The following is a 256,474-nucleotide window of genomic DNA, read 5'->3' as shown; positions in this document are numbered from 1 at the left end:
GTTGTTGCCGTGTTTATGAAACTTACAGCACTCCCGTGTGTGTCATTCTACACATTGCATTTGAATTCTTTGAATTCTCTTTTCTTAGCATAAATCCAAGGGTTTATAGGATCGCTAACTCAAAGTGTGCGGTTCACCATACAGCAGTCTCTAGATGTCACTCTCACCAGAGTCTTCCTAGGATAATTATTGTGCATTTTTTTGAAAATTAGTCACAAAATTAAGAGAATAAAATATCAAGCACCCTCCTATCGGGAAAACTTAGCTCTTATTCACTGGCCTCTCCTTAGCATATTCTAGAAAAGTGGCACTTTTTTCTTTCAAAGGTCTATGTTGACAAGAAAATTGTTTATAAAACAATGAAGAGTCTTTAGAGCAGATTTTTCTTAAGTGTTCTTACCTTTGTCCCCCAGTTATAGAGTTTACACGACCCAGTCTACTGTCCCAAATGGAACCAAATGCAGACAGGGCACTCTGATACTGCCTATTCTATTTCAATTTTATGAATTCCCGGGTCAAGGTCCACTAAGTTGACCTCATGACCCGCTGAGACTATTGTAGTTTTCAGATCTCCAGGACCGGAGACAAGGATTCCTGTGCAAGTCCTTTACGTGAGGTCAGGATGTATCAACTGAGGGGAGGGGCAGAGGCAGGAGGAGGTGAGCAGGAGGGAAGACAGCCAATAAAGGTGATTGATTATCAAGTCGGCTCTGGGCAGGGTGGGCTCTGTGACCAGATGAAGCCCTCAGACTGTATAAAGTTTTGTGTAGGGAGGGTTTGGGGAGTAGGAGCAGACACTGACAGCAGCTGCACCACTAAGGGCTGTACCCCACAGGGTTTTTCACACCCTGAGTGGAGTCAGCAGTAAGAGCACAAACGCATGGCACAGTAGTGTCTCTTCGATGGGGGGGAACTCATTGCCCAGGAAGTGGAAGAGTAAGCAGGGTTTTTATCACTGAAGGGGGTGCCTTGGCTCTGTGTGATGACACCAATCTGGAGGACTTGAAAATAGAGCGATGTGGTTATTCAGAAGAAGGAGAAAAGGCGGGAAAGGGGAGTCTTTTTTTGTTTGTTTGTTTGTCCCAAGACACTTTATTTTCAAAGGTTCCACATGGGAGCCAGGAGCAGAATGTCCTTACCTTTCAAGAAGGGGTTCCCCCCCACCCCCATTATTTTATCTGCAGACTTCCCTTCTCAATCTCATTACATTCCTTCTAAAACAAATTTTTAGAAGGGAAAAGCCAAGAGAACCCAGGGGTTTGACAGGCACATGACTTCTGGAGTTTTTCCAGCAGGGAACAATAAAATGCATACATGAAGGTGGGCGGCCTGGGCCCCAAGACAGTAGGAAATAATGACCTGTGATCTGTGAGGATGAGGGCCATGTCTGTTGTGTTGGCCAAAAGGTCATTCGGGTTTTGCATGAGATCGGACGGAAACGCCCAAACAAACTTTTTGGCCAACCCAGTAGCTTAGACCCTTGCGTTCGGAGATGTGGGTCCCCAAAGCCCGGCGAGTAAAAGTGCTTTTCCCCGTCACGTGTCCAGAAACAGCACAGCGTGTTGATGTCGGTGATCGCAGGGGAGGCGGTGGCGGCCGTCCGGAGTCTGGAGGACAAGCAGGTGCTGCAGCAGTGCATGGCCACCCTGCGCGAGCTCTTCAAGGAGCAGGTCAGACACATGCCCTTTGAAAAGAGAAAAACACGCTTGCCGCTAACTTCCTGTGCTCTTCAGAGTGGCACAGACCCAAAGCAAATCCATTCGTACCGAGCACAAAGGAGCTCAGGGCCATGGGCCCCATTCTTCCTCTCTCTTTTAACATTCAAGTGTTAGTTGCTTGGCCATGTCCAACCCTTTGCGACCCCATGGACTGTAGCCCGCTAGGCTCCTCTGTCCATGGAATTCTCCAGGCAAGAATACTGGAATGGGTTGCCATTCCCTCCTCCAGGGGATCTTCCTGACCCAGGGATCGAACCTGGGTCTCCCACATTGCAGGCAGGTTCTTTACCATCTGAGTCACCAGGGAAGCCCCAACTTTCCACTGAAGTAACTGCATTAGTTTACTCGGGCCACCATGACAGACTGCCACAGACTGGGTAGTCCAAGCAACAAAAATTCATCGTCTCACAATTATGGGGACTAGACACCAGATCGAGGGGTGGGGGTGGGGGGTTGGTTTCTCCTGAGGCCTCCCTCCGTGGCTCACAGATGGCTGCTTCCGTGTCCTCGTGCCGTCTCTCCTTTGTTGTCTGTGTTCTAATCCTCTCTTCTTAGAAGGGCACTTGGCATCCTGGATTAAGGTCCACCTGAATGACCTTATTTTGACTTACCTCATCCAAGTCCTATCTCAAATACAGTCGCCTTCTGAGGTCCTGCGGGTTAGGGTTTCATCATCTGAATTTGAGTAGGGGGACTCAGTGAAGCTCATAATAGTACCCCATTCCTCCTTTTACACTCTCCCTTTTTTTCTCACATCATGCACACCCCCTTTCTCTCAAGAGGGAAAAGACTCAGCATTTTCCACAGATCCTATATTTGGGTATCCTGTTCCCAAACCCTTGCAAGCTTTGACAGCACTTTTCCATTCAAAGGGTCCTTGTCCAGAATTTTCTTGTACCCCCACTGCTAGTCTCTTTCCCTTTTCTCCAGGAAGCTCACAGGACTTTCTATTTGCCAGTTTACTAAATCTCACCGTCTCTGGAGATTTATAAATGGCATGATGTACATCTTTTTCCAGTAAAGGAGCAGAAGTAGAAAGAAATGACTCAAAAACATAATGTACATTAGAAAGAGGGGGGCCCTCGGGGTATTGCTTATTTTACATGGTGCAATTCTCTCTCACAATAGTCCCTCGCTTGGGACTTTTGTCTCAAAATTCGTTTTCAAATCAGTTATCTGGAACTTAGCACACAGTTTGCACAGAAATCTGTTTCACGGTGGCGCTTGGCAGTGGTCAGCCGGCAGGATTATCTGAAACTTAGAGTGAAACATGACCGGTGTAGCCGTTCTGTGGAGAAGCCTGTTGAGAATTCCAGTCAGAGGTCCTCAGACCCTGCCTGTCCCTCTCCTCCTCTGGTCCAGCACGTTCCAGGTGATGAGAAGGGGAATGTGTGTGTGTGTGGTAGTCGCTCAATCACCTCCGACTCTTCACGACCCCATGGACTGTAGCCTGCCAGGCTCCTCTGTCCATGGGATTCTCCAGGCAAGAATACCGGAGTGGGCTGCCATGCCCTCCTTCAGGGGATCTTCCCAACCCGGGGATCGAACCTGGGTCTCCTGCATTGGCAGGCAGATTCTTTACTGTCTGAGCCCCCAGAGAAGCCCCAGGGAAGAGGACTGCCTGGACTCTTAGCCTTTGGTGATGACCCCTGGTAGGTGGGGAAATTGTCTCTGGCAGAAGGACAAGGTGTTGAAGTGAGGAGACGTGGGTGTTGGGGAAGGTCAGAAAGATGGGGCAGTGATAGAGGAAGAGACAGATACGGAGCCTTGGGCAGAGCAACAGACAGGCAGTAGGGTCATACTGGGAACTGCTGTCCCAGAATGGCACAGGGATTAACTCACTTTCCGGATGGCGAGAGGACTGTAATTTTAGAATGGTTGGGTTGCATACAGTCCAAGTCCCTTCTGATCCCTTCTGCTTGACACAGGAGGTCCCAGATCCCACCAAGTACTTTGTCACTCGCTGGAGCACAGACCCCTGGATCCAGATGGCGTACAGCTTCGTGAAGACAGGGGGCAGCGGTGAGGCCTACGACATTCTTGCTGAGGAAATACAAGGAACCGTCTTTTTTGCTGGCGAGGTGGGTTTCTTCATCACTTCGACCCCGATTGCTTTCATTTGGATCACCTGCTTTTAGTTGCAGTGGTCTGTGTTCAGAGTTTAAAAGCTATGTCAAATACCGGCAAAAGTCTTAATGGCAACGAACGGCAGGTACCCTGACAATATCCTCCTCAAACTCCCTGAGCAGCCATTTTTAACTTTTTGCTGTTTTCTTCTGGAGTTTACTTCATGCTTTAAGAGTTTTACATTGTTGTCTTTGGATTTAAGAAGTTAAGACATTACCTCCAGACTTCTGTCAGGTTAAAGACTTAGCCTGTTTGATTTCTTCCCTGTTTACTTCACAACTTAATTTTAAATTAGTGTCAGTGCTTATATGATGTGGTTGCTTACTGCTGAGCCAGGAAGGCAACCGCAGATTCTTTTCTTACACAGCTGTTTCCTCTTCAGTCATAGTAGCCTCTTTTTTCATTAGCTTAACTCTTTTTATGCTGCTGCTGCTGGCTAAGTCGCTTCAGTCATGTCCGACTCTGCGACTCCGTGGACAGCAGCCGATCAGGCTCCTCTGTCCACGGGATTCTCCAGGCAAGAATACTGCAGTGGGTTGCCATTTCCTTCTCCAAAAGGGGAGTCTTTACAAAGAAACTTGACAACTCCTGCCTTCCCAGAAGGAAGATACTGTTTCCCATTCAGCTTCAGTTCTGGTGAGATGAAAAGCCTAGATATGTAAACGGGATATGTTCTCTGCAAATAGAAGAATTTTCCTTCTTCCTGTTTCATCTGGATGCCCTGTATCTCTTTTTCCTGCCTAATTGCCCTATTAGAACCTCTAGCATTACATTATACACACACACACACACACACACACACATATGTAATATATGTATATATATTATATATAACGTTGTTTAATAGAAGTGGTGAGAGTAGGCATCCTTGCCTAGTTCCTGATCTCAGAGGGAAAGCTTGCAGTCTTTTGCCATTAAGTAAGATGTTAGTTGTGGGTTTTTAATAGATGTTCTTGTTACATTGAGGAAATTGCCTTCTGTTTCCAATATGTGGAGTGCTTTTATCATAAACAGGTATTGCATTTTGTCAAATGCCTTTTTTGCATCTATTGAAATGATCAATAAAGATGTATTTTATTCTATGATATAATGTATTACATTAGATTTTTGAATGTTAAACCAAAATTGCCTTTCTGGAATAAATTTCAGTTGGCCATGATATATAGTCCCCTTTTTTTATGTTTCTCAATGGGATTTGCTAATGTTTTGCTGAGGATATTTGCATCTGTTTTCATAGGAGATATTGGATTGTAATTTTCTTTTTGTGTGATGTCTTTGGTTTTGGTATCTGGATAATAGTGGTTTTGTAAGATGAATCAGAAAGTATTTCTTTATCTTCTGCTTTTTTTGGAAGTTTGTGAAGAATTGGTACAATTCTTCTTTAAATGGTTAGTAAAATTCACTGAAAGACTTCCCAAAGAAAGCAATGCTAAAGAATGCTCAAACTACCACACAATTACACTCATCTCACAAGCTGGTAAAGTAATGCTCAAAATTCTCCAAGCCAGGCTTCAGCAATACGTGAACCGTGAACTTCCAGATGCTCAAGCTGGTTTTAGAAAAGGCAGAGGAACCAGAGATCAAATTGCCAACATCCACTGGATCATCAAAAAAGCAAGAGAGTTCCAGAAAAACATCTAGTTCTGCTTTATTGACTATGCCAAAGCCTTTGACTGTGGATCACAATAAACTGTGGAAAATTCTGAAAGAGATGGAATACCAGACCAGCTGACCTGCCTCTTGAGAAACCTGTATGCAGATCAGGAAGCAACAGTTAGAACTGGACATGGAACAACAGACCTCTTCCAAATAGGAAAAGAAGTACGTCAAGGCTGTATATTGTCACCCTGCTAATTTAACTTACATGCAGAGTACATCATGAGAAACGCTGGGCTGGATGAAGCACAAGCTGGAATCAAGATTGCCGGGAGAAATATCAATAACCTCAGATATGCAGATGACACCACCCTTATGGCAGAAAGTGAAAAAGAGCTAAAGAGCCTCTTGATGAAAGTGAAAGAGAAGAGTGACAAAAGTTGGCTTAAAGCTCAACATTCAGAAAACTAAGATCACGGCATCCGGTCCCATCACTTCATGGCAAATAGACGGGCAAACAGTGGAAACAGTGGCAGACTTTATATTTTTGGGCTCCAAAATCACTGCAGATGGTGACTGCAGCCATGAAATTAAAAGACGCTTACTCCTTGGGAGGAAAGTTATGACCAGCTTAGACATCACTTTGCCAACAAAGAGACATTACTTTGCCAACAAAGGTCCCTCTAGTTAAGGCAATGGTTTTTCCAGTAGTCAAGTATGGATGTGAGAGTTGAACTATAAAGAAAGCTGAGCGCTGAAGAATTCATGCTTTTGAACTGTGGTGTTGGAGGAGACTCTTGAGAGTCCCTTGGACTGCAAGGAGATCCAAATATTCTGTCGTAAAGGAAATCAGTCCTGAATATTCATTGGAAGGACATGTTGAAGCTGAAACTCCAATACTTTGGCCACCTGATGTGAAGAGCTGACTCATTAGAAAAGACCCTGATGCTGGGAAAGATTGAAGGTGGGAGGAGAAGGGGATGACAGATGATGAGATGGTTGGATGGCATCACCGACTCAATGGACATGAATTTGAGTAAACTCCGGGAGTTGGTGATGGACAGGGAGGCCTGGCGTGCTGCAGTCCATGGGGTCGCAAAGAGTTGGACATGACTGAGCAACTGAACTGAACTGAAAATACAGTGAAGCCATCTGGGCCTGGGCTTTTTCTTCATTGGAAGTGTGTGGTTATTATTTCAGTCTCTTTACTTGTTATAGGCCTGTGTTAGTTTGCTATGGCTACCATAACACAATACCACAGACTGGGTGGCTTGTACCGCAGAGGCTGATTTTTTACAGTTCTAGAGGCTGGCAGTCCAAGATCAAGGTGCCAGCAGGGTTGGTTTCCTCTGGGAGTCATAAGGGTAAGATCTTCCCCACTTCAGACAAGTTGCCACCCATCAGATACTAAGAACCTTCACCTCTTCACTGAACAAGACTGCTACTTTACCAATTATAGCTTTATATTGCTCGTCTTCCTTTCTTATAGATATGATGTATTGAGATACTCAGTCACTGAATTCTTTCTATCTAGGGGAAGCTCTGGCTTCTTTGAACCTTTCCCAACCAACCCCAAATCCCATAATAGTTTCTTTCTAACTCCCTCTTACTGGGACTCCCTGCAGTTTTGTATGGAGTCCATTCTCTCTTGCTACGATGAGTAATAAACCCACCTTACTTGACTACAGGTATTTTCCTAGTAGTCTTTGGATGAAAGGCAATGACACCTGACCTATTTCCTTTTAGCCCCTTCTCTTCTGTTCAACTTCAGCAAAAATTTCTCCACCCCAATCCATGTATGCTTAGTGGCTCAGTTGTGTCTGACTCTTTGTGACCCCATAGACAGTAGCCCACCAGGCTCCTCTGTCAATGGGGTTTCTTCAGGCAAAGATACTGGAGTGGGTTGCCATGCTCTGCCTCAAGGGATCTTCTCAACCCAAGGATTGAGCCCAGGTCTTCTGCATTGCAGGCAGATTCTTTACCATCTGAGCCACCAGAGAAGCCAAAGAATACCGAAGTGGGTAGCCTACCCCTTCTCCAGGGGAACTTCCTGACCCAGGAATTGAACCGGGGTTTCCTGCATTGCAGGCAGATTCTTTACCAGCTGAACTTTAGCCCTAATCCATAGTACACTCTCATACCCTTCACTGATGGGTCCTCATACCTGGCAAGCATCCTTCTTGGTGGGGCATCTTTGAGACTTCTCTGGCTAGCAAACTTCCGTGGCATTTGTAGAAAGCCCATGGTGCCATGCAGCCTACCTTGCTGTGTTTCTTTGTGCCCATCCTTCTCACCAAATGTCTAATTGGAAAATGGAATGTTTGTCTCCCTGTGTTGCAATCATCACAAATACATTGGCTTCCCACTCTACTTACTTGGCTTCTTTGGGTGGCGGGGGCAGGGGGGAGAGGCATGGGAGAGGAGGAGAAGCCCCTTGCATCCTCCAATAGGCTTTTACCCCCAACCGACCTCCTTATATAGAGTGGGGGTTAGTGTGCTGCTGGGGTTGATTGAGATAGGGCTATTTAGCAAAAATTCGAGGAATAGTCTGCTCCAGTTCTTGGTGGCCCTTTTTCAGAATGTATGGACACATTGTTTTGGGTTATGGATCCTAGTGTCATTTTCAGGCAAGAGGAAAGTTGTTCTATTCAACAGTCTGTTATAGTAATTATCTATCATCTTTATCATCATCTCACTTTTCCCCCTCTCCTTCCTCCTTCTTCATCATCATCAATAAGATTTTCAGGTGGTGGGGTGGAATATGGGTGACCATCCTAGCCCAGATAAACACCACATAAAAAGAAATGAAGGCAGTGGAAACCATTTTGGTACATTCCAGCAACCAGAAAATGTCCAGCGCAGCTGAAGGAAGTGTGTATTGGGAGAAATGGCGGGGGAAATGAGTCTGGAAAGAGGGGAGATGTCAGATGAACTAGGACTTTGCAGATCATGCCCAGGACTTTGAATTGAAGCTTCTAGGTGACAGTGAGTTGCTGAAGGATGCAGAGAAGAGGCAAGATCAGGTCTGCAATGTAGGAAGGTCAATACAGAGGAGGGAAATGGATTCAAATGGAGATGGACTTGAAGAAGGAATGTAATGTCCACAGTGCAAAGGCTCCCTGAAGCCTATGTAGTGGCTTCCTGTGAATCAGAAAACAGCACCCCAAATGAGCAGATGCAGCACTGAAGGTACACGATTGGTAAGCAGCTGGCACCAAGAACAAGGAATATCTTTCTCCTGAGAAGAGGACCTAGCCCCACCAAGGTGCATGGCCTGGCAGGTGGAGGGAAGGCTGAACTTTAGCCTCACTTGTTCCTTGGGCTGGGCACCCTTGTGCAGTGTGTAAAGCCTTACAGGGAAGTCTGCTCCGGTGCCAACACTGTCTGGTTCAAAATTGGCACTCAATTAAAATGCTTGGAAAGTAAATGGATGAAAGGGAAGATCAGGACAGCCTCAACCATCCACTACTGCCAACTACTACTGCCATCCAGGCAGAAATCAATGAGAGCTTGGAGCAAGTTGTGGACTGCAGGGAATGGACCATATCATTTCTTATCCTTCCTGGACACATTTGTGAGCACAAGGTGGGCACTGTTCATAATTACACTGGACAACAGGCATAAATCAAGATCGTCCTGGACGCCAGGAACATATGGTCCTCCTAAGTAGAGAGGAAGGGATGGTTAAAGGATCTTTAAGAGGTAGAATCCATCAAGCCTCAGGAGGCATCTGACTAGGAGGCAACTCAAGAGAAACCTCGACATTTCTTGCATGGAAGATGAGATGATAGCTGTTGCAGAAGCACGTTTGTGTTGGGGGAAGGAGATAGCCATTTATAGGTGTTAATAGCCTATATGAACTGAAGCTCCAATACTTTGACCATCTGATGCAAAGAACTGACTTATTGGAAAAGACCCTGATGCTGGGAAAGATTGAAGACGGGAGGAGACGGGGATGACAGAGGATGAGATGGTCGGATGGCATCACCGACTCAGTGGACATGAGTTTGAGTAAACTGCGGGAGCTGATGATGGACTGGGAAGCCTGGCATGCTGCAGTCCATGGGGTCACAAAGAGTCAGACACGACTGAGTGACTGAACTGTACTGAATAGCCTATAAAATTCAGTATTAGAGACAGAATTTGGAGGACTCTCTAGAGGTCATTGATTTTGGACATGCTGATTCTTTTTTATTTTTATTTTTATTTTCTTTTTTAAATTAATTAATTAATTTGGTCATATCGAGTCTTAGTTGTGGCACGTGGGCTCTTTCTTTGAAGTGCACGGACTCTCTAGTTGTGGTGTGTGGGCTCAGTAGTCATAGCGCACCGGCTTAGTTGCACCAAGGCATGTGGGATCTTAGTTCCCCAACCAGGGATTGAACCTCCATCCCCTGCATTGCAAAGCAGATTCTCGGGGAAGTTCTTGGCCATGCTAATTCTTTACAAAACGAGGTCTGTCCGTTTTGGACAGTTCTAGAAAGAGAAGCAAGAGAAGTTCTCTAATAATTATATCACATTGCTCTAGGGGTGCTTCAGGGCCCTGACTAAGAATCAGCCCTTGAAGTTTGTTTTCTCTGTATGTGAAGTCTCTCAATGATAAAATCTTATTGTTTAATAAAGGACAGAAACTGATTTCTTATCAGCTTTCTATATCTGATCTCTTAAAAGATCTATCACTATGCAGGGAAATAGCTAATGATATAATTGAAATGGTGTTAATAGCCTATAAAATTCAATATTAGAGACAGAACTTGGAGGACTCTCTAGAGGTTGTTGAAAGCTAGGTGATGTGGGTATGCTGTTAGCCTTGATCATAGGTCATCAGGGGCACAGAGATAACTGAGAACTCTGAAAGATCATTGAGGAAGATGGTCTTGTTTGTATCCTGCTCTGTTTGTTATTTGACAGTCTTTCAAGATTTAATAAAGTCACTGAATAATAAGCCAACATCCAAATATACAGAGTTGCAAAGAAAATGTAGGTTTAATTTCTGGAGCTTCATTTACTGGCTTACTGTAGTAGATATATCATGAGAGGATCTGAAACCTCTAGGAGTTTCATTTTCTGGCTTAAAATTCATTATTTTGCATCTTAACTTTGAATTGATGTAGACTTTTACATTTACATTCCTGTATAAAATAAATTAGAGAGCATTGCTTTTTGTGACCACAAGTAGGAAGAAATCTCTTTGGGTTATTCCATAATTAGGCTCCATCCTTTTTTGTTGTGGGGGACATGATATGATCATTTGGTGGTAAATGATGCAGTGCCCTCACATTAATCTTCCAGTTGCCCGATTCCATAATTCACCTTGGCAAAGTAGAAGTATGACAAATAAAGAATGTTTCCTCAAGGTAAGTGGTGTGGGAGAATGTGAAACCAGGAGGGAAAAACCATTTTCAGGGGATAAGGGTACACTCACAAACTTCACTATGAGTACAATTGTGCTCATGAAGGGGTTACATGAGTGTCTTTGAAAATTTGTGAGGATGTTTATCCTGAGTGCCTGGATCCCTTCCCTTCTGAAAAGATCATCGGCTACAATGTTAAGAAGTTGAGTAACACATTTTCTTTCACTGATGCTGGTTTTTTCCTAAGCTTGTTAAGGGATTAGAATAGCAACATTCCTTTCAGTGATGTTAAAGATTGACTTTTTGAAAAGCTGATTACCCAAAGGACATGATTGTTGCTTTATTATATTCCTGCCATGGAGCTACCTCGCTGGGATGTCTGCCTCTTAGGGGAATAACAAGCTAATTTCAGTATCTTCAAACTCCATAACTATCAAGTTTCAAATTCAAATCCCTTCATGCCTAGCCACTTCCCTCATTAGTACCTCCTCATAGTTTAATATAAATGCTTGCTTTTCAAGAGACATGGTGATGGGCCAGAACAGAGGGAATCCTGGAAAAGTGTAAGACCTTCTTCTTTTTGATTCTTGTTGAGTGGAATTATCTCAGGTCATTTGAGTATATTCCTGATACCTTCTTGAGAAGTAACATTTTAAAGTTTTCTCCAAGGTTCAAAGGTGAAAATTTTGTGCTCGAAACTATCTTGAAAGCCCATGAAATACACTGGTGGGTTGGCTTGAAAGTCAAAGCTTTCAGGGGTGGGGGAGGTTTCCCAGTGATCTTCTTACTGCAGAAAAAGTAATTTGGGGATGAGACGGTCATGGGAGGGGAGAGAGGATATGACTTTAAGGGAAAGGAACTCCTTGGTCCTCAGTGAAGTCATTGTGTGTGGTCCCAGATCTCAGGAATCCACCTGGCAGGTTAGCACCTAGCAGGGAGCTCTAGTGGAGGGTTGACCCACCTCAGGGGTGGGAAGTAGAGCCGCTGACTTGTCCTGGTAGGTGTGCAGTGAGTGGCAGGTGGGGCTTTGTGGTGGCAATGACGCAGGTGTGGGAAAACCTTCCACCTCTTTAGCCATGGCAGTGAGGTGATGGCCATTCCAGAACCCAGAAAATTGGCTTACTGTGGGAAAGTGACACCTTCCAGCTTCATGTGCCTCTCAGAAACCATCTTGCTAAATCTTTTGGGGTCACATTCTTTTTTTTTTTTTTAATTATTTATAGCTTTGCTGGGTCTTCTTTGCTGTGTGGGCTTCTCACTGTGATGGCTTCTCTTGTTGCAGAGCACAGGGTCTGGGGCTCTTGGGCTTCAGTGGTTGTGGCACGTGGGTTCAGTAGTTGCAGCTACCAGTCTCTAGAGCACAGGCTTAGTAGTTGTGGAGAGGCGCACAGGCTTAGTTGCTCTTCGACATGGGGAATCTTTCTGGATCAGGGATGGAACCTGTTTCTCCTGCATTGGTAGGTGGATTCTTTACCAGTGAGCCACCAGGAAGCCCCACTGGGTCACATTCTTAATATGATTCTATTGCACTAGCATTTGCAAGAAGAGCTCTTTGGGGACTGAATTAGAGCTCTTCTCAGGTATAGCTGCATCAACCATTTAGAACATATAAAATTCTTTACCTGGGTTCTGTTGAGGCAGCTCTGGTTAGTCGAGGTTTTATTCTCAAATAAATACTGTTGATTTACCACGCCCCTGGTGGCTCAGCTGGTAAAGCGTCTGCCTACAATGCGGGAGACCTGGGTTCAATCCCTGGGTCAGTAAGATCTCCTGGAGAAGGAAATGGCAACCCACTCCAGTATTCTTGCCTGGAAAATCCCATGGATAGAGGAGCCTGGTAGGCTACAGTCCACGGGGTTGCAAAGAGTCGGACACGACTGAGCAGCTTCACTTTTCACTTTACCACCCCCAGTTGATAGAAAAATTCCAATACTCCTTACAATTTTCTTTCTTTCTTTCCTTGACAAGGATTGAACCCTTACCCTCTGTAGTGTGAAAGTGTGGAGTCCTGACTACTGAACCACCAGGGAATTTCCTGACAGTTTTATTTATAAGGTACTTAAAACCTGTCCTCCAGTTGCATCCCTCCACCCTTCTCCTTTGACCTCCCTGATGTGCCAAACCGAAAGGCTTCCAGTTTCTTGGACATACCATCTTCTCTAGACTTCTCATGTGCTATTTCTGCTTTCTGTAGTTCCCTGGAGAAATTGAGCATTCATCTCCTTCCCATGACCCTGTTTTCTCTGTCTGCCTCCTCTGCCTGTTTCCCTTCAGGGAGTGGTATTTCTGAACCCCAGCCATGTCTGAACTCCCACGGTTTGTTGCCAGGTCTGTCTGATGCCCACCTGCCCACATGCTCTCTGTGTTGTCCACTCTACAAGTTCAGCCCCTTCCTTCTGAGCGCTCACTTGAACTGCTTGTCATCTATGTGTATCATATTCTCCATGTACATGTCTATACCTCAGGTTGTGTCCCTCCACATCCTCTGAGCTGGTTTGCCTGTAAGGGCTTCCTTCTTTTCAGTAAGCATATCATATCCCAGCTTCCAGGCTTTCCCAATCCACCCATCCTGCCTTTACCAAGGATTTTCTCTTTCCGTGGGGGATTTTAGGGTAGGAGGAAAAATAAACTCTGACTGGAATTTGCCTGTCAGCATCTTCTTTTCTTTGGAGTCTATTTTTAAGACATTCAGGGCTTGGGGGGGTGGGTGGGTCTGTGAAAACCATTCTCAAAGGGTTAAGGGATTCTGCTCTGATCCTCCAGAGCCTCCTTGCTTCTCCCTTGGGTCTCAGCTCAGACATTGCTCTCCGTGGGAAGAACATGCTCTAACCCTCAGGTCTGGTGGAGTGACCTCTCCTGGGCATATTCTACCCCTTAGCTTCATTGCCCTGTATCCAACCAACAGACTGTGCAATCTCAAGGATGATGACTGGCTTTAAAAACTGATTTACTACTAATGCTCTAGCAGTCAGCCCAATAGGAGCATGCATGCATGTGTGAGTGAATGCAGGAATGAATGGCTTCTCTATATACCCACCCCTGGTGAGCTCTCTGTTGTCAAAGACATCTCAGTCACCATACATTCTTCAGACTGTGTGTGTGTGTGTGTGTGTGTCTGAGGGGATTCCTTTCTTCTCTTATTCCAGTTTATTGTCATTTCTAACTGTATGATCTTGAGTAAGTAAACCTCTCTGTGCTTCAGATTTTTCATCTATAACATGAAGATAAGAGTAACACTTACTTCACAAGGTTGTAGGGACATCAAGTGAACTAACACACACAGAACACTTAGAATAGTACTTGGGATCTAATTAACCACCAATAAAAGTTATTTTTCAGTCAGTTCCTGTACATTCTTTGCTGTTTTCAAAGGGTTACTAAATCAATGATTTTGTCAAAATTGATGGAACAAAAATATTGTCGGACCTTTTCCTCTCACTAGGTTGGGGGGAGTTATGTGAACACAGCTTTATTTTCCTGTTTCTTTGCTTCTGCATTTGACTCCTCCCATGTTTTCTGGAGGGACTCGGGGTACTGAGGAAGGTGGGTGGGTAGCTGTGTTGGTAGCCCTTAGGGCTAAATGGCTTTGCAAGCCACATTTAGGATATTAGTGATACCCGAGGTTTGAGACTTCAGTTTGAAGATGTTTTAACAGTTTTACAAGGACCTCCCCATTAAAAAACAAAACAAAACAACAAGCCAACAGAAAATCACAACCTTACATGAACGCTAATAAAATGGTGCCTGGGACAAGATGAAAACTTATTCGTGTAGGGCTGGTCTTCCTAGCCTGTCTTGCAAGACTTACTTGCTGAATCTCCGAGCCACTTCTGATGGAAAGTGCTCTGGAAAATAGTCTTCATTTTTTGAAAAGCACTGCTTCCTCTGTGCCCATGGAGTTCTTCAGTCTCAGAGTTGCTGCTTTAGGACATACTGAAGTTTGTGGATCTTCCTTACTCATTCTTTTAAAATAAATAAAAAGGCCGAGGTTCCAAGGCATCAAAGGGCTTTCCTATTGCTCTTTAATTCTCTATCTTAAAGAGTAGGAAATGACATTTGAATATTCTCCACACTGATTTCAGGCCCCTGCTGGTGAGATACCTTTTTTCCACAAGGCTAAATAGCTCTAGTCTTTCACTTTTAAGGGCCGAGTGGACACAGAGAGTTCTGCTCACAAACAGAGGCTGATTCAAAGGTGTTAGGGCAGAGCTGTTTTTATCCCTTTTTATTATCTCCTATGTGGCAGAAGTGATGATTAGTGTCAGCATCCAATTTGAATTTAATTACTTCATTGGAAGCTCCTTCATAGGTAAGTCCACCTCTGCTCTGTAGAAGCAGCATTGAACAGTAAACTGACACAACTTTTGTGGACAGATGTCTCCCAGGAATCACAGAAGCATTATGTGTTCCACCTGTTGCACTATTTGCCTTTTTGGAAAAGGTGATTGCATATCTGAGATCAACTTGCTTAATATTTGTAGATTCTCAGTTCCATCTTCTCTTCCAGAGAGAGGAAACATTGTTAACTTTATAGTGAGTGTTGGGGTGCGGGGTGGTGTTTTAGGAATTCGATGAAGCAAAACCTTGATGAGAAAAGCCAGTAGATACTTTGGAAATGTCCTGTCATTCTGTCCTGAATAATGGAGGGGGTGGTGGTTGTATTAACTTTCTATTGCTGCCTAACAAATTAACACAAGTTTAGCAGCTTGCATGATTGATTGGGTTCTCTGCCTAGGCTGAAATGAAAGTGTGGGTTGGTTTGGGTTCTTATCTGGAGAATTTGGGGCAAGAATCCAAGATCATTCAGGTTGTTGGCAGAATCTATTTCCTGTGGTTGTAAGACTAAAGTCCCCACTTTCTTGCTGGTTGTTGGGTGGTCAGCTCTCTGGTCCTTGCCTGTGGCTTTTTCCATCTTCAAAGCCAGTACCTGTCAAATCCCTCTAGTGTCTCAAATCTCTCTGACTCCTCTTCTGCCGCCAATCACAGAGTACTCTCTGCCTTTAAAGGGCTTGTGTGGTTGCACTAGGCTCATCTGAACAGTCTCCTTTTGATTAACTCAAAGCCAATTGTTTGGAAATAATTAAAATATATCTGTAAAATCTCTTGCCAGATAATATAATCAGGGACATGATATCTTATTATATTTACAGTCCTGGAGATTTAGGTGGGAAATCTTGGATGGTCAGTTTAGAATTCTGCCTATAACAGTAATCAAGTATTGTTTTCTCAAATTAACTCTTCACTGAAGCCAAGCTTCTGTGGTTTCCCTTTATTACTTTTATGTACCTGTGAACTTTGCAGTTTGTTGCCTGTGCTCTGTCTTATCAATGGAATTTTTCCTGTGGCTCAAAGAGGGCGCCAGTCTCCCAGGGCACTGATTCCTGGGACTCATCTGTTGGTTTTGGACTTTGAGGCCTGATGTTCCAAGTGCCCATCTTGGTTTGGACCACACAGGAAGAGCCATGAGAAGCAGATAGCAGTCAGCAGAACCAGGGCTAACCTTCAAACTTGTGTGTTTTTAGAGTTAGAGGGAAAAAAGAAATTGCTGCTGTATTCACAGACTGATAATTATCTCATTAAATAACTTCTCAGACCTTGATTTAACCATTATGAAAGATGTTTTGATCAAGAGCATCTGGTGTTGTTTTCAATTAGATATTGTACCACTAAACTTTGATTAAAAACTGATTTAAAATTTTAATAGCCCCTTCTTTAGAAGATGGCTAAATGCAAAAAAGAAAAATGTCGCTTATTTAAATTGTTTTTCCCCCTTCTTTGTTGCTCTATTTTAGCCAGATTCCCATTAATGACTGTTTAAAACCCACACAGTTTTGGATGCAGTAAATCCAGATGCATAAATAAGATTACCATACAATACTGCTGTTCTTACTCTTTTACTATAGATATCTCATTTTATTTTTATGCTTTAATTAAATTGAGTATATTTTATGTTTCAGTTTGCTTTAAAACAACTGCAGTGCATATAATTGACACTATTTCATCCTTGTTAGAAAGTGCTGAGTTGAATTAAACATACCAGTTCCATTTCCTTACATTAAATCTGTGGAAAAACTAAGACAGAAATAATATGAACTATATTTCTTTTCCAAGTTTCCCTGATAGGTGAAAATAATTAACCACTTAGTAATTACTAATAAAGACTGAAATGAAATCTTTACTGTTATCATAACTCCTACCTATATAAAAATACTTAGTGGTATAAGGTAGTTTTACTTAGTAATTTTTCTCAGCTAATATGTAACAAATAAATACATTATTGCTATTTGATGTACTCCATATAAAGCATAAATCTTCAAGCACATATTTTAATATATTTTTACTTAAGATATCATGTCTAACATAAGTATTTTGGGTGGGGAAATGACATTATGCCATGCTTGTGAAGAGCAGGCTTGGTAAACTTTTTGGTTAAGGGCTGCATAGGAAATAGGGCTTCCCAGGTGGCACTAATGGTAAAGAATCCACCAGCTAGAACAGGAGAGATAAGAGATGCAGGTTTGATCCTGGAGACAGGAAGATTCCTTGGAGGAGGGCATGGTAACCGACTTCAGTATTCTTGCCTGGAGTATCCTGTTGGATAGAGCTACAGTCCATAGTGCAGTAAAGAGTCAGATATGACTGAAGCAACTTAGTGCACATGCCCTTAGGAAATATTTTCAACTTTGTGGGCAGTATGATCTTGAAACTATACAGATCTGTTGTTTTAGCATGAATGTAGCCAGAGATGATAGGTAAACGAATGTGGCTGTGTTCCAACAAAACCTTTTTTACAGAAACAGGTGGTGAGTCCAGGGTTTGACCCATGGGCTGTAGTTTGCTGAGTCTACTATCGATGATAATAACCAAGCACTGGCTAATGTCCACAGTTGAGAAAAATCAGTTGGTCAATTGATGGATTAGGGTCTAATTAGGGTCCTAATTTTTGTTATCATAGATTTTTTTTGGCTTGCCTTTTGCAATAGTTTGTCTTGACTTAATTGATTGAGTCTCACATTGGAATTTCCTCCCATATCTTGCATTTTAAAATGGGCATCTATGATACCTTTAGACCATCAAATTTTTGCACCTGGTCTTGTATCCCTGGATATAAGTGTCTCCTAGCTTATAGTCTGTGGGAACTTGAATAGAATTTGTATGCTACTGTTGTGTGAAAACTGTATAAATCTTAATTATATTGAATTGGTTCATATTGCTTTTCAAATCTACTATATCCTTCTGCGTGTGTCCATGCTCAGTCTCTTCAGTCGTGTCCGACTCTTTGCGACCCTGTGGACTGTAGCCTGCCAGGCTCCTCTGTCCATGGGATTCTCCAGGCAGGAATACTGGAGTGGGTTGCCATGCCCTCTTCCAGGGGATCTTTCTGACCTAAAGACTGAAACTGCATCTCTTATGTCTCCTGCATTGGCAGGTGGGTTCTTTACCACTGGTGCCACCTGAGAAGCCCACTATATCCTTCTACTTCTCTGTATATTCATTCTACTAACTTTTGAGAGTTTGATAGTGAAACTCCAATTAAAAATCTTAATTTATCTACTTAAAGGTAATTGTCCTATATATTGGAACTATATGTAACCTTGCTCTATATTTTCCAAGTCTCCTGTAAATGTGTTATCATATTTTCATAATTAAAAAAAGAGAAAGTGGGAGTCTAGGGAATTTCCTTGTGGTCCAGTGGTTAGGACTCTGTGCTTTCACTGCCAAAGTTCAATCCCTGGTTGGGGAACTAAGATTCTACAAACCACAAGCCTCACTGTATAAGCCATAAATAAATATGTGAAAAAAAAAAATTGGGAGTTCAGGCTCATCATTTCCACAAGTCTAAATGAAGTCCACAAATAATTATCCTGATTAAAATATTCTCTTTGATGGTTCAGACTATAATGATAACACATTTATTTTACACACAAAGTTGTCCAAAGTCAGGCCGGAATTGGCAAGTCTCAGTTCATATGATTGTATTTTAGGTTTAGTGCCAGTTTGAGGTGGGAAGAGGATTAAGCACAGTGAAGAAACCAGGAAGCATTTCTTGAATGGAACTTGGGAACTGAGTATTGTTATTTTTCTGGTGAAAAAACAAGAAGGATATTTCTCTTTACCTTTGATTCATGGCAATGGATTTCCCCTCATATACAAATGTGCCTGTAAAATGCAATAGGTGCCTGGCCCACGCTCACAATACGTTCCCATAGTGCTGCCTGTTGCTTTCTGTGGGCACAGCACTCTTATTCAAGAGCAGTCACTGACATCTATGTCAGTTGCTTTGTGGCAGAATAGCTGTGCCCTGGTCTGGAGTTGCTGATACAAATGTTATTTATTAAGGGCATATCACCTCAATGAAAAGGCAGATTCTGGACAATGTTAATTTTCAGAAAAGTGTGCATCTAGCCTGACAAACAGTTTTCCTATATGCCTGGGCTGAGGTGGGCTACATAGAAACAAAACTGCCTTTAAAGCACTAATATTTTGTCATGTAGGTAACATTGCCTTACATGTTTAAACCATACAGTGTTAAATATCAATCTACAACAGATTAGGGGAGGCATTAATAATACTTATACCCACCATTTCATGAAGGGTCCATTATGCTCTAGGTATTTTGAACACGTTTTCTTTAATCCTTACAATAATCATATGAGACAGGAACTAGTAGCACCATCTCACCTGTATGGAGGCTTGGAGATTTTAAGTGACTTGCCAAAGATGGCAAAGCTAGTAAATGGTGGAGTTGGAATTCATGCTTTGGAAGCAAAGCCCTTTTCTTTCTCTTATGATAGGTGTTTTGACACAAATTCAGGCCATTGCTTCTCCATGACCATGCCCTACCTCAGAGCAGTTAAGTCACAGTCTCTAGATTGGGCTCTGAACTTGGGTAGCTTTCAAAAGTACTCAAGGTGACATTCATCACTGGTCTCAGGGGAGTGGTCTAGTGACACCTGCATTTGGGTAAAGGCTGGGCTTATCCTGGTTGTTAAATGCATAATTTATCTATGTCACCCTCGAAGATCTCTTGGAGGAGGGCATGGCAACCCACTCCAGTATTCTTACCTGGGAAATCCCATGGACAGAGGAGCCTGGTGGGCTACAGTTTGGGTTTGTAAAGAGCTGGCCACAACTTAGTGAGTAAACAGCAGCAGTAGCTCGCTGCCTCTGTCCATGTCCTATGAACTGCTGCAGCAATCTCCAGTAGCCTCTTAGGAATCCGTGCCCTCTCCAAGAACATACTCATGGTGCATCCTCTTGCATCTGGCATGGATGTCACGTTTCATCTCTAGCTTACTGTGAGTCTTTGGGTTACCAACTTTGGGGTCTTTGTGTGGCATTTTATTACCCGATTCTTGTTTTTCTCTTAGAAAGAAGCCTGGAGTAAGTCCCAAATAGAAGTTAAAACAAGGTTGTCCTTTAGGGTGAGGGAGGGAAGAAGTGACTAACTTAGAATTGCAGAATCAAGAAAAGAAGTGAAATCTCAGTGAATTCTGAAGTGAGGCTATAGCATCTACAGAATGATAGTGGGGCTGGGCTAGTTGGGGCAGGCCTTTCTGGTAGAGAGGGAGCAACTTGAGGCAAGATCTGGAAGTAGGGGATACACAGTGACCAAACAAAAAATGTTTTTTAACAAAAATTTTTGAGTGTGTAGTTTGAGCCAGGTGTCTGCATGGTGCATGGCCCATGTGAATGGGATGGAGAATGGGTTGCACACACACTTGTGTACATATGTGTGTAGTAAGAGGTAACTGCAGTGTCCAGCCCCCTCTGAGACAGGTTTCATTATCTTCTCCATCCAGAGATCCCTCTAGAGACCTAGCACCTTCCATTCTCTTGAGAAGGGCTGTCTCTGACCCCTCCTCCATGACCTGGCTGATTGGGCCAAGGGCAGATGTCAGAATTAAAGGCACAAGTCCATTGGTTGGCTAGAGCACCAAGCGGATGATCTCTCTTGGGAATTTGAACCAATGGTCACAGAGATTTCACAGCAGAGGGCATGGGGTATGAAAGACCATGTGTTTACAGAGTGCTACCCCTTCATGCTGTTTTAGGGCCTAAGGCTACAGCAAAGCACATGAGAAAGTCCTGTCCTCATCGAGTTTGTATTAAAGTGGGGAAACAGCCAAACAAATAAGAAAATGTCAGTGGTTGTTGTCCTCATCAGTTTGGGCTGCTGTAACTAAGTAACCTAGACTGAGTGGCTTATAAACAACAGAACCTTGTTTTCCTCAGTTCCAGAGGCTGGGAGTCTGAGATTAGAGTGCCAGAGTGGTTAGGTTCTGGTGAGGACCTGCTTCTTGGTTTGCAGACAGCTGTCTTTTAGCTATACCCTCACATGCTGAAAAGAGGGCTATGTAGCTCTTTGGCCTTGTCTTCTAAGGGCACTAACCCCATTCATGAGGGCTCCACCCCCATGGTCCAACTACCAAAGGCCCCACCCTAAATAACATCACAGTGGGGATTCAGTTTCAACATGTGAGTTGTGTGTGGGGGAGAGGACACAAACATTGCAGTGATAAAGGAGATGGGATGATAAAACAGGATCATCTGATGGCATATAATTGGGTGAGATAGATATCACCATATGCGGGGGTCAAGGAAGGCCTTTCTAAGAAGGTGACAGAAGCAAGTGGGTAGAGCGCCCATGGCCACAAGCAGGAAAGTAGTTCACATACACACACACACCCTCTTTTGAGCTAGCTAGAATGGGCCTCCCATTCTGCAAGCCAAAATGCTTCAACTAAGAACAGGAATAAATGGAAGAAGATTCTGGGTGGCAGTCTGCAGTTTTGGACTTCGCCCTGTCTCTGAAAGGGCTTTCGAGCAGTGTAGAGCATGTTTTCATGCTCTAGTGTCAGGGAAAACATTCCTTTTTGAGAGTGGAAAGCTACTGATTGTACTGAAGCACGCCTTCCTCTGCCAACTGCTGGAACAAGAAAAACAACCGCCGCCATCCTGACTGCCAGCAATCTGGCCAGCTACCACCTGTTCTCAATGCCTGTGTGCTGTGTTTAGCTTAGCTGGGCAGCTCCAACAGCACCTGGGATGCAAAAACATCCTGAATTTCTCCAAACACTGCAGTGGGGCTGTTTAAACAGCACGCTATTCAGGAAATAGTCATTATCTCCACACCTCCTGCATCCAGTGGAGTGGATTATTGGATGAGCTTCAGAGGGCAGCTCCAGTGAGTGCCAAGTCCTACCCACCTAGATCTTCCATCCACGGGGCTATGCTGCCAGGGGGGAGGTGGGGGCAATGGAGCCAGGCTGCTCCGCAAGATGTTGGAGAGGAATTTGGGCTTGATTCTTACTTCTGGGTGGGATCAGCACAAACAGTGGGTGCAGATTTTTGAGGGAAGGGAAGAAACTGCTGCTTCTGCATATATTTTCTACAGGGGCTACTTTGGCCGACAACAAGCGGGGGAAAGGTGGAGGTAGGCAGAAGAGTCTCGTTTCTCTTCACTTCTCTGGGAAAGAGAGAGGATACACTGTCAGCCATGGGCTGGTGTCTTCTTCCCTTCATTTTCTCTTTCCCTTCCACACCTGGCAGTAATCAAAGCTGACCTCAGAGGGAAAGCAATTGCTATCAGCTTGGGCTGGATGAGGTTCTCATCAGAGACACACAGGTTGGTAGTCAATAATTCTGTGAGACTTTAAAAATACTCTTCATTTTACAGCCACGTGCTGTCACACTCTGGTGTACTGTGATGTGCACGCCTATGCTTTTGTGGTTGTTAAACTTTACTTAAAAGTCAAACCCTTTATTCATGTGAATTTTATAGAGCTGGATTAGGGAGCAGGTCAGCTGAGCTACTTCCTAGGGAGGCAACTATAATGGATTCTGGAATAAATCAGAAATAGGGTACTTTTAAACTCAGGTTTCCACTTGCTGTTATCTTCAGAAGCTTCAAAATGTTCATTGTTCCTAATCCTAGTGAACTAGAGGCCTTCATGTGGAAACAAAAACAAAAGCACAAAAACACTTTTGGATGGTGATGGCCAATTTTGTTTTTGTGACTTCAGCACACATGAAGTTCATTAGGCCCCCAGCAAGCCTGGCCAGCCAGCCAGCAACCGGCCAAAATTCTGAAACCCAACGACACATTGCCGAGTCCTGCTTACTGATGACAAATGCTTTATTTTATCACATGAATTTTAAGCCCTTGAATGTCTCCTAAAATATGACTGACTTGGCTACATCGAGATTTGCATCCTAAATAAGAAGCAAACATTTCAGAAAAATAGAACGTTTTCTTAACAGAATGACAAAACAAAACAGGATAAAAGCTCACTGAAAAAGCCACATAAGCTGCTTTTATCCCAGTGAGTCTGAAGGGCTGGGTCTGAGGGCACAATACTTAGCAATTAGGAATAATGGAAAATCAGTGAAAGGAAAGACAACTGCAAATAAGTTGAAGTATTATGTTAATGATGAGTATATGGGATCATCTGTTGTTCAGAATATAAAAACATATAATTTTTATCAACAGAAGTCAGTTCATTTCTTTTTACTCTGACTATATACTGTCACTCAATATTTAAAGAATTGGCATGAACCATTCACCAGACCAGAGAACCCATCTGTCCTCGACTAGCCTGACTAGGCGGAATCCTCATACGTGTAGAATGAGAGTGAGGTCTCTCTGGTTGAAGTGGGAGCCGGAAGACCCACAGCCAACTTTCTCCTCCTGCCCTGAAGTTGCTCTATTTGATCATTGTCTGATGGTTCCTAATCTTCCTCTCTTTCTGTATACTCTAGTCTGCACCAATTCCATTCTTGTACTTTCCACCACTTCTCAGCTGGTGGTCCCCAAATCTCAGTGCTCAGAGCAGCTCTGGACCCCAGCAAAGTCCATACTACATGGCAAGTGGTGAGAGAAAACATAAATCACCCTGCAGTGAGTTTTTGCAAAGCCAAATTAATTAATAATACAAACCATTTTTTTTTTCATCGTGGGATGTCTACCATACTTGTATGGTTGTTAAAAAATTCTTCCTTTTATGAAATAATGAGGATAGCAGATTAAATAAATCTTTTGGGAAGTTAAATATAAAATTATTAACCCTGTGTTAGTTCTCAGGATTTTCATTAAAATTGTACTTATCTGTAAAATTCTAAAATCTGGGCACCACTGTCTTAAGGTACATTTTAAAGATGCTGTATGTTTTATTGAAAAAAAAGAAATATGTTTATTAAAAAATTTAGAAAAAAACAGATATGATGGAATTGTTGACACCAAAAGCATTAATGTGTCAGTAATCACAGGTTTCCCCTCTCCCTTCCTCCTTTTCTGAGAAGGCTGGGCTCTAGAGTTTTGCTATGCTAACTGAGGAAATGTGAGGCTGCAGAACTGATTAGTACTAGAAACTGGAGGAGTAAAATAGATACATATGAAGTAGGTGGGATGGAAGTGCCTACACATTTGGCACCAAAAGTAAAGAAACAGTGAATTTGGAAGCTTGGGGCAGTTATTGGATCCATTTAGTGTAGAGTTGTTTCTGTCATAGAGACCTTGCTGAAAAGAGATGATAAAGAGGCCTTGAATACTTGCTCCATCTAAGTCTCAACTGAGTCGGGGGAACTGACTCTGCTCTTACTTGGGGGAAAGAGAAAGATGATTAAGTCATTAGTTAGACAAAGTAAGAGCTGACAATAATGATAAAGCATTGGTATATCTAAAGGGATTTATTTGTGTGTGTGTCTGCTGCTCTAACAGCAGTATTTTACCCTTTAAAAAAAGAAAGTGACGTCAACTGATTTGTCTTGCTGACTATATAAAGGATTAAAACCGTTTTCACCAACACTGGAAGATATTGACTGGTATGGTATGTTTCTCGTCTTCCTGTCCTCCATACCTTAAGTCTGTCTGCCCCTGGTCTTGTCTCCTTCATTAGGCACCTGGAAGCGCCGCATGAAATGAGCTACAAGACTGGGAAGGCATGAAAAACCCCTTCGCAGACTTAGTGAGGCTCCAGCAATGTCCTGTGGCATTTTACTTCTGTCCACAGAACCTCTTACTGGGACTGATTTTCCTTATGAACTGGATTGGTGTTTTACTTGCGCTGACCCTGGAAAGTAGGTATCTGCAGTGTCTTTCTGCATTTCTTTTCTGAGACTCTCTTCCTGTTCTTGTGTCTGTCCCCAGTCAGGATGTTTCATATTCTCATAAAGCCTTGTGCTCAGTGCCTATGTAGAAGACATCTCTGCTAAGGTGATATTTAGCCCTCCCAGTGGTACTGGCATTTCACAGGGGCCACTGAGGACCCCCAGTTTGAGTGAAGTGCAATGAAACACATTTTTAATGGTAAAATTTTAGGTCCAGTAGGCTCCCAGGGAAGGGTTTTAAGGGTAAACATTAGGAGCCCTTGAACTCTATCCTGTGAGAAACTTCATTCTTAAAATCCCTGAGCTCATTGGACTCCGATATCCTGGGATTGTGAACAGAGTGGGGCTGATGCTCAGACAGACAGACCATTCTCATCTGCTGTTGGCCTAACTACCTTCTTCAGCGTTTACAATTATTCTGGTAGCCAAATTAGCCAGTAATTCTTAATTCATCAGAAAGCGATAAAAATGATTGGTGCATTTGAGCAGCAAGGATAAAGTTTGGTCTGGCCTGGTGTATATGTTGTGTTCCATTTGGTCCCATTCTCAGTCAAGCAGAAACTATGTACAACCTGTGGTAGGTCAGGACATCAGAGATTTAAGTTGTTAAATCGTGGCTGGGCCTGGAATATGGGGTGACTTCTGAGGAACTCAGTTCCACAAAAGTTTAAAGAATATGAGGATACCTTTATCTTGGTCAAATGCAGACAATCAATCTGCCCTTTGCCTGTGATAAATCGGGACCTTTGAAGGGAAGGTCAAACAATCCAGGATGCAAAATTGGCTGCAGAGTGTCCAGCCTGACCTGGATGTAGAAATTTCTCCTGCCTTGTCTTGTCTCTTGCTGCAAATCATCCTGCGAGGAATAGGCAACAGCAACTTCAACTCACACACATTTGAAGGATGGTGACTTGCGCATTATCCATGGTGAAAATCACAGCCAAAGATCAATATGTATTTTCAGGCAAAGAACCATCATTCATTTCTGTTATCGGACAACCTCAGGCAGAAATCATATCTTTTGTGACTCGAATGCTCAACATTCTCAACCGCTTTTATTACTGTGACTGAGAATAGGGCTTTGCTTGGATTGGCATTGAGTTGCCGCAGTTTTCTGAACTGCCATTTCTATTGGGGTGTCCAGGATCAGTATGAGTTTTGGGAGAAGTGAAGGGGAAGAGAGGGAAAGAAAAGTTGCCCTTAGGGAACAAGCTATTTTTGCTAGCTTGAAGCCGCTTAATTTGTTATCATTGCTACTGAGTGTAATGTTGATTTAACTTTTGCATTTGGGGGTATTGATTTTACAGTGAAAAGCCAGACACCAGCCATTGTCTAACAATGACCAGCATGGTTAGAATTTCAGACCCAGTGTGACATAGAGGATGAATGGCTGCTAGAAGATAAAGCCTTTGTCCTGGCTCTTTGAAGAATTAGCTCAAGTGACAGTTTGTTGTTCAGTCACTCAGTTATGTCTGACTCTTTGCGACCCCATGGACTGCAGCATGCCAGGCCTCCCTGTCCTTCACTATCTCCTGGAGTTTGCTCAGACTCATGTCCATTGAGTCGATGATGCCATCCAACCATCTCGTCCTCTGTTGCTCCCTCCTCATCCTGCCTTTAGTCTTTTCCAGCCTCAGGGTCTTTTCCAATGAATCAGCTCTTTGCATCAGTGGCCAAAATATTGGCGCTTCAGCATCAGTCCTTCCAATGAATATTCAGGGCTGATTTCCTTTATGATTGACTGGTTTGGTCTCCTTGCTGTCCAAGGGACTCTCAAGAGTCTTCTCCACCACCACAGTTTGAAAATATCAATTCTTTGGTGCTCAATGAAGCATCAATGCTTCAGCTTGAGTGACACTAGGCAAGTCACTTTACCTCTGTGGGCTTCAGAATTTGTGTCTCTCAGGAGATAGATGTAGAATTAAGATGCCTTCTAACTCCAAGAGTCCTTGACCCTATCATCAGGGTTGGTTTAGTCTTCATTAACATCATAAATGCCTAAAATAAGGCAGGTTTCTATTGAATGACAGCAGGCTATTTCCAACTCTTTGCTGTGACAATGCTTCAGTGGACTTTATGATTATACATATACACATTTTCATACTTGTGAGAGCATTTCTGATGGTTATATTTTTGGAATTAGACTCGCTAGAATAAGAGTTATTGCACAGAAATTTTTTTTTTAATAGATATTGATAAGCTGCCTAACCAAAGCTGTAATGATATAAGCTCTGTTACCCATTAAGATAGTTTTGGTGTCATGTGATAGAAAAGTCAATCCAAAGTGGAGAAAGAAAATTTAATGGACCTTGTACCAAAGGTTGAGAGGAAATCTGGTTTCGGGCATGGTTCGATACAGGCTCGGAAATGATGTCATCTGGCACCAGTTTCTCTCTCCTGGCCTCTCAGCTCTATTTCCTCATGCAAGTTTCCCTTCATGGAATTAAAACAGCTTCATCATTTCAGCTTCTGGTCTAGTGAGGGATATCACACATTTCTATCCCTGAAGTTTTAGTCAATGTCTCTTTGGGTCATGTGCCCATCTCTGAATCAGTGAGAGTGCCCAGGGTCATGAAGGCTTTTATGGGCCAAACCTGGAGCTGGAAGTGTACTCAGCTCACCAGAACATCATGATCTGAGGGTGGAACAAGATGGCTAACCAATTAGAGTTGGCAGCTATTTCTGGAAGTAGGGCCAATAGGTGGAGTGTGAAATCAATAAAGGTGTATGGAGTCTTACTTACGGAGACAGACTCTCTCATCTGGATTTAGAAGTTTATAGAGTGTGTTCCATCCTGAGAGCTGGCTTTCAGAAGAGCTGGCCTAGAGGATCAATGCAGTGGTATGATTTAAATGACATTCTTTGCACTGCTGGCTGGGACTGTAATTATGTACTACTGAAATGTTTTTAAGAACTATCCTTAGATAAGATTGGCTTTATAACTGGAAAAGGAACACAAGTTTCTGTAAAAGAAAGGAGCAGATGTATTAAAGAACAAAAGCATCATAATGGTTTTGTTAAGGTTGCTATGGAAACAACTGAATGCAAATTTTAAGTCCCTTGAAGTTAGTCATCTGCATAGAGGAGAGAAGTTTGGAGCAGGTGTTCATTTTTTCATTTGTTTTGTGTGTGTGTGTTGTTTTTTTTTTTTTGAGAGAAAGAGATACCCTAAGGTTGGGGCAAAAAGAATTTGAGGTATTTATCCTCCCCCAGATTCAACACTTTAAAAATTTTTTAATTTTTTTATACAGTTTTTAAAGGTTACTTTCCATTTATAATTATTACAAACTATTGGTTATATTCCCCATGTTGTATAATACATCTTCAAGGATATATTGCCCCTTTCCTCCTCACACTGGTTGCCCCTAGTTTTTCCTTATTTCTATGAGTATACTTTCTTTTTTGTTATATTCTCTCACTTGTATTTTCTGGATTTCGCATGTAAGCGATATCATATAATATTTGTCTTTTTCTGTCTGACTCAAGTTTGAGGTTTTTAATCTGGAAGAGACCAGATTATTTAGGCCAGTGGTTCTCGTATTTGTGGGAGAATCATCTGGAAATTCTGTTAGAATAGATTTCTGGGCTGCATCCTAGAGACTCTGATTTAGTAGTTCTGGCCATTTAGTAGTTCTGACACGTGGCCAACATGTCTGCCTTCCTAATAAATTCCCAGTCCTGTTGGTGTGAAGGACCACACCTTGGGAAGCACTGATCTAGGCACCTTCCCTTTCTCTTAGTTTAAAACTTGGAGAGGTGAGGGGCTGGCTCAAGGTGACTCTGAGAGTAAGCAGAAGAGTTGGGGTTAGAATCAACTCCGTCTTCTCCCTTTCCTGCATCCCCTCTGTAAGGAAATTGAGCCCCAGGTTGGTTATTGCCAAGGTCATAGAGCAGAGTTAGCAAAGAACCCAGATCTTTTGACTTCTAGGCTTGTCCTTTCTTCATGGGTCTCCAAGATTTCCACGCCTAGAGAAATATAGTCCCAGGGGATTGCTAATTTGCCCTTTCAATAGCCAGGTTATCCAGAAAATATTTCCCTTCAGAGCAGAGAACAGGAGTTTGCACTGTTCAGTAAAATGAATCTTGAGCCTCATGATAGGGAAGCTCAATAGTAATGAAAAGCCTCTCGGGCTTGGGATGAAAGTTGCAGCTGGTGTTGGGGAGGAAAGACTTGCCGCTACCCTCTTAAGTTCAGTATCTGGAGTATGCAAATTAAACTAGCAAAAGACCAAATGGCAGGAGAGAATAGTATAATCTTATGAATATTTTATTTGCACACAAGTTCAGAGAAAAGAAGTGAAACTCAAAGACAAAGTGAGACTAGGGAGCTTATATGCCATTTTAACAAAGGAAAGTGGGTTTGGGCTTCAAGGGATGCAAATCCTGGGGAAACAACCAGGAAACATACCAGGGGAACTAATGGAAGACCCAGGTTATTTAGTAGGGTCTGTTTCTGCAAACTCTTCTCAGTGTAATAAGAATGCTCTTCCCTTCCTGGTATGGGACGGGAAGGGGAATATCTTCACGAAGGGAAATATGTGCTGTGCTCTGTAAGTGGGTAAGAGGAAGGCAGAAAACTCTTCCCGCATCTAATGACTCTCAATTGCCTTTAGCTCAAAACAATCTTTATGTTGGCATATTTGGGGGGTGGCATATTCTGGATGCCTTCACTGGATTCAGAGACTTGCCAACATCAAGGGTGATGAAACTCAGATGTTTGTTAGTGCATTGTCGCAGGGTTTAGGGTGAGAGAGTTGGGGTGACAGTCATCCAGCCCAAGGGAAGATATGCTTAGATTAAGAATTACTGAAAGGACTAATAAAATTAAATTTCAAATGATTTTATTTATTTTTATGAAAAAAATCTCCCCTTAATTGTGTGTTATGTTTTAGAGACTAGTACTTAATGATGCAGCTTAATGAAGAATTCTATTTTGGCTTTTAGAAAATATCTGTGTTAACCAGGCCTGGGTAAAGAAGAGCGATTTTTACCACCAGACAATTACTAAGGGACCATTATCTACCTTATCTCAATTATGGGCAACATAAGAAGGAAGAAATAAACAGCTGTAGGAGTGTTGGACTTGCAAACGCAAACCTATTAAGTGAAAGCAAATCTCATGATCCTCCTGCTTTAAAAATATCTTCCCAACCTGGAGTCCCTGTGCTTGGATTAGGCACTCACCGCTCCCTGAGTTATCCTGCAAAATGTACCCAGGTTGTTTGCATGTCATTCTGAAGGAGTTCATTTATCAGCTCACTTCTCTTGAGTACAGGATAGGAATAGGAGGCAAAGCAGAAAATGACAGAAAGGCGCACAGAAAGGGCTGCCTGGGGGCCTGCAGACCTAGCCATACAAATACATTATGTAAATTCAGTACTCTTCTCGGGATTATGTATTATTTTTTTCTCTCCAATTTAGGGACTGTAGTCAGCAGTTGGCCAGGTGGGAGGAGTATTTTGGGTACAGGGAACCATCTAAGAAACCCTGAAATCTCTCCCAATGGTGAGTCTGAAGTTTTTCTTCCACCTCTGCTCTTCTTTTAAAGGGGATCACTCCTTCCCAGACTTTCTGGTGCACTGTATGTGTGTGTGCGTGCTAAGTTGCTTCAGTTCTGTCTGACTCCTTGTGACCCTGTGGACTGTGGCCCACTAGGCTCCTCTGTCCATGGGATTCTCCAGGCAAGAATACTGGAGTGCATTGTCATGCCCACCTCCAGGAGATCTTCCCCACCTAGGGATCGAACCTGCATCTCTTAAAGTCCTCCCGCATTGGCAGGCAGGTTCTTTACCACTAGCACCTGGGAAGCCTTAGTGGGCTTAATTGTGTGTTATGCCACCTGGGAAGCCCTCTGGTGCGCTGTAGGTCATCAGCAATTAATCTGGAGGGTATTCTCATCAGCAAGCCCCTGGCGGTAGCATATACTGGTGCTGGATTGGCTGAGTTCAACCCTACTTCTGCCAGCCTGTGACCCATGGGCAAGTTACCAAACCTCCTAGAGCCTTGCTGTCCTCACTTGTAACAGGGAAATCATCTATCTTCTCTATCTATCTACTCTATTACCCTCTTTCACACAATAGTGCAGATCAAGAGGAGGCATTATCAAATCCAGACAACCGCAGACTGAGTTTTTCAGAAGCAGATGCTGAGATGCAGTTTGGGGTACACGACCTCTATAGGGGTCCTCTCCTGTGAGTGGCAAGGGGAGGAGACAGGCCTGGGCAGAGGGAGAGCTGGGCTGCAGGGCAGGCCCCCCAGAGCCCTGGAGTGACTCCTGCCCATCAGAGTGGCCCCAGGAGGGGCTGAGATGGCTAGCTTGCTCCATCCCTGCCTCACTCAGCCACCCGATGAGACTGCCTTGGGAAAGGCGCACCCTGGGGTGAGGCCGCTCCTTCATCAGAGACAAGCCTGGCGCTAACGTCTGGAGTTGTTTGCTGGCCACAATCCTGGAGCAGAGCAGCCAGGCCCTCCCTTAAGGCTGGGTTGTGGGTGCTTATCTTCACATCTACCAGGTAGGCACCCTACAAAAGGCCTCCTCTGGCCACTGGAACCATCCTCTTTTTTCCATCTTTTTTCCATCCTCCATTCATCTGCTTCTCTTCCACCTGCTCCTTCTGGAACTCCCCTTTCCCCCCATAGTCCTGAAAGCCCTCAGGTCCCCTGAAGTGTATGTGTTTCAGCTGTTGTCTGTACAGTTCTACGTAAGCAGGAAGTTTAACATTTTTTCTTTTTAATCTCATTCAGATAATTTGCCAGTTACTCATGACTCCTCTTTTACTCTGGTAGAGAGGAAAAACAGCCAGCTCTATTCTGCTGAATAGAACAACACAGATGCTGGTGAATGCACTGTGGGCCCACGGCCCGCCAGCTGGTACTAACAATAGGGAGGAGGTTTGCATGCCTGGCTAACAGATTTCTAAGAACACTGTAGGCCGCCAAAAAAGCCATTTGGGCTGGTTTCTTTTCCCTCTGTTACCTCTCCAAGAGATAAAGAGGCTGATGGATCACGAATGGGAACATGGTTGTGATCACATTTGGGAGGAGGTGAATGTCAAGGGTGCTGGGAAGCCAATGTACAATATAGAGACTAGGAGAAGATGGTAGATTTCTAATGCCTTTGACATGCAGAAGCTGCTCTTGTCAGAAATTTGACAGTGTGTGGGCAATAGGAAGCCCAATTATGGGCAAAAGGTGGGAAACAGCTGGGAGGGCCCCCAGCTGGATTGGTGATTGTCTTCCTCTGATTTGGGCATCACTTCCTGAAGACACCTGTGTTTATGGGTGTTCTGGTCTGCTTCTCTCTGGGCCCCTGGATTGTTCTAAAGATGGCAGAGAAGGAGAGCATTGCACCACTCAGCTGTGTGACAGAGAGGGCCACTGATTCTGTCTTCCGGTGATTGATGTTCTCTACATGGAATCTCCTGCATCTGGGCTAGAAGCCCATGTCAGGGGCTGGAAGAGACCACCAGCTCCCTCCATGGAAGGCAACCATGAAATCCACCCAATGGGGGCCTCTCGTGCACTAGCTTCCTTCAGGAGTCCCACGAAGGGGTCTAGGGGAGTTCTAGGGAAGTGGGAAGTCCCTTTCAAAAACCATTTCAAGCCTTGGCCATTCTTTTTTAAAGCATTTTTACTTTGGTAAAAACACTTAACATGAGATCCATCCCCTTAACAAATCTGAAATACATACATTATTGTTGATTAGAGGTGCAATGATGTACAGCAGGTCTCTAGAGCTTGTGTGCACGTATGCTAAGTCACTCAGTCATGTTCAACTCTTTGCAACCTTATGGACCATAGCCTGCCAGGCTCCTCTGTCCATGGGATTCTCCAGGCAAGAATACTGGAGTGGGTTGTGATGCCCTTCTCCAGGGGATCTTCCCAACCCAGGGATCGGACCCCCATCTCTTCTGTCTCCTGCATTGGCAGGTAGGTTCTTTACCACTAGCGCCACCTGGGAAGCCCCTCTAGAGCTTACTCATTTTATTTAACTGGAACTTTATGCCAGTTGGTTAATAACTCTACATCTGTCACTATCATTCCAGGCTTCGAGTTTTGGATATCTCATATAAGTGGAAACATGCAGCGCTTGTCTTTCTGTGTCTGGGCTTATGTCACTTTGCATAATGTCCTCAAGGTGCATCCACATTGCTGCTTATTACACAGTTTTCTTCTTTTTTAAGTCAATCCTTAGACATTCCGTGGCAGAAGCCAACAGAAGGACCCCCATTTAGTTCCATGTTTGGGGAGGTTAGCCTGGAATCCCGCCATGCCTTATGCAGGAAGAGGAGTATGAGGTTTGGGTTGTTGAAACTTGATTCTTGCAGCAATGCTCCACGTCATTTGTGAGGACGTGGGCATCTAGAGAGGCTGAGTGACTCGCCCCAGGTCTCACTGATCATGAGCCGTGGGGCAGGTCCCGAGTTTTGGCCCCATCTGGCTCCACGGCCTTTAGGTCTGTGGTGACTCTGCTTCTGATTTTCCTCCAATCAGAGAAGACATGGGGACATAGACATATAATCCCATGGAGATTCAAGTCAGGCTGAAAATACTCAGGGCTTCAGAGGATGCTCTCATCCTCACATGTAAGTGGTCAGACATCTGCCGTGCTCTGCACTCAGCACATGTGAACACTGAGCCCTTGAAATGTGGCTCGTCCAAACTGAGACATGCTGTGTGAATTTTAAAGGCTTAGTATCAAAGAAGAAGGAAAACTATCTCCTTCATGATTTCTAGATGGATTATATGCCAAAATGATATTTTAGATAAACTGAGTGCAATAATTATATTTAAAAACTATACTTTGTATTTATAACAATATGAAATATTACAATTAATTTCACTTGGCTCTTCTTACTTTTTAAAATTGTGGCTACTTGAAAATTTAGCATACCCAAGTGGTTCACATTACATTTCTTTTTTAAATTTTTAAAACTTTTTCTTTTGTACTGGGGTATAAACAATTAACAAACAATGTTGTGACAGTTTCAGGTGAACAGTGAAGGGACCTAACCATACATACCCATTACATTTTTATTGGATTACTCTAGATTCACCCACATCCCTGAATGCCTTTACTCTATCTTTAGCTTCTACTTCTTCATTTGATATCACTGTTACTGGTGGTTACTGATATCATCATCTGCTTTGGACCTTGAAATTTAAGAGGTAGTCCACAGCATGATGTTACTTTATACTCAAGTACACATTGTTGGGGCTTCCCAAATGGCTCAGTGGTAAAGAATCCACCTGCCAATGCAGGAGACACAGAGACATGGATTTGATACCTGGGTCGGGAAGATCCCCCTGGAGGAGGGCATGGCAACCTGTTCCAGCATTCTTGCCTGGAGAATCCCATGGACAGAGGAGCCTGGTGGGCTACAGTCCATGGGATCGCAAAAAAGTTGGACACAACTGAACATGGGCACACACACACGCACACACGGTTATAATCAGGTGTTCATAGGGGTCTTGGCAGTTTAATGTCAATGAAGAAGTCGCCTGGGATTATTCACTCAACAGATATGTATGTAACATCTTCTTATTGACGAACTATTATGCCAGGTTCTGGAACTATGTTGAGAACAAGAAAAAACAGTCTCTGGGTTCAGGGAGCTTATAGTGGTGGGGCAATGGACATTACGATGGTTAATTTTATGTGTCAAATGACCTGGTCCATGGGGTGCCCAGATATTTAGTCTAACATTATTCTGGGTGTTTTGGGATGTGATTAACATTCGAATCTGTAGACTGAGTAAAGCAGATTGCCACCCCCAATGTGGGTGGGCCTCATCCAATCATTGGAAGATCTGAATAGAACAAAAGGGCCAAGTGAGAAGGAATTTCAGCAGTGACCCCTTGAGATGGACAGCAGTCTGTTCCTGTCTTTGGACTTGCACTGGAATTTACACCTTCTGCCCTCTTGGGTCTTCAGCTTGCTGGCTGCAAATCTTGAGACTTTTTTTCAGCTTCCATAGTCATATGTGCCAACTCTCTGTAATAAATCTCTTTATCTCTCTCTGGAGAATCCTGACAAATTCAGACACTAAACAATGTACATACTGGATAATTATATAACTGCTTAGGGATGTGGCATGTGGTGAGCTGATATGGAAATATCTAGGGGCATAGTCTATTCCACCATCTTCAGGGTTACCCTAGGCTCTGGCCTTTCCCCAAAGCATCCTGGTCCACTGGGTCATCTCCCCCAGTCTGGCCACCTCCTTGTGTCCACAGGTCAGGACATGACCAGCCAAGTCTCTACCTTAAGTCTGGGCCAGAGTGGATAGGCTCTTCCTGTGCCTTTACCACTCTCTACTCCAGGCAGGGGAGGTCTGCTCTGTTTTTCTGTTCCCCTCATTTCCTTTTTATTATTTAAATTTCTTTTGATAAGATGAATGAGCAAAAATGAACACCTTGGACACTTCTGCCACTTGGCATCATGTATGTTTTATGAAGTTTTGACAGTGAAACAAAAAATGTCATCCTTCTTTATATAACTCAAATCCATGTTTGCAGTTTTAGAAATGTCTTGCATTCCTGGTGGAGAGCTTGAGAGTGGGTCGGGGGTGGGTACCACACTGTGGATGTAAGCAAGTGGGCTTTGGATGTGGTGTGGTCAGACTAGCGTGGATGTCAGAACTGGCTGTCTACTGTCTGTGTGACCTTGGGCAAGTCATTCAGAACTGCCAGACCCCAGCTTTCTTGTCTGTACGATGGGGCTCATGCTGTGTACTAGGTGGGTTCCCGGGAAGATTAATGATAAAGTATAGAAAGCACCCAGCACCAGTCTAGCATACAACAGATGTCCAGTTAGTGGTTTCTGTTGCCTTGGTGGATAATTTTCTTGGGGAGGTTCCTATGTTCTCTTGTTCCTTTGTCCTAGTAAATCAGGTTGACAGAGGGTCAGAGCCTGAGCACTTAGGCTAGAACTGTTCTGGTTATCGATGAGAGCATCGCGCACTACCCTAAAGAACAGTTGTGCTGTTATGTTCATGGATCCTGTGGGTTAGAGATTTGGACAACACATGCAGGAGTAGCTTGTCTGCTCCACCATGTCTTACTGGGAAGACTTGGATGGCTGGGGGCTGGAGTCATCCACAGGCTTCTTCACACACATCTGGCTGGGGGTGAGGTGGGTTCTCTGATGGCTGATGACACTGATGACCTTTTCATATGATTATTGGCCATTTTTATATCTTCTTTGGAGAAATGTTTAGTCAAATTCTTTGCCCATTTTAACATTGGGTAATCTTCTAAATTATTGACGTATACGAGTTCTTCATATATTCTAGATACAATTTCCTTATCAGATATTTGCTTTGCAAATACTTCATCCCATTTTATAAGGCATCTTTTCACTTCCTTGACAGTGTCCTTTGAAGTACCAGTTTCAAATTTTAAGTCCAATTTACCCGTTTTTATCTTGGTCAAAAATCAGTTGACCATAATGTTAAGGTTTATTTCTGACTCCGGTTTTATTCCATTAATCTATATGTCAATTCTTTTGCCCATAATAAACTTATGCCATGATTACTGTAGCTTGCAAATAAGTTTTGAAGTCCGGAAATGTGAGCCCTTCAACTCTGATCTTTTTCAGTATGCGATGTTTTGGCATCAAAAACATATCCTATCAACAAAGCCAAAACTCTAGGCAAAACAGTGAAATAGACAATTTTGGGCAAACTGCCTCTCTTTCTATACCCCTTTTCTTTTTTTATTCCCTGCGAGCATTTAGACTCTACATGTTTTCCATCCAAGTCTTTATCAAAAGCTGCTCTCTGGGGATGAATATAATAAACTTTTTCTTACTTAGGTAAAATGACTAAAGAAGCTTAAAGTCATTACCATTCTCAGGAGAATTTGCTTTTTAAAAAAGGGAACAAAAATGTCTTAAACCTGAGGAATTACTGTCTAATGGTAACATTTTCTCTGTAAGCAGGCATAGAAAGTGCTTTTTTAAGTCAGGGAAATCGTCATATTGCATTCAAAAAGATGTTATGGATGGGTCCTTATCCTGCCTATGCCCACGGCCAACTTTGTTCAAAGTTTATTGATTCTTTCTTCCCCCACTGTGAGTTTTACACCCATCCCTTACTTGCTTCATGATCTTGGGCAAATTAACCTCTATGAAGCTCAGTTTTCTCTTATGCAATATGGAGAAAATCATTCCCACTGCAAAAAATGTCAGGCATTTGTTCTGTTTAACTATGAAAAATAAGACTGACACACATTTGGACTTAACAAATACAACTCCAAAAACCAAATGACCTCATTGCGATCTCTCCAGGAACAAAGGCAAGCTTTCTATTTAAGCGATTTAATTCTTCCTTTCGAAATCCCTAGGGATGGTATCTGAGAACCATTTAGGAAAGTCAGGTTTTATTGAAAACAATACCTGGGAAAATGGAATAGAGATACTCAATCTCTCTCCTCCTTCCTAGCAACTGCTGAATGTGGGACACCTTGCTCAGTCATCTTTGATTTGGAATAAGAATTTTTGTTTTTCGCACCTAGTGAGGACCTGTATTATACTTTCCAGCTCTTCCCAAGGGTCAGCATATCTGATCCTCCAGGCATTCCTGCGAGGCCAACTTTACTGCAATGTTACAGATGAAGCAGCTGAGCCCAGAGAACTAACAGACTTAATCCCCCAACCCTCTTTCCGTGCACGTCACAGATTTGTAAGGCTGAGTGAGAATGATCTTGACCACTAAGACTGTCACCTACTCCATTCCAGACCCCAGAGACCCATCTGTCTTTTGTTTCACACACTTTTTTGGAGATTTTATCTCATTTGGCCAATGGGAGCGCTTCTGTTCATAGAAGCCTCTTTGTTGATGTTTAAAGATGAGAAATCCAAAACATATGACCTTCAAACACAAAACACCTGCATATTTTCCCGAGCTGCTTTGTGAGCGGGGGAGTTTTAGTGTTGATGAGCCTGAAAACCGCTCCCTAAGAACAGACCCCGGTGCGACCGTAGAGCCGGACGCGGCTCCCTTGGCATTGAACGGCGGGCACCCTGTCCCCCGCCCCCGTGGCCCTTCCTGCCCTCCGGCGCCGGGCTGGCCGAGCATTCCCAGACTTGCCCGGTAGATGGCAGCATTGTGCAGCTGATGGCCCCTCTCCCTGCCCACTTTCCCGGTCCCCGTCTTCCCAGTGCTTGGCCGCGAGGCGCAGGTAACAGCTCCTCCAGACTCCTGGATGCCCGCCGTGCCGCACCATCTACAGGTGGTCAGTTCCTGGAGGGCCACAACAGATCTGAATCCACAGCATGGGTTTCACTCAGGCTTGGGTGTTTTTGTGGCTTCAGGCACAACCCGTTGCTTTGGCTGACTAATTGGCCCAGATCGTTACCCGTCCCTCCGCTCCCTAACACACACAAAGAAGTGCAGGAAAGGCTGATAAACGTAACCTATCGAAATGCTTTCCTTCCCCACTCCTTTTGTGCCGTGTGCTTTATCCTTGGCGACCCCCGTGTCCCCAGCCGCTCGGGTCCTGTTTCTTTCGCCGGCAGGGACTCCGCGTGCCTTACGATTCCGACTACCGCCGCTAGAGGGCACCAACGCCACGCGCTTGGCAGGAGCCCGGCCGGGACAGGGGCTGGCTGGTCCCGCGCCGCCCGCGTCCTCGGCTTGACCTTGGGACCTGCAGTTGCCGGGGGCGGCTGCCATTTCCTCTTCCCGGCCCTGTGGGCTCCTTGAGGGGTGCTCTGGGTTCCTTATCCTCAGAAAGCTCCTTCCACCCATCCCCCCGCCCCGCCCAACTTGCTTCTGAAGCGTGCTGAATCTTACCACCTTTTAAACATCTTCAAGTAAACCTCAGGCAGAAGGGAGGGAGGGAATCTTTGTGACGCTGAGCTCCTCTCTGCTGTCTACCTGCGTCTCTCATGACACCTTCCCCCCCACCCCCCCAAGCTTTAGGTTGGCCAACTTCCTCAGTCCCCCTCACCACTCTTCCACCCACTCCCCTCCACTTCTCAGAAGCTCATCCTTAATTTTTGCATCTCCGTAGAATTGGCACCTTCTCCCCGCCTTCAAGATCTATTTCACTTCCACCGCTCTGGCTGTTCCTTTCTCTATTCTCAGAAATTTGCTTTCCTTTGCCAACCCTTTAAATGTCACTGGTTCCCGAATTCTATCTTTGGCACCTTCTCAACTTCCCTGGTGGCTCAGCTGGTAAAGAATCCGCCTGCAATGTGGGAGACCTGGGTTCGATCCCTGGGTGGGAAGATCCCCTGGAGAAGGAAAAGGCTACCCACTCCAGTATTCTGGCCTGGAGAATTCCATGGACAGAATAGTCCATGGGGTCGCAAAGAGTTGGACACCACTGAGCGACTTTCACGTTCACTCTCCCCACCTTCCCTGAGAACCTGCTTATGTGCCTGGAGCCAAAACCCACCACCACCTTCTCAACAACCACAAGCATTTGTTGATCACTAATCCTGACGACAGTCATGTTTTTATCTCCTGCTCAAATTCCCCTTCTGAGCTATGGACCCGTTTCTTCATTTTGCCAGGCCAACAGGGGCTGCTTGGAAAATATGTTTAGCAAGTAGTCTTTGGGCTGTTACACTGAGGGTGGTGGGCAGCCTTTGTATCTTGTTTAGCAGTGCTTGAGCTGACAAAGCTTCACCCAAACAGCTGGGGCTTCTCTTTCAAGGCTTGTCCAAGATTGGAAAATGTCCTCAACCAGTGCTTGACTGGAGGTGCCCTGACTGAATCTAACCATTCCTTCTTGCTCCGCCCAATGCTTCGCCCCTGTGGGAAGCACATCCGGCCACGTGATCCTAGTCTTCATCCCAGCCCTGGATGACTGGAGCTGGGCAGGATGCCTGACCGGAAGCTACAGAACTGGGGTGGCGGTGGGATGATCCGAGTCTTCTCTTGTGATTTTGGGACTGGAGAGCTGAGCTGAAAAGTCACCTAAATTGGGGGAGGGGTAGGTAAAGGATGAGTCAACAGAGGCAGCCAGCTGAATCAAGGGAGAAAGAAAGAGGGGAATGTCCCAGAATGTCTTAATTTCCAGTTTCTCAGGAAACCCAGCAGTGCTCTCTGCTCTTGGTTCCTGAAGGTTTTCCTGTATCCTTTCCATGGCCTTTTCACTTTGAGCCAGTCCAGAATTACAGCTATTTCATGAAGCGGAGGGTGGTAAAAGCAAAGAAAGGAAAGGCAGGCTGCAGAGAGGACCAGAAGCACTGAGTGGGCATCCCCGGGGGACTGACAGAAGCCAAGAGGTTAGTGGCTGGTGGTGGTGAATGTGGAGGAAGCAGAGAGACTCAAGCCCCCTTTCCCCCGCCCCCCCCCCCACCAGAAGTTACTATCTCTGTTACTGAGACTCTGCATCTCACATATCACTGGATCTTAGTTTGGAGTTGGTCAGCTATGGCTCCAAAAGTAATGTGTTTGAAAGTGTCACAAGACTTGCAGAATGGAATAATACCCAAAGATGAAGTAATATGAAGCATTTGTTAAATACTTGTTTTATGTGAGGAACTGAGGTAGTTTCTGGGGAAACAGAGGTGATTAAGACATGGTCCTTAACCTCAAGGAGCTCAGATTCCTGCAGAGATCACAAATATACCTAAATATAACACAGGGTGAACAGTCTAAAGTAGAATTGTGTACGAAAAGCTACAGGAGTATAAGCAGGGCATGGGGAACTAAGATCCTGCATGCCGCATGGCATGGCCCCTACAAAAAACTGATAGAATTCAATAAATGTGAAGCTGTACATTTAGGGTAACATTTTAAGTTGGTTTTCAAAGATTTATGTTCAGGGATGTTTATGGTCAAGAATATTTATGTCTCCATATTTGTGAAAATATTAAGTGAAAAAACAGGGAAAATGAAATATCCAGCTATTAGAAAATGATCAGATATCCTGTGTATTCAAAATTGGGTCCAAATCCCCACTTCTCCATTTACTAGTCATTATTAACAAGTTACATTGTCTCTGTGTGCCTCTGTCTAGAATGTGTGTGTGTGTGTGTGTGTGTGTGTGAGTCGCTCAGTCATGTCTGACTCTTTGTGACCCCATGGATTGTAGCTTGCCAGGCTCCTCTGTCCATAGAATTCTCCAGGCAAGAATACTAGAGCAGGCTGCCATTCCCTTCTACGGGGATCTTCACAACCCAGGAATTGAATCCAGGTCTCCTGCATTGCAGGCAAATTCTTTACCATCTGAGCCACCAGGGAAGCCTTTCGTTTAGAATATAGGGTTACTAATACTGCCTCATATGGTAAATGCTACATAAGCACTATATGATATTATTGCCTATTGATATTACATTTTTAAATATGCTTAATGTCATCCGCAGATGCTCAGTATATAATGGTAAGTGGGGAAAAAAGTCTACATTATGCAGTTTAATCTTATTTTGTTACACATCATGTGCATTTGTGTTTGTCTATAGTTTAGATCTTCTGCTTGGTCAGCTTGGGATATAAGATGTGGGCACACATCTCCAGTGAGCTAAGGAGAGGCCCCTTCTCACTACACATGAAAATTCCTTTCTCTTTCCCAGTGATCCCCATCCTATGAGACGCTGAAGGCTCCTCTGTTCCATTTATTAAGAATCAGTGGTGCTCCCACTTGCCTTGTGCAGACAACCTGGGAGAGTATGACTGGCTCACCATGGCCTGCGTTTGCTGCTCCCAGCACTGGGGCCTGGGGGAAGCAGTTGGCCACCACCTCCTTGGACCCTGCTGTCACCACTGGTCAGGGCATGGTTCTCATGGTTCTGGGAGGAGGGTGTGTCTTCTCATTGTTCTGTGTGCACGGTGGCCTGGGCTCCCTGTATTTCAGTTTCCTAGTTTACCCTTGTACACATTTTCCTCAAACTTGCCCTTGGTGCCCCAGGGACGGCTGCAGTAGAGGCCTTCTGTGTTGGCCTCGTACTGTGTGAAATCACCTCCCCTCCACACCAAGAATTCACTAGTCCAGGCTCTTGCATGAGACCTGTTGAACTCATTAGAGACATTTGAAAACAAGTGAACCTCAGGAGAAGTTGTTGGGGGTCTTGATCCCTTTCCTCCTAGGAAGCTTCTGGGCTCTCTCAAATTGGCTCACTGGCTCCCCAGTGACATCTGGCCTTAGTAATGGGGCACACGATGGACAGCCTTTGTTAAGGAAAGCATTGCCTGTGACTGGCATTCTTGCTTCTGGTTGGTAGGTCTCTGCCTTACATCCACAAAACCGAAAGAAACTGCCCGTGTGATGGTTTCCAGAACAAAAATGTGTCCCCAGATGACTTGTTAGACATGGAAGTGGCTGGCAACTTTTAACTTGCAGATTTTCTTGCTAACAAAAATTTTTTTTAAGATTCTGTCTCATCAGGGATACTGCTGCATATTCATGAAAAAGAAATTGACTGGAGAAAACTGTACCACAGTATTAGCCATGCTTACCTCTGGGATGCGGGATTCCAGGGGGCTATTTTTTTTTTTTTTTAGTATGTTTTGTTATGTTTTCCAGATTTTCAACAATGAATATGTATCACTTGCACAATTAGAACCATAGATCCTGCTAACAAACTTATTAAAAAAACAGTCACATAGAAGAAGACCAGATGGGGATATCTGTGTGAATTTTTGCCTCTGTCCTGGATCCACCCCAGTTATGGCAAGTGACAATCCTGTTTTCTGTAGGCAGATCTGCCTCTCCCCAGCTACCAGTGAGAGGCCACTGGGACTGTTACATAAGGGTTCTATATGGTCACCAAGAGGGAGGTTTAGAATTAGTCTTTGTGTTGGGGTCTACTTCTGAGTTCTAAGCCTTCCAACAAGGCTGCTGATCACAGCCACCCCCTCACAAAGTCTGCCATTGGGATGTCTGTGTGAGGTCCATAAGGTTACCCTCCGGCTTGACAATTTGCTAAAAGGACTCACAGACCTCAGAAAAGCTGCTTTCTGCTTTCACAGTTGTGGTTCATTATAGTGAAAAGGATGCAGATTAAAATTGGCAAAGGGGATATCGAGTGGAGTCCAGGAGAAACCAGGTATGAGCTTCCAGGTGGCCCCACCCTGGAAGTGGAGTTACATAATTCCCCCAGCAATGATGCTTGCTGGCACACATGAAGGGTTGCCAAATTAAGTCTCGGTATGTAGGGTTTTGGTCTTCCCTGGTGGCTCAGACAGTAAAGAATCCGCCTGCAATGTGGGAGACCTGGTTCAATCCCTGGGTTGGGAAGATCCCCTGGAGGAGGGCATGGTAACCCATTCCAGTATTCTTGCCTGGAGAATCCCCATGGACAGAGGAGCCTGGTGGGCTACAGTCCATGGGTTGCAAAGAGTTGGACACAACTGAGCAGCTAAGGAGAGAGCACACAGCATGTAAGGTTTGCATGAGGGGTCAGTCATGTAGGCATGTAGTGATTGGCCTTAGCTACTCAGTCTCTGGCCTCCCCAGAGGTCAAAATGATAGAGTCTGGCCCAGGTGAACAGTAGCATAAATTATCTGTCTTGGCCCCCTGCCCCTGGTATACAAGATAGTCTTCTCAGGCAGGATGTTCCAATAGATTACAGGTTATCACCCAGAGCTGCTCAAGGCCCTGCCTTCCTTTGCAAAGTGAAGAGTTTGGGCTCCCAAGCCTTCTGGGTAAACCCTTTACTGCCCAAGAGGTCAGGCTTTACAAACTTGGGCCTAACCTCTTTCTGTTTGGATCTTAGAGTTTTCTTGTTTTTCATCCCTTTTTAGATCATGGGGCCTGAGCCAGATGGGCAAAGCCCTGCTTTATCCTCCTTGTGGCTTTTACACTGTTCCCTAAGTCTCTGTTGGCTTCCTGGTAGCTCAGTTGGTAAAGAATCTGTCTGCAATGCAGGAGACCCCAGTTCCATCCCTGGGTTGGGAAGTTCCCCTGGAGAAGTGATTGGTTACCCACTCCAGTATTCTTGGGCACCCCTGGTGGTTCAGATGGTAAAGAATCCACCTGCAATGTGGGAGACCTAGGTTTGATCCATGGGTTGGGAAGATCCCCTGGAGGAGGACATGGCAACCCACTCCAGTGTCCTGGAGGATCCCATGGACAGAGGAGCCTGTCAGAGGAGCCTGTACAGTATCCTGTACCTGGTGGGCTACAGTACAGCCCATGGGGTCACAAAGAGTCAGACATGACTGAGTGACTTTCACTAAGGCTCTGCTGGAGGAAGATTTCTGTGTGGGACCTTGAGTTGGCTTGACATTCTCATAGTTAATATTTTATACCTTTGGAGCTGTGTCTCTGCTCTGGTCTCCTCACAGGTCTTTCTGAGACCCGTGGAAATGGGCTGTGTTGGCTATGTATGGATTAGAGTTTGGATGGTTGATGGCCTGTACTGAGGCCACATGGCCTGGCAGTCCTCCCAGGCTGGTCCCAGCTTCCTTCTCCTAGCATGTCTTGCAATGAATGCCGGTACCTTACAAAGTAACTTACTTCCTGCTGGGTGCAAATCTTTAAAATAGGTGAAGGTCAAAGATGTCTGGAGATTGTAGTTGACCAGAAGTTCTAATGAAAAAACAGGGAGGTAGTCATTAAGAAAATATTAGGCAGTGACAGAGAGACTGACAGCATTGGAGTCAAACAGAGCTGGATTTGAGTCATTGCTTCATTATTTTCTAGTTCTGGGAACCTGAGTAAGTTACTTGCTGTCTGAATTTAAATTATTTTTTTCATCCTTAAAATGGGAATATTAAAACTGGCTGTAATTCTGATTATAAAAAATTATATACATAATAATACATAAAATTATATACATAATTATATACATATGTATATGTATTATATACATATACATAAAGGCTAGCCCAGTATATGACATGTGATGGGCTACAATGAAAAGTAGTTACTACTAATGTTATTTGGCTGTATTAATATAATAGGTCTTTCTAGATCAGAGGGGGTAGTTGACACACTCTCAGCTTCATCTGGGGACACATGTTCAGTCTGAGACACTCTGCTCTAGGCTATGTGTGTGCATGTGTGTATGTGTGTGTGTGTGTATGTACATGACTGAACATTTGGAGTTTTCCCAAGGATGGTGGCCAGGAAGGCAGAGAGTCTAGAAAACATGTCATATGAAGGAAATGGGGATATCTAGCTTGGAAAAGAGAAAGCTTAGTTTGCTCTGCATTTAAATGTTTGCTGGGTAACCACGTAGACACATGTGGTGTAGCTCCAAACAACATACTAGATCCCAAGGGGAAACTAGGGCGGCCAGACTTGTCAGAAACAATTCCAGCTGTCTAACAGTTAGAACTGCCCATAGTAGAAAAGCTACAAAAAAAAGAACGATACAGTGGCACATTAGACTTCCCCTGATTTGTCCTGGTCCTGGAATCATGCATTGGAAGATATGTAACAGGTATGAACTTGGAGATTTCAACTTAGGATAGAAGCCTGGCTGAGATCAAACTCCAAGGCTCCGTATCTTATTGTCTGTCTTGTCTGTTTCTCTTGTTAAGATTTGGTAGGAGGCAGTACTCATAAAGACCCCTTGATACTAAATACTGTTATAACTTTGAAGAAGCTGTAGATACCCACGGAATGTGGAAAGTGAAATCCTGTTCTCTTCTACACAGTTGTCTCTCTAGAATGAAATTTCAGCTTGGTTTGCGAGAGTGTCTCAGCAAGTGTTTCTCTTCAGAATGATTAAAGTCATTGGGCCCATCTGGACTCATTCATTTTAACTATTCCATTTCCCAAGAATATCATCTCATTACTTTTTCAATGACCCAATATTTTCAGCACAAGTGAATGAATCCAGAAAGTCATTTCAGCCATTGATTATTTTTGGTAACCTTCTGATCCGTTCTGAATCCCTTTTCTTTTAATTTCCATTTATGTCCTCCTGTCTTGTCATCTGTTCTGAGCTGAAAATAGTAACTTGACTTGACCTTATTATCTACCATTTAAGATTTTTATAGTCTTTGGTTAAATCTCATCTTAATAAGTGTAGCTAGGATGTAGACTGTCGTTTCTTTCTTTTTTTTTTTTTTGAGGCAGCTCTTTTAGCTCATATCTGTTATCACAGGACCAACTTTACTATCCTTCTCTAGGTACGCCAGAATCTCACTTTATCTTATTGATAAGAGCTGGCTTCAAAGCCAGCCTTAAAAAAGATATACCTCTTTGCTTAGAAACTGAAAAAAAAAAAAAATCACCTCTTTAGCCTTGAACTCTCTCCCAGATCTGTTTGTGAACATACAAAAAAATTCTACCTACATGGAATTTCAAATGCCACTAGGCAGGACAGCATACTAAGTGGTGTTAGTTAGAACTGAATGTGGCTGGATTGATCAGCTCCTTTGCTAGGAGTAAAATCTTTGCTCGATAAATGCTAGGGCAATAGGAGAACTCTGGGCATTTATTTGGGCAAACGATATTCTTTAAGCCAACATGTGATGTTTCAGTAGTAGGATATGGAAATAAACATGAAATAGACACAGCAGTTGAACTCAAGGATCCACCGTGCAGGCGTGTGGTGGGACGGTGGGTTAAGACATGTATGAAAAGATAGACAGGCAAATTTCAGAGCCTCTTAGAAGACAAACTTCATATTTTGAGAACAAGATCTGGGTGGCCTAAACTAGTTTTCATACTAAGAAGTGGGGAGAAAGGAGACAAAGAATGGTGGAAAAGAATAATTTTCTTCCAGCTCTCTGGGATGCTATTTTCATTGAGGAAGAGAATTTCTTTAAATTTTTAATGATCTTTCTAGTGTGTCCTGCCTGGTTGAGCATCACTAAAACCCATCCAGTTCTTTGAGATTTGGACAGACCTCTGATACATGTCCTCAGGGCCTGTCTTTGGTAGCAACTCCAATTTAAGAGGAAGCAGCAAGTCAGCAGGAAAAGAAAAGACACCTCTTTCTTCATGTCTAGAGCCCTCCTCCTTTCTCTGTGTGACACCAAGTTGTCTTCATGTCCCCAAGCCCAGTTCGCATTCCACCTCCCCTGGGACACCTTCTCTGAACCCCCGCTGGACTGGAGCTCTGCTGAGCTGCAGTGCATCCAACCATCATTCTCCAGAACTCTCCAATGGTGGTCACCACTCCCTGGATGGCCTCTCGAGCTGTCCTTCCTGGTTAGGGTGGGAGGGTGGCCACAGTCATATCATCATCATCCCTCTCTCAAATAGTGGGAGAAAGGCTACCAGGTCAAGGCGCTGAGGATTCTTGCCGGACAGCACTCAGACTTGCTTATGTCAAGGGCTCACAGTCTAGTCCAGTCTTTCTCCAAATAAGATTTACTGGCATTATCTAAGATACATGAATTCTATGAGAACTTTAAAGCATTATTTCTCTTTCAATAATAAAAATATTTTTATCAGTTATAAGGGTTGAAATTATATTTTTTTACAATGAAAATTTGCTACTGAGAGACATGTTCAAATAAGAACGAGCTATGTTATTTAAATTAGGGTATTGTAGACAATCTCTGGGGTCAAGAGGCTGTTATTTCTGCAAAAGAAGTCCCTCATATTGCTCAAATTTGAGAGATGTTGGTTTAGTTGATTTCATTCATTCATTCACTCCATAAACATTTATTATATGTCTACACATCACATGGCTCTTCCCTGGTGGCTCAGATGGTAAAGAATTTGCCTGCAATGCAGGAGACCTGGGTTCGATCCCTGGGTTGGGAAGGTTTCCTGGAGAAGGGAGTGGTTATCCACTCCAGTATTCTTGCCTGGAGAATTCCATGGAAAGAGGTGCCTGGTGGGCTACAGTCCATGGGGTCACTAAGAGTTGGCTGAGCGACTAAAACTTTCACCTTCACCTTCAAACGTCATGTGCTGGGCACTGTGTCAGGCCCATGAGCAAGTGGTCATTCATGTTCTAGGCTCCATGACCCTAAGAGTTGTTACTGACTTACACGTGGGAGGCAGCACCTCCCATGTGGATCAGGTTGTCGATTTCTCTATGCTTTGTTTTCTCCATTAATAAAAGTCACAGTATCTTATCTATTTCTGTCATCTCAGAGGTGTAGGAAAACAAACCTCAAGATTAAAAAAAAAAATCCCGTGACAAATTACTTGTATCCAAATTTGGTGTTTCTAAGTCAGCTGCAGGTGCTAACTCCACATCTCTTCCACCTCCTGCTAGTCTTAGGGGCAGGATCTGGGGCCCATGGAGGGTCTCAACCAGTTTTAGCAGAAATGGGTTCTACACTGCAGAGCAGAAGATTTTTCACAAGAGCTGTTTTCAGATTTGTTTACACTGCCATCGACCTCCAATTTCACATTTCACAAACTCCCATGGGGCTGAGGAGTTACTCCCTGGAAATCTTCTCTGCTTAGCGGGAACTCAAGGCAGAGTTGCCAATGAGTCTGGTGTTTAAAGAAGAATCTGTCACAAAGCTAAGGGGCTTATTATTCATTCTAACGCTGAGCACTAAATAAACACCAGACTAGATGGAGACATAACCTGGGACCTTTTAACACGGAGCTAATATGAATAGCCATTAAAGCAGCACATTTGCAAACCCACCACCCACTGAAACATCTTTTGTTAACAATGCCTATTCATCCGGCAACTAGTTGCAGCACAGTCAGCAAGAACTACGGCGTGATGCTTACACATGTCAGAGTAAATCTCTAACAGGGCCACTGCCTTGGAATACCACTACTGCCGGAGTATAGGTGGGATACTCTTTGTGTTAAAGGGAGAAATTCCTTTTAAACTATGCTAACAGGCAGACGTGGACCCAGAATCTTTCAGCCTAGCTGGGAAAGTTTTCCTGATCCTGAACACTATATCCAGTAGGGCAAGGTTTGCTCCAAAAGCTTCCAGGCCTTGAGCCAGACTTCCCTGGGTACCTGCAATTCAACCTGTGTGGGCATTGTAGGAGACATAGTATAGTCCTATCCGTGGGCCACATGATTATTTACCAGGGTCTGCTTTCTCTGTGTGTGGAACAAAAACTACTAAGATCTTTGTCGGGGGCATGATGCCTTCATTAATTCTGCCAGGGTCTGTTGAGTGTCTACTTTGTGCCAGAGCCCACACTGGATACAGAGGTGGATAGGACACAATCCCTACCTTACAGATGCTTATAGTCCAGGTGGAGATATGGAATAAGGAGGTGATTCTTATACAGAGCAATCAGTGAAGCTGGCTGCCTTGAACTAGTCTTGGAGGTTTGGAAAAGGTTGGAAGTTCAGACTGAGACCAGAGGATGTATAGGATGTAGCAGGTCAGCTTAATGGGATGGGAATACCAGACCACCTGAACTGCCTGCTGAGAAATCTGTGTGCAGGTCAAGAAGCAATAGTTAGAACTGGACATAGAACAACAGACTGGTTCCAAATTGGGAAAGGAGTATGTCAAGGCTGTATATTGTCACCCTGCTTATTTACCTTATATGCAGAGTACATCATGAGAAATGCTGGACTGGATGAAGCACAAGATGGAATCAAGATTGCCAGGAGAAATATCAGTAACCTCAGATATGCAGATGACACCACCCTTATGGCAGAAAGTGAAGAGGAACTAAAGAGCCTCTTGATGAAAGTGAAAGAGGAGAGTGAAAAAGTTGGCTTAAAGCTCAACATTCAGAAAACTAAGATCATGACATCTGGTCCCATCACTTCATGGCAAATAGATGGGGAAACAGTGACAGACTTTATTTTGAGGGGCTCCAAAATCACTGCAGATGGTGACTGCAGCCGTGAAATTAAAAGATGGTTGTTTCTTGGAAGAAAAGTTATGACAAACCTAGATAGTGTATTAAAAAGCAGAGACATTACTTTGTCAACAAAGGTCCATCTAGTCAAAGCTATGGTGTTTCCAGTAGTCATGTATGGATGTGAGACTTGGACTGTAAAGAAAGCTGAGTGCCAGAGAATTGATGCTTTTGAACTGTGGTGTTGGAGAAGACTCTTGTGTGTCCCTTGGACTGCAAGGAGATCCAACCAGTCCATCCTAAAGGAAATCAGTCCTGAATATTCATTGGAAGGACTGATGCTGAAGCTGAAACTCCAATACTTGGCCACCTGATGCGAAGAGCTGACTCATTTGAAAAGATCTTGATGCTGGAAAAGATTGAAGGTGGGAGGAGAAGGGGATGACAGAGGATGAGATGGTTGGATGGCATCACTGACTCGATGGTCTTGAGTTTGAGTAAGCTCCAGGAGTTGGTGATGGACAGGGAAGCCTGGCGTGCTGCCGTCCATGGGGTTGCAAAGGGTCAGACGCGACTGAGCGTCTGAACTGAATTGAACTGAACTTGAGGGGATGGTGAAGAGTATAAGTCTCAAGGTGCAGAATAGCATGTCAGTTTGGAAATTACATATATTTCCAGATGACTGGTCATAGAATGCAAGATTGTATGATGAGAAATGAGATGGGAGAGGTAAACATCCTGGATTAAATTGCTTTTTAGTTATTTTCCCCTGCATTCTTTCCCTGAGGCAGACATGGCAGGGTATATCTCTCTGTGCATTAAACAAAACAAAACCAAAAAATAAAAAAACAACAAAAACTCAAACCCAACCCATGAGTAACCTTTCCAACTGCTTGGTTGACGGCTATTTAGAAGTAAAGTGATGATCTCTGCTTGCTCCAAGTCAGGTTGGGGAAAACAACACATGTGAGGCTAGTTATCACAGGGGCTGTGACCTGGTATTTGCCAGCGTTGCAAGTGCTCAACTGAAAGTTCATTTTTGAAGAAAGAAGGTTACTGGGGACTCGGTATAGAAACAGAAGGAACTGTGCCAGAGGGGTGCTAGGAGCAACTCTCACATGTGAATGCAAGACATTTGAATGTCTCGTTGTGCAGCCTTCGAGACCTGCAGAGGCAGAAATTGTAGTCCTGTGAGTAAGAAGGTGACTGCTTTGTGACAACTCCGGTTGTCAAATCAAGATAGCAGATGTAATTAACAGTAAGAACAATATCAAGTCTTGGCATAACGGCTTATGTATTCAAAGGATGTTGCAATAATTAAGATACTGGCTCAGTTGCTATATCAGAGAATAAAATAACAGTGGGTTTAATAGTATAAGAGGATTATTTCTTTCTCCCATGGAAATCTGAGCTGGTAGGTTTGCCAGGGGTGGTAGGCAGTTCTGCTTCATGAGATTGTACATCTTCTGTTTTGTTCATCCATTATCCTCTAGGGTAAAAGATGACCCACCACCATCACATCCAACTTCCAATGTGCAGAAAGGAGAGGAGAAAGTAGGGCAAATGACTCCTTTTTAAAGGCATGGTCTGAGAATATCTATTCTCTTTAAGTTGCCTTGGCCAGCAGTTGGTTGCTTGGCCACACCTAGCTGCAGTAAAGCCTGGAAACTGTAGTCTCTGAGTGGGCAGTGTGTGTTTAGCTGGAATTTGGGATGTTATTGCTGAGGAAAGACATGGGAATGGATAGTGGTGGGCAGCTTGCAGTCTCTGCCATAGATGTTAATGTCCATCATGTCATTTGAGACTCTCAACAACCTTGTTAGAAAGGTGCTCAGTTGTGTCCAACTCTCTGCAACCCCATGGACCACAGTCCACCAGGCTCCCCTGTCCATGGAATCCTCCAGGCAAGAACACTGGAGTGGGTTGCCGTTTCCTTCTCCACGTTAGAAAGGAGGCAGACACTATTTATCCTCCTGTTTGTAGACGAGGAAACTGAGACAGACTGGTCAGTATATGCCTCATGGCACAGTAGGACAACCAAAAAGGCTTGGTCATGAGGTGCCCTGGTAGGGCTCACTATTAATCCTTAAGGTTTCTAAAACGTAGTCCTCAGCCTGGGAATTGTGTTTCCATGATATAACTCCTTTCAAGAAAATCTTCAATGTAAACACAAGTTAGAGGCTCAAAGAACACAAATTCAAGGGCATCTTGAACATGGCTCCAGGTTTGGGCTGACCATGTCACATTGTGCCTCCTCTAATCCAAGCAAAGACCTGGGCAAATAGGACAATGGGCTTAATGGAAAGAACACTGAGTTAGGGGTCAGGAGGTAGGGTTCCAGTTCTGTGACCCATTTAGTCATCTTTCATGACATCAATGGCCTGCCTAGGAAATCATGGACCCTAAGGCTGACACCAGCACGGCTTCCCATGTAACCTCAGAGCAACACTGTGAACTGGATATTATTATATACAGTTTACACGAGATGCACCAGGGCCCACAGAGCTGAGCTGGATTCCAGCCCAGGCCCTGTGACCCTGAGCCCAGTGCTCCTCCTGCTAAAGCATACCATCCTATACACCAAGCAGCTGCTGGGCAAACTGGATCTGAAATCAGATCCATGACCCATGGCATGCCTGACCAACAGCACTTCTGCTTGGGACCTACAGACTTAGGTTGTGCCCGTGTGACTCTGCCATTTTGTGGAAGAAGCCCCTACACTGGAGAGCAGATCCCCTAAACCTACCTTCTTCACACAGGCAATTTACTGGACAGGCTCTCTCTGGGCAACTTTTTTCTTTATTAATTTTCTTCTCCTTTCAAAATTATCGAAGGAATACATGCTCACAAAATTCAAATACCATGCGAGGGTCTAAGATAGATTGTGAGTTTCCCTGGCCTCCTCGCCTTCCCTTCTAGTCCTTTTCCCCAGAGGTAACCACTGTTGGAAATCTGGTGAGAATCTTCGGGTGTTTTGTCTATGCATTTATTTTTGTTTAGATTTCTAAACAGTGACAGTGGGAATGTGTAGATTGTTCTGCAATTTTCTTTTTTCACTTAAACGAAAGATATGTAGCATTTATCTTTCTATCCTGGGACATTACAATAGGACTCATTCTTGCTGGTGGTTGTCTATTAGACTGGCCATGGAGCCGACTTTGGATCCTGTTCACATTTTGGTATTGTATGATATGTTGTTAATTGTGTGGACTTTAGATCCGTACCATTTCCCTCCTGAATCAATCCTGGATCCCTCACATTTTAGCTGAGTGATGATGGGAACTTAACTGCTGGATCCAGGGAGACTTAACTGCTCCCTGCTACAGTTTCTTTGCCTGTAAAGTGAGGTTAGTAACAGTAACCTTCCTCATAGAATACTTGGAGGACTAAATGAGCTAACAATGTAACATACTTAGATCCTGGCATATATGTTGTATGAGTGCTACATGAGAGTTAGCTGGTCTCTTTATTCCTTGATAATATTTCATACTATGTCCAGTTTCCTGTTACTTGATATTAAAATTGTGATTTCTTTTTTTTTTCTTGCTAAAGCAAATGTTTGTTGTGATCAATATGTTTTTACAAATACTTTCATACACGTGAGGAAGTATTTCTGTAGAATAAATTTCTTGGAATAGTGTTAATGAGTCAAAAGATATTAGCATTTCCAACAGTGATATAAGCTGGTGGGCTTTGCCCGATCATGTTTTTCTTGGTTCTTCCACATCAGCTCACCCAGTAGCAGCTATTTGGCATCATGCCATCATCTTGTCCTTCACGTGGCCAATGGCTGGAAGAGCTACATGGCAGCAAGCAGTCCTCTTTATCTTCCTAGGTCCTGGCCCTTTGTGAATATACAGTGAATATACAGCTTCCTGGCGTTCCTGATGGGGATTCTGAATTGCCACTTTATGTTAAGTGGGTGCACAGGGGACAGGTGACCCTGGCCAAGAACCTTGATCAGATCCCCCATGCCCATCGTTAAGCTGAGACTGAGATGGCCCAGGTGGTCAAGAGAACAGACATGCAGTTATACTCTTGAATCTGTCTAGCTTCACCAAGGGCTTGATGACCTGGGACTTTTTTTTGGCCTTCGTGTCTTTGCTGAGTGACATGGGGGGAATGAATGTGGCAGTGTGGATGTGATGATTCATAGGATGTGGGTGCCAAGTGCGCTCCTGGAAACATCAGAAGAGGAACAAGACAGTGCTGTGCATTGCTGCTGTGCATTTCTCTTGATCTAATTAATACAATGGGCTTCCCGGGTAGCTCAGTGGGAAAGAATTTGCCAGCCAAGCAGGAGATACGGGGTCGATCCCTGAGTCAGGAAGATTCCCTGGAGAAGGAGATGGCAACCCATTCCAGTATTCTTACCTGGAAAATCCCATGGACAAAGGCGTCTGGAGGGCTACAATCCATGGGGTTGCACAGAGTCAGACATGACTTAGTGACTTAACAATAAGAGCAACAATTAATGTAACATGGACTAAGGAATAAATGTGATAATCTGACTTTGGGAATAAAAGGTTGGTGATTTATCTAATTTATGAACACTGATTGAGCAGTTACTTTATGTTGGGCACTGTGCTTGTGATTTACTGGCTGTATGGAAATGACTAAGACATGATTCCACCCTATGAATATACCATAGATATTCTAAGAGTCCTTGGAAAGAAAAATTTTAAAGGACAATGGGAGTGATGATAATAATAATGCAGGTGGGGCCCGAGTTCTACCAATAACACAGATCTGAGGCTTGGGGGTAGGTATGAATGGACATTTTGGGGTCCCTTTGCAAAGAAATGATTAGTGGAGAGGACTTCCTGTACAAATATTATAAAACAAAAATTACATTCTAACTTCTTTTCCTTTGATAAGAAAAGATAGTTGTATAGTCACTTAGAAAAATGTAAAGGAAATTAAAGTCACCCATAACTTTCATCCAGAGACAGCTATTGTTAACAGTAAGTTTATTTATGTTTGACCATGTTTATATGTAAGTATATGTCCACACACACAAACACAGCCTTTAAAAATTATTGAGAAATGTACACGCTTACACACTCTCAGCTGATATAAGAACAGTAAAGGGCACAGGATTTCAGCCTTTGTTGATGATGTACTCTGGGGAGGTGGCAAGGCCTCACTGATTGACAATCATTTCTCTGATGACTCTTGTTTTTTGCTTTTATTATTATTTTTTTAAAGATAAAAAAACCTAGAATTCTGAGTGTTGAATCCCCATCTTTTGCAAACATGGCTCACAGGCACACCAAACAACATCATTTCAGTGTCTACATTCATTTTAGTATTTAAAGACACCATTGAGGGAAGATTCTTCACTCCTAATGCAGGGTGCCTGGGTTCGATCATGAGGGAATTAGATTCCACGTGACTCTGCTAAGAGTTCGCACGCCAGCACTAAAAAGATCCCTTGGGCCGCAATTAAGACCTGCCACAGCCAAATAAGTATCTTTTGAAAAAATTGTTAAAGAAAATAAAGACCATTACTGAAAAATTTCTTCCTAGAACTCGATTTTGACGTGTGACCTGATCAAAGCTCATGGCTCAAACTCACGGCCTTTCCCCTCTTCTGTCCACTCACCTGGTGCTGTTACTCTCTCCTTTTCACACACCTCAACTGCAGCTAACTCCAGAAACAATTTTCTTCTTTCAGTCTGCTCCACAGGCCACCCTCTTCCCCTCATCATTTCTCGTTTCTCACCTTGAAAATCTCTCCTTTCTCTCTTAATAGGTTCCTGAGACCTGAAAATAGAGGTAATTTAAATTTGGCGAGTGTGACGGCAAAGACACAACTTTTGTGAAAAGCAGAGTTTGAAATTCAGGAGTTTGCTGCTGTTGAAACCTAACTCTCTCTTTGCCTTCCTTCTGTGGATACCTCTGGGAAGGGGGTATCTCTGAGTTCACCCCAGACTGAGTTGCCCAGACCTAGAGGATGAGAAACAGCGACCACACTCAGGCAGGTGATTCCTACCACCTGGAGGGGTGGGGTGGGCGTGCAGTCAACCGAAGTCACCAGGTTCAGCCTGGCCTCTTCAACCTGGAATGACCTTCCTGACCCCTATGTGCAATCTCTGCCCTGGGACTGTCCCACACCCCAGCCCTGGGGTGGCAATAGGTAGCTGAAGTCACAGAGTGGGGGCTGACGAGGGTGCCATTTCCTCTCTGCCAATATCTACAACAGTCACCTCCTTCCGGGTGCTCATGGCCCTCTTTGCCTCCATCCCAGAAGCGAGGCCTTTTGAGGACTTCATCTTCTCCATTAGGAAGTGTTTTGAACTTTCCAAAGTTAGCTGCAAACGTATTAATGTGTATTAACATCCCACTTCCCTGGCACTCATCTAGGCTACCACTTAAACAACGGGCTCCAATTCTCTGTTAAAAAAAAAGATCTGCCAAAATCTCGTTTCAGAAAGAGGACACGGGAGACACAGAACACGGAGCCCATCTCCCGATGAGAGCCATCTGTTCTCATTAGAGAGATCTCGCAGCCTCAGCTTGGGAGGGAGGGGCCTCCAGGTGCTCTGAAGGAAGCCTGCCTGCCAGTGATCCTTTTGGAGACTTTGCTTTTTTTGTTTTGTTTAGTTTTGTTTTTGTCTGGCAGGCTCAAAGAAGAGACTGTCCTACTTTCCAAGAGAACGATGGCTCCAACATTTTAAGAAATTAAGTCCCTGGGGAAAAAAAATCTAGTTTGAGAGGGCTTGTAATGGCTCCTTGACCACATGCTGTGCTGTCCAATTTATAAGGGAGAAATATCACAGAGGTTGGGAGCCAAAGTTGGTGTGCACAGCCATTGCTTAAAAAGGGACGGATGCTTCTCGGGGACTGTGAACCTCCCCCCCAGCGTTTATTCAATCTGGAGAGAATCCGTCTGCCAGGCTCCCACTCCTACATTCCAGGAAGAGCCAGGCCGGTTCATTGTCCTCTGTGTTTGGAAAGTGATAATAATTCCTCTGAGACCTAACAGGGCTCAGGAGGATGTGATCAGAGTCCTGCTGGTGATGGGAACTGCCTGTGGCAGGGGGTTTATACATTTTGCAGGAGTTTTTCTATTGCAAGCCTGTGGGGATACCCACTAAGTCAAAAATATATTACCATGAAAATATTCCTTTTGGGGGTATCCTATATCACACTGTAGGGAAAGGCAGATAAAATAACAAGAGCATTTGGCCTCAAATTGAAAATGACTTTTCCTGGATTTTATATTATCGGCTTTGCCTGCAAGATTGGCCTGAGGTCTAAAATGTGACTCTGGGTTTCCTGCATATTTGGAATAGCTTTCTCTTCCCTTGGGGTCTCCCTCCTTCCTGGCCCCCAGCACCCCTTTCCAAGCTGCTATTCTGCCTTCCATCAAGTGCTTGGCTTGTGTAACATGTCCTGTCAGTCCATGTCTGCTAAAATGTTAGCGGATGTTAGGATGTTTCCAAGCGGGGATATTTGCATTTTAATAGATGGCTTGAATATGGAAGAGCTTCAGCCTGAAGCTGGGAGGATTCACTGGGGAAGAGGTGGGCAATTTTGGATGGGGGCGAGGGTGTGTGAGATCTGAGACATTATCATACCCACAGTGTGTATTCCATGGAACTAGCCCTTTTCTCTTTTGTTCCCAAACCTCAGAGTATACGGCATCTTACACACTCTTGTAGGGCTGAAAGAAAGGCTTTTATAGGTTGGTGGGAAGTAAGACAGCAACTTTTCTGAGAGTACTGGAACTCAACAAGTCGGAGCCTGGAAGCAGTATCATTGGGGAAGGCCCTCTGCACCTGCTCCTATATGAGGGGGATGATTTAAGCTACTTTTGTAAAGCACTAAGTAAAATTTTGCTCTGAAATTTGGTGAGGAGGTGCATTGATATAACTGAGCAGAAGTCAATGGCAGAGAAAGGTGCTTCTTTCTATTCTGACCCTGGGAGCAGATAGGGGCTGAGGGGGCAGCATGGTCAGCTTCCCAATGTCCCACCATGGACTGTAGGATTTAGCAAATGAAAATACAGATGGCCAGTTAAGTTTGAATTTTTAATAAACATTGATTTTTTTAAAAACTGGGAGTATGTCCCATGTGATATTTAGGACATATTTAAACAGAAACATTCTTGTTTATCTGAATTCAAACTTAACTGCATATCTTGTTAGCTAGTAACCCATTACCACACTAGCTTTTTGCATTTCCTTGCTGACAAAGGTCTGTATAGTAAAAGCTATGGTTTTTCCATGAGTCATGTATGGATGTGAGAGTTGGACCTTAAAGAAGTCTGAGCACCGAAGAAATGGTACTCTTAAACTAGTGCTGGAAAAGACTCTTGAGAGTCCTTTGGACAGCAAGGAGATCAAACCTGTCAACCCTAAAAGAAATCAACTTCAAATATTTATTCATTGGAAGGACTGATGATGAAGTTGAAGCTCCACTACTTTGGCCACCTGATGCAAAGAGCTAACTCACTGGCAAAGACCCTGAGGCTGGAGAAGATTGAGGACACAAGGAAAAGGGAATGACAGAGAATGAGATGGTCGGATGGCATCACTGACTCAATGGATATGAGTTTGAGCAAGCTCTGAGAGATAGTGAAGGGCAGGGAAGCCTGGTGTGCTGCAATTCATGGAGCTGCAAAGAGTTGGACACAACTTAGTGGCTGAAAACAACAACAATATAATTGTTAAAAGTAATTTCTTAAAAAGGTAAAATTGTAACTCATACAAACATATAATAAACATATGTCAAATACTTTTTCACTCGTTGATTAATGAGAGAACCAGTAAGATGTCACTACTGGCTCAAAAAAGATCTCAGTACAAACACACACACACACATCACAAAATGCTGAAATGAAATTTTTAATAGATGTAAAACTAGCCATATTCAGTTCAGTTCAGTTCAGTTCAGTCGCTCAGTCGTGTCCGACTCTCTGCGACCCCATGAACTGCAGCACGTCAGGCCTCCCTTGTCCATCACCAACTCCCGGAGTCTACCCAAACCCATGTTCATCGAGTTGGTGATGCCATCCAACCATCTCATCCTCTGTCGTCCCCTTCTCCTCCCACCCCCAATCCTATCCAGCATTAGGGTCTTTTCCAATGAGTCAACCCTTCGCATGAGGTGGCCAAAGTATTGGAGTTTCAGCTTCAACATCAGACCTTCCAATGAACACCCAGGATTGATCTCTTTTAGGATGGATTGACTGGATCTCCTCGCAGTCCAAGGGACTCTCAAGAGTCTTCTCCAACACCACAGTTCAAAAGCATCAATTCTGCGGCGCTCAGCTTTCTTCACCGTCCAACTCTCACATCCATACATGACCACTGGAAAAACCATAGCCTTGACTAGACGGACTTTTGTTGGCAAAGTAATGTCTCTGCTTTTAAATATGCTATCTAGGTTGGCCATAACCTTCCTGCCAAGGAGTAAGCGTCTTTTAATTTCATAGAGCAACAATTAATTGCATTCCATTGGACAAAATTAGTTTGCATTTCTATGGACATTACTATCAGTTTTATACAATTTGCAATGGTTGTAAAACAGGCTAACAATAATAAAAGGCATGGATAACCAGGAACAGTATGCTAGACAGAATATCCAGTAATCATTTTTTGCCTATCTTCAAGTCTTTCATCATCATTTTTCCTGACAGTGTCCTGCTTGCTCCTGTCTCAGAGCCTTTGCGAATGACGGTTCCCCCACCTCCTTTGTTATTGTACTTATTGTTGAGGTTGTTGTTCAGTTGCTAAGCCATGTATGACTCTTTGCAACCCCATGGACTGCAGCACTCCAGGTTTCCCTGTCCTCCACTGTCTGCTAGAGTTTGCCAAAATTCATGTCCATTGAGTCAGTAATGCTATCTAACCATTTCATTCTCTGCCACCTTCTTCTCCTTTTGCCTTCAATCTTTCCCAGCATCAGGGTCTTACTGTTGATATCTTGTCTCAGACATCATTACCTCTGAGAATCCCTCCTTGACCTTAATGAAGTCAGATTTATGTGTTACATGCTCTCACAGGAGTATATTTCTTTCCTTAGAGGGTTTACGTCTGTTTATAATTCCTGCTCCTTACTGAGGTCTCTGATTTCTTGTTCAGTCAAGCCCCCGTTCTCCCTAGCGTCCCTTCAATAATTATGCTCTGGTCATACTTTTCTCCTTTCTGTTCTTTGACTATAGTAAATTCTCCCCTGCTTCAGGGACTTTGCATCTGCTGTTCCCTGTGCCTGGAATTTTCTTGTCTCTTGGCTTTTGCATGGCACGTTTCTCTTTATCTCTCCAGTCTCATCTGAATGTCAGAAAGGCCTCTCCTGATCATCTTCTCTCAAGATGCTCTCCTCCCCACCTTACTTTCCAACCAGGTGGTTCTTAAACCTTTAAGCACAAATCAGAGTCCCCTGGCAAGCTTGTTAAAACACAGATTGCTGGGGCTTATGCCAAAGTGTTTGATTCAGCAGGTCTGGGGAGGGGTGTGAGGATCAGTGTTTTAACAAATTCTTGGGTGATGCTGCTGCTACTGGTTTGGGCACCACTCTTGCAGAAACGAGATTACTTTCTCTCCAAACATAACATTATATTTTCCCTCTTTACTGATTTCCTTTCTGTCCCCTGTACGACTGAAAATTCTAGGTGGGGAGGGACAATGATGCCTCTATTCTCTGTTTTGTCCACAGTACCAAGGGCAGTGCCTGCCTTATGGTGAAAGTCACTCAGTCATGTCTGACTTTTTGTGATACCATGGACTGTATAGTCCATGTATATTCATGTATATAGTCCATGGAATTCTCCAGGCCACAATACTGGAATGGGTAGCCATTCCCTTCTCCAAGGGATCTTCCCGACCCAGTAATCGAACCAGGGTCTCCTGCATTGCAGGCGGATTCTTTACCAGGCAGGTTTTACCAGAAAGATGCTCCATAAATATTTATTGAACAAACAAATGAATCATTTTCTCTCTTCTTGTTCTGTATTGAATAAAGGTTTTTTTTCCTCCAAAGCACTGCTGAATTCAATTGCTGAGACTAAGCCAGATTGGCTTTTGTTGCCAAAATGAGTTTGTGAAGGAGACCAATATCTGATCAGTAGCTTGGATGAAGTCCTGTGATTGTTGGGGCCTGTGCTGTCCCATGAGTGTGCCCTCCTCCCCAGGGCCAGTGTGTCTATTCTACAGTTAGTTAGTTGATATCAGGGCTTTGGGTACTGTTGGCAGGTGGTGGGCTGCACCCTGCAAGCCTACAAATCCTGTACTTGCTTAGCTTTGAGACTGAAGAAGGAGCCCAGAGTCAGTGACAGAAACATCAATGATCTAAAGTATGGGGAAGCTTATGTGTTTGAAGCAAGGTCCTGGAGCGACACTCCACCATGTGAGGCAGACGGTGGGCAGGAGAAGGCAGCAGTCTTCACTCTCAGGGGGACCGGGAGATTGCCAGTTATAGGAGGAACTGACATCTGGTTGGCTCATTGGTTCCCAGGAAAACCAGCAGAAGGGAACACCCCTCACCACCCCTTTGATAAGAGCAATCGTTAGCTGGGACCTCGTGCAAGTACATAGGAAGGTCAGGCATGTGGGTAGGGTGTAGATGAAGCAGGCACTGGTCAAACAGGGACTGAATAGAGAGCAAGAGAATAGCTGCCTTGAGTGGACTGACCACGAAGCAGGGCACAGGCTGACCCAGCTTTTGCTAAGACCAGCAGCTATGATGAGCTTGCAGAAGATGTAGGCAGGTATGGAGAGGAGGGGCTTATGCTTAGGCCTCAGGTGTGCTACCTGGATGAGGCAGTGTGGGTAAAGGAACAAGTGGGAGTTGGGAGCAGGGGGAACCCTCCCTCTAAGCTAGGCTCTAGGTAGTGCTCTCACATCTTCTGGCATCTTCTTGAATGTCTTAGGGGTCCTTTGCTCTTCTGTTCTTAACTCTTGGCCTCCTGATGACAATACAGTGTTCTGTGCAGAAGTCCGCAGTCCAGGCTGTAACGTACATCCTCAGGCCTTCCTCCCTAGTAGTCCTCCAGGTTCCAGCTCTTTCTCATCGGCTCTCTTCTGTACCATTCCTCTAGGCTTTCATCTTACCAGTTTATGTAGTATACTAATAGAGCACGTTGTGAAGTCAGCCTTAGATTTTGATCTTATTCCTGCTAAATTCTGTGTGTCCTTGGGAAAGTTACTTAACCATTCTGTACATCAGATTGTGGAGATAATGATAGCACTAAATCTTAGGGTTGTTGCAAGTATAAAAGAGATGATACCTGTGAAGAGTTTAGTTTGTGTGCCTTGTATTGATGGCTCCAGGATAGTGACTGAGTACTCCTTATGGAGTTTTCCATTTTAACAAGAGACTTCGGTAGACACTACTTTGCTGAGTCTTGGCAGGTCGGATATTGCGGGTCCTTTACATGACAGTATGTGAGCAGATGCCTCTTCCCTGTGCATTTTAGAGGAACCTCTGCAGGCCTCTCTGAGGGACAGAGCACTAGATGACTCGGCTATTGCCTCCTAGCTTAAGAAAGAAGCCCTGCTCAGACCCTGGCAATGGAGGGTAAGACAATAATAGCAATGTGGTATTCTGGAGCATTGCTTTAAATAATCCTTTTCCTTAATAGCTTTGCCCTGGCGTGTGACAGGTGTTTACATTATTAAGTAAAAGCGTTTAAACAGCGACCTCCTTCGTATAAGGGTGAAGCAGATTAAAATCCAAGCAGTGCTCCAGCCATTTAAATCAATGAGACTTGTCAGATCTGTAACACATGAGCCACTTAGAGGGCGCAGGCACCTATTGTTTCTGAGCTTCAAGTAATGTCTCAATATGCTTGTTCCTTCCAAGTCTGCCCGGGGCCCTGGGATGCTTGCTCAAGGCTAGTCTGGCCATGGCCTCTTTCTCTGGAACCAGCATTATTTAATAAACAATAGCATTATTTAGTGGCAAAATGTGCATCAAGTAGTTATGCTATTAGGGAAGATCAGAGCTTGGGTTGATTCCTGTTTAGAGAAATGACCTTCCAAGGAATCCCAGTGGTCAAGTCCCTTAGCTATTCAGAAGCAGGGACCATGAATACTACTCTTTTTCTCCACTAGGGGTGCTACACCAGTCTTCTTGAGTTGACTCCCAGTCACTCAAGAATTGTGTCATCCTTGTCTTTAGGTGCAATACTGGCATATCTCATGTCTATCAGCAGCAATGAAGAACAGAGTTTTTGAGACTTAACTATTCTTTTTTAAAGCTTCATGCTCCTTATTCTCTCTTCAGTTCATTTCAGTGGCTAAGCTGTGTCCGACTCTTTGCGACCTCATGGACTACAGCATGCCAGGCTTCCCTGTCCATTACCAACTCCCAGAGCTTGCTCAAACTCACGTCCATCAATTTGGTGATGCTGTCCAATCATCTCATTCTCTGTCGTCCCCTTCTCCTCCTGCCTTTAATCTTTCCCAGCATCAGGGTCTTTTCCAAGGAGTCAGTTCTTTGCATCAGGTGGCCAAAGTGTTGGAGTTTCAGCTTCAGCATCAGTCCTTCCAATGAATATTCAGGACTGATTTCCTTTAGGATTGACTGGTTTGATCTCCTTGCAGTTTGATCTCCTTCATGAGAGAAGACTCTCAAGAGTCTTCTCCAACACCATAGTTCAAAAACATAAATTCTTTGGCGCTCAGGTTTCTTTATAGTTCAACTCTCGTATACATACATGACTACTAGAAAAACCATAATTTGACTAGGTGGACTTTTGTCGGAAAAGTAATGTCTCTGTTTTTAATACTCTCTCCTCCTTAATGATCAAACCTAGATTTTTTTGTATTTGACAATGGAGGGGGAAATCTGCGTGTAAGAATTACAGCTGAGACTTAAAGATACAGCTCTTATTCCTTAAGCTTTATCTTCCTCTTGGATGTCTCTAAGCTAATTCCTTTTCTTTCTAAAATAATATTTATTTATTTGGCTGTGTTGGGTCTTATGTAGTTGCAGCATGTGAGGGTTTTAGTTGTGACAATGTGAACTCTTTGTTGTAGCATGTGGGATCTAGTTCCTGGACCAGGGATCAAACTCGGGCCCCATGCATTGGGAGCATGCAATCTTAGCCACTGAACCACCAGGAAGTCCCTGTGTAGCTAGTTTCTGAGGTCCCACCAAGCTGGTTTCAGGGTGTTGATTCATTATTACTGCATGTGTGCTAAGTCGCTTCAGTCGTATCTGACTCTTTGCAACCACATGGACCATAACCTGCCAGACTCCTCTGTTCATGGGATTCTCCAGGCAAGACTACTGGAATGGGTTGCCATGCCCTCCTCCAGGGGATATTCCCATCCCAGGGATCGAGCCCAAGTCTCTTACATCTCCTGCATTGGCAGGTGAGTTCTTTACCACTAGCACCACCTGGGAAGCCCCATTATTACTGTTGCAGTTCTAAAGGAGACATCTGACTCTCCTTTTAATCCCTAGGACACACAATTGAATCAGCCTGGCTACAAAAGGGACTGCATGCAGGTGGGGTTACAAGGCAGAGTTCACTTTTCTTCCAGTTGTGGCCTCATATGTGTGCCTGCTGTGGGGAGTGGGCCAGACCCTGATCATCACTCAGGCCTTGGTTTGCCGACAGTGAGGAATTTCACTGTCTTGAGGCAAATTTCCACAGTTTATTGTGATCCACACAGTCAAAGGCTTTGGCATAGTCAATAAAGCAGAACTAGATGTTTTTCTGGAACTCGCTTGCTTTTACAATGATACAGCGGATGTTGGCAATTTGATCTCTGGTTCCTCTGCCTTTTCTAAAACCAGCTTGAACATCTGGAAGTTCACGGTTCACGTACTGTTGAAGCCTGGCTTGGAGAATTTTGAGCATTACTTTACTAGCATGTGAGATGAGTGCAATTGTGTGGTAGTTTGAGCATTCTTTGGCATTGCCTTTTTTAGTGATTGGAGTGAAAACTGACCTTTTCCAGTCCTGTGGCCACTGCTGAGTTTTCCAAATTTGCTGACATATTGAGTGCAGCACGTTCACAGCATCATCTTTTAGGATTTGAAATGGCTCAACTGGGATTCCATCATCTCCACTAACTTTGTTCGTAGTGATGCTTCCTAAGGCCCACTTGACTTCACATTCCAAGATGTCTGGCTCTAGGTGAGTGATCACACCATCGTGATTATCTGGGTTGTGAAGATCTTTTTTGTACTGTTCTTCTGTGTATTCTTGCCACCTCTTCTTAATATCTTCTGTTTCTGTTAGGTCCATACCATTTCTGTTCTTTACTGAGCCCATCTTTGCATGAAATGTTCCCTTGGTATCTCTAATTTTCTTGAAGAGATCTCTAGTCTTTCCCATTATATTGTTTTCCTCTATTTCTTTGCATTAATCACTGAGAAAGGCTTTCTTATCTCTCCTTGCTATTCTTTGGAACCCTGCCCCAGTCCAGCAGAGGGTGAGGAATTTCCTCTTCGGATGGTCTGAAGGGCTCATTCCCAGGAGACTGACGTGTGCGACAGTCTTCGCTTCCGAGGAAATCCCTCCTTCTATTCAGAGAGGTAAGGTGAAGCCGTGGCCTCCTGTCTCTACCGAACTTCTTTGTCAAAATGCAGCATTGAGGGCTTCACACTGGAGGAGAGATAAGCATAAATAATTCTGGTCACCCAGAGGTTCGGGACCAGCAGCAGGGCACCCCTTTCAGGCTTGTCAGAAATGCAGCACCTCAGGCCCTCAGGGGCTTCCCTGGTGGCTCAGTGGTAAAGAATCTGCCTGCTAATTCAGGAGACCCAGTTTTGATCCCTGGGTTGGGAAGATCCCCCGGAGAAGGAAATGGCAACCCACTCCAGTATTATTGCCTGGAGAATCCCATAGACAGAGGAGCCGGGAGGGCTACAGTCCATGAGGTTGCAAAGAGTCAGACATGACTTAGCAACTCAACAACAGGCCCCCACACCTGCTGCAAGAGGATTGGCATTTTAACGGTCCCCGGTGATTTTTGTGTTTGTAGAAGCCTGAGAAGCACTGGTACAGCACAGAAAGGGCCATATTGTCCATGCCATCTCCTTCTATCACAGGGACCAACTCCGCTTAAGTCTAGCTCAGGGAAGAAAGTTCCAAGACATCCCTGCCCCTTGAAGCTGAGGCATCAATGTGGGCTCTGTAGGGCTTTTCTGGATTACGGCAGAATGACTGGGGACTCTCACATTTCTGAGATGGTTGAACGGAAAAGGAATGTTAAGGACCTTCCGCATAGAACAAGGGGATAAGACAGTGCATTATGGGTGGGGTACTGCTAAACAAGTGAATTTGTTTATTTCCACAAGCCTGGTCAATATCTCCAACAGTGTTTGACCAATGGTGTGCAGGCCCCCGGGGGCCTGGAGCAAGCAGGCAGCAGCCTCCTGTGAAAAAGCCCTATTCAAAGCACCAGGAAGCCTCCCAGGCAAAGGAACACTCATTCAATTTCAATCAATTCTGTCAAAAGCTCATTGGAAAACACTACCTCATGGTGTCCCACTGCTCAGTCATTTGAGTCTCCATCTGCAGCTCAGCTCGTAGCTCGTAGCTCGGAAGCTTCTGATAAATGCAGTCTTAAGGTATTGAAGGAATTCAGGTATTTATTCACAGAGGCAGTAGAAAACCCTTATCCTACACTTGCTAATTCTGTGACTGGGTGCAAGTATTTAACCTCCCTGTCTTTAGTTTCTCCATTTTAAAATCAATTATCAGAATGGTACTCAGGGGTACTAAATACTAAGCTTAGTATTCACCCTGTATAACACTCTGTATCACACATTTAAAGTCATCTATACAGGAGGTAAGAATTTTATTTTGGGAGTGGAAGGAATCTTGAAGTTACCTGGTGGAAAAGAGATGAGAAACAATAACCACAAAGATGAAAAAGGCTTCTGTTTTCATTTTGCCAGAGCCCGGAGTTCCAATTCTAGGTCTGCCTTTGTGTTAAGGAGATCCAAACTTCCCAGGGCCTGTGAGGGACTCTGCGTAAAATATGAGCTAGGAGGAGAGGTGGGGCTGCTTCAGAATAGCTGGAGGCCATTAGGCTAGTTAACTGGGAATAGAGAGGAATCTATTTGTTGTGGCAAAAGATCAGAAGGTCTGAGGTATCCAAGTGTTCGAAAAGAACATGATGTTTTATTCTTGATTATCAGTATCACGGCAAAGGAGAAGATGTGGCCAAATACTATGCTGTTGGTTTAAAAGGTGCTCCCTCAGGGACTTCCCTGGTCTAGTGGCTAAGACTCTGCACTCCCAGTGCAGAGGGGCCCAGGTTCGATTCTTGGTTGGGGAACTAGATGCCTCAAAGAAGATTGAATATTCCAAAGGCCTCAATTAATTTTTTTTTAAGAGCTCACATGCACCCCTGTGGGCTCTGCTCCTTCCTGCTTGACCTCCCTCTTCACTTCCCATGGCTGGCTGGTGCCGCGGGAAGGAGGCGATCCCAGCACTGGAGAGGATTTTCCAGAGCCATCAACAAGCCTGCGAAGGCCTGGTGTTTTCTAAGGAACATTCATTCTTGCGGTGGGATTCCTGGGGCTTGAATAGTGGGCTGCTTTCCACAGATAAATGATCTCAGATGGGGAGATCTGTGACCTTATAAATATGGCACATACATTTGAATTTTTTCTTCTGGAAGCCAACTACTAAAAGCAAGAGTTTTTTAAAAAAATGATCTTCCTATCTGATCTCTGGCAGAAGCTAAAAACACAGAGAGGGGTTTTCGTTTGGCAGTGGGGGCTGGGCTCCCACCTTCAGATTGTCATCTCTTTGATCTTCTATTCTCTGTGTTCAGGAACCCCTTTGTGCTCACCTGAATCACGTGAAACAAATCATCTTAATTACCTCAGGTCTGGCTTCTTCCTCTGGTTCTCATTTTTTGAAATTCCTGCAACGGTTACCAAATAAATCTATGTCGAGCTCTACTTCTTGGAAACAGCGTGGAGGCACCTGCAGCGGGGTGAGGAATTTCAAAGTTAGTTAAAAGGCACAGGAGGAGTAAGGGAATTGAATGAGAACCCCCCTGGTTTGCAGCCTGGGGTTGTAATGCTGGCTGTATGCATCAAGTCCCTGTTCATTGCAGGGCACAGCCCTCACACCTTTCTTGTAGAAGAGAGGATACTTAATGCTGGGACTCCTGGGTGGAGGTAGGAGAGCTCTGCCCGGATCAGCCGTGCCTCAGCTGCTGTAGGAACCGACAAGGTGAGGAAGCCTAGGTGGGCAGAGAAGGAGGGAGGAGATGATGATGTATTCTCTCACCTGCGGGGGCTCCCGGGTTTTACCACTAGGACACCCCAAGCAAGGCAGAGGGTCACGGGAAAGCCGGCCAACTCCTGAGACCTGTCACTGAGTTGGAGCGCAGTTGCGAGGGGCTGCATTTTGAGTGGGCCATTCTGAAGGAAGAACTTTTCGGGTGGAGAGGTGCTGAGGCAGGCCAGGCTCTGATCCCCTACGCCAGCCGGGCGGTCCAAGGGGAGGTAATTAGGAGCAACGAGCTGAAACTGCGGAAAGGAAAAAGTAAGCTGCGCAGCATAAAAGCCTTCCCGACAGTGGTGTCTATTAGCCGTTGGCAGGCTCTCCTCAGGGGAAGTTCTCAAAGCCCCATTACTGGAGGCTTTAAGGGGGCCCTGGTAACCTCTGGGGTGGAGGTAGGTGGGGGAGGGGCTGCTGGGAATTGCATCACTTCCTCTCAGGACCCAGTCTTACCAGCGCCGACTTGGGGCTAACTGCTTGGACCCCCACCCCTCCTGTGCTGTAGGAATGAGCACTTAACACAAGTTCCTCCACAAAGGCATCATTTCCTTTTGGAGTGATTTCTGCCTCTGTAAAAGGAAGGTGCTAGGTAGGCACATCTGTAAATACAGGCAGCACATTCCACAGCCCTTCAGGGGTGGGAGGGACAGTCAGATCCCATAAGAGAAATTTTGAAAACAAAATTTTCACTAGTTGGGTGATGGTTTGCAAAATACTTTTGAGAGAGTCTTGTCTGAGGTGGATAGGTTAACTCAGCTAGAGTGCTTAATTTTTAAAATGTGATAAATCAGGTTAAGGTCCACCAAACGTCTCTCCCTGAGGGCCCCAGTATTCTGGACACAAGTGACCAGGAAGTGGCTTCTCTTGAGATAACCGTCATTGTCCCTTCTCTCTATTTGTTTCTGTTCACAAAATTGCGTGGCACCCTGGGCAGACAAAATGAAGTAGATTTGGGCCCCACCAGGGCTTTGTACTCTCTTCCCTTATTCCCTTCTTTCCCCTCCTTCAAAGGGGCTTTTGGTGGTTACTGGTCAGGCAGCCATTTAGGATGCAAAGCTGGACTAAGTCAACGTCTTGGACCTGTAGTTGCTTTGGGCTCAGGCTCACCCTGCATTTGGGCTTCCCTGGTGGCTCAGATGGTAAAGGATCTGCCTGCAATGCAGGAGACCTGGATGTGATCCCTGGGTGGGAACATCTCCTGAAGGAGGGAATGGTTACCCACTCCATTATTCTTCCCTGGAAAATTCTATGGACAGAGGAGCCTGGTGGGCTATATAGTCCATGGGGTTGTTGCAAAAAGTCAGACACTTTAGTTAGTGAGCAACTAACACTTTCACCCTGTATTTTTCTAGGCCATCAGTCCTGTAGCCCTTTTGATAGCTTTTCATAGTATTGCTCATGTTCACAGTCTCCATCTCATGTTAGATGACCAGGGGCTCGCTCATTCCTGGATAACTGCATGACTTCCTGGTCTTTATATCTGTTCCTTCTAATCCATCCTTCCACCCCAGCCAGGTCTGTCTCTGGAAACCACCTTTTCATCATGACATGCACTCTTGAAAAACTTGTCAGTGCCTCCTCGTGGCTTCTAGGACAAGAACTGGGCTGGAATGATGGGCCTTTTCTACTTACAAAAATAGTTGATTCTGGTAATATTTTGAGAGATGCAGACCTATTCATTTCAGAAATTGACAAGGATTGACATTAAGAACTGTTTATTTCCTATTTATGATTTTAAAGTATATCTAAACATTGGCTATCAAGGTACATTCTGAATCTTTTACTTTCAAGCTCACCCTCTTCTGTAAGATGATGGGAGTAGTAATAGACCAGTAGTCCTCAGCCCTGACCCCATGTCAGATTCATCTGAGAAATATTGAAAATTATGGATGCTTAGATCAGAATCTTTGCAAGTGAGGTTTGAGTATTGGAATTTTTAGAGTTCCCCAGGTGATTCAGATGTGCAGCCATTGTCAGAAGTAATATATTAGGATTATTTCTAAGACCTCACCTCTGTCATTTTATTTCAGATATTTTTTGGTTCCTATAATTCTTGCACTCTTCTAGTTCAACTCAGTAATTCTTAACTTGGATTATAGTAGGATCCTTTTAGTTATATACAGTCTTAGATCCAAACTGATACTGCTTTTTCATGGCCACTATAACCCCAAACAAGATTCTGTTTTCCTCCTATTCAAAACACAGTCACCCCTGAGATCATCCTCTTTGCCAGTTCACTAATTCCACAAATGTGTATTGAGCACCTGCTGTATGCCAGAAACCCCATTCTACATACTGGGAAACCATACCGTGGTGAGCAGTTCAGACAAGGAGCCTGTTTTCATGGATCTTATATTCTAGAATCACATCCAGATTAATATGAATCTCATCTTGATCTTGTTTGAATCACTTTTCAAGTTTTCAACCATGTTTTTCTGGTTGCTTATTCCTGCTTTGTCCCAGGGTATCAACATAAAGTCCACTTTTTATACTTGACTATCTTTCATCTATAGAAAAACACCAAATCAGATAAGAGATAACAACAATTGTGAAGAACAGTATCTAAAGGGTATTATGGTGCTTCCATAGCAGGTGGGATTAATATCCTTTTGTAACTAAAAAGGTTTAGGAATCTAACCATCTGGATGTATATATTTTGCTCTGTGTTTTTAAGAATAAGTCTTTTTTTTTTTGGTAGTGGACATCTCTTTTTTCTATCACCATTTATTCACTCTTGTTAAATATTGGGAGGAGACATTTACTCCTCATTCCTCCATTGTTGTGTGTAGGCACTTTTCATGGCATTTTTCCTTTGTCTGTTTATTTGGAAAGATAATTTGATGTGATACTTGACTCAAGTCTTTAATCAAAAACATTCAAAATGCAAACAGCTTATATTTTCCTTTGATTAACTGGAGAAGAATGAACATTAGTCTTTAAAGTTATAATGATGATAATAAATATCCTCAAGGAAACAATAAGCTCTTTGGAAGAAAGTTACTTTATCTACTTACCGAGATAAAAGACTGAAATTTTTTTTATTCGGAATTCTGGTGGAAGTGAAATATGACCAGAAGGATGTTGAGAACCTCAAGAAGGGAGAAGAGCCTTCTGGTAATGGGGAAGGAAGTTAGCAGAGGAAGAGCAAGCCATATTTATGGCTGCTGCAGTGTGGATGGCCACGACAAAATCTGGTCTCCTTTCTAGTTTGTGGAATTAGGAAGTGGCTGTCCTGCCAGGGACCATATTTCTCAGCATCTTATGCATCTAGATATGACCATGTGATTAGTTTTGACCATTGAGATGTGAGTGGAAGGGATATGTGACACTTCTATGCCAAAGCTTTTAGAAAGTGTTTTGGTTTCTGGATATCTTTCCCCTTTCTATCTGTATAGATGGTCCTAGTGGTCAGTAGAAATGTAAAAGCTTAAAGTTACTTGGGTCTCTGAACACTGAATGAAAGAAAATTTGCTTTGGATTGTTTCATGAGAGAGAGAGAAACTTCTATTGTGTTTGGCCACTATACATTTACAGATATATTTGGTCCATGAGAATTCGGTGATGCTCAAAGTATGGTCACCAGATCAGGAATATCTGCATCACTGGGACTTGTTAGAAATGCATATTCTTACACACCATTCTAGATCTACTGAATCAGAAACTCAGATCTAGAAATCTGTGCTTTAACAAACTTTCCAGGCGATTCTAATACATGCTGCAGTTTGAGGACCAGTGCCTTCTTTACTCACTTCACTGCCACCCTAGCTGATCATTAGATATGAGTTATTACCTCAGTTTTTAATTGCTGGCTTTAGTTAGGAATGGTGACTGAAAGTTAAGAATAAATTTAGAAAAACTGGTGCAGTTGGGAAGACATTAGGTGAGTTTGAAATTCCATTGAATTTTGAGGAGAAACATCTTTGCTTTGAAATAACTCTTGTTCAGTTCTATATATTTTCATTGTTTAAAGGGCATATATCCTAGAACACAGAGAAGGCAATGGCAACCCACTCCAGTACTCTTGCCTGGAAAATCCCATGGATGGAGGAGCCCGGTAGGCTACAGACCATGGGGTCACAAAGAGTTGGACACGACTGAGCGACTTCACTTTCACTTTTCACTTGCATACATTGGAGAAGGAAATGGCAACCCACTCCAGTGTTCTTGCCTGGAGAATCCCAGGGACAGCGGAGCCTGGTGGGCTGCCGTCTATGGGGTCACACAGAGTCGGACACGACTGAAGCGACTTAGCAGCAGCAGCATCCTAGAACAGGGGTCACAACCCAATGAGTGAAGCAAACTACTCAGCTACAGCTGATAGTTGAGAATGTGGGCCCAGGGTTTTCAAGTCTAAATATTTTAAAGAGAACTGGAAATTTGGATTTTCATGTCAAATCTTCTGGTTTGTACATCTTGGCTTACATTAAAAGAAAAATTACAAACAAAACCAAAATTTTTGTTTGGTCAAACATGCCCAAGGATTGAATTTGGCCCCTTGGCTACCAATTTTATAACATTTATCTGGAGGAACCAGAGAACCAGTCAGGCTGGCTAGTGTCTTGTCTTAGTCATTAGGAGGCAAAACAACTTTTACACAAATGATGAGCTTCAAAGGAGGGAGGAGTAAGAGCTGTACAAAGTAGTTGCCAAGGTAACATCTTACTGGTCAGAAAGGGACCTCAGTTGGGTTTTATGTAGATGCAGTGGAAGAATGAAACATAATCTTTCTCTGTATTCTTTCTGTTTAAGATCAGTGAGGAAATGGATGTGAATGCAGTGCAGCTGCCTGAGATTAGCAGGAAGCAATTCTCCCATTTGAAGAGACCCCAGTGAGACCTGATCACCAACTAGCAACACAGGGAAGTCACACCTTTAACCTTCCAATTTGCTAGCAACAAATCAATGAATTCCAAGAGCTGCTGCCCTAAACTAGTACCCAGGGGACTATGGACGAGCTATCTGAATTTTAGTGAAGGAAAGTTCAAGCTTTTTCTTAAAGCAGGGGAAAAGTTTTTTACTATGCACTGAAAGGAAAGAGTTGAAGTTTTGTGAAAGACAGTTGCTTTAAACTATCTTTACTTAAATGTATTGGAAAACTATTCATAATTAGTGTTTTGTTGTTTATCTATACTAACACATTAGTTAGAAAGATGTTTATATTTAATTTAATTTCATTGAAGCTTATCTTAATTTTTTATTATGGAAATAAGACACTGTTGTACGGCCTGCCAAATTTAGGCAGTCTCTTCTCTCTGGGCAAAATTAGACTTTGGCATATTTTCAGCACAGTAAGATGGAAATTTCAGGACACCAAGAGATAGATACTTTCCTGTGAAGTTTTACTTGCTCTTTAATCTTTAGCAAATATCCAGATATTACCTGTATTGCCTTGGCATGCTCCCTGGAGGTGGGATTATTCAATTGCATCAAAGAGTTCTGAGCCCAAAGTTAGAGGTGGTCTAACTTTGTACTGGGGACAAATAACAGGGTGTTGTTTGTGACATTGTCAAGCCTTTTTTTCACATAACAACTACATTGGATGTCTTTTGGAAGAGATCTACCTCATTCCTTTTAATAACTGGGTAGAATCTTGGACATTTGGAGGTCTCCAAATACTGGTTGTCATTTGTGGTGTATGCTGTTTTTGTTAGGGCTTCCCTGGTGGCTCAGATGGTAAAGAATCTGCCTGCAATACAGGTTCGATTCCTAGATTGGGAAGATCACCTGGAGGAGGGAATGGCTACCCACTCCAGTATTCTTGCGTGGAGAATTCCATGGACAGAGGAGCCTGGCAGGTTCTGTTTTTGTTTTTATGATAATATTGCACTAAGTATCCTAGCAACCTATTTTTACTTTCATGTAATATAGCATTTTTGAAGGATAAATTCTTAAATGTGAAAGTAAAGGGTCAAAGTATATATGGATTTGAAATTCAATAGTTATTATATCTAATTGCCCTACAATGGGATTATAACAAGTATATTTCTATCAATAGTTCATGAAACTTCTGGTTTCCTCTCTGCCTTACTATATGTGTGTATATATACATACATATATATGTATATATATATAATAAAATTTCTAATCTTTTTCTACCAGGTATGGCAAAAAAACAGTGTTTCATTGTTCTAACTTGTTTTTCTTTCATTATGAGAGAGTTGAACACCCTCTCACGTTTTAAAGATTCTTGCATTTCGTTTTCAGTTGAATGTCTCTTCATATATTTGCTTTTCCAAAAACTGTTGGGAATCTTTTTTATGATCTATGAAAGTTTTTCATATGTTAAGAAATTCAGCCTTTTACGTAGGTTTGAAAAAAAATAAATGTTCTAAGTATTTACATTCTCAGTCTAAGTTACCTGGGGAAAGTCTAGACAATGGTTATACATAGCTAGCTGCCCAGTGAAAATTGCACAAATCTCTGAGGATATAACCTAGAAAGACCTAATCTGAACACATAAATCTATAAGGGAAGACAAAGTCTTAAGACCATCTGGAGATAGTTACTGAGTACTTAGTTCAATGTCGTGGGCACAGATGATGGTTGGAGGTGGTGGGATAAAGGCGTGGTGGGAGGGGCAGTCTGGGCTAGGTGAGGTGGGAGTAATAAGAATGATGTGTATGTGAGCATCTCAGAGCTAGAAGTCTCACAGCAGAGGCTCTTTTGTTATTTCTTGCTTGTGCATGGAGGGCATTTAGTTTCCTTTTTTGCTGCCAATGCTTTTCCAGGCCAGGGCTTTGCTTGCATTCAGAGGGATGCTCGTTTAGCCAGCACCAGACTCTATTGGGGATAATAGACATATTTCCTTTTGAATACCCTATGTGGTCCCCACATGACACTTTCCCTCATTTTGGCTCCCAGGCTGGTGTAAAGCTCTCCATTAAAGCTAATGGTAAAACCACAGTTAGACTTAATCCCATTTTCCTTCTTTGGTACTTCTAAAAAGCAATACTTAAAACCTTGAAATTTACTTAACTAACAAAAAACCATTGCCCTATTAATGCCTTCCTGGAGATGGTTCTTTCTTTTCAAATAGGCTACTTTTCAGACTGGAAATCGCCCCAAATCCTCAAATAGCCCCCTGTTTTTCATGTGTGATTCCTGCAAATTGCTGTTTGCCTGATGCCTTAGTGGGGGACTCACTTAACAGTTAGATTTGTTACTGTATTTACTGACGTTTTAACATGACATTTTTAGCTGCCTAAATAATTGTAGTGTTTACCAGAAAAAAAAGAAATCAAAGTAATGAAAGGTACTAAAATTATTCATATCTCAACATTACAAGCCTTAATTTCCTGCCTGAAGCATGGTGAATAACTCATTTTTTTTTTTTTGAATGACTCATTTTTAAAGTCATCTCTAGCTACTGGGAGTCTATGGTGATGTATGTAGATAGTTTATAGATTGGGAAAATCAATGAATATCACAGATTGTCAAGATCGGCAGTGTTATTATAGAATAATGAAATCAGCTAAAAACATAGGGTCTCAGACATCTGAATTGAAAGGAGGAAATGAGGACTAGCAAGTGGAAAATAAGTTCCTTAAAGTTTTCTGGATACCAAACAGCATAGCAGCCCCTTACCCTGCATGTCTAAAATCTTCTGCCCTCCAAAGAGATCCTCTGGAGCTCTTTTTTGCCCTTACTGCAGGCTAAGGTGGGGTGGGAGATGACTTTGCAGGAGCTAAAAGCTGTGATCTGGACTTTGGAGGATGGGCTTTCTGGTTTTACCATGACTATGCCCATTCAGGGAGAGACTGTGGCAGTGTCAAGGTTAGCCAATCTCTGGAGATTTTGGGAAGTCCTTGTAATTTGAATAAATAAGTGAAAAATGTTTACTTGATCAAAAAATACATTTTGTTCTCTTGATAGAATCCGCTCTCAGTAGAGTCACTCCTTAAGGACTCATGAGTTTAAAGATGCATTTCAATAGGCTAAGTGCGCTTCTCACTGGGAGGGATAACACATTCCTTGGAAAAAGAAACATGTAAGTGTTATTCCCTCCCTTCTTCTATATCTGGTCTTATAAACCCATGTGCATCTTTATGCCTCTAAGTTCTTTGCTCATATTATTCTCTTGGCCTGGAATAATTTTCCAAGGCTTAGATCAAGTATCACTTCTTCCTGTGATTTTCTTGATCATTCTTCCTAAGTAGAAACAGCACCTTACATATACCTGTATGGTTCATTTGTAATTAACACAAAACTCGGTCTGTAGAGAATTTGAGATAGATTGGCAACATACCTACAAAAGGATAAAGGAGAACTTGGGGTCAAGGGGAAACAAGAACAGCAAAATAAATACCTGCCACCTACTCTGATACAGTTGTTCAAGAGTCCTGCAGATTTGGACCTAAGCTCCTGGCAGCTAAAGCAAAAATGGAAACACAATGAATTATAGAATTTTTCTGTGTCTGTAAGACAAAAACAAATGAGCTGTTCTGATAAAGCACTTCCTGAATCTGAGATCTGAGAAGAACTTCACCATGAGGTCCTAAGAAAATGAGTGCAGTGTGATGTAGGGGAGGGCAATTTCAACATGCCTACACTGGTGGTGAATTTAACTCCAGTCAGCAATTTTAAAATGTTGCTCAATCTTGGCAGACAATGAGACATCAAAGCACAATCAAGTAAAAGCTGCTTCATTGAGGTATGAAAACAAGACTGTGGCTCATGTTTTAGTTCTTCATAGATTTTTCTTCAAACTGAATTATGCTTCTATGTACATAAATAGTAAATTTTAGGCTATCTAAAATAGGCTGTTTGTCTTTTAGGTAAACTTCCATAAATTATTTATCATAAGCGTACTTGATAAGGATTTTATGACTGCGAGTTCAAGGTTGCATTTTTCCCTCCGTCAAGAACCAAGAGTGCAGATAACCTGCAGCCAATCGGACAGATCTGAATGGTTTGTCAATCAATCTGTCAGAATGTGCCGGTAGTGTAGCACTTATCACTTTGTTTTATAGACATCTGTGTCCCTGGCATAACTGCATACTCTTCAAGGGCAGGAACTATTTCTTTTTTGTCTTTGCATCTCTTAGCCCCTAGCATGCTTGAAACATAGCATCTTGGTAATAGACTTTGTTGAACTGAATCACCCTAAAAACTTATTGTTGTTATCTAATGCCACTTGGAAAAAATGGGAGTTCTGAGCAGAGAAGGACAGGGAACATAGGAGAGCTAAGCTTTGACGGCCAGGAGAGGGTAGAGAGGCAGGACGTGACTGGAAACAACTTTTTCCTATTACGCTGGCTATTGTCTGTTGTTCATCCTATTCCTGTGCTTATTTCCTCTCCTCTGAATTGCAAGCTGCTGAAAACTCTTCTAGACTCCCTTGGTAGCAGGACATTAGGTAGGGTTTGTCAATGTAAGCATTTGTGGGACACTGGAAAGTCATAGGAATGGAAGACCATTTGGCTGTGATGGTGGTAGCAGTGGGTGGTGTCGTGGGTGACTGGAGCTCCCATAGCATTGGGGTGATTCTAGCATCATCAGTAGGAGCTTGGGCTCCTGGGTTCCTTGCTAAGCAGCCAGGATCAAGATCCTCCAAAGTGGCCTCTTACTTCAGTATTCATGGCCTTGTGTAATCTTCTCCCCTAAAGTCACTTGCTGCTGACCAGTATTGAAGTGTTGAGGGATACCACTTCTGTGATTTGTTGCAAAAGATTTTTGACTATTGTCTTCCTAGAAGACTCTCTCTGCTGCTCTGTTGTTTTCTCAGCTTGAATGATTTTTTTTTTTTTTTGGCCACACTGCATGGCATATGGGATTTTAGTTTCCTGATGACCAGGAATAGAGCCCATGCCCTTCGCAGTGGAAGCACTGATTCTTAACCACTGGGCCACCAGGGAAGTCCCTCAGCTTTCATGCTTTGATGAAGCAAGCCACCCTGTTTATGAGACCCACATGGTGAGGAGCTGAGGTGAACTCGGACCAATGGCCAGCAAGGAACTGAGGTCCATCAGCCTCTAAGGAACTGAATCCTGCTGATATCCACATGAGGCTGAAAGTGGTGTTGTTGTTGTTTAGTCACTAAGTAGTGTCTGACTCTTTTGGGACCCTATGGACTGTAGCCTGCCAGGCTCCTCTGTCCATGGGATTTTCCAGGCAAGAGTATTGGAGTGGGTTGGCATTTCCTTCTCCAGGGGAATCTCCCTGACCCAGGGATTGAATGCGTGTCTCCTGCTTGGCAGGTGGATTCTTTACCACTGATCCACCTGGGAAGCTCACCTGAAAGTGTATCCTTTCTCATTTGAGACTTCAGATGAGTATAACCTGACACCTTGACAGTTTTCTAAAGAAACTCCGGAGTAGAGAAAGGACTCAGCTAAACCACGTTAGATTCCTGACCCACAGAAACTGTGAGATAGTAAATGTGTATTGTTTGAAGCCATTACATATCGAGGTAAGTTTTTACACAGTAGCAATAGATAACTAATGTAATGGCACAGCCATTGGGTGCAGCCTCAGCAGGGAACATGTGCTGATGGACTCTGGGTGACATCACATTCACTCCTCACTCCTCCAACTATGGGAGTAATGGCTACTTTCTGCAATTGCCAATCTCTAGGTAATGCCACTTTCCCCTTAGCCAGCGTTTTTATTACTGTTGTCAATTTTTTGTATTAAATTTCCTCTGTCTCAACTATCTAAATGGTGACTGATACATCCACATACATATTTTTCCTGGGAAGGAGATAAAGGGGAGCATCACATTATTCTAAATGCAGTTGTGTCTTTTTAGCCATGTTAAAAATGTGATGCAACTTTTTTTTTTAAGTGAATGGAGGTTTGCTTCTCTGCAGGTCTTGGTTTCTGGGGCAGGTCAACTTCAAAGGTGGAGTCATCTGTACCTTCTTTCCTGGGTATATGAGGTATATATCTCTGCCCACCTGCAGACAGCAAAGGCAATGCATAAGGGATGCTGAAGGACATGCAGTGGCTTCTTCTCCATTTTCATGTGGGAGTCCATGGAAGTACAATCGCTGCATGATCCCTGTAACTAGAATAAAAAAATATGGCATGTGTATGAGGCCAAACTCTTAACTCAGCAGGTGAACAACCACATGGACTCCATTTCCCCCAGGAGACTGTGAAACTAGAAAGAAACTTATGTATCAGGACAGAGCAGCCCTTGATGAGGCTCAAAAGAGAGGTGGCAAAGTCACAACTACCCAGCATAAAACCAAGTCAGAGGAGGTGAAAGAACAAAGGGAGAGAAAGAGACTAGTCAAAGAGGCCACATCATCCACCCACAGAACACCCGGCAAAGAAAATGAGCTACACTGCTCCCACTAGAAGGCTTGGGGGGAGGGAGACATTCAGGAAAACCACAGGGGTAGAAAATTAGATCGTTTATCTCAAAGAGAAGAAATGAACTGAAGTGTGCTTTTGATATATGGCTGCAAGTGAGGACAAAGGCAAAACACCAACATGTACTTGTCGTCAGAAGAATGCCTTTTATCCAAGGATCTCAAAGCAGTTTGAGTCTATTAATTGACTTGTGAGGCAGTTAAATTATGATTTGTTCATTTTATGCAGGATTTTTTATCTAAAACTTGCTAAACATTTGACAACCCAACTACATTTGTTATTCCACAGATAACCTGGTAACATACAGAGTGGGCATTCCTCTTTGACATACATGGAAACTGACCCTCAGAGAAGTTAGGTAACATATTGAGGATCAGAACCGAATGTGTAAACATTGACTAAGAAGTGGGGAACTCTGCAGAGACAACTCAGTGTCTTCCATGGTTAGTCCTCCGTGGTATGTAGAATAATGGTCCCTCAAAGGTAGCCCCATCCTAACTCCTGGAACCTGTGGAAATGTTAACTTATAAGGCAGAGTGGGTCTTGCAGAGGTGATTAAGGCAAGGATCTTCAGTTGGGGAAATTCTCTTGATTTATCCGGGTGGGCCCAATGGAATCACACAGGTCTTTGTAAAGGAAAGAGGAAGGTAGGGGATTCAAAGAAGTTGCATGTGACTATGGTAGCAGAGATTGGAGTGATGTGAGTCTGTGAGCCAAGGATGGTGGGCAGCCTCTAGACGCTGCAAAGGGCAAGAAACATATTTTCTTTTTAAATTAATTTTTATTGGAGTATAGTTGTTTACAACACTGTGTTACTTTCTACTGTACAGCAAAATGAATCAGCCATATATATACATATATTCTCTCCCTTTTGGATTTCCTTCCCATTCAAGTCACCATAGTGCATTTAGCATAGCTCCCTGTGCTATACAGTATGTTCTCATCAGTTATCTCTTTTATATATGATATCAATAGTATATGTGTGCCAACCCCAATCTCCCAATTTCTCCCACTCGACCTTTCCCTCCTTGTTACCTATATATTTGCTTTCTATGTCTGTGTCTCTATTTCTGATTTGCAAATTAGGTCATCTATACCATTTTTCTAGATTAAGAAACATATTTTATTCTAGAGCCTCCTGACCACCCATTTTAATCTTCTGATTTCCAGAACTGTAAGGTAATAACTTTGAATTGTTCTAAGTCATTACATTTTTGGTCATTTGTTATAGCAGCAATAGGGGACTAATACAGCAAGTTTGAGGAGTGGAAACTGAAACTGTCAGTCGCTCAGTTGTGTCCAACTCTTTGCGACCCCATGGACTGCGGCCCACTAGGCTCCTCTGTCCATGCGATTCTCCAGGCAAGAATACTGGAGTGGGTTGCGATTTCCTTCTCCAGGGGATCTTCGGACCCAGGGATTGAACCCTGGTCTCCTGCATTGTAGGCAGATTCTTTACCGTTTGAGCCACCATGGAAGCTCTCCTGAGGAGTTGAGAAGTGGAGATCTGGATGATTCCCTAATACCACAAACCTAAAATTTTATTTTCTGAATTATCTGGGTGGCACAGTTAAATAAGATTTGACAGAGGGGGAGAATTACTTGGATATTAATTCATAACAGTAGTGCATTTAGTGGTTTGAAGGAAAAGAATGATGGCAGGAACCACAGTAACAGTAATGGGTGATGGTTACTGAGGCTTAATATGGGCTGAGTGCTGGGTCAGCCTCCTAATGTGCCTTCTGTCTCATTTCTTACAACAGCTCTATGAGATAATAATTACTCTCATTTTATAGAGGAGGAAACTGAGCCTGGGAGAGCCATTCAGGTGGTGAGGGAGCTGGTATTTGCACACCAGTATATCAGACTCTTAAGCACTACTTGCAATAACTTTTCTAGAGACTTCTTAATTCATTGAAGGAAAAGAACAAGTTGAATGTGAAGGCGTGTGTGACAGAAAGTGGAGGACAGGGCTCTCTCACACTGAGGAGGTGTGATGACTCTGCTTCCCCAGGAGGGAGGTGAGGGACAACGTCTCCTCTCCTTCTTGTCCTTCTGGCATTCTAACCAGCTGCTTTATAAAGTACTCACCATCAGAGGGCACCATCTCCCCCCCAACTATTTTTTTTTTTTTTTGCCAAGAGATACCTCTACTGAAAGCAAGCAAGTAATTTCACATTGCATAATGAATGTCTTTCTAACCAGAAGCAGCTACAAGGGTGCAGAGGTCCTGGGGCTTCAGTTTACTTAAGTGGGGAGGGGGTTTCAGTGAGTGAGATCTGGAGGCATTGAGATAAAAGGACAATAGTCTTACTGAGATATTGTTGGAATTAGCATAATCAAGTTTGGTATCAGTTAGACTGAAATAATTCAAAATGTTGTAGGGACCATTGTAAAATGGACACTTGTAATAATTCCTACTTCATAGGGTAGTTGTGAATTGAATTAATAAATGTAAAGTGCTTTGAATAGTGCTGTAAAAGTGTAGCTGTTACTCTACACCTGTTTCTGGCTGTTATTAATCCCACCATGGTTATCACCTCTGTTATGATAACAATACCCCATTGCTGTTACCACCACTACGATTACTATACCACTGCTACTATTGCTACCACTATCACAGCTACTTTTGTTTCTATTACCATTGAATACCCTTGCTATTAACACTATTATTTCAGATTCTACTATTGCTACTACAATAATTATTACTATCACTATCACTACCACTATTGTCAATATCCAGGCATGGCAAATGCTTCCATCATGATAAATATGCAACACTAACTTCTGTACCTTCAAAAAAGGGTGACTAGAGCAAATTCTCAGGTCCTCCTGGCTTTTTGCCTGGCAATACTTTCTTGTCTGGTTTATTTCTGGGGCTGTTGCCATCTTTTTGCTACTGCTCAGGCATGGACAAAGTGGCTATCACTGCCCTGAGCTCTCTGAGGTAGCAATTCTGCGTGCTTCACTAATCCTTGTCAGTGACAAATGCTCCTCAAATCCATCCCCAATGGCCCTTTGAAGTGGACAAACAACTCCGCAGCCATGAAATATCATGTTTTAAATAGAAGGCACTGTTTCAAATGTCATCAGCACCTCAGCCAGAGGGCTGCTGATCTCAGACGGATGCAGATAGTGTGGAGATAATAGGAACTAATCTGTATTGAGTGCTTATCGGATCTTATCAAGTGCTTTTTGAGGCACTAAACACAGAATGACTTCTTTCGCCCTCCACAACATTTTGTGAGGTGGTTCCTACTATTAATCACAAATAAGAACAAGTGAGAGCACTGAGGCACAAGGAAGTTGAAGCACTTGTTCAAGGTAACACAGTACGTGGGAGAGCTGGGTTTTGAACTCAGTCTAACTCCAGAAAAGATGCTGCTTGCCCCAGCAGACCCACGTGCTGCTTTTACTTACACAGCATTCTAGTCAAAGGAGATCAAGACCTGGTGAAGACAGGTGCCCATCATGAGTGCTCAAAAAGTCCCAGACCAGTGAATGAATGAATGAACAAGAGGAAAAGTGAAAGTATTGTAACACGTCATTTGTATGAGTGAAGAACAGGAGACATTATGAGTGTTACAAACCAAAGGGGTAACTACGTTATCTGCAGAAAAAGATTGGAAAGAGAGACAGAGGTCAAGAAGAAATTGACGAGGAGGTATTACTTTGAGATCTACCTTGCTGGAGATCTAGGCAATTTGTCACTAGGTTCTCAGCCTCTATGGATTTTCCTGGACTTCCCAGGGCTGTTGCTGTCTGCAAGTGGATGGCAGCTCAGTGGTGGGAGGACTTCTGGACACTTGACCTTCACCTCACATAGTATGGCACACAATATGGTACCATTCTCTACAAGTTGGCACCTTTCTTTCATGTGGAGAGTGATTTGTCTGCTTCTCTTAGGTATTAAGGGGCTTCCCAGGTGATGCTAGTGGTAAAGAACCTGCCTGCTAATACAGGAGATGTAAGAGATGTGGGTTCAATCCCTGGGTCAGAAAGATCCCCTGGAGAAGGAAATGGCAACCTACTCCAGTATTCTTGTTTGGAGAATCCCACAGACAGAGGAGCCTGGCAGGCTATAGTCCATAGGGTTGCACAGAGTCAGACACGACTGAAGCGACTTAGCACACATGCTTAGGTATTAGAAATTGTGTGCCATAACATTTTAGTGTTGAAAAACTCCTTGAAGGGTAACCCCTCTCATTTTCCTCATTTGGAAACTGAGTCCCATAGGCATCAAGTGACTTGATGAGGCCACAACACCAGCAAGGAGCAAATTCCCTGGCTTCTCCAGGCACTAAACCACATCTTTAATTATGGTTTATTCATTTGTTTGCCCTGATCTGGTGACAGTCCCTTGTGCTGACTTAAATGTCTTGGTGTTTCAGATAAAATGGTTGGCTTGAGCCAGGGCCTCAGGCACACTTTGCCTTCCAAAGCACTGGATACAACAAAGACCTAATTAGCTAATTAATCTACACTTCATTTCCTTGACACAAGGTCATACAACTTTCATCTTTAAGATGGACAAACTAAGGTAGTTTGCATTTTTCCTTCATTTAATATTTAGAACCTCTTTATAAGGGGAAACGGCCCCAAAGAATTCTATTTGCACTTATATTGATATCACTTAATTAAAAACATTTTTCAGCATTATAACAAATAGAATAACTACCTTAGCTATAATATATGTTCTTCTAGCAGCGAAATTTTGCCTCTTTACCTAGTTAACAAATATGAGCATCATAAGACTATAATAAATTATTTAGAAGGTATTTACTTTTAATTATTATTTTCTCAATAAATTCTAGAATTCAATTCCAAAGAAACTAAGATGACTTAGTTATATACAAATGTTTCACACTGGATGTATTTTGGCTTTCTGGAGGCGACCTCATTGCTTTATTAAAGATTTCTCTTGTCTTTAATAAGGAAGCATGGGAGAGACCACTGTGTCATTGAATCGCTCACTCTGTCCTGCCTAGCATGTTAACTTCTCTATAACTGTGCTTTCTCATAGTTCTTCCTCCTGAATAGGACATATTAAATCTCCTAATAATTACTCCTACCTGACATAAAAGGGTGATTAAAGTAACTCATGTCTAGAACCAATTTGATATATGCTAATACAAATTTCTTGTCAAATTTCAATGTGATCTGGGTGATTTAGATGTACACATATAGCCTATTATTGATTCTCCCTACTTTGATAATTCAACATTACTTGTCTTTGGATTTTCTCTAGCTCAAAAGGGAAAAAAATTGCCATTTTTATTCTTATTTTTACCGCACATTTTTATTTATAAATGACCATTCAGTAGTAGTATTTTCTGCAGTATTATACTCCAGGTGAGTAATCTAGTCCTAATAGCTTTCAGTTGTAGGCACACAATTTTGTTGGTTCAATGGCTTACACTTCAATGTGAACCCAAGATACTCTCTAGTTCCCTTATTTCTTTTACTTCTCTCTTCCATTATTCCATTATATGAGTCTTGTGGGATTAATATGAATTAGCACAGAAAGTGAAACTCAAGTGTTTGGTCTGAAGCCCCTTTCTTCCTTTGTGGAGCTCATAGCAAAGAAAAATGTAGCTGCAGGAATATCTCCTCCTTTTATTTGTGACCTAGCAAGGAGCCACCCTTATTTTTCCATTTTATAGATGGAGATATTAAGACAGAATCAGCTTGGGGACTTGCTTCAGGTTATAGAGTGAGTCAAGGTTGCAGTCAAGAAGAACAAAACATAGGAATAAAAGTTAGTTAAATAAAGAAACTCATTGCCCCATGCACATATTAGCTGGAAATGCCAGTGTAAAAGTCAAGGAGGGTTTAAGTAAAGTTGTGGATGACAGAGCCTTAATAGGAATTTAAGGACATTTAGGAGTTGCTTCTAGGCTTGTGAGGCTGTGATTATGGAGGAAGTTACCACTCTTTCCTACAAAATGTCTCTTGGTGCTATTGTCAGACACCTTGTCTAAACCAGTGTGGCAGTGCTTATTTTGTTATGTTTCCCCAAACCCCTTTTGGTGTTTTATCTACTGGAGCATTCATTTGAGACAAACAGCTTATGTACTCTTTCTAGCCAAGCAGAAATCAGAATGAATGAGAAAACCGCCTAAGAAAATCTGTCTTCCTGATTTCCCACATGAAGCTGGCTGGAGAGTTGCTGTTCCCCTGATAGAGCCTCCACAGTACTCGTCAACCGCCTGGCTTGTCGTGGCAATGCTAGCAGCTGCTGCTTCCACTTCTTCAAGATAAAGACTGCAGATAAGTGTATTCAAAAAGTGTGTTCATCCTCGTTCATCTTTCCAGCTGTTTTCCTGGAATTAGATTAAGGGTGTAAGTGAAATCTTTTCTGAACCTCATTGAAATCCAGACTTGCCTAGTCAGTGGCTTCATTTATTTTTATTATCTGTGTTCTTATTTGTATACTTTTCTTATTTTTATGAACATTTACTATATACTAGAAACTGTACAAAAAGCGTCATATACTTAATTCAGCCTGCTGTAATCACATACCACAGATTGGGTGGCTTAAACAGTGGAAATGTATTTCTTCCAGTCCTGAAAGGTGGGAGGTTCAAGATCAGGGTCCCAGCAGATTCGGTGTCTGGTGAAGGCTCTCCTCCTGGTTTTCAAATAGCTGCCTTCTCATTATATTCTCATGTGGTGGAGAGAGTGAGCTTAGCCTCTGTCTTTTCTTATAAGGACATTCATCTCATCATGGGAACTCTACTTTCATGACCTTCTCTAAACCTAATTACCTCCTAAAGGCCCCACCTCCTGATACCATCACACTGAGAATTAGGGTTTTGACATGAATTTTTTTGAGACACAAATGTGCAGTCTATAACACATATATGTCGTTTAATCTCAAAGTAGCCCTTCAAAGTGGGTGTTATTACCCTTAGTTTATTTATTAAGTAATATGTTGAGGTCACCCAGGTGGGTGGCATATTCAGGTCCGGTTGACTCCATGGCCTGTATTCTTAATTAGAGTGCTCTATGCCCCCAGCTGGGAACTTCGTTGTGTTGCAGAGTTGAGTCCCTCCAGATGTCCTTGTAGATGCAGCGCCTTGAAGATGTGTTACTACAGAGCCACTGGCACTTAGTTTCTGTGTATTTCCTAGGGACTGGTTGTAATGACTCAAGCTTTCTGTGAGCTCAAATTTCATTTGCCAGTTTGGCTTCAGTGAGAATTGATCTAGCCCCAGCCCTTCTGGTTTGCATGTGTCCGTGTGCGTGTGTGTGTGTGTGTATGTATGTATCTGTATGTATGTGTGTTTTCTTTGGCTTGAAGAGTCAGCAAATACTGATGATTAGAGTTTTTGCTGTTGCTGATTAGTCTCTAAGTGTTCATGTTCAACTCTTGTGACCCCATGGACTGTAGTTGCCAAGCTCCTTTTCCAAAAGATTTCCCAGGCAAGAATACTGGAGTGGGTTGCCATTTCCTTCCCCAAGGGATCTTCCCCACCCAGGGATTGAACCCGTGTCTCTTGCACTGGCAGGAAGTTTCTTTACTGCTGAGCCACCAGGGAAGCCCAATCAGAGTTCTTAGTGTTCCTTTATTCCAAGGTCAAGTTGAGTATGGTAGTTCTTCCAGAGATCCTTCCCTCTTAATTCAGCAAAGACAAGTGGGATATTTTAGCAGGACATAAATGGAAAACAATCAACACCAACCCCCAAATAACTACATACATGCACCCTAAAATATATGCAACATGGAGATGTGTTTTCAGAGTACAGATTAGCTAAAGCAGACTAAGCGGATAGTTTTTTGTTGGCATTGCTGAGACTTACTTCTGAGCTTTTAATTCTGCACGTGACCCCTATCACTATTCCCTTTGTGGTTAGGGTCTCCTTCATCTGTAGGCAAGTCTTTCCTGAATGCAGGAGGCTCTTCTCTCTGTGGTTTCACAGTCTCTTCCTGGAATGTAGGCTATCTATTGCTGTCTCCCCTTTCCTTGTTCATATACTCTTCATTTGTGGCTTTCAGTGACACTTAAGCTTTTTACTCTTTGGGGTTAGGGCAACGTCTGGGCTTGCTTTCCCTTAAGGTTCTGGAGCCTCTATAGTTGAAGGAACTTTCTTAGGAAGGTCGTCACTCCAGTTCAGCTTCCTGTTAGGGTAAAAAGCCTACTCTTCTTCCAGTCTCAAAACTTTGCATCCCTTGTTGGATTTCTTACTTTGTTTCTACTTCAGTCCTAAGGGATATCTACTGGGCTCATTTGCGGGGATGGGATTACTGAAAGGTCTGTACCATGTTACCAATCATTTCACTTTCCCAGTTACTACTGGGAATTCACCCCATCAGAGGGACAGGTAACAAGAGAAAAATGCCTCACATAGAGTGGCAATGATAAACATATGAGAGAAAGGGTATTATTCATTTTCTGTATGTCTTTCTCATATTATTACAAGACATAAAATAGGAACCTAGAATAATAATGAACTTTTTGGAAGGCATAGTTTTTTTCCCTTAGGCTGTCTTCCCATTCTGGGCCTCATTTTCACATTCATGGAAATCCCACAATGATAGATATTGGTTATGATGTTTGGGTTGCATTTAACAGAGATCAGCTCTGACTCTAAAGCAAAGAAGGGACATATGGAAAGCATAGTGAAGGTTGGGAGATCATATTTGGAAAATGAACGTGAACTAGAGAGTTGAGAAGCATGGGAATCTGGTCATATCATTATTGTGACATGTTGCTGCCATGAGTACATTTAACCAACCCTTTAGTTTTGCTTCACTTACTCGGAATTCAAGTGGGTGACAACATCTGACATGTTGAGCCTTGACTATTAGCTGGCACTGCCTACCAAGTGGATGGGGAGAGGAAGGATGGAGCCTCCATAGCTTCCTCTGTAGGAGCTTCTGGGAACTCTTTGAGAGAATGCTCAAGGAGGTGAGAGGTAGGTATTCCTCAAAATCAGGACAGGAAGGGGGCAGGTTGGATGCTATACTGCCATCAAAAAAAAAAAAGACAAAGGACTATAATGGGAGAAAAAAAAATCTGATGGTGAGTCCAGTATATTTTCTCAGTGCTGTTTTTTAAAAATCTCAATTAGTATTCTTAACACTGTTCTCAATTTCTATAGCCCTCCCTTTTGTTCTCTTTCTCAAACACATAGTTTTTAGGTTAGCAATTGCCTTAATACTGTCAACATTTTATACTGAGACCATACAGTAAGCTGCTAAAGTGTGTTGTTAGAATTGGCTTCACAAGATTGATGTCCTCTTCAGGCTGCAGACCATCTGATTACTAGATCTCCTTTGGGCAATGAGGCTGCCTCCTTTTTCTCCTCTCTCGACCATCAAGCTTGCACCACAGTAATAATATTTAATAAGAGTAGCAGTAAAACTATGTCATTGCTTCTCTGATGGTCAGAGTGGAATGCAGCTCCAGATAAAACTGGAGTGATAGTCATACAGATAATACAGTTGTTTTAGTTCTTTCACCTTGGGAAAGGATGAGGTAGCCTGAATGTTGATTGATGCTTGTCTCTCATAGCCTACTGGAATTATACATTAGGTGTTTGGGTGAAATTGTGGGGTGCATTTGATCATGTATTAAACATTTGCAGGCTATTTGCTTCTGTTTGTTCTGACTTGATCTTGAAAAACAGCTTTGCTAGTTCAGGATAAAGGAGATAAAACCTTTGTGTTTTTGCCTGCTCTGCCTGAATCAGGTGACTTTTTGTGAGGATATCCAAGCACTTTGCCTCATTCCTCTGCCTTCTTCACATGTCATCCCAGAATAAGTGAAGGATAATAAGAAGTTTCAGGGGAACCTCATTAATAAAATCTTCTACATACAGAAATCAGAATTCACCAAACAGAAAAAGTGTGAGGAGTTTATTTACATTAGGGAAATTTTTCTTTTTGGTTTTATGAAAGAACTCACATTAGGATTTCTTTAAATTGCAAAGTCCCTTGCTGGCTTAAGAATATGACTGAAACACTCTCAGAAATACATCTACTATGACAAGAAGCTATGTTTTATATCATCTAATTTTATAACTGAAAAACTAGGAATAATTCAGAAAAAAGGTATAGAAACTCTGTAGCTCTAGAAAGAGGATCTAAGATACCTGATTTTCTCTCCCTTACTCTCCTAAAAAGAGAATAGCTCTCACAGAAGTAAAAACTGAGACTCTTCTTTACAAAAACCCAGAAGATTCCTGCATTAAATCATGACATAATTATGAGATCATTCTACTATTAATAGTAACTTTTTTAAACTGTGTTGTGAATAAGATAGCATGTTGATGGTTTGAATTTTCTGCTTTGGAGAAAAGAATTTCAGCAAGTTTGACTTCTAAAAATAAGATACATTTCAAGAAAATACTGTCTTCAGAATCCTTAGTTTGTATTTTAGGGGAAGACATTTCATGGTAACATTTTTGGGTCTTACTTTCTTTACCCGCAAAATTTTTTTTTTTAAACATTGAGATATAATTGACATATAGTATTATACTAGCTTTAGGTGCACATCGTAATGATTCAATGTTTGTATATATTGTGATATGATCACCACAATGAGTCTAGCTAACATCCAAAAGGAAGGTCTTGAACTAGATAATCTCTGAGGACTTTTATAGCTCCCAAATTTGTTACTTAGTTCTTTATGAGTGTCATTAACCCTATAATTTTGAGATTCTATCCCCTTTCCTTTGAATAGTTCAAATCTTACAGTAAATCACTCATTGAACTATTCTATGCTTTATCTTCTCATTTAATAAATATACTTGTGTGTGCACACTCAGTTGCTCAGTCATGGCCAACTGTTTGTGACCTCATGAACTTCAGCCCACCAAGCTCCTCTGTCCATGGGATTTTCCAGGCAAGAATACTGCAGTGGGTTGTCCTGCCCTCCTCCAGGGGATCTTCCTGACCCAGGGATTGAATCTGTGTCTCCAGCATTGGCTGGTGGATTTCTTTTTTTTTTTTAACCACTGAGCCACCTGTGAAGTTACTCACTTAGTATTTTTAAAGCCTGGGTCCAGACTTGTTGGCAGTTAGAAGTCTGTAGAACAGTGCAAAAGAATGTTAGATACCCTTTTTATTCCAATGAGGAATAAAAGCTTAAAACATCTTAAATTGTTTCACAGTGGTGGTGCAAAAAGAATAAAAATGTAAGGGAAGAAAACTCACAGAGACAATGAGCAGAGATTCCCATCTGGTGAGGGTCTTAAAGCAGCTGCTGTGGTTCGACATTATTCTGAATGAACTCTGAGTCTGTTGGGTTATAGTAAGATTGCATGGACAAGCGGAATAACGAAACATGGACATAGAAGCAACAGCCTGAGGATACTGTTGCTCATGAAAGCCATGTATGTGATAGCTGATTCTGAATCCTGAAAATATTTTTTTAGCCAATTGGAGAGATGAATGTAGGAGTTTCCGCATAGCCTTGAGCAATGACTTCTGATACTTATTGCTTAGACTTAGGCCAAACTTCACAGGTTAAGGGCACAGTTCTTCACAAGACTTTCCTACTTCAGACACCAGTCACAGGCTGAGGGGTTCCCAGGCCATGCTTTTTATGACCAATTTGTTACAAATTTGCAGTGCCCACTAATTTGGATAATTTACTGTAATGACTCATAGAACTCAGAAAAGTGCTATATTTAAAACTACCAATTTATTATAACAAAAAGGATAAAAATCGGAACCAGCCAGAAAAGATGCATAGCATGAGGTTTCTGCTTCCCCTGAAGTCGGGATGCATCTTTCTCCCAGACTCATCAGTGTGTAACAATACACACAGGGTACTGCTAACCAGGGAAACTCACTGGAGCTTCTGTGTCTGGAGTTTTTATTGGGGCTTCCTCATGTGGACATGATTCACTGAATTATTGGTCAGAATGAAGAATTCAGCCTCTGGCTCTCTTTCCCAGAGAGCCAGATAGTTCAAAGCCCCAATCCTCTAATCAAATGGTTAGTATTTTAGGTGTAGCTGGCCCCCCTCCTGAGTCCTGTCATTAGCTTAAACTATATAGGGTTCCCCTTCAGTGATCTTGTTAGCATAAACTATCAGGACCCACTAAGAATAACAAAGACACTCCTATTACTCTGGAAACTCCAAGTATTTAGAGGAGTCCCTCTAGGAACTCAGGACAAAAACTACCCAAATTCTTTATTATATGGTGTGCTAAGTTGCTTCAGTCATGTCCGACTCTTTTGCAAACTTATGGACTGTAGCCCACCAGGCTCCTCTATCCGTGGGATTCTCCAGGCAAGAATCCTGGATGGGTTGCTATTTCTTATTCCAGGGGATCTTCCTGACCCAGGGATCAAGCTCAGGTCTCTTTCTTCTCCTGCATTGGCAGGGGGGTTCTTTACCACTAGTGCCACCTGGGAAGCCCTCTTTGCTATATAACACCTTGCTTTTGCTTTTGTTGGTTCTGCAGTCTTTGTAAGGAGTACAAATAGCTAGTTCTATCCATCTTTAACAGGGACTTTAGGACTGGATTGAGGTCTCTAACTGAGTTACAGACTGGGTAGCAGAATGGTTAACAGCAAGGACTGTTTTGGGTTGCTGCCCTTTGGACCTTGGCCCCATTGCTGCCTTTTGACCTTACACTGGCTCCTTCACAGTCTCCACCCATAGCCCCTGCCCTGGGCCACCCACAGGCCTATAAACTCGTGGCTGCATTTGCATAGGTCACTACCCAAACCAGAGCACAGGCGGTCCTGCCCCTGTACCTCCATAGGGCAAGAGGAGGATGCTTGGTGTCCCATACCCAAATTAGCTCTTGGGGTGAGCTGCAAGCACTGTGAACTGACTGGATTGCAGGTGGCTGGCAGAGTGGGAAATTGTCCGCAAGGCTTGGGGTGTGCCTGAGGTACATGAGCCATAATCCTTACTGACAAGTCCAGGACAAGGGACCTCTGATAACTGAGTATTTCTCATTCCGGCTCTCTCCAGCTCACCCCTACACAACTCCCACGAGATCCCGCGAGATCAGGCTGTGTCTGGCAAGAGTAGGCGGCAGTACTTTGACTCTTGTTTCCCCACCTTTACTTTATCCACTGCCATCTTCTTCCTGCTTCCATGTCTGGACTCAGCCATGCTTTCCATATCATCTCTTGTAGCCACAAATTATACCCTGGAGGCTCCATCATGCTCTGCTTCTCTTTGTGGGAAACCCCACATTTCACCTACTTAGACCAGGCCCCCAGAAGAAAGCATTCCTAATTGAGGGGCTTGTCGAAGAAGCCTGCCCCATCATAGTGTGCTGGCACTTGGGCTGGGTCAGAAAGAGAGCAGTGCTCTGTGGCTGTTCAGCAGTGGAGAGGCGCCAGGTATCGGTAGTGATGGTCTCCTGGGATGACTTGTGGGCCCTGGCTGCTGCCAGGCCCTGCTGGGACAGCTGACCCCTGCAACAAAGAAACGGTGTGTTTTGAGTTGCTGTGGCTTTGGACCTTGGCAGATGTGGGATTGGCACCCCAGGAGCCTGCCTATACCCTCTAAGAAAAAAAGGGAGCGTAGGTTGCTTGGTTTTATCTTGATCCCACTACTCACCAGCTTGATGATCTTGGGCAAGTTGCTTATCTTTTCTCAGCTTTAATTTCCTTATCTGTAAAATGGTAATTTATCACGATGCAATAAGTTAATGCTTGTCATGTGCTTAGCGTAGGGGTGGGCACATAGGAAAAGCTCAGGTTTGCCATTAATGATTACTTTTGGCATTTTGAGGGCCTCCCTGGAAGCTCAGTTGTAAAGAATCTGCCTATCAAGCAGGATATGCGGGTTTGATACCTGGGTTGGGAAGCTCCCCTGGAGAAGAAAATGGCAACCCACTCTGGTATTCTTAGGAAATCATGTGGACAGAGGAGCCTGATGGACTACAGTCCATGGGGTTGCAAAGAGTCAGACAAGACTGAGCATGCACATATAATCAACTGGGCTTTTGAATAACCATTGAATATTACTAAACTTTTTTTTTTAAGGTGGCACAACATAAATATTGCCAGATCAGTGGCAATATTTATCAGATTTTAAAAAATTGATCCCTTAAGAAAATCCTTCTCAAAATCCTGATCTATAAAGCTGATAAAAATCTATGTAAAGCTGAGCTCCTCTGCTTAAAAAGAGTCTGGCTCATCTAGCCATCCTTTTACCTTCCAGTTTTGAGTCGTGTTTGATGAAGTCGGCTTGAAAACCAGTCTACAGCACTGCCAGTAAGGCTCCCTTCCAGGCTTCTCCTAGCTACCTCCTGCAAGAGGGTTAATAGAAGCACCTCTTAACAGTGTCAAAGTCAGGCTATAATTTTCTTATTTCAGTTTCTCCATGAACAAAATGGAGAAGATAATGGCAGCTTTGTTGTGATAGTGAATTAGATAATGTCTGTGAACTATTTTGAGCTTTTGGGGATCAGCTTTAGGGACAAAGACCCTTGCTATCTCTAATTTCTAGCTTGCTTTTTAAATATGACATTCTAAACACACTACTTAAAAATGGGTCAAACCCTTATTTCTGTGTAATCTCAGGACAGAATGGAAGAAGTGACTCAACCATCCAGGAAAAAAAGTACTCTGGTTAATTGAGAAGAGATTTTGAATTAGAGTTATTCAGAAAATCTGTTGGGAAACCAGGAAAGAGAATATGTGGCAGCATCTACAGAAAGCTGTCTATGAAGCTGTAATATAATCTGTAATGTAGCCTTATAACATTGTAATATGCTGCATTTCTTATAATTTAATGTCCTTTCCTGAGGCCTGAGACAGACCCTTTCCATTGGCTCCCTGTTCCAGTCTGACTAGTTTCACAGCCAGGCCTGAAATAATCATTCTGCAGTGTGGAAATGGGAAGTGAGAAGGCAGTCGTGTTATCAGAATACATTCTGTTGTTAGTCTTGAGTTTAATCCTGTTTCCATCACACCAGAGGAAAGTCTATAGCTTATTTGAGCATTGGAAGAATGGAAATAATAACACCTATATCAAAGACTTGCTATAAAGATTATATGAGATAATACATAAAAAGCATAACACGTGATAGCATAGTAAGTAGTAGATAGCTATTTTAAACATCAGTATTTATTAAAATTTCTAAAAATCAAGTTATAATTGACATTAGTTTTAGGAATTCAGTGTAATGTTTCCATATTTATCTTTCATTTTGCATATATATGTTGCAAAGTAATTACCCCAATAAGTCCAGTTAACATCTATTACCATACATCATTACAAAAATTTTCCCCATCTGGTGAAAACTTTCAGGATCCTCTAGCCAGGTAACTTTCAAATATTCAATATAATAATAGTAGTATTAACTACAGTCACCATGCTGTATACTACAGTCTCATGACTTATACATTTTATAACTGAAAATGTGTACTTTTTATAACTGAAAATGTGTACTTTTTTATCCCTTTCATCCATTTCACTGACAACCCCCCCACCCCCTGTCCCACTTCAGGCAACCACCAATCTGTTCTCCGTATCAATGAGATTTTTTGTTGTTGTTGGTTTTGATTCCATATGTAAATGAGATTGTATGGTATTTATCTTTTTCTTTTTTTAAAAGTTTATTTATTTTAATTGGAGGCTAATTACTTTACAATATTGTAGTGGTTTTTGCGGTACATTGACATGAATCAGCCATGGGTGTACATGTGTTCCCCATCCTGAACCCCCCTCCCACCTTCCTCACCATCCCATCCCTCTGGGTCTTCCCCGTACACCAGCCTTGAGCACCCTGTCTCATGCATCGAACCTGGACTGGCGATCTCTTTCACATATGATAATATACATGTTTCAATGCTATTCTCTCAAATCATCCCACCCTCACCTTCTCCCACAGAGTCCAAAAGACTGTTCGATACATCTGTGTCTCTTTTGCTGTCTCGCATATAGGGTTATCATTACCATCTTTCTAAATTCCATATATATGTGTTAGTATACTGTATTGGTGTTTTTCTTTCTGACTTACTTCACCCTGTATAATAGGCTTCAGTTTCATCCACCTCATTAGAACTGATTCAAATGTATTCTTTTTAATGGCTGAGTAATATCCCATTGTGTATATGTACCACAGCTTTCTTATCCATTCATCTGCTGATGGACATATACGTTGCTTCCATGTCCTGGCTATTATAAATAGTGCTGTGATGAACATTGGGGTACACATGTCTCTTTCAATTCTGGTTTACTTGGTGTATATGCCCAGCGGTGGGATTGCTGGGTCATATGGCAGTTCTACTTCCAGTTTTTTAAGGAATCGCCACACTGTTCTCCATAGTGGCTGTACTAGTTTGCATTTCCACCAACAGTGTAAGAGGGTTCCCTTTTCGCAACACCCTCGCCAGCGTTTATTGTTTGTAGACTTTTGGATAGCAGCCCTTCTGACCAGCATGAGATGGTACCTCATTGTGGTTTTGATTTGCATTTCTCTGATAATGAGTGATGTTGAGCATCTTTTCATGTATTTGTTAGCCATCTGTATATCTTCTTTGGAGAAATGTCTGTTTAGTTCTTTGGCCCATTTTTTGATTAGGTCATTTATTTTTCTGGAATTGAGCTGCAGGAGTTGCTTGTATATTTTTGATATTAATTCTTTGTCAGTTGCTTCATTTGCTATTATTTTCTCCCATTCTGAAAGCTGTCTTTTCACCTTGCTTATAGTTTCCTTTATTTATCTTTTTATATCTGACTTATTTCATTCAGCATAGTATCCTCCAGGTTTTTTCATGTTGTCAGAAATGGCACAATTTCAGTTTTTTAATGACTGGATAATATTCCATCTCTCTCTCTCTCTCACACACACACACATATGCCACATCTATACACCTTTACCCATATATATGTATACACACATATATATTAATATACCACATTTTCTTTATCCATTCATCATCAATGGATATTTAGTTTTCTATGTCTTGGCTATTATAAATAATGCTACAGTGAACATGGAAGTGCATATGTCTTTTCAAATTAGTGTTTTCATATTCTTTGAATAAATACAGAAGTGGACTTGCTGGTCATAGGATAGTTCAATTTAAAATATTGAATCTCCATACTGCTTTTCATATTGGTTGCATCAATTTACATTCTCACCAGTGGTATGCAAGGGTTCCCTTTTCACCACATCCTCACCAGTGTTTGTTATTACTTGTCTGTGCTTAGTCACTCAGTCGTGACTGACTCTTTGTGACCCCATGGACTGTAGCCCACCAGGCTCCTCTGTCCATTGGGATTCTCCAGGCAAAAATACTGGAGTGGGTGTTACTGTCTGAGCCACTGTTTGCTTTTTTGGTAATAACCATTCTAACAGGTTGTAGCTCAAATGGTAAAGAATCTGCCTGCAATGCAGAAGACCAGAGTTTGATCCCTGGATCGGGAAGATCCTCTGGAGAAAGGAATGGAAATCCACTCCAGTATTCTTACCTGGAGAATCCCATGGACAGAGGAGCCTGGAGGGCTACAGTCTGTGGTGTTGCAAAGAGTTGGATACGACTGAGCAACTAACACAAACACACACGTGAGGTGATACTGCATTGTGGATTTTTTGTGTGTGTATGTGGGTGATTAATATACTAACTTTATTTGTTTAAACTTTTATTTAAAAATTGTTATTTTATATTGGAATATAGTTGGTTTACAATGTTGTGTTAGTTTCAGCAAAGTGATTTAGTTATACATATACATATATCTATTCTTTTTCAGACTCTTTTCCTATATAGGTTATTACAGAATATTGGGTAGAGTTCCCTGTGCTATACAGTAGCTCCTTGTTGATTATCTGTTTTATTATAGTAGTATGTATCTGTTAACCTCAAAGTCTTAATTTATTCCCCATTTATTCCTCAAAAAGTCCCATTTTCCCTTTAGTAACCAGAAGTTTTTGACATCTGTGAATCTGTTTCTGTTTTGTAAATAAGTTCATTTGTACCATGTTTTAGATTTCACATATAAGTGATATCTTATGATATTTGTCTTTCTCTGTGTGACTTACTTCACTTAATATGATCTTTAGGTCTATCCATGTTGCTGCTGCTGCTAAGTTGCTTCAGTCATTTCCAACTCTGTGCGACCCCATAGACGGCAGCCCACCAGGCTCCCCCGTCCCTGGGATTCTCCAGGCAAGAACACTGGAGTGGATTTCCATTTCCTTCTCCAGTGCATGAAAGTGAAAAGTGAAAGTGAAGCTGCTCAGTTGTGTCCAACTCAGTGACCCCATGGACTGCAGCCTACCAGGCCCCTCCGTCCATGGGATTTTCCAGGCAAGAGTGCTGGAGTGGGTTGCCATTGCCTTCTCTGCATGTTGCTGCAAATGGCATTATTTCATTCTTTTTTATGGCTGAGTAATATTCTGTTGTTTATATGTACCCCATCTTCTCTACCCATTCCTCTGTTGATGGACACTTAGCTTGCTTCCATGTCTTGGCTATTGTAAATAGTGCTGCGGTGAACATTGGGGTGCATGTATCTTTTTAAATTATAGCTTTCTCCAGACATATGTTCAGGAGTGGGATTGCTGGGTCATATGGTAACCTATTTCTACTTTTTTAAGGAAACTCCATACTGTTCTCCATAGTAATTGTACCAATTAGCATTCCTACTAACAGTGTAGAAATGTTCCCTTTTCTTTATACCCTCTCCAGCATTTATTGTTTATAGACTTTTGATGATGGGCATTCTGACTGATGTGAGGTGATACCTCATTGTAGTTTTGCTCATTGTGGTTTTTATTTGCATTTTCTCAATGATTGGTGATGTTGAGCATCTTTCCATGTACCAGTTTGCCATCTGTATGTCTTCTCTGGAAAACTGTCTATTCAGAATCTCTGCATATCTTTAAATTGGGTTTGTTTTTTTTTGCTATTGAGTTGAATGAATTCTTTATATATTTTGGGTATAATTCCTTATCAGTTATATTATTTGCAGATATTTTCTCCCATTCAGTAAATTGCCTTTTGATTTTGTTGATGGTTTCCTTTGCTGTGCAGAAGCTTTTAATTTTATATAGTCCCACTTGTTTATTTTTGCATTTGGTGTCAGATCCAAAAAGTCAACGCCAAGACTGATGTCAAGGAAATTATTGCCTCTGTTTTCTTCTAAAAGTTTATGGCTTCAGATCTTACATTCAAATCTTTAATCCATTTTCAGTTAATTTTTGTGTTTGATAAAAAATTTGTTGTTGTTCAGTTGTGTCCAACTCTTTGTGACCCCATGAAATGCAGCATGCCACAGTTTCCTATCCTTCACTATCTCCTGGAGTTTGCTCAAACTCTTGTCCACTGAGTCAGTGATGCTATCCTACCATCTCATCCTCTGCTGCCTTCTTCTCCTTTTGCCCTCAATCTTTCCCAGCATTAGGGTCTTTTCCAATGAGTTGGCTCTTTGCATCAGGTGGCTAAAAGATTGGAGCTTCAGCTTCAGCATCAGTCCTTCCAATAAATATTCAGGGTTGATTTCCTTTAGGATTGACAGGTTTGATCTCCTTCCAGTCCAAGGGACTCTCAAGAGTCTTCTCCAGCAGCACAGTTGGAAAGCATCAATTCTTTGCCACTCAGCCTTCACTATAGTCCAACTCTCACATCCATACATGACTACTGGGAAAACATGGTGTAAGATAGTGGTCTAATTTTGTTCTTTAATGTGTGGTTGTCTAGTTTCCCCAACATCATTTATTGAAAAGAACATTGTATGTTCTGGTTCCTTTGTTATAAATTAATTGACCATGTTTATGTATGGGTTTATTTCTGGGTTCTCTATGTAGTTTCACGGATCTATGAGTCTGCCAGTACCATATTGTTTTGATTGTTATAGCTTTGTTATATAGTTTGAAATCAGAGAATGTGCTGTCCAGTGTTATTAATTATAAATTTGTCATCATAATGCTAAATATCTATATCTATGGCCGGGGCCTAAAATTCCAAGTTCTAAAATCATAAAGATGAGGTGTAATACCCTTTTACAACTGAAAAACCTGAATCTGGGAGAGATTTTGATTTGCTCAAAGGTAATCTGGGAGTCCTTGTTATTTAAGTCTTCATTATCTGGGCCTTTGTAGTTATGAGCTTTCTTGCAGGAGACAGAGCTCCTTTTGCTCCCTTACAAATGAAGTGACTGCTTATAATATTAATCCCATTTCAATATCCTTGGGTAATATTAGCTTCTTTTCAAAAATTTTATTTTTATTTTTTAACACCAAAAACATTTTGTATTGGGGTATAGCTGATTAACAATGTTGTGATAGTTTCATGTGAACAGTGAAGGGACTCAGCCGTACATATAAATATATGTATTCTCCCCCAAACCCTCCTCCCATCCAGCTGCCAGATAGTGTTGAGCAGAGTTCCAAGTGCTATACAGTAGATTTTTGTTGGTTATTCATTTTAAATATAGCTGTGTGTACATGACCTTCCTTGGGTAATACTAGCTTCTATCTCTGCTCATCTTATTAACATCATTTTAAACTAGTCTCTTGTTGATTGCCTTAGGTTGTTAACTTCAGACAATATTGTATAAAAAAACCCAAATGGTTGCAGAGTAAAATTGCAAATCTCATAAAGAATGCAGGATTTCATGGAGGTGACAAAACCGATATTGGAGAATTGTTAAGTCAGCAAATATTTATTGGGCACCTCCCACGTAGCAGGTACTAGGTGTTGGAGACTAGCCCTGAATAAATCAGATAAAAATCCCAGCCTTCAGGGATCCAACATCCCAAATTTACACAGAACCAATGACATATAGACCTGACAGAATTGAACCAGGCTGCAATCAGAATAGAAAATCAACAAGGAAGACATGATAGATGGTTTTGGTAATTTAAAAACATGTTCACAAATTCTTTGACACACCTCTTAAAAAGGTAGATCCCAAATCGTCTCCCCTTGAAAATGGGCTGGCTTTAGAGGTTTATAAAACCTCTGGCCTAAGGAATATAGTGAGGCAGAAGAGATGCTGTGTCACTTCCCAGGCTAGGTTATGAAAAATGATATGGCTTCTGCCTTCTCTTAGGGACCTTGAGGTTTCATGTATATAATTCAGCTATCTGAAGCCACTGTGCTACAAAGACCATGTGGTGAGATCAGGGTGAGTGAGAAAAAACCTGAGGAGCCTTTGCTGTTTTGGCCTCCAGCTTAGTGTTTCCAGCCCAGGTGCCACACATATGAATGAGCAGGCTGGTAGATGCTCTCGGCCCCCAGATGGCTCCAGCTGACGACAGGTGAAGAGTGACAAGCTCTTTCCACTGAACTCTATGTAAATTGCCCATTTGTGAACAAGCTAGGTGTTGTTATCTTAAGGTACAAAGTTTTGGGGATAATTTGTTATGCAGACATAACAACTAAAACAGTGCCTCAAAAGAGACTGATATGAATATCAAAAGAAAATAGAGACCCACGAGATACCTGAAGAAACCTTTAATATTTTTGCAAAAATAGACCTCTTTATGATCATTCTTTATAGGTCAGAAAGGGAGTGACAGATCTGAAATTGACTAATCATTCAATTATTTGGGGGAAAAAATGAAAACTCTTCCACATTAAGACTTAAAATGTAAAAAAGAATTAAAAAAAGACTTAATATATAAAGATGTTTAGGAGCTTCATTGTGTTAAATATGATATGCACATAGTCTCTTAATACACTTTCATTTCTTTGTCTAATCAAACTCTCCCTGTCCACCTTGGTTTACTCTTCAAATTTGCCCTCCAGGTTAAGTGGTGTTACATTAATTGGTCTTTTTTCATTTCCCTGTTTTCTTGGGACATTCTGTAGCAGTGATAGGAAGGGAAGTGGGACTGATGAGCAATTTGACTTATTATGGTTGTTTTACAGTGGCTTTCTTCTGGTGAATTCTGGAGATAGTATGCAGCACTTTCTTAACTTCAACCTGAAGGATAAACATGGCATCACTGAAGAGGTGGAAGAGTACATGTAGGGTCATCATTGTATTTTAGGTGTTGTAAGGACACGTGATGGTCTTGTCAGAGGGTGCTATAAAGGTTCCTGTAGCAAAGATTCCCCATTTGGTTACCAAGGCCTTACCTTATATCAGGCTCTCATAATGCAATCCATGGTTCATTAGAACAAGCTTTCACTTTGAAAACCAAGATGTATGAATATCTCGAAGAGGGTGCCACACAGAGAATAAGAGGTCAACCATTTAAATTTTGGTAATGAACTGTTCAGACTTCTTGTTTTGCAATTGGGATCCCTTAGGATGAACCTGGTGTTTTCGTATTGATTGCCTTCTACGCTAAAGTAGTTAGGGAGAAGAGAGAATTTTTGCAGAATGTGGAATTTAGCAGAGGGAGAATGTGTTAGACTGGTTGTGTTCCCTTGCCTGTGGGCATGGTTTGCTCCTTGAAGGTTAGAACCGAGGGAATTCTCTATCTTTAAACATTTTCATTTAGGGCAATCAAACACCACAATTTGCAGTATTCAGCTTTAGGGAGTCTCATACTTCAGTAAAGGGGATGGTATTTTATTATCTCCTTGGGTTATTTTTGGAACTTTGAACAAAAAAATTACACTAACACTTACACCGACTGGATGACTATAATGGGGCAGAACAAACCACTCGAGTCTAGTTTCACTTAGGAAACTAATTTGTAGCAAGGATACTACTACAAGTAAGGTTTTGGATTTCTTAGAAGCCTCTTCTGTAAGTATACTGCACTTTGGTTTTATTGAGTGCACAGAGAGGAGAAGTGGTAAGTCAAAGTGATTGTTCCCGGCTCTAGCTAGAACTTTGTTTTCCAAACTCTAATTGGCAGCACAAAGCTGATCTATCCTCTATGAGATTTTTTCCTTTAAAAAAAATAAATCTACTTCTGTAAGTCTTGTCAAGGTGAATGTAGAGAGATCTGTGGATGTGCCTGAGTGTGGGCTCAACGGTGGCCATCCCAGCCATGGCTCTCTGTTAAAGACTTGTTGAGTCTCAGTTTCCATGTTTCTCAACTGGGAGTAAGTAATAACTTCCTTGCAGCTAGAATCAGAGGCTTACAAGAGGTGGCTTTGTAGTGGCCTCAGACATACCTGACATGTAGTAGGGGCTCTCTGAGTAGTAATTAGCAGTCTAAGTGCTCCTCTGAACCTTATCTTTATCACTGTATCAGGAGGTTGTGAGGATGAGATGTCTGTGACAGGGAAACTGCAATGCAAGGGACAAGTATAAGGCAAGTGGCTAGTTACTTCCATCTAGGAAGTAAGAAAAATATCAGCAATGGATATAAAGGGGCTTCCCTGGTGGCTCAGTGGTAAAGAACCCACTTGCCAATGTGGGAGACGTGGATTTGATCCTTGGGTTGGGAATATCCTCTGGGGAAGGAAATGGCAACACACTCCTGTTTTCCTGCCTGGGAAATCCCATGGACAGAGGAGCCTGGCAGGCTACAGTCCAAGGGCTTGGACATAATTTAGCATCTAAACAATAGCAACAACAATGGATATGAAGAGGGTGCCTGAATGAGCAGTCTTTGAGGTGATCAGCAACAGCCAGAAGCTAGGTTGCTGGAAGAGTCAGTCATCAGGTTGTTAGGATCTGTGCTGAGGACTAAATGTTCCCACCACAGATGTGGGCCCTATCCTTTGTCCTTCAGGCAGAAGAAAAGATCACTGTTACTGCTCAGAACTGGGCTTGTCATTCTTGGGCCTGTGGGAGGTTGGTAGTCCTCACCTCACCTGAGCATTGGCTGTAATGTTTGGGCACTTGTCTCTAATTTACCTCGGAGCGGTCTAACCTCAAGCCCATCAGTGAACTCCAAGATGACAAGCACTTTGGTTTTTTTTGGCTCAGGGGCTGTTAACAGCAGTGAGGGTAAGATGCTGAGCTGTGAATACTCCGGGAGATCCAGATGGAAAAATGCCAAGTCACAAAACAGGTGCACAAGCAGGTGTTGTTGTGCAACCAGAATGGCTTCTTCACTTGGCACCATGGTTCTTCTAAACAAGACTCCCTCCCACCCCATACACATCTGAATGATTATGTAACTGATGTGCATTGAGGACTGGTGCAGGAGAGGGCCTGCTGCCAAGAAGGGAGTTAAAGTTCAGCTAGTTGGGGGAAGAGAGAATTTAAGTTATTAAAATCAGGTTGGTGCTCAATTTTGAAGGCAGTTTACCTGTTGCCTCCATGGAACAGACGTGAAACATGTCTTGGCTTTGAGTTTTCTCCCTGGCTCCTCTCTCTGATTTTGTCTCTATCTTTAGTCCTCTGTCTCTTTGCCTCTGATTCTCTCTTAGTCTGTATTTCCCCGTTCCTGTCTCACTGCCTATGTGCCATCTCTCTGCTGCCTTTCTCTTTTTCTGTCCTTCAGTCTCTGTCTCTGTGTCTCTATCTTTGTTGGAGAGAAAGGAAGCTTCCTTTTTCACTCTTTTTTATTGAATACAAAAAATAAGTGAATAAAAGCAATTTATCTCCATTGTCTAAATGAGAGTTGTTGGATCCTGACACCACCTTCCTCTCATGCTGGCCGAGAGAGTAACTGAGCCTTTTGAGTGGAACCCCAACAAGGGTCCTTCTGCCCAGTGTCACTTGCACCAGTAGAACAAGCCTGAGTTTGGTTCAGAAGTAAAGGAAAATTTTATTCTTTGATTAAAGAATGGAGAATGTGAGCATGCTTTCCCTGAAAGGTGGCTGGAGCATATCCTTCTAAAACAGGGGCCTCTTCCTCCATCTCAGAGATGGAGTCTCAGGATGGAGATGTTCTAACCTAGGCTGTCTGGTCTGCTCTGGAATATAAGATCTGGATCCAGGTTTAGAGTGCTGACTCTAAGGGTGCTGACTCCAGCCTTTTTACCTAAGTAAAGTTAGTGATAAGTTGGGTGGGTGGGCTGTGCGGGGTGGGATGGGGTGAAGTGAAGAAGAGGGAAAGTGAAAAATGGAAAAATGGAACTTGTATCTTAAGGGGATATGTGGAAGGGTGTGTTTAATTTCATGCAAGCTGGAATCAAATTTCTTTGTTTCCAATTCCAGCTTGTACTACTAACTCACTGTGTGATCTTGGGCAAGTTACTTAACCCTTCTGAGCCTCCATTTGCTCGTATGTAAAACAAGGATAATTATGTTATTACATAACATACATACATTACATATATAACATAATTACATAAGGTTGCTTGTGAGTATAAATGAGACAGTCCATCCTCAAAATGTCTAGTGCAGTGAAGCCATCACTCATGATGATGAAAAGGAGCCCCTTTTTGTGTGTGTGTGTTTTAAATTTTTTAATTGAAGGATAATTGCTTTACAGAATTTTGTGGTTTTCTGTCATTCATCAACAAGAATCAGCCATAAGTTCACCCATGTCCCCTCCCTCTCGGACCTCCCTCCCATCTCCCTCCCCATCCCACCCTTCTGCCTGTTGCAGAGACCCTGTTTGAGTTCCCTGAGTCATACAGCAAATTCCTATTGGCTGTCTATTTTACATATGGTATTGAGAATTTCTATGTTATTCTCTCCATATAACTCCCCTTCTCCCTCCTCTCCTCCCACCATCCATAGGTCTGTTCTCTATGCCTGTTTCTCCACTGCTGTCCTGAAAGTAAATTCATCAGTGTCATCTCTTTGGATTCCATATATATATGTGTCAGTATATGATATTTGTATTTCTCTTTCTGACTTTTTTGCCTTTAACATTAGATGGGGCTGGTGCTAACCCTACAAGCTGCCTCCTGAATCACTGTATTTATTGAGTGCTTCTATCAGCTAGATATGGTGCTGAGTTCTACAGAAACAAATAGGAACCTATTTTCTGATCACAGAGCTATTATTGCCTATTGGGTAAGAAACACCACCATGTTCCCAGGCCATTTCAATACAGTGTGACTGATGTATATTGAGATGAAGTAAACACAGGTTGGTGTGGGAAACCAGAATGAGGCATGTTCAGTTCAGTTCAGTCACTCAGTCGTGTCCGACTCTTTGTGACCCCATGAACTGCAGCACGCCAGGCCTCTCTGTCCATCACCAACTCCCGGAGTCTACCCAAACCCATGTCTATCGAGTCGGTGATGCCATCCAACCATCTCATCCTCTGTCGTCCCCTTCTCCTCCCGCCCCCAATGCTACCCAGCATCAGGGTCTTTTCCAATGAGTCAACCCTTCGCATGAGGTGGCCAAAGTATTGGAGTTTCAGCTTCAACATCAGACCTTCCAATGAACACCCAGGATTTATCTCTTTTAGGATGGATTGATTGGATCTCCTTGCAGTCCAAGGGACCCTCAAGAGTCTTCTCCAACACCACAGTTCAAAAGCATCAATTCTTCGGTGCTCGGCTTTCTTCACCGTCCAACTCTCACATCCATACATGACCACTGGAAAAACCATAGCCTTGACTAGATGGACTTTTGTTGGCAAAAGTATTTGGATGTAAAGGCATCCAAATCTGGACCTTGTACTGCTCCTTTCAATTGAGGACCCCAGGCATACTCTGTGCAAGACCTTCTTCCCAGCACATTTAGTAGGTAGGCATCGCTGATGAGAAATGGAAGTGTGGGTCACTCTGTGGATAAAACAGACAGACACCACTGCTGGGGCACTGGACCTTCCTGGAGCTTAGAACATGAATAAAAAGGGAGACCAACCCTTTCCAGCCATTTTGTTTCCTCTTTTGTGACCGCCTCTCTGCAACATGCTCTGCAGATGGATATGTTTTAGCAGCAGGGAGAGCAAGCAGTGCTCCCCGCTCAGAAGGGCCTCCTATTAACACAGTCAGCAGTGGCAGGCATATTCACATTCTGTGGGTACAAAAGGTATTTTAAACAGGCCTGTGTCTTCCAGCTTTATCGCTATGTGGGTCTCTTCTCACAATAGTGTTTACAGAAAAGAAACGGCAGGGTATAGAAAAAATGAAAGTCACGGCTTGTTCTCCAGGAGCAGGCAGGACACAGTAGAACAGCAGTTCCAGTTCCTCGTGGGCAGCGTCAGCAGTTCTGAGTGCTGCTGCCCACCTGCTGGACAGTGGAGGCCTTTGCTGCTTAGGGCAGAGGGGACAGGTGTCCGGGGTGCAGCGAGTTCTCTGCGGCTTTTCATGGTCTGCAGTATAGCACTGTGCTTCTATTTGTATGTTTTCTCTTTTTTGGGAGCAAGAAATTTTCTCAGGTTAGAATAACAGTTTTAAAAGGAATTACTGGCATTGAAACATAATGATGAGGTGAAGACCCCTCTGTGATAAGATGAGGCTTTGGAAGGAAATTCACTGCTGTTGCTGATTTTCTTTTTATCCTTTTCCATCACCACATGGTTCACCACAGCCTCCATACATCATCCTTAGGCAGGGGAACAGAGTGGTTTACAAATAAACACTTCAAATGCTCTGGCTCCACTGTTTACTGTGTGACTCTGTGCCAGGCCGTTTTCTGCTCTGCTTCAGTTGTCTTATCTGTAAAATGGGCATAATACGCTGTCTGCTCCAGAGGGCTGTCATAAGGATAACTATTGAAAGCAGTTCCTGGCTCACACGGTGGATTCTATATAAGGGTTTGCTATTAATATTACTATGAATATACAACCAAACTTCATGATATTCCTTGTGGTGAATTTAAATCTATTTCATGTAGTAACCAACCTATTAATACTGGCTCTGGGGTCAGCTAATGGCTGTGAACCCTGGTTTAGTATTTCCTAGATGTGGGATCTTGGTCAAATTATTAACCTTTTTGTGTTTCGGTTTTCTCATCTGTAAAATGGGGACAAATAATGCTGATCCCCTCAAAGCAGTGTGGTGAGGATTAAATGAGATAATACATGAAAAATAAGTTTCAGAACCTCTCTGTGCCTCAATTCCCTTAAATGCAGAATGGGGATTATCATGGAATAGCTTGTGGGACTGTTTGATGACTGAATGAAGATTAGATACAAATAAGATGTTCAGAACAATGTTTTGGACATATTAAGCACACACTACTCTAGCCATTGTTTTTATTACCTGCCTACCACCCCCATCACATCATCATAATATCACTACTGCCATTTTTTCAGTGTGCAGTGTACTTAAGATACAATGATATAGTTACTCACATATTCCAACTTGTCTCATCTTGTATTTCCTTGGGAATTGGCAGTTTTCATCCCCTCCCACATTTTGGCCTGTTTATCCACTCTGATTTTTTCTTGACTCAATTACTGCTTTACTGAGTACCATCCACACACGCTAATTTAATGGCATGTTATTTGCTGAGTGAAGCTTTTTTCCCCATCTTGCTTCAGTCTGTGAATGGTCTCTTGAGTTTCCTCCTGACATAAAGAACTCAGGTGTAATGTTATTAAAGCTCCCAGTGGATTCCTGGTGTACCCCAGTTTTGTGACTGCTTTTAAGCAATTTCAGAATGTTATTAGCCTGAGGCCTTTGCTCAGGCAGGAAAGTTAGCATTAGTTAATTAATGCTTCCAGTCTTGGGCTCTTTGGAAGTTTTTTATGTTTTACCTTCTGTGATGGTTGACAGAACAGATAAACTCTAACTCATATAATTAAATCCTCAACTTCCTCAAATCCTTTCTGGAAGTGACAGAATGTTAAAAATGAATAATAGCTGAAATCTTCCTTGCATCTTTCAATTATGCATTCAAATTTGGAGCATTCATTGCGTGGCTACTATATGTCAGGCATGTAGGAGAGGAGTAAAGGTGAACATGAGAAGGCCTAGTGGAAGAGGAAGATGTCACAGAAATGCCCAGACCCATATCTACAGTATAAAAAGGAATGAATAGATGACTAAGAGTAATAATTAACCTTTATTGAGCTCTTACTATTGACTGTGCGTGCTTTACCTTATTCAGTCCTTGAGACCAATTATCATTATGCCCATTTTCCAGAGGTGGAAGCTGAGGCTTGAGAGATAAAGAATTTCCTCAAGATCATGCTGCTAGAAAGTGGCAGAACCATCATTGAAATTCAGGCCTGTTTAGGTCAGAGCCCATGATCTTGAATGTTGCACTTCGTTGCCTCTCCACTGATCAGCTATGCAGCTGAAGTTTCAGTGATCTCTGTTCTCATCCCTAAGGGAAAATGAACTGCTGAGAGGTCTTGCTGGTTCCTGTGTCTCCCTACTGAGAGGACAGTCACATCAGATGCAGAAGAGCAAGCTCCTGCTGCCTCCCCATTTACCCATGTGCCAAGGTAGGCTTGGGAGTGAAACAGCGCTGTCTGATGGCTTTGCTGCTTGGGACTGGTGCAGTGTGGCCTAGCTATGCTATTTAAAACAATGTTGATGGTAAGAATAATAATAGCCCATAATTATGCAGCACTAACTAGGTTCTCTTCTAAGTTACTTATTTAATAATCATAGTAACAAATGCTAGTCTCAGCTGGTTTTCTCAGAAGCCTACCCAAGACTAGTATTTGGTATCAACAGTTTATTTGAGAGGTGAAAAAACCTCAGTAAGGAAATGGGAGAGTGCGATGGGAAAGGGCAGGCAATCAATAAAAGGTGGGTATGCACACACCAGCTCATGTGTGTCTTGGACTGGCTAAGGACCTCTCCTGGCAAAGATTCATTCTCAGGAACTTCCGCTTTGTGTGGCAGAGGCAGAATGACTGGCTGCCAGAGAAGGCCCTCAAACAGCTGAAGTTCTGGCTTCTTGCCACATATTGGCAAGGCCCAAGAGCATGTGGGAGGGTGCCGACCCGAGGAACCAGAGGTCCAGGGAACCAGAGATACAAGTGACTTGTCCAGGGTCACATGGCTTAGTGGTCTTATGGGTTGAACTGTGTCCCTACTTCTGCCGCTTCAATTCATAGGATGAGAAACTAACCCCCAGGACTGCAGAATGTGACCTTATTTGAAAATAGAGTCACTGCACATGTAATCAGTTAAGATGAGGTCATTAGAATGGATCTTAATTCAATATGACTTGTTCTTATGAAAAGGGGAAATTTGGACACAGACATGTACATACAGGGAGAGTGCCAAGTGAAGATGAAAGCAGAGATCAGGGCAATGCTTCTACAAGCCAAGGAATGCCAGAGATGGCCAGCAAGACACCAGAAGCCAGTGAGAGGCAGGGAACAGATCTCTCTCACAGCCCTCAGCACGATCCAACCTTGCCCACACCTTGCTCAGACCTTCCACTTCCGGAACTATGAGACAATGAATTTCTGTTGTTTAAACCACCCAGTTTGTGGTACTTTGATAGGGCAGCCCTGGCAAACTGATATAAATGGCAGTTGTTACTTACAGATTGTGATTTCCAGCCCCAATCAGTGAGTGCAACGGACATGGTGTGGGAGAGGGAGGAGGAGGATGGGAGCCAGCAGGTACCATCAGAATGTTAGAGTCCTTGCTTACCTCTTCTCGCCTCTCCTCCTCCTCACCACCAAACATTTATTAAGTGTGCTGAGCTCTTTACATGCATCACTCCATTTAATCTCCATGTAGCCTGAATGGGAGGTAGTATTGGTATCTCTGTTTTACAGACAAGGTGACAGTGGATTCAGAGAGGTTAAGTAACTCGTCTACGGACACAGAGTATGTCTCCTTGCATATGAGCCAGTATGCAAACCCAGGTTGTCTGACTTGTGTTTTGCCACCTCTGCCCTTGCAGCCAGACTGGCTCACATCCAAAGAGCAGACATCTATCTTAGGAGCAACTTAGGGACCAGAGTTGTTGCAGGGGAGTCCTGATGTACAGGGATGGGAAGAGTCTCTCAAAGAGAAACACTAAACAACAGAAGATGAATCAGCACCAGAGCACAAAGTCTTAAATGGATTATTTGAATATTATCTTCTATTCTGGGTACTTAAAGGTGTTCTCCTTTTTGCTCTTTGTGAGGATCTGTGGAGAGAAGGAGGCACTCTGACCCTGTTCCAGAGGTGTCCTGTGAACACTCTGGGCATTAGAGTAACTGAGGACGTGGTCCTGCTGAGCCGCACTTGTTCCCTCTGCTTGCCTGGCGCCTCTCCCCCTTCACTGTTAATACTGCAAGGAATTTGGTTCTTCTGCTGTCAGTTTTTTTTCAACCAGAAAAATGTTCTGCCATGTGTCTTTTGTTCTTTTTTCTGAAGCGGCTGTGAAGTTATAATTTACTGGCATATAGAGAAGAGTGGATTTTTTTCACTGCAATTCCATTTCCCCCCTCCTTTGGGATTCTTGGGAAAACCTGATTAAAATGTCAGCCAGAAGAATGGCCGGTGATTCTTTAAAAGGACTGATTAAACCAGGATGACCCACAGCACTAACAGGAGAAGAAAACCCTGTGGGGATCTGAGCATTTACTTTGCACTTATTTGAGCATAGTAAAAAAAAAAAAAAAAAAGTCAGAATAAAAAGAAAAAGCTTTGATGGAGAGGAAGGGTGATAATAAAATAGTTATTAGCAATGGTAATAATAAGTGCCACTCAATTAAGTCCTGTCCTTGGCCCTGTGCTGTGCCTTTGTATAGTCTCTAACACCCACATTCCTGGAGGTAGGTAGGATTACCCCGTTCTCTGCAGAGAGTAATTCACATGCCTGTGGTTGAACAGCCAGGGCCTGTCTCCTGGGGCCTGACGGTCACACTGAGGGAGGATCCTAAGACCTTTAATAGGAGATTGTCACTCCCAGGACGGGGCTGCATCATGCTTGGAGAACTGATTCCTTCTATCTGCATTTAAGCAGTAACTCCTTCCTGCTTCTCTGGGACCCAGCCTTTTTTGCCCTGATCTTGTACCTGCTTTCAAAATTTCTTGCCAGTTGTTTCCCATTTAAAATTCTCCCTTTGGAGGAAAGCCAATCACAAATATGTGCATGGAATCATCTGGTTCAATAGAAAAGGAAAAAATTGTTGACTTAAGTGCATTATTTTAGTTTTGTGTTTTCTGAGAATTGGATTCTACCTGCTGAACAATCCAAAGAGGAAACATTAAAGTGGGACAGAAACCTGTGGCCTGATTCCCCTGAGGTTATTTGGGGCCCCTACTATACCCTGTGGCTGCACTGTGGAAGGGGGACCAGTGGAGGGTCAGACTGTTGTCTAGTTGATTTTGGCCAGGCTTATCTAGAACCTGGGAGAAGGCGATGGCACCCTACTCCAGTACTCTTGCCTGGAAAATCCCATGGACGGAGGAGCCTGGTGGGCTACAGTCTATGGGGTCTCTGGGAGTCAGACACGACTGAGCAACTTCACTTTCACTTTTCACTTTCATGCGTTGGAGAAGGAAATGGCAGCCCACTCCAATGTTCTTGCCTGGAGAATCCCAGGAACGGGGGAGCCTGGTGGGCTGCCGTCTATGGGGTCGCACAGAGTCGGACACGACTGAAGTGACTTAGCAGCATCTAGAACCTGACCCCACTAGCTTCTCTGTTTCTTCTATCATTCAGAGCCCAGTCCAGTTAAACCACACAGAATCTCGTCTCAGAATCCAGTGCTAACTCTGCTTGTTGTTTTTAATGGCATGAAGCACCATATTATGTTACTCTTTAATTATTGTATTTTATGATGATAGTCCTGTCTGCCTGATGGATCGTGAGCTTCATGTAAGTGTGAAGATATCTGCCTTTATTGTACCTGCCTTCCCTCGTTCCTCCGGCCCTCTGTCTTCCGTCTCTGTACTGATCATAGTGCTAGGCATGTAGAAAGTGCTCAGAATCTACTACTGAATGACTACTAAACATTTTTTCTTTGTCAATTTCTATAATAAAGCGTATGTTCTGTAGAATGAAGAACTGCTCTGTTATCAGGGTTCAAGTTGGTGTGGGTAGCATGAAAGATAAAATGTCAGGAAAAGGAGCGGTGACCATATAGATACTATTCAGCCCAATGTTGGGGAATTTCCTTCAAAGATCACTTGAGCTATCCCTGTGCTGGCAGGGAATGGTGAATGGTGGTAATTATTGGCGCCTGTTCTTTGTCGTGCTCCATCTGGGAACTCCTTTCGAAAACAGACTACATATTGGCAACAAGGAGGACAGTGTGTGTTACCTGAAAAATCACAAACTCAAAACTTTGTTTATAGAGGAGTGGGATAGGTCTGCCCCTCTATCTCAGATGAAATAGCATGTTGTAGTTGGATATTCCCGTGGGTCCCCATTCTCTGTGCTGAGGCAAGTGCAAACAGGGGTAAAACACCTTCGCTCTAAAGAGTCCTCAGGTCAGCTTCAGAGTTTTCTCTTTGTAGAGCAGAGGACCACGCTTGTTGTTTTCACCCAGTTACCTGTAGGACCCCTGGACTATTCACACCACTAAAGAATCACATCTTCTAGCCAAGGATAGAGGTAATACAGGAAATATCTTGATGTTACTTTAGGCCACATTTAGAAGAGACTTGGATCCTGCAGTTTTCTCATCTCTATAAAAAATACAATCAAAGTGTTTTCTTCCCTGGAGGGAAGACATCACTAATTTGTGTGGACCCTAGAACATGCATTCTCTCTCTCTCTTTTTTTAGTCTTTTCACACATGCTTCCTACCTTCTTATTTTACAGGAATCAAGAGACTATAGAAACAAATCTCAGCTATCAGTCATTTTCTTCCTGTTTTTAATCCTCCCATGTTTTTGTTTAAAAATCTACCCCAAAGGGAAGAATTGAACTAATTTTAAGCAGATTTCTTAAATGCAAAAATATACACAAAGGAGCAAAGGGCAAGAATTTAAATTACGTGAGATGATGAGTTTTTTCGGATAATACAGTTATTTGATAACACTGGCTTGTCCTGAAATTTCTCATTTGCAATTAGATGTATGCTGCTTTTTTTGTATTCAGGAGAAAATGTTACCAAATGGACTCATGGGGTTTAAAAGATTTACATTAAAAATGAAACAAAAGGAAAGAAAACAAAAACCCAGGCTAGTGGTGTTTAATTCACTAGGGATAGGGAACTGGAAATATGACCCTGGTTTCTTAAGCATCTTTGTGAGGATTCACAGAACAATGGTATTTCATTCAGGGTTGGCAGGAGCTTGGATTAGTATCTAGCCCAAATACCTAGAGCTTGAGTCCTTTTTTTGGTATGTGTGTGTGTGTGTTAGTTGCTCAGTCATGTCTGACTCTTTGCAGGCCTGTGGACTGTAGCCCACCAGGCTCCTCTGTCTGTGGAATTCTCCAGGCAAGGATACTGGAGTGGGTTGCCATTCCTTTCTCCAGGCCTTTCTTTGGTATCTCTACCAAAAGGTCACTAAGCCTCACTGGAATAAGTCCAGGGATGGGGAGCTCATTATCTCCTGGGGTATATCACTTTATATATGAATGGATATATAGGATTTTTTTTTTTTCCTGTTCCAGGTGCATGCTTGGAGAGTAAGTTCCCCGACCAGGTATTGAACCTGGGCCCTCGGCAGTAAAAGCACAGAGTTCTAACCACTGAACCATCAGAGAATTCCCATGTAGGAAGTTTTTTATGTTGAACAAAAATCTATTCAAACATTTTTATTGAGTACATACCATGTTCCAGGTGCTAGATATTGTTTATATTCTGAAGATATAGCAATGAACAGAAGAGACAGAGATCCCTGTACTCTTAAAGCTTGCTTTCTGTGGGAGAGTGAGAATGAATAAAAGCACATAAAATGAAGAGCATGGCAGGGGATAAGTAAGAAAGGAAGATAGTGCAAGGGTGGGCACTTTCAGTTTTAACTAGGGTCGTCAGAAGTCACTGACAAGTGACTTTCAAGTGAAGTACTGAATAAGCCATGTGAGTATCTCTGGGAAAAGAACATTTCAGGCAATAGAAAGAGTACATGCCAAGGCCCTGAGGTAGGGGTGTGCTTGATGTGTTCATGGAGTAGCAACAAGACCAGTGTGGTTGGAGTGGGGAATACAAAGGGGACAGTGGTAGAATGTGAGGTTAGAAAGAGAATGGGAGCCAGGTCATGTGGGGCCTTGTGGGTCATTGTAAGGACACTGGATTTCACTCCAGATAAGATGGGAGTCATTGGAGGGGGTTGAGCTAGGGACTAATAGGATCTCACTTATGTTTTTAAAATATTTGCTCTGCAAAGAGACTATACAGTGAAAGGGGTGGATTTAGAGCAGTTTGGAGGTAGTTGGCCATAGTTCAGACCGGAGATGATAGTGTTTTGGATGAGGGGAGATATGAAAGTGTTTGGGTCCTGGACATATTTTGAATAGTGCTCTTCAAGTTTGACCTGCTGATTAAGTCTATCCCTGGAGTGTGTTTTTTTTTTTTTTTTTTTTTAACACACGTCATCCTTCTTCATATCTTCAGACTAAAATAAAATAGGACAAATCTATCCTTTGACACACCCCTTTGCTCCCCATGCTTCCCTTGTGGCTCAGTTGGTAAATAATCTGCCTGCAATGTGGGAGACCTGGATTCGATCCCTGGGTTGGGAAGATCCCCTGGAGAAGGGAAAGGCCACTCACTCCAGTATTCTGGCCTGGAGAATTCCATGGACTTGTCCTTGGGGTTGCAAAGAGTTGGACACCACTGAGCGACTTTCACTTTGCTCCCCATAGGCAAGCTTTCTAATATGTGGGATGTGTATCCTTTTGTTTGTGTGACTTCTTATAAATCAGGCACTGTTCTTTTGTAATAGATTTTTAATTTAAATAAGTGGTATTGTGGTACAGATCACATTTTGTTTCTTCCTATATTTTAAAGATCTATCTGTGTTGCTGAATGTTCCAAGATTCTTCTGCTGCTGGCTGAACCGACTTCCTCAAATGAGACCATTGAACTGTGAAAGACTATGTTAAATTAATAGCATGGTTCCCTGAGGTTTTTCCTCTCCATTCCAATCCTGCCCACCTCTTCCAACTATTCCCAAATAATATGGCTTTGAGCCTTCCTGTGGTCCAGCCACTCTTCTCTGAGCCTGCTATGACTTATCTCTGCTCACCGACCTGGGCTTCTGAGAGCAGCATCTATGCCTGGAGACTCCTTCCCATTTGCCAGATGTGGAAATGAAGTTTTGTAGCTGAGAAATGGGTGTAAGGACTTCGGGGCTAAGAAAATAGAAGCCACAAGATAAAGTGAGACCCAAGATTGCACATGTGCCCAGGGTAGACCCTTGCCTCAGTTTTCATGGGCACAGTAGAGTAATGGTTAAGAGCTTAGGCTCTTGAACCTGATATATGTAGTTTTGCCTTCTAGTTCTTCTTCCTGCTGGTTACATGAGTTTGTATCGATTGCTTAGCTATTCTGAGCTGCATTTTCACCCATTATAAAATGGTGATAATCATAACACTAATTTCAAAATGATATTTTTAGTATTAGATGCAATACTCTATTACCTTTTGGTATAAAGCCTGGCACAGACTGGGTCTTTGGTAAATATTGGCTATAATTTTAAGCTTAAATTCATACAAACCCAGATTGTCACAAAAAATGAACCATGGGTGTTTATTTGCACTGCAAAAGATGATAGAATAGTTTTCTTTTAATAGCAGTTTCTCTAGCATACTTGCGATGTGCTTTGTGTGTCTGCTCTCAGTCGCTTCAGTCGTGTCTGACTCTGTGCAACCCCGTGGACTGCAACAATGCACCCCCGCCCCCAACACACACACACTGCCAGGCTCCTCCGTCCATGGGATTCTCCAGGCAAGAATACTGGAGTGGGTTGCCATTTCCTTCTCCAGGAGATCTTTCTGACCCAGGGATCCAACCTGTGTCTCTTGTGTCTCCTGCCTTGGAAGGCGGGTTCTTTACCACTAGCACCACCCAGGAAGCCCTGCGATGTGCTTTCAGTGCCCAAATTGGGTTATACGTGGCTTTTCAGCAGGATAGACTGGAAAGACTGGTTTACTTGTATGATGACAGTGTGGGAGATGCACTGTATGATAGTAGAAGCCTCATTGAAAGCTTGCTGGCAAATACAGACATGATGATGTTATTGAGGGTTCTCTCTTTCTTTCTTTCTCTGTCTCTCTTACATTCTGTACAATTGTAGCCCTAGCAGTGGGGTATACTTTTTAAAAGATCTTGAGTATAACACTGTATTTTCAGAAGTGAGGTACCCTATTTTTTTCCCAGTGAAAACCTATAATAATGAAAATATAGAAGAAGAGAACTTGAAGAGACTGAAAGAATTTAGTGTCACTGATATCGCAAGATTGAAAGACAACTCAGAGGTCATCAAATGTTCCCTTCTCTTTCCACAGATGAGGACAGTGAGGATTAGAGAGATGGGGTGACTTGGTCAAACTCACCCAGCTTCTAAATGGCACAGCAGGGACTCAGTTTTCTTGTCCAGTATTCTTTTTTCTACAAATGGTTCCTAGTAAGGGTTGGATTCAGAACACTCATTTTGAGGGTTATTTTTGTCTTGAGAACTCAGGGAATGGAATTTGTACCTTTCCTTGATAATCTATCCCAGAAAGAGAATTTTTCCTTAAACACAGTCCAACTGTCTCTTGGAGTAATTTAAATATCCAAACTCAGGCCTGCTGTGAAAGTATCATGGTACCGTAACTTTTGAATATGGTCAAGAGAAAAAACACATTTTATGCTAGGCACATTTAGGATGCTTTGTCCTCCTTTTGCCCTGACTCAGGCTTCTCAAAGGCTCTTCCTTACTTCTTTCCTCCTGTATTTAATGTGTCTCCCACTGCAATGTGAGCATCATGAGGACCAGGGTCTTTATATGTTTCATTCTCAGTTGTATGAATAGTGCTTGGCACAAAATAAGTGCCAAGTGGATGTTTGCTGAGGGACTAGTATGTTTATTGAGTGCCTACTATGTGCCAGGCACTCTTCTTGGCATCCTGGATGCAGAGCCTCCCTCAGTATCAAGAGTAGGGAAGAGGAGGGAGAAAACACATCTGACTCTGATAGAGAAGTGAGGTTTAAATTCATCCTGCCTGTCCTTGGCAAACTCAGAGGAAATATTTTGACTTAAGAACAAGCAGCTTCTTTTCCTGACCCTCACATCACTGTAGTCACTCCATGCCTTACCACACTACCACAGGTCACACATGTATCTGCTTGTACACACACTTGTGGGCCAGTTTGATGTGGCTTAAGTAGCACCTGAATTACCATGTATTTCCCTAATGTTTGTTTCTCATACCCTTGCTTGTTACCTAAAATCCCCACTGTTGAATGATTCTCTGTGTTAAGGAATGTCTGTAGTAGACCCATTTTAAATAATAAAAATTTTCTCTAGAGACACCAAGCATTAACCATAAACAATGCCAGAACCTTTATATGAATTATTTTTTTAGGTTAGCCATTGAGAAGAGTTGGAGAAGCCAATGGCACCCCACTCCAGTACCATTGCCTGGAAAATCCCATGGATGGAGGAGCCTGGTAGGCTGCAGTCCATGGGGTCGCTACGAGTCGGACATGACTGAGCGGCTTCACTTTCCCTTTTCACTTTCATGCATTGGAGAAGGAAATGGCAACCCACTCCAGTGTTCTTGCCTGGAGAACCCCAGGGATGGGGGAGCCTGGTGGGCTGCCATCTATGGGGTCGCACAGAGTCAGACACGACTGAAGCGACTTACCAGCAGCAGCAGCATTGAGAAGAACAGAACTTATGGGAAATGAGCATAAATAGTTAGGTTCTATTGAGGGAAGAGAGAGAAGAGGAAGCTGGGCATGTTCTAGAACACTGCTACTCAAAGAGTAGTCTGGGGACTGCCCTGGTCTATAATGTGATTAGTAGCTTGCAGCGTCACTAAGCACTCTTTTTAATTAAAATGATTTGTTTTTTGGTATTACGACTTTTCTAATTGAAGGAAGCAGCATAATTCACATTCGTTCAAGTATAAACCTCTTATTTTGTCATTGTCTGCTAACAAACAGCTGATGGACCAGCTATTCAGGAACACTGCTTTGGAAGATTGGCTACTGTCTGGGTAGGTAGTCCTATTGAAGCATTGTGGGAAAATCCCAGGGCTTGCAGGGGCAACGTGAAGACTCTGTTCCCTAGATATGAGCATCAAGGATAGAGGAGATCAATTTTGCTTATTACGTCACAGCTTTGCCTAGGGTCAGGTTTGACTAAGTTGTTTTGTTTTTCCCCCTTCATCATCTTGACAAATACATGCTAAGGGGGCACAACACCTTTAGTTTGTTGAACATCAGTGTGGTGGAATGGAAAGAACAGTCAAATAGAAAAGAGCTCAAATCCATGGTTCTCCACATATCAGCTTGGTGATTGTGAACAAAATTCTTAACTTTTCCTGTTTCCCCTTTTATAAAGGGGAGCTACCGTAGGAGTTTTATTATAAGCATTAAGTGTAGAGCATCCCTAAAAGCAGAGTGTCAGGCATAAGAATACTTCTTTGAATAGATGAAGTGATTGGTATTTCCCATACTCTATCGCATTTACTCCTCTCAACAACTCTGGGAGCAATTACAAGCCCATTTTATAGATGAGGAAACAGAGAGTTAAAACACAAAGCCTAAGAAAAGTTAGACAATTTACTTGAAGTTGAGACCAAAGCCAGGATGACTCATAGATCTAAAGAACGGCTCTAAAGCAGCACCCACAATTTTCCTGAAGGCATCCTTGTTTTATCTGATACTAATCACTTGGTTGTGTGGGCAGTGACTTGATAAAGGAAACTGAAGTGAATCATTAAACCTCCAAGTTATTGTCTCCACTTTACAGACTATGAAAACGATGTGGGTGAGGAAATTCTATCAAGCACTTTAATATGGAGAAAAAGAAAAATAAAAAAGGTGAGATCTCGCTCAGGAGCTTTATAAAGGTCAATAGGATTAATATACCCTTTGAACATGGTTATTTTAGCTGAAATAAGAAAATGGCATGGGGGAAACTTCACAGAATACTCATGTAGTAAAAATGTATTTACCCTTTTTCTCTTCCTTTGTGGCGAATGTGTGATTACTTGAAGCAAACTGGTAGAATAAATGGCTATACCCAGAAGTTGTGTTCTGGAAATGGGTTGATTATCTGTAAATGTTATTTTATATTCTCAGATTCATCAAAAATCATCAACTCAAGGTACCTTGAAAAGAATGAACAGATAATGGGCAACTAAAATTGATGGATTGGAAGCCCGAAGAAAATGTGTGCTCTTGGGGATATTTGCAGTGGCCTCCTAAGTTCTTTACAGTTTAAACAAACTACCTCTAACTCAGTTTATAGGTCAAACTTCATTTTTAACCTCCTGTAAAATGAAAATTAACCTTGAAGTGAATTCACAGAATTTCCCAGGTAGAAATGAGAGTCCTAGCAGACATTAATAAGTGTTCTCAGGAAAAAAGATTATGTAGTTAAAAAGTTTTGAAGCTACTGGGTTCAGCAGAGGTTCATAGATTTCTTTAGTGCAGGACTTCTCAGAGGCTCTAAGTTCTAATGTGGACCATAAGCCTCTTAGAGGGCTGCAAATAGCATAAACTTATTTGACTATCCCTGCATCCCCCTATATATTTTTTCCCACAGAATGCTTTTTAACGTCTTGTGGGGTTAGTGTCCCAGGGAACATACTTTGAGAAATATTGATCTTCTCTGTGTGTGTGCCAAGTCGCTTCAGCAGTGTCTGACTCTTTGAGACCCTATGGACTGTAGCCTGCCAGGCTCCTCTGTCCATGGCTAGCACTCCTCCTTTCATAGTTTCACAGTTATGTGCCTTATATTTAATGTCTTAGTTTTGTGTCTGTTTATGAGGTGTGACTATCAAGTAATACAATTTTAATTTTGTAATCATAAAAATATTGCTTGGAGATGAGTGTTATCTTCACAATAGAACCCTTGGGTGTGTTTATTCTTAAGTGTCTTGATGATGGTGCCTCCATTCAAAACAGCTTCAGAGCTTTTCTTTTGGTTATCGCTGTACTCACATTAGCAGACCTGCTCACAAGAAATCAGCCTCAAGACTGCAGAGCAACAACTGACTGGTGTTCTTGTGGTAAGAAAGAGCACTGGATTAGGGCATCAACAAAACTTTGGTTCTTTTAGCCTCCACTTGGCCACTAACAGGTTAAGAGACTTTATCTCTTAAACTCTCAGAGCCTGGTTTCGTCATCTGTAAATCTGGTCACTAGAATAGCTCCTTTGTGGGGCCCTTGTTTGGATTAAATGAGATAATGCTTGTGGAGATATTTTACAGGATATGTATTAATTGTGTAGGCTCTGGAAGGTGACTGCTTGAGTTAGCTTCACAACTCTACTGTTTGCTAGCTTTCTGGCCTTAGGAAAATTATTTTACTCCATTTCTATCTTTTAGAATCATAAGCATTTCTACCTAATAGGATTGTGTGGACTAATAAAATAGTTTATGTATAGTGCTTAGGCCAGTGCCTGAAACATAATAAATGTCCTATAAATACTATATGCTATTAATCTAACCTGTAAAGAATTAGGTGGATTTGAAAGTACTTCCCTTTCAGGGGAGCTCTTGATTTTGTTAGGAGTGAATAGGTGGGAAAGCAAGGTAAAGAAAAGATAATTAAGAGAACAAGATTTGAGAATGATAGCTGGGGTAAAAAGCATATTGGCTAATCCTGGGTCAGAACAATCAAAGTTTGTGTATTAGTTATTTTCTGTGGTGGAATAATAGTGTCACAAGCTCAGCATCTTAAAACAACACACACTTATTATCTCACAGTTTATATGGGTCAGGAGTGTGGGCATGGCATAGTTGGCTCCTCTGCAAGGTTGCAGGCTATTAGCCAGGGCTGTGGTCTCTTCTGAATGCTTGGCCAGGAAGCGTTTATGTCCAAGTTCACATGGTGGTTGGCAGCATTCAGTTCCTTTCAGAATGTTGACTTGGGGCTTCCATTTCTGCCTGGCTGTCAGTTGTAAGCCACCCTCAGCTTGTTACTATATAGACTTTTTCAACATGATGACTTGCTCCTCAAACCAGCAAAGGAGACAGTGTCGACTAGCCAGATGGGTTACAGCCTCAGGTAATATAATCATGGGCACGCAGTTTTGTATATACCACTACCTTTACCCTATTCTATTGCTAGAAGTGAGTCACAAACCCTGCCCACAGTTGAGGGGAGGGGATACCCTAGGAACACAGAGGGGATGAGGTCATGGGGCACCCTAGAATCTGCCTGTTGCAGATTGTTTTCAGAAGTCAAGCCCAACTTAAAAGGATGAGGATCACAGAAAGTACCCCTGAAACCCTTTTAAAACATGACATTTTGGGAACAAAAGCAGTGTGGTTGGAATATGTATAGTCTCCCAAGATGATCACTTTGAAAGGACAATACCTATTTCAACCAGAATTTACATTTGGTCATGCTGCTAGAAGCTGTTCGTGTTATTTCATACTCAGACTTTATCATTTCCAAAACTAAAAAGATTTTCCATACAGTCTGCATTTTTTTCATATACTTTAAATAATCCTTTGGCATTCTGCTTTACATGGACTTTCCCCTAAAGATCTGCCTAGGCTAATACATAAGTTGACTAAAGGTGCTTTTGTTATGCAGCAAATCTTAGATATGACCTCTTATTGCCTACAGAGATCCCTTTATTGAAATTTTCTTGAGTTTGTACATTCAAGGCTCTGAGTTTGTACTTAATAGTACAAGTAGTTGCTTTTGTTTGGCTGTATAGGCCTGTAGGAGTTTGTGTTCAATAGCTCTAATGGTCTTTATTATAATTAGTTACAATCACCAAGATTTTGTTATTGAACCTATGACATTGGAGAAGCGTTGTGTAGATCTATGTTATGCTCACCTACATGCTAATCACCTTAATGGAGAATGACACACACAGGCATCATAAAGAAACTGAGACTTGGTAAATACCTTTAGTGAAAACAATCTCAGGGCAAAAGGTCATCCTAACTTTCAGGTATAAGGAAGCTATAAAGTCAGCAAATCATAGGATATGAAGATTTATTAATATAGTGTGATGAAGACAGATTTTAGGTTGTGCTTGAATAAGGGAATATGAGATAACAGCCAACCACATGACAAATGGAAGTGGACAGGAAGGACGTTGCTCAATTTCTGCTCCACAGAAATCACAGTGAGCCAATAATAAATGCTTTTGGATGCTGTGATTGCTCCCTGGAAGAAAATCTGCTGTGAAGATTTTTCAAAACTCTGATCCATTTCCAGAATTTTCCAGTCATGTTATTGATTCATCATTTTCTCTTCATTTGAAACATTATTTATCAGTGACTTTGGTTTGTGGTTGAGTTCTACTGAGAATAAAATCAGCAAAAGGTTTCTATTTGAACTTCATTTTTCTTTGGATGTTTTTGATAGAACCAATAGAACCTGGAGTGTTTTTGTCATAGGCAAGCATAGGCTTGTACGTAGTAAAATCTGATATATTCATCACTGAAACTTTGGGTCAAGGTAGAGCATGCTGGCTGTATAAGTAAATGAAAATTTTCTTTTAAATAGTATTGTTTTGGCAAATTAATACTCTTAGGCTCATACTTAAATATCACATTCCTGGAATGAATCAGCTCAAGATCCCTAAAGAGAAAAACTAACCATATCTATGACAACATCACTGAACCTAAATGGATCTCATCCTCATGTTAGATTTTAGTCTAAGTTCTGCCCTATATATGACACTGGGCAGTTCACCTAATCCCAGACTTGGACATTATATCAATATTAAGGGCTTTGAGATCTAGAATCTCATAAGACCTAGGGAGACAGAGGGGCAGCAACTTTTTACAAAGAATGTCAAATTTCTAACTTCTGATCTTTTAGTATTTTCAAGGCACTGTGTGTTGATTCCTATGAGCAGATGTGAGAAAGGAAGTACAGAGATGATAAAAGGATGAATATCAAGTCCCAGACTGTCAAAAGGCAAGTGTTATTGATCAGTGTAGCCAGAGGTATCGGAGAAGGCAATGGCACCCCAATCCAGTACTCTTGCCTGGAAAATCCCATGGACGGAGGAGCCTGGTAGGCTACAGTCCATGGGGTCGCTAAGAGTTGGACATGACTGAGCGACTTCACTTTCACTTTTCCCTTTCATGCACTGGAGAAGGAAATGGCAACCCACTCCAGTATTCTTGCCTGGAGAATCCCAGGGACGGCAGAGCCTGGTGAGCTGCTGTCTATGGGGTCGCACAGAGTTGGACATGACTGAAGCGACTTAGCAGCAGCAGCAGCAGCCAGAGGTATTGAGCATTTTCAAGTGCAAAGCATAATGCCAGATATTACAGAGAGTACATAAAGGATTATGACATGGTCACTGCCTTAAAATGCTTATAAGATAGAGGAAAAATAAATATTGATAAGTAAATAAAATAAGTGAAGGCAAGTCAGGGTATAATGTCACAGAAACTGTTCAGACCAGACATTACTGAGGTTTACATGGAATGATCCTGTCTAATTTGGAGGGAGTGGGCCCATAAAAGCTTTCATTGAAAGATGACATTTGAAATGGACTTTAAATGATGGAGAGGAGGTTGCCTGATAAAAAATGGAGGGAAGAAAGCCTGGGGTGGAGGGAGATGCAAAAACTACAGCTTGGAGAAGGTAAGACATGGGCTTTGGAGATAAAATTAAATTAAAATTAAATCGTCCATTTGGTTGGAGAATGGGCAGTTGTGTTGAAAGAGCAGGCAATGGGCTCATGACTTTATCAACAACAAAAGTATGAAAGCCTAGATGGGTTATGTGATTGGGCATTCTGGCTCATGCAGCATACCGACCTTTTCAGACAGACTCATTTTTATCTTTATGCCAGTAGAATGCATTCTAAGGATACAACTGTCATTCAAAACAATATCATATCTTTTGCACTGGCCTAGTGTAGTTACACAACTTTTATCTGTGTAATGCGATGCTTTCTGATAGCACTAGAGAAATAGCTAACATCTTCATTATTCAGCAACATCAAGCACCATACAACATTCATTTTGTCAGGAGCATAAAAAACTCTTCCAGGCTTCTATGTGGAGAAAACCACTCTCTCTTTAGTGTATCCTCTTGAACATGAAAATGGTCTGGTGCTTGAACGGACTATTTCTAAACTTGGCTAAAAAATGTTGTACTTCTTTTATTTTTATCACCTGGTCGCTATCACATTGACATTGCTTTTGGGTATAACTGTTCTTTAAATATTTGTCTTGACTTCTTTGGTGCACCTACGTTTAAAAAATTCTATTTATATATTTTTTCGTGTTACTGAATTCCACAGTAGCTGCCTGCATTGTCAAAGGGCCACGTAAAGGTATGTAAGGGATGAGTTGCTCTTGTGCAGTCTGCCTTGTCTTTGTCAACTGCCGGCACAACTCTCATGAATTATGTAAACTTCTGTCCTGGAGTGAGCCCAGTAGTGCCTCAAGTATTCATAAAGAAGTCTCTCGAAGCTTCCCTCAAGGAATCACACTCTCAATGGTAGTGAGTGAAGTGAAGAGGCAGCTGCAGTTGTAAGGCTGAAATAAACACGGGGCCAAAGTCCTGAACAGAACTTTGGGCATTTCCGTGATCTATGTCTGTTGGGGTCTAACATCAAAGTACTTTTATAAATGAAAGAGACTGATCAACGAGGGAGCAGAGCCAAAGTAACAACAGCCCCAACTTTAGCAGCAAAAAGCATTTTCCAGGCACACGCGCCTACACAATCAAAATGTAAGTTTCAGAAACTAATGTGTGCTTTTACTATGTGCAATGCATTGTGATTTCTCCTGTCCACTTCATTCCATTCCATTCCCTTTCCAAGGAGATACCAATCTAAATGTCTCTGGATGCTTGTTGTCTTTCTTTTTAGCTTAGTAGAGAGCTGGCTCTGTAGCCTTGAGTCACTCATAGCAAGAACAGGGCTGTGCTCTAGAGTTTCCCTATTATTTCTGGAAGCAGGAAGTCCCTGCAGTTAGCTATTCCCTCAGTGTAAGTAAGGGCTTCCTTGATAGCTCAGTCGGTAAAGAATCCACCCGCAATGCAGGAGACCCCAGTTCAATTCTAGGTCGGGAAGATCCGCTGGAGAAGGGATAGGCTACCCACTCCAGTATTCTTGGGCTTTCCTGGTGGCTCAGCTGGTAAAGAATCCGCCCGCAATGTGGGAGACCTGGGATTGATCCCTAGGTTGGGAAGATCCCCTGGAGTAGGGAAAGGCTGCCCACTCCAGTATTCTGACCTGGAGAATTCTATGGACTGTATGGTCCATGGGGTCGCAAAGATTTGGGCAGACTGAGCGACTTTCACTTTCAGTGTAAGTATGTGGGTCCCTCTGGACTGATTTGCTTACCATGGGCATCCAGTCTCATCAAGTCAGTAGGGTGATGAGTGCTTGGTGATCTTGTGCATGCTGTTTTTTCTCTACTTGTCAGTCGTCTTCCTACAAATCCTATTTTATATTTACTTCGCATGGTGTTGGAAATGTGTGTTGATGACCACATATCCCTCACTCCCCCCAAACTAAGAGACACATTTGAACTGGTGGGAGGGGGTATTTTGAAAAAGCTTAGCAGGTATCTCTGGCTCGTGCCTCCCCATACCCAGTGATGAGAAGCCTTGTTGTAGAGCTATAGAACACTATTTTAAATAGTGGAAGAACACTACTCTTCCACTCTGCAGCCAGGTTGTTCTGGCCTGAGAATGTACAAATGATGTGGAGTGGGAAAAACTGTGGTGCCCAGGTGTAGGGGGCGTGCCAATGTTCATAAGCGAACTGGGGTTTTGGAAAAAAGTTCCCCATTTTCTCCTCCCACTTTAAGTGCTTCAGGAAGGTACCTTGAAAATATGTATGTCAACTCTGTACTACTGACATGTGGGCTAGATAATGCTTGTTGTGGGAGGCCTGTCCTGTGCATTGTAGGATGTTTAATACCATCCCTGGCCTCTATTCATCAGATACCAGTTGCCCACACCCCTGCCTCTGAGTTGTGACAATCAAAACTGTCTCCAGACATTGCCAAATGTTCCCTGGGGACCAAAATCATCCTTAGTTCAGAATCACTGCTTTAGATGAAATGTAAACATTAATACTTTCCTGTATACATGTCATACTAATTTTTTTGTGAAAGGGTCAAAACACTTCTACTCTGAACACAATAATGTCAAACATTTAATAGTGTTCCTGCTTATTTTTGATATATGTGGATATTACATTCTCATATATAGATGTTCAACATATTTTTACAGCGGCCATTAAAATGCTGTAGACTACTACTCAGTATAGCAGTAAATATAACTACTCCCCCCTCCCTTTCTTTGATCTATAGGGTCACCAGGGAGAATACTATTAGAAGGACTTACTAGGTAATGAAAAATGGAGGTTCTACTAGATATTGATTAAAGAGCAATGTCTTAACAGTAAGTCCCATGGTTAATGCTACAACTTAATAATAAATAAGCATCAATAAAATGTATTAAGAAGTCATAGGAGTTTCCGAGGTTCATGTTTACAATAGAGTTCACAGTGAGCCCTTTTCAGAAATGAAATACAAAAATGTTTACATGGTGTCATTCTAGCCACATTGGCAATCTAGTGTCAGCTTGCCCCACTGCCTGTCCTATTCTTAGCTAGTTTTCTCTTTCTTCCTCTCAATGTGTTCTAGGAAACGAAAAATACCTCAACCTAAACAAAACATAGGACGGAAAGGGAAGCAACTGGGAAAATAATAATCACACCACACATTCCAGAGCTTTTGGCTTCTCTGGTCTTTTTAATAATCCCTCCTATAGTGCGTCTCCTCTAGCAGAACGATTGCCTGCTGATCGGAAGAGGGTGTTTGCCAGGCTTAGGAGAAGCCCAGAATCACTCAGAGAGAATGGAATGTCCTTTGTATCCAAGAAACAAACAGTAGTTAGCCTCGCAGCATTTAATATCCACGGCAAGGTGGAGGTTACTAGAGAAAACTGAGAAAATACTTTGGGACTTGCTTGTGAAACCTCAATTACCAAGGCTGTTTGGCTCACAGAGAAAGGAGCTAATTGTTTTTGAGCAGACTATTTTTCTTTTTTTCATTGTTCCTTCTTCATTGTCTTTTATTTGCACTCATTCTTTTTGTTGCCCCTTTGCTCTATGAAAGATGTACATGCATGTGTGTTCATACACACATAAGCATTACACACACACAGTGACATTTCTATTGGACCTGCATTTCCTTTCCTGAAAGCTACGGAAATGGAACAGGAACTCAGCCTTTGCACATGTTCTCTTAGCTTTAAGTATCACTTTGTCTACATTTTGCTTACTTTTGAAAAGAGAGAAGGAAGTTGAAAATATATTTCAAAATATTTTTTTTAAAAGATTTTCTACAAAAAGCCTCTGACAAAATTCAGCACCCATTTATGATTAAAACTCTTCAAAAAATGGGCATATAAGGAACCTACCTCAACATAGTAAAGGCCATATATGATATGCCTACAGCAAACATTATTCTCAATGGTGAAAAACTGAAAGCATTCCCCCTAAGATCAGGAACAAGACAAGGGTGTCCACTTTCACCAATATTATTCAACATAGTTCTGGAAGTCCTAGCTATAGCAATCAGAGAAGAAAAGAACGAAAAAGAATCCAGATCGGAAAAGAAGAAGTAAAGCTCTCACTGTTTGCAGACGATATGATACTGTGCATAGAATACCCTAAAGATAGTATCAGAAAATTACTAGAGCTAACCAGTGAATTTAGCAAAGTTGCAGGATGCAAAATCAATACACAGAAGTCACTTGCATTTCTATGTACTAACAATGAAAAATCAGAAAGAGAAATTAAGGAATCAATTCTATTCACCATTGCAATAAAAAGAATAAAATATCTAGGAATAAACTTACATGAGACAAAAGAATTGTACACAGAAAATTATAAGACACTAATGAAAGAAATGGGTGAATTTAACTCAGATGACCATTATATCTACTACTGTGGGCAAGAATCCCTTAGAAGAAATGGAGTAGCCATCATGGTCAACAGAAGAGTCCAAAATGCAGTACGTGGATGCAATCTCAAAAACGACAGAATGATCTCTGTTCGTTTCCAAGGCAAACCATTCAATATCACGGTAAGCCAAGTCTATGCCCTGACCAGTAATGCCGAAGAAGCTGAAGTTGAACGGTTCTGTGAAGACCTACAAGACCTTCTAGAACTAACACCCCAAAAAGAAGTCCTTTTCATTATAGGGGACTGGAATGCACAAGTAGGAAGTCAAGAAACACCTGGCGTAACTGGCAAGTTTGGCCTTGGAGTACAGAATGAAGCAGGGCAAAGGCTAATAGAGTTTTGCCACGAGAATGCACTGGTAATAGCAAACACCCTATTCCAACAACACAAGAGAAGACTCTACACGTGGACATCACCAGATGGTCAACACCGAAATCAGATTGATTATATTGTTTGCAGCCAAAGATGGAGAAGCTCTATACAGTCAGCAAAAACAAGACCGAGAGCAGACTGTGGCTCAGATCATGAACTGCTTATTGCCAAATTCAGACTTAAATTGAAGAAAGTAGGGAAAACCACTAGACTATTCAGGTATGACCTAGATCAAGTCCCTTATGAGTACACAGTGGAAGTGACAAATAGATTTAAGGGACTAGACCTGATAGAGTGCCTGATGAACTATGGACAGAGGTTCGTGACATTGTACAGGAGACAGGGATCAAGAAAATTCCCATGGAAAAGAAATGCAAAAAAGCAAAATGGCTGTCTGAGGAGGCCTTACAGATAGCTGGGAAGAGAAGAGAAGTGAAAAGCAAAGGAGAAAAGGAAAGATATTCCCATCTCAATGCAGAGTTCCAAAGAATAGCAAGGAGAGATAAGAAAGCCTTCCTCAGCGATCAGTGCAAAGAAATAGAGGAAAACAACAGATTGGGAAAGACTAGAGATCTCTTCAGGAAAATTAGAGATACCAAAGGAACATTTCATGAAAAGATAGGCTCGATAAAGGACAGAAATGGTATGGACCTAACAGAAGCAGAAGATATTAAGAAGAGGTGGCAAGAATACACAGAAGAACAGTACAAAAAAGATCTTCACGACCCAGATAATCACGATGGTGTGATCACTCACCTAGAGCCAGACATCCTGGAATGTGAAGTCAAATGGGCCTTAGAAAGCATCACTACGAACAAAGCTAGTGGAGGTGATGGAATTCCAGTTGAGCTATTTCAAATTCTCAAAGGTGATGCTGTGAAAGTGCTGCACTCGATATGCCAGCAAATTTGGAAAACTCAGCAGTGGCCACAGGACTGGAAAAGGTCAGTTTTTGTTCCAATCCCAAAGAAAGGCAATGCTAAAGAATGCTCAAACTACCGCACAATTGCACTCATCTCACATGCTAGTAAAGTAATGCTCAAAATTCTCCAAGCCAGGCTTCAGCAATATGTGAACCGTGAACTTCCAGATGTTCAAGCTGGTTTTAGAAAATGCAGAGGAAGCAGAGATCAAATTGCCAATATCCGCTGGATCATCGAAAAAGCAAGAGAGTTCCAGAAAAACATCTATTTCTGCTTTATTGACTATGCCAAAGCCTTTGACTGTGTGGATCACAATAAACTGTGGAAAATTCTGAAAGAGATGGGAATACCAGACCATCTGACCTGTCTCTTGAGAAACCTGTATGCAGGTCAGGAAGCAATAGTTAGAACTGGACATGGAACAACAGACTGGTTCCAAATAGGAAAAGGAGTCCGTCAAGGCTGTATATTGTCACCCTGCTTATTTAACTTATATGCAGAGTACATCATGAGAAATGCTGGGCTGGAAGAAACACAAGCTGGAATCAAGACTGCCGGGAGAAATATCAATAACCTCAGATATGCAGATGACACCACCCTTATGGCAGAGAGTGAAGAAGAACTGAAGAGCCTCTTGATGAAGGTGAAGGAGGAGAGTGAAAAAGTTGGCTTAAAGCTCAACATTTAGAAAACTAAGATCATGGCATCTGGTCCCATCACTCCATGGGAAATAGATGGGGAAACAGTGGAAACAGTGTCAGACTTTACTTTTTTGGGCTCCAGAATCACTGCTGATGGTGACTGCAGCCATGAAATTAAAAGACGCTTACTCCTTGGAAGGAAGGTTATGGCCAACCTAGATAGCATATTTAAAAGCAGAGACATTACTTTGCCAACAAAAGTCCGTCTAGTCAAGGCTGTGGTTTTTCCAGTGGTCATGTATGGATGTGAGAGTTGGACGGTGAAGAAAGCTGAGCGCCGCAGAATTGATGCTTTTGAACTGTGGTGTTGGAGAAGACTCTTGAGAGTCCCTTGGACTGCGAACTGTGGTGTTGGAGAAGACTCTTGAGAGTCCCTTGGACTGCAAGAAGATCCAATCAATCCATCCTAAAAGAGATCAATCCTGGGTGTTCATTGGAAGGTCTGATGTTGAAGCTGAAACTCCAATACTTTGGCCACCTCATGCGAAGGGTTGACTCATTGGAAAAGACCCTGATGCTGGGTAGGATTGGGGGCGGGAGGAAAAGGGGAAGACAGAGGATGAGATGGTTGGATGGCATCACCGACTCAATGAACATGGGTTTGGATTGACTCCGGGAGTTGGTGATGGACAGGGAGGCCTGGCTTGCTGCAATTCATGGGGTCGCAGAGAGTCGGACATGACTGAGTGACTGAACTGAACTGAATGAAAGAAATCAAAGATGACATAAACAGATGGAGTGATATTCCATGTTCTTGGGTAGGCAGAATTAATATTGTGAAAATGACCATACTATCAAATGCAGTCTACACCTTCAATGTGATTCCTATCAAATTACCAGTGGCATTTCTCACAGAACTAGAACAAAAAATTTCAGAATGCATATGGAAACACAAAAGACCATGAATAGCCAAAGCATCTTGAGAAAGAAGAATGGAGCTGGAGGAATCAATCTTCCTGACTTCAGAATATGTTACAAAGCTACAATAAACAAGACAGTATGGTACTGGCACAAAAACAGAAATATAGACCAATGGAACAAGACAGAAAGCCAAGAAATAAACCCATGCACCTATGGGTACCTTATTTTTGATAAAGGAGGCAAGAATATACAATGGGGCAAAGACAGCCAGTTCAATAAATGGTGCTGGGAAAACTGGACAGCTACATGTAAAAGAATGAAATTAGAACACTTCCTAACACCATACACAAAGATAAACTCAAAATGGATGAAAGACCTAAATGTAAGACCAGAAACTATAAAACTCGTAGAGGAAAACAGGCAGAACACTCAATGACATAAATCAAAGCAAGATCCTCTATGACCTACTTCCTAGAATAATGGAAATAAAAACGAACAAGTGGGAGCTAATAAAACTTAAAAGTTTTTGCACAGCAAAGGAAACTATAAGCAAGGTGAAAAGACAACTCTCAGAATGGGAGAAAATAATAGTAAATGAAACAATTGACAAAGGATTAATCTCCAAAATATACAAGCAGCTCATACAACTCAATACCAGAAAAACAAACAACTGGATCAAAAAGTGGGCAAAGACTTAAACAGACATTTCTCCAAAGAAGACATACAGATGGCTAACAAACACATGGAAAGATGCTCAGCATCGCTCATTATTAGAGAAATGCAAATCAAAACTACAATGAGCTATCCCCTCACACTGGTCAGAATGGCTGTCATCAAAAAGTCTACAAACAACAAATGCTGGAGAGGGTGTGGAGAAAGGGAACGCTCTTGCACTGTTGGTGGGAATGTAAATTGATACAGCCACTATGGAAGACGGTATGGAGATTTCTTAAAAAACTAGGAAGAAAACCACCATAAGACTCAGCAATGCCACTCCTAGGCATATACCCTGAGGAAACCAAAACTGAAAGAGACGTGTATCCCATTGTTCATTGCACTAGCACTATTTACAATAGCTAGAACATGGAAGCAACCTAGATGTCCATTGACAGATAAATGGGTAAAGAAGTAGTGGTACATATACACAATGGAATATTACTCAGCCATAAAAAGGAATACCTTTGAGTTAGTTCTAATGAGGTGATTGAACCTAGAACCTATCATACAGAGTAAAATAAGTCAGAAAGAGAAAGATAAATATCGTATTCTAACGCCTATATACGGAATCGAGAAAAATGGTACTGAAGAATTTATCTACAAGGCAGCAATGGAGAAACAAACATAGGGAATAGACTTATGGACATGGGGAGAGGGGAGGAGAGGGTGAGATGTATGGAAAGAGTAACATGGAAACTTACATTATCACATGTAAAATAGATAGCCAGTGGGAATTTTCTGTATGGCTCAGGAAACTCAAACAGGGGCTCTGTATCAACCTGGAGGGGTGGGATGTGGAGGGAGATGGGAGGGAGGTTCAAAAGGGAGGGGGTATATGTATACCTATGGCTGATTCATGTTGAGGTTTGACAGAAAACAACAAAATTCTGTAAAGCAATTATCCTTCAATAAAAAAGTTAATAAATTAAAGGCTTTCTATAGGAATCACTTTTTTCCATTATGAGAATATTATATACTTTTCCTAGGAAAATTTGAATTTAAATAAAAGGTGGAAAGAAGAAAGAGGAAAATGGAAAAGGGAGGAGAGAAAGAGAAGACAGACAGAGAGAGAAAGGCAGAGAGAGACAGATACCTGCGTATATTCCTACCACCCAAAGGTGGCCATCAGTAGTCTTCTGATCAACGTTATATAAAACCCCATACAATGTTTTGCAGTTGTTACCTTGTAAGGTCCACAAATAAGAAAGAAGGCCAGGCTGCATTTATCTTTGTTTGCTTTTTATTCCTAGTAGAGCTAGCACAGAGTAGGACCTCTGTAAATATTTGCTGAATGTTAATGATTTTAACTTTATTTTGATGTTACTCAAAATATGTTGGTGAATGAAGAGAAGTGGCCAGCAGGAAGTGAAAATCTGTGGGATCATAGAAGCTGCAAGCAATCATTCTGGCTGAAGTTCTCATGTTACAGATGAGGAACATAAAGCTCAGAATGCTTTAGGAACTTGCCCAAGGTCTGTCAGTGGCAGAAACAGGAGACAACCCTGTTGTATACTTTCATAATTAATCTTTCATAATCTAAAATCCTTTTGATCGAGGTTGCTCAGAAAAGCCCCACAATATTTATTTATTTAAAAGTCAATCTTTTCACCATGAACAAAGTGAAAAAACAACCTACTGAATGGGAATATTTGCAAATGATGCGACCAGCAAGGGATTAATTTCAAAAATATACAGATAGCTCATACAGCTCGGTATCAAAAAAAACAAACAACCCAATCAGAAAATGAGCAGAAGACCTAAATAGACATTTCTCAAAAGAAGACATACAGATGGCTAACAGGTGCATGGAAAGATACTCAACATCACTCATTATTAGAGAAATGCAAATTAAAACCATAGTGAGGTCTCATCTCACACCTGTCAGAATTGGTCATCATCAGAAAGTCTACAAATAATAAATGCTGGGGAGGGTGTGAAGAAAAGGAAACCCCTCTCCTAAACTTTGGTGGGAATGCAAATTGGTGTAGCCACTGTGGCAAACAGTATGGAGGCCCCTTACAAAACTAAAAATAAAGTTACCATATGATCCAGCAAAACCTACTCCTGGACATATATCTGGAGGAAACTCACTTGAAAAGTTACATGCACCTCACTGTTCACTGCAGCACTTACAATAGCCAAGATGTGGAAGCTACCTAAATGTTCATCAACAGAGGAATGGATAAAAATATGATGTGTGTGTATTTATACACACACACAAACTGGAATGTTAGCCATAAAAAAGAATGACATAATACCATTTGCAGCAACATGGATGAACCTGGATATTATCATACTAAGTGAAGTAATAAGTCAGATGGAGAAAGACATCATTTGTTATCACTTAAATCTAAAAAAAAATGCAGAATCTAAAAAAATGATAAAAATGAACTTACAAAATATAAAAAGACTCACAGATTAGAGAATTAAAATATTGTTACTAGGAAGGAAGGGTATAGGGGGAGGGATAGATTGGGAATTTGGGATTGACATGTAGACACTTCTATATTTAAAATATTAATAGGTAACCAACAAAGATCAACTGAATAACACAGGGAATTCTGCTCAATATTCTGTAATAACCTAAATGGGAAAGAAATTTGAAAAGAGAATAAATACATATGTATGTATAACTGAATCACTTTGCGGTACACCTGTAACTAGTACAACGTTGTTAATCAGCTATACTCCAGTATGAAATTAGAATTAAAAATAAAGTAAAATCACATCTGATTAAATTAAAAAAGAAAGCAGCCTAAGTGTCCATCAATAGATGAATGGATAAAGATGATATATGTGTGTGTGTGTGTGTATGTGTGTTACAGACACAATGAAATGTTACTCAGCCATAAAAAAGAATGAAATAATGCCATTTTCAGTAACATGAATGGACCTGGAGATTATCACCCTAAATGAAGTAAATCAAAAAGAGAAAGACAAATACTCTATGTTATCATTTATATGTGGAATCTAAAAAATGATACTAATGAACTTATGAATCAGAAATAGACTCACAGACATAGAAAACAAACTTATGGCTACCAAGAGAAAGTGAAAGTCACTCAATCATGTCCAATTCTTTGTGACCCCATAGACTATACAGTCCGTCGAATTCTCCAGGCTAGAATACTAGAGTGGGTAGCCGTTTCCTTCTCCAGGGGATCTTCTCAACCCAGGGATCAAACCTAGGTCTCCCAAATTGCAGTTGGATTCTTTATCAGCTGAGCTACCAGGGAAGCCCATGGTTACCAAGTTGGGGAGGGGGATAAATTTGAAATTTAGTGTTTACAAGTACATAAAATAGATAAGCAATAAGGACATACTGGGCAATATATTTAATATTTTGTAATAACCTATAGTGGAAATGAATCTGAAAAATAATATGTATATGTATAGCAATCATTTTACTGTACACCTGAGACATTGTAAATCATCTATACTTAAAAAAATCAATTTTTCAGTTTAAGATTTCTGAAGACTTTGAACATTTATCTTTGAATTTCTCTTTATTGTTGGCTTTGACCCTGAGAGTGCATGCTACTCACTCCTGTGGACGTAAAAAAAAATTTAGACCCCAGACCCCACCCAGATTCAAAATGTCTAGAACTTGGGCACTGATATTTAACAATTTCTACAAGTGATCCTGACATTCAGTGATACTAGGAACAATTGCTTTGGATGGTGTACTTTTCTTCTGTGACAGTATTTCTAGAGTCCATTTCTCACAGAGCTGAATTTGAGGCTCTCATTCTTTGTGAAGTGTTATATCATTATAAACATGCCTATGATTTTCTACCAGCCTAGTAAATTATTAGCATTAAAATTTCAATTTATGAATGGGAACTTATATTGACTTTCTTTTTTGGAAGTTAACAAGTGTTGATTTCCAGTGTCTATTTCATTTTCCTCCTCTTTTTCATCACAATAGAATTTTTCTGCTGCTTTACAAAGCTGCTCAGCAAAAGACCACAATTTCCAGCCTTTTTTGTAGCTAGGTTTAGCCACGTGAATTAGTCTGGCCAATGGGATGTGAGAGGAAGTACTATGTATAAATTAAGATCATTCCTTTACAAGGAAAGAAGCTTGTCCCACCCTTTCTTTTTCCCTTTCCTGCTGGAGTTCCACCATACCGACTGATACAAACTATCATGTGACAGAGAAATAGAGCTCTATCTTGTTTAAGCCGCTATATTTCTGTCATTTGTTACAGAAACTCGGCTAGTGCAACAAAGCTGATAACAATCTAAATTATATGTAATAAAAATAAAAATTATACTACTAGTTTCCCCGGATCTCATTTCTTTTGCTTATTATCCACACCACAGCACAGTCTTTCCACAATGAGGTCCTTCTGAGCTGGGATCAAGTCTTATGCATTCTTTCTCATTCTGAAAGTCTGATAGTGCTAGCTACACTTGTTTACTCAATAGCTATATGTTGAAGAATGCCAATCTGTCTACACTCTAAAATAGAAAAAAGAAGATAGACAGTTTCATTCAGAGACAACTGCATTTGCAAAGTGATAGAATCACAGAGGAACATGCTACTGCTAAGTCGCTTCAGTCATGTCCGACTCTGTGTGACCCCATAGACGGCAGCCCACCAGGCTCTGCCGTCCCTGGGATTCTCCAGGCAAGAATACTGGAGTGGGGTGCCATTGCCTTCTCCGACAGAGGAACATACTTGGTTGTGAAAACCCATATTCTCTTCTTCTGGGGCACACAGTTAGGTTACTTCTCTTAGGTTTCCCAGGAGTTAGGTGTAGTCACATGACTGAATGTTCCATTCTTCTGTTAGCTCATTCTTTGAATCTCCTCATTTGCCTTCACATTGTTTCCACTCTAACTTCTATTCTTGTTTTTTCTCTTCTCATGCTAACTTCCCTTGTGTGTGTTAATTGCTCAGTCGTGTCTGACTCTTTGTGACCCCGTGGACTATAGCCTGCCAGGCTCCTCTGTTCATGGGATTCTCCAGACAAGAATACTGGAGAAGGAGACAACTCCACTTCAGTGCAAATCCCCATCTTCCAGGAGCCATGACTCAAAAGGGTGCTCGGACTTTTGTTATACACATTTGCTTTGTGTAAATAAATGTTTACAATTTTATATTAAAGATGGAATAAGCGTTAGAGCTTCTGACTGTATATTTTTTACTTTTATAGATTTTAAAACTATGATCCTTTATATATGTGTTTTGGGGGGCTATAAGTTTTATGGCAAACAGTTGGTATTGTTAACTTTTTACTGTCATCAAAGTACATAAAAATTCTATTAATTCCCTTATTCTTTTACTTCCTTAACTCTGGTATACACCAAAAAGAAATCTTTACTTTCCTGTTTTATCACTATAAAATAATAAAAGTATTTTGCTAGTAAAAAAAAAAAAAAAAGAATACTGGAGTGGATTGCCATACCCTTCTCCAGAGGATCTTCCCTACCCAGGGATTGGACCCTGGTCTCCTGCATTGCAGGCAGATTCTTTACCGTTTGAGCTACGGGGAAGTCCTAGACTCCAACTTCCCTTGGAGTCTAGTAAAATCTGGGTTCTCAAAATCTATCTCATGCTTCTTCTCAATTGAGAAACAGTTTTTTCCTTTGCTTCTTCTAACCCTATTACAATTTCTGACCATGTCTAACATTTATCTTGCAGGCTGCCTTTAGAGAGAAACTGTTGATTCGGAAAAGTGAGGTCGCACTAAGTGCTTGCTTTCTGCTTCAAGTTAATTTCTGTTTTGTTCCTTCCTTAAGTATTGCTTTTATATACTTGTTATCTCCAGTCTTTCTTGGGCTATGTTCCACATTTCTGGCCTGGGGAAAAGTATGCCTGAAAGAGCATAGTAATATCTTTTATAACATTCCGTTTTCTCTGACAGCATAATGCCAGCTGCAATTTTTGTTTGTTCTTCGAACAATACTTCAAATACAATGTTTTTCTTAGAGTAGGAGCACTTCTGTATTTCTGACTTGGGCATCCTCTTCCATTGTCAGGGGCTAATTATAGCATTTGTCAGTGGAACTGAAACTAACACACATTAAGGAACCAGTGAGTGCTCATTAATGGAATGGCAAGTGCAAAACTTGAAGCATGGACGTCATTTCAAGAGGCATATTTCTTTGCAAAATGAAAGAGTGATGGTATAAGAAGATACTCATGTGAATGTCCGAAGTTCAGTTTTGAATGTCACATGCTCATATGGGTAGTCTTCAAAATATATTGTACCTGCATACTGTTTAACTTTGTCAGAGTATGGATTTGCTTTGATTTGCTAACAGAAGGAACCTCAGCTCTTTAATGTGACTCATCTCAATCTAGCCACCATTTAGGATTCCAGTTAACTCCCGGTATATTCTCTGAATATGTCTCTATTCATCTTTGCCTGAATATGCTACCTGTATTCAGGTAACACAAGCTCCTGTGACAAGTAGACCCAAAATACATAATGAGTTCAAACACAATAGAAGTTTGTATGTTTCTCATTCATTGAACTGTGCAAGGTGGGTGTTCCTGCTGGGCAATAGGGATCTCCTCCATGAGGCCATTCATAGTTTTGAGCTGTATGATAACAGATATCCATCATTTTAACATATCATACAGAATAATTTCATTGCATTGAGAATTCTTTTTGGTGGACATATTCATCCATCCCCCACCGTCCAATCCTTAGGAACCACTAATCTTTGTCACCATAGTGTTGCCTTTTCCAGAATGTCATATCGTTGGAATCAAGCAGTATGCAGTCTTTTCAGATTGGCTTCTTTCACTTAGTAATATGCATTTAAGTTTCCTCTGTCTTTTCATGGCTTGATAACTTATTTATTTTTAGTGCTGAATAATATTCCATTATCTGGATAGACCACAGTTTCTTTATCCATTCACCTACCATCTTGGTTACTTCTAAGTTTGGGCAATTATGAATAAAGTTGCTATAAATGTCTGTGTACAGTTTTTATGTGGACATAAATTTTCAACTCCTTTGGGTAAATATCAAGAATCACAGTTGCTGGATCATATGGTAAGAGTTGGTCTTCCCTGGTGGCTCAGATGGTAAAGAATCTTCTTTCAATGTGGGAGACCTGAGTTCGATCCCTGAGTTGGAAAAATCCCCTGGAGAAGGGAATGGCTACCCACTCCTGTATTCTGGCCTGGAGAATTCCATGGACAGAGGAGCCTGGCAGGCTAGTCTGAGCATATTTATATTTAGATTTTTTATTTTAACAAACTATTAATTTTAGGATATTTTTGTATTTACAGAAAATTTGCAAAGATATGCAGTGTTTCAGCATATTCTTTACCTAGTTTTCTTCTATGAGTTTTTTTTTTTTGGAACTATGCTTCATTTTGTAAGAAACTGCCAAACTGTCTTCCAAAGTGACTCTACCATTTTACATTCCCACTAACAATGAATGAGAGCTCCTGTTGCTCCCCATCCATACCAGCATTTGGTGATGTCAGTGTTCTGGATGTTGGCCATTAGCTAACAGGTGTGTAGTGGTATCTTGTGCTTCCCAGGTGATGCTGTGGTAAAGAATCTGCTTGCCAATGCAGGAGATTCAAGAGATGTGGGTTTGATCCCTGGGTCAAGAAGATCCCCTGGAGTAGGAAATGGCAACCCACTCCGGTATTCTTGCCTGGAAGGTTTCTGGACAGAGGAGCCTGGAGGGCTACAGTCGATGGGGTCGCAAAGAGTCAGACACGGCTGAGCGGTGGAGCACAGTGGTATCTCTTGTTGTTTTAGTTTGCCTTTCCTGCATGAGAAGTGATGTGGAATATCTTTTCATATAATCTGTATATCTTCTTTGATGAGGTGTTTGTTCAGATCTTTCTCCCATTTTTACAACCAGGATGTTTGTTTTCTTACTGTTGAGTTTTAAGAGTTCTTTGTATATTTTGGAGAGCAGTCCTTTATTAGATATAATAAATAAATATTTTATAAACATGTTTTCTTGCTCTGTGACTTGTCCTCTCGTTTCTCTCTCTCTCTCTCTCTTTTGATCATTTGTGCTTTTTACCTAAGTTTAGATATAAAAATGGACAAACTGAGGTGGAAAGATAAATATAAACCCTATCTTAAACATGATAATGAAGTTCTTCCTTTACACAGTACACCTGGACATGGCTATGCTCCATAAGACCTTACATGAGTTGCTCCTGACAGTTTCTCTGTCTCATATGCACTGCTCTCCCTCTCTCCCACTCTTGCAATTCCTGGTCTTCTGGATGTCTGTTAGAATACTGGGCTCACTCATTGCTAGGTCCTCCGCACTTATACTTCCCCTAGGACTCTTCTTGATCTCATTCTCTTCATACCATCTTTTGCAAAGTAGAAATTTTAAATTTAATGAAGCCCAGCCCATCAATTATTTCCTTCATGGATTGGGCCTTTGGTGCTGTATCTAAAAGGCCTCTCCATACCCATAGTCATGTAGCTTTTTCTTTGTGAGATCTTCATTACATCACTTTCCTGTCTTCTCTTCATTTCCTTATTTTAAAAATGGTGGTAATACTGCATAATATTGCAAGGTTAACTGAGATAACATATTTGAAATTTCCTGTCAGGACCTTATATACAGTAGATACTCAATAAATGTTAATGCTGCTACCTTTTGTCTCTTTTCGCTATCCTCTTCTTAGTCAATATAAAAAAAGTTGCTGTAATTGAATTGTAAGCCTTCATAGCATTATAGTAGTAGAACTACAAGTTAACAGTGTGAACTCCTGGTATACGTAGCATGGACTACAGAGACCAGGACAGAAGGAAACTGCTTGAAATAGTGTCAGTATGTTGGCTGTGCAGGCAGTCCCCAGGCTCTAGAGGACTCATCACCTGCTTAACAAAATGTGATTAACTCTAGCCAAGCTTGCAGCTGCCTCCGGCGACCTCTGAGAATTGTGTCACACCATGCAGTGGCTGCTTTGTCACAGATAAGGCCAGAGGCAGCAGGCAGGGCTCAGGCCAGTGCTGTGTCCCTACCTGACCCACTTAAGCCTCCCCCAAGGACTGCTGGGGTACTGGAGTGAGAAGAGAGGGGCTAAGGGGAAATCCAGTATCGGGAGAATGGCCTAAAATATGTAATATGTGATTCCATCAGTATGGGTTTATTCAGATACCTACAGCTTTTCAGGTACTTGGGGAAGTAAGATTTTTCTAGCCATGGCCATTTAGCTGTGTGAAATGGAGAAAAGGAAACCAAGGAATGTAGACTTTTCACTTATTATTATTCTTGCATCTTGACTTCTCTCCTAGTGGAATATGATCACTGTCACACTGGAATGGGGAACCAACCTGGCCTGAGGGGCCATGTCAATAATGATTAAGGACAAGGACTTAGAGCCAGAGCATCCTCAAAACTTGCTTCTTGTGTGATTTTGAGTCACCAAATCTCTATGTGCCTCAGTTTTCTCATGTGTAGGATGGGCCTAATTACCTCATAGGGCTCTTTTAGGATTGCGTGAGTTAATATGTATAAGAGCCTTAGAACAGTGCCAAAGGTAGTTTCCATGTAAGTTTGTTAAATGAATATTCATATATGTGTAGAACTGAAAAACCACTTTCCTTCCTTCCTCACCAGGCTCCACAGCGTATTTATTGTACTCATGGTAGGTATGTGCATACATTCTCAGTTGTGTCTGACTCTTTGCGACCCCATGGACTGTAGCCCGCCAGGCTTCTCTGTTCATGGGATTTCTCAGGCAAGAATACTGGAATGGGTTGCCATTTCCTCTTCCAGGGCATCTTGCTGACCCAGGGATCGAACTCACGTCTGCTGTGTTTCCTGCATTGGCAGGCAGATTCTTTACCACTGAGCCACCATCACCTGGGAAGCCCCCATGGTAGGTGAGGAGCCTCCAAACCCTTTAGCATTTACCACAGTTTGGTTCAGACCCATTTGGTATGTTAAATGTGCTTATGTGTGTATAAACTGAAGCCATATCTCAAGAAAGGTGTGGGGATGGGGTAGAAATTTGAGAGAGAATTTACCACAAAGAAAGAGTCTAGCTTTTCTAGGAAGACAGGTTTCTGAGGTTTAGAGAGGAGTAGATTCCAGGCACAGGATGGTGGCTAGGAACCAAATGTATTCTGCCTGACTATTGTGGCAGTGTATCCTTGCCTTGGGAAGAAACAAACTGTGTCTGAAACCAGACACATCACCCATTAATGGAGCAAAATGCAGAGGAAGAGAGAGCCTTCCTGTATCTCAGAGGACTGTGGAGCACTCACAGGGCATTGATGACCGAGGGACTGGTTTCTGGGATGACCACAAGAGATGCGGATCTCAGCGCGATTAGAGGAAGAAGATTGTACTGAGCAATTCAGGCCCTTTGGGCCAACTCAAGTGCTATAGGCAGCCAGGATGACTTGCTGTCACAGGCTGGGTTCTCTGGAAGTAGATGCTGGGGTGGAGTTTGCTATGCAGGATATTTATTAGGAATCAGCGCCTGCGGAGGGAAGCGGCAGGAAATAGGATTGGGCAGATAGAGAAGTTAAACTGATGTAGGCCAGACAAAGCCTCGGTCAGTCCCATTGGGAGTTCTGGGTTGCATGTGGTCCATCAGAGTTGTCTTGAGCGGGCTGAAGTGGTCGACCCTTTGCATCCCTCCTTAATCTGTCACCAGGCTTCCTTGGTGGCTCAGACAGTAAAGAATCTGAATGCAAGGCGGGAGACCTGGGTTTGATTCCTGGGTAGGAGAGATCCCCTGGAGAAGGAAATGGCAACCCACTCCAGTATTCTTGCCTGGAAAATCCCATGGACAGAGGAGCCTGGTGGGCTACACTCCATGGGGTTGCAAAGAGTCAGACATGACTGAGTGACTAACATTAACTCCATCTGCTGCTGGGTGTAGGCTGCCCTGGGAAGGGTGTGCCCTTGAGTGACATGGCTCTTTGCAGCTGACACCAAACCCTGATGGCAGGGACAAACCCTCCCCTGAAAGGAACACTCTCCATGTCCACCAGAATTCATACAGGTGGTGGAGAAGGGGATTCTCAGAGATCTGGGAGGAGGAGTGGGAGCTCTGCCAGGGACTGGTGCTCCTATATTAGCAAGTAGGGATTTAAAGCTGATGAAATATGTCCAGTTAATATTAATATGACCTTGTTCATACCCATGACCTGGTGAGATCTGGGACATTCAAGTTACATATGTTTATTGTACACTTTTATAATAAAAAATAATTGAAATAATGAAAAAATGATCTAAAATTCCACCACTCTCTCTAGTCACCTGTTCCTTCTGGTCTTTCTCAAATATGTCTGTAAATTTTATAGAGTTCAGTTTTATCTTGTTTTTATGCTAATTTGAAGACTAGATCTACAAGTCTAAACACTATGTGGGAAAAATGGTCTAGGTGGTAATGAAAGAGGTGTAACCTGGACAGTGTGGGCGAGGAGGTGTGGCATATATCACTGCTCAGCTCAGGCATCAGGTAAAGAATTGGCCTGAGGAAATAAATACTCCTACAGCTCTGACTACGAACTCCAACCACCTTTTTAGAAAAATTAATCTTTATGATTAAGTGGTGGTGTTGATATCAAGAGTAATGTTCTTGAAGTCTTATAGCAGCCTGTTTCTTCTGAGTCATCAGTACAGTTTCCCTGAGCTTGTTAGTTTTTGCATGTTGGCCTCATAACAGGCAGCTGCGTTTTGGGTTGATTATTTTCATTTTAAAAAATAGGCTGCTCACACTGCATTAAATTTTTATAGCTACTGTGTTCATTGATCAGATCACTCTGTTAGCAGTTACTATTCCAGATGTATATTTTAATTACACTTGAACAATCAGCCTTTCTTTAGTCCTTGAGTAATTTGCTGAGTTTAATTTGTCCTTTTGTCTAATTCCAACTTAAATTATTTCATTAGTGTTGGCAGTCTAATATTACACACCCTTCCTGGTCTTTTTCAATCAATTTCTTGCGGTTTTAATTATGCAGAACAGTCAATAAAAGTTGATGCCAACAAAAGAACTATCAAGGCAAATGATTATGAAGAATATGTATGTACAAGATATATTTTATTAATGAATATCCATTGCATTTATGCCAAAACATTAGCTAATTAATTTATACCATACCCCATAAGAATGGTCAGCAATTTAATTTTTTGTTTAAGTAATGACAAACTGTGGCGCAGAGAAACTATATAAACTATTGAAAGCTGCCCAACAAGTGTGAGGAAAATGATTAGGTATTTCTGGATCATGGAGGCGTTGAAATAAATGATTTATTTGAAGATAGTAATAACTAGTAAAAATAGTAATAATAGTAATTAGACTTAGATCAAAACATTGACTTCTGATAACTGTTTATTTTCATACCTAAGAGAAGAAGAAAGGAAGGGATCTAAGCTTCAAGTTCAGAGGTTTTAAATTGTCTGACTATGGGCTATATCTGACTCACAGGTCTGTCTTTTGGATCTACACTACTTTCTGTTTTTTAAATTTGTATTTGAATGCCTTTAAAAGGAATATGAACTCTCCAGTTTCCCACCTCTGCGTTGTAGCCTTGTATTTGTTCTGCTTTACGCATTTAAGTTCCTGTCCTGCTCCTCTGGGGCTTCCTTGGTTGCTCAGATGGTAAAGAATTCTCCTGCAATGCAGAAGACTAGGGTTTGATCCCTAGGTTGGGAAGCAAAATAAGTATTCCATTATCTTTTTGGATTTTGGAAATAAAGACTTAAAGCTATAATATAGATCCATGGAGGACATAATAAGTTTTCTGACACTTAGAAAGTGCGTTATTTTAGTATGGCACGGAAATATTAGCTGTGAGCAAAAAGTTGAAGTTCCAGTCTCAGCTATGTCAGTAACTAGAGACTATTTGACTCGATGGGCTTGATTTCCTCAGAGTATTGTGTTAGATAAGCTCTAAATTCCCTGTTAGCCCAAGGATACCACAATTCTTTCATGAACTCCAATAAAAGAATATACAGTAGTAGAAAGATAAGCCATTAGAGTAAAATTCTATTGTTCTAGGCAATTAGTTGTCTTCTGGAAGCATTTTGAAATTGAAGTTTGACATCCTCATCCATCTTTTTAGTTGGAGAGGAAATTTAGAAATGTAGCATCTAGGGAGGTAAGTGAAAATTGCTCAGTTGTGTCTAACTCTTTGTGACCCCATGGACAGTAGCCTGCCAGGCTCCTGTCCGTGGAATTCTCCAGGCAAGAATACAGGAGTGGGTTGCCATTCCTTTCTCCAAGGGATCTTCCTAACCCAGGAATCGAACCTGGGTCTCCTGCATTGCAGGCAGATTCTTTACCGTCTGAGCTGTCTAGGGAGATAGTTATTAGTAAGAACACCCATAAACACAAAAGATCTCTAGATGAAACTAAATGGATAATTTAGAGATCTTAAAAGTCTCTGATCGCTTTGAGAAGGGTGTTGCCAAGCCACTGACTGTCATATCAGCTAGACTATGAGCTCCTTGAAGAAAAGGGCTCTCTTTCTTTCATCTTTGTTTTCTGTGTGCTTAGTATGTTGTCTGATGCATAGTAAGTCTTCAATAGACACGGACTGAATTTCAGTATTCAGAGGAGGACTGTGGAGGCCTTGTGTTGGGAGGAATCTTAGAAATCGAATCCAGCCTCTCTTGCCAATGCAGAAATCCTCTCTATGGTATCCTAGGAGGTTGCTCAGTAGGCTGCACTAGTTCACCCAGTCATTCATTCCATGAATACGTTGTGTTGTTTGGATCGCAACAAACTGTGGAAAATTCTTCAACAGATGGGAATATCAGAATACCTTACCTGTCTCCCGAGAAACCTGTATGAAGGTCAAGAAGCAACAGTTAGAACTGGACTTGGAACAACAGACTGGTTTAAAATTGGGAAAGGAGTATGTCCAGGCTGTATATTTTCACCCTGATTATTTAACTTCTGTGCAGAGTACATCATGCAAAATGCCAGGCTAGATGAATCACAAGCTGGAATCAAGATTGCCAGGAGAAATATCAACAACCTCAGATATTCAGATGATACCACTCTAATGGCAGAAAGTGAAGAGGAACTAAAGAGCCTCTTGATGAAGGAGAGTGAAAAACCTGGCTTAAAACTCAACATTCAAAAAACTAAGATCATGGCACCTAGTCCCATCACTTCATGGCAAATAGATGAGGAAAAAGTGTGAACAGTGGCAGCTTTTATTTTCTTGGGCTCCAAAATCACTGTGGATGGTGATTGCAGCCACAAAATTAAAAGATGCTTGTTTCTTGGAAGAAAAGAGATGACACACCTAGATAGAGTACCAAAAAGTAGAGACATCACTTTGCCGACAAAGGTTTCTGTAGTCAAAGCTGTGGTTTTTCCAGTAGTCATGTACAGATGTGAAAATTGGACCATAAAGAAGGCTGAGCACCAAAGAATTGATTCTTTTGAACTGCGGTGTTGGAAAAGACTCTTGAGAGTCCCTTGGACTGCAAGGAGATCAAACCAATCAATCCTAAAGGAAATCAGTCCTGATTATTCATTGGGAGGACTGATGCTGAAGCTGAAGCTCCAGTACCTTGGCCACCAGATGTGAAGCAGGCTCACTGGGAAAAGATCCTGATTCTGGGAAAGATTGAAGGCAGGAGGAGAAGGGGACGACAGGGGATGAGATGGTTGGATGGCATCATCGACTCAATGGACATGAGTTTGAGTAAACCCCAGGAGTTAGTGAGGGACAGGGAACCCTGTTGTGCCCCTGTCCGTGGACTTGCAAAGAGTCAGATACAACTTAGTGACTGAAAAACAATGTATTGAGTGTCTCTATGTGTAGGATTGATTCTAGAATACAGTAGTGAATCAAAGAGGTACAGGCCCTATACTGGGAAGCCTGCCATTTCAACTGGAGCATGATTAGTGATGGGTATACACTATGTGTGAAAGCTCTCCACTCCTCCAATGACCAACTCTCAGTTCTAACAAACTTCTTCTGGAAATGAAACTCCTTCTCTGATGATACCAGCATCAGATCCCCCTGGGACTTTCCCTATGTGTCCTAGGACATTGCTCTAGGACCTCCAGTGTTCCTGAGGTTGTGTGCATTTATGCCATCTGTCACCCAGCCTTTACCTTGAACTCAGTCTCAGCTACCATTTAACATCTCTTAAACCACCAGCATATGGAAACTTACCTATGCCAGTGGCCACATTCACCTTCAGAACAACCAGGCTTATGCTTGGTCTTGGGGGTAGGGGCAGGAGAATATATTCTAGTCTACTCATACCTTTCCTGGTTGGGCAGGAAAAAACAGTAATGGCAGTCATGTTGGGGAACACTGCCTTATAGCTCAGCTTCCTGGAGAGTTTTCTCTTCTGACAGAAGCCAGTCAACCCTCTCTCCAAAGTCTCAGGGAATACCTGGTTGAAAACTTGGTGATATCTTTTTGGAGTCACTATTAAGGAAAATCTGAAATGATTATGGATAGGGAACAATATGGCTGAGGGGCGGGTGGGGCCTTCACACAGAGTCATGAAACATGTCCAGTTTCAGGAACACACTGTTCAAAGTCTTCAGCCACCACTTGCATCCCCCACAACTGATTGTTCAATCAAATCTAAGCTCTTTAGCATGGCATCCTGGCTCTGCATGGTTTGCTCATAAGTACCTTTCTACCTTCATCTCCTACAAGTTGCTCTATAGCCTTTGCTTTGGTTAAACAGAACCTTCCACTATTTACTTAATCGCTATTTTCTTCCTCCTATTTTTTGCTTAGGCTTTTCTCTCAGTTTGGAATCCTTTCCCTTTACTTAAAAGATCTTTCCTTTCCTCCTCTCTCTGCATATCCAAAGCCTACCCATCATTTAAAGCCCATCTATGAAACATTCTGTAATTCATAATGGTTCTCTGTTTCCCATGACTTCCTTCCCAGCTGTAAGTCCTCTGTCCCTATTCTGAGCTTCTACAGAGCCTGATCTCTGTTTCTCTTTCTGTGAATATCAGCTTTCAAATAGAATATAATTGTCATAGTCATTAAATGGTAATTATACCAGCTTAAACTCCTTGGAAACAGGGCCCTTGTCTGATATCTTTAAATTTTCTTTTTTTTTTTTAATTTTTTTTAATTTATTTTAGTTGGGGGCTAATTACTTTACAATATTGTAATAGTTTTTGCCATACATTGACATGAATCAGCCATGGGTTTACATGTGTTCCCCTTCCTGGACCCCCCACCCACCTCCCTCCCCATCCCATCCCTCTGGGTCATCCCATTGCCCCGGCCCTGAGCCCTTGTCTCATGCATCGAACTTGGAATGGTGTTCTGTTTCACATACGATAATATACATGTTTCAATGCTATTCCCCCAGAACGTCCCACCCTCACCTTCTCCCATAAAATTGTTCCATGCATCTGTGTCTCTTATTCTGAATCGCATATAGGGTTATCGTTACCATCTTTCAAATTCCATATATATGCATTAGTATACTGTATTGTTGTTTTTCTTTCTGGCTTACTTCACTCTGTATAATGGGCTCCAGTTTCATCCATCTCAGTAGAACCGATTCAAATGTATTTTTTTTAATGGCTGAGTAATATTCCATTGTGTATATGTACCACAGCTTCCTTATCCATTCGTCTGCTGATGGACATCTAGATTGCTTCCATGTCCTGGCTATTGTAAACAGTGCTGCGATGAACATTGGGGTACACGTGTCTCTTTCAATTCTGGTTTCCTCGGTGTATATGCCCAGCAGTGGGATTGCTGGGTCATATGGCAGTTCTATTCCAAGTTTTTTAAGGAATCTCCACACTGTTCTCCATAGTGGCTGTACTAGTTTGCATTCCCACCAACAGTGTAAGAGGGTTCCCTTTTCTCCACACCCTCTCCAGCATTTATTGCTTGTAGACTTTTGGATAGCAGCCATTCTGACTGGTGTGAAATGATACCTCATTGAGGTTTTGATTTGCATTTCTCTAATAATGAGTGATGTTGAGCATCTTTTCATGTGTTTGTTAGCCATCTGTATGTCTTCTTTGGAGAAATGTCTGTTTAGTTCTTTGGCCCATTTTTTGATTGTGTCGTTTATTTTTCTGGAATTCAGCTGCAGAAGTTGCTTGTATATTTTTGAGATTAATTGTTTGTCTGTTGCTTCATTTGCTATTATTTTCTCCCATTCTGAAGGCTGTCTTTTCACCTTGCTTATAGTTTCCTTTGTTGTGCAAAAGCTTTTAATTTTAATTAGGTCCCATTTGTTTATTTTTGCTTTTATTTCCAATATTCTGGGAGGTGGGTCATGGAGGATCCTGCTGTGATTTATGTCAGAGAGTGTTTTGCCTATGTTTTCCTCTAGGAGTTTTATAGTTTCTGGTCTTACGTTTAGATCTTTAATCCATTTTGAGTTTATTTTTGTATATGGTGTTAGAGGGTGTTCTAGTTTCATTCTTTTACAAGTGGTTGACCAGTTTTCCCAGCACCACTTGTTAAAGAGATTGTCTTTTCTCCATTGTATATTCTTGCCTCCTTTGTTGAAGATAAGGTGTCCATATGTGCGTGGGTTTATCTCTGGGCTTTCTATTTTGTTCCATTGATCTATATTTCTATCTTTGTGCCAGTACCATACTGTCTTGATGACTGTGGCTTTGTAGTAGAGCCTGAAGTCAGGCAGGTTGATTCCTCCAGTTCCATTCTTCTTCCTCAAGATTGCTTTGTCTATTCGAAGTTTCTTATATTTCCATACAAATTGTGAGATGATTTGTTCTAGTTCTGTGAAAAATACCATTGGTAGCTTGATAGGGATTGCATTGAATCTATAGATTGCTTTGGGCCAGGTTGAGTGTTTCGCACTTAACAAATACTAAATACATTGAATGAATTACTCTAAGGAAAAGGCCAAACAACTATAAATATCTAAACATGACTGTGCAAGATAAAGTCACTGTATGGACCAGTTTCATCACAGGCTTTAAAAATAAAAGACACCTGTCTGCAATTTCAAAAATACTTGAATAAAGCCATTTTAATCTGTAAACAAGCAATCTTTCAAAAATACAAAGAGCAAGTCAAAGAGCAAGCACAAAACTAAAAAGAGATTTATTTTTACAATGTACAGCATAACTTCTTAGAATCATCTTTTCCCATCGCCCTCTTAAAAAGTGTCTTAAAGGCTTTTGCCTCCACACCCTCACACTTCCATCCTCAACTTTAGCAAACTCTCCAGGCTCCTTGGCTTCTCACTGCACTTGCAAATATAAATCCAACTAATCTCCCCAGCTTTGCCACTACTCTCTTCCCCTTGCCCTGGGCAGGGTCACAAGAGTTGCTGGATATGGGCAAGCACGATGCTTCTGGGTGGATATGAGTTGGGGAGTTTATCAGTACCTTCTCCTTCCTTACAGAAGCTGTTATGAAACATTTACATTCACTGTCAAGATAACCCCAAGTGGGTGTTTTGCTAAAGATTTCTCAGACAGGGAATTGCCATCACTTCCTAATTAAAAAAGAACACACGAGAACATACTATGGTGTTGGTACCTGATAGCCTCTTTCTGAACTGGGCCTTTGGAGCAGACAACCTCAAGCCAAGGCAGTGCACCCCAGGGCAGTTAGGTGAAAGTGAGTCTTGCTGCTGGTTGGCAGCCATCAGCTCTCAAGCTACAAGTGAAAAAATGAAGAGCCAGAGTCTCCTGAGCCATTTATTACCTGTGATGGCAGGCCTCCCCATCCCCTTGTGTGAGATGACAGTAAGCATTTTTCAGCTTGTGCTTTCAGAATGTAACTAGTATAGTATTTTTTATTCCAGTGCTGCTTGGCTTGCTTCATTTGCTTTTATGACAGTGCTTGGGTACGATTAAATGACAATTTAATGTGTATAATAACTCATTTAAAGTTTTAGCGAGGGCTTGAATGAAGGTGATGGGGTTTGAGCACATATTCAAGAAAACGGTACAATTTAAACTAAGCTAGGGGCAACTTAGAACCATTACTTATTTTGGCAGAAGAACAGCTCCATTTTCCACATTCTTTCCCTTCTCCTTAGTGTTCTCTCTCTCACTCTCTGTTTTTATATGTAGTTTCTACTTTTTGATTGTATAGAGGACAATGCTGGGGAATCTGGGCTTAACCTCATTCTGTGTACTTTAGTTTTTTCCTGGGATTTATAAGCTATTTGAAGAATATGATGTCCCTGAAACTCCTCTTAGCCCAAGGCTTTATGAACCAGGAAGAGTATGGAGTGGTGGAAGTAAGAGTTCATAAGGTTTGGAACCTGGGCAAAGGCTCCAGACTCTTTTTTTCTCTTCCTGTCAGAACACAGGGAGAGTGTAACCTGTCATCTGTTTGCCTCATACATGCCTCCTGAGGATCAGCAGTTGGTGGAGGAGAGAGGTGAATAGGAGTTGGGTTCACCATCCTCTGCAGGAGCTTCTGGCTGAACCCAGGGGCTTGGTTGAGGGGAGCAGGCACCAGGACTCCAGATAGGATGACTGATGCCTGCTTCAGCTAACCACTCTGCTTGTGGCCTAGGAGGAGTGGGGAGCAAAGGGAATCCTGACCCAATACCTTTTTCCAGCTTTAAATATTCCTTACAAATGGACGTGCCAAAAAACATCTCCCAAATAGATTGGAGCGTAGATTTTTTTTCCAAGGCCATAGCTTTTGGGTTTTAAACTCTTACCAGTCTGCTGATGACCTGTTGTCTGTACTAAGTTTGGCAAGAACACGGTGACCTCCGAGAGGCCGGGGACCACCAAGTTGCCTAAGGAGGGATGAGCTGGCCCAGATCAGAAACGGAGCAGGTCAAAACTCTCATGCTGTTTCTGTGGTTGTTCTTTTAAAAATTTATTAGGAGGGGGGTCCAGGAAGGGGAACACATGTAAACCCATGGCTGATTCATGTCAATGTATGGCAAAAACTACTACAATATTGTAAAGTAATTAGCTCCCAACTAAAATAAATAAATTTATTTGAAAAAAAAAATTTATTAGAAACCTCCACATGGTTTTCCGTGATGACTATACGACTTGTATTTGCATCAGCAGAACATAAGGATTTCCTTTGTTCTATAGCCTCGCCAGCACTCATTGTCTCAAGTAGTTGTGATAAAAGTCTTTCTAACTGGTAAGAGTTGATGTCTCATTGTCGTTTTGATTTGCATTTGCATGGTGATTAGTGATGTTAAGTTCCTTTTCTTGTTGTTGTTCAGTGATTCAGTAGTGTTCCACTCTGTGACCCCCATGGACTGCAGCATGCCAGGTTTCCCTGTCCTTTACCATCTCCCAGAGCTTGCTCACTCATGTCCATTGAGTCAGTGATGCCATCCAACCATCTCATCCTCTGTTGTCCCTTTCTCTTCCTGCCTTCAATCTTTCCCAGCACTAGGGTGTTTTCTAATGAGTAGGCTCTTAGCATCAGGTGGCCAAAATATTGGAGCTTCAGCTTCAGCATCAGTCCTTCCAATGAATATTCAGGACTAATTTCCTTTAGGATTGATTGGTTTGATCTCCTTGTAGCCCAAGGGACTCTCAAGAGTTTTCTCCAACACTACAGTTTAAAAGCATCAATTCTTTGGTGCTCAGCCTTCTTTATGGTCCAACTCTCATATCTGTATGTGACTACTGGAAAAACCATAGCTTTGACTATATGGACCTTTGTTGGCAAAGTAATATCTCTGCTTTTTAATAAGCTGTCTAGGTTTGTAATAGCTTTTCTTCCAAGAAGCAAGCATCTTTTAATTTCATGGGTGCAGTCACCATCTGTAGTGATTTTGGAACCCAAGAAAATGAAGTCTGTCACTGTTTCCATTGTACCTTTTCATGTACCTGTTGGCAATTTGGATGTATTTGGGAAAATTCTATTTGGGTCTTTTGTCCACTTTAAAATTTCATTATTTGTGGGTATTTTTGCACTTGAATTGTATAAGTTCCATATGTATTTTGGATAGTAATCCCTTGTCAGATGTATAGACTGTATAGTTTCTTCCATTCCATGTTTGCCTTTATATATTTTTTCCTTTGCTGTCAGAAGCTTTTTAGTTTGATGTTAATCATTATATTTTAAAGCTGTGTTTTAATTCTTAAGTTAGTCCTGGGAAAAATAGTTTTTTATTTTTTCCTTTCATAACTGTCTATTGGCTCTAGACCGATTAATAACTCCAATTTAATGATTTTAACTTTATTAGCAGTTTGTATTTACTGCTGATCAGAAGATTCTTGCAGAAGGTGGAGGAAGTCAGGTTTCAGTGGCTTATTTCCTTCCTCTTTTGGAAATGAGTATGAGTGCCAGTGCCTTGGCACAGAAGACCTTGAAGGGTGCTGCTGAGAGAGCTCTGGAGGGGAGCAAAACAACAAGGGAGGCTGAGAATCTCCTTTCTGTAGAAGCCTTTCAGAGCCAACTGGAAATGGGTGTCTTAATTACATATGCTCTTTTCATGTTTTGTTTGTTTGTTTTTTCCTACATGAGGCAATTAATTTTCACAAAGCACTGAAACCATATTTTGGAGTGTCAAGTTTTAAAGTCATTTTGTTTGCATCTCAATGGCCATTTTCAAAATGGGGCGAAGAGGGGTGGTTTGCACATTCCAAGAATAGCAGGGTAGCCAGAACATCAGTAGGGATGCCACTTTATAGGGCAATCAGAAGGAGAAGCTGAAATCACAACCTCTCATTTATCCACTAGTAATAATGCCAAGTGAATTACAGGGTGCTTTTCTGGCAGGAGCCGTTTGTTTCTATAGAACAGGACTAGGTTTAAAAACGCATGTTGGGTTAGCAACCCTATTTCCCTGTGACTGAGGGATGAGGGACTTGAATACCACTTTTGTGCTCACTGGCTAATTGTGTGTGTATGTGTGTGGGTGTATGTATGTGCACACACACACACTCACACATGCTGTCAGAGCGGGGATGGGTGGGAGAGGGTGATGCAGGAGAACTGCAAGAAACAGGTAGGGACACACATGTGCTCCCCGTCCCTTGGCTTTTCTTTCTGTGTCTTTTCCTTGGTGCCAAATCTGAGCAGTAGGTGTTAGGAGAGAGAAATGGGCTCGTGGTGGAAGAAAGGTGAAAAAATGGAGGACGACAAGGGAGCTGTCTGCTCTTTGTCTTTATCACCAGGGGCCTAACACTTGACTCTGAATGCTAAATTTCAGTACTTTAAAAAACAATTCAACTTCATTTTAATTTCTATCTTAGAGGACTTAGCTGAACGCTGAACATTTGATCTAATCAAGATTATGCTCAGCACTGCTTTCAGTCTTTGCTGAGAGCTCTGTTGAGTTATTTGTTAACTCAATGGCTTAAACAGAATTAAGAGGGCAGCCACAAATCTAAGAGAGAGAGTCTAGACCCAGGCAGGCAAGGGGAAGAGAGTGGGCCTATTTTATCTTGGGGCTAGAAGGCCCTGGTCAGTATGACAGTGACCTCTAGACTGAGGGATGTTTTTGATGAGAAGTATGAGGATCAGTGTTTGCCATCAGCATAGAATAGACAAATAGTTCACGAGTTTTAGCAGCAGCATAAAAGCTATTCCTCATTAGGGAGAACTTGGCACTTGGGGGCATGTGTCCCTTTGGAACAGTGGAGGCCTCTGAAAAAGAGTGTTCCCTTCATTACTTGTCCCCATAGCAAAACATTACCTGCTTACACATGGCTGCATCTGAGGCCCGACCCTGCCTTTCCTGAGATGTGTGACCCAGGAAGCCTGGGCCAGATAGCCTTAGACGTGAAACTGGTAGGAGGACGTCCAGTTATTGGCATGTGAGGAGATCTCTGATTCCTATCAAGATAGTACTTAAGGTGATTTCTGAGTCTTATTTTCTTGACAATTCTTTTCTGAGCCTGTTACTTCTAACTAGAGGTGGTCATATCTGTGTACCATGCTCTTCCCTTTCCATTTCTGGTAATGCTGTGCTGTGCTTAGTTGCTCAGTCGTGTCTGACTCGGTACGACCCTGCGGACTGAAGCCCACCAGGCTCCTCGGTCCATGGGATTCTACAGGCAAGCATACTGGAATGTGTTGCCATGACCTCCTCCAGGGGATCTTTCTGACCCAGGGATCAAACCTGCGTCTCTTACTTCTCCTGTATTGGTGGGTGGGTTCTTTACCCCTGGCACCACCTTCTGATACTACTTTCTTTAATTTTGATGCTCTTCGCTGTGGTGAAGGGACAAATAGCAAATGCTCCCTTCTCTGTGACAGTCTGTGGCTCTGTCACTACCAGCATCTCTGTGAAGCTGCAGCTATAGTGGCTTGTCTGGGGTGAGATGTGATAACTGGATATGATAGCTTCTGAATCCCCCAGTCACATGCTCTGGCTCAGGTAAGTATTTGGTTATAGCAGTTAAAATCTCAACATATCCTTGTGTCCTGTGTCCCCAGAAACAGGAGCTGAAGTACTACATGTTTATACATTAGTCTGTGGCACCAAACATGTTCCAGAGTGGAGGGATGTGTGAGTGTGTGTTGAGTTGTGTCCAACTCTTTGTGATCCCATGGACTATAGCTTGCCAGGTTCCTCAGTCCATGGAATTCTCCAGGTAAGAATACTGAAGTGGGTTGCCATTTCCTACACTAGGGAATCTTCCTGACCCAGAGATCAAACCCACATCTCAATCTGTTTCTCCTGCATTGACAGGCGGATTTTTTTTAGCACTGAGCCACCTAGGAAGCCTGAGTGGAGGGAGTGCCCAGGGTTAAATCACAGCAAGTCTATTATGCTTTACTCTGAGCAAATCAACCCCTCTTCCAGCAAAGTAGGCTGGGTAGTTGTTTTCATTTTCAGAATGAAATGACAGATTTACAAACCAGTCCCTAAGCTTCCTAAATCCCCCCAACAAAGCTCTTGACTGGAGTATAGGTGAGAAGATACTGGGTGACGGGTGGCATAGGGCTGTTGTCTTCTGTGTTTGAGGACAGAGCCACAGGGAACGATGTGGGCTGAAATCCAGCTTGTGCTTCAAGACAGTGAGTCTTGAGGAAGGGATGCTTTTAAAAAGAAATTGCAAGAAGGCAAACTCTTCACTATCAGAGGAATGACTTTGTTTTCTGCACAAAGATCCCATATATGCTGTAATACTTATACATCCAGATGCTATGAGTCCCATTGCACATTGCACAGCCAGCACAGGGGCTGAAGGAAAATCTAATGGCAATCCATTTGGTCAAGTTATTCCATTAGCATTAAAGTCTGACACTCCTGGATCATGAAGGATCATGATTGTGTTTTGGGAAGCTTATTGGAAGCAGGGAAAATTGAGGTAGGATGGGGAATTTTCCTTTACTTCTCCCCTTTCTTTTGTATGCTGCTCTCATGGTTGTCTAGTAAAGGTAGGGAAGCTGATTACAAAGAAAAGCAGTAAATTTCAGGGAATTGATACACTCTTATGAAAAGAAATGCAGTATAAAATGCCCCCCAAATGTAAATGCAAAGTGCAGAGTTTGTCTTTGGGCTGTCTTCAAGAAATGGACTTAAATCCAATTGCTATGGATGGGACTCATCTGATCAGCAGGGCTTCTGTTCCACAGAGGCTAAAACTGTTTTTTTTTCAAAGGGGAAAACATATCTGTGTTTGCCCTCCTTTGCTTTGTAAAATTGAATTGCAGCGAACTCATGAATAATAGAAAGAACACTAAGGACTGTGAAATTAACACTGGCATGAAACAGAATTTCTAAAAGAGGAAGCTTTACTAGAGGAAGACACACTTCAACCTCCTTCAGACAGGGCTTTGGAAACTGGGACGTCTTAGCATTGGAGGGTGAAATAAGAGGTCCAATTTGGTTCCTGCTTTCAGGAAGGTGACAGTTTTCAAATCCTTTCAGTTCAGTTCAGTTCAGTTCAGTTGCTCAGTCGTGTCGGACTTCTTGCGACCCCATGGACTGCAGCACGCCAAGCCTCCCTGTCCATCCAACTCATGGAGTTTACTCAAACTCATGTCCATTGAGTCGGTGATGTCATCCAACCATCTCTTCCTCTGTTGTCCCCTTCTCCTCCCGCCTTCAATCTTCCCCAGCATCAGGGTGTTTTCCAATGAGTCAGCTCTTCGCATGAGGTGGCCAAAGTATTGGAGTTTCAGCTTCAACATCAGTCCTTCCAATGAATATTCAGGACTGATTTTCCTTTAGGATGGACCGGTTGGATCTCCTTGCAGTCCAAGGGACTCTCAAGAGTCTTCTCCAACACCACAGTTCAAAAACATCAATTCTTTGGTGCTCAGCTTTCTTTGTAGTCCAACTCTCATATCCATACATGACTACTGGAAAAACCATAGCCTTGACTAGATGGACCTTTGTTGACAAAGTAATGTCTCTGCTTTTTAATATACTGTCTAGGTTGGTCATAACCTTCCTTCCAAGGAGTAAGCGCCTTTTAATTTCATGGCTGCAGTCACCATCTGTAGTGATTTTGGAGCCCCAAAAAATAGTCTGTCACAGTTTCCACTGTTTCTCCTTCTATTTGCCATGAAGTGATGGGACTGGATGCCATGATCTTAGTTTTCTGAATGTTGAGATTTAAGCCAACTTTTTCACTTTCCTCTTTCACTTTCATCAAGAGGCTCTTCAGTTCTTCTTCACTTTCTGCCATAAGGGTGGTGTCATCTGCATATATGAGGTTATTGATATTTCTCCCAGCAATCTTGATTCCAGCTTGTGCTTTATCCAGCCCAGCGTTTCTCATTTTGTTCTCTGTATATAAGTTAAATAAGCAGGGTGAAAATATACGGCCTTGACGTACTCCTTTTCCTATTTGGAACCAGTCTGTAGTTCCTTGTCCAGTTCTAACTGTTATTTCCTGAACTGCATACAGATTTCTCAAGAGGCAGGTCAGGTGGTCTGGTATTCCCATCTCTTTCAGAATTTTCCACAGTTTATTGTGATCCACACAGTCAAAGGCTTTGGCATAGTCAATAAAGCAGAAATAGATGTTTTTCCGGAACTCTCTTGCTTTTTCAATGATCCAGCGGATATTGGCAATTTGATCTCTGGTTCCTCTGCCTTTTCTAAAACCAGCTTGAACATCTAGAAGTTCACGGTTCAAGTATTGCTGAAGCCTGGCTTGGAAAATTTTGAGCATTACTTTGCTAGCATGTGAGATGAGTGCAATTGTGCAGTAGTTTGAGCATTCTTTGACACTGTCTTTCTTAGAGATTGGAATGAAAACTGACCTTTTCGAGTCCTGTGGCCACTGCTTCAGCAGTATGTGAACCAAGAACTTCTATATGTATAAGCTGGGTTTAGAAAAGGTGGAGGAACCAGAGATTAAACTGCCAGCATTCGTTGGATCATAGAGAAAGCAGGGGAATTCAAGAAAAGCATCTACTTCTGCTTCATTGACTACGCTGAAGCCTTTGACTGTGTGGATCACAATAAACTGGAAAATTCTTCAAGAGATTGGAATACCAGGCCACCTTACCTGTGTCCTGAGAAACCTGTCTTCAGGCCAAGAAGCAACAGTTAGAACTGAACATGGAACAACTGACTAGTTCCAAATTGGAAAAGGAGTATGTCTTTGGGAAAGGCTATATATTATCACTCTTTTTTCTTAACTCCTATACAGAGTATATCATGTGAAATGCTGGGCTGGATGAATCACAGGCTGGAATCAAGATTGCTGGGAGAAATATCAACAACCTCAGATATGCAGATGGTATCACTTTAATGGAAGAAAGTAGAGAGAAACAAAAAAGTCTTTTGATGAGAGTGAAGGAGAAGAGTGTAAAAGCTGGCTTGAAAGTCAACATTCAGAAAACTAAGATAATTGCATCTGGTCCCATCACTTCATGGCAAATAGATGGGGGAAAAATGAAAGCAATGAGTTTTTTTTTTCTTAGACTAGCAAATCACTGCACAGTGGCTACAGCCATGAAATTAAAAGACCCTCGCTCTTTGAAGAAAAGCCATGACAAACCATGACTGTATTAAAAAGCAGAGATGTCACTTTGTCGACAAAGGTCCAGGTAGTCAAAGATGTGGTTTTTCACTAGTCATATATGGATGTGAGAATTGGACCATAAAAAAGGCCAAATGCCAAAGAATGTATGCTTTTGAATTATGGTGCTGAAGAAGACTCTTGAGAGTCCCTCAGACTGCAAGAAGATCAAACCAGCAATCCTAAGGAAAATCAACCCTAAATATTCCTTGAAAGGACTGATACTGAAGCTGAAGCTCCAGTGTTTTGGTCACTTGATGCAAAGTGCTAACTCATTGAAAAAGACCCTGATGCTGGCAAAGATTGAAAGCAAAAGGACAAGAGGGCAACAGGATGAGATGGTTAAATAGCATCAAGGACTCAATGAACATGAAACTCAATGAACTCAAACTCTGGGAGACAGTGAAGGACAAAGGAGCCTGGCATGCTGCAGTCCTCAGGGTCACAAAGTGATGGACACAACTTATGGAGTGAACAACAACAAAGGTGGCAACTATGGTGGTTTATGGCTTCAATAAGGACCATAAGTTCAATTGTGACCTTTGTCGATGGGAACCACCACCTTACTCTTTAATAATGAAGATAGCTAACTTTTATTGAGCACTAACTACATGCCAGGCACTGTGCTTTACGCAGTTTCTCACATAATCTCATAACTACCTAGTAAGGTAGGTACAATTTTCTCCATTGTCCAGATGCAGAAATGGAGGTGCAGAAAGGTTAAGTCATACAGCTATTAAGACATGGGCCTGGCCCTCAACCCAAGCCTGAATGACTCTGGAGCCTGCCCTTTAACTACCACAGCATCCCTCTGTCTTCATGTGTCCTAGCCCTATCTGTAAAGCCGTTGTACAACTTATTGTGATGTTCTAGTCACCCCTCTTCCTTCTCCTTTGTGCTCCCCACAAGCAACACCCTACCTTGTGTATTCCTTATGTTCCAGATTTTCTCCAGGTTGTCCTGAGGTCATATAGAATAAGCTGGGGGAAGAGGAAGTATCCTGCAAGAAGTGCTTTATTGAGGAGAATAGTGCTGTAGAACTGTTTCTACCCCAGAGTCACTACAGAATAAAGTACTAAAAATGGCAAAGCACTGAATAAATAATCTGAGTTTTGGAATCAGACAGATCTGCATTTCATTCATTCATTCATTTGGGGATTGTTTACTAAACCCTTACTATGTGCTAAGCACTGTGTTAAATGCTAGATTTGAATTCTAGAGTCACTTCTAACTATGAACCTTGGGAACTTTTTCAACCTCTTCAATAATAATAGTTACCTCTGGGCTGTTCTAAAATTAGAAGCTGGCACATAGTAAGAGCTCAGTAAATAGTATTAATACAAAAATGAAAAAGTACTGTTTTGGGGCCAATGTCCACTTATATTACTCTCCCTTTTGGGCTCTGCTTGCCAGGGTTTCAGCTAGCTAGTGTGCATCCCAAGGCCTGGGAAGTTAATGTGCTAAACTAAGCTATCAGCCTTTGCAAAGGCCTTATAGCAAGATAATGACTTAGCCCAAAGGAATACCTAATTCTGGGCGCAATGGCAGACTCAAATGGAGGTCATTTCAGCCAGGAACTTGTATATCAAACCACCAAATATCTGCCTGTATTTTTGCTTTAGTAACTGTCTTCTGACAGATAAGAAGTGTTCCTGCTGTATGATCAAATGAATCGGTAGTTGCTTACAAGTATGGATACATTTATTTTAAATAATGAGAGAATTTCCATTTGTCCTTCTAGGCATTGTATCTCACCTCTATTTAATGCATAATACACTGACGTTAGCATTTGAGGTTTTTCAGATGCCCTCAATAACACTTCTTGGCTAATCTAATGTGATTCAGCTAATAGGTTTTCTATCAGCGTTTATGGACCATCCCATCCATCTACACTTCTGCCTAAGAGAAGTGTGTGTATACAGTAGGTCTGAGCTATTTTCTTTCCCAAAGCAGTTAATTCTGTTTGAAAATCAATATGTAGAGTTTGTGCTTCCATAGTATATTTTCTGAGACAGACTAGAAGCTAATTTCTCTCTTTCCAATGAGTTCATAAAAGAGTAAAGAATGAGTTTTGAAACCTGTTTTTAGAATAAGGCTTTTTAAAATTATTATTTTAAAATAAAGCCTAAGGGTTAGTGGTAATAACTGCTTAAAGATGATTTCAGTTAGCAGGAAGTAAGAGTATTCCCCCTCTAGTTCAGTAGCCTCCATGGACTTCCATCTCAAGTTTCAGCCTGACAAAGCCAGATTTTGGCTGCAAAGCCCAATCCTATCTGGCCTCATATTCTCTCTGACTCCATTTCCTCTTAGGCTCTCCTCACCCACTTGGGTCCAGCCACGTTAGCTTTTCCATGATTGTTAGGCTCAGTCATGTTGAAGATGCTTCCTGCATAAGGTCACCTCTGCTTGCAGGTAAGTTTATCAGTGATGCTCTCCCTTATTTCTTGCTCTTTCTGTCCTTTACTGGCATTCCTTAACTCCTTTCCTGACTTTGTTTTAATTCTTAGCCCTTATACCTTTCTCACATACTACGTTTTTATTTAAAAATTAAAAAAAATTATTTATTTGTGGCTGTGCTGGGTCTTCGTTGCTGTGCACGCTTTTCTCTAGTTGCAGCGAGTGGGGGCTACTCTCTGGCTGCAGTGTGTGGACTTCTCACTGTGATGGCTTCTCATTGCAGAGCACAGGCTCTAGGGTGCAGAGCTTTAGTAGTTATGGTATTTGGGCTCCGTAGTTGCATTTCACAGGCTCTAGACCATAGGTTCAATAGTCGTGGCACATGGGCCTAGTTGCTCCACAGCATGTGGGATCCTCCCGGACCAGGGATCAAAACAGCATCTCTTTCATTGACAGGCTCTTCCCCACCGAGCCACCAGGGAAGCCCACTTTTAAGAAATTGTTTATTATGTTTCCCTCCAGCACAATGGAAGCACCTTGAGCAAGAATTCTTCTGTCTTATTTATTATTGAATCCCCAGGGCCTGGAAAGGTGCTTGGCATGTAGTAATCACTCAGAACAAACATGTTGAATTCAAGTATGATTGTGTTACTGAGTCCAAGCTTGTATACTTACAGATACAGACATCACATTGCTGACAAAAGTCTTTATAGTCAAAGCTATGGTTTTTCCAGTAGTCATGTATGGATGTGAGAGTTGGATCAGAAAGAAGGCTGAGTACTGAAGGTGCTTTCAAAGTGTAGTGCAGGAGAAGATTCTTGAGAGTCCCCTGGACAGCAAGGAAATCAAATCAGTCAGTTCTAAAGGAAATCAGCTCTGAATATTCATTGGAAGGACTAATGCTGAAGCTCCAATAGTTTGGCCACTGAGGTGAAGAGCTGACTTACTGGAAAAGACCCTGATGCTGGGGAAGATTGAGGGTAGGAGGAGAAGGGGCGACAGAGGATGAGATGGTTGGATGGCATCACCGACTCAATGGACATGAGTTTGATCAAACTCTGGGAGATAGTGAAGGACAGGGAAGCCTGGTTTGCTGCAGTTCATAGTGTCATAAAGAGCTGGAGATGACTTAGTGACTGAACAGCAATAGCTATAGACATCATCCTTTTAGTAATTATAGTAACAAAAGTAAAGTAATGGAAAGCAAAGGTTAAAGTAAAAGAAATATGTCCAACATGGAGTCAGATTTTGTTCTTCCCTGTTAAAATTGTGGATGAATTATTTAGTTTGTTAAATTTCACTCTTGGTATTTAGGTAGAATAATAACAATATGTTACTTTGTATAGAAACTTCAAGGTTCTCAAACACTTTTCAATCTTGGTTATTGAAAAGCCTGGATTCAGAAATATCCAGAAAGCAGCAAAAGTCTATCTGGGATTCGAAATATCTCAAAATATGAGGTTATTGTAAAACCCACTGGAAGTAGAAATCTACATGCTGAAAGAAATCTACATATAAATGAAAAGCACCTAAAGACTCAGATCACAGGACTAAAGGGAGTCCAGGAAGAGAAAGCAACTGGTTTGCATCTAGGTTTCTATCCTAAGTCACTTTCTGACCTATAGCAGTTTTCCTAACCTCTGGAACTATAAAAATTTTTTTAGGGAGAGATGACTTTACCCTCTTTCTTTACTTTATTATCTTTTATTGTTTCAGCCATTTACTGTGAAATCTTTAAGCTGTGGCATGTTATTTGTAATGATCTAAGGAAGGCACCTTGACGCCTTTGAAACTTCCATTATTGTTAAAACTAATGCAGCAAAGTTTAGCCCTCTTCTGGGGCTTTCTGATAGCCATTGCTTGCTGCTGGTAAATATTCATAAATCTGCTATCATGGAAATGAAACAGAATGCCTCAAAATTACTTTGGGGGCATAAGAAGGCCCTGAAGAGTGAACAAGGAGGACACATTTCATTTTCAGATTTGTAATGAAGAAAGTATGTTTTTTGTCAGTGGATGATGTGCCCTGTCCTGGAGAAGTCCTGAACAGATTGTGTTCAAGGCAACAGTTGCATAGCGTGTGGTGGCAGCAGGTTCTATTCACATCTGAGTCGAGTATCTCTGAGGTGACTGGTGGCAATTTCTTAGGAGTTCTCATCAGTAAAAAGGAACTCTTGAAATATACCTTCTTAAAACTCCTTGTTGCCTTCTCATGCTCATTAGAGGATTTTTTTTTTAGGCCAGTACACATTTTCTGAGTGCCTCCGGTGGGGAGAGAGGGCTTATATCCTAGAAATACCAGCCCCATCTGTAAAGAGTTAAACTAATCAGCTTCTGATGGTGGCCATACCATTAGGGCACCTTTAACTTTAGTGCTGAATCCTCTCTTCCCACCACCCCTCCCTCCAACCTCTTTCATTATTTACCTGTGGGCAAATCTAGGCTCTGGGGTTAAGGGCAGAATGAGTCAAAGATTTTGATGAATTGATGGATGTGATATATTTAATCAGAGGTTGTTTCCAGAGACAGAATCTGCTTTGGAATCACTTAAAGGACAACTATAATCTAGAAAATAAAGGGCATCAGCAATATTTGCAGTTGTGGAACGTCAAGGTCAGGGGAAAAAAAAAACTGAGAGGGCACTCTTGTCACTGATTTTAAAGGAGCTAATTCTTAGGGTTATTAGCTGCCTCAATTTACAACGCTATATACCCTTGAACACCAAATGTTCATTATAAAAAATTAAAGAAGCGTGGAGCTGAGATTTGAATTATATTTTAGATAATAGATTTTGGAACATGCTTCATATTGTTAAGATTGACCTGACCTTACAACTAGTAAAATGTGTCCAGTAGGCACAGAATCCCAGTTTATAATACCATATTTCCACAAGAATGAGAAAAGCAAGGAAAAACTCCTTTGTTTCTACTTCCATCATGGTACCCAGAAGTAGACAAAGTTATTAGGTGGATAAAGCCTGGCTTTGGAATCAACAGCCTTGGGCTTTCTGGGTCTGAAAGATCTTAACCACCTACTCTATCTTAATCATTCTTTAGAAAGGAAACAGAAGCATCCTCAGTTTTAAAAAATGGACAGTAGCTTAGTGGGTTTGCATGAAGCAAGAGAAAAATGTTCTACACGGTGGACTTTTCAGGCTCCTGCTATCTACACAGGAGGGACTGGAAGGCAGATGGTTATATACTGAGTCAACAGCAAAGCTGGCTCATCGTGATGACTCTAGCTGGTCTCCTTAACCCTGTTTTCTTATTCCAAGCCAACCTACACATAAGTCCTAGAAAATAAAAAGCTTCATTAAATCTGGTTTTTGTCACAAGTCTTAAATCAAGAGTGACTGCCTATTATACTGTCACTATCACAGACACATCTGTCTGGCTTCCGTGATCTTTTATTGACCATTGAATTCTCCTTCCTTCTGTTAATAAAATTCTGGTTCTTTCATTTTTAATCCTAACAAACACATTTCTCAGGATCCTCTGGAGTTTTCTTCTTCAACTGAACAAAATTATTGTCATGTCTCAGACTTGCTAAAAAAAATGACTTCTGGGCCTCAACCCTTGACATTTCACCTTCAAAGTATTTTTTTGTCCCCTCTTCCACCACATATCTTTGTCTAAAAGCCCACTTCCCACCTAGCATATTCTGATCACATCTGTGGAGAAAGAGACTGACCAACCATTCATAATTATTTTTTAGAGATAGTTCTGGGCAGAAGAAATTCCTTTGATTTGTCTAAATCAAAGCCCTTACTTTATGGTTTAAGTCCATGTGTTTTCATTTTTTTTCTTTTATTTTCTTAGGATATGATAAAAAGCTAGTTACCTTCTTTCATTTAAGAATTCTTCATAAATTTAAGGTTGTTAAATTGCCTTTTATCCTATTCTTCCAGCTAAGTACTCTCAGTTTTTTCACCCCTCTCTTACTGGGCATGTTTTTCAAAGTTCTGATTGTTATCTGCAACTTTCTTTTTACATCAAATCCACACAGAAATATCATATTTCATTGATTCTAAGAGGCACTTTATCCCTCATGTTTTAACAGATCAGATTTCAACATTTAGCAGGATGCATCTTACAGTTGATGACATTTTGCAATTATAAATGACAGTGGTTTTTTTCTTAGTGATTTTAAAAATTAAGGTATTTTTGAATGATTAAAAAAGGCAGGAAGGACTAGTCTGGATAAAAGGAAAATGAAGAGAAATGACAACCAAATGTAATGTGTAATTTCTTGATGAGATCTTAGATTGAAGACAAAAGCAAAGAGCAATAAAACTTTTACTACTTTTTGAAATTGCTTCTTCAACTTGCTTGAGGTATAATTAACAAATAAAATTAAAACATTTTTAAAATGTACAGCGGGGCTTCCCAGGTGACACTAGTGGTAAAGAACCTGCCTGCTGATGCAGGAGAGGGAAGAGATGCGGATTTGATCCTGGGGTCAAGAAGATCCCCTGGAGGAGGGTATGGCAACCCACTGCAACAGTCTTGCCTGGAGAATCCCCATGGACAGAGGGACCTGGCCTGCTACAATCCACAGGGTCGCAAAGAGTTGAACATAACCAAAGTGACTTGGCATGCAGGAATGTGATGATTTGACAATATGATATACATATACTTTGCTAAAGTACATGTGGATTTAGTGGATTTAGTTGACATATCCATCCCCTCACAAACTTTTTTTTATTCATGGTGAGAACACTTAAAGTTCTACTTTCTTAGCAGATTTCAACTGTATAATGTTATTATCAATCATAGTTACCATGTTAAGTATTAGATTGTCAGAACCTTATTCATCTTATAACTGAAGGTTTGCACCCTTTGATCAGTCTCTCCCTATTCCCCCCACTCCCACAGGTCCCTTATAATCATCATTCTACTTTCTCTTCTATGTATTTAATTTTTTTCTAAGATTTCACATATAAGGATATCATGCAGTATTTGACTTCATTTGACTTATTTCATTCATTTAACATAACAGAGGAACCAGAGAGCAAATTGCTAACATCCATCGGATCATAGAAAGAGCAAGAGAATTCCAGCAAAACATCTACTTCTGCCTCATTGGCTATGCTAAAGCCTTTGACTGCATGGATCACAACAAATGGTGGAAAATTCTTCAAGAGATGGTTATACCAGACCACCTGACCTTCCTTTTGAGAAACCTGTATACAGGTCAAGAAGCAACAGTTAGAACCAGACATGGAACAATGGACTGGTTCCAAACTGGGAAAGGAGTACCTCAAGACTGTATATGGTCTTATATGTACTCTGCATATTTAACTTATATGCAGAGTACATCATGTGAAATGCCAGGCTGGATGAATCACAAGCTGGAATCAAGATTGCTAGGAGAAATATCAATGACTTCAGATATGCAGATGACACCACCCTTATGGCAGAAAGTGAAGAGGAGCTAAAAAACCTCTTGATGAAAGTTAAAAAGGAGAGTGAAAAAGCTGGCTTAAAACTCAACATTCAAAAAATGAAGATCATGGCACCTGGTCCCATCACTTCACGGCAAATAGATGGGGAAACAATGGAAACAGTGACAAACTTTATTTTTTGGGGCTCCAAAATCACTGCAGATAGTGACTGCAGCCATGAAATTAAAAGACACTTGCTCATTCAAAGAAAAGCTATGACCAATCCAGACAGCATATTAAAAAGTGGAGACGTTACTTTGCCAACAAAGGTCTGTCTAGTCAAAGCTATGGTTTTTCCAGTAGTCATGTATGGATGTGAGAGTTGGACCAAAAAGAAGGCTGAGTGCCAAAGAATTGATGCTTTTGAATTGTGGTGTCGGAGAAGACTTTTGAGAGTCCCTTGGACTGCAAGGAGATCAAACCAGTCTATCTTAAAGGAAATCAATCCTGAATATTCATTAGAAGGACTGATGCTGAAACTGAAGCTCCACTACTCTGGCTGCCTAATGTGAAGAGCAGACTTAGAAAAGACCTTGATGCTGGGGAAGATTGAGGGCAGTAGGAGAAGGGGATAACAGAGGACAAGATTATTGGATGACATCAGCGACTCAATGGACATGAGTTTGAGCAAGCTCTGGGAGATGGTGAAGAACAGGGAAGCCTTGGCGTGCTGCAGTCCATGGGGTCGCAAAGAGTCAGACACGACTGAGCAACTGGACAACAAATAACCTCTGGTTTCATCTGTTGTCACAGTAGTAGAATTTCCTTCTAAGTCTGGATAATATTTTATTATATATATATGTATATATCCATACATGTATACACATATATGTATATATCTATAGATATACATACACACACACACACACCATATTTTCTTTATCCATTCATCCATTGCAGACACTTAGTTTTTTTCCATATGCTGACTATTGTGAAAAATGCTACTGTGAATATAGGAACAGAGATATCTTTTTGAGATAGTAATTTATTTTCTTTTGAGTATGTACTCAGAAATGGGATTGCTGGATCATAGATTAGTTCTAATTTTAATCTGATAAGGACCTCCATACTGTTTTCTGTGGTGGCTGTATTATCGACATTTCCACCAACAGTGTATAAGGGTTCCCTTTCTCCACATCCTTGCCAGCATTTGTTATCTGTTGCCTTTTCGGTAACAGACATCCTACCAGGTGTGAGACAATATCTCATTTTGGTTTTGATTTGCCTTTCCCTGATGATTAGTGATGTTGAACACCTTTTCATATACCTGTTGATCATCTGTGTATCTCCTTTGGAAAAATGTTTAGTCAGGTCCGTTGTTCATTTTTAAACTGGGATATTTGATTTTGACTATTGAGTGGTATAAGTTCCTTATGTATTTTGAATATTAATCTCTGATCAGGCATCAAACACGTGGTTTCCAAAAATTTCTCCTATTCAGTAGGTTGTGTGTTCATTTCATTAATAGTTTCCTTTGCTCTTCAGAAGCTCTTCAGTGTGGTGTAGTCCTAAGTGTTTATTTTTGTTTTTGTTGCTTTTGCTTTGGTATTAACATAAAAAATCATTACCACTATCAATGTGAAGAAGCTTATCCCTATTTTCTTCTAGGAGTTTTATAGTTTCAGATCTTATATTTAAGTCTCTATTTTGAGTTGCTTTTTGTGTATCATGTAAGGCAGTGGTCCAGTTTCATTCTTTTACATGTGGCTGTCCAGTTTTCTCAACACAGTTGTTGTAGAGATCATCGTTTTCCCATTGTATATTCCTGCCTCCTGTGTTGAAAACTAATTGACAATATATTAATGGATTAATCGTGAGCTGTTTATTCCATTGATCTATTCTGTTCTATTGGTATCTATTTATATGCAAATACCATAATTTTTTGATTGCTATATCTTTGTATTACAGTTTGAAATAAGGAAATGTGATGCTTCCAGTTTTGTTCTTTCTCAAGATTGCTTTGGTGATTCAGGGTCTTTTGTTTTCCATACAAGTTTTAGGATTGTTTTCTCTATTTCTGTGAATGCCATTGGAATTTTATAGGAATTGCATTTAATTGATAATTGCTTTGGGTAGTAGTATGTACATTTTAACAAGATTAATTCTTCTAATCCATGAACACAAAATATCTTTTCATTTAGTTGTGTCTCTTCAGTTTTACATCAGTGTTTTATAGCTTTTATTAATAGTTTATAGAACTTTCACCTCCTTAAATTTATTCCTAAGAATTTTATTCTTTTTGATGCTGTTGCATATGGGATCATTTTCTTAATTTCTCTTTCTGATAATTTATTGTTAGTGTATAGAAATACAACTACTTTTTGTATATTGATTTTGTATCCTGCAACTTTACTGAGTTTATTCTAACAGTTTTTTGGTGGTATCTTTTGGTTTTTCTGTATATAATGTCATGTCATCTGCAAATAGTGACAGTTTCTCTCCTTCCCAATTTTTTAAAAATATATTTACTTATTTATTTGGCTGTGCTAGGTCTTAGTTGTAGCATACAGGATCTCTGATCTTCGTTGCGGTATGCAGGATGTTTTTAGTTGTGATGTGTAAATTCTTAGTTATGGCATCTAGTTTCCTGACTTGGGATTGAACCTGGTCCCCCTACACTGGGAGCCCAGAGTCTTAGCCAATGGACCACCAGGAAAGTCTCCCTTTCTAATGTGTATGCCTTTTATTTCTTTTCTTGGTGATTACGAATGGCTAACACTTCCAGTATTATGTCAAATAGCAGTGGCGAGAGTGGGCATCTGTGTCTGTCTTAGAAGGAAAGCTCTCAGTTTTTTACCATTGAATATGAAGTTGACTGTGGGCTTTGCATACATGACTTTTATTTTAAAGTGTGTTCCTTCTACACTGAATTTACTGAGGTTTTTATCATAAAAAGATGTTATATTTTGTCAAATGCTTTTTCTGTGCCTACTGAGATGGTCATATTATTTTTACCATTCAGTTTGTTAATGTGGTATATCACATTTATTGATTTGTGTATATTGAAACTTTTTTTTTTTGCATCTCAGGAATAAATTCCACTTGATCACCAGAAAGTAATCTTTTTTAACATACTACTGAATTCAGTCTGCTAATATTTTGTTGAAGATTTTGGCATTAACACAAGTGTTTATCAGACATATTAATCTGTAATTTTCTTGTAGTGTTTTTTTCTGGCTTTGGTATCAGGGTAATACTCATCTCGTAAAATGTGTCTGGAAGTATTCCTTTCTTTTCAATTTCTGGGAAGAATTTGAAAAGAATTGGCATTAATTCTTTAAATGCTTGATAAAATTCATCAGTGAAGCCATCTGCTCCTGGACTTTTTTTTGCTGGGGAGTTTTTGATTTCTGGTTCAATCTCCTTGCTAGTAATAAATCTGTTCAGATTTTCTATTTCTTTATTATTCAGTCTCAGTAGGCTGTATGTTTCTAGGAATTTACCCATTTCTTTTAGATTAACTTGTTGGCATATGATTATTCATAGTGGTCTCTTATGGTTTTTAGTATTTCTGAATTAGAAGTTGTAATATTTCCTCTTTCATTTTTGATTTCATTTGTTCAAGTCTTCTCTCTCTCTTTTTTGTAGTCAAGCCAAAAATTTGTCAATTTTGTCTTTTCAAAAAAGTAAGTCTTAGTTTCATTGATTTTTTTCTATCGCCTTTGTGGTGTCTATTTTCACTCTGATCTTTGCTATTTCCTTCATTCCTTCCACTAACTTTGCACTTAGTTTGTTTTTTATCTAGTTTCTTAAGATATAAAGTTAGGTTGTTTATTTCAGACCTTTTTTCTTGATATAGGTATTTATTGTTATAAACTTCATTCTTAGAGCTGCTTTTGCTGCATCCCATAAGTTTTGATATTTTGTATTTCTATCTTTGCTTGTCTCAGAGACTTTTTTTCCAGCTTTTTCAAGGGATAAATGATGCATAAAATTTAATAAAGTGCACAGTATCATGATTTATGTATTCATTGTCTATCCATCCATCATCACATATTTATCTTGTTTTGTGAGAACATTCAAGTTTTACTGTCTTAGCAAGTTTTAATTATGTGATGCAATGTTATCAACTCTAGTTACCATGTTATATCAATGAATTAGATTATCAGAACCTATTCATCTTATTAGCTGAGAGTTTGTACCTTTTTACCAATATTTTCCTGTTTCCCCATCTCCCCACCAGCTGGCAACCACTATTCTATGTTCTGCTTCTATGAGTTTGACTAATTTTAGATTTCATATATAAGTTATACCATACAGTATTTATCTTTCTCTGTCTGGATTATTTATTTTAGCATCATACCATCAAGCTCCATCTATGTTGTTGCAAATGGCAAGGTTTCCTTCTTTCTCAGAGCTGAGTAATATTCTATTGTGTGTGCATATGTATGTCTCTCTCTCTCTCTACACACACACACACACACACACACACACACACACACGCACACAAATATATGTGTCTATGTATGTAGATATATTCACCCCATAGGTTCTTCATCCATTCATCTGTTATTGAACACTTAGACTGTTTCCATATCTGGGCTATTGTGAATAATGTTTCAGTGAACATGGGATTACAGATACACCTTCACTATCCTGTTTTGATTTCCCTTGCATATAGCCAGAAGTGGATTTTCTGGATCATATGGTAGTTTTAAGGACCCTCCATACTGTTTTCCATAGTGGCTACAACAAGTTACCTTCCCACCAACATTGCAGAAGGGCTCTTGTTTTTCCACATCTTCCCCAATGTTTGTTACCTTCTGTTTTTTAGCCATTCTAACAGGTGTGATATTGTTCAAGATAGCTTTTGATTTCCCTTTTGATTTCTTCTATGACTCATTGGTTGTTCAGTAGTGTAGGGAGTGGAGCTGAATGTTCTAACCGTATAATCATCTGATTGGCTTTTTTTTGGTGTCAAGCCCCCATCTTGAAGCTTTCTTGGGGGCTCTTCTACCAAGTACCATCTTACAAGCATATAAAAGACACTCAGAAGATTCCAAGTTCTTTATGAACTCTGTGCCAGAAACTGGGGAAAAAGACCAAATATTTATTTCTTATTATACCACAGTCCCATAATGTGAGTGGACACAAGAAGTTCTCAAAGAGTGGGTGGGATATGGTCTGAACAGACATTCCCAATAGTCATTCCTGAAAGGCCTCAGGAAGACAGCAGAGGAGAATGAAGGAATTTACTCTCTGGAAGGATAACTGTCTTCAAAGATATCTGCTTTATCTGTTTGTGTATTGCTAAGGACATGCTCCCCTCAAACAGCTCTACAGGATGCTTCTCCTTGCCTTGTTATCTCCTGTCTTAACTACCTCAGGCTATCATAACAAAATACAACAGATTGTGTGGCTTAAACAACAGAAATTTATTCCTCATAGTCCTGGAGGTTGGGCAATGCAAAATCAAGGTGCCAGCAGGATAGATTGTGAGACCACTTTTCTTCACTTTTAGACATCCACCATCTTGCTGTCTGCTCACATAATCTTTTCTTTAGAAAGAAAAGGGAGGAGGGGAGAGAGAGAGGATGAAGGGAGAGAGGAAAGCAGGTGTGTTCCCTCTGGCATCTTTTCTTATAAGGACAGTAATCCTATGGGATCAGGGACTGAGCCCTTATAACTTCATTTAAACTTAATCATGTCCTTATAGGCACTATCTCCAAATAGTCACATTAGGAGTTAGGGTTTCAACATGTGAATTTTGTGGTGGCACACCATTCAGTCCATAACATTCCCTAGTTTTAATACCACCAAAACCTCCAAGAACCCAAGGAACCTTGTTCCTAGAGAATTTTCTTTATAAAAGACCACCACAGGAGGAATTACTTCAGGGAATTAATTACTAATAGTGATGTTTTAGCTATCACTAGGGAAGAGATTTTGGGGATGAGGTTGGAAATAGGGATTTGGGAAGTGAAGCGAGAGGATCTATTAAGTTCAATATCATGCTTTCTGGGCAACCTTATATTTTAACTATAATCAAGGCTAAGTCTTCCTCTTTCAATTCCTGGAAACTAGCACCAGTGTTCATTAAAATTCATTTTAAGTTGCTGATTTTCTTTTTCCTATTTGGCTAGCTCTTGGTTATTTTTTGAAACTATTTTTCTTTTCTTTGAAGAATTCTCTCATTAGAACAGTTTCTTAGCTCATCCCTTTGGGACACATCATGGATAGGAAAGTCTCACTCTGCATGTTTGAATATTTTTGTGTTAGCCCCATTTTTTTCTCTGGCTTCTCACTCTATGGGGCTGATTCAAGCACAGAGCTCCCACTGACTTAAAAGGGCTCTGAGGTAAAGTGAGAAATATTCTTACAGAAGTTTCTCAGAGATATTTTGGATTTATAAAAAAGCATTGGTAATATTTTAAAATATGGATATTAGTCCCAGAAAATGAATGGATGTTATGAGTACTTGCCAGACAAAGTCACAAAATTCTCCTTTGATAGTAGGAAAAAAGCTCTTGTAAATTCATAATACTTGGTAAATGCACTCATCCTTCTGAGGAGAAATTTTGAGTTCTGTTGTGGTATAAAAAGCATAAAGATGGAATCCTTTAAATCAAATTTCTGCTTTATAGATGTCAAATATCTACCATAGTATTTTCATAATATGAATGTAAAAGTTGCAAGCTATTTTGAAAAAGATATATGGTATATACAATTTAAAGAAGATAACTTTCTTAATTTCTCAAAACTCTCCAAATTTCTCAGAAACAGTTGTTTTAAATTTAACATAAGATCTTGATAGTGACTAGTTGTTTTCATAATATTGTTTTACAGATTGGAGATCTATGTGAGACTCATTCAGGAACCTTTGGAAAAAAGAAAATTAATATATAATGGCATCTGCAGACAGGAACCAGAAATAGGGTCAGTGAGGCTCTGGAGACTGACTCTCTGCAGCCATGTTTTTTTGTGTTTTTTCTCCAAAGTACTTTTCCTTCCAACTGGCCAATAGTAGACACCGTCACTTACATGTCTGGTTCAATAGTCTTTTCCTGTGTTTTCCAACATTTTCTGTTTCCTCCACTGAAGCAGCACCTCTGGCAGAACAGGTTAGAAATGATGAGTGTCCTGGATGTTCCTCTCAGTGTGGAGACAAACAGAATAGATGAGATTGAAAGTAGAAATAAAGAGAAAATCCCAAGGTTCCAGCCTATAGAAAGAATGATGTGGACATGATAAAGACACATAACAGAACTCAAAGAAAGAAATAGGATTCTGTGATTAGGAAGAAAAAAGATATCTTTCTTTGTTTCTAGAGGTCTATTGTTTCTATCCTGACTCAAGTTTGATATTCTTTTTATTGTTCATATGATCATTCACACTGAATGATCACTGATACCACCACCCGCTGTGAGGGAAAAGGACCAAGGTGGTCTCATGATAAGCTAGTCATTAATGGCTTTCATTTTCAGGAACATATGGCTAGAGGTTCATTGAAAAAGTAGATATCTAAATTTGAGCTCCTGAATTAGCATGTAGATACTTTGCATTCTTACTGCCAGATATGTAGCATCATTAAAATATTAAGGAAACAACGTTTCATTGGGAAGATATACCATCTTTGAAAGGAAAGAAAGAATAACTTCTTCCCTAAGTTAAATGGAGAGCATGATCTTCATGCTTTGTGTCGATCTATTCACTAACTCTCCTCTTATCAGGTATAATATATTCCTGTTGGCAGCTTGATTTAATTGGACTTGTGGTAACTGATTCAATTGAGCACTTTAATTAGGTAATTATTCTGTTATAAGAACTGCTTTTCAGCTTGCTAGAGAGAATGAATTTTCCATTTTTCTTAAGCTAAAAATGGAATCTGGATTCTATTCTTTTCGAACAAAGTGGAATAAAAATGAACAGATATAGAATTAGACTGAGATTGAGCCGTAGAATGAAGAAAAATAACCTTGACTTACATATTGATAAGAAACAAGTGTGCTCTTGAGAAATGAAGACAGAATTAGAGTTTCTCAGGTTGTGAATACTGCCAGCGGGTACTCATGACTTTTGAACAGAGTGATTATTTGTTCCCTCCCTCAGTTTCCCTCAGAAGTGGAGATTTCTTTTTTAGACACTGTGCAAGAAAATTAGTGCTGAAAAAGGAAAAAAAAGGACATAAAGAAATACTCCTATCTCTTGATTTTGAACAAATGTCCCTTGCTCTAGGGAGTTTTTTCCTCCAGGCAAATTAATTAGTTATTGCCTTCTTTGAAAATTTATTGTGAAAGTTAGTCATTCGTTAACTCCAGAAGGAGACTTTGTCTTGAAGAAAAGACTCAGGCTCTAAAAATATTGCCTCAGATTGAGCATCTGGGAAAAAGGCTATCCTCAAATTCCCCACATACTTGGTGAGATTCCACCTTATTATCTTTTGTGGGTTGGCTGGACTGATTGTAAATAATCCAAGGATACTTCAGATCAGACAAACAGATAATTAGAGTTGACACTATCAAAGCCAACAAAACCCTAATTAATTGATTTGCTAATAGCTATTCTCCATTTGCAGACATTAGCCAAAATTGGGTTTTAAGATGTGGCAGGGTCATAAGATAAACATTTTCCTCTTTGAAATTACCTACTAGCTTTCCAGTCAAAGACCACTGGCTAGTCTTTGGAGGTTTTGTTCATTAAAGGATTGAGACTAATTCCAAATTGCTCTCATCTGAAACATAATATTCACATTTTTGTGGAATGGTCAGGTAACAGAGTAATTATATTTTGCTCTGGAATTTTTTTAGCTGTATGTTTTCAGCAAGGAAAACAGAACAAAGGAAACATTTCTCATTTAAATAAATAATGTTGCAAGTGTAGCCTTCACTAGCAGGTAATGAGAATAATGACAATTCTGTTCCAGACACCCAAGGACCAGAGAGTCTGTGTTCCAGTCACCACTGTGCAACAGACCGTTCCAAAACCTAATGGCAGAAAATAGCAAGCATTTTATCAATAGTAACAACTTTGTGGGTTGGCAGGGCTCAGCTAGGGCTGTTCTTCTGTTTCACATGATGTCATCAGGGCTGCAGTCATCTGGGAACTCACCTAGGCTGGAACATCCAAGTTGGTGCACTTACATGGCTGGCAGGAGGTGCTGGCCATCTGTTGGGAGTTCTGCAGTTGACAGAAACACCTCAGATTTCTTGATGTGGGCTTCTTAAAGCATGGTGGATGAGCTACAAGAGCACATGTTGCAAGAGAGGAAAGAGGAGGGCCCAGCCTTGAAAATTACACAGTATCACACCTGCCACATTCTAGTAATAGAGTGGTTTATAGGACCACAGTCTAGATTCACTGTGGTTATAATAAATAAAATGTGGTCCCTGACACCATCTTTGGAGACTATCACAAGCATCTAGAGCAGAAACAAAGGCAACATTTCACTAAACTGTTCTTTAAAAAGTTCTGTCTTGCCCTTTCTCAATGACTATCTTCATTGGTTATTACTGAGTGTGACTTCAGTTGGAGTCAGTTCAGTTCAGTTCAGTTCAGTCACTCTGTCGTGTCCGACTCTTTGCGACCCCATGAATCACAGCACGTCAGGCCTCCCTGTCCATCAACAACTCTCGGAGTCTACCCAAACCTGTGTCCATTGAGTCAGTGATGCCATCCAGCCATCTCATCCTCTGTCGTCCCCTTCTCCTCCTTCCCCCAATCCTTCCCAGCATCAGGGTCTTTTCCAATGAGTCAACTCTTCGTATGAGGTGGCCAAAGTGTTCGAGTTTCAGCTTCAACATCAGTCCTTCCAGTGAACACCCAGGACTGATCTCCTTTAGGATGGACTGGTTGGATCTCCTTGCAGTCCAAGGGACTCTCAAAAGTCTTCTCTAGCACCACAGTTCAAAAGCATCAATTCTTCGGTGCTCAGCTTTCTTCATCGTCCAACTCTCACATCCATACATGACTACTGGAAAAACCATAGCCTTGACTAGACGGACCTTTGTTGGCATAGTAATGTCTCTGCTTTTAAATATGCTATCTAGGTTGCTCATAACCTTCCTTCCAAGGAGTAAGCATCTTTTAATTTCATGGCTGCATCAGTTGGAGTCAGGAGTGGGTATTTAGGTCTTTCTCTTGGTAAGAGGAATGGGTTGGAGGTGAAAGCTGTTCTAAGATGGTGTAATGCTACCACTCTCCTAAATTTTCTTATTTATTAAACAGTCAGCAGTGAAAACCTGCACTCTTGTCTGAGAAGATTTTTCCAGATATTTCTCCTTTCTCCTAGCTTCTATTGCTGTGATGGTGGAGTTCAGGTTTAGGAGTCCAGTTTTATCAGCTTAGCTCCTTCAGTTATTGTGGCCTAGCTGTGTGAATCTGAGTAACAGATTGGTTTTTGCAAGCCTCAGTTTTCTCATCTTTATAATGGGGTATTCATTCTATTGCACAGATTGTGAAAATTGAGAACCTACATGAAGTGTTTACCAGAGTGTCAGTATTCAGGAAGTTGTAGGTACTGTTATTATGTAATGATAGGTGTATAGGAGAACCTAAGTACCAAGGAATTAAGCATAAAGTCACTGGGAGCTGAGAGGTTACAATAAGATGGGAGGAGGTCTCCTAATCCAAATATCTTTGAGTCAAGAGCAAATGTCATTGTACCAAATGGATCTCCTGTTTCTTCCTCTGATACTTATGCCACATTTTATGGCATCAATCTACCACAGATTCATGTAATGAGGGTTGTTTTGGTGTTGAAAGGAACTGGGAGGGGACTGGAAAGCCGTTAGTGGAAGCAGGCCAGAAACACAAATGTCCAGTTCCTGTGGTCTCCACCTAGACATTTTATCAGAACCTCTTGAATTGTGTGAGCCTGTGGTCTTTGTATTCTTTTAAATTATTCCACGCCTCTTGTAGGGCTTCCCTAATAACTCAGATGGTAAAGCATCTGCCTGCAATGCAGGAGACATAGGTTTGATCCCTGGGTCAGGAAAATCCCCTGGAGAAGGAAATGGCAACCTACTCCAGTATTCTTGCCTGGAGAATTTCATGGACAGTGGAGCCTGGCAGGCTATAGTCCATGGGGTTGCAAAAAGTCAAACATGACTGAGCGACTAACACATACACAACCTCCTGCAAAGGAAAAGTGTAACAATCACATACTTATAAAAAAATGAAGGGCAGTAATTTGCATGAATTACACCACCTGGAAGAGCAGACGTTTATTTCATTTTCTCCCATCTCCCACATTCATTTGGGACATATGTGTTGTGACCTCGTGGTTTGGGAAAGAGATACTTACCATGAGTTTGTCATGGGGTGGCAGGGAGGTTTCTCCTTTTCTCCAGCCTCATTGTTTCCATGTGTAGGGACTTAGAGTAACCATTTTAGCTTCTTGTCCTACTCATTATTTCTTGTGGATTTCCTGAATAATATCGACTGGTCCATGATTCTCAAGGCTTCAGATTCTGAGGATACGTTCTTTTACTTTTTGTATTACCCTCAATACAATGAGAAGACAGGTGCATGTGTTACTAAGAGCCAACCCTTCCTTTAGATAGGCTTTCCCAAGAACTAGTATTGGTGAGGGACAAAGCAGGCTCATACATTTTTGGGTTACATGTAATTATCACTGTGTCACCTTTATTTATCCATTGGCCCTCAAATAGGAGAAGGAAGAAATGGATGTTATTTATTGACTCCCTAAAACCGCAACAGTGACATTCTCTAACCCCCAATGAGCTGAGGTTGTCTGGATGATTCAGACCAATCTGATTAAATTGAAATCATATCCCATTTTTCTTCAAAGACATACATATTTCTTCAGTATCTATATAAGAGCAGTAAAAAACTTTTCTTTTTAAAAAGAGTTGCAGAATTCTGAAAAAGAATTCTTTTTTTGCATACTCACAGTATGGCTGTTGGTGAGACCTCTGTGCTTCTCTTTATTCAACAAATATTTGTTTAGCACCTTCTACATGCCAAACTCTGTCTTAGGTGTTGGAGCTATTGCTGGAAAACAAAAATCTATATGCCCCCTACTTTTCTTGTTGATCTTATATTCTACTTGGGGAAATAGGCGTCAATCTAAAAATAAATCATACAAATTGTTATACATTGAAAATCAAGCTGAATAGTCCACAATTCTGTGAAAGTGTTTAACTGATACCCTGACCTTGACTGTTTGTGGGATTGAGGATCTGTAAAGTTTATCTCTGAAGAAATGATACTTGAGGTAAAGATAAGAGCAAATAAATAAATAATTAAGGTGAAGTTAACTGAATCTATATATTCATAGAGAAACAACTAACTGACTTTCTAACTTTATATTTCACTATCTGTGGTATTCTATCTAGCTTTTTTAGGTATTTAGTGATGGCAATGATTTTCTCTCATACTTTCTAACTACCTTTACCAGCTCTCCCTGGTCACATGAGAAAATGAGAATACGTGATCTATCAATGGATATTTTCCCCCAAATTGTCAATTTATTTTTCATTTATTCAGTCACTCATTCACCTGTTCACTTACTCACTCACTCATTCTTCCCATCCACCCATCTAAACACCATTTATCAAATGTCTGTATGTGTCTAGTGGCATGCTTGGAAATGGGGTGTAGCAAGCCATAAAAACAAAATCATAGTTAATTGACATTAATTGTGTCTTTCACTGGACTCCTATACTACTGTGTTTCTCTCTCTGCCCTTTCAAGGTGTGTTTATTAACTTTCATGTTTGTCATCCTCATGAGGTTGAACTCTGCAGTAAGCACCATCCATATCTTTCTCATTGTTGGGTTCCTTGTGCTTAATACAGTGATTGGCACAAGTTGATATTTAGAAAATATTTTACTTGTTTAAGTGAATGAAATTAATGTATTACTATTATTGAGGAGCATAACATTAAATATCAGATGAATGATTACTAGGCTAAAATTGGAATAACCAATTTGATGCTCTGTTATGTAAAAAGATGAACTGAGGCACATTAACATTTTCAAGAGTTTATTGAGCATAGATTGATTTGAATTAGGCTGTACCAAATCTAAAATGGTTAGGAGCTCTCCATTGACAGGAGCTGGTGGGGAGGTTTTCTATAGAAAAGATGCTGCAGTAATGCAAATAAATTATTTAATGGGGTATATTTTATTTGGTTTCCTTATTTGGGTAAGTCCAGTTGGCTGTTTGTGATTGGCTGCCTTTAAGTTTCACTTTCTTGGGTTTAACTGCATTGACTCTAGCTTTGGTGTGTTTACATAGTCTACCAAGACATTAGAGCCACTTCATTCTAATAGTCTCCTTGTTTAAGTACTTTAGCAAGTGTAAACTAGTAATGCCCTACCCTAACTGAAGCAGATGGCTTTTGGTAAGACCTCAATAGGCAATGGCACCCCACTCCAGTACTCTTGCCTGGAAAATCCCGTGGACGGAGAAGCCTGGTAGGCTGCGGTCCATGGGGTCGCTAAGAGGCGGACACGACTGAGCGACTTCACTTTCACGCACTGGAGAAGGAAATGGCAACCCACTCCAATATTCTTGCCTGGAGAATCCCAGGGATGGAGGAGCCTGGTGGGCTGCCATCTATGGGGTCGCACAGAGTCGGACACGACTGAAGCAACTTAGCAGTAGCAGCAATAGGTATTACCAAGAGCCATTAGTACTGGTCCCTCTGCCATTGTTCTAAGTGGCTCCCTTAGCCAAGCACTTTGCCTTTTACTGCCTCAAATCTTAGAATCTTCTAGTGAACAAAGGAAGGTGAATGAAATGAGACTGTTAAAGAGATCCTTTCCCTTGGATGGAAGTGCTGTATAACCAAGGTTCTAATTATTACGGCAGCCTATGTATTGAGAAATCTTAATCATGCCACACCACATTGTATCTCTAAATTCTAGAGGAGTAATGCAAAAATTGTCAAAAGCTAAAGAATTTGAACTTTATTTTAGCTTCAGAAAGAATTTTGATAAATTTCACAGCTGAGTTCTCTTAAAGTAAAGGCTGTTTTAGAAGAGTGAGTGAGGTACCTCACACACATCTCAACTCTCAAAATAGACCTGTGAGATTCAGATGCAAAAAGAGGCCGTAATTTTTTTCTCTCACAGGTGCAGCACAAATCAAATATTTTCATTTGTTTTTCTCGTCATTTTTAGCCACCACTATAGCTTTATTACAGCTTTATGTTTTTCTCCTGTTTGCCCTACCAATTCCTCCTAAGATTTTTCACAGTTTTCAGCTGAGAACTAAAATTATAAATTACCTAACAGTAAAGTCAGAGGATAAGTAAATCACCATCCAGTCTGATCACAAAATCAAAATGTTTGTGATATGTCAAACCTTTAACAAGTCAATTGCTTCTTTTGAAAAATGTGTCTGTTCTCCTTCATGCTGAGAACAGCCGAGTCATTCTATGAATTTTGCTCTGATACAGGACCAAAGGTGCAGTATCTTCAGACTACAAATTATGTCAAAAATCTAACAAAATGGCTAGCAGCTTTAAGGTCTATTTTATTTTTAAGAATCTTATTTCATAGTTTAATTCCTGATAAAGCGGAGTTGAACTCTGGGTCTTTGGTAATCAAAATTTGTCCTAAAGACAAATTTTAGAGAGAAAAAGTTTGGTCTACAGGCCCTGAGCCATTTATGTTTTCCTGTTAATGTCACGGGATATTTTCCTTCTAAGAAATTTTCATAATTATGCTATTTTGTGCATATATACATTTACATGAAACTCCCTCCACTCTGAGTTGTTATCTGATTCCAGTTTGTTAACCAGTCTCGTTCCTACTTAGCTTCAAATAATCTTTCCTACAGATGACAAATTGGGAGACTTTGGAACACATTTATCAAACCCAAGTTCTTTTACAAAGCCAAAAGTAAAGATCATAAAAAAAGATTTTGAAGGAGTATTTGGACATGAGTTGTGCAAGCATTTCCGAATCTGCTAAGAGTGATAATCATTGCAAACAATGGGCTCATTGAGCCTAGATGAATTCAAGCAGGGCTACCAATTTCCATGTGAAAAATTTAATATTAGAGGAATGTGTTAGGTTATTAAATATAGAAACCCATTTCTGAGAATGGTCAATAACTGAGCCTAAAAGCAGGCAGTTTCTCAGAGGGCATTTCAAGACTGGTTAAGGAAAACATTCCTGAGCCTTTCCAAATGCTGAAACCTGTAATTTGAGCTGTAACATGAATACTTTGTTGAACTGAAAATAAAGAAGAAAATATATTTTCTCTCTTCCCACTTTCTCTCCCTCTTCCTCCCTCCTTCCCCACCTACCCACATACGCGTAGAGTCTGCATAATGCTCTTTAAAGTTTAGGTATGAATTTCACTGGATGAGAGTTTCAGAATAAAAATATTTTATCTATTATTGAAAGAACTCAAGGATATTTTATTAATATTCTTGTACTTGTCATCTTCTCTCATCTGGCTTCCTGTCTCAAATAATTCTTTCCCAATTTACAAATAAGCCTCAAACAGAACATCAATATTTTTGTGTTGTACAACTAACTAATAATCACATATTTTTCTTGCCCACAAGTATTGGCAGACAAGTTAGAGGAGGCTGGTTAATTCTCTCGAAGATTAGAGTCCATCTTGATATCTTTATTTCAGCTCTAAATACAAGATGAAGGGCCAGTAGGACTTGGGTGGGGGTCGTTGGGAGACACTGCTTGGTCTTTCAACGCCCTTCGTTTATAGCCTCCGTTATCATTTTTCTCATACAATGAATCAGATCATCCTCTTTGTCATTAGCCAGCCCTCCCAATGGCTTGGTCTGTTTCAAATGGATTGTTTGCTGCACATCATGCATGCTCAAATCTCTCATCAATTTCACAAAATTCCACTAATTAAGATACTTATACTTTCATTGCATCCTCAAAGAGCAATTTCCTAATGACTTATTTAAAATAATGCCATTTTGCAGCCTTTGAAAAGTTCCACTTTTGCATAGTGTCATGCTATAATTAGTAATACAGCATCAGTGATTAAGCTGAATACCAATTTGAGGCATTTGCACAGCATTAACTGAGTTCGGTCGCTAATGGGGTATAACGCTTTGATTGTTCCTTGATACCTGAACACTGTGACAATATCTAGATCTTTGGATTACCTTGAAATGTTGATTTCAGGCTCTTGAAACCATGGCAACAGTTAATTCAAATGAATCCTAGGGCTTTAAAAACCAGGATTTTGATGATTTTGTTGTTGAATTTCTTTGCTTTTTTTTTTTTAACCCCTTGGTTTAAAAAACCTGTGAAAAAATACTTACAACCAGACTTTGTATAAATGCAGTATCCATTCACCTTTCTTATAGAAAAGAAAACAGATGTGGTTATCTTTCTGTCAGTGAGAGAAGGAAAAACTGGCGTATGGATCCCATAACTGGTGTCTGAAGGTTGCTATGATAGCAAAATGATAAAACTGTGCAATATTAGAATCCACCCAGTTGCCCAAGCTTAGGAATCACCACCCTCCCGTATGATACAAAAACATCAAATTCTGTTGAAGAAATAGTTTTTATATTTCTTTGGTTCTCCTCATTTTCTTTACCACCTTCCTAAGTTAGGCAATAGTCCATTAACCCAGCTCCCTGCCTCTCATCTGGTACCTTTTGAATATGGTGGCTCAGATATTAAAGAATCTGCCTTCAGTGCAGGAGACCCAGGTTCGATCCCTGGGTTGGGAAGATTCTCCTGGAGAAGGGAGTGGCAACCCACTCCAGTATTCTTGCCTGGAAAATTCCATGGACAGAGGATACTGGTGGGCTGCAGTCTATGGGGTCACAAAGAGTTGGACATGGCTGAGCAACTAACACTTTTTTTATACTTTCATGTCTAGTTGATGTGTGAGTGATCTTCCTACCTGAAAAAAATGTTCTTGATCTCCATCACCTTCAGAATAAAATATAAATTTTTGACATGAATTCAAGGCTCTCTAAAAACTAGCATTGCTTAACTTTTTCACCTTTTCTATACTCACTTCTCCTATTGTTGTTCAGTTGCTAAGTTGTGTTTGACTCTTTGGGACCCCATATACAGTAGCATGACAGGCTTCTCTATTCTCCACTATCTTCTGGAGTTTGCTCAAATTAATGTCCATTTAATCAGTGATGCTATCTAAGTATCTCATCCTCTGCCTCCCCCGTCTCCTTTCGCCTTCGATTTTTCCCAGCATCAAGGGCTTTTCCAATGAGTAGGCTCTTTGGATCATGTGGCCAAAGTATTGGAGCTTCAGCTTTAGCATCAGTCCTTCCAATGAATATTCAGGGTTGAAACTGCCAACCATATTGCTATTATGTCCATATTAAATTTTCTTTTAACTAATAGGATATTTCTTTTTTTTTTTTGCTGCTGCATTATAAACTCTTTGAAGGCCAGGAACCTGCCACATTTATCTGTGTATTCCTAGCATTTAGCATAATGCTTGTTACATGACAAAATCTTGGTATTTATTGCAATGAATTATCACTAAAACTGATCCTGTAAACTTCACTCTTTGAAACAGCCCAAGACAAAATGGTGAAGAACCAGAAACTTTTCTCATTGTCTTCTTTTTTTCCTTTTTAGACCTAGCTTTACTTACCAGTCCAGTCCCAACATTGCTCTTATATCTTTTATCAGCACACAGAGAATCCCTCACAGTTGGCCTTCCTTCAGGACAATCTCCACAATTTGTACACAACTTGAACAAATGCAAGAATAGGGGAGATGAACACAAAGGTTGTTTTTCACTCACTCAGTCATGTCCGACTCTTTGCGACCCTGTGGACTGCAGAACGCCAGGCTTTCCTGTCCTTCACCATCTCTTGGAGCTTACTCAGACTCATGTCTTTTGAGTCGGTGATGCCATCCAACAATCTCATTCTCTGTTGTCCCTTTCTCCTCCTACCTTCAACTTTTAGGAAAACATAAAAAGGGCACATCTGGTGTGATGTTCCAATAGTAGGGTTGGATGAATGCCCTTCAAGGACCCCTGCTGTGTCATTCTTCTCACTGTCTCTCTTCTCTTTCTCCCTAGTGTTCTGGACAGACACAAAATTTCTCAACAATTCTCTCCAGTCATATGGAGAGCCCTTCCCTTTTCCCCTTTGGAGAAGTCTTTTTTTCCCCCCTTCTAGATTTCTGATGCCTTTTGTAAATTAATGTGATCTCTTTAGAACAGAGGTAGTCATGGTATATTACCAGTTATCTGATCTTCAATAACATCTGAAAATAGAAGAAAGTAAACTCTTGGGATACGTTTTCTTCCCCCTTGAGAAGCTGCCTGTGTATACTTATTAAAGTACCCCAATTACTTCACCCTGAAATCTCCACTGCTATAGTGTCTCACCCCAGGGGGTCATAAAGTTGTCCAGCAAGAAGCAAAAACTTTATCTCAGACTCTTCTCTGGTTATGATTTTTTGTTTTGCAGCTGTTTGAGAAAAGGAGGCCAGAGAACAGCAGGCAAAGTGAATTCTGTTTCTGACATGGGCAAGGGCAGAAGTAGGGATGCTCCACACATTTTGTGTTTTCCTATCTTCTGTCTTGTCTCTAGGCTTTTTTCAGAGCCCTTTTGTTTTATTCTTATTCTTAGTTTAGCCTTTCTTGCTCTTGGGTTTCATCATACTCATTTAAATACTTCTTAGTTAATTTTTGAGTCATTCTTTCATCCAATCATTTATTTCAACAAAATTTAATTGAACACCTATCATATTAGTCAGGCTAAGTAATGCTAACTATCAAGACAAAAATCTCCATAGCTTAGCACAGTGGTTTACTGTGAACTTTTGTGCTCACCTAAAGTCCAGTGTGAATGTTCCTCCTGAGACCACTCACCTCATAACTATCATCCAGACATTTGATCTCTTCTATGTTGTGGTACTGCCATATTAAGAATTCTTTGCCTACAACCACATGAATAAAGAAAAGAATCTTTGAAAAATTGCTTGGGATGTATTATGACTAAGTTTGGTAGTGCTGTATATTACATGCACTCATGTTCCATTGGATAGAACTCAGTCACATGGTTATGTGTTCCAGGCTGGCAGTGGGTAGATTCAAGATGGATATAGGAAATGTATTTTAATTGTGTATACAGGAAGAAGAGGATAATCAACACAATGCCAGACATTTTGCTTAGTATTGGGAAGCTTAAAAAAATGAATAAGGAACAGTGCTTGTTGTTGGGAGCTCACGGTCCAGGGAACTAGACACACACAAATGGAAAGTTAATATAATATGTTATTAACAGTTACTGAGTGATACCTTCCTCCATGCACTACTCTAAGTCCTTAATATAGTGGCCTTTAATTAATATATTTCTTTCAACAGTCCCCAAAAGTAAGTACTTTTGTTATCCTCATTTCATAGATAAGGAAACTGAGTCACAAAAGTTTAAGAAGTTTGCCCAGGGTCACTTTGAAAATGAGTGGCTGAGCTAGAATTCAGACCTAGATAGTCTGTTTGCAAAGGTTGCACACTTAATTATTTTATTGTTCTACAATGACGAAGAGATGCTTAGGATGTTAGTGGACTGCACAGGGACCCAGCTGGTTGTAGGATTCTGCAGCAGGCCATCTCTGAGTTTAAGTATAATGACTTAGCTGGAATTAGTCCAGTTTGGCGGCAGGGATAATTCCAACAGTGGAAGTGAGGATGGATAAGGGTAAAGAAGTGACAGTTATTTTGGCATACTCCAGGATCTGTGTGCAGTCTGGTGCCATGAGTCAGGTTCCAGGCTCGAAATAGGAGAGACTAGCCAGGGACGGGGCGGGGGGCGGGGGGGTGCCTGGTGGCTGCCGTCTATGGGGTCGCACAGAGTCGGATACGACTGAAGTGACTTAGCAGCAGCAGCAGCAGCTATAGAGGTAGATGAGGCCAGGTCATGGAAGGCATTTTATGCAGTGCTGAGGTGCTCAGAACTTATTCTAAGTAATGGAAGCCTTTGAAAATCTTCAATTAGGGGATTTAAAAAGTCAACTTTACGTTTTACCTAAATTCTGCTGGTGGTTATGTGAAGGACGAATTGGAGTGGACCAAGAACACTGACTGAAAGATTAGTTAAGAGGCTTTCAAAGTAGTCCAGGGTGGCCAAATGTTAAAATATCTTGTTTTATTTTCTTATTACACAGAGAATATAAAATGGTAGCAAATGATTATTACTTATCATAGCACTCATTTGTCTTCACAACGATGTGTAAGAGGTACTGTTAATCCCATTTTACAGATGAGGAAACTGAGTCACTGATTGTGTGTGTCAATGGCTAGTAATCATTGTCACTAAGACCCAGCCTCTGCAGTCTGTTTCCAGAGGGTGTACAGTTAATCCCTAGTATATACAGTCTTTCCAGGTCAGGAGTGTTACATTTTATCAAAGATGCAAAAAAGTGGGTGGGTTATGTGGGTGAAGGGAATGAGGAGGATTTGGGCAGCAGGATCAGCAAGAGGTGAGCCAATCAGGGGGTACAGGGCCCTCCTCCTGAAGGTCAAGGAAGTGGGGAGTCTTGGAGGCAGGTAAGATGGTCAGGTGTGCCTTATTTTACAGAAGAAAAATTTGAGGCATGGAAAAATTGTCATTCACTCAAGATCCTATAGCTAGTAAGTCACAGAGGGGATATGAACCCAGGTAATTATTTCTGGAGTCTATATCATCATGCATAGTTACCTCTATTGTGCCACATCCAACCAGTTATTTAGAGTGAAAAGTATTTTCCTGAAGTATGAGGAAGTCTTGGATCAGTATAAAATTTAGCATCTCTCAAATCTATTTTTACAGTTATCAGTAAACTTTACTAATAATAAAGCAGGAGTAGCTGTAGGGTATACTTATTCTTGGTAAGATTGGGAGCCATTTTTTATGGTTTGCTAATGAATTACTCCCTACAGATATCACAGAGCACTTAAAAATATACATTTATGTCAAATCTGGTGGTATAAAATTGTCCTCACTTTCTTAGAGCTCTCGTGGGACTTCCCTGCTTTTATTTTTTTATTATCCTGTGCATCCTCCAACCCAGGGCCACCATAAACAGTGCTGAATACATAATCTGTGGGACCCAGAGCAGTATGAAAATGGGGGTTCCCTGTTCAAAAATCAGGAAGGATTTCAAGACTGTGACAATAGAGAATTAAGCCAAGCTTAGGGCTCTTCTGAGTGTGGGACCCCATGATTGCTTAGATCATACAGCAGCAAAATTGGCCCTGGTGGTGGCCCTGCCCAACACTCAGCTTAGTAGTTTCAGAGGCATTGTCTGGTGTGTGTCCCTCTGTTGATCCCTAAGTATATGGTGTTTGTGTCCTCAAAATGCTAATTTGCTCACTAAGAGTTTCATCTTTAGGGCTTTCTCAGCTTTCCTCGTTGTCCAGAGGTATAGAGGTGAATGACCCTGAGAGGTCCCTGTTCCTTCTCACGGAGGCAGGCTGCCCATCTGTCAGATCCTATCTTTCTGCCTCGTGGCATCTTGGTACATAGTTAAGACTACAGACAAAAGGAAATAATTAGAATTCAGTGGCCATTTTGGTTTTAAGAATATGACAAAGAGTGAGAAAAAATATATTTTCAATACATAACTATCACAGGGTTATTGTCCAGAATACATAAAGAACTCCCATTAATCAATAAGAAAAGGACAACCCAAAAGAAAATAGGTAAAGACTTCATTAAGCATTTCATTCAAGAGAAATTATGAGTAGCCAACAGTCTTATGTTTGGGTAAACTCCGGGAGTTGGTGATGGACAGGGAGGCCTGGTGTGCTGCAGTTCATGGGTCGCAAAGAGTGGGACAGGACTGAGCGACTGAACTGAACTGAACAGTCTTATGAAAATATGTTCCATCCCTCAAGTAATTAGGAAAATGCAAATAATAACTGTAAAGAAATTTTATATTTGTCAGATTGACATGTTGAAGTTTATTGATACCAATTTTTGTTGAAAATATGGATAAGTGGGAACTTGAAAATTGGCCCAGCAGCTTTGGGAAATGACTTGGATTTATCTCATAAAGATATGTACATCCGACAAACAAGCATACATCTTTTAGCCTTATGCCTTGTGGCTCAAAGGGTGGTTCCTCAACTAGTAGCATCTGGTGTTGGTTACCTGGGTGTTTGTTAAAAAATGCAGTATCTCAGGCCCCACTTCTTACCATGGAATCAGAATTCACAGGTGATTCATGTTCACATTACAAGTTGAGAAACTCTGCTAGGGCACTTTCTTTGACATTTGTGACAGAGACTTAGAGTCTTAGAGGAAGTACATTTTCCAACATAACACTCATACACACACACGCACACATACAGTGAAACAAAATTTCCTAAAGCAATTTTTACCAGATGACTTGCCTTATGCTCTGATATTTTTCATTTTTGTTGTCTTGGGAGACTGACCTAAGAAAATATTGATGCAATTATGTCAGAGAATGTTTTGCCTATGTTCTCTTCTAGGAGTTTTGTAGTGTCTTGTCTTATGTCTAAGTCTTTAAGCTATTTTGAGTTCATGGTATTTTTTATTCTAGTGTAAACTCCTGGTTGAGACTCACTAAACTGACTCACTAATGGGTGAATCTTGTCTAGAGAGCCCTGTTCTAGAGAAACTCTCACACGTCTGGAAGACACAGAAAAGAATGTTTGAAATACCAGAGTCCATAATACCAAATATTCACACTTAGATATGCTATATAGCAATGAAAATGAATGAATCACTGCTATTTGCAACAACAAGGATGCATCTCATGGAGTTAATGTCAAATAAAAAAAAAAACCCCAACAGATTGTGGAGGAATATATGCAGTGTAATAATTTTGTATAAGGTCCAAAAACATGGGAAAATTACATATCACATTTCTTAAGGATACACAGATATGTATGAAGCTATAAAGACAAGAGATTGATGAATACATAATGTAGAATAGTGGTTCAGGAGTTGAGTTTAGGGAGGAGTACGCAGGGAGCGTGAAGCTGTTATTTCTTTAAGCTAGGTGGTTGTTACATGGTAGATCACTTCCTTGTTATCCTTCATTTCTTGAACATTATAAATATTCCTTTGTGTATATTTAATATTAACAACAACATCAAAGGTAAAGACTTCGCATCAAAGCTATTATGAACATAGTTTCCAAAAAATGCTTTTTTTCTTTAAACAGTTTTTTTTTTTAATTTTTTTATTTTCAGTTGTTTGATGATCCAAGCTGTGCAATATACAGAAGACACAAATCACAATTTCATGCCCAAAGACCACTTGCTTCCACAAGTTTAAGGCAGAGATATTAAGATTTGTAATTCTTTCTTTCTTAGTCTATGATTTTTGTTTTGTTTTTGTTTTGTTTGCTTGATTTTTTTAAAAATAAATTTATTTATTTTAGTTGGGGGCTAATTACAATATTGTAGTGGTTTTTGCCATACATTGACATGAATCAGCCGTGGGTTTACATGTGTTCCCCATCCTGAAACCCCCTCCCACCTCCCTCCCCATCCCATCCCTCTGGGTCAACCCATTGCCCTAGCCATGAGCATTTGTCTCATGCATCAAACCTGGAATGGTGTTCTGTTTCACATATGATAATATACATGTTTCAATGCTATTCTCCCAGAACATCCCACCCTCATCTTCTCCCTCAGAGTCCATAAGACTGTTCTGTGCATCTGTGTCTCTTATTCTGTCTCATAAAAAGTTTTTTTTTTAAAGAAAGTTTGTGTATATAAAACAACTACACTTCCCCCATATGAGTCATATAACAAGATGAAAGCACACACAATTGATTTAGAAACCACCCCTGCAGCATAAATATCCCTTTAATCACTGTGCTGTTCAAAATATTTAATTGTGGTACTTCATTCTTCCATTTCAACGTAGGAAAAACATGGTTTTGCTGATGACAATTATGCTCTCGTAATACAATGGGGGCAGGTGTCTGCACTTAATCCGAGAAATTTTCTGCATTTTAATGTTGAAAATATCTTTCATAGTAATTAATAACAGACTGTGTAAGTGGACCCTTTCACCTCCTTGACAAAGGCGACCACATGGGTGATACATAACCGTCTACAAACAGAGATACCATATGCTCCATGTAGCATACCATGTGGGGCTGGACACTAACTAGTCAGGATTTATTAGGCCCTCATCTTTTACTGAGTCTACCGTTTCTTTATTATTCATTCTTTATCAGCCCTGAAGAATAGGGCTGGATTGCTACTCCCATTTTGAAGGGAAAGCAGTGAGAGGCGAGGCAATTTGCCAAAGGTGGAAGAGTGAGATGGTGACAGGCCAGAGATTAAAGTCCGCAGTCCCAGGGGGGTAATTTGGATTCTACTGCCTCTCTGAGCAGATAATGGCTGTGTGTTCATTACACGCTTTTATCAGAGGTTTCTGAAGCATTTCTTGAGCAGAAATCTTTTTCTTTCTGGTCTCTCTGGCCCTTACAGTATGTATAATACCACTTAGCACCTATATTGCTCTGTATGTTTCTATTTTCTTCTTTAAATGTTCCATTTGTGTAAAGGATTTGAGTCCCTAAAAAAGTTGTGAGCCCCTTAACAGCAGGAAATGTGTTTTTCTGTTTCTTTTGATACCCTCTCTCATTATCAGCAAAATGCTAGGCATGTAGGCCAACCCTCAACAAATAGCTATTGCTCTCTGATCCCTTATGATGACCGTTGGTAAATTAGGTAACCAAAACACAGGGTTCCAATCTGCTTTATAAAATTACATTTTTATTTTTACCAAAAAAGATCTGTGTTTGGACTACTTTTGAAACATAGCTAAATTTAACAAAATTCAATTTTGACGTAATTTCATGTGTACACATTCAGCAGGAGTGATATATGGAGTAATCGCTTTAGAGAACCATTTGCTCATGTAAAAAATTATAGAAAATGTGCTCTGTGCTCCCTGTGAATATTTGCTTGGGAAACTGGAACTATGTAAGGTACCATCATCCCTTGTCACCTCTAATATTAAAGTTCTTATTTAGTTAGATGTGTCTGGCCTTTATGATTTCCAGGTTTGAAAGGAAAATGAAGGAAAGGTTAAGAGCATTGAACTGCTTACCATGGATGATGGGAATAAATGATTGTGAAAAATGCTAATCTTTAATTTGAATTATTTTGAGTATTTAAAAAAAATAGTTATATAAGATGATCTGTGTCCTTCCCTCCGTTGCTTTCTCTTTTCCTTCTTTAAATTTTTAAAGTGTTCCTTTTTGTTTGGTTTGGAGACTCCTAAGCATCAAATCCATCAACCCCAGCCTGACAAATTGGATAGCCTCTGCAGGCAGGACTGATATGCGCCAGTTCCCACTGATAGACATAACAGCTGTCATCCATTCTGAGTTGTCAGTCCCTGTACCATACTGGATGTTAAAGACTTGACTATCACCCATCCCCTGCCATGCATGATATGGGCTGGCTGCATATTTGGGTTCTCAACTATTGCAGTGTTCTTGCTGAACCTTTCTCTTCAGTTCTATCTTGGCTTTTCAAAGTTTAAGATGAACAATGTGTAATGGGCTTTTGTTAGTTTTACCTGCCCAGCATGTATTGGCCCTGCTTTAACAGCCCCCAGATATTTTTTTGGGCTCATCCCTCTCCATCTCAATCCAAGAGGTTCCAGTAGAACTGCCTCATTCCCAACACATGTTCCAGACCTGGCCACATTGATTTGGGAAGGATGATGTCATCTCATCATACTTCTTAAATGTCCTGAATTATTTCCTGGGACCACCGGCCTAGAAGCATATCTTCATTTCTATTGGTGGGGATGGAGAGTCTGGGGCAGCCATCACTGTAACAAGTGGAGTCCGAGAATGGAGTTAGCACAGAGGCAGTAGAATGAGGACATGGAGAGTAAGGGAAATCTGGTCTTAGGACTCTGGTTGAAACTTGGAGGTTTTCTTAATTAAAAAATTAATAGTTTTTTAGAGCAGTGTGAGTTTCACAGCAAATTTGAGCAGAAAGTATAGAGAGTTCCATATATCCCCTTTCCCTACACATGCACAGACTCTCCCACCGCCACATACCCGGAGTGGTACATGTGTTATAATGGATCAGCCTACATCAAGACACTTTTATCATCCCAAATCCATAGTTTTCGTTAGGGTTCATTCTTTGTACTGTACATTCTATAGGTTTTGACAAATGTATAATGACATGTATCTATCATCTACATGTATCATGTATCTATGTGCATCATACAGAATGTATCTCTCCAGTATTACTGCTGTCTTTTGACTGAATTCTTGCAATATCCCTCAAAATTGGTCTCTCTGTCTTTAGTCTTGTCCTCCCCTTATTCTTGTCTCCTAATCTTTCCACCACCATGCAGCCAGAGAGATTGTTCTCATTTACAACATGGATCATATTACTCCTCTGCTTAATCTATGCCCCTATAGCACATGGAATATTACTGATAAAATGCAATGATCCATCATGGTTCACAGGCCCTTAGATGATCAAGTCCCCCTCTCTTAACACGTTCCTCTCATTCTTTGTGTTCTGTCAGTTCCGTGCCAATTGTGGTACCTTTGAGATCTTGCATATGCTGTTCTCTTTGCCTTGAAGACTATGCACTCTTGGCCTTCTCTCTTTCCTTGCCAGCTCCTCCTCGTCATTCAATTTTCAATTTAGATATTGCTTCCTACAGAAAGCTTTTTCTGATTCTATAATCTGGGTTAGGCCTCTTTACTATATGTACCCCCATAATATGTACACTTAGTATTCACTGTCACACTGGACTGTGATATCCCAGATGCTCTGGGATATCAAAGCTCCCAAGCTTTGATGTGAGCCATTTTCTGGAACCAACCCTCAAACTCACAATTGCAAGGGTGATAGGTAGGGGAGTGGGGCTGGGTTGGGAGTCCCAGACCTACTATAGGGAAGCAGGGATAAAGTCAGATGGGCCCCAGAGTTGTGGGAAGGGGTAGGTAAAGGAGAAGAAAAGGATATGAAACTCAGTGTGGAGGAATGGAGGAAGGTGCACTTTATGTGCAAGGTGCTTTGATGTGCGTCTCTCTGTGAAATGGAGGTGATTCTCTTCATTTCCCCGAAGATTGAGTTATGTAAGAAAATTACCCAAGTCTAACAATTAGCAAGGGGTGTCCTTGGTGGCTCAGGGGTAAAGAATCCACCTGCCAGTGCAGGAGATGTGGGTCTGATCCCTGGGTTGAGAAGATCACCTGGAGAAGGAAAAGCAACCCACTCCACTATTCTTGCCTGGGGAATCCCGTGAACCACGGAGCCTGGTGGGCTCCAGTCCATGGGGTTGCAGAAGAGTCAGACACAACTTAGTGACTAAACAACAACAATAATTAACAGAAGCAGAGTTGATAGAATTGTCAGATTTAAGAAGTAAAAATACAGAATGTCCAGTTAAATTTGAACTTCCAATAAAAAATGAATAATTTTTTTTTAGTGTATGTGTGTCCCAATTATTCATTGTTTATCTGAAAGTCAAATTTAACTGGGTGTCCCCCAGTATTTCATTGACTCTAAAAGGCAGGGCACTCTGTTACACTAATGACAGAAATTTCACAGTCAGGACATACTACCCTAGTCTAATCAGTGGTTGAGGATATTGAACATGAAAAAGCAGTGGGTAGGCCAGTGGTGTCAAAGTGACAAAGAAATCCTCAGTGGCAGTAGAAGTTTCCTTCCAAAAAACAATGAAGTGATATGTTTTGGGGAGGGCCACACATTCTGACTTGTGTAAGAATTCTGGGAATTTTAGGAAATAGCTAAATACCCTTAAAGCATATTGAGAAGTCAGTTAATCATAGATTCATTTTTCAAGGAAGTATCCCAAAATATGGAAACTTTTTTTTAAAAAGATGCTCATAATTTAAATGCAAACACTCCCCAAAGTGGAAATAACATTGGATAGATGACTATATCCACCTTCATGGAATATTTTGCAGTTGTTAAAAGTGATAATTGCAGAGAATCTTTAGTAACATGAGGAAATGCTACAAAGTAGGACACATGATTGTATATACAGGATGATCATAGCTTTTTGAAAGAAAGAAAAGAAAGACAGGATGAAAACTTGTTTCAGGAAAAAGATTGGCAAGAAATATACCAGATGTTGAAAGTGTTTGTCAGTGGGTGGCAGGTGATCTTTTTCCTCCTTTCAACTTTTCTATCACTTCCAAAATTTAAATCAATGATATATATCACTTTTATAGTGAAAACTATCAGTATTTTATTTTAAAAGAGGAAAACTAGATACAAATGTTAATTATTTAGTGTAACATATGTTTTCCCAATAGATATAAACTTTTAGCAGTATATTTGGCATTTGTTGTTCAGTCACTCATTTGTGTCCGACTCGTTCTGACACCATGGACAGCAACACACCAGGCTTCCCTGTCCTTCACCATCTCCCAGAGCTTGCTCAAACTCATGTCCATTGAGTCGGTGATGCCACCCAATCTTCTTGTCCTCTGTCATCCCCTTCTCCTCCTGCCTTCAATCTTCAACAGCACCAGTGTCTTTTCTAATGAGTTGACTCTTCATATCAGGTAGACAAAGTATTGGAGCTTTAGCTTCAGCATCAGTCCTGCCAATGAATATTCAGTATTGATTTCCTTTAAGATTGACTGGTTTGATCTCCTTGCAGTCCATGGGACTCTCGAGAGTTTTCTCTAACACCACAGTTCAAAAGCATCAATTCTTTGGCACTCAGCTTTCTTTATGGTCCAACTCTCACATCTGTACATGACTACTGGAAAAACCATAGCTTTGACTAGATGGACCTTTGTTGGCAAAGTGATGTCTCTGGTTTTTAATATGCTTTTTAATAGGTTTGTCATAGCTTTTCTTCGTAGGAGCAAGCATCTTTTAATTTTATGGCTGCAGTCACCATCTGCAGTGATTTTGGAGCCCAAGAAAATAAAATCTGTCACTGTTTCCATTGTTTGTCTGTCTATTTGCTATGAACTGATGGGACGGATGCCATGGTCTTCATATTTTGAATGTTGAGTTTTAAGCCAGGCTTTTCACTTTCTGCTTTCGTCTTCGTCAAGAGGCCCTTTAGTTCCTCTTCACTTTCTGCCATAAGTGTGGTGTCATCTGCAAATCTGAGGATATTGCTATTTCTCCTGGCAATACTGATTCCAGCTTGTGCTTCATCCAGCCCCATATTTCGCATAATGTACTCTGCATACAAGTTAAATAAGCAGGGTACACTATACAGCCTTGATGTACTCCTTTCCCAATTTGGAACCAGTCTGTTATGCCATGTCCGGTTCTAACTGTTGCATTTTGACATACATACAGGTTTCTCAGAAGGCAGATAAGGTGGTCTGGTATTCTCATATCTTTAAGAATTTTCCAGTTTGTTGTGATCCACACAGTCAAAGACTTTAGCGTAGTCAGTGAACCAGAAATGGATGTTTTTCTGGAATTCTCTTGCTTTTTCTATGATACAGTGGATGAATGAATTAGGCCAGGGAGAAGGAATATTCTTTACCACTGCATTTGCTATATTAATTAAAGAGAGTTGAATGAATGGGGGATTTTAGCTCTTGGTGGTTTTGGACAAGCTTCCTAAACTCTCTGGGACTCAATTTCCTTACCTGTAAATTGAGAGCTTGGACTTTTTTCTCTATGGCATTTTCCAGAAGCTGAAATATTTTGTGATGATTTGATTATACAAGGTTCAGACTGTGAGGCAGCAAAGGTAGCAGCCATTTTGATTTTATAATTCATGGCCAATTCTTACCTCTACTTTAGGATCAGGCAAGCCTTTTATGGTGGACTATTTTATGAGACGTCAGAACTGCCCAATTGTGCAGGGATCACTCATGATTAAATCTACCACTTTCTGCATTTCAAAGATTTTATTTTCCATCACTCCAATGCTTTCTGAATTATCACTGTGTTCTGTAATGATAGCAGTGTCTGTCCTATTTTAGGGTTGTTGGCAGCTGGTGGCTGCTCTCCAGAGCTGCCCGGACAGTTTGTCATGCCTGTACTATATCAGAGAAATGGCATGGTGAGATGACCATTTTCTTCTATTGTTGCAATTGTTATTTTGTATTTGGACAATCATAAATGTGTTTCCTATAAAAACAAATTACCAAGATGAGAGAGGAAATCAGAAATCCTTTATGTTCATGATTTTGTTTACCCGTTTGAGGCACATTTGTAGATAAAATGGAAAGGTACTCAACTGAGCTGGCTACATTTGGGAGGATATTTCTGTGTTCAACAATTTTTATGGTGAGTGAAGTCTTTCCTGTTTTTAAGATTTTTGCTGCTACTCTCTCCAAATTTTTTTTCTAGCACTTTGCTTAATAAGAAATGGTTAGCAGCTATTTACAAACCTTTAATCAACAGCCCTTAAAATCCTTTCTTAGTTTTAAATAATGTTCTTTTTATCCTTTCTAAAGTCTTAGTTTCCTTGATAAAAATTATTTTAGTTATTACAGGATAATTTCTTATGTAAAGAAAGTGGGAATGCTCTCAAACCTGGGTAAGTTAATTCTGCTTACAATAGGAATCAGCTGAAAATGCTGTTGGTCCAAGGATAAATCAATTGTGGAAATATCAGGAAGGCTGACTTACCAAGCACCATGTAATTTTCTCCATATTCTCCCAGGGTCCTCTCCCTGGTTTCTCCAAGAGAGGTGCAAGTAGAGATTAGGACACAGCAATAAAGTAATAAATTCATAAAAAAAAAACAAATATACAAAATATTGAAAAATAAGTAATTTCTCTAAATCTAAAATTAAAGCATGCATGCTTATGACACACAAATACAAATGCACATGAGAAACCAGCAATGGTTGGACCTTACATGAGGAACACCTTGTTTCTTGAGAGAACTTTGCCATCAACATCAGTTACCCTCCAATTAGGACGTAACTCTGTAACGTTTTTAACATTTTCCTTTCACAAAAGCTGATTGATTTTTTTTTTTTTTGGCCAGCGTTCCATTATTTCAGAAAAGAAGTATATCAGCTATTGAACTGGCATAAACATTTATTGGGCTAGATGCTTGGCTATTCTAGTCCTCGTTCTCTGGCCATTGGGCTTTGACTGCAATTGTTAGAAATTGCATATAAAGGAAGAGGAGGCATCAATACCTATTGCAGTTTCTTCCAATCTTATCATTAGCAAATTGAGGGGAAAAATAAAAATGAAAGACCATTTCTTACCTTTTCTAATAGGGATGTGGATATTGAACTTAAATTCATCCTTTGGAGGAGGGATAGTTGACTTGAGAGGATACGGGGAGTGAGGTGGAAAGAAATACTTCTATTCAGTGAGAAGGAAAAATAAAGAATGAGGAGTAAATAAGAGATAGTACATTCCTGAACAGACTAGGAGGCAGGTCAGCCATTTATGGACATATTCATCATTATTTCTTTGCTCTTTGTCTTTGGGATGTAATTCCAGTTCATACCTTAGCTCTAGATGTCCTTACTTTGGGATTAGGTGAGGCCTTTATGATCACTATTTTATGAGACTGTGGAACTGCCCAATTGTACAGGGATCACATATATTTTTGTTTAGTTGCTAAGTAGTGTCTGACTCTTTTGTGACCCCACAGACTGTAGCCCACCAGGCTCCTCTGTCCATAGGATTTCCCAGGCAAGAATACTGGAGTGGGTTGCCATTTCCTTCTCCAGGGGATCTTCCTGATCCAAGGATCAAACCCTTGTCTCCTGTGTTGCAGGTGGATTCTTTACCACTGAGCCACCAGGAAAGTCTCACATAGAATAAACCTGGTGAAAAGCCTGTCTTTCTCTCTCTGATCACCCCTGTATTTAGACACACTGTTTTACCTAAGAGTCTATAAAAGTCATATGGCTTCAGCCTTTTATGCTTTGCACATATGATTTTTTTATCCTTACTTGCCTATCTCCAAGTCATGCTTGGAAGTTTGGTTGAAATGTCTCTCCTCTATGAAGTCTTTTCAGATGCCTTCAGGCAGATATAACTATCCAATCTGTGATTCCACTGCAATTTAAAAATTCTTTTTCAATTTATAAATTCTTTTTATATTGTAGCTAGATATTTGTATCTATCTTTTCTACAAAGAGGCTTCCCTGATAACTCAGTTGGTAAAGATTCTTCCTGCAATGCAGGAGACCTTGGTTCGATTCCTGGATCTGGAAGATCCACTGGAGAAGGGATAGGCTACCCACTTCAGTATTCTTGGGCTTCCCTAGTGGCTCGGCAGGTAAAGAATCTGCCTGCAATGCAGGAGACCTGAGTTTGATCCCTGGGTTGGGAAGATCCCCTGGAGAAGGGAAAGGCTACCCACTCCCGTATTCTGGCCTGGAGAATTCCATGGACTGTAGAGTCCATGGGGTTGCAAAGAGTTGGACATGACTGTGCTACTTTCAGTTTTCTACAAAGACAATGAGCTCTTTGAGAACACATGGATGTGTTCATCAACTCTGTTTCATGAAGCACTGGGTAAAAAGTAGGCACCTAAGTTCCTTATCTTCCATTTCTTTTCTGTATTTCTGAGGCAAGATGGAATTTTTCTTCCCCTACTTCATGGTGGAGAGAAGGTCTTTGTCAACCACAGTAAAGAAACAGTGACTCTGCACAACATGCCTATGAGAGGCAGTCAGTAGTAGCATAAATATTTGTCTTGTTCAACTGTAAAAAAATGTAAAAGATCTAAGCTTTTTCCTTTGGTGAATTGTAGGGTTCTTCCTCTACTCAACAAGGATAGAGATTGATGTTTCTGGTTTCAGTGACATTGCCAAATAACTCCAAGATGAAAATGAGATGAAAGTGGACCTTGGGGAGCTGAGGGGAATGGAAGGGAACCAGGAAAAGCAGAAATTCCTGGAATCCCTTCTGATGAGATCCCCACATGGAGGGGAAGATCACTGAGATGAAAGATCAAATAGATTCTTTGTACCATCTTCAGGATGGTAGGATATAAGATTGTCTTAGTGGACTATGCTTTAATTCGGAATCTGGGAGTCTCTCTGGTGTCCTTTACTCTTCGTTCCCCTGCCTCCACCACACCCATGTCCCTGCCTTGTTTATTTCATTCCCCTCTCACTCCCAGAATCTCAAACCTATCTTTAAGGCTCAATCCTGACTTGGTAGAGAGAGATTGCTACTGTGCTGCAAGAAATAAGCGTATGTCCGACTGGTGTTGACTGATGTCCCCTCACTTCCCCCATTTCCCTGGCGCCAGGGAAATGGTTGAGGATAAAATTTTCATCTGTCCAGTAAAAAGGGACTATGGCGTCAGAAGGTAGGTAAGTTATAGAAAATACAGTGCTACGTATTTCTTGTATACTTATGTTTGTGTGCTATGATTTATACCTGCCAGTTTTATAAACATTTGTTTCTTTTTTGCATGATGAAGCAAACAAATGTCCTTTATATACATGTTAAGAATACAGAAAAACATAGATAACCCCATCAATAATTCTACCATTATTTTTATCCAATTTTTGAAATGTAAGAAGTAAGTTTTAAACACTTCCCTCCTCCGCCATGCCCTCAACACATATTTATTGCCATTCAACCCATATTTCTTTTAATATAGTTAACTAGATGTTATTTAATACATTCATTTATTTCTATAATTGAATAATTGTAAGATATGAATTAAGTACCCTGAGTGTGGAACACTGTAGTGGGTTCTATGAAGTTGTGTGTGTGTGTGTGTGTGTGTGTGGACCTGCATACATGTGTGTAAAAGTAAGCTGCATTCTTACCCTTGAGGAATCAATTAACTGCATGTCAGAAAGACATGTGAAAAAGATGGAAATATTTTAAATAGAAATGTATAACTACACAAAGTTTCAGCCTAAAGAGATTGAATCATTACTTAGGAATAGGTTAAAATTGTGGGGAAAATAAATTTATCTTTTTTTTTCAGGTTCTCCTGTGACATTTAGTACTTTCCTTGTTATATCTTTGAAGTTTCTGCATTGAGCCAGGCACGTAGAAATATAATCAACTCAAATATGATATGGCCTTATAAAGAAAACAAAAAAATCTCTTTTTTTCTAGGCCAGCTATAGGCATCACCCCTATCTTTTTGGCCCCATTGCACCTTCCAAGCAGCACTGCATGAGACCAGGCATGAAGAATGATAGGGAAAAGAAGCCCCTCTGTGATTCTGACAAGAAGTGAATAAATACAACACCCTTTCATCTTACAAAAATAAATAACATTTCCCCATTCTCTCACCTTGGTTTAGGCTTGATTGAGCATGAAAGGGGAATTTTCTTCCTCCTTTCAGAGTAGCATTTATGAACCTCTAAATGGAAGTCTCTCTATCCTCTTCTTTGCTCAGATCAGAGACCTCGCTTCCATATCCTCAGGGTGTATGACATGGAGCATAGTCTGCTAGGCGGGAGTGGCAGATCCTATTTCTGGCACTGCCCCCTGGCTTGCTATGTGCCCTGGTATAAATCACGTGCACCTCTCCATTTCCCTGAGGGCAAGACAGCTGCTGAAGCGTTCACCACTCTCTCCCGTGTCACAGCCAGTGTCTTGCTACAGGCTTGAGAACAGGACAGAGTTGTGTCACTTGTCAGAAGAATCAGGCAGTCAGCTACTCATTTTTTTTCTGATATGATTGAATTATCTTGGATAAATCCACCAGAGATTCAGAAGCAGATGGTATGATTTTTCACTTTACCCAATTAAAAGAAAAAAGAAAAAAAAAACTCCGCCTCAAAACCTCCAAAACACTCAGGTAAAGTTTTATTTCAGTTTTGGGAAGTTTTAAGACTCAGATGTTTGGTTCTCCAGAGAATACATATATATATAAATATATAAATATAAATATATATATAGGCTTTGAAACAAGAGAATCTGGGAAATTCTCGGAGTCATAAAACTTGAGGAATAGAGGAAATTTTGGAAGTAGTCAAGATCTGACTGTTGATTAGAATCAACCAAGAAACTTTTGGGGCTTCTCTAATAGCTCAGTTGGTAAAGAATCCTCCTGCAATACAGGGGACCGCAGTTCGATTCCTGGATCAGGAAGATCCACTGGAGAAGGGATAGTCTAATCCCTCCAGTATTCTTGGGCTTCCCTTGTGGCTCAGCTGGTAAAGAATCCACCTGCAATGTGGGAGACCTGAGTTTGATCCCTGGCTTGGGAAGATCCCCCAGAGATGTCCATGTGTAGAGTCATCTCTGTGTTGTTGGAAGAAAGTGTTTAGGGCTTCCCTTGTAGCTCAGCTGGTAAAGAATGCGCCTGCAATGCAGGAGACTGGGTTCAATCCCTGGGTTGGGAAGATCCCCTGGAGAAAGGAAAGGCTATGCACTCCAGTATTCTGGCCTGGAGAATTCCATGGACTGTATAGTCCATGGGGTTGCAAAGAGTTCGACAGGACTGAGCAACTTTCACTCTCACTTTCAAGGAACTTTAACAGGACTATCGATTCCCACATCTCAAAAGAAACATGTGAATTCAAGAAGCATTTGTATTTTGAGGGAACTCCTCAGAAAAGTCTGATGATCAGTTAGGTTTGGGAACCATGGAATAAGTCCACTAAATTGGACACATACTCTTTTTCAATGTGTCTGAATTCTTCCAGATTTGGGGAAATCACCACTTACAGAAAAAGTAAATTGTATTTTGGAGTTTGAGGAATTAGCTATTATTATCTCCTTTGATTAGGAACTAACATTACTTCTACCTCAGTTATTTCTACTACTGGTATGCTAATATTTATTGAACACTTTCTATGTACCAGATACTTTTTTACAGGGTAACCAGCCATTCCAGTTTGCCTACTGCTGTCCCAGTTTTAGCATTATGCTTTTTAATTCTCAGAAATGGGCTATGAGATAGATCCTGTTACTGACCTCACTCAACATTTGAGGAAATCCAGGTGCAAATATAATGATAAGCAGTTTGCTTAAGATTACTCAGAATGTGAGCTCAGAGCTGGAATTGGAACCCAGATAGTCCAACTCAAGAGCCCTTTTTCTTCATCATTACTCATTCACCAAGGGTCATTCTTTTCTCTCCATTGCTTGACAGGTACATCATGGTTTGTGCAAATGGACCCTTTCAAGCAGTCCTATTTAGTGCTCTGTGATTGGATCTGTGCAACACCAGTCTTTCTGGGTGACAAAATTTAAGTCTTGCTATAGTGCTGTGGGAATTAACATGGGGTCTTCCTTCAATTTTTTCATATAGGTCAAATTGGTTGTAAAATAACTATCGTATGAAGTAGCCTCAAAAGAGCAGATAAGCCATGGCAGGATAAACCTGAGTTGAGGGTTGAGGGCATATGCAGAAGGAGTCAGGAGGTGGTGTTGCCTGGCTGCTGACTGTCAGCTGTTTGTTGGCTTAGGGAGTGTTTATGATGTGATTTTGTCAAAGTCTCAAGGTTGTTTGTTTTATTTTGCTATTATTGTTCTTATTCTTTAGCATTGATTGGTAGTGCTCTCAGCTTGTCCTCTATTGCCTGACCCTCATTATTCTAAAAAATGCCCCAGAGAAGCCTACACACTGATGGAATTTTATGATTAGGAGTTATTATTTTTTGAGTGGCATGTGTGTGTGCTAAGTTGCTTCAGTCATGTCTGATCCTAGGGACCCTATGAACAAGATCCCACCAGCCTCCTCTGTCCATGAGGATTCTCCAGGCAAGAATGCTGGAGTGGGTTGCCATGCCCTCCTCCAGAGGATCTCTGCAACCTAGGGATCAAACCCACATCTCTTACTTCTCCTACATTGGAAGGCAGATTCTTTACCACTAGTGTCACCTGGGAAGCCCATTTTTTGAGGTATGATGGTGATATTGTAGTTATATTAAGAAATATAGAAGTATTTTAGAGATACATGCCAAAATACCCTGGGTTGAAGCAATCTGCTGTGTGGATTTGCTTTAAAATAGTCCAGTAAAGGAAGGGGGATATGAGGAGGTATGCAGATAAAAACAAGATTGATATGTATTGATAATTATGGAAGCAGTATGATGGCTACATGGCTCATTTTCCTATTCTCTGTACTTTTAGCTTGCTTAAAAATTTCCATAATTAAAAAATAAAAGACAAATCCCCAAAAGTCGGATCAGGGAGGAATCACACTATTTCAGGGTGACTATATTGCATGATATCATTCAGAATTTTTTTTCGTTTGGTTTTCCCCTTGAGATGTCTTCCTTACTTAATTTGACCTGACTCTTGCTGAAGAGACTTTAGAAGGTATTACATTAAATATGACTTTATTTTTTAATGTCTTTGTCACATGGGCATTTCCTCTGTGTGCAGACAGGGAAAAGCCTTAGGGCCAGGGGTCACCTCACAGCTAGGCCACTGGCTTCTAGAATAGGACAGAGTTCAGCCGGGAATGAACCAGGTGGGGTTGTGGCAGAGTCCAAAGCAAGGGGAGAGATGTTGCTTACAGCACGATTTGATTTGGCTTTCTGTCAGTCTCAGGACTCCCTTATCAAGTTTCCCATCCCTACCTCCAGCTCACCTCATTTTGTTTAGTAATTTCCCCTTTCTCCTCATTCGTTAAAAAATTCCCTTGCTTCCAGACACCTTATTAAAGCTATTCTCTTCTGGCTGTTAGAGTTAAGAATCTGTCAGCATTTTCCATTATACACCTCTCTCAGCTGACACTCTATTCTTAATTGGCACTGTTGTGGGGGAAAAGAAGACAAAGAGCTTTACTTAATGCTGGGTACCAGGACAGGTTTTCAATCTTAACTCTGTATTTCCTGGATTAGTGTGTTTAAGTTGGTCCTTTCATTTACTTGAATATGTTTTACTCCCAGCTGAACTCTCTGTTATTTGCAGTGCTCTGCAACCACTGACAGCCAGAAGGAAATTCCTTTGCCAGGAAGACCTGGTTCTTCACTTAAATTTAACCCCAATCTCAATTGTTTTCCAAATAGGCTGGCTCACAAAGCAGAATAATAACACAGTAGAATATACCAATTGGAGGCATCCTAAGAAATTATCTTTTCTATTCCCCTCATTCTGTGGATTTTGAAAATTGCCCAAAATATTTGACTGACTTTTCCTAGTCAGAAGTCAAGTTCAGTATGATACAGTCTTGTGACTTCCATTTAAAGATAGATTCAGCTATGGATATTTTTATGGGCTTCCCTAGTAGCTCAGACGGTAAACCATCTGCCTGTGATGCAGGAGACACAGGTTCAATCCCTGGGTCGGGAAGATCCCCTGGAGAAGGAAATGGCAACCCACTCCAGTATTCTTGCCTGGAGAATTTCATGGACAAAGGAGCCTGGCGGGCTACAGTCCATGGGGTTGCAAAGATTTGGACACGACTGAGCAACTAACACACACATGGATATTTTTACTTTATTAAAATATCTTTTCTTCTAGCTTTATTGATATATAATTGACAAAACCTGATGCGAAGAGCTGACTCATTCGAAAAGATCCTGATACTGGGAAAGATTGAAGGCAAAAGGAGAAGAGGGCAGCAGAGGATGAGATGGTTAGGTAGCATCACCGACTCAATGGGCATAAATTTGAGCAAACTCCGGAAGATAGTGAAAGACAGGGAAGGCTGGTGTGCTGCAGTCCATGGGGTTGCAAAGAGTCAGACACAACTTAGCGACTAAACAAGAACTATGTAAGTTTAAGGTGTATAGAATAATGATTTGACTTACATCATGAAATGATTATCACACTAAGTTTAGTGAACATCCATCATCTCAATATATATATATCTTAAAAAAAAATAAGAAAAAAATTTGTGATGAGTACTCTTAGCATTTACTCTCTTAACAGCCAACTTTCATATATAATGTGCAGTCATGTTAATTATACTTGTCATGTTGTGCATCCCTATTATTTATCTTACAAGTGGAAGTTTGTAGTACTTTTTGGCTGCTTTCATCCAGTTCCCGCTACCCTCTGCCTCTGGTAACCACAAGTCTGATCTCTTTCCATGAGTTTGCTTGTATATTTGTTTATTTGTTTTGAAGTATAAGTGACCTACAACATTATGTTAGTTCCTATTCAAAACACAGTGATTTTTTTCTATATATTTCAAAATGATCACCATGATAAGTCTGGTTACAATATGTCTCCACAAAGGTATTACTTAGTTATGACTATATTTCCTACACTGTGCATTTCATATCTGTGACTCATCTGTTTTACAACTGAAAGTTCGTGCCTCTTAATCTCCCTCAACTATTTCTTCCTTCCCTCAACACCCCTCTCTTCTAATAACCACCTGTTTTTGTTCGTGTCTAATTCCTTTTCTGTTTTATGTTTGTTCATTTGTATTTTAGATCCCTCTGTGAGTAAAATCATACACTATTTGTCTTTCTCTGACTCATTTATCCTAGTATTCTCCCATCTATGTTGTTGCAGATGGCAAGAGTTCATTCTTTTTTATGGTTGATGTGTATTCTATTGTGTGTGTGTGTGTGTGTGTGTGTGTGTGTATAAATAATATCTCCTTTACTCATTCAACTATTGATGGGCACTTGAACTGCTTCCATATCTTGACTGTTGTAAATAATGCAGTGGTAAACATAAGGGTACATATATCTTTAAAAACATTTTTTTTTATGTGGGCCATTTTTAAAGTCTTTTATCAAATTTGTTACAGTATTGCTTCTGTTTTATGCTTTTGGTTTTTCAGCCAGGAAACATGTGGGGTCTTATCTCCCCAACCAGGGGTTGAACCTACATGCCCTTCATTGGAAGGCAAAGTCTTAACCACTGGGCTGCCAGGGAAGTCCCCGTATATGTTTTTGAATTAATTTTTTTGTTTTCTTTGAATAAATACCTGAGAGTGGAATTGCTGTATCATATAGCAGTTCTATTTTTAATTTTTTGAGGAATCGCCACACTTTTTCCATAGTGCCTGCACCAATTTACAGTCCCACAAACAGTGAATGAAGGCTTCCTTTTCTTCATATCCTCACCAATACTTGTTCTTTGTTGTCTTTTTGATAATAGCCATTCTGACAGATGCGATGTGAGTATTTAAAAAAGTTCACTTTTTAAATAAGAATTCCCACCACATGTTAATGTAAAGAATTAAAAAAAATTTTAAATATTTATTTTACCTTAAATGTGGCAAATGTACTTTAATTTGCCGGTTATTGATTTCTCTGACATCCATAATGTATCATCTTTGATTCTACTTTCCTTAAAGGACTTGTAGTAGAGTGAAAGAAAAATATTTGTTTAGAAATCTGACAGCAGAATTCTTTAAAATTTTTAAGACTCCCCAGTGGTCTTAAAGTTTCATAATTCATAACTAATTTGATAGCAGTATTTTTTAGCAACTCACCTTTGTTGAATTTTCTGAAGTATTCAAGCTGTTTCCATAGAAACAGTAAGCCCCTCTCTTTCAAACTCACATTACATCAGTTATCTTAATATTTAATTAAATTATGGAGTTAAAGTTACAAGTACTCAGGCAGTGACAGGTTTAGGAAACAGTACTATTTACCCTTAGTAAGCATAGCAACCAATGAAAGCAGAAGTAAATGGTTGTAGAAACGAGTTATTTACTAGTTAAGACAGGGTCATTAGTCACTAGATTTGCAAAGGATATGAAGAGTTTTGGTTTATCTAGCCAGATGGTTAAGTGGTAGCCATTTAAGAGAATTTTTTTTTTTTTATAAATTTATTTATTTTAGTTGGGGGCTAATTACTTTACAATATTGTAATAGTTTTTGCCATACATTGACATGAATCAGCCATGGGTTTACATGTGTTCCCCTTCCTGGACCCCCCACCCAACCTCCCTCCCCATCCCATCCCTCTGGGTCATCCCATTGCCCCGGCCCTGAGCCCTTGTCTCATGCATCGAACATGGAATGGTGTTCTGTTTCACATATGATAATATACATGTTTCAATGCTATTTTCCCAGAACGTCCCACCCTCACCTTCTCCCTCAGAGTCCATAAAATTGTTCTATGCATCTGTGTCTCTTATTCTGTCTCGCATATAGGGTTATCGTTACCATCTTTCAAATTCCATATATATGCATTAGTATACTGTATTGTTGTTTTTCTTTCTGGCTTACTTCACTCTGTATAATGGGCTCCAGATGGTTAAGTGGTAGCCATTTAAGAGAATTTTTAAAAAAAGATTTTTTGATGTGGGCCATTTTTAAAGTCTTTATTGAACTTATTACAATACTGCTTCTGTTTCTTTTTATGTTTTGGTTTTTTTGACCCCAAGGCATATAGGATCTTAGTTTCCTGACCAGGGATCGAACTCACCCCCTGCATTGTAGGTGAAGTCCTAACTACCAGACAGCCAGAGAAGTCCCAAGAGATAATTATTAATATACATATTTTTCTTATCAATGTGCTTTGAGGCTTGTGGACTGATGAAAGTGAAAGTCGCTCAATTGTGTCTGACTCTTTGCAACCCCATGGAACGTAGCCTGCCATGATTCTCTGTTCGTGGGATTTCCCAGGCAAGAATACTGGAGTGGGTTGCCATTTCCTTCTCCAAGGGATCTTCCCAACCCAGGGACTGATACAGGGGCCTAATTCCCACTTCTCTGCCTTCTGGAACCCTTGCATCATCCTGCCCTTGGACCTGAGATCTACATCCAGGAACACAGCTCTATTGAAAGGCTGTGAGATTAGTGCACACTTCCTGCTCTTTTAATCACCTGGATATTTCTATTTATATATTTCAAACTGAGTTATGCATTTTTGGGGTCATATGTGATTCATTTCATCTCTATTTTTTAGAGGAGGGGATCCATCCCTATCAGCTTAGTTCATTTGTTGGAAGTCTTCTGGAAGATCTTTCTATTCTAAGTAATTTGTTCAAGAAAGAAGAGCTGTGACTCTTCCAGTGAAATGGTGCAGATCTTTGTTTTCAAGAAGGCAGACACAGGTCTTCTATTAGGGAAATCTCCATTGCTTAAATCCACCCAATATTGGAGCCGCCTTTGCTCTAACTTGCTCCTCACCTCCACACATTACTCCCAAGTTACCTTGGAAGCACTCCAAATCATCATTGCTTTTTGTCTCCCTGGAAGCCAAGTTTTAATTCCACTTCCTATTATCCCATCACTGTGTCTCTTGGACATTCTTCTTTTGATATAGATCTGTCAGGCCCCTTTGTAAAATGTAAACCTATTACATTCCCTTTATTCACTGTGGCACTAATGTCCTGATTTCAAATAAATGTCCTGAAGCTCTTTTGGCTGGCCTTTATAGTGCAGCACATTTTAAAGTTACCTTCCATCTAGTGTCCTTTTTACTTTGTTTAAGATGTAAAATGAGGGCAAAGAATCACAGGGCTTAACTAATGGTCCGCAATTTCCTGCTGTCTCTATACCTTTTTTATGACATTAATTCATTGCCACTTCTCTGACCTGTGGAATCTCTTCTGGATAGAAATGAGTAGAAGTTAAAATAAAGTTTAAAAAATGCCACTTTGATTCAGTAGTCTTGTCAGAGTCCTTGTCACTGTCTCTTTGGGACAGCATACACTATTGTAATCATTTTAACAACTGCTCTCTCTCTCTGTTAAAACACCCATCTTAATTACTTATCTCTTTTACCTGAAGGTTAGGGTTTTGATTTAGTTTCCTTTGATTAGGAAAGAAGTGCTATCCACTTAAAGTGCTTCAGTCATCTAAATATCCTTCCTCTACTGACTTCTCTATTTTGTCAGTTTTCTCCGACCAGATCATTATGGTATAAGTACTAAGAAAAACATGCAGTTTAAGTCTTACATTCTCAGTATTATCATTTGATATTCCACTCTGAGTTTCTCAAAGTTGTTATGGTTAGTAAATGTTAGGTAGGTTGTTTGAATTGCAATTAATAGAAACCAATTCCAATTCATTTAAGTACAATGGGAATTTATTGAAGATGCCCAGTGGTTCATAAAATCAAGAAAGGAGACTTCAGAAAAAGAACCATGTGTTAATCAGCTATTGCCACAATTATGTTGCATAGTAAACCACCCTAAAACTCAGGAGCTTAAAACAATGCACATTTATTCCCATTCTCATGGATCTACAGATTGACTGTGGTTTGGTGGGTCCTTTTTGGACTCAGCTGATGTGGCAGGCTGAGTAATGGCCCTCTCAAGATGTCCAGGTCCTAATCCTTGTAGCCTGTGAGTGTTACCTTACGTAGCAAAGGAGACTTTGTAGATGTGATTAAGTTAAGGATTTTGATGTGGGAAATTATTCTGGATTATCCTAGTGAACCCTAAATGCAATCATAAATATCCTTATAAGAGAGAGACAGAGGGGGTTTGACACAGAAGGCAGAGGTGGTGTATGGTGGCCACAGAGAAGATTTGAAGAAGCTATGCAGCTGGCTTTGAAGATAGGTGAAGGGGCCATGAGCCAAGGAATGTAGCTCTAGAAGTTGGAAGTGGCAGGGACATATTCTCCCCTAATGCTTCTGAATGGAGTCTGGCCCTGCCGATACTTTGATTTTGGCCTGCTGATGGCTTGGTTTTGGTCAGCAAAACTGACTTGGCCTCCAGAACTGTAAGAGAGTAAATTTTGTTGTTTTGAGATACCAGATTTGTGCTAGAGCAGTCATGGGACACTAGTACAACTGGGTAGTTCTGCTTTGAGGTGCAGGTTGGCTGGGCTCCTCAGCTCCAGGCTCTAAATTGGGTGCTGTATACTGCATGTGTGTCTTTCCTCAGGCTCAGGGAAAAGGAAGAGGCTTCTTGGGGCATAATCTTTTTTTTTTTAAATTAATTAATTAATTTTAATTGGAGGCTAATTACTTTACAGTATTGTAGTTTTTGCCATACATTGACATGAAACAGCCATGAGTGTACATGTGTCCCCCATCCTGAACCCCCCTCCCACCTCCCTCCACATCCCATCTCTCAGAGTCATCACAGTGCACTGGCCCTGAACACCCTGTCTCATGCATTGAACCTGGACTGGTGATCTATTTCACATATGGTAATATACATGTTTCAATGCTATTTTCTCAAGTCATCCCACCCTCTCCTTCTCCCACAGAGTCCAAAAATCTGTTCTTTACATCTGTGTCTCTTTTGCTGTCTCACATATAGGGTCATTGTTACCATCTTTCTAAATTCCATATATATGCATTAATATACTGTATTGGTGTTTTTCTTTCGACTTACTTTACTCTGTATAATAGGCTCAAGTTTCATCCACCTCATTAGAACTGATTCAAATGCATTCTTTTTAATGACTGAGTAATATTCCATTGTGTATATGTACCACAGCTTCCTTATCCATTCATCTGCTGATGGACATCTAGGTTGCTTCCATGTCCTAGATATTGTAAACAGTGCTGCAATGAACATTGGGTACACATGTCTCTTTCAATTCTGGATTCCTTGGTGTGTATGCCCAGCAGTGGGATTGCTGGGTCATATGGGAGTTCTATTTCCAGTTTTTTAAGGAATTTCCACACTGTTCTCCATAGTGGCTGTACTAGTTTGCATTCCCACCAACAGTGTTAAGAGGGTTCCCTTTTCTCCACACCCTCTCCAGCATTTATTGTTTGTAGACTTTTTGATAGCAGCCATTCTTACTGGTATGAGATGGTACCTCATTGTGGTTTTAATTTACATTTCTCTGATAATGAGTGATGTTGAGCATCTTTTCATGTGTTTGTTAGCCATCTGTATGTCTCCTTTGGAGAAATGTCTGTTTAGTTCTTTGGCCCATTTTTTGATTGGGTCATTTATTTTTCTGGAATTGAGCTGCAGGTGCTGCTTGTATATTTTTGAGATTAATTCTTTGTCAGTTGCTTCATTTGCTATTATTTTCTCCCATTCTGAAAGCTGTCTTTTCACCTTGCTTATAGTTTCCTTCGTTGTGCAAACGCTTTTAAGTTTAATTAGGTCCCATTTGCTTATTTTTGCTTTTATTTCCATTACTCTGGGAGGTGGGTCATAGAGGATCCTGCTGTGATTTATGTCAGAGAGTGTTTTTCTTGTTTTCCTCTAGGAGTTTTATAGTTTCTGGTCTTACATTTAGATCTTTAATCCATTTTGAGTTTATTTTTGTATATGGTGTTAGAGGGTGTTCTAGTTTCATTCGTTTACAAGTGGTTGACCAGTTTTCCCAGCACCACTTGTTAAAGAGATTGTCTTTTCTCCATTGTATATTCTTGCCTCTTTTGTCAAAAATAAGGTGTCCATAGGTGCGTGGATTTATCTCTGGGCTTTCTATTTTGTTCCATTGATCTATATTTCTATCTTTGTGCCAGTACCATACTGTCTTAATGGCTGTAGCTTTGTAGTATAGTCTGAAGTCAGGCAGGTTGATTCCTTCAGCTCTATTCTTCTTTCTCAAGATTGCTTTGGCTATTTGAGGTTTTTTTTGTATTTCCATACAAATTGTGAAATTATTTGTTCTAGTTCTCTGAAAAATACCATTGGTAGCTTGATAAGGATTTCATTGAATCTCTAGATTGCTTTGGGTAGTATACCCATTTCCACTGTATTGATTCTTCCAATCCATGAACATGGTATATTTCTCCATCTATTTTTGTCATCTTTGATTTCTTTCATCAGTGTTTTATAGTGTTCTATATATAGGTCTTTTGTTTCTTTAGGTAGATTTATTCCTCAGTATTTTATTTTTTTTCATCACAATGGTGAATGGAATTATTTCCTTAATTTCTCTTTCTGTTTTCTCGTTGTTAGTGTATAGGAATGCAAGGGATTTCTGTATCTTAATTTTATATCCTGCAACTTTACTATATTCACTGATTAGCTCTAGTAATTTTCTGGTTGTGTCTTTAGGGTTTTCTATGTAGAAGATCATGTCATCTGCAACCAGTGAGAGTTTTACTTCTTTTCCAGTCTGGATTCCTTTTACTTATTTTTCTACTCTGATTGCTGTGGCTAAAACTTCCAAACTATGTTGAATAGTAGTGGTGAGAGTGGGCACCCTTGTCTAGTTCCTGACTTTAGGGGAAATGCTTTCAGTTTTTCACCACTGGGATAATGTTTGCTGTGGGTTTATCATATATGGCTTTTATTATGTTGAGGTATGTTCCTTCTCTGCCTGCTTTCTGGAGGGTTTTTTTTTTTTTAATCATAAATGGATGTTGAATTTTGTCAAAGGCTTTCTCTGCATCTATTGAGATAATCATGTGGTTTTTATTTTTCAATTTCTTAATGTGGTGTATCATATTGATTGATTTGTGAATACTGAAGAATCCTTGATTCCTGAGATAAAGCCCACTTGGTCATGATGATCTTTTTAATATGTTGTTGGATTCTGTTTGCTAGAATTTTTGTTAAGGATTTTTTCATCTATGTTCATCAGTGATATTGGCCTATAGTTTTCTTTTTTTGTGGCATCTTTGTCTGATTTTGGTATTTGGGTGATGGTGGCCTCAGAATGAGTTTGGAAGTTTACCTTACTCTGCAATTTTTTGGAAGAGTTTGAGTAGGATAGGTGTTAGCTTTTCTCTAAATTTTTGGTAGAATTCACCTGTGAAGCCATCTGGTCCTGGGCTTTTGTTTGTTGGAAGATTTTTGATTACAGTTTCAATCTCCATGCTTGTGATGGGTCTGTTAAGATTTTCTATTTCTTCCTTGTTCAGTTTTGGAAGGTTATACTTTATCTAAAAATTTTTGTCCATTTCTTCCAAGTTGTCCCTTTTATTGGCGTATAGTTGCTGATAGTAGTCTCTTATGATACTTTGTATTTCTGTGTTGTCTGTTGTGATTTCTTCATTTTCATTTCTAATTTTGTTGATTTGATTCTTCTCCCTTTTTTTCTTGATGAGTCTGGCTAATGGTTTGTCTATTTTATTTATCTTCTTAAAGAACCAGCTTTTAGTTTTGTTGATTTTTGCTATAGTCTCCTTTGTTTCTTTTTCATTTATTTCTGTCCTAATTTTAATGATTTCTTTCCTTCTACTAACCCTGGGGTTCTTCATTTCTTCTTTTTCTAGTTGCTTTAGGTGTAAAGTTAGGTTATTTATTTGATTTTTCTGTTGTTTCTTGAGATAAGCTTGTACTGCTATGAGCCTTCCCCTTAGCACTGCTTTTACTGAATCCCATAGGTTTTGGGTTGTTGTGTTTTCATTTTCATTTGTTTCTATGTATATTTTGATTTCTTTTTTGATTTCTTCTGTGATTTGTTGTTTATTCAGAAGCATGGTGTTTAGCCTCCATATGTTTGTATTTTTAATAATTTTTTTCCTGAAGTTGACATCTAATCTTACTGCATTGTGATCAGAAAAGATGCTTGAAATGATTTCATTTTTTTTGAATTTACCAAGGCTGTGATGGCCCAGGATGTGATCTATACTGGAGAATGTTCCATGTGCACTTGAGAAATAGGTGAAATTCATTGCTTTGGGGTGAAACGTCCTATAGATATCAATTAGGTATAACTGGTACATTGTATCATTTAAAGTTTGTGTTTCCTTGCTAATTTGCTGTTTAGTTGATCTATCCATAGGTGTGAGTCGGTATTAGAGTCTCCCACTATTATTGTGTTACTGTTAATTTCCCCTTTCATACTTGTTAGGATTTGCCTTACATATTGCAGTGCTCCTATGTTGGGTGCATATATATTTATAATTGTTACATCTTCTTCTTGTATTGATCCTTTGATGATTATGTAGTGTCCTTCTTTGCCTCTTTTCACAGCCTTTATTTCAAAGTATATTTTATCTGATATGAGTGTTGCTACTCCTGCTATCTTTTGGTCTCCATTTGCATGAAATATCTTTTTCCAGCCCTTCACTTTCAGTCTGTATGTATCCCTTGTTTGGAGGTGGGTCTCTTGTAGACAGCATATATAGGGGTCTTGTTTTTGTATCCATTCAGCAAGTCTTTGTCTTTTGGTTGGGACATTCAACCCATTTACATTTAGGGTAATTATTGATAAGTCTGATCCTGTTGTCATTTACTTTGTTGTTTTGGGTTTGAGTTTATACACCTTTTCTGTGTTTCCTGTCTAGAGAAGATCCTTTAGCATTTATTGAAAAGCTGGTTTGGTGGTGCTGAATTCTCTCAGCTTTTGCTTGTCTGTAAAGTTTTTGATTTCTCCTTCATATTTGAATGAAAGCCTTGCTGGGTATAGTAATCTGGGTTGTAGGTTTTTCTCTTTCATCACTTTAAGTATGTCCTGGCATTCCCTTCTGGCGGGAAGAGTTTCTGTTGAAAAATCAGCTGTTACCCTTATGGGTATCCCCTTGTGTGTTATTTGTTGCTTTTCCCTTGCTGCTTTTAATATTTTCTCTTTGTGTTTGATCTTCGTTGATTTGATTAATATGTGTCTTAGGGTGTTTCACCTTGGGTTTATCCTGTTTGGGACTCTCTGGGTTTCTTGGACTTGGGTGACTATTTCCTTCCCCATTTTAGGGAAGTTTTCAACTATTATCTCCTCAAGTATTTTCTCATGGCCTTTCTTTTTGTCTTCTTCTTCTGGAACTCCTATGATTCAAATGTTGGGGCGTTTAACATTGTCCCAGAGGTCTCTGAGGTTGTTTTCATTTCTTTTAATTTTTCTTTTTTCCTCTTTGCTTCATTTATTTCCACCATTATATCTTTCACCTAACTTATCCTATCTTCTGCCTCAGTTATTCTACTGTTGGTTCCCTCCAGAGTGCTTTTGCTCTCAGTTATTTCATTATTCATTATTGTTTGACTCTTTTTTATTTCTTCTAAGTCCTTGTTAAACATTTCTTGCATCTTCTCAATCCTTGTCTCTAGTCTATTTATCTGTAACTCCATGTTGTTTTCAAGATTTTGGATCATCTTTACTATCATTATTCTGAATTCTTTGTCAGGTAGACTCCCTATCTCCTCCTCTTTTTTCGGTTTGTTGGGCATTTATCATGTTCCTTTACCTGCTGAGTATTTCTCTGCCTTTTCATTTTGTTTAGATTTCTGTTTGGGGTGGTCTTTCTGTATGCTGGAAGTTTGTGGTTTCTCTTTGTTGTGGAGTTTCCTCCCTGTGGGTGGGGTTGGATTAGTGACTTGTCAAGGTTTCCTGGTTAGGGAAGCTTGCCTCGGTGTTCTGGAGGAGGGAGCTGGATCTCTTCTCTCTGGAGTACAATAAAGTGTCCAGTAGTGAGTTTTGAGGTGTCTGTGGGTTTGGTGTGACTTTGGGCAGCCTGTATTTTAATGCTCAGGGCTATGTTCCTGTGTTGCTGGAGAATTAGCATGGAATGTCTTGCTCTGGAACTTGTTGGCTCTTGGGTGGAGCTTGGTTTCAGTGTAGGTAGGGAGGCTTTTGGATGAGCTCTTGTCAATTAATGTTCCCTGGAGTCAGGAGTTCTCTGGTGTTCTCAAGTTTTGGATTTAAGCCTCCTGTCTTTGGCTTTCAGTCTTATTCTTACAGTAGCCTCAAGACTTCTCCATCTATACAGCACTAATGATAAAACATCTAGGTTGATGGTGAATAGATTCTCCACATTGAGGGATACCCAGAGAGGTTCACAGAGTTACATGGAGAAGAGAAGAGGGCGGAGATAGAGGTGACCAGGAGGAGAATAGGGGAAATCAAAAGGGTTGAGAACAATCTAGCCAGTAATCAATTCCCTATGTGCTCTCTGCAGTCTGGAACACCCAGAGAGGTTCATGGAGTTACATAGAGAAGAGAAGAGGGAGAAGGGAGATAGAGGTGACCAGGAGGAGAAGAGGGGCAGTCAAAAGGGAAGAGACCAATCTAGCCAGTAATCAGTTCCCTAAGTTTTCTCCACATCCCATAACTCCCAGAGACATTCACAGAGTTAAGTAGAGAAGAGAAGGGGGAAGGAGGAGATAGAGGTGACCTGGAGGAGAAATGGGAGAGTCAAAAGGGGAGAGAGCAATTAAGCCAGTAAGCACACCCCTAAGTAAAAATGGGTACTGAAGAGTAGATTCTTAAATGTACAAAATGGTAACAAATACCAAAAAGCAAAGATTAAAAATCTAGAGTAGAAGTTAGACTCTCAAAAATACAATATTAAAAATACAAAACAAAATCAATCACAAAAATTATTTTAAAAAATGTGAAATTTGCTTTAAAATTAGGGTCTTTTTTTTTCAAGGTAATAGTAGGTTATAAAAATTAAAATTAAAGGAGTAATAAAGAACTTGTAAATAAAAAATGATAATAGTAAAAATATATCTAGGAATTTCTCTGGAGCTGTTGAGGGCAGTGTGGGGTCAGTTCAGTTTCAGATAGTTCCTTGTTCCAGCTTATACTTCTTCTCAAGGTCTATAGGCCCCTTCCTATGCTTAGTCAATGCTAACTACAGGATTTTAATCTGTTGCACCTGTCACTTCCAGAGAGGCTCCCTCTTTGTTTATTTTGGCTTCCTCTGTTTGCAAGTCTCTTCAGTGTCTAAATCTGCTCTGACACAAGGGGGCGAAGGTTGTCACTTATTTAGACTCGCTTATTCAGTTGTGCTGTGGGGATGGAGGAACACTGCAAACAAATATCACTGGCATGTGTGGGGAGTGCTCACAGTGTATGGACCACACTGGGTTTGCCCCTGCTCACGGGGCCTGTGCTTTCCCAGTCTACACTGCTCAGTCTCCAGGTTGCTCTGCAGGGGAACTGTCCAAAGTGGGCCCTGGGTTGCCTGCACTTTCCAGGTCTAAGCTGCTCAGGTTTAGGTTCTCGGATGCTCCACAAAGGCACAGACTCAGTTGGGCCTGCATTTTGTGCCCTTCTTGTGGTCCGAGGAACTCAGGCAACCAGGTGTTTGGTGAGCGCACTATCCCAGGTGTGTGGTACATCTTCTCAACTCCCCGGTCCCAGCCGCTGGGTTTCCTGGGTGCGCAGCAAGAGTGCCATCTCAGGTGTGCTGCGTGTCTCCTCTGGGAAGCTGATCTCAGGCTGCGACCCTCCTGGCAGATGTCAACCACCCAGGATCCCAGGAAGACTTGGTTAGCAATTGGGAGCCTGCTCACAGTTTGGTGGAGGACGCTGTCTTTGGGGCTGAGATTGCCGCTTGCCTTACAAGCAGGCTGTCGCCTGCCTGCCTCTCTGCCTCTGGCAAGGGGATAGGCCGGTCCTCAGCCAGCTAGCTCTCCTTTGGTATTTGCTCAGTCTTTGTTCTGTGAGCCGGCCAGGCATGTGCCTTAGATTAGAGCTTTTCGTGGGAAAGTTCTCTCCCTTTCTCTCTCTTTTTTTCTTTCTCTCTGCTATCCTACAGTTTGGGTTGCTATCTCACATTAGCTCCTTCAGATTGTTCTCAGGGCATTCAGGCCCAGTCCTTACCTTTAGCATGCAACCTGTGCCCCCTCTGCTAGCTGGTGGCAGACGTGAGTGTCTGGGCTATTTCTCTGCTGGGAGTTGGGGTTAAGGCACGTATTCTGTGGGGTTTTTTTCCTCTCCCGGTTATGTTGCCCTCTGAGATTCCAAAACTCCCCACAGACCCGCTGGTGAGAGGGTTTCCTGGTGTTTGGAAACTTTTCCTTCATGACTCCCTCCCTGGGACAGGTCTCTGTCCCTAACCCTTTGTCTCTCTTTTTGTCTTTTATATTTTGCCCTACCTCCTTTCGAAGAGAATGGGCTGCCTTTCTGAGTGCCTGGCGTCCTCCGCCAGTGTTCAGAAGTTGTCGTGGAAGTTGCTCAGCATCAAATGATCTTTTGATGAATTTGTGAGGGAGAAAGTGGTCTCCCTGTCCTATTCCTCTGCCATCTTAGGGCTGCCCCTGGGGCATAATCTTTTTGTGACAAATCCCTGGAGCACACATTTCAAGCCAAACTACAGAAGCACATGCATGTCTTAGTGCATCACACTGGCTAATGTTCCTTTGTAACCAAAGCAAGTCACATGGCCAAGCAAGACATCTGTGTGGTGGGGAGATTCTTGACTTACAGAGGAAAGGTGGGAGGTGAATGGAGTAAATATTCACTGAACTATAATGCAGACCTTCCCAGGCAGGGATCAAGTGAATCTGTGGGCCTGAACCACAGAGGATCCACACACAATAGGAGCAGTTGGACAGCTGGTAGTATCTACCAGAAATCAAGTGTTTCTGCTGGGCTCTAGGCACAGGATGCTGCCATTATCACCTAATGAACTCTAAGCTGCTTCCTGATTGTTTTAAAAGAATTGTATGTTCTAGAGTCACTGACCCATGTACAAATATTTGATTGGCCAAGTCTAGGTTGTGTGTTCAGGGAGAGCAATTGTCTAGCCCTTTCATTTTCTACACTGGGAATGGAGGGCCCCTGCCTACTGCCAAAGCTCACACAATGGTAGGACTCCCTCAGCTCAGGAAAGGGGTCTAGATGTGTGCTGTGCTTAGTCTCTCAGTCGTGTCCGACTCTTTGTGACCCCATGGGCTGTAGCCCACCAGGGTCCTCTGTCCATGGGGATTCTCCAGGAAAGAAGACTGGAGTGGGTTGCCATGCCCTCCTCCAAGAGGTCTTCCTAACCCAGGGATTGAACCCAGATCTACTGCATTGCAGGAGGATTCTTTACCATCTGAGCCACTGGGAAGCCCAAGAATAGTGGAGTGGGTAGCTTATTGCTTCTCCAGGGGATCTTCCCAACCCAGAAATCGAACCAGGGTCTCCTGCATTGCAAGTGGATTCTTTACCTGGTAGCTGAGCTACCAGGGAAGCCCAGGGGTTTGGACTCTGGGCAGCAAAAATCAATAATAAACATCTTCCAAGGGACATTGTGATACAGTGGTAAGAGAGTTTGTTAAATGTTCTGAAACTTAGTTTCCTCATCTCTAACCGAGGGTTAAAAATAACAGAAGTCTTTTAATGAGTAATAGAATTCAAGTACTTGATATACTTGATGCCATTTTCTTTATTTTTTTAGGAGACAACCCATTATTTCCAACTTTATTTTTCATGAGTAAATTCCCATTTCCTTGCCTATGAAAGAATAATTTTATGGCTCTCTGTGTGTTTGTCTGCCATCTAAAGCCAGATCCCCCTTTCAATATCCATTCTCCATCTCTTACTTATTTCTCCAGGAGGTATTTACATTTTCAATGAGGTGGCAAGAGTTGGACTCCCACTATCCACATTGTTCTGAGTGAGGTTCAGGTGATGAGAGTTACTCTTCTTCTTTCTCTTGGCCTGCACTTCATACATTTGTCTTTTCCTTCTTTACCTGTATGTGTTAAGTTTGTTTCTAGTGAACTCAGTGTTGTAAAGGGTAGATAGGTTTGTTCTATAAGGGAAGTGTTAGGAAAACCACATAGTGGCAGGGCTAGATGTAGTCTCAACCCTGGGATACATTGATATGCAGTTACCCATTCTATTCCTTAGCTGGTTCCAAATCCATAATATGAAGGTATGTAATTGGCAACCTCAAACTTTCTAACATTTTTTAAGTGAGATAGAGAAAAGCTTAGAGTGGAAAGTTGTTATCTGAAACTCAATCCTAGTCTCATCTTACTGGGTTAGTTTCATGTCCTATAAAATGATTTATTTTTGTATACATAAATGGCTGAACTCCAAATGTCAAAAATAACTTGAGAAAACAAATGACAAAGAATTGAGCAGTAACCACAGGGAAAGGCAACTCAAAGTGTTCATAGTCATCTAAATTGGCCTAAACCATGGAAGTAGGATATAATTGGGAGCCAGAACAGACCTGTTGCAGACTCTGCCACCAACTTGTTCAAATGTCTTTATTTTTGGACCACATGGGCTGCATGTACTCTAGTAAGTGCACAGGATGCTAAGTGGACCTCACCATAGCTTTTGCCACATGAGTGTAAGGATGCTTAGAGAAAGAGTCCTGCATGGGTAGTCATCATGTCCTTTTAAAGTGATAATAGCTATTTCTTTCCAGAAGCGTAGACATGTAGATAGAAGAGTCATCAATGCAGAGTCATCCTTTTCTTCACTTTCCCAATCCTCCCCTGACTCACATCATTTTTCAGTCCTGACTAGCCTAGCTAAGTGTAAGATGAATTCCACTTTCCTATTTGGAGAGCATTAAAAATGTGAAAGCTTATTTTAAGTATTCTTGCTCTGTAATTCAGTGAAATTATACTTGAAAACAGTTGCTCAGCTATATATATGTCATGCAGGCTTGTCTTTATTGGAACTTTTCCAGAGTGAATCCTATAAATCAAAGCAAAGATGTGACCCAAGAATAAAGGTATCTAGTGAAAGTTAATGAAATCTTGATACAAATGGCAGACATATGTAATTAGGGCTATAGAAGAGTAGCATGGATGTTGAATTTTTTGCCTTAGCAGCATCTATTTTCCAGTCTTCTGATATCAGCATTCTGAACTTCCTTGGGTAGAACTATTTCTCCTCCACCTTTCTATGTGGTTTGGGTTGGGATAACTCTACTTTCTAGATATTGAAAATTGTCACAGACACAAATTGATCCAATAAAAGAAAATCCCAGGAATTTTTGTAGAACGACTGGAGGTCTGATGTATGACTATGGGGAGAATCAGTCTGAGAATGGTGCCACAGAGATAAGCAAAATAGGAGAGAAAAGAAAGTAATAACCAAGTAAACAATATAAATCAAGTGCTGGATTTAGCCATACCTGAATCCTTGCTGCCTCTGGACTTTTTTAGTTTATGTTAGACAATAAATCCCTTTTAACTGAAGTTCAGGTTGAATTTTTGTTACAATTGGAGATTTTCTTACTTCGGAAATGTGCTGACAGCTGATACAAAAAATAGAGGTAGCATGAAATTGCAAATAGAAAATGTGCAGGCCTAGGTTATTAATCCCAGTTCAGTCACTAAACATTTCTGGGTCTTCTTCTCCTGTAAAATGAAACTGAAGTTTTATAAATGTTACTTATTTTATCAAGAATCTAAAGATTGCATAACTTGTAGCAAGTTACTGGCATGTCCTGCAGTAGGCAGCAGAGGTATGACCTCATTTTAGGGCTCTGTTCACAAGATATTTTTCTCTGAGACTAGTAACCTTTTATCCTATTGGCTTGACATTCTCTACAATCTTTGGAAAGTCACATGGATAAAATGGTATTGATTGTGGATCATGAATGAATGTTTCTCCTATGGCAGAAAAATATTTAGTATTAGATGTGAGGGGGCATTGGGAAACTGACCCACATTTTTTATACATTAAACTGAAGATTGGTGCATTAGAGATTTTTCTCTCATATTGTATTCTTTGAAAAATGTTTGAGGAGGATTTAGTCAGTTATTTATTAGATTCCCAGTGCCTCAGTAATGTGTCTGGTACATAATGAGTACTTAATAAATATTTCATAAATCGTTGAGTATTTTGGTGTTATTTTTTGCTTGAATTACAAAGTATTTCAATTCAAAAACACTTCCTAAGAAAGGAGATATTCCAGAAGTCTATTCCTTTTGTTATTACTAAAGAATATTCAAAAGTGATATTTTCTTACATACATGAATAATTTAAAAATGGACATTTATGTATGATGACTCTTGCATTATACTTAAAAATATAGATTCCTTAAGGACTTTATATTTTTTCTGTAAAATTCTGCATTTTATCTCTTACTAGTTTTCTAAAATTTCTTTGACTTACGTTTCACATTTCTTTAAAAGATTAACTTCCTCATTCCTAGATAAATCAATATATATTTTCTTAAATGTTAACATTCCATCTTATTTGCTATGCTAGTTCCTTCACTGAACAAGAATCGGAAATACATTTAGGTATAATTGGGTCACAAATTATTAAATAATCAGCTTTTTAACTTCGTCCTTTAAAATTACCAGATGCACACACACGTTTCCTTTTTTGGCCGCCGCTACAGAGCACTTCTCCCCTCTAAAACTAACTGAATGGAAATTTGTTCGTGATCTGAATTTGTATAATGGCAGAATGATATCTCATGTCCCCTCTTTGAAGTCTTTTTTAAGCTCCCAAACTGGATTTATAATTCGTTCCCTATTTTCAACCACTTACTTTTTCAATTTTTCATCCTCTTTCACGCACAGTGGCCTTGAATCTCTTCAACTTTTCCATTATTACTAACCTCAGTTACCTTCTGTGTTCCTTCCTTTCTAACCTCCTTACCCCTTTCTGCCCTCTTTCTCTTCTTTCCTTCAGTTCAGTTCAGTCTCTCAGTTGTGTCCGACTCTTTGCGACCCCATGGACTGCAGCATGCTAGACTTCCCTGTCCTTCACCATCTCCCAGAGCTTGCTCAAACTCATGTCCATTGAGTTAGTGATGCCATCCAACCATCTCATCCTCTGTTGTCCCCTTCTCCTCCTGCCTTCAATCTTTCCCAGCAACAGGGTCTTTTCCAATGAGTCAGCTCTTTGCATCAGATGGCCAAACTATTTGAGCTTCAGCTTCAGCATCAGTCCTTCCAATGAATATTCAGGACTGATTTCCTTTAGGATTGACTGGTTTCATCTCTTTGCAGATTAAGGGGCTTTCAAGAGTCTTTTCCAATACCACAGTTCAAAAGCATCAATACTTCGGTGCTCAGCCTTCTTTATGGTCCAGCTCTCACATCCATACATGGCTACTGCAAAAACCATAGCTTTGACTAGACAGACCTTTGTTGGCAAAGTAATGTCTCTGCTTTTAATATGCCGTCTAGGTTAGTCTTAGCTTTTCTTCGAAGGAGCAAGAGTCTTTTAATTTCATGGCTGCAGTCACCATCTGCAGTGATTTTGGAGCCTTATAAAATGAAATCTGTCACTGTTTCCATTGTTTCCCTACCTATTTGCCATGAAGTGATGGCACTGGATAACATGATCTTAGTTTTTGGAATGTTGAGTCTCAAGCCAGTCTTTTCACTCTCCTCTTTTACTTTCATCAAAAGGCTCTTCAGTTCCTCTTCACTTTGCCATGTGTGGTGTCATCTGAAAATGTGAGGTTATTGATATTTCTCCCTGCAATCTTGATTCCAGCTGTTGCTTCATCCAGCCCTTGTGTTTCTGTCCTTACTTCTTCCTAATTTTAAGGTTTATTTAAATAAATACTTTGAAACTGACTTACCAATAGAATTTCTCATTCTGGAAATTTTTGGTCACTCATGCGGATCCATGCACAAGGGCTTCATCTCCACCTTTTGCTTATATTATTATCTTTGTTTTTCTTTAATTTATATAGCTTTAGACCTCTGGATTTTTCGTCTTTTCCACAAAAAGCTGTAGTAAAATAGCAACATTATCTAGCTTTCATGAAGCAGACTGTGAGATTTCTGGCATGTGTCCACAGCTAGCTCTGAGATGTGTATTTCCTGGCAGCTTAGGTTTTTTGCATGTGAAGCAGAAAGAGAGCAAGTGAGGGAATTTAGTTGAGTAGTTTAAAGCAAAAGTTCTGTCTGGACTCTGCCTGGGTTGAATCCTGGATTTGCCATTTACCAGTGTGTGCCCTTGGGTAAATTACTTAACTTCTGTTACTTAAAAATGGGAAGATACTAATGATATTTAATGAATCAAAATAATGGGAGGTTTAAACTCAATTAGAGTTTATGAAAAACTCTTGAAAATATTCTATATGTGCTAGCTTTTATTATTCTTGTTATTGTTCAGTCACTAAGTTGTGTCCGACTCTATGACTCCATGGACTGTGGCATGCCAGGCTCCTCTGTCCTCCATTATCTCCCAGAGTTTGCTCAAATTCACGTCCATTGAGTTGGTGATGCCTTCCAACCATCTCATCCTCCATTGCTGCCTTCCCCTTTTGCCTTCAATCTTTCCCAGCATCAGAGTCTTCTCATCAAGTTGAAAAGTTGGCTTGTTTGCATCAAATGGCCAAGAGAATTGGAGCTTCAGCTTCAATGAATATTCAGGGTTGATTTCCTTTAGGATTGACTGGCTTGATTTCCTTACAGTCCAACGGACTCTCAAGAATCTTTTCCAGCACCACAATTCGAAAGCATAAATTGTTCGGCATTCAGCCTTCTTTATGATCCAACTGCCACATCCGTATGTGACTACTGGAAAAGCCATGGCTTTGACTGTACAGACTTTTGCCAGCAAAGTGATGTCTCTGCTTTTTAATACACAGTCTAGGTTTGTCATAGCTTGAAGGAATGCTATGACACTTTTAATTTAGTGGCTGCAGTCACCATCCACAGTGATTTTGGAGCCCAAGAAAAGAAAATCTATCACTGCTTCCACTTTTACCCATTCTTTTTGCTGTGAAGTGATAGGATCAGATGCCACGATCTTAGTTTTTTGAATGTTGAGTTTTAAGCCAGCTTTTTTACTCTCCTCTTTCACCCTCATCAAGAGACTCTTTAGTTCCTCTTCACTTTCTGCCATTAGAGTGGTATCATCTGCATATCTGAGGTGGTTGATATTTCTCTTAGTAATCTTGATTCCAGCTTGTGATTCAGCCAGCCTGGCATTTTGCATGATGTACTCTGCATAGAAGTTAAGTAAGCAGGGTGACAATATATAGCCTTGTTGTACTCCTTTCCCAATTTGGAACCAGTCAGTTGTTGCATGTTCTAACTGCTTCTTGCTTCTTGAACTGCATACTGGTTTCTCAGGAGAAAGGTAAGATAGTTCAGTATTCCCACATCTTTAAGAATTCTCCATAGTTTGTTGTGATCCACTGTTTTTGTTGAGAATTATATTCAAATAACTGGAAGAGGAAGAGTAATATTTTTGTGATTATCAAAATGTCTAACTTAGAAACAAATGTAAAAATGATCCAGTCATTCAATGACTCATTCAGACAATGAATAAAGAACTATATAATTTCAAAGGTACTCAAAGCAAGTAGAAAACTCTTGAAAAGTTTATTTCTGTATTAAGAAAAATCTTATTGACTGTTTTCTTTTTTCCAGTTTTATTGAAGTATGATTGACATACAACACTGTATAAGTTTAAGGTGTACAGCATAAATTTATTAATATATATATCATGAAATTATTAGTGAACATCCGTTATTTCATATAGATAAAACATTAAAGAAACAGAAATTTGTTTTTCTTGTGATGAGAACTCTTAGAATTTACTCTCTTAACAATGAACTTTTATATAAAACATAGAACAGTATGAATTTTTGCTTTAATTTTCCTTGTCTGAGGATATATTCAAAAAATACATATTGCTAAGATCCATGTCGAAGAGTATATTGCCTGTGTTTTCTTTTGGAAGTTTTATGGCTTCAGGTCTTACATTTAACTATTTAATCCATTTTATTTTTGTACATGATTTGAGGAAATAGTTCATTTTGATTCTTTTGTATGTAGCTGTCCAGTTTTCCCAGAATCACCTTTTTTTTTGGTTTGTTTATTTTTTTTATTTATTTTTTAATTAGTTTATTTATCTATTTTTTAACTTTACAATATTGTATTTGTTTTGCCATACATTGACATGAATCCACCATGGGTGTACATGCGTTCCCCTTTTGAAACCCCCCTCCTACCTCCCTCCCCATCCCATCCCTCCGGGTCATCCTGGTGCACCAGCCCCGAGCACCCTGTATCATGCATTGAATCTGGACTGGCGATTCGTTTCACATATGATAATTTTCATGCTTCAATGCCATTCTCCCATATCATCCTGCCTTCATCCTCTCCCATAGAGTCAATAATACTGTTTTATATATCTGTATCTCTTTTGTTGCCTCACATACAGGGTTATCTTTACCAATTTACTAAATACCATATATATGTGTCAGTATACTGTATTGGTGTTTTTCTTTCTGGCTCACTTCACTCTGTATAATAGGCCCTAGTTTCATCCACCTCATTAGAACTGATCCAAATGTATTTTTTTTTTTAATGGCTGAGTAATATTCCATTGTGTATAAAGAGGCTGTCTTTTTGTACTTTTTCATCCTTGGTTGTAGATGAATTGTCCATATATGTGTGGGTTTATTTGGGCCCTCTGTTCTGTTCCGTTGATTAATATGTTTGTCTTTGTGCCAGCACCATACTGTTTTGATTACTGTAATTATTGTAGCTTTGTAGTATAGTTTGAAATCAGGGAGCATGATAAGTTTTGTTCTTTAATCTAAGATTGTTTTGGCTATTTGGGGTCTTTTATGTTCCATACAAAATTTTGTATTATTTCTTCTAATTATGTGAAAAATACCATTAGTTTTTTGATACAGATTGATTGCATTGAATCTATAGATTGACTATTTATTAACACATTACTGACTGGAGATGTACTAACGCCACCAGTGTTGAAATACTCCAGTCAATAATGTGAAATACCCCAATCAATAAAGACCATATTTATGTCTATGCACCAGGAGAAGATATGTTTCACTTTTCTATTGATGTGTCACAATCATTCCAAAATGTATGGGAGTAAAACAATACTATTTTACTTGTGCATGGTTTCTCTGGGTTAGGAATTTGGACAGAGCATAAACTGTCTTATCTTGGCTCCATGATGTTTGGAGTCTCACTTGGGAAGACTCAGATGTCTGGGAATTTGAATCATCTGGAGGCCTCCTCACTTCCATGTCTGGCACTGGATACATGGATTGGGTTGGGATAAATGGAAGCCATGACTCAGCTGGTATGGTTGATTGGTCTGACTACTTGTGTCCTTTCCATGTGATTTGGACCTCTTCACAACATAGTGGCTTCAGAGTAGTCAGACTTCACACTTGGCAGCTCAGGGCTCCAAGAGTGTTTCAGAGGAGAAAGAAAGATCTGTATGAGCTTTTATGACCTAGCCTCCAAAGTACATAGGACCACTTCTACAAGTTCTATTCATTAAAGTAGTCACAAACTTGACTCAGTTCAAGGGGGTGGGGTCATAGATTCACATGTTAATGAGAGAAGTATCTAAAAATTTGTGGCTATGTTTTAAGACTACAAGGGCTAGACAAAAATTAGTTGTACGTCATTCTAGTTGCATCTGTTGGTTTCAAGCACCAAGTGGTTTTATTTATTTATATGAAAACATGGAGTGAAAAGATAGATGACCTAATTGAAAGAAGGGATTTTAATAAGGAGCTTCTGTAGGAAAAATAGGGCTGCCTCTCTGATCCTTTCTGATTTATGCTGACCTTGATGTTTTTTCTTGTTTAAATACTTGTTTCTGTTTTTTTAGCTCTTTCCCATTCCCTGATTACACAATTAACATTTTGTAGTAAATACAGAATGTACATAAAAATGTAGGAAGCAGAATTATGCTTCTATCAGTCTTCCCACCAACTGTCCTACTACCAAGAGGAAATCACTATTAATATTCTGATCTCTGTCTATCTATAGATATACATGTCCAGTGTTTTTACTATGATAGTTTTAGATACTTTACATAATAGTATACACACAACATTATATTGCCTGTGTTTTAATTTTAACATTCTGTTGTAGCATTTTTTTCATATAACTAAAATAAACTTCTTTTTGTCTCTCTTTATATCATTGTGTCTGTGTGTGCATGCTCAGTTGCTTTAGTTGTGTCCAACTCTTTGTGACCCTATGAACTGCTGCCCACCAGGCTCCTCTGTCCATGGGATTCTCCAGGCAAGAATACTAGAGTGGTTTGCCCCTGCCTCCTCCAGGAAACTTCCTGACCCAGGGATTGAACCCACATCTCCTGCATCTCCTACACTGTAGGCAGACCTCACCTACTGAGCCACCTGGGAAGCCCCTTTATATAATTATTAGGTTTTAAAATGAAAAAAATAAATTTAAATTAAAGCAACACATACTTATGATATAATGTTAACATACACTGCTGAATAAAATTAAGGAAAGAAAGCCACTTCCCCAACCAGATCTAAGTTATTGATCTATAAATAGATAACCCTTTTTTTTTCAAAATGAGATTTTTAGTCTACTTGCTGTTTTATAACTTATTTTCCCTTAATATTAGTAAAATTTGAACTTTCTATTTTAGTATTTGTAGATTTATCTTTATTTAGATAGTCTCTAACCCAAGTTTTTCAGTGTTTGATATTAAAAAAAATGCTACAGGAAACATCTTTGAATGTGCAAACATTTTTTGCACATCTGTAAAGCTTTTCTGTAGTATAGAAATCTAGGAGTGAAAATGCTGGCTCAAAGGACTAATCATTAAAATTTTTGATAGATAATGATTAATTTTAATCATCTGTTTTAATAGATGCATAATACCTACATATATATATGTAACTTAATTTGCTTAATATTTTCTCCAAAATCAGACATTTAAGTTGTCTGATGTTTTCCCTATTGACAAATAGTGCTGCTTGAATATCCTCATGATGAAATCTTTGTCATCATTACTTTAGGATTGATTTTTATAAAGGAAATTACTTGTCATAACGTATGAACATTTTAAAGACTAATCATTTATATTGCCAAATTGGTTTTTCAGAAATGTTGTATCAGTTTGCAGGTATCTGCAAAACTTTGAACTTGAGATTGAGATAAAATGTTGCTGTAAAATGTTATAGTTGGTTCAAAATAATTTCCTATAGTTAAAGTTATTATGTATGCTTCAGATGCACAATCATGTCTGACTCTTTGTGACACTTTGGACTGCAGCCCTCTAGGCTCCTATGTCCATGGGATTTGTCAGACAAGAATACTAGAGTGGGTTGCCATTTCATCCTTCAGGGGATCGAATCTGAGTCTCCTTCATCTCCTGTATTGTAGGCAAATTCTTTACCACTGAGTGCTCAGGAAAGCCCCAAAGTTAATAACATCTTGTAAAAAAGGGCCAGCATTTGGCCAGAAATGATGCAAAATTTTCCAGTGATTCATATATTACTCAAAATTCCATGGAATTTCTATGAAGAATGTCCTTTGTTGTCCCTTGGCAGTCACCTTCCTATTGCTACAACAATAAAGAAATCTGGATATATCTTAGTGGGGGGTCAGGTCACTTGCCCTGGTATAAGTCTATTATAAATTAATATAAAATAGAAAATTCTCAGTTCTGGAAATGTACTGTTTATCTAAAGAAAAACAATGTTGGAAATGATTCCCAAACAAAACTGTCTCCATGCTTACAACTGGATTCTGAAACTTTTAGAGCTATATTTTATTACTTCATAATTTTTCTTGTTCTTCAGGTTAAAATAATATCCTGAGGCAAATGGCTTTTGTATCTTTTGAGAGAAATGTTTTAGGTTCAGGATATAAATAAATAGAGGACTGGATTTCTACACCACCCTAAATTTTGACTTCCCCCTTTTTCCCTCCTTTTCTTTCATGTTAAAGTTCACTCACTTGTTATTTAGTCCCCATTGCTAAGGATGGATAATTTATTTGGTTAGGGTGTGCATTTGTTATTAATTTCACTGTTAGGTTCTCAGCTCAGTGAACACAGTAAGTATCGCTTGCATATCTTTGTATCTCTGGATAGTGCTGAAAAAGTACCTTGACTACAGTGGGGTCTTCATTTGTTTATTCGTCCAGTGTACAAATAGGCACACATTCTGTACCATACACGGTGCTAGTTCTGGAGAGTCACTGTGCATTCATAATTCTGTTTATTTTCCAGCTTCACTTGCAATTGGGTTGGGGCCATATGACTTGTTCTGACCAACAGACTGTGAATATTTAACTGGGCTGAGAAAGTGTTGATGTGCTACCACTATCTCTCTCTCACTCTGTTATGACAACCTTGGAAGTCACATACTGAGATGATAGCATCAGAAGATGCAGTCTCAATCCCCCAGTCAGTGGAAGTGAGATGAAATTCCCCACCATGTACACTAGACATTGTGTGAGTGAAAAATAAACTTTTCTTGCCTTTAACAATTATGATTTTCAGGTTTACTTGTTTCTACTGCAAAACTTATTCTATCTTGCCCTTAAACATCTCATAGTCTATGCAAAGTAAAGACAGGTATGATTCCCTTTTGAGCATGTGACTGTTAAATAGAGTGACCTATAAACTTTAGGTTCTCAATATAATAAGAGTTCAAAATGACTGGTTTCTCTGGGTTTTGGACTTTAACAATTTGCAAGTCTGAGGGAAAACTTTTAACTTCCTGGGATGTAATTTTCTCATTTGTAAAATGAGAGGGCTGGATGTTTTCCTGCTTTAATTCCATCTTTGTTTTGTAAGCAGCTGTGAGAGGAGAAGAAATGGAGACTATAAAGATGTTCTGTCTTTATAAAAATAGGTACTTTTATGTGATTTTCTGGTTAGGTCCTCACAAGACTACACTTGAAGTAGCAGATGGAGGCAGGAAGGGCCATTGTCTTCTAACAGACACAGATCTTTCAGTCTGTCTTCAGGGAAACCACAAAGATTTGCTGCAACACATTCATTACTATCAACAAGGATACCTTTTCTTTGGAAAGAGAATACTCACTATACTGTCAAACTCCTACTCAATCTTCCATGTTGGATCTGGCATCTTAGGGCAATTTTTTTCTGGAATATCTTCTCACTCCCTTACACAAAGGAAGTTATCCACTCTTGCCTACATGCTATCTCTACATTCTAGATATACTTTACTTATTACATGGTCTTTTATTGTTTTTTTTTTTTAATAGCTGTTTTTTTCTCTACTTACTGCATGCTTTAGGAGGAAATGGCTTTTTCTCCATTATATCCCCAGGGTCTAACTAATCCAATGCCCAGCACAGTATAACCTTAATAAACAGTTCTTAAATAACTGAATGACAAGCAAATGAATCCTTTACAGTTACTCAACATTTCCTGGTAAACTGGACTTGGAAATGGATGAGAGAGTGCTAGTACTCTAATCTTTTTGCAGTTACCATAATCCCCTCCCTACCCTTTTTTCTCTTAAAAGAGGGGCCATTTCCAGATAACCTGCTATGAAGTTGCATTATAAAATCATGTTTTAGCTCTGGCATCTTAGCTTGTTTTCTCAAGGGAATTAGGAAGTTTAATGCATTTGTGTTGCTAAAGAGCTTGAGATCTGCTCAGGAAAGTCACTTTAGAATGCCTAAGTGCTAGTATCATAATATTTATTGAGAACTGATGAATAGAGTTCTTAAAATAGTCTTGCTCATTGTGGTATCATTGAAAGCATGCTATACTAAATCCCATTAGTCTTGGGTATAGGATTTCTGGAAGATGAATGGACAGAGGAAATTAGTGGATTTTGTAGTGGATTGTATAAGAGTGAGCAATTTTTATGACGGCCCCTTTTCTTAAAGTGATAGATGCTAGAAAAGTACCTTTAGCTGCACCAACATGGGCCTGGTAACTACAAGTCTAATACACAAGCAGATCCCATTTGCTGCCAGATGGAGAGTATGAGGGGCACTTCTGCCTTGAAGTCTCTTCTGGGATGGAGCAGAATGGCTGCTGAAGGTCACTCTGATCTAGAGTCCCTAACGTTGGGTATGTCATTTATGGTCACATGCATTCTCTGAGAAGGGATTCATTCCTGTGTTTTGTGGAGTTTGGTAGCTTTTGGTATTTATACCAGGAATGGATTTAAAAAATGAACATGTCTTCAGTGCTGAGGAAGGATTTAGTGATGAGGGTGATTGTTGAGGTGGGACAGTCAGTTTAGTCGCTCAGTTGTGTCCCACTCTTTGCGACCCCATGGACTGTAGTTCACCAGGCTTCCCTGTCCATTACCAACTCCCAGAGCTTGCTCAAACTCATGTCCATCGAGTTGGTGATGCCATCCAACCATCTCATCCTCTGTCACCTTTATTTGGAAGAACTTGGAAAGTCCCTGAGGGCTCAGCAGGTAAAGAATCTGCCTATAATGCAGGAGACACAGAAGACCCGGGTTCGATCCCTGGATTAGGAAGATCCTCTGGAAGAAGAAAATGGCAACCCATTCTAGTATTCTCGCCTGAAAAATCCCGCGGATGGAGGAGCATGGTTGGCTACAGTCCAAGGGGTTGCAAAGTCAGACATTGCTGAGCGACTAAGCGTGGGGAGTGACTCAGGGAGACAGCTGGAGGGGAAGAAAATTATTCCGCTTGGTGGTGCTGAATATTCTCTAAAGTGTGTTTTATACATGTAGTCTAAAACATCCCCTTCTCTCTATAGCCAATGAAAAGACCAAGACTGAATTTCTCTTCTCACATCCAGTTTTTGCTTCTGGTTACTTAATTTTCTCTACAGAGGTTCTCTTGATGTTCATTCAAATCTCATTTTACTTCTATAAAAGTATATACTTTCTTTCCCAGTGGCCCCAAAAGACCTACCCTCTCCAAATTTTTAGGAATGAATACTCCAAAACAGAAAAGCTATCCCAGTTTTTACTCTCAGAGAGTACTTGCCATCATCATTGTCCACAAACTTCTATCAATAACCCATTCTGCATGGTAATAATAGTTACAATAATAGAGGTTCTGACACTGGGAGTATTCATGAAGCTTTCATAGTTACCATGAAGGAGAGGCAAGAACAGCATTGGTTGTACAAATTCAGTGCTGAACTATATCAAAATGATTGCTTGACAATCATCCATGTTTAGCACTTCTCTCAGAAAGACAGGTTTTGATGACATCAATTCCTCTGATCAGAGGAAGGGAAAATTTTCCACCAAAAGTGAGAGTAGGAGGTATGACTGGGTGTGGATGCAGGTACATGTGTCGTGGTTACATGCAAGGGTATGTGAGAGATGGTGAGTAGAAAATAACTTTAGCTGAATGACATTGACATTATTGTCTCTAAAGTAGAAGTTAAAATTTTCTACTGAGAGTGGGCAAAAAAGGAGCTTCAAGAGTGTGGTTATTATTTAGACTAGGCTGTAGGTTATCAGATGTGTCTTCAAATCACAATTGTAAATTTCAGTAAGATAAAGAATTTAATTTTATTCTCCATCATTATTATCATGATAAATCCTCTAGGTCTGTGATTTCATCAGACAGCATGTAGGCTTATAGAATTATGGTGTACTCTCTGAACTGAGATGTTATTTTGAGGGCAACAATAATGTAGCAACAGGACACACGGACTCTAATAGTAACTGTAGTTGTAAAGATGTGGACGAAGATCTCCTGAGTTTTGGTAAATTTTCATTAACTCGGAAGCCATAAGGAAGATAGGAGAGGTTGACACCGCCTACTGCACCTCTGTGGGTGTTACACATCATTCTTCTTTGTCCAGTTGCTTGATGAGAATTGGTGCATGCATGCTAAGTTGCTTCACTTGTGTCCGACTCTGTGTGACACTATAGACTACAGCCCGCCATGCTCCTCTGTCTATGGAATTCTCCAGATAAGAATACTGGAGTGGGTTGCCATGCTCTCCTTCTGGGGGATCTTCTTGAACCCGTGTCTCTTATGTCTACCTATATTGGCAGGTTGGTTCCTTACATTGGCACCACCTGGGAAGCCCTCTTAAGAACTGGGCGGGACACTGTTTCAGAGCACTTCATAGGACTTTATGGATGATTGCATCAGTATGAAACTTTGTTTTTTTTTTTTACTTTTTAATTTTTTTGCATTTTCTTCCTTGGAAAGATTTGCATTGAAAGAACGCTTTGTATATAGCTTATCTGTTCACAATTTTAGCAATTTGTCTGCATTTCTACTCTGAATTCAACTATTACCTTTTTGAAGCTTTTCATGTCATGTTAAGGAAAAAAAACCTCTTCTTTTTGCAGCCCTAAGAAGAGCAGAAGTAGATATTGCTATTCAGTAAGGAGTGGGTATCATTAGCTTAGTACATCAGAAATTCTCCGAATATAAGAGGATTTCTTCTGAAATGATATAAAAATTAGAGTATTTAGCAAAGAATACCATTGTCATAAGCAAATTGATCTTCCCAAAGAATTCTAACCTTTAATTTCTCACTTCTCTTTTTCTGAAGTACTAAGCAGGGGAAGTTTAGTGTCAATACTTATAAAGGCACATTCTCCTTACCCTGGTCTTCTGCGTAAGTGAGACAAATTAAAATTTAGGAGGACTGGGTCCTTTCAAACTCAACTACTACTTGACCTTGATAATGTTATTTATTCTCTCTGAGCCTCAAGTTCCCCATCTATAAGGTTGGACTCATAATGATCTTGCATTTATATACTCCTTTGAGGATTGTAAAGGCAAAGCACCATATAAACCAGGAACTTTTTATTCTTTATAGTTCTCAACTGAGAGTATTACTTATAGGGTTCAGAACATATCAATGAGGAGCTAGGAAGTACGATTTTTAAAGAAAGGTTAACCTAAAAGTTGTGCAGAGAGCAAATATTTATATATTAACTTATGTAATCCCACTGGCTTCCAATGTGTTTGGAAATGTTTCCATAGCAAAAATCATATACCTCCAACTCATAAGAGGAAATTTCACTTGAGAATCCTGATACTCAACTTCAGGGATTGTTTAACCTTTGTTAAAAATATAGTCTGCTTAAATTTAATTCTCCTATTCATTCAGGTGGGATATTAGATGACTTTTCTGTATGATCATGCATATACAGTATTTTAAAAATATACTGGACACTAATTATTCTAATTACCATCTCAGTGTATATCCTCACTGTCTCAACTGAAGTTGGATTGTCTGAGCTATGAGACAGCTGTAGTTGATTAGGAGATGTGTTTAGTAGGAGGAACCTTAGAAAGGTGTATTTTCAGAAAAGATGTTGTCTTCATTTAGAATAATAACAAACCTCTAATGTCCCTTGGTCTTGATTCCCAGAACTAGACCAAAAGAGGATCCTACAGTGGCAGTGTTGGTGAAACCTGCAAGAGGCCTATTGTCTTTGGAGGCAAGTGTGACTTCATATCTAAAATAGATCATTGTTTACATTAGCAGCATTAACAAAATTAATCTAAACCAAATGTGATCCAGGTGGGAAAGAATTGTTTTTTTTGGAGAAGAACAGATAAACCTAAGTAAAAAGAATTGAATAAGGTCTTCTGGCTTATACAATGGTGAATTGCAAACAGATGTTCCAACTGTCTAACTACTTAACAGTTATGGGTAAGGAGCAGCACTGGAAGCTGAAAGATGGTAAGTAAAAAGCAAATCATTTCTATATACCAATATGTCCCTTAATCAAAGAAAAGTGCAAATAAAAGAATAACAACAATAACATCATAATTCAGGAATTAAAGATCTTGAGGGTAGTAGAACTACTCAGCCCTTTAAATGGGTAAAATATGCTAGAAGTACTAGCTTAGAAGAATAAAGAAAATTATGGAAAAGAGAAAGTGTAAGAAAGAGAATCTAAAACCTGTTGGAGTTTCAGTTCAGTTCAGTCGCTCAGTCGTGTCTGACTCTTTGTGACCCCATGGATTGCAGCACACCAGGCTTCCTTGTCCATCACCAGCTCCCAGAGCTTGCTCAAACTCATGTCCATTGAGTCGGTGATGCCATCCAACCATCTCATCCTTTGTTGTCCCCTTCTCCTCCTGCCTTCAATCTTTCCCAGCATCAGGGTCTTTTCCAATGAGTCAGTTCTTCGCATCAGGTGGCCAAAATGTTGGAGTTTCAGCTTCAGCATCAGTCCTTCCAATGAATATTCAGGACTGACTTCCTTTAGGATGGACTGGTTGGATCTCCTTGCAATCCAAGGGACTCTCAAGAGTCTTCACCAACATCACAGTTCAAAAGCATCAGTTCTTCGGTGCTCAGCTTTCTTTATAGTCCAACTCTCACGTCCATACATGACTACTGGAAAAACCATAGCCTTGACTAGATGGACCTTTGTTGGCCAAGTAATGTCTCTGCTTTTTGATATGTTATCTAGGTTGGTCATAGCTTTTCTTCCAAGGAGCAAGCATCTTTTAATGTTTATCATTTATTAACTACTGAGAATATCATTTTGTGAACTTATGTAAATGGAAGTGTTAATCTCTAAGTCATGTCTGACTCTTTGTGACCCCACAGACTGTAGCCTGCCAGGCTCCTCTGTCCATGGGGATTCTCCAGGCAAGAATACTGGAGTGGATTGCCATGCCCTTCTCCAGGAGATCTTCTCAACCCAGGGATTGAACCTGGGTCTCCTGCATCGCAGGCAGATTCTTCTATAATATCTTTGTGTTATTTGGTGATGGAAAAATGACTTTAAATGTGTATTTTACACAATCACATTTTATAATAAAAAGTTGTGGAATCTCTTTTTCAATATACTGAAGGAGAGAATGTAGCGTGGTTGTTATCAGTGGCTGCAAATGTAAATGATAACTTGTTTTGAGCCATTAGAGAGTGGTGGAGACTGTGGTGAAGTGTCAGCTGCCAGTTATGTTCAGAGAGAAGAGGATGAACTTCCTGACCCCTTCAGTCCTAAATTCATGACTATAAGTAAATTTCTTTATACTATCTTTAAGCAAAATTAAATGTGGCTTCCGTGAGTAATAGATCGCCCATGAGAAGCTGATCTCTTGTGAACAAAGGTATTTCATAGCCTCAAGAAGGACAGCTCATTTCTGCAATGGTGCTTGCTCTATGAGCAGTGGGTGCCCTATTGCTGGTTCCAGGCAGTATAAACTTTGTAGAGCTGACATTTTCTGACTCAACTCCTGCCATAATTGAAATTACTTTATTAAACAAGCTTGAATCATTTCAATTACTTCGTGGCCTGGAGTGCTGGTGGCATACATGATGACTACATGCTGATTAAATTAGAGCTCGTACACCCTGGAAAGATGTGCACACCAGAAAATGGTTTTCTGTTTCTTCAATATAAAAAAGCCCTCTCTAATTCACATTCACTGGATAGATCCCTTTGGGTTGTATATTAATATTCATAAGATAAACCACATAGCTAAAGCAGAAGATTAAAGTCAAGTCTCTTAATAAAGAAGTAAGAGTAATGACTACAGTAAAATCTCCAAAAATGCCATTATCCCCCTGAAGAGTGAACACTACTACTGTACATGTGTTGAAGCTGAGCAAGAGAACAATAAAAAATGAATTACTGCAGTGATTTGGATTTTAAAATCCGCTAGAGAGGAATGAGCAAACACAAACACTTAGCCCAATAGAAAAGAATATCAGGATCAGACGGTTGTACAAAGCAGCATCTTAAGAGTTGAGTTTACAGTTCACCTTATTTCGATATGAGAACAGATTTGTGCTCTAGGAGATAGCACTAAAAATTATGTCCCTTAAATAGACTAGATTCTCTTGGATACTGCACTGAATTCTGAGGATTGGGGGTAAACTAGGAGTCACTCAGAGAGCTGATTCTTGCTAGTTTACCCACTATGTTTGCTTTCCTTTGGCCATTTTGTTGACATCTTCTTGAAGAGATGAGGAAATTACATTTGTATATGCTTTCCTAGATATTTCCTGAGTGACCATTTTGAGCTGGATACTTCTTAGGAGCTGGTTGGTGATTCAGCAGTTAACAGACAAAGCTTCTGCTTTCGTGAAGCTTATATTCTAGTGGGAAGCAGTAAACATCTGTACTAGTTATAATGATAATTTCAGAGAGTGAGAAGTGCTAAGAGAAAAAGATGATAATATTATTGGGATGAATTGTTTGTTTTTGGTGGGATTTTTCCCTGATAGGGACCTCAGGGAAGATCTGTCTTTAAGGAGGGGACATTTGAAAAGAGAATACTTGCATGTTAATGCCATTATAATAATAATTTATTTTTGTATCATACTTTAGAGTTTATAGGGGACTTTCAAGTAAAATATGTCTTTTAGTCGGCATATCAATCTTGTGAGATCAGAATTATGATCTTAATTTTCTAAATGAAGCTAATAAAGCTTAAGATGACTTGGCACAAATTATACAGCCAGTGTGTGGCAAGACTTAGGTTCACGCCGTTTATTACGTAGGTAGTTTACAAAGAAAACTAGAGGATTTAAATAAAACCCAAAACACTGCTACTTCAAGAGTATTATTTTTGCATAACCTCCTTTCAGTCTGTGTGTGTGTATATGTGTGTTTGCCTGAGAACAGGAGGTGTATGTGTATTGATTCAAAAAGAATTGGACTCTTTCAAAAATGTATTACTCAGTAACTAGATTGTATATTAACATTCGGTCAAAACCAACTTATAAAGGAACTGTGATGGTCATTTCTATAATTTACAAATATTCAAGGTATACCCCTCATGTCACATGGCAGGCTACAGTCCATGGGGTCACAAAAGAGTCAGACGTGACTTAGCAGCTCAACAACAACAACCCCTCATGTCGCAAGGTATATGTTAGTCCTGCAATCTAGTTTATTCCAAATATTCTAATATGTCATGGTTAGAGGGTATGATGTCAGCTTCAATGCGATTCTTTATTTCCTCATGGCTAATGAGGAAGAGGACTACCAAATGAGGCTCTTGATGTAACTTACATGCAAACCACATGTTTCTATATTTTGGTTGATGAGTAATGGAACTTTAAAAGACCACAATTCTTTTTTGCATAGCGCTAATCCCTTTCTACCTTTGTTCATTTTTAATTAACTCTACATGCCATAATTTGCTAAATGGTTCAATTGTCAAGTGCAGATTTTCTTGTTCCAAACTGTTAGTACAATTTCTACTTATTCGAACAAACCCTTCACCTCAAAAAACTCATCTTGTTTCTGCCAGAATGTAAAGCAGCTGCATCTTCATTTTTGTTTTTTTCAAGAAAGCTCTTTTAAGAAGTCACGTCCCTGGCAGAGGTAACAGCATACACGAAGGCCTGGAGGCTGGTACCTAAAGAGTAAGAAGTAGACAAAAGATGAAGACTGAACAGCACACAGTGAGGCCCGATCTCGGGGAGCACTGATGCCGTGCCAGTGGGGGTGAGCTTTCTTCTTGGATGACAGGAGCCATGTAAAGGCTTTAAGCAGAGTACGGACAAATTTGGTTAGTTCCTTTGATGATTTTTCAATTGTTATTTTCTTTTTAAACCTCTTGTCATATATAAATTTCATCAGAAATTGGCTGTATTTACGATGTAGGAGAGAATTTTATACTCAACCCTGAAACATATTAATAGACATGGCCAAAACAATTCTTTCCTTTCCTTCTGAGCACAGTTGCTACTATTACTGGAAGAATTTGAGAAGTCTTGAAGAATATGTATTCACATTTTCAAATGTACATTTCAACTACTTAGAAATTTAGTGTATCTACATTCATGTGTTTGAGAGTGTTCATTCCATCATCTTAGCAGGCTCCTTTTTCTCCTCTTTTTGTTCTCTCATCTCCTTAGAAAGCTGCAATTAAAGTCAGTGCTGTACCAGATTAGAAAACAGCAAAAATATTCTCAGTATTATCATTTGGGTTCACACTGTTTTAAACTAGAGTCTTGAAAAAGATTGAAAAATTGGATTTGGGGATTGAACACTGACTCAGTTGTAGGTACCTTCCTACAGAGATTAATTTTTTGTTCTGTTTGAGGAAAAGACTGATTTGTAAGGTATACTTGACTGAGTGTTAGAGGACTTGAGTCTTTTAATGGCTTTACTACATGAGAATAACTGCAATTTATTGTGCTAGGTTTTATGTATGTATACATATATATATATACATAGTCATATATGGGGGCTTCCCAGGTGGCACTAGTGGTAAAGAACTTGCTTGCCAATGTAGGAGACATAAAGACCTGGGTCCCATCCCTGAATTGGGAAGATCCTCTGGAGGAGGGCATGGCAACCCACTCCAGTATTCTTGCCTGGAGAATCTTATGGACTGAGGAGCCTGGTGGGCTACAGTCCATAGGGTTGCAAAGAGTTGGACACAACTGAGATGACTTAGCATGTGCGTACACATAGTCATATATATGTATATGGATATATGTATGTATGCATAGGTACATCATAATTTGCAAAACAACTCGATGAAGTGGATATTTCCCCCATTGCAAAGTGAGGAAACCAAGGGTTCAAGAGGTTAAGAATCGTGTCCCTGGGCACACACAACAGGTAAAACCTGGCTTTGAACCAGGCTGACTGACTTCTAACCATGTCATTCAGCCCCTCCCACATCAACAAGCCAATTTTAGGCAAATCAACCTCTGTGGGTAGCAGTTTTCTATACAATATAGAAATTGGACTAGATAAAGAAGTTAAACTCAATTATTTCTAAACTTTCTAGCTTGGACATTCTGTAAGGGGTCTTCCTGTTAGACTTTGCCAGTTATGATTGGTAGAATTATTTGATAAAGTCATCATTTTATTCTTGGTTTATTCTACATTTTCTTTATAGGAAGCAAAAAGGAATCGAAGTTTCTGGATATGCCAGTAATGAATGAAAAGGATAGAGATTTTAAAAAGAGCAGACCTCTTTTGCCTGAGGGAGCTGGATGCCAGTCCTAGGTCTGACACTCAGTAGATGGGTCAAATAACACTTCTGAATTTCAGTCGGCTTATCTGGAAAACTGGGATGATAATACACAACTTGCAGAGTTGCATGAAAACTAGAGGCAAAGTTTAAGGTTTAGATTTTTGATTGATGCAAGTAAATATTATCATTAATATCATTATTATTATCATTGACAGTATGATTACACATCACTGTCATTATCAGAACTCACACCATTAAGGATAGAAAAAGGGGAACTTCCTATGGTTCCTTTTGATAGCTACTTATAAAATGGTCTGAATCAGAGAATTGATTTGCACTCAAAAAACTGGGTTAGAACTGAGTGGATAGACCATAAATAGTTGACTATAATAATATTTACTCATTTATGAAACCAATATTAATTGAACAGCTACTCATGGCTATGTTACTATTTTAAACCACAGATTTACCAGGAAACAAAACAAAGTTCCTATGGTTACAGAATAACATTTCAATGGGAATGACAGAAATAAATACATATTATGCCAATAGAGATGAGGGTAATGATGAACTATAGAGCAGAGGAAGTGGAGAGAGAGTGAGTTTCTGTGTAAGGAACTTGTTTGTTTATACAGTGGTTGGAGTGAATACTTTCAGTGAAGACATTTTTAAAAGGAAATGAAGGAACAAGCAGTGTGGACATCTGAGGAAGATTCTAGGCAAAGGCAACAGCATGTGCTAAGACTCCGAGGTGGAAACATTCTTCAGTGCTTAAGGAAGAGCAAGAAAGCCAGTGTATCTGGAGCAGAGTGAGCCAGAGAAAAGAACTGATACCAATGTGATAGCGAGAGTCCATCATATTGGGTCATATAGGCTATTATAAGGTTTCTTGGTTTTTCCTCTAGTGAGATCAGAAATCATCAGAAAGATTTAAGCTGAGAAGTGACATTCTCTGACATAACTGAAAAGGTTACTTTGGCAGTGGTATTGCAAATAGATAGTAGGCAAGAGTGGAAGAAAGGAGACAAGTTAGGGGACTATCGAAATAAATGTTACAATTTTACAATAATGTTGTAACAATCCAGATGGTTTTAACAAGATAGTAGCAGTGGAAGTGATAAGAAGTTGTTGGAGCTTGGATAACTTTCCAAGGTGCAGCTGAGGTGATTTGCTCATAAATTAGTATTCATATACAAGAGTGGATGAGGAGGCAAGGATGACACCAAGGTTTTTGGCCTGAGCAACTGAAAGGATGGAACTGATATTTACTGAGAAGGGGAATAGTTTTTAAAAATTAAAAAAATTATTTTTAACATTTATTTGGCTGCACCAGGTCTTGGTTGCGGCATGAGGGATCTTTCAGTTACAGCATGAGGGGTCTGTCTTTGTAGTTGTGGCACGTGGATTTTAATCTGCATCATGTAGGATCTAGTTCCATGATGTGGGATCAAATGAAAGCTCCCTGCATTGGGAGCATGGAGTCTTAGCTACTGGACCACCAGAGAAGTGAGAAGAACAGCTGAGAAGGAGGACACAGTGGGAGGAGTAATTTTGGTGGTGGTGGTAAGTTAAAAGCCAATAATTCAGTTTTGAATATGGTAAGCTTGAGAAGCTTACTAGATAATCCAAATGGAGACACCAGTGAGAAGTTGAATAAATAGTCTAGAGCTCAGCGGGGAAGGGTGGCATAGAGATAAATATTTGGGAGACATCAGCATACAGATGGTATTTAGAGAACATGGAACTGAATGAGATCACCCAGAAAGTGAGTGTCAACAGAGAAGTTCAAAGACTGAGCCCTGGGACTTGCTGATGCTTGGATTTGGGAAGATGAGAAGGAACAGACTAAGGGAGACTGAGAAGAAGCAAGCAGTGAATTAGGAGGAGATCTGAGAGAGAGTGACTTGGAAACTAAGCAGTGAAGTGTTTCAGGGAGAAGATGCATTAACACGAGGACTGAGTGACATAAGGATTGGGAAATGACCACTGTGTTTTTACATCCCAGTGTTGACAGCTTTAGCTGCAGTGGAGTATTTGGGTTTAAATCCTGACTGGAGCAGATGCAGGAAAGAATGACAGGAAACAGAATGTTGAAAACTTTTTTTGAATAGTTTTGCTGTTATAAGGAATATATTGGGGGCAGGGTAGTTGCAGGGGACATATGAGGTCGCAAGAAGATATCTAAACATGGGAAATGGTATAGTCTGTTGCATGGTGATGGGGTGATAGAGTGAAAAATTAGTGGTGCCGATGAGAGAGGGAGAGAAACACAATGGCATGATGTCCCTAACTAGGTGAGAGAGGACCCCCTGAGATAGGCACACAGACAGCTCAGGGAGCTAATCAGATTGCAGAAATCAGGCCTCTATTAAAAAGGTCATGTGAGCAAAGATACACAACCACAGAGCCAGAATCAAGGACTACAATAGCTGGGGCAGCTTTCTGCCTTTGATGCAGAAGCTCCTATGGAATACAGCAAATTGGGAGGTCACTGAGACAAAGTCACATGGAATACCTGATTATCATCAGAAAGGCATGGGTAAGAAGTTAGGTGTTTCCTAGATTCTTGTTATCACAATAACAATGCAGGTGGTCAGATGGCATCTTTTTTTCACTCTTAGAATTCATTACCTAATTGTAAATTTCCTGAGAGCAGGGCTAAGACTTTATATCTCTTTATATCCTGCTTTAGCTACTACAGTGCCTGGGACATAGTGGCTACTCAAAAAATAGGTGTAAAATTGAAGACACTCATCAGTACTGAAAGTAGATTTATATTGGGCCAAATTAACAAATTGAAAAATGGAACACTGAGCCTTTTGGTCATCAACAACCTATATGACTGACTATTTTTCAATGAACTAAATTTAACTATACTAACTAGTTTATCTAGAGATGAAGATGAGACTTCATGGATAGCTGTGCATTGGATGACCTCTTCTAGGTTACCCAACCCTTTACCAAAGGATATTTGGAGGCTGTCTCCCCAGTTTTTTTGTTTCGGTGGAAATAATGCACTTTTACTACTAAGTGACAGAACATTTCTATTTTACTCTAGCAAAGCAGGCCGGTCACTGCTATTTCTATTATGACTATTTCCAACAACTTCAATGCGAGGGAGCAGGGAGAAGAATGAAATGAACCACAAATACAAGCTTCCTCTGCTTGTCGCCAGCTCTGTGATTCCGGGCAAGACCCTTCTGTCGCTGAGCTTCAAAGGTCTCTTCTACAAATTATAATAATACCTATCTTGTTTATTTTGCAGATTACTGTGAACAGCAGATGAAAATTGTTGGAGAAAGATAAAATAGATGTTCCTTTACTGGGGTACAATGGACAGGCTTCATGTGTATTCAGGAACCTCCTGAAATTTGCCTTTATGCCTTTTTGCATTTTATCCCTAAATCCTCAGAGGTTTGTCTTCGGATTCTTACAGGGTTTTGTGACAACATTGCTGAAAAGCATTAATAACAGAGAAGTGTACATGTGTGTGTGTAGTCGCTTCAATCGTGTGTGACTCTTTGTGGACCTATAGATGGTAGCTCACCAGGATCCTCTGTCCAGGCAAGAATACTGGAGTGGGTTGCCATGCCCTCCTCCAGGAGATCCTTCCCACCCAGGAATTGAACCCACATTGCTTACGCCTCCTGCTTTGGTAGGCAAGTTCTTTACCACTGGTGCCACCTGTGAAACCCAATAACAGAGACTGTTGAAATTAGTTACTGTGGCCAGGTGTGCTAGCCCTAAAAATTACAGTGATGTTTTCTGTGCCTAGATGAGGGTTAAAAATAGCGTTGCCAAGAGTAGTGCTTTCTCCATCCTTAGTGTGTATCAGAACCACCTGGAAGACTTGTTAGATTTCTGGGCCCAACCCCAAGGGTTTCTAATTCAGGAGGTCTGAGATGCAGATCTGCATTTCTAACAAGTTCCCAGGTGCTGCTGCTGGTCTGTGCGTGCCTGCTCAGTCACGTCGGACTCTTTGTGGCCCTATTGACTGTAGCCCGCCAGGCTCCTCTGTCCAAGGAATTCTCCAGGCAAGAATACTGGAGTGGGTTGCTGTTTACTACTCCAGGAAATCTTCTCAACCCACCCGAGTCTCTTGCATCTCCTGCATTGGCAGGAGGGTCTCTTACTAGTGCCACCTGGGAAGCCCTGCTGCGGGTCTATGGTTACCATCTTGAGAGTCACTCATGTAAAGTATAGGTAAGCTCTGTAGGTATTCAGTAGGCAGGTTATTGGAGAAGCTTTGATTTTCAGGAAGTGGGTAATGTCCTTGAATAGGTAGTGGTAATGGTCTCTACTTTGGATTTCTTTGTTGAAAAGAAAAACAAGTTTCTTCGCATTTTGGTAGTGTTACTAAAGCTGACTTCTTTCTTGAGCAGCATGCTACAGCTCGACAGCTCTTAACATCTCTTTTGGGGGCCAAAATGGTGTAATATTCCATCTGACAATACGCCTGCTATTTCCCTGCTGATCTCACAGAGTGGCAGAGTAAGAGCCTTGTGGCTCAAGTCCAGGAACCGCTGATGGCTGCCGTGTGGGCTGAATGGACCCTTTAACTGAGGAGGTCACAGGGTTCTCTGTAAAGCCTTTCCAAGGATTTGAAAATACATTTTCTTTTGAAAGAGAAGGAAAGAGGCTTTTGGAAATAAGTACCTTTTGAAGATGTTTCCATTTGTGGTGAACAGGGAATGAGGAATTGAAGTGAAAGTACTGCTTATCATTTGGAATCTGTATTTTTTGCTGTGGAACATAGTCCAACATTACTTGCCCTGTTCCTTCCTTAGGAGAAGGATGTACACAGATTTCACAGGGCTGTCCTGGACAGCAACGAAGAGCACCGGCAAATAGCATAGAAATAAAGTGCTAATTAGCAGCACCCAGGGTGAGAAGCACTTGGGCAAAACTCGTTTCTGTGAAGCAGGAGAGCATGTTTTAAACACTGCCAACAACGTGCTGCTCTGTGACAGAGTTAAGTTTGGCTGATTTCGTTTGACCTCATAAATGCCAGTTGTCAAATCTCACTCTTCATTGCTATTTTAATTTTCTCAGGCCTGCCCTCCTCTTCCTTTTCTGTTTGCACTTAAGCCTTTAATACATTCCTCTTATCTTTACCTGACTGTTCCCAGTACTTAGTGTTTGGAGAAACTCTTTCTCAATCAGATCTGGGACCTGTCAAGGAACAGTAAATAAGCATAGTAGTGTAGATTAGATTTTAAAAAGGCTCTTCAGGTTGCATCAGTGCAAGCCATATTAATATCTGAGATGCCAGAGAGCTTTCACAGTTGTGGAACTCAGAGGAGACTGAAACTTCTTAATCCTTCGTATGTGGAAGAGGAAGAAGGAGAGATCATTTTTTTTTTTTCTTTTTTTTTTAGGAGAGATCATTTTTACTTAAGAAAAACTCGTCTGTCCAAGGGCAGGCAGGGTCTTAGAGCAAAAGGAGCTGAGCTGGCAGACAGTTTACCGGGTGGGGGCAACCTTGTTTATTCGCCTGTACAGATTTCTTCAGTGCCCCCCCCGACACGTATCCCCTTCAAAATCAATTGGGACTTACGAGCACTTGCAAACTATTTTTAAGCAGGTCAGAGCTGGAGCATTAAAAATGGTGAACAGTTGTAAATCCCAGGGAAATAGCGTGTGGGTGAAACTGCGAATATTTATGCAGTAGTTTTGGTTCCAGCATCCCCGTTTCTCAAGACATTTGAATATTTTTGGTTTACAAAATACTTCCACTTGTTTTTCTAATGTGAGAAGTGTCTACATTTTTATAACTCTTACTGAGGTATCTTAGGTTCATTACTGTCTCCATAAAAGCTAGTGATTTGGTGGTGGTGGTGGTGCACTTTATGAGCTGTCATGGGATGTGCTACATATTATGTTAAGGCGAGGAGGGAGATGATGACAAACAAATCACAAAGTTGTCCATTTTCCTAGACAATTTTACATCTGTTTTCCTCATTTTTTAATGATCTATATGTTTAGCAAAGTAAAATGCTTGTGCTGTTTTTTCATGCTTGGTACAATTAAGGACCGTGTTCTTATCAAAATATACATTTCACATGTTTTTTTATTTAAACAGTAAACAGACTTGGATGCTTATTCTACTTATGCTACTAAAGACATGAGTCATTTATGAGTTTCTTTCTCTGTTATAAAGCAATAATAATATTAAGTTCTGTAGGTCTTGATATAATATGGACTCCCAAGATCTAGAAGAATAGGGCAAAGTGATTTGATTTGTACATTGTCTGTGTGGTATTTGGGTTACTGCTGGTGTGTAGTCTTCACTGTAAATTAATATGTTGGTATTTTAATTTATCAATGCATTGATGAAACTGTGGCTAATGCAACGTAATCCTACTTGGACCTGACTACTCATGGGAAAATTTGGCACAAAGATAAAGGAACATTGTGTGTAAAGCTAAATCTAAAGACTTAGGTTTAATTGTAAAAGTTTTCTGAACTTTCTTACCTAAATGATCAGCATAATAAAAATTTAAAGGAAAATGATAAATTGGGATAAAATATTTGTGACAAATACAATGGTTAAATGATTAATGGCCTTAAAGATAAGGAGTTCTTAAAAATTGATAAGGAAAACTTTCAAATCACAGTAGAAAAAAAAGAACAAAGTAAATGAATAGGCAGTTCATAAAAGAAGAAAATTAATGGCCAATAAGAATGGAAAAAAAAACCCTCAAACTTCATCAGTAATCAAAGATATACAAGCTAAAATCAAACATCATTCCTGTTGATCAAATTGGCGGAGATGTAAAAAGGTGATACTTAGTTCGTAATCATTTATTCAATGCAATGGCTGCCCTTGCTCCTTCAGGATGGCCCTGAGATTTTAGAATGTGTTCCATTATAGCCTGCTACCGTTTTCTTCCTGGGCAGTGCAGCAGTGAGCCTGAGACCCATCTTTGGAATCAGACGCTGCAGGTTGGATTCTCAGCATTCCTATCTACAGTTTGGCCTTGAAAAGACTGCCAGTTTCCTAAACCTTTTGAGCTTCTGATTTCTCTTCTGTAAGATGGAGATAATGGCTAATTTACAGTTATTGTGAAGAGGTAATGAAACTAGTAATGCTTCCAGAAAAAAAGTAGTTTCTTAATAGGTGGTGGCTATTCTATTGTTTTTAGACTATTTCCTATAATTTCAAACACAAAATTTCACAATGTGTATTTTGTAATGCAAAATTTAGAGTATGTGTTAATACAAATATTGGGCAGGCATGGCCTCATCAGAAAGTCCTAGGCTACTTTGTGCTATGAGATGTTTGACGTTGTGACTTGGGATATTACCTGTTTCTATATAGCACAAAATATTTTTGTCAGGTAAGAGGCATCTTGGAACATTTTTTTTCCCCCACCAAAAATCCATACTGAATTTTGCATCATGAAACATAAAACTCATGCAGAACAGAGTGAGACAGACTAAGCAGGAGACAGAGAGAGGCATCATACAAAAAAGACAAAATCCATTCCCTGGGTAATGGGGAATAGATACAGGAGGAGAACTCAGTCTATTACATAGCTATCTGCAGTAACGGCAAGTCAAGAATGAGTCTCTATATAGTTTGAGAACTGCATTTGATGAAGCTGATGCACTTAACATGTGAACACTGAGCAACTGAGGACAGAGAGAAACTGAGAGAAAGGATCTGGTATCATAAGCAGCCAATGCGATTGGTTGTGGAGGAGCTTGGAGCACAGAATAAGGAGCCTCATACAAGAGCAAGTCAGACCAGCAACAGGCAGCCTCTGCCAGTAGAGGTTTTTCTACTTGTGTAGTGATAAACAATCAGAATTGACAGTGCACCAAAATGCTTATAGTTTAGTCTGTATATGTGTAGCCCCTGTCTTGGTTAGATCAGTATTATCCTGCCTGAGAAGTAACAAGACTTGAGGACTCCCTCATGCAAAATGCATCTTTTCTCATATTTATGGAATTCTTTGCAGAATGGTAGTCAGTTGGCTGAAATCACTAGCATTAACATCTATCCTTCAGCTTTTTCCTTTCCGGTGCTGACTCCCACCTGTCCACACCTGGTACCTCCAGACCCTTTGGAGAGGCGCTGGCTTGCTGACACTGACATCATGAGAATCCAGTGTTCACATGGAATTGCCATCTCTGAGGCACCAGAATGGAGCTGGATCCCAGCAGGGGCTAGACAAAGGGCCTCCTCATTCTCAGCCATACCCTTCTAAGTCCCTAAAGTAGATCTACTTGTGACCAGTGAACCCAAAACTTGTCCAAGGGATCCCAGTGTACAATAGCCCTGCTCTGATCAGTGTCTTCCTTTAGAGTTTCCTCACCTCATCAAAACATTCTCTCTCTTCTCCTAAGTATAACCAGTCCCCTACCACCATCTCATCCTAAAGTGGCCCCACAGGAGACTTGTGATACTGTGTGACAGCTATGTAAGATACCCCTGCATGTGAGCAGGGGTGCCATCCATAGCCAAACGTTTACCTATCTAAGCCTGTGCCCCCTTAAACTCCTAGAACGGGGTTCATTCACTCTGCTGTAAGAGGCAGCCATTCTCAATGTCAGGTTCATAAAGTTTTCAAAAGAATCTGCATTGTGATGGAACAACTGAGTAAACCCCAACTGGAAATGTAAAGGTACCTTGTTTCCTGAACCCCACGTCTTCCAGAAGGGACTGGCTAAACAAAACTTGCTTTGGGCTCAGTGGGCCATGCATTCTCTATGCTTCTGAATAAGTTACACTTCTTGGTGCTCCATTTTATCAGCTTACAATTTTCCTCGGATAACAGCAAGCAATTTCTCATTTCCTTCCTCCTTTGATGTATGATCTTTCAAATATTCATAGATGCTTTCCCCCTGCCTTTTTTGTTGGGAACCTGGGGTATTTATCTTTAGACCTTCAATCACATTGGTTTTGCAGTTCTGAGTTCTTTCCCAAATGTATGACAGCCGCAGGTTTCTAGAGTCTGGCTCCCAGAGTGGAATAAGAAAGTAAAAGCCTTTGGGCACATGGCCTTGGGCCTTGCAGCCATAGGCTGAATGGTGTCCTCCTGGCTGAACCCAACCCTGTGTCGCTTCTCTGGGTCTGAACCTCAGTTCAGATTTTCCTGCTCTTCCCACTCCGAAGATAGCAAAGTAGTAGCACCTAAGGAAAGGGGAACTTTTAATTTTTTTTCTTGGGCAGTGTGAAAACATGCAATTTAGGAAGCTCTCTGTTCTGTTCTGGAATAGAGTGGAGTTCAGGCATGGGCATCATAAGAACAAGAACACAGAGCTGGGCAGAGCCTATCAGTGGCCTTAGGTGAATGATTTAAGGTCTCTGAGCTCAGTTCTCTTATGCAGAATATTAGTAATTTCTGAGGCTGAATTGGGATGTCTGAACGTGGTCTGACTGTTGGAACATACAGTGGGCTCAGAATAATGAGGAGATATTGTCACTATGATTTTGTACTTTGGAACCAGAGAAACCTAGTTTTATATTCCACTTCTGCCACTCACTAGCCATGACCTTCTGTTAGGGGTCAGCAGGTTTCCCGTAAAGGGCCAGATAATCAATATTGTAGGCCCTGCAGGACATAAGCTTTGTTGCAACCATTTTACTCTGTCATTGTAGTGAACATAGCTATAGGTGGAAACAAATGGGCATGATTGTGTTCTAATAAGAGTATTTATAGACTTGAAATTTGAATTGCATGTAATTTTAACATGTTGCAAAATATTATTCTTTCCTCTTTTTTCAATCATTTAAAAATACAGAAATCATTTTTAGCATGCAGCCATGTTCTTAGCTTGCAGATGAGCTAGATTTGGACTGTGAGCCATAGTTTGCCAGTTCTCATCTTAGGTCAACACTTCATCTCTCCAACTCTTGGTTCCTTTTCCTGTCAGTTGGTTTGTTGTCTGTTTCAGTGAGGTAAAGTGCTTGGCATATAGTAAATGTTCAATAAATTATAGTTGTTATAATTAACTTTAGAAAGTGGAGATGCATATGTCTGCAATGGTATATATTTTTGTTTAATATGATTACAACTAGGGAAAAAGGTTTCAGTGTAGTTCCTTTTTGAGTTTGTCTAATCAAGAAGGGTAGATGAATGAAATTCAATTTTATAAGTTTCTCATCCATTGTATAATAAAGAGTTTATCTGGTCTTTGTCCTGAGTTCTTGAGGGGGAGCTTCTAAACCCTTGGGATTTCCCAAGTGCTAGAAGTGTCTTTGTTATTCACTGTGAGTCCCAGGGATCCCAGCTGAGTTTATGCTAATGAGGTAATTATGGTGACCCCTAGAAAGTGTCAGCATGGGAACAGAAGAATTTAACAGAAGAATTTCGGGGGGGACACAAATATTCAGTCTATAGCCATATATATATATATATGGCTCTATATACATATATATATATATGAGGATTAATACTATATTATTCCTCTTTTATAGATTAAATAACATAAAGGCACAGGGAAGCTAATAGCTTGTCCTAAATCACACAGTTGAAAAGTGGTGAAGTCAAAATTTGAACCCAAGCAAACTGGCTGTGGAATTCATGTTCTTAGTCACGAAGCTATATTGCATCTTAGAAAAATTGTGACAGCAACTAATATATTTGGGACAATCACTGTGTGTCAGACATCACACTTACTAATGTTAGTATATTTAATCTTCATATGGTCCCTATACTAGGAAGCATTATTAATCCATTTTACAAATGATAAAACCAGAGTATAGAGAGGTTAAATACTTGCCTAAGGCCACCAGCTTACTCAGTGGCAGAACCAGTGCCCAATTCTTTGTAAAAGAATTATCCCAGTTCTCTAACTTGCTTGAGGAAGATTGTTTGGGTGACAAGACTGGCAATGGGAGAGTAGATTCCACTCTGTGGTTCCAGGGGGCCATTGCTAAACCTTGTAGAAAGAAGAAAGGCAGGCAAGGATGCTGCAAAGAATCGCTCAGATGCACCCCTCAGAGACACTACAAGTAATGCATAGCAGGGGAGACAGGCCCCGACTTCCTGGTGGCCAGCACTGGAATAGTCAGCCCCCCATCCGCGTAGGAAAGCGTGGCAAGGAGCCACTTTACAGCTTACACTCTGAGAGGACTGTCAAGTGCTCTGGCGTTCCTCTTGATTCTGCTGCTTCTGGTAGCCAAGAGGCAGATCAAGCTGTGCTTTTGCTGAAGCTGGCCATTCTGAAGGTGGTTTGGACGTGTGATGATGTATTTTGTCCTTAGGTCATTACGTTGTGGGTGAGAATGACTGACTTACACCCTCTCTGCCACATCTTTTCTACTTTCACAGCCTTTGTTTACAGATCCTAGGGGATCAAACCTTACTTTTACAAAACTGCAGCTTTTTTCCACAAGCTTCTACTGTGAAAGGCAGAGACAAACCTCTTAAAGATATGCTTTTTAATTGTTTCATTTGGGGAGAGAAAGAATAAACTATAATTTTTACATGGGAGTGTGCACAGATAATGATTCCCCTAAAAAGAGTAATAGAGACAACAAAGTGTGCCCAGTGGGGTGCACAGCAGCGCGCTGGCAGTATTGATCTGGGGACTGGCATCCTCATTTTTTATAATTCCCCAGGTGAATCCAATGTGTAACCATGTCTGAAATCTTTGTCTGATCATATCTAATTCTTTTTTCTCTTGTTCAAGAATTTTTCAATGGCTCCCTGTTGCCTGTAGAATTGAAAGCTCGTAGTCCTTAACTTAGAATTCCTAGCCCTTTATGGTCTGGCCATAAGCACTGTTTTTAGTCCTGTCTCTGTTTCTAGCCTACCGTCTAGCCATTCTAGTTCTAGCCTACTGCCTTGCGTTATTTACTGTATCAGATAAGAAATTAAAGAGAAGAACCACACAGTTCACTCTTGCTCTGTGTGAACTTGCGGCATCTGTGCTCCAGGTTCCGCGCTGGCTTCCCATCTGCTTGGGGACGCGATTCAAGGAGTCGAGGTGGAGATTGTGATCTATGGGCTCGTGGTGATTGGATCCTCACTCCTGCACTGTGCCCTCTCTTTCTTGGCAGGTGCTGGTGACAGCTGACATGCTGAAGTCCTCTTGGGAGGAATTCTATATTGGGACTCTTCAGGCAGGGAGGTCCCTGGAGAGGGCCATCTGAGGCAGGATAGATGTCCTGTTATCCTGGAGCAGCTTAAATCGGTCAACTTTCACCGGCCCCTGGCAGAGCTGTTGAGCACTAATGCTGGTTTAATTTAGTGGTGACGACTCCTCGGTGAGGGGAGGAGGTGAAGGTTAGATTGACTGGAGGATGTTCTCAGTGTCCTCTCTTCTTTTCCTCTCCCATTTTGGCTCCTCGTCTTGTGTTCCCTTTTTCTGTTAAATTGGTTAATTTGCCCCAGCACCATCTATGCTGTTGTCTGAGCTGGGAACCCTGGAATCATTTTCCAGTTCTGTTTCCTTATTTCCCATGTCCAGTTAGTCATCTCAGCCACACATTTGACCCTTGTGACAGTTTTTCTCAGATGAGACCATCCCTTCCATTATTGAGATCTGCCCTCGATCAGATTCTCATCACAAGTTGCTTGCCTTAGGAGATCTTAGTAATTAGTTTCTCTGCCATCACCATGGTCCATTCTAACAGAGAACAAAAATACAGATTCCAGAATGATTTTTCTTAAGTGGTGGTTCTCAAACTTTGCTGCACATCTGAGTCATCTGGGAGCTTTTTAAATTGATATCCAGAGCATACACCATACCAATTAAATTATAGACAGAATCCCTTGAGGCTGGATCCTGGCATCCTCATTTTTTATAATTCCCCAGGTGAATCCAATGTGTAGCCATGTCTGAAATCTTTGTCTGATCATATCTAATTCTTTTTCTTCTTGTTCAAGAATTTTTCAATGGCTTCCTGTTGCCTGTAGAATTGAAAGCTCATAGTTCTTAACTTAGAATTTCTAGCCCTTTATGGTCTGGCCATAAGCACTGTTTTTAGTCCTCTCTCTCTTTCTAGCCTACTGTCTAGCCATTCTAGCTCTAGCCTACTGTCTTGTGTTATTTACCGTATCTTATATATGCCATACCTTTCTTTCCTTAGTGATCTTGCTCATGTTTTTTGTTTCTTCTAGAAACCAGATTAATACAGAGAAGATGAAGAAAGGGTCCCCAAAGAAGGTTTTATTATCCCAGTGGAGCCCCTTGGAGTAAGCAGTTGTGGTTAAAACTAATGGCTGAAGATACCAGTTAGCACTCCCCCTGGCCTTTACCCTACTTAAAAAAAAGTCAATGTCATAATCATCGGAAGAAAAGTCTCTAGTAGTTATATCCTGCCCTTAATTATAGATGCCTCATTCATCATGCCCACAGGCCACTTTCTAACTGGACCCCTCTGAGGAGCTATTTTCCTCCTTGGTCTAGATGAAGTGAATAATATAAGAGTCGAACGTGTCCCCCTTTCTTCCTCCCACTCTCGTTCCCTGCCCCGCATCCATCTTCACACTGCAGAGTCCAAACAGAATATTTTCTTTCTTTCTTCAGTTATCATAGCTTTTAAGGGAGCAAATGAATCTTTTACTTTTTAATCAAAAACTTACCACTTGTACCTTCTGGTGCAGCCTGCTCTATCTTCTCTGTAGCATTGCCTTCCAGGAAAGTGATGTGGCTGTCTTTATTATTTATTTTTTTTGTCCAAAGTCAAAGTGTAAATCCAGTTACTTTATAACAATATTGAATGAAATGAAAACCTCTGAAGTTTCTCTTCTCTGACTCAACATTTGTTTGAGAAAAATGAAGTTGCCATTGTTTGAGCTGATGAAGATTAAATGGACTGCCTCTGAATTTAATTGAGTCTCTGTTTGAATAATATCCATGGTGGGTCCTACTGCAATGTTTGGTGATTAATGGTGAGAATGAACAACAGTAACATCTGGACCCAAAGCTGTTCACGGCTTAGAAGGTGTTCATTCCTTTGAGAAAAAGGATTCTCTGCATCACTGTCCAAATAATCATTAGCAGATAGATCAGCTGAGACATTTTAATTAAAGTTTCAAAATGTAGGGAGAAGAAAAGTTTCTTAGCACTCTTATTTTATGTAACCAAGTTAAATCAAAATTTATTATAAAATAGGGAGATAGGTTTCTATTTCCTTTCAGGAAGAGAAAGAAGGTGGATGATGAAGTAGCATTTGCTTGTTATGAATATAAGTACAAAGAGGAGAACGTGAGCCTAGGATATGTTGCATTCAGTTGTTTTAACCATTATTGTAGGCAATATTTAAGAAAACTTTGAAGAATCATTCAGATTTAAAATTAGTTTTACCTGGTTTTTATTATAGGTACATGCATAAGTGCATGCTAAGTCACTTAGTCATGCATGCTCACACATGGGGTCATGTGTGACCCCATGAACTGTAGCCTGCTAGGCTCCTCAGTCCATGGGATTTCCCAGGCAAGAATACTGGAATGGGTAGCCATTTCCTCCTTCATTTTATTATACAAATTTGTATAAACTAAATATTGGGTTGTCCAGAAAGTTTGCTTGTGCTTTTGTAAGAGCTTACAAACTTTTTGGCCAACTCAATATAACAACGGAGAAGGCAATGGCACCCCACTCCAGTACTCTTGCCTGGAAAATCCCATGGACGGAGGAGCCTGGTAGGCTACAGTCCATGGGGTCGCTAAGAGTCAGACATGACTGAGCGACTTCATTTTCACTTTTCACTTTCATGCGTTGGAGAAGGAAATGGCAACCCACTCCAGTGTTCTTGTCTGGAGAATCCCAGGGACGGCAGAGCCTGGTGGGCTGCCGTCTATGGGGTCGAACAGAGTCGGACACGACTGAAGCAACTTAGCAGCAGCAGTAGCAGCAATATAACAAAATAATAATAAAAATCATTAATCATGAATAATTAAAATGATTGTTATTGTGTCGCTAAATTGTGTCTGACTCTTTGCGACCCCATGGACTGTAGTATGCTAGGCTTCCCTGTCCTTCACTATCTTGGAGTTTCCTAAAACTCATGTCCATTGAGTCAGTGATACCATCCAACTATCTTGTCCTATATCATCCCCTTCTACTCCTGCCTTCGATCATTTCAGCATCAGAGTCTTTTTCAATGAGTCAGCTCTTTGCATCAGGTGCCAAATGATTGGAGCTTCAGATGCAGCATCAGTCCTTCCAATGAATATTCAGGGCTAATTTCTTGTAGGATTGACTGGTTCGATCTCCTTACAGTCCAAGGGACTCTTAAGAGTCTACTACAGCACCACAATTCGAAAGCATTAACTCTTTGGTGCTCAGCCTTCTATGGTCCAACTCTCATATCCATATATGACTACTGGAAAAACCATAGCTTTGAATATATGAACTTTTGTTGGCAAAGTGATGTCTCTGCTTTTTAATATGCTGTCTAGGTTTGTCATAGCTTTTCTTCCAAGGAGCAAGTGTCTTTTAATTTCATGGCTGCAGTCACTGTCTGCAGGGATTTTGGAGCCCCAGAAAAGAAAATCTGTCACTGTTTCTACTTTTTCCCCATATTTGGTGTGAAGTGATAGGACCAGATGCCACGACTGTAGTTTTTTGAATGTTGAATTTTAAGCCAGCTTTTTCACTCCCTACTTTCACCTTCATCAAGAGGCTCTTTAGTTCCTTTTCACTTTCTGCTATTAGAGTGGTATCATCTGCATATCTGAAGTTGTTAATATTTCTACCAGCAATCTTGATTCCAGCTTGTGATTCATTCAGCCTGGCATTTCACATGATGTACTTTGCATAGAAGTTAAATTAGCAGGGTGGTGGTATACAGCCTTGACATACTCCTTTCCCAATTTTGAACCAGTCCGGTTTTCCACATCTGGTTCTAACTGTTGCTTCTCAGGAGGCAGGTAGGATGATATGGTATTCCCATCTCTTTAAGAGAAATAAAAGCACAAGAATGCTTTAGAAGATTTTTTTTTTTTCTAAGTGGTTGACTAATCAAACTGAAATTATTACAAAATGTTTGGGTAAATGAAATGACTCCTATATCTGTGCTTGTTGCCATAGGACTTCTATGTATTTGTTGATCAAATACATCAACAAATTACTTGGAAGGAATATCTTAACTGATGATATTTTAGTCTAATGCTCAACTAAGAATGCAAGGAATACATTTTAAAGAGCCAACTGTTTAGAAGAGATTTAACCCAGAGAAGTTTCTGGATACATCAACATTATTAAACAATAAACACAAATAGACTAGGGAATAAAGCTGTTGTGTTTATTTGTAAGCCACATTCATGCTTAAAAGTTTCTTATCACAATGTGAAGAGATATCATTGGTCACAACAAAAATAGCTACTAGAGAAAAATGAACCACTAAATGTGGGATACAACTGTCTTAATCCACGTCATCATTTGATATTATCATTTTGGCTAGGCAGCTTATTCTGTGTCAGAATGAGCATATATTAGCATAATCACAAGAAGCTGGACTGAGTTTAGGCCTTTCACTAATACTGAGATATATAATAATTTGTATCATAGGGAGTCAATGTACCTGATCTAACATGTGAAATCTCCTTACCGAAGTGATAAAAATTTGTGTGGTTTTTTTTTTTTTAGCTTTGTCCTTGTTAAAATTGGAAAACCCACATACTTTATGTGCAAGATGAAAATATTTTGTATAGAACGCCAGGTTCAATGATTATATTACATAAAGGTAATAGTTTAATAATAACATACTAGTATTTTGTAGGATATGAAAATTTATCTAATTACTTTGTAGGGTTGGAATCTCTTACAAATACATTTAGTTATTCAACAGATAGTATTGAGCTTCTCCTGTCTATAGGAGCTATATCTTAATCTCAAAGAG

General features: G+C 40.8%; 2 protein-coding genes, 2 long non-coding RNA genes and 1 other non-coding gene across 6 annotated transcripts; 3 read left to right on the top strand and 2 right to left on the bottom strand.

Moving 5' to 3' along the window:
* The first annotated feature begins 1,565 nt into the window (after positions 1-1,565).
* On the top strand, positions 1,566-3,856 carry LOC145515457 (lysine-specific histone demethylase 2-like). Its single transcript, XM_081515931.1, has 2 exons — positions 1,566-1,670; positions 3,647-3,856. Exons 1-2 carry the CDS (start codon positions 1,566-1,568, stop codon positions 3,854-3,856), a joined length of 315 nt encoding a protein of 104 aa, XP_081372057.1.
* Positions 3,857-21,295: 17,439 nt separating this feature from the next.
* Positions 21,296-238,251, top strand: LOC145544904 (uncharacterized). 2 transcript variants are annotated; one of them, XM_081588292.1, is made up of 7 exons: positions 21,296-21,983; positions 22,194-22,424; positions 24,694-24,874; positions 108,007-108,122; positions 118,498-118,568; positions 234,140-234,209; positions 238,031-238,251. In XM_081588292.1, the coding sequence occupies exons 3-6, from the start codon at positions 24,777-24,779 to the stop codon at positions 234,143-234,145; spliced, it is 291 nt and encodes a 96-aa protein (XP_081444418.1). In that variant the 5' UTR covers positions 21,296-21,983; positions 22,194-22,424; positions 24,694-24,776; the 3' UTR covers positions 234,146-234,209; positions 238,031-238,251. The 2 variants fall into 2 exon arrangements, 1 of the variants encoding a protein (XP_081444418.1); XR_014081701.1 differs by lacking the exons at positions 22,194-22,424; positions 24,694-24,874; positions 234,140-234,209; positions 238,031-238,251 and adding exons at positions 105,189-105,469; positions 118,830-120,948.
* On the bottom strand, positions 27,190-27,900 carry LOC145544926 (uncharacterized). Its single transcript, XR_014081728.1, has 2 exons — positions 27,648-27,900; positions 27,190-27,337 (listed from the first exon to the last, which is right to left on the bottom strand). It is a non-coding gene; the product is annotated as an uncharacterized LOC145544926 (long non-coding RNA).
* LOC145544918 (uncharacterized) lies at positions 27,957-88,020 on the top strand. The gene is made up of 4 exons (XR_014081724.1): positions 27,957-28,006; positions 64,397-64,604; positions 64,892-65,005; positions 85,117-88,020. It is a non-coding gene; the product is annotated as an uncharacterized LOC145544918 (long non-coding RNA).
* Positions 113,224-113,296, bottom strand: TRNAK-UUU (transfer RNA lysine (anticodon UUU)). Its single transcript has one exon. It is a non-coding gene; the product is annotated as a tRNA-Lys (tRNA).
* Positions 238,252-256,474: the final 18,223 nt, after the last annotated feature.

The sequence above is a fragment of the Giraffa tippelskirchi genome, chromosome 1 (genome assembly GCF_054371585.1).
Source record: "Giraffa tippelskirchi isolate mGirTip1 chromosome 1, T2T-mGirTip1v1.2.pri, whole genome shotgun sequence".
In the NCBI taxonomy this organism is placed as follows: Eukaryota; Metazoa; Chordata; class Mammalia; order Artiodactyla; family Giraffidae; genus Giraffa; species Giraffa tippelskirchi.
This window is presented reverse-complemented; position numbering and strand designations above follow the sequence as displayed.

Coding starts and splice junctions, on each gene's coding strand:
- LOC145515457 (XM_081515931.1), top strand. CDS start 1,566: ATGTCGGTGATCGCAGGGGAGGCGGTGGCGGCCGTCCGGAGTCTGGAG. Junction 1,671..3,646: donor GCGAGCTCTTCAAGGAGCAG/GTCAGACACATG, acceptor TGCTTGACACAG/GAGGTCCCAGATCCCACCAA.
- LOC145544904 (XM_081588292.1), top strand. CDS start 24,777: ATGTCCTGTGGCATTTTACTTCTGTCCACAGAACCTCTTACTGGGACT. Junction 24,875..108,006: donor ACTTGCGCTGACCCTGGAAA/GTAGGTATCTGC, acceptor CTCATCCCTAAG/GGAAAATGAACTGCTGAGAG. Junction 108,123..118,497: donor CCATTTACCCATGTGCCAAG/GTAGGCTTGGGA, acceptor TCCACTTTACAG/ACTATGAAAACGATGTGGGT.